This window comes from Euprymna scolopes, chromosome 14 (genome assembly GCF_053919585.1).
Source record: "Euprymna scolopes isolate OS-2025 chromosome 14, ASM5391958v1, whole genome shotgun sequence".
Taxonomy (NCBI): Eukaryota; Metazoa; Mollusca; class Cephalopoda; order Sepiida; family Sepiolidae; genus Euprymna; species Euprymna scolopes.
The window spans coordinates 93,230,801-93,519,158 of record NC_136495.1 but is presented as its reverse complement, the minus strand read 5'-3'; the positions used below and the strand labels follow the sequence as shown (position 1 = coordinate 93,519,158).

General features: G+C 33.5%; 1 protein-coding gene across 2 annotated transcripts; it reads left to right on the top strand.

The window, feature by feature from the left end:
- Nucleotides 1–46,521: 46,521 nt before the first annotated feature.
- On the top strand, nucleotides 46,522–249,381 carry LOC145293165 (solute carrier family 45 member 3-like). 2 transcript variants are annotated; one of them, XM_080139620.1, is made up of 4 exons: nucleotides 46,522–46,777; nucleotides 124,809–124,839; nucleotides 241,798–243,456; nucleotides 248,892–249,381. In XM_080139620.1, exons 3-4 carry the CDS (start codon nucleotides 241,975–241,977, stop codon nucleotides 249,171–249,173), a joined length of 1,764 nt encoding a protein of 587 aa, XP_079995746.1. In that variant the 5' UTR covers nucleotides 46,522–46,777; nucleotides 124,809–124,839; nucleotides 241,798–241,974; the 3' UTR covers nucleotides 249,174–249,381. The 2 variants fall into 2 exon arrangements, with proteins under 2 accessions (XP_079995746.1, XP_079995747.1); XM_080139621.1 differs by having other exon boundaries at nucleotides 46,754–46,882.
- The last annotated feature ends 38,977 nt before the right edge of the window (nucleotides 249,382–288,358 follow it).

Sequence of the window (288,358 nt, the reverse complement as noted above, 5' to 3'; positions counted from 1 at the left end):
TTTAAAACTATTTTGCATCACTATCCTGGCGTAAATTTTATTTTGTGAACACAGTTATTTGCTATTTCTCTTCTACAGTTTAATAGATTTTGAGGTCCTTTAAAGTACAGGATAGCAAATTTTTCATGAAGGCATAATTTACATGGGGCGTCTAAATGCCTACACATGGTAGCTTATCTTATTATTTTCAATTCGACTACCGGCGAATGTCCGCTTTCTTTGTATTTTCAGTATTTATTCGCTAATGTTGTTTTTATATAGTGTTTTTTATTGTTGAATGTACTTTTGTGGTCATAGTATCGGGTTTTGAAATCTAAGGAAGTCATGCCTACGTAATATTTTTCGTTATTCGGGTTTTCTTTCGCCAATAGTGTTGTCTGATAAACTACGCTTTTTGTTAGACATTTATTTTGAACTGGGCAAAGTGTGCGGTGTCTACAGTTAGATATAATATATATGATATATATATGATATATATATATAATATATATATATCATATATATATAATATATATATATCATATATATATAATATATATATATCATATATATATAATATATATATATCATATATATATAATATATATATATCATATATATATAATATATATATAATATATATATATCATATATATATAATATATATGATATATTCGCGCATAAGCCTGACGAATCCTAGAGTGGATGAAACGCCGAATATTCAGTGTAACTTAATCGCCATATATATTTTATAAATTACTAACTAGCTCTACCTACGTATTGAGCACTTTTGAAGTAAATACTTAAAGTTTACGCATAAATCTATACTTTCATATATTCATTTTATGTGAATAAATGAAGTAGTTAAAATATATATACATATATAATATATATATAATATATATAATATATATATATTAATATATATATAATATATATAATATATATATATTAATATATATATAATATATATATATATATTAATCTCTATATAAATAAAATGAACTCATTTTTTCCCGTCTGATTTTGACATTAATAGGATTAAAAATCAAGATATTTCATGCAAATATAATATGCACAAACGGCAGAACAATATCTGAGGTGTGTTATAGGCTTATTATTTCTCAAATTCCTCGATAATCTTAGATTTCTATACTTTTTCTGCTGAGAAGTCACGGCCAAAATCGGTTAAGATCAATGGAAGTGGTAAAATATTTTCTCTCTAATAAATTCCTCCTCCCCCTGCCACCACTTAACACCGTTTGGGGATCGTTCACAAGGAACGGTTTGGCTTCGTAGTTCTTTCATGTGAAGTTATTTAAAATCACTAAACTAAGCTGCAGTGCTCTCTGGCGTAGTGGTTAGCGTGCTGGACAATCCACATTATATTTTCACGTTCGCGCTGACTTACCGTAGTCGTTTTTCTTTTGTTTTTTTTCCTAAACAACTGGAATGGACTTTTCTTGATGGCCGAACTGTTAACGTTGCAGATGTTTTTTTGTTTTTTTTCACACTTTATTTTCCTACTTTTACTCATGACTCCGGGTTTGATCCTTCCTACTTACCTACCATAACATTTTTTAACACTCCCCCCCCCCATCCCGGAAACAAACACTCGGGCATCGCCGGGTACCCCCGCTAGTATATATATAATATATAATATATATATATATTAATATATATATAATATATATATAATAAATGCATATATATTAATATATATATATCTATAATATATGATATATATATAATATATATATGATATATATATAAAATATATATAATATATATAATATATATATAATATAATATATATAATATAATATACATATATAATATATATGTATATAAGATATGTATATACATTTAATATATATATAATATATAATATATATAATATAATATATAACTATATAATACATATGTATATAATACATATATAATATATATAATATATACAGTATAATATATAACTATATAATATATATATAATACATATAATATATATATAATATATAATATATATAATATATATATATTATGTATATATTAATATATATATAATATATATATATTAATATATATAATATATATACAATATATATATAATATATATATACAATATATATATAATATATATATAATATATATATTGATATATCTGTAATACATATAATATATATTAATATATCTATAATATATATGATATATATATTAATATATATATAATATATATATATAATAAATATATATATATAATAAATATATATATATAAGATATATATTAAAATATATATATATATATATATTAATATATAATATATATGTATATATGTATATAATATATGTATATATAATATATATAATATATATATGTATAATATATATATATGTAATATATATATGATATATATACAATATATATATATAATATATATATATAAAATATATATTATATATGTATAATATATATATAATATATATATAATATATATGTACATTATATATACAATATATATGATATATATATACAATATATATGATATATATAATATATATAATATATATATAATATATATTATATATATAGATTATATATATACAATATATATATACAATATATATATATAATATATATAATATATATTATATATATATGATATGTATACATAATATATATAATATATATTATACATACATATATATATAATATATATATATAATATATATGATATATATATAATATATATAATATATATGATATATATATAATATATATATAATATATATTATATATATGATATATAATATATATATAATATATATGTAATATATATATAAGATATTTATATAATATATATAACATATATATTATATAAAACAGGAAAATATATAATATATATAATATATATATTATATAATATATATAACATATATATTATATAATATATATAACATATATATTATATAAAACAGGAAAATGAAGAAGTGAACAAAAATCACGTAAATAACCTTGTTTAAATGTTAAAACTTTCAACAAAAGAAAAAAATAATCTTTTACATGTGCGCGAACATGAAACCCGGAGCTTATGATACAGCCTTGATATCCATTGCTCCACGACAATGTCATCGAAAGAACATTGTGTTTTTTTTCTATTTAAACAAATTCAAGAAAGAATGCTAGATGCGCATGCATGCTTGCCAAACTCGGTTAAAAAAGAACGATTTTGTTTTATGTCACATTTTACAATCTTTTTTTTTTATTTTGTGTTAACTATATCTACATCTATACAAAATAATTGACCTTTTTTCTAATTTTCACATATTATTTGACCGAGACACCACTCTTTCAGATGGTACTGGTTTTGACCAGGTTCGATGCCACTGAGAAAAGTTTTTTGCAGACATACAAACATACATACACATAAACAGACGTTTGAGATTATATAATAGATATTGTTTTAATACATTAATATACAAACTAACTTGTTCTTTTCATTTAATTTTTTTCATTAAGCGAGAAAAAGATTGTATAGATGAAAACAACTGCATAATTAAACTTTTTTTTTACAAAGGAGTCCCCTCTTATCAAAGCCCAGAGGCCATTCGAGCATAAGGGTTAATGAGTGTATGGTAGTCATATAGACAATAACATAATAATCATTAGAAGTAGAAATTTGTTATAAGTTTGTTATTTAAGAGGATGTCTCAACAAGAACCTGTTTACGTTGGACTTGAAGACGACCATATTGTAATCAGCTGAAAAGCAGGCCAGCCTAACAGTGTTTCACTGATGGGCAGTTCTAGGAAAGAAGCTTTGTTCATGGAATCCAGGTTTAGGTTAGGCACAGATAGAAAGTGGGGGAAATTATTGATAGTAGTTTCAAGACTAGTGGTTGTTGTGAAAGTTTGATAAGAGGGGATCATAGATTGGAGCTCAGACGAGCACTTGCCATGAAAATAATGATAGAGCATGGTCCATATTCGTTAATAGGTTGCTTTTACATGGTCCATATTCTGTAATAAGTTATTTTTACATGGTCCATATTCTGTAATAAGTTACTTTTACATGGTCCATATTCTGTAATAAGTTACTTTTACATGATCCATATTCTGTAATAAGTTACTTTTACATGGTCCATATTCTGTAATAAGTTACTTTTACATGTTCCATATTCTGTAATAAGTAACTTTTACATGGTCCATATTCTGTAATAAGTTACTTTTACATGGTCCATATTCTGTAATAAGTTACTTTTACATGATCCATATTCTGTAATAAGTTACTTTTACATGGTCCATATTCTGTAATAAGTTATTTTTACATGGTCCATATTCTGTAATAAGTTATTTTTACATGGTCCATATTCTGTAATAAGTTATTTTTACATGGTCCATATTCTGTAATAAGTTACTTTTATAAGGTCCATATTCTGTAATAAGTTATTTTTACATGGTCCATATTCCGTAATAAGTTACTTTTACATGGTCCATATTCTATAATAAGTTACTTTTACATGGTCCATATTCTGTAATAAGTTACTTTTATATTGTCCATATTCTGTAATAACTTATTTTTACATGGTCCATATTCTGTAGTAAGTTGCTTTTATATGGTCCATATTCTGCAATAAGTTACTTTTACATGGTTCATATTCTGTAATAAGCTATTTTTAAATGGTCCATATTCTGTAATAAGTTACTTTTATATGGTCCATATTCTGTAATAAGTTATTTTTACATGGTCCATATTCTGTAATCAGCTATTTTTACATGGTCCATATTCTGTAATAAGTTACTTTTATATGGTCCATATTCTGTAATAAGTTACTTTTACATGGTCCATATTCTGTAATAAGCTATTTTTACATGGTCCATATTCTGTAATAAGTTATTTTTACATGGTCCATATTCTGTAATAAGTTATTTTTACATGGTCCATATTCTGTAATAAGTTACTTTTATAAGGTCCATATTCTGTAATAAGTTATTTTTACATGGTCCATATTCTGTAATAAGTTACTTTTACATGGTCCATATTCTGTAATAAGTTATTTTTACATGGTCCATATTCTGTAATAAGTTATTTTTACATGGTCCATATTCTGTAATAAGTTATTTTTACATGGTCCATATTCTGTAATAAGTTATTTTTACATGGTCCATATTCTGTAATAAGTTATTTTTACATGGTCCATATTCTGTAATAAGTTATTTTTACATGGTCCATATTCTGTAATAAGTTATTTTTACATGGTCCATATTCTGTAATAAGTTACTTTACATGGTCCATATTCTGTAATAAGTTATTTTTACATGGTCCATATTCTGTAATAAGTTATTTTTACATGGTCCATATTCTGTAATAAGTTCCCATTTGTTAACTGAGTAGTTAACATCTACAATAACTTAATACAGAAGTAAACGGTGATAAACGGTTCCGACTTGCATCTTTTCAGTCTTGACTTTGAATATATTTATGTTTGTTTACGTATTTGAATGCAATCTTTTATTACACATAAATACCTTTAGATAATTTGTTTTTTTTTTCAAATAAATCAATAAGCGCATTTTTTTTAAAAATAAATATGTTTATTTGCAAAGAATTTGTTAAATTAAATTTTATCTAAAGAAATTAGTGTGAAACTGTGAAATCTATTGCTGTCATTAATCTGAGAATCTTGCTTATATCACGTGTTTGATATTTATGAAAATTTACACAATTTGTTGTGACCATTTTTAATGTTTTTAGGAAAAATTTAAATGAATCTTGATAATTGAAACCTTATGAAATATTTCGTAATGCTATAAACTGGAGTTGGAGGAGGATATGACAATGAAAGAAGAACTATTGTCGCGGGGGCAAGAAAAACTACGTTCTCTCGCTGCGTCGGTACAAGGACATTACTCAGCCCATTAGGCCTACCGATGCCGGAGAACACCAAACTCGACACCACATCAAAACGACCGGACCACCAGCATTCTCACGACCAAGACGACTCCCTCCACACAAGATGACATATGCAAAAAAGGCTTTGGAGGAAATGCTATCAGACAACATCATCCGCCCCTCGGACAGCCCATATGCCTCCCCACTTCACCTCATACCTAAATCCGAAAGGGAATTTAGAGTCTGCGTGGACTACCAGAAACTTAATGCATCAACAGTGTCCGACCGGTATCCCGTACCACATATCCACGACTTCGCTTCAGTCTTCAGGGGGCCCGTATTTTCTCAAAAATTGACCTGACTAAGGCCTATTACCAAATTCCGGTTGCTCCAGAAGACATTCATAAGACAGCAATTACAACACCGTTTGGCCGTGTGAGTTTTTAAAAATGCCTTTTGGCCTGCGCAACGCAGCACAGACCTTTCAGAGGCTGATGGACAAAGTCCTGCGAGGTCTGCCGTATGTGTATGCATACATAGACGACATCCTGGTGGCCAGCAAAGATACGGTTACCCATGAGAAACACCTAGAGGAAGTGTTTCAACGTCTGAAACATTTTGGCCTACGAATCAACCCCCACAAATGTGAATTTGGGGCTCAACATATTGATTTCCTTGGACACCACACAGACGCACATGGGATCACTCCACTCCCTGCCAAAATAGAGGCTATACAGAAATTCTCACAACCGACATCCATAAAGCAACTACGTCGCTTCTTGGGGATGGTAAACTTTTACCGACGATTCATCCTCAAATGCTCAGACCTCCTCACCCCCCTGACAAATCTCCTCCAGAGAAAAAACAAAGCCATCACCCTGGAGGGCGACCAGGAAAAAGCATTTCGAACAGCAAAAACTGCCTTAGCTAACTTTACTAAGCTAGCACACATGAATGAGGATACACAGACTCAAGTATACCTGACAACAGATGCGTCAGATACAGGAGTGGGTGCTGTGGTAGAACAACAGAATGGCGATCAACGCACACTAATTGTATTTTTCTCTGCAAAGCTGTCAGCAATGCAGTCAAGATACAGCACTTTCTCAAAAGAACTTTTAGCAATATATCTTGCCATCAAATACTTTCGACACCTGCTAGAAAGACGGAACTTCACGGTCCTAACTGACCACAAACCACTAACAACTTCCCTGTCAAACAACTCCGACAAATATTCAACACGTGAGATCAGACTGCTGGATTACATCTCACAGTTCACCTCGGATATCCAATATGTTAAGGGAAACAACACCGTGGTAGCGGATGCCTTATCCAGATGCAATGTCAACTCATTAGAAGGCAGCCCACTCAGCCAGGACCGGATGGCAGAGGCCCAAGAACTTGATACAACCCTCCCCGATGTTGTGACTAACACGTCCCTACAGCTGAAGGAATTCTTGGCCCCCTTCAGCAACAAGACGATGTACTGTGATACAAAACTGGAACATCCCAGACCCTATATACCTCTTTAGGGAATTTCCCTAATAAAATAAAATAACACAATTCTATGAACAATGACAAACAACTTCTTCAACTTAACAAGGGAAAGGTTTATTTGCAAAGCGTACTGAAGGAAGAAAGTAGAGTCGGGTCTCCACTGCCTTACGAGGTAGTTACAACCCGCGGCTGTCGTCAATACCTTTAGTAGGAGCAGCGAAGAGAACAGGCGTCTAGCACCGACGAAGGCTGGTAGCGTAAGAGAGAGTTTTCTTCTGGGACCGGAAGCTGTCTGGTCCCTAGGGGTCAATTTGTATTCGTGCGCAAGTCCTCAGATTGGACAGTCTAGCGCCTCATCACTCACTCAGAGGAAGCGAATGCGCGAGAAGAAAAGGGGTCCATTTGTGTCTGCTACATAACCCCCTGCTTAGGCTGAAAGCCGACAGAGAGAAAGGTAGCATAACAAATAGCAGAAAGAAAAATACAATAAGAAATGTCCGTCTCTTTAGGTTATTTTCTTGCAGAAAAAAAAATGTTCTTACTTTTCTGTGAAAAGTTGGAATATTTGCAGAAAACGTTCTGCTCTAAAAAGGAGAGAAGAAAAAATGTTCTTTTTCAACAGAAATACACTGTTTTGCAAAGTCTCTTCGGCCAATGTACCCGTCGACCACTACGTGTAGTGGTCACATAATTGTTCTCACGTGGAACATTTACCTCAGGTGTATGATTATGCTGTGTGTATGTTGGAGGAATGTGTGGCTCAGGTGTTAATGTGTCCAGAAAGGCTCTTTTTACCCTATCTACCGATACTGTCTCTTTTTTACCACTAATGTCTAGGATAAAAGTTTTATCAGTGCGTGAAAGCACGCGATAAGGGCCAGTGTAAGGTGGAGTTAGGGGGGCTTTTACTGCGTCCTTTCTAAGGAACACGTGAGTCCATGTCGCTATGTCCTTCGGAACCAAAGATTTAATGGTCTGTTCCCTAGGGTGCATCGGCGGTAGCTTACTGAGATAAGCTTGTAGTCTGTTGACATATAGAGCTGTGTCAGTTGATATATCCTCTATCGGGGTCAGCATCTGACCCGGCAACGATAGAGGTGCTCCATAGACCAGTTCGGCTGCGGAATATCCCAGGTCCTCCTTGATTGATGCCCGACAGCCAAGAAGGATGACCGGTATGTACTCGCTCCATCGCTGTTGATCAGGGTAAGCGCGTAATGCAGCTTTCAATTGGCGATGGAAGCGTTCTATCATCCCATTTGAAGCAGGGTGATAGCTTGTTGTCCGAATGCGAGTGATCCCGAGGATTTTGGACAGTTCCCGGAATAGGTGGGATTCGAATTGTGCACCACGATCAGTGGTGATTGTAGTGGGAACTCCGTAGCGCGATATCCAGCCTGATATAAGGGCTCGCGCTACAGATTCAGCCGAAATGTCACTAAGTGGGATGGCTTCTGGCCACCGTGTGAAACGGTCTATGCAGGTCAGGAGATAAGTGAATCCCTGACTGACCGGCCATGGTCCAACCAAGTCAATGTGAACATGGCTAAACCGAGCGTCTGGGGTGCTGAATGTTCCAAGGGGTGCGCGGATATGCTCGTGCACCTTTGATTTTTGGCAGGATACACAGGAACGTGACCAAGCAATGATGTCACGCCTCATGTTAGGCCAGAAAAATCTAGCTGTAATCAGCTTTACTGTGGCCTTGCGTCCGGGGTGTGCCAGGTTGTGTAGAGTGTCGAAAACAACTCTACGGTGGGTCGTTGGAACGAATGGTCGAGGTGAATCCGTTGAGGTGTCACAGATGATCTGCGTGTCAGAAGTAGGCACGGGCAGATATGCGAATTTGCAAGTCCCGAATTCAGGTGACGATGGATCCAACGTGTCCAGACTTGGCTGGTCTAAGGCCATCTGTTGCAAATCGATATCCGATGGTGAGGACAGAGAATTGATGGGCAGGCGAGACAATGCGTCTGCTGCTGCGTTCTGCTCACCCGCGATATGTCGGATATCACTAGTAAACTGCGAAACAAAGTCCAAATGACGTGTTTCGCGGGGAGAATATTTGTCCGGCTTAGCACGCAGTGCGTATGTAAGCGGACGGTGATCGGTGTAGATCACAAATTGTCGGCCCTCGAGTGAATGTTGGAAGTGTTTCACTGCGAGGTACATTGCCAGTAGTTCGCGGCCAAACGTGCTGTAACGTTGTTCGGCCGGTTTCAGCTGTCGCGAAAAGTATGCTAGAGGTTGTAACTGTTGTTGGTGCTGCTGTTGCAGCACTGCACCTACAGCTGTGCCCGATGCATCAACGACCAGTGAAAACTGGGCATCGGGTACAGGATGTGCCAGCAAAGATGTCGTCGCTAGTTTATTTTTCACTTCCGCAAATGCTTTAAGTTGGATCTCATTAAGTGAGATCTGCTCGTTTTTCTTCTTCCTGTTACGTAACAGGTCGGAAAGAGGAGCTAAGAGATCCGCACAGTGTGGGATAAAGCGTCTGTAGTAATTCAACAGACCAAGGAAGTGCCTAAGTTGGCGAAGTGAAGTGGGCGGTTGAAGGTCTTGTAGAGCCTTCACCTTTTCCGGCAACGGAGATATACCGTCTGGGCTGATAATGTGGCCCAGGAAAACTAGTGACGTAACACCGAAAACACATTTACCAGGGTTAATCCTCACTTGGTATTGCTGAAACCGTTCAAAAAGTAGGCGGAGGTGAGTGACGTGTTCCTCAGGTGAGGCACTAGCCACGAGAATGTCATCTATATAGTTATAGACGAAATCTAAATCACGCACTACTTCATCCATAAAGCGCTGAAAAGTACTGGCAGCGTTACGTAGGCCGAAAGGCATAGTAAGAAATTCAAACGCTCCAAATGGGGTTGTAACCGCAGTCTTGGGTATGTCGGCCGGATTCACCGGGATCTGATGGTAAGCCTTAACCAGATCTAGCTTAGAGAAAGTCTTACAACCATGCAGAGAGGAAGCAAAGTCCTGAATATGCGGGATTGGGTAACGATCAGGTACCGTCATGGCATTGAGTCGTCTATAGTCCCCAGTTGGACGCCAATCTCCGTCTCGTTTTGGAACCATATGCAGAGGGGAAGCCCAAGGACTGGACGAGGGGCGTATAATTCCCAACTGTAGCATATGATTAAATTCTGCCTTCGCTGCTTTAAGTTTATCCACAGGAAGGCGACGAGGGCGTGAGAACACAGGAGCACCTGTGGTCTCAATGTGATGTTTTGTGGTGTGCGTGGGTTTGCTCACCACAAAATTTAAATTGGTTAACTCGGGGTAGGAGTGTAGCACCTCATGGTATGGGTCATTCGCAGCGGCAATGAAAAATACCGGGCTGATAGATGGGGCATTAGATAACGAGCCAGGGACGGAAAGTTCCGTGCTAGCGTCTATCAGCCGGCGTCTGCGCATGTCGACCATTAAATTAAAATTATGCAAGAAATCCGCGCCTAGTATGGGGTACGGTAGATCTGCTACAGTGAAAACCCACGTAAAGTCTCTCCGTAAATTCAAGTCCAGAGAACGTGAAATTTGACCGTACGTGGGGATAGGTGAATGGTTCACCGCTTGCAGTGTTATCAATGACACTGGTGGCCTTTCTTTAAGTAGCCTAAGTGGCCATATACTACAAACAGCGCCAGTGTCTACCAAGCAACGTGCTTGAGATTTTACGTCAGTGACGAAATAGGCACGGTTATTTGCATTTTGTGGAAAGTTTGCCGTGCTCGTCTTTCCACAATTTAGTTTCCCTGGTTGTTAAAAGTGCAGGGCATTTTACAATTCCGTGCTTCAGCGCCATAGCGACTATGATAAAAACATAGTCCCGGCATGTTTGCACGGCGACGGTGGTGCGGGGAAGATGAGCGGCTTTTGTAGCGGCGTCTGGGTGAGTGCAACCTGCCCATATTGAGCTTGCTCACCTCTCTAGTGAGGCGTTCGATGGCCGTTAGTATAGCCACCGATGTAGCATCCTGTCTTACATTTGCGGTGCCTGCGGGTACCTCAGCAGGCTGTTGTGGAATCGCCGCGGTGGTAGGCCCCCTCACAAAGTCCATGACCTTGTCCGCCGATGCTGCTACTACATCGACGGTGTGTTTTTCAAACATTGGCGCAAGTATGGCCTTTACCTGCGCCGGCAGCCTTGAGAAAAAGAGCTGCTTAATTAAGGCACTGTCAGGAGGGACGTCCTCTGCCAGTTCCCTCATTCTACGGAGTAGTTCCGTCGGCCTGCGGTCACCTAAGTGCTCGTCATGGACCAGCGTTTGAAAACGCTTTTCCGCCGACACGGACGTCCGTAGTAGCACCTCCCGTTTTATGCTATCGTAAGTGGAGTTTAACGGGGTGTCCGTTATTAAGTCCTTGACCGCAGGAGGCAATGACGCGGGGAAGGCACTGAATAAAATGTGCAGCTTCGTTTGCTCTGACACGTTGTTCGCCGCAAAATAAGACTCGAGTTGAGCAAACCAAACCCGGACGTCCCCAGCGAAGGCAGGCAACGTTGTCATCGTCACTACCGAAAGTAGATACCAAATATTTTTAAAAAAAATATATATATATAATGTATCCGAAATCTGAAAGGACGCCGAATATGGACCACGTGGAGAAGAAAGGAGAAATATGGAGAAAATCTTTAAACAGAGACAATACAAAAAAAAAAAAAAATTTAACAGGCTAATAAAGCTAAAACAAAATTATATCAGGAAGAGCCGTGAAGCAAAAAAAAATGTGGACAATATGGGTTTTTTTTTTTTTTTTTATAAATGTGTGTGAACCTGAAGATAGATGAACTCTTTAAGTACTTACATTTTGGCCGAAGAGTGCTAATGCGGAAAAACTTCGTGAAAGTTCTTTTTTTTTTTTTTTTTTTTTTGTTGAGTTTTTTCTTTTTCGTACACCAAGAAAGTGTCACCTCTTTTTGTAGGTTGGCGTTCTTTTTTTTATGTGTAGCCCGCCGTTGTGAAAGAAAAGGGTGTTTTTTCTTTGTTTTTTTTTTTTTGTTTTTTTTGTATGCTCCTTAGTTTATAATATATATATATATATATATATATATAACGGGAAAAAAAACGATAAGGAAGAGAGGGAAATAACGTCTTTTTTTTTTAAAAGTTTTAAATGTGCTCTCCCGAATCCGTTGTCTGTTTATGTGTGTGGTTGGAAACCATGTGCTGGTTTTTAAAATGCGCGCCTTACCCTGTTAAAAAGCGAAAGAAGTGTCTGTTCGGAAATGTGTTATCACGACGGAGTCACCATTTTTAGGGAATTTCCCTAATAAAATAAAATAACACAATTCTATGAACAATGACAAACAACTTCTTCAACTTAACAAGGGAAAGGTTTATTTGCAAAGCGTACTGAAGGAAGAAAGTAGAGTCGGGTCTCCACTGCCTTACGAGGTAGTTACAACCCGCGGCTGTCGTCAATACCTTTAGTAGGAGCAGCGAAGAGAACAGGCGTCTAGCACCGACGAAGGCTGGTAGCGTAAGAGAGAGTTTTCTTCTGGGACCGGAAGCTGTCTGGTCCCTAGGGGTCAATTTGTATTCGTGCGCAAGTCCTCAGATTGGACAGTCTAGCGCCTCATCACTCACTCAGAGGAAGCGAATGCGCGAGAAGAAAAGGGGTCCATTTGTGTCTGCTACACCTCCAACACTAAGAAGACAAATCTTTATTTATATTTACTGATGACACCAGAAATTTTTGTTAATGAAATGTTTGAACTTACCTCTTTTCGGCAGGTTTTATGATAATGTACATCTCAATAGATTTTTTTTAAAAACATAACACTGTCAAGCATGAAGTTGAGACGAACCATTGTCTAAGAGAAGTAGAATATCAGTGGCAATACAGACTCTTCCCCTTTCCTAACGAATTAAAATAGCTTTTTTTTTATTGTTGTTTTTTTTTTATGAAGAACCTAAGTATATGAAGCCGTGAATAGTGAAAAATGAATCTATTTTATCAACGTATCGAGTTGGAACAACTAATTATTAAAAAAGAAAAAAACAAAGAAGCAAAATACATGTTTTTTATTTGCAAAGAACATGATTCAAAGGGAAAATTGGCTAGGCAGAATCAAATGTTGATTCATCAGATTAATTGCTATCGAAGAAAAATTCTGAAAATTCGACAAAATGATTTTATGTATTAAAAGAAAAGGAAAAATTGGCTAGACAAAATCAAATATCGATTTATTAAATTAACCGTTATTGAAAGCAAACACTGAAAATTCAAAAAATGATTGATGAATCCAAAATTATTCATTTTAAATCTGTCTGACATCTGATGATCTAGTAGAAATATGAATCACATAAAAAAGAAAAAGAAAATGCATTCACACTTTCAATTTTGTTTTGCATTGATCAGGAAGATTTAAGAACTAAATTGCTCAAATATCTGACAAACTGGTAAAAATGAAATTACAAATCTACTTTCAACTTTTGTACCTTAATTCAAATGAAGTGCACATGCGTGACTTAATAAAAATAGCTTCACGAGAGAAAAGAGATGGACCCAATACTAAAAAAATATATTGTCATCATACACAGCAGTACAACTACAACAATTGTCAAGTCAACTGAACAACAAATGTAAACTGCTGGAGAGCAGTGAAGGTCTCGTCCCGGTAAACTTCCTTCTGTTGCGTCAACCATATCACACCTCTCATAACCGCTAGTAAGCAAAGAAGCACATAGTGTTCCTCCTTTTTCATGATCGATGCCCAATTGCCTTCAATTAACCTACACAATGGCTGCATGATAGTGCATTAAAAGAAGGCATGACTGATATCTTCCTCCCAGCCTCTACATTGGATACAACTTGGTGCCTCTGTTAAGCCCACTACGAAAAGCTTTTTGCCAACCCAGAGTGCATTTCTTATTATCAGCCAGGCTTCATAATTGTTGAAACAACTTATCCCAGGAACCCAAGGCCAAATTAAGTGGATCTCCCCCTTTGTAAGACCGAGCTCTCCAATCCTATCATCTTGAGTAGATCCCCTCACCATAACCCAATATAGTGCCTTACGGGACAAGTCGAGTGTCAGAGAAGTTTTCTATTACCTGTAGTAAGAACTTCAAGGCACGTTGACATTCATGACAAAAGGAGCACTCGCTTTGGGGCAACCTGTGTGCCTCCTCCTCACCCAAATGCATACTTTTCAAAGTCGGGAAAGCTTTCTTAGTGTCCTCCTTCCAGCAGCCACTGTTTTCTTCACAAGGTGTACACATTTGGTTTAGATAGATAAGACGAAGTGTCATCAGATGTTGATGCTTGGCATCCTCAGACTGCCTTCAGATGGATCTCAATAAAAGACCTCCTGTGCAACCAGAGGTTGTTTTCCTTGCCACAGGAATTCAAAAAGAGCCTGCACTAAATTGGGCAACATGGTCTATGGGAGTGGAAGTACTGTTGGGTAAAAATAAGCAGATAAACGTATGAACTGCACACCTCTGCCCTTCCCTTAAAAGTAAAATTCCTAAAGTGCTTTTAACACTTCCAACCAATTTTTCTTCAACTGAACCAAACCAGATGCCAAGTATCTTGTATAGTCCATCTGTCCCCTCCAGACACCAATGCGCAAGCCAACTGACTTGTTGCAGTTGATTATAGCCCCTGTTATTTGTTCATACCATCTTATTTCCATGTCAACAGCTCTAATCTTATCACTGCTTGTTACAAGTGCAGTCACATCGTTGGCAGAGGTGGAGTACTTCAAAGTGATGCAAGCACTGTGCAAAGTAATACTGCGAAGCCTGCGAAAGAACAGTTCCAAAGCATCGGTGAGAGTGGATAACTTTGACGAATGGATTTGGACAAATTGAAAGGCTTCGATTTCAAACCATTTACCTCCACCATTGAACCATACAAAAGGTGAATCCAAGAGCCAAGGAAAGGACAGCCTCCATCGATGATCGACTGTATCAAATGCTTTGGACTGATCTGAATTTATCAGCACTGCTTCAGTGTCGACTTTATGATTAGGCGTACCATATACAAATTATCCAGTACAAATCTGTTTGTGACTTATTAGGTGATGCAAAACAATTTGCAAATGGTTAGCCAAGATCATTGCCAAAATCTTAAACTCTGTATTTAACATCGTTAAGGGATGGAAATTACATATCCCATCCTCACCATTTTTGTCCTTATGAAGCAATTTAATGATACCTCTGGTCAAGTATTGAAGAAGGGACTCATTCCTAAAGCAGGAGTTGTACAAGACAGCCAGTAAAGGAACAAAATGGGTTATAGCCTCAAATATAGTTTGCAAGGCAGAACATCCATCCCAGGAGATCTATGCAGCTTGACCTGTTTCAGAGCCTCTTGAACTTCTTCCTCTTTTATACACCCTTCGCTGCTTCGGTCACCTCAAAATGAGAAAAGTTAGCTAAATAGGTGTTGAGCCATTGTCAGACTGAGCACTCTGGTGAAAAGTTCCTAAAAATGAGAGCAAAAACCCTCCAAAATCCTGTCATTTGTGATCATAGTATGTCCACCTGCCAATGTGGTGATGTGTCAATCAGTGGACCGTTGATGCTCTTCTGCACGCAGTGAAGCAGCCATGTTTGTCGCCTTGCTCGGCACTCTTTTTAACCTAGCCCTAACTACAAATTTATGGTCCTCCTTGTTATCCAAGGAGTCCAGTTCAACTTTAACTATAGTAAAGATATTGCTATTCCGACCTCCACCGTCTAATCTAATCTAGCTTCTAGCATCACTTTCATTGCCCTAGAATTAAGGTTGAGTCATCTATTATAATCAGCAACAAAAAACCTAAGCCCCCCCCCCTCTTATTCCCAATTATGGGCCTCGTCAGTTCCCGCTTTATGGTTAGTAAGTGTTGTTCTTGGAAGTCTGCCAACTCAAATAATCTAAGTTTACCCATACCTAGTCAAGTCTATGATCCAAGTAAACTATATTATGAAAATTTGGACAATCTCAAGACCCTCCATCGATTGATCGATTTAACTCAAGAGTTGCAACGAATCAGAGCCAAGTCCATATTATGTCAAAGGGTTTTTCATTCTGGAATTTATCGACAAGATCAAACTTTTCGATAAAATCACGAAATAGTTTTATCTCACTGACCGTGTTAGGACACCTAAAAGAATTTACCCCATGATCTAAATTGGTATCCAGGACCACGGTCCAATCTCCCACTAGAATAATCCATCAAGATGTACTCATAAAGGGCTCAATCCACTGAAAAAAAGTAACCTGCTCACTTCGGACGTTGGGACTATAAACCCCAATAACTCGAAAATATATGTCCTTTAAGGTAATATCCAGAACATACAATTTATAGATCGGCAAATACCTGGGCACATGAGTGAATATCAAAATATGCTGAAAGTCTCTCGACAGCACACCCTGATAATCACCTGGAAGAAAGCGTGTCAACATATATCCACGCCAAGGCATTGAAGAGCACATGTAATTCAAAGTTTATAAGGTGTCCCTCAACCCTCAAACATTCAAACTAGCTAATCGCAGTGCCATTATGGTAACTTAGAGTTGGGTATCCAAAAAGAATATGGCTAGTTTTAAGACACTGACGGCAGTCCCCAGAGAACCCTGTCCCATTTCATTGATAATAAGATCATCTAGGGACACGCCCCTAATGTCGAAGGGGAATATTAATTTTATAGCTCTATAAACAGAAGGGTGCATGCTAACGGGGACCCTCTCAATACAAAACTTTTTTAGGTCCGATAATTCTTGGTCGTTAAAGAATGCAAAAGAAGGAATTATTTAGAATGCCGTATTATTAAATTCTTTGGGCTTTGGGGAAATTTTCAGAATTGCTGACGTCTTGTTTGCTGATAGTTTTAAGGGCAGTTTAGTTTTTTTATGATGAGCCTTCATGGTAGTTTCAGTTGTCAGGAGTAATTTTACATATGTCCTTTCCAGTGTAAAAGCCAGGGCGCTTTTTTCAAGCTACTTTTTCCAATGAAGGGCTTCTCTGACGTTTTTGAGAATAGGTTGGGGAGGCCTAGGTGAGAGAGGAGGTGGCATATCCATTTTCATTGGAGAGGAGAGTGGCGTATTCTGAGCTTTATTGCAGGGAGTAGAGAAGGAGAAAGGTTTAGGAGAAGGCATTTCAACTTTAGGACTTGACTTACTGTCTTTTTTGGTATGAGAGGAAGAACAGTCTTTACAGGGGAGGATCTAAGGGAAGAGGTCACACCTTTTGACATAGAATTCAGGAGGATTAATTTATATTCCCTTTTTAGCAGAGAAGCCATCACTGAGGGAGGGATAGCTTTTGGTGGGGAGCATCGATCCTTAATTGGGGAGGAGGGTGTGGTTGAGGTTCAAGGTATGGGTTCTTTTTCTTTTTTCCCCCTTTATTTTATGTTCTTTGTTGAGCTGGGTTTTTAATTTCACTAAATATTTATATTTTTGCCCCCCTCCCCGACCCCCGCCGGGTTTTACTGGATCTAATTTCTATTTTCTCCTCTTCAGAAAGCATTTTTGCATATGATTTCGGGAGCTTTTTTACTACTTATTACTATCTATTCAGCTTTTTTATTTTCTTGAGGGGGCCTCATAAGTGGTGTTACATAAGTTTTCATACTCGTCCGGAGTCATAGCCATTTTTGGAGCTTTTGAAGGGAAGCTATTTGGGGTTTCCTCACTATTTTGGATTGGGGAACCAACTTTAGAGGTTAAATGTTTTTGGACACGATTCTTGGGATTGGTTGCAGATTTCTTTTAGGGCATGCAATCGTTAGATGACGCAACTCCCCACAAATCCAACAACTGGGAGTTTTTCTCTCCAGCTTCAATAGAATAGGGAATTTTGTTAAATGCCTCTTTGTTCAGTAATATTTCGAAACTCCATATTCCATTACAGTTATTAATGTCAATTGGTGTGATATCACCATATTTTAAAAGAAAAGCAGGAGGTACTCATCTTTGGTTGAGTAACCACAGGTGAGTGGTTACTCAGCTGTAACCACTCACCTGGTTACAGTTGTAACTGTCACCAGGTACAACACCTGGTACTTCAAAGATTAATACTGTTGTCTTTCTGAGTCCTATATATTCCATTCTGCGCACAAAGTCTTTCGTGTTAATTTCTTTTTTTGACAGTTCTTTGCATTCCACTTCACTTTTAAAAAGTTCTATGTATTGTATCCTCAGCAATTTTAATCTGCTCTTGTTATTTAGACGATTTTATTAATTTTTAGTTGTTCTGTATATGAAAAAAATAGTCCTTTTGGCAAAATCCTATTGGCAGCTTAATTATAATTTCAGTGTCTGTTACAAATTCTGCGCATTCCCATGCTTTTTGCAGAAATTCTTCTACATTAATTTTAATGGATGGCAGTTTAATCATTCCTGACTTTTCTGAAATAGTTGTCTCCATTTCCTCCCCTTTCACAAGTTGACAGCTTGCGGCCGCCATTAGGTGGGTGTAGAGTTGAATGTAATAGTCAAAGAAGCAAGCGCCCACATGTGTGTTTTTTGTGTGGTTGTATGACTTACCTTCAAGTGGGATCTGAGGGAGACAGATTTAAGATGGCAGTCGTGGCTTTATAAGGTGTCGTCTCATGGAATCACACAAGTTAAAACCGGCCACCACACATATATGCAAATGAGATGCAGTCAGTTTTTTTTTAAATAAAAAGCCTGTTGGCAGAGGTGAGAGGGACAGACGCATGCTGGAAGTTGAGAGAGAAAATTATGAAGAGGAGATACAGTAACGAATTCTATCTGTGAACTTTTGTTGTTTTTTTTTTCTTTCCCAAATACCAGCCCATTTAACTGCAGTGGGGTAAAAATACTCTGACTCACCAAAAAAATGTTGGTCAAAAATATAAATTTAACAAGAAAAAGCACTAATAGTCTTTTAATAAATTTAACAAACAATAACAAATTTAACAATATAATATAACAATCAAATTTACGTGCAGTATAAAACAACCTTCGCAGTTACTGACTGAACGACTCTGGTATTGTCTTTTTGTGGTCTTTGGACAAATTGTTGCTGTAGATGGACTCAACTAAGACACCGACATAAAATTCCTGAGCACTTACACACATGCTTGTGACAATGGACAGATGTACTAATCCACAAAAAAGTTGAATCTAGAACTTTCTACAATGTTGTCTATAAAAGTACTAGTTTGAAGACAGAAAGAAGCAAATTGAGTCAAGATATCTAGAATGCCATGCAAGTTAAAATCCACTTGACTGGCACAAAATAATACTGACAATAAAAAGTAAAAACGCCCAAGTCTTAACCAATTTTCTATCCATCTGATTAAAGGATGTACTCTCACCTTCAAACACTTAAAAGCAATTTTTATTCTTCATTCAATAACAACAATAGCAACAACATTATATAACTATGTTACACCATGCTTAACATAAATTTGACCACCACCACCACCACAACAACAACAACAACAACAACAACAACAACAACCATTTTTAAAAGTAATGGTTAACAATCAGTAACGGTCTTTTGGAGGTAAAATGCTCAGTAATAACTAAAAATGGCATAAAATAACACTTCTACCAAATCATAGATGACGAAATGAGAACAATATACCCTGTGGATTAAATCAAGAATTCAGTTAGAAATTTTGTAGAGACTATATACCTCAAAAATATAGCACCAAAGAAGTTTAGAGGTTATGCTGCTCAAAATGTCGTGAATATGATAACTCAGAAGAGAAGTGCAAAATATGATAACTAAGAAGAGAAGTGCAAAATATGATAACTAAGAAGAGAAGTGCAAAATATGATAACTAAGAAGAGAAGTGCAAAATATGATAACTAAGAAGAGAAGTGCAAAATATGATAACTAAGATGAGAAGTGCAAAATATGATAACTAAGAAGAGAAGTGCAAAATATGATAACTAAGAAGAGAAGTGCAAACTATGATAACTAAGAAGAGAAGTGCAAAATATGATAACTAAGATGAGAAGTGCAAAATATGATAACTAAGATGAGAAGTGCAAAATATGATAACTAAGATGAGAAGTGCAAAATATGATAACTAAGATGAGAAGTGCAAAATATGATAACTAAGATGAGAAGTGCAAAATATGATAACTAAGATGAGAAGTGCAAAATATGATAACTAAGATGAGAAGTGCAAAATATGATAACTAAGAAGAGAAGTGCAAAATATGATAACTAAGAAGAGAAGTGCAAAATATGATAACTAAGATGAGAAGTGCAAAATATGATAACTAAGATGAGAAGTGCAAAATATGATAACTCAGAAGAGAAGTGCAAAATATGATAACTAAGATGAGAAGTGCAAAATATGATAACTAAGAAGAGAAGTGCAAAATATGATAACTAAGATGAGAAGTGCAAAATATGATAACTAAGATGAGAAGTGCAAAATATGATAACTAAGAAGAGAAGTGCAAAATATGATAACTAAGATGAGAAGTGCAAAATATGATAACTAAGATGAGAAGTGCAAAATATGATAACTCAGAAGAGAAGTGCAAAATATGATAACTAAGATGAGAAGTGCAAAATATGATAACTAAGAAGAGAAGTGCAAAATATGATAACTAAGATGAGAAGTGCAAAATATGATAACTAAGATGAGAAGTGCAAAATATGATAACTCAGAAGAGAAGTGCAAAATATGATAACTCAGAAGAGAAGTGCAAAATATGATAACTAAGAAGAGAAGTGCAAAATATGATAACTAAGAAGAGAAGTGCAAAATATGATAACTAAGAAGAGAAGTGCAAACTATGATAACTAAGATGAGAAGTGCAAAATATAACTAAGAAGAGAAGTGCAAAATATGATAACTAAGATGAGAAGTGCAAAATATGATAACTAAGAAGAGAAGTGCAAAATATGATAACTAAGATGAGAAGTGCAAAATATGATAACTAAGAAGAGAAGTGCAAAATATGATAACTAAGATGAGAAGTGCAAAATATGATAACTAAGAAGAGAAGTGCAAAATATGATAACTAAGAAGAGAAGTGCAAACTATGATAACTAAGATGAGAAGTGCAAAATATGATAACTAAGAAGAGAAGTGCAAAATATGATAACTAAGATGAGAAGTGCAAAATATGATAACTAAGATGAGAAGTGCAAAATATGATAACTAAGAAGAGAAGTGCAAAATATGATAACTAAGAAGAGAAGTGCAAAATATGATAACTAAGAAGAGAAGTGCAAACTATGATAACTAAGATGAGAAGTGCAAAATATGATAACTAAGAAGAGAAGTGCAAGATATGATAACTCAGAAGAGAAGTGCAAAATATGATAACTAAGATGAGAAGTGCAAAATAAAACGTTTAGTTGACTCTGTGCCATGAAATAAAACCTATTCTTTCTGCCATTTTATTGTTAAGAGTCAAAAGTGAAAAACTGAAATTTTTTATTTCTGCATTTCAATTTGGAAATCAAATCTACAGTGACAGAATTTAATTGATTTTATTAACCATAATAACACTTTTAACATTTATACAAAAAAAGAGCTTAGTTGAAAGGAGACAAGTATTTTTACATTTTTCAATTAAGATTTTCTTTGTCGATTTGGATTTTTCGGTCATAATTAAAAAATGTTTCCATTTATCAATTTATAGGAAATGTGGCTCTGCAGGATAACCAATCTGCAATCGGGATCTATTGATTACAGGAATCACGGTTGCAGGTGCCGAGATATCAATAACTCAAAAGTGGTAGATTATCACTTGGACCGTTAAAGATAAATTTAACGAAATCTCCGACTTACAGAAGGGTCCTACCGAGTCACATCCACATCCATCTGAATTAAAAAAGCTTGGATAACTTCAGAAAAATAACGACATCTAATGAAGAACTCGAGGTCGTTGTACTGGAATAAAATAACACCATTTATTAACCTGTTTAAGAAAAAGTAATTCAAATCCAGGACCAACGTTACTGTTTTTGCAACAAATGTTCATTAGACATAATCTTTGCTAATGAGTGTCTCGAAGAGAAGACAAAAGTTCATGATTAGGAATTTTCATGTTGAGAAGAGAACCCGTGAGGTTATTTTGGGGAGGGAAAAGCAAATGTCATTAAAACATGTATGCGTCTTGCATGTGTGTGTATGTGGTTATCACAGTTTGAAATAACTTGTTGAAAAGAATTAATCCTCGTTGAATATGGTGCTTTCCATCATGAGAGTTTAGGTGTATGACGCGCGAGAAGTCATGTTAGTGTTTTAACGTCACACACCAATGAAGTAGGGCAGCATTGTTGTTTACTAGTAAAACTGTATCCTGAACTGATTTGATTTACGTGCACAAAAGCTTATATAGGAGAGTTCTAGAACGTTCTGTACTATTTTTGTATCACTGCACGTAGTCCTTTATCACAAGTGTGTGAATGGGCAAATTACGACGTTGTGTCTTTACGCATACTTCATACACATGTGTGTTGAAAACAGTGATTGATATTAGAATGTCTGCCGAAAATTTGTTCTGGCCATATATAGTGGACACTATAAGTTGCCTAGGTGGGACCACATAGTAATAAGAATCCTTGAGAATCGAAATTGTCTAGTAAAAAGATAAGTTTTATATCATAGCTTAAATGCTATTTAGGATAAACTTTTAACATCTCACAAGATAACTATATAATAGGAAGAAAGAAGAGATGATTCTGAACTTATAACTCAAACTGGAATTGTAATCATGAGCAGTGAAAATAAAGTGATTACTTTTGTTTAGTTTTTATGTAGTTTAAAAATGAAATAAAGTGATTACTTTTGTTTAGTGTTTACGTAGTTTTAAAAATGAAAAAAAAATGATTATTTTTGTTTAGTGTTTATGTGATTTTAAAAATGAAATAAAGTGATTCTATTTGCTTAGTGTTTATGTAGTTTTAAAAATGAAATAAAGTGATTACGTTTTTTTAGTGTTTATGTAGTTTTAAAAATGAAACATAATATTTTGTTTAGTGTTTATGTGGTTTTAAAAATGAAATAAAGAGATTATTTTTGTTTAGTGTTTATGTGGTTTTAAAAATGAAACAAAATGATTATTTTTGTTTAGTGTTTATGTAGCTTTAAAAATGAAATAAAGTAATTAATTTTGTTTAGTGTTTATGTAGTTTTAAAAATGAAATAAAATGATTATTTTTGTTTAGTGTTTATGTAGTTTAAAAATGAAATAAAATGATTATTTTTGTTTAGTGTTTATGTAGTTTTAAAAATGAAACAAAGTAATTACTTTTGTTTAGTGTTTATATAGTTTTAAAAATGAAATAAAGTGATTATATTTGTTAAATGTTGATGTAGTTTTCAAAATGAAATAAAGTAATTACTTTTGTTTAGTGTTTATGTAGTTTTAAAAATGAAATAAAGTGATTATTTTTGTTTAGTGTTTATGTAGTTTTAAAAATGAAATAAAGTGATTACTTTTGTTTAGTGTTTATGAAGTTTTACAAATGAAATAAAGTGATTATATTTGTTTAGTGTTTATGTAGTTTTCAAAATGAAATAAAGTAATTACTTTTGTTTAGTTTTTATGTAGTTTTAAAAATAAAATAAAGTGATTATATTTGTTTAGTGTTTATGTAGTTTTAAAAATGAAAAAAAGTGATTACTTTTGTTTAGTTTTTATGTAGCTTTAAAAATGAAAAAAAGTAGTTACTTTTGTTTAGTGTTTATGTAGTTTTAAAAATGAAATAAAGTGATTACTTTTGTTTAGTGTTTATGTAGTTTTAAAAATGAAATAAAGTGATTACGTTTGTTTAGTGTTTATGTAGTTTTAAAAATGAAAAACAGTAATTACTTTTGTTTAGTTTTTATGTAGTTTTAAAAATGAAATAAAGTGATTACGTTTGTTTAGTGTTTATGTAGTTTTAAAAATGAAAAAAAGTGATTACTTTTGTTTAGTTTTTATGTAGTTTTAAAAATGAAATAAAGTTATTACGTTTGTTTAGTGTTTATGTAGTTTTAAAAATGAAAAAATAATTACTTTTGTTTAGTGTTTATGTAGTTTTAAAAATGAAATAAAGTGATCACATTTGTTTAGTGTTTATGTAGTTTTAAAAATGAAATAAAGTAATTACGCTTGTTTAGTGTTTATGTAGTTTTAAAAATGAAATAAAGTAATTACTTTTGTTTAGTTTTTATGTAGTTTTAAAAATGAAATAAAGTGATTACTTTTGTTTAGTTTTTATATAGTTTTAACAATGAAATAAAGTAATTACTTTTGTTTAGTTTTTATGTAGTTTTAAAAATGAAATAAAGTAATTACTTTTGTTTAGTTTTTATGTAGTTTTAACAATGAAATAAAGTTATTATTTTTGTTTAGTTTTTATGTAGTTTTAAAAATGAAACAAAATGATTATTTTTGTTTAGTGTTTATGTAGTTTTAAAAATGAAACAAAGTAATTACTTTTGTTTAGTGTTTATATAGTTTTAAAAATGAAATAAAGTGATTATATTTGTTAAATGTTGATGTAGTTTTCAAAATGAAATAAAGTAATTACTTTTGTTTAGTGTTTATGTAGTTTTAAAAATGAAATAAAGTGATTATTTTTGTTTAGTGTTTATGTAGTTTTAAAAATGAAATAAAGTGATTACATTTGTTTAGTATTTATGAAGTTTTACAAATGAAATAAAGTGATTATATTTGTTTAGTGTTTATGTAGTTTTCAAAATGAAATAAAGTAATTACTTTTGTTTAGTTTTTATGTAGTTTTAAAAATAAAATAAAGTGATTATATTTGTTTAGTGTTTATGTAGTTTTAAAAATGAAAAAAAGTGATTACTTTTGTTTAGTTTTTATGTAGCTTTAAAAATGAAAAAAAGTAGTTACTTTTGTTTAGTGTTTATGTAGTTTTAAAAATGAAATAAAGTTATTACTTTTGTTTAGTGTTTATGTAGTTTTAAAAATGAAATAAAGTGATTACGTTTGTTTAGTGTTTATGTAGTTTTAAAAATGAAAAACAGTAATTACTTTTGTTTAGTTTTTATGTAGTTTTAAAAATGAAATAAAGTGATTACGTTTGTTTAGTGTTTATGTAGTTTTCAAAATGAAATAAAGTGATTACTTTTGTTTAGTTTTTATGTAGTTTTAAAAATGAAATAAAGTTATTACGTTTGTTTAGTGTTTATGTAGTTTTAAAAATGAAAAAAATAATTACTTTTGTTTAGTGTTTATGTAGTTTTAAAAATGAAATAAAGTGATCACATTTGTTTAGTGTTTATGTAGTTTTAAAAATGAAATAAAGTAATTACGCTTGTTTAGTGTTTATGTAGTTTTAAAAATGAAATAAAGTAATTACTTTTGTTTAGTTTTTATATAGTTTTAAAAATGAAATAAAGTGATTATATTTGTTTAGTTTTTATGTAGCTTTAAAAATGAAAAAAAGTAGTTACTTTTGTTTAGTGTTTATGTAGTTTTAAAAATTAAATAAAGTAATTACTTTTGTTTAGTTTTTATATAGTTTTAAAAATGAAATAAAGTGATTACTTTTGTTTAGTTTTTATGTAGTTTTAAAAATTAAATAATGTGATTACTTTTGTTTAGTTTTTATGTAGTTTTAAAAATGAAAAAAAATGATTACTTTTGTTTAGTATTTATGTAGTTTTAAAAATGAAATAAAGTTATTATTTTTGTTTAGTGTTTATGTAGTTTTAAAAATGAAACAAAATGATTATTTTTGTTTAGTGTTTATGTAGTTTTAAAAATGAAACAAAGTAATTACTTTTGTTTAGTGTTTATATAGTTTTAAAAATGAAATAAAGTGATTATATTTGTTAAATGTTGATGTAGTTTTCAAAATGAAATAAAGTAATTACTTTTGTTTAGTTTTTATGTAGTTTTAAAAATGAAATAAAGTGATTATTTTTGTTTAGTGTTTATGTAGTTTTAAAAATGAAATAAAGTGATTACATTTGTTTAGTATTTATGAAGTTTTACAAATGAAATAAAGTGATTATATTTGTTTAGTGTTTATGTAGTTTTCAAAATGAAATAAAGTAATTACTTTTGTTTAGTTTTTATGTAGTTTTAAAAATAAAATAAAGTGATTATATTTGTTTAGTGTTTATGTAGTTTTAAAAATGAAAAAAAGTGATTACTTTTGTTTAGTTTTTATGTAGCTTTAAAAATGAAAAAAAGTAGTTACTTTTGTTTAGTGTTTATGTAGTTTTAAAAATGAAATAAAGTTATTACTTTTGTTTAGTGTTTATGTAGTTTTAAAAATGAAATAAAGTGATTACGTTTGTTTAGTGTTTATGTAGTTTTAAAAATGAAAAACAGTAATTACTTTTGTTTAGTTTTTATGTAGTTTTAAAAATGAAATAAAGTGATTACGTTTGTTTAGTGTTTATGTAGTTTTCAAAATGAAATAAAGTGATTACTTTTGTTTAGTTTTTATGTAGTTTTAAAAATGAAATAAAGTTATTACGTTTGTTTAGTGTTTATGTAGTTTTAAAAATGAAAAAAATAATTACTTTTGTTTAGTGTTTATGTAGTTTTAAAAATGAAATAAAGTGATCACATTTGTTTAGTGTTTATGTAGTTTTAAAAATGAAAAAAAGTGATTACTTTTGTTTAGTTTTTATGTAGTTTTAAAAATGAAATAAAGTAATTACGCTTGTTTAGTGTTTATGTAGTTTTAAAAATGAAAAAAAAGTAATTACTTTTGTTTAGTTTTTATGTAGTTTTAAAAATGAAATAAAGTGATTACTTTTGTTTAGTTTTTATATAGTTTTAACAATGAAATAAAGTAATTACTTTTGTTTAGTTTTTATGTAGTTTTAAAAATTAAATAATGTGATTACTTTTGTTTAGTTTTTATGTAGTTTTAAAAATGAAAAAAAATGATTACTTTTGTTTAGTATTTATGTAGTTTTAAAAATGAAATAAAGTGATTATATTTGTTTAGTGTTTATGTAGTTTTAAAAATGAAATAAAGTGATTACTTTTGTTTAGTTTTTATGTAGTTTTAAAAATGAAATAAAGTGATTACTTTTGTTTAGTTTTTATATAGTTTTAAAAATGAAATAAAGTGATTACGTTTGTTTAGTGTTTATGTAGTTTTAAAAATGAAAAAGGTGATTACTTTTCTTTAGTTTTTATGTAGTTTTAAAAATGAAATAAAGTTATTACTTTTGTTTAGTGTTTATGTAGTTTTTAAAATGAAATAAAGTGATTACTTTTGTTTAGTTTTTATGTAGTTTTAAAAATGAAATGAAGTGATTACTTTTGTTTAATTTTTTTGTAGTTTTAAAAATAAAATAAAGTGATTATATTTGTTTAATGTTCATTAACAATAAATCATGGATAAAAATGGATGGTCACGTTCAATACCGCCAAGACTAAATTAGAAATCTTGTCTACCGCCAATAGCAATGGCCAACGACAGTTTATGTGAGAGTACATCTTTCAAACTCTTTGGCCTAACGTTCATATGAAACTTGAGTTGGAACAATTAAATTGAAAGCTTTGCCTAGGCAGCTGCAAAGAAGGTAGGCTCTCTCTACCGTGCTAGAAAATTACTAACACCTAAAAGTATCCTGTACCTCTATAAGGCCACCATTCGCCCATGTATGGAGTTGCTGTCATATTTGGGCTGCTGCGTCTGCTACTGGTCTCTTGCTCCTAGACCTGGTTCAAAAGAGAGTCGCCAATGTGATAGGCCCTGAACTGACATTTGAGTGGCAGCCTCTGTCGTATCGACGAAATGTTGCATCCCTCTGCCTGTTCTACAAGTATTTTAATGGAGAATTCTCTGTCGAACTGAAAGCACTTGTGCCCCCACGACGTAAACATCCTCGACAAACCCGACAGGAAGCTAAATCTCACCCCCACACAGTAGAGATCCCTAGATATTAAAGATCTTTCTATTCCAGTAGTTTCTTCCCCAGAACCGCTAGACTTTGAAATTCCATTCCGGGTCCCTGCTTCCCCAACTGTACTGATGTGCAGACGTTAAAGTATAACGTGAACAGACACCTTGCTGCCCAAATCCCTACATAGTAACCTAGTAGATGTTACCCCTGATAGTAGCCCCCTACACCAAAGTGGCAATGAGCTTGTTTGGGGTGAAAAAGTAATAAAGAAAAAAGAATTATAGTTTAAAAAAATGAAATAAAGTGATCTTTTCAAAATTAGTTACTATTTTGTTTGTTTTTGACTTCTCCATATGCTGCATAGTTTAGTTTAGACCTCTGGATTCCTTGGGGACGATAGGGTCACAGCAACGCTGATCCAATGGACTCCGTTCTGGTTGGTCCACTTCAGTTCAGCCCATGTCATTCCGGCAGCCCTGGTCTCAGTCTCAATGCGTCTTTTCCATGTCTGCCTTGAGCGACCAATTTTACACTTGTCTTGCGGGTTACATTCAAGGGCCTGCATGGTGATGTCGGATGCAGCCTTCCACAAATCCAGTTCCATTTTCGTTTTTTGATTTCTATCTCCAATAGGGTTTGGTGGTGTTGTCACCACCGCCGAGAGAGTAGGCCAGTGAATATGACAGTGAAACATCACTTCCTGATTAACTTATAGGTAAAGAAAGTTTCCGCTATTCAACCACATGGTCATGCTAACAGGCATAAAAAATATGGCTACCGATTGTGTTATCGATTGTTCATGGCTACCAATATGTGTTACTGATTGTCCATGTATGTTCTAAAGAGAAAGAACAATTCTCAATTTGGATAATAATTATTATAATTGCACATTGAGATAATTTTAATCTAACAAAATATAGTAAGTGAACTCGTTTTGGAACTTTGTTTTCTATCGAAGATCGGAGAAAGTTGAATATTTCATTTTATTTATTTTTACTGCAAAACAAACAATTTTTATATATTATTTTTCCGTCCGGTCTTTTAATAATAAATAAAACTTTTCACTGAGTATTTCCAAATATTTTAAAGTTAGCATTATTCACGGCAGTTTTTTTTTTTTGTTTTTTGTTTTTTTCACGATCAGTGAATTTTCTATATTTTAGCACCGGGCATAATTTATTTCTTTGAAATATATTTAAAACTTTAAGTTTTTGTTTTTTATAACATTTTAACTGTAAATAATTTACATGACGGGTTTGTTTTACTATACAAATAGATTCGAAAAAGTTGCCAAAAAACAAATATATAACAAATAAATGTTATCAAAGGCAAGATAAGTTACTTTTCTACCTATCTGGATAAATTTTTCTCGAAAAACATAGAGTGTTTACCGATGTATTTGAAAAATGCAAATGGTGGCATCTGGTAAGTTTGGGAAAACGAATTTAAACAAAAAATTATACAAAATACTGTTAAAAACTTGCTCAATATATGTTACCGTGACATAGGCGGACATATATTTGGTGGGTTTCTTGTTAAAAGAGATGTGTTAAATGTATGTGGCAGTTGATATCGGTAAAAGAAGGTCCACACGCGGAGATAGGTTATCAACGTCTTTATCTTAAGAAGGTTAACACTGGAAAGAAAGAAACATGTCTTCTTAAGGGAAGAGTTCTCAAACCAAAGGGGCATAACTCAGGATGCTAAGGTTTACTTTCTTAAAACCCCAGCTTAAACTTTACATCCTGATAATTTTAATTTTACACAGGCCATGCGGGTTTTGTGAAGCAGTCTGCCATATTTTTGTGCATAGGCACATAGTTCAGTTCATAGGCACATAGTTCAGTTCGTAGGCACATAGTTCAGTTCGTAGGCACATAGTTCCAGTATGTAGTGATATTTTATGTCTATGCGTTTTACCCACTGATTAGTGATAGAGTTTTTGCAATTCAGATTGCACTCTGGTTGTCAGAATATATTGTTGCTTGCTTCCATTCTTTTCTATTGTTTATAACGTTTATTAATTGCAGTAGATATTGTGCTTCCTGTATGGTAGGTGTCATTGCTGTATATTCAGCCTCACATGTAGATAGAGCTTGTGCAAGCCTTTTCTAGTCTCGCACAAAAGCACACATTCATATTTCAAACTATGTCATATACATACGCGCACACAAACATACGCGCCCACGTCCACACGCGTACATATATTCATGTTCGCGTACATACACTCACATTCATATGTATATACACACATGCTAACGCACACATATGTACTCACACACGCACACACGAACGCACACATGGACGACGTCACTTCCGCTTTCTAAGGAAATATACACATGCGCAAAAGACCACCGGAAACGAGTATAAAACAAAGAGACAAGCTGTTTCTAACTCTTTTAGGACCAACTCTCGACCAGAGAGGTTGGGCTAACCAGCCGCCTCCCTTTTGGGAGGCGCACGCTCGCGTGCGTCACGTCCCCTGCGACTATGTATGGGGCACGAGCTAACAGACCGTACGTACACATTCACACTCTTTCTCTCTCTATCTACTACTGGTCCCTGAGAACACCTTCGCGTAGCTGACTGCTAACTGACGTCAACTCTCATATCCTCTTCTTTGTCTACACGCTGGGCTATCATTCTCATTTCCACTACAACACTCATTTCTCTTCCCACACACGAACAAACGATAGTGACCCGAAGTGAGATGAACACACATTTCCTTTTCTTGCTACAACACCAGTCCCGCAACGAACATTGGTTACACACGCGCGGACATGAACACATGTTATAACTAAAACGTTCATTCTTTCAACAGCAAATAAACGACGTTTATCTTATCCATCAATTGAGTCTTTGTTTCCTTCAATTCCATTCGTTTCATTATTTTCTTGTGGCGAGCTAGGGTATTATATCCTGGTCCATTATAAGCTACGGTAGACTGCTTCTTACTTTTCCAGGCAATAATAGTTCCTTCTTCATTTAGGGAAAAGCAATACCCGACGTGCTTTTTCTGTCTTCAGAACTTCCCCAATCAGCATCGGTAAATCCTGTTAACTTCAGGCTGCCTTCACATTTCATGAAGGATAAACAAAAATTTAAAGTCCCTTTCAGATACCTGAATACATGCTTCACTGCATTCCAGTGTTAAATTGTGGGGATTTGGTTGTACTGTGATAACTTATTTACGACCCATGAAATATCAGGTCTGGTGCAAGTAGATAAGTAAACCAGGCTTCCTATATAGCCTCTCTGTACCTTGTGGAATCAAAGGACTTTGCTTCCTTAAAGAAAGTTAATTTTTGTTCACAGGGTGTTAGTCTGGGTTAGCAGTCTATCATATTAAAATTTTCTAATACTTTCTCAGTATATGTCCGTTGATTCATTTCTATTTCATTTGGTTTGACTATGAAGTCCACGCCAAGAAATCTTGAGATTTTACCTAAATCTTTCATGCCAAACTTTTGTTTGAGTAGGGTCTTGACTTCCGTTACTGTGTCTAAGTTATTTGCGGCAATCAAGATATCATCAACCCATACAAGAATAATAATTCTTTTATTTTTATCAACTTTTTCAAACATGCATGGCTCGATAATGATTTTATTAAATTTTTCTTGGAGAAGTTCTTTACTCAGTAGATCGTTCCAATTTTTACCGATCTGTTTTAGGCCATAGAGTGATTTGTTTCATTTCCAAACAAGCCCATCATTTCCTGAAGCAATGAATCCTTCGGGTTGTTGGGTGAAAATAACACAGTCTATTAAGTATGCTGATTTGACATCCATCTGGTGAATTATCAAATAATACTGCACAGCAAATTGCATTAGAATTCGAATAGTGGTCATTTTTGTGGTGAATATGTTACATGGTAGTCTATGTCCTTTATCTGACTGTACCCCTTGGCAACATATCTAGCTTTGTATTCTTCGTTATTTTTGTCATCTTTTTTGATATTATACACCCATTTTCCCCCAACTAAATTTTTGTTCTCAGGGAGGGTTGTCAGGGTGAAAGTATTGTTTTCCTTTAGGAATTCATCTCCTTCTCCATTGCCAAATTCTATTTGTCAGCCTTTGGTGAATTTATGGCTTCATGATTTTATCTAGGGATAGTTTTATTTTCACAAGAATTTATACATTCTTCATCGTAATCACTTAGGTTATTGCTAGTGACGTAATCTTTTAAATAAGTGGGTGGTTTCTCTTTCTCAGTGGGTACCTTGGATTTCTGTTTTTGGAATTGTCATTAGTTCTGTTACTTGTCTGTTCACTAGCTTGACTGTTGCTATTATCTATATCTCCCTCGCAGGGACAAGGTAGAAATTCTTTTGTTCTATTCTCATCGACTATGTGTTCATTGAAATGGTTAGGATTTATTGAAGGCATTAAAGTTGGATTAATATATTTATTTTGGTTTGTGATATGCTGAGTTGTCTCCCTTGCATCGTTAAATTCATTTGTCAAAGTCTATTTATTTTGGGTTATAATATCCTGAGTGGTTTCCTTGCATCTTTAAATTCATTTGTAAAAGTCACTAACTATATTTTTTAATATACAAAATAGGCTGGACTGTATTTGTCGTATCCTATTTGAATTCTTTTGATGTGAATTCAGAAACGTTATCACTTCTTAATCTCTTAACCCTTCCATAAGGAGCACTATCGGCCAAGAATTGTTTTGTAGCATCGACTGTGTTGCTTTTGTTCTTGAGGAAATGTGCCATCACATAGCCTGAATAGTCATCAGTAAATGTTATAGCATACTTGTAACTGTTCATACTAATAGGTTCTATTTTCCCAGCCAAGTCACAATGCAGTTCTAATGGAAACCTGGCCCTTTCGTCTGGTTTTCTTGATCACAAATTTTCCATTTTTCCAAGAGTACAAGTTTCACACGGTGGTATGGTATTGTCTTTTTCAATAATGGTCATTCCCTCAACAATAGTCGGCATTTTCAAAATATCGGAAATATTACAATGGCCGAAAATTTTGTGCCACGTGTTCAAGTCGCGCCTCGTGTTATTAATATTATTTGTTATGCATTTATTTAAATAATAAAGTTTCCCCCTTTTCTTTAATTTAACGCTGTCTTTGGTGGTTAGCATAGCATGATATTTTGCAAATTCCACGCTGCAGCCTTTCCCTACGGCGGCTTGTACCGACAATATGTTTTGTGTAAATGTTGGTACGAATAAAACATTTTTTAAATAAATATTATGTCTCTTTTTATAAATGTCGTGTAACGTTATTTTTGCCGTTGCTTTCTTTAACGCTATATTATTTTTTTTTTGATCCATCAGCAAGCTCAATATAATGTTCTTCTGGGTTAAAGTCATGTTCAAAAGTAACAATTTTTTTTTCATCATTAATAATATGGGCAGTAGCCCCACAATCGATAAATAGTTCAAAGTTATCAGAAATAATGTGAGGGTTTATTCCTACCTTGTAGTATGAATGGCTGTTTCCTTCGGTTTGTCTTTTTCTGTAGAATTTTGTATCATGAGTTCTTACTTCGCAAAATTTACACCACCTGTTTTTGTTACAGTTTTTGCGAAATGGCCATATTTGTTGCACTGAAAACACGTGGGAGGTTCCTTTTTATTTGATGTCTTCGTGATGGCGTCTTCCATTTTGAGTTTCGTGTTTTCCTCATATGCTCGGAGTGATGCCTTGAATTCCATCAAAGTTTGTGGTGTATCTCTTTGGGTAACTATGGCTTTTAATGTGTTGAAGGTAGACGGCAGCCCTTTGAGTAGCATAGCTGTTGCCAATGCGTCTAAATTGTCTCTCTACCACTTCATAAAGCAGCAATAGCTTTTTCAGCATGTATGACGTAGCTGATGACATCTTTGTCCTCATGTTTTTTTCGGTATACAAGGCAATGATTTTTCGTTTGCCTTGGGACAAATAATGTTTTCTTAAAATTTTTAAAGCTTTCCTTCCATCATCTTTTGCATCTCGCATGATTAATGCCAAACTTCTATCATCTAGAACTTGGATCAGTTCCGCGAATATATCCTCGTTTCTCTGTGGGTCAATTTCATCATATTCCTTTTTTAACTCGGCTTTTAATTTTAACCTGTGTAGATATCCCATAAATTTAATTTTGAATATCTCGTAATTATTTTCATCGCCATCAAACATTACTCGGCTGAGCCCATAACCTGTTAAGGTAGACATGTTAAATGTATGTGGCGGTCGATATCAGTAAAAGAAGGAAGGTCCACACGCAGAGATAGGTTATCAACGTCTTTATCTTAAGCAGGTTAACACCGGAAAAAAAAAGAAACATGTCTCCTTAAGATTGAGAGTTCTCAAACCAAACCAGGATGCTAAGATTTACTCTCTTAACATTTCTAACAGTATTTTGTATGATTTGTTTGTTTGAACTCATTTTCCCAAACTTACCGAGTTCAATAGCGAGCATGCTGACATTTTTCTTTTTAAAATATATTGATAAACATTGTATGATTTTCGAAGTGATTATACGTTTTAAAGTGAGCAAAGTCACTAAAAACCTTTCCAGTTAGGTAGAAAAGTAACTTATCTTGCCTTTGATAACATTTATTTGGTATATATTTGATTTTTGACCACTTTTTCGAATCTATGTGTACAGTAATACAAACCTAAAATTTAATTTAACTTGGAAATAATATTTAAAATACACATGTGTACACTGCACAAGCACCCTTATCATAATAATAATAATAATAATAATAATAATAATAAAAATAATAAAAAACTGGTGTAGATGACATCAACTGGCGCCACACCAATTAGTTGTGAAGGGTCAGGGAGGATGGAAAGACCGAGGTGGTAGAGTACTAACCAAATCTCCACTGGTACTTTGGGAAGGCATTTTGTCACCCAAACCCCAGGAAACACCAATGGCCGATGATAACGAGAAATCAGTGACAACGGCTGTTGCGATAACATGCAATCATCTGCACAAGTGGTCAAGAGGTGGAGAACACTAAAAATCTGGGGAGACTTATTGTCATTTGGTCTCCAGGGAACACCACAGGTTACTGCCAGTGAGCGATCACTTATGATGGCCTGTGAGACAACTAATACACTACAAATTTTGATGAAAAACATGGGGAAAAAATGGACATAGAAGAACAGAAAACCAAAACTTTAAATATAATTTCTGTATTAAAAGTAATAGTTGTTTAAATATTTCAACATATAATCTTGTGGGAAAAATCCAGCTTCCCTATAAGGGGCACTCTGGAAAGGAACAAAAATAATCTCAGTCATGAAAGATTTCTCTTCCACCAACCGAGGACAGGAAAGGTAAAGAGTAGCATCAAAACAGATACTACACTGTGATCTTGTTCCGAAGGCCAAAAAATATGTGTGTTTAATGCATCTTTAATTGTTTGTTCCCTAAATTCATAATTCAGTTTTATCAGTATTAAATTGTATATTCCTGTCAAATTACTTAATTTTACATAATATTTATATTTTATATTGAATAAAGTTCAGTTTCAGTAGTAATCGAACTGTGTTCCTTTTTCTTTTTAAAAATGTTTTATTGTTCTTTTTCAAATGGCCCTCATATAGTACTGACAGTCTGACAAATCTTACCTACATTGGCTGCAGACATTTTCCAGTTAACAGGCCTTCTTCTTACTCTCGATAGCCGTGGTTTTGTCCCATAGTTGTCCATTGGAGATAGTCGCTGGCCATCTGATGTTTAGGATGTTCCTATTGGTGAATATGCTGCATGATTGATCTTAATCTAGATAATTTCTCGGATAAAACATTAAGATGTAAAAGCCAAAAACAAAAACAAAAAATATATATATATATATGGCGGAACTTCGGCGGAACTTTTTTTTAACAATTAAAGAAAAATGGATAAATTTTTACCTTTTTTTATCGACACTGTTAATGGGAAAAAATAAAGCTAAGATTCGGTTTCGTGTGTGTGCTGGCGTTTCTTTTTTTATAAATAAATAAATGAATAAATATTTTGGTAATTTCATTAAAAGTTGTTTAAATTATTTGTCATGTTTTTGCTTTTTTTGTTTTTTTTCTTACAGTTTCTTTTTTTTCATTTTTTTTAGTATGGTCTATGCTCGGAGTTGCCAGATTGGCCTTTTTAAGGCCAAATTTCGTGAATTTGACGTTTTTGAAGTACTTTGGCCTTCAAAACATGAATTTGGCCTTTTAAAAAAGTTGGCTGCAATTTTGACTATTTTTCTGATTATTCTACAGAAATATTTATTTTCTTGTAATTATTAAAGAAAATGTTATAATTAATTTGTTAAGAAATTTGGTCTTCAATATCATGTTGGAGTTTTTAAATTTTGGCTTTTCTTCACTATTTTATAAAATACTAGCAGGCCACCTGGCATTGCCCGGTCGTAAAATACACTTAAATATGATATGTTGCGGACCAGGATATAAATACCCTAACTCGCTACAAGAAAAAATAATGAAACGAATTGAATGAAGGAAACAAAGAACTCAAATGCTGGAATAAAATAAACATGTCGTTTATTTTCTGTTGAGAAATGAAAGTCTTCGGTGTACATGTGTTCATTCGGCCGTTGACAACTACGCGCGTGGAAGGAAAGGGGAATGCAATAGAGAAATGCAAAGTGGCAAGCCGGCCTGTAGAAAGAGAGGGTTAAGCTCAGTAGAGAGTCGCGCACATGTCTGTGTTGATGGACCAAAACGAAGGGGAGATAGAGTGAGAATGTCAATCCAGTTCATGGAGAGAGAAAGCGTATAAAGTGTACATACGGTCTGTTGGCTTTTTGTCTCACATAGTAGCAAGTGGTGTGAGGCACACATGTGCGCGCACATGCCAAAGAGGCACGCTGTTGGTCTGTAGACCGTCGGGTTAGGAAGTTGGTCTGAAAAGGACTGGAAACAGCTTGTCTCTTGCTTTTATACTTGTTTCCGGTGGTCTTTTGCGCATGTGTGGATTTCCTTTGAAAGTGGAAGTGACATTGTCCTTGTGTGCGTACCTGTGCGCGTGTGTGAGTATACATGTGAATGTGAGTGTATGTACGCGAACGTGAATATATGTACGTGTGTGGATGTGGGCGCGTATGTTTGTGTGCATGTATGTATATGACAAGTAATGTAGCTTGAAATGTGAACGCGTGTTTTTGTGTGAGACTAGAAAAGGCTTGCGCAGATATTTTGATGAATGCAGATATCGTATTTATTATTATATCGGACCCAATACATAGGAATGATTTTAAAAGTTAAAAAAAGGGAAATAACTGGTGCACCGCCACTGAGAATTGAAACCAAAACATTTAGCTTACAATTTACTTTTTCCTTTGACATTAATGCCTGAGCTATGAAGACATGTTTGCTGTAAGGCATCAACATGAGTGACTAGCTATTACATTACGCATGTATATTCATAATGCCATCATTCGACCTTCACCTGGCAAATTCTATTTCTTTAATTTTCACACTTTTGCACTGATTTTCCCTAAAACTCAAATATAAAGTTTTGCCTTGATTCGAATTCTCTATATATTAAGTTTCATGTCTGTAGACCAAAAACTGAAACAGGAGTTTGGTAGGCAAATTTTTTTAAACAAATATAGATATGCATACATAAAAATTAAAACATAAACCAATAACGATTACATTACATATGATACATGCGACAGGGGACCACTTGTGAATTTCATACTCCCATGAAACTTTCTCCTTCGGAGGAAGCCGGTTAAACCCTGAATAAGGTTGGTGCTGACTGCACACACACACACACATTACATATGCACATTCACCTGGCAAATTCTATTTTAAAAAATTTTCACCCTTTTGCACTAATTTTCCCTAGCTACAACCCAAATATAAAGTTTTGCATGTGTTCAAATACCCTATATATTAAGTTTCATGTCTGTAAACCAAAAATTGACAGAAGAGTTTAGTAGAAAACTTTTTGTTTAAACACATACATAAATATATACAGAAAGAGTTTGTGTTTACTATAACCTTTTTATGCAAATATTACACAAGTATTAATCACGTAGAATATCTGCATGAATATAATTACGCATAATAGTTTACTAAAGATGATCATCCCATGAGAAAACAAAAAAACTAATAGGGAATTAATTAAAATGAATGTTCAAAGAATATGCAAATTAGCTAGATCTTTTACAGATGAAAGCAATTCTACAACCCATATATCACAAAGATGTATTTTCTTTATAAATAAATAGAAAAAAAGGGTTGCCTTTTTTCTGTTGTTCTTGGCCTTCGGGCTGAGCTGTTCTGCAGATGCTGATGTTCCAGTCAATGGAGGGGAAACCCTCTATACTAGGACAATTATTATTTTTGGTCCCAACCAGAGTGCCCCTTTTGCATTTTTTTCGGGGAGCTGGTTTAACCCCACTTTAAAAACGACCTTGTGTCACATTTATCTTTGGTGGGAAAGCAAATAAATACTAATAGAAAAAAAGGGTTTTTAATATGGATATCAATGCACAAAAAATCCAGATTTATACGAGTATAGATAGGTAGAAGAAGATAGATAAATATTTTAAAGCAATTATTAGTGAAAATGTTACAACTAAGTATTCTTGAAGAAATTTAGGCTTCAAATTTTTTATTGCCTTTATTTTTTTAATCTTTAGATATTTTTTCCAGTGATTTTATATAAAAATATATTTGGTAATAACTATTAAAGAAAACGTTGTAATTAAATATTTGTAAGCTGTTGAATATATGTTATACGACCCTAATTAAACAAAATCTCCATTCACAGGTCTCTTTCAGCTAAGATAGTGAACACGCGTATTTAGTATCAAAAGCTAAACACATCGACTTTCTCCATTATTTATTGAAAGTGAAATATTAATTGGCCAATTTGAACTACCAAATGTAGGAGCTATTAATTTGTAAAGAATGATGTAAAAGACATTGTCAAAGAAGGCTGGATTTTTTGTTTCAAAGTAATAAATAATTGAGAATTAACCATAAATTACTCCTATAAAGAATAATTATTTCAAAGTAAATTCCTAAATAAATATTTGTTCCTAACTTTTCCAAAGACATTGTCTTATTTTGATTTCAATTTCTGTATATCTTAAATGTTCTCATAAAATTTAATTCAAATGGTCTATACATAAAAATGTTGGTTTATTTAATTTGCCAAAAAAAAAAAAAGAAAGAAAGTACAGTAGAACCCTGGGATATGGTGGCCCTAGGATACTTTTTGGGTTTACAATGTAGAATATAATTTTTTCCTAGCGTCTGGTTATGGTATTTACCCCGCCTTACAATGTTATTTATAATGTTATTTGATAATATACATGTGTATTATATACTGTACTGTATTTTTGTTACTAATTTTTAATGCCGTATCCCAGTATAGAGGGTTTCCCTTTCATTGACTTTGAATTGAAAATAACAATGAGGCCTGAAGAGGACCAGGATATATAAATCCTAATCCCTTTACAAAAGAAAATAATGAAACGAATGGAATTGAAGGAAACAAAGACTCAATTGCTGGAACAGATAAACGTGTCATTTATTTACTGTTGAAAGAATGAATGTTTAAGGTATAACACGTGTTTATGTCCGCGCGGGTGTAACCATCGTTTGTTGTGGGATTGGTTGTATAGAAGGAAAAAGAAAATGTGTGTTCATTTCACGTTCGAGTCACTATCGTTTGTTCGCGCGTGGGAAAAGAAGTGAGTGATGTAGTGGAAAATGGGAATGATAGTCCAGCGTGTAGACAAAGAAAAAGATAGAGGGTTGACATCAGTTAAACTGTGCGCCATGTTAGCCGGCAGCTACGCGGTGGTGTTCTCTAGCACAAGTAGTAGATAGAGAGAGAAAGAGTGAGAATGTCAATCCAGGTTATGGAGATAGAAAGCGTATAAAGTGTACGTACTGTTTGCAAGTGGTGTGAGGTACGCGCGTGCGCGCGCATGCCGAAAAGGCACGCTGTCGGTCCGTAGACCGACCAGCTAGGAAGCTGGTCTGAAAAGGAAGAAGCCACTTATTGCTCTTTCTTTTATAGGTGTTTCCGGTGGTCTTTTGCGCATGTGTGGAGTTCCTTTGAAAGGGAAAGTGACGTTGTCCATGCATGCGTGTATATGAGTACATGTGTGTACGTTAGCGTGTGCATATATACATGTGAATGTGAGTGTATGTACGCGAACGTGAATATATGTATGTGTGTGGACGTGGGCGCGTATGTTTGTGTGCGCATATATATATATGACAAGTAATATAGCTTGAAATGTGAACGTGTGTTTTTGTGTGAGACTAGAAAAGGCTCGCGCAATACTCCCCTTCCTAGGAAAAAAAAAATATATATATGCAGTGTATATATATTTATATATATATATACTTTTTTTTTTTTGTAAGTAATGTTTTCGGCAATTGACTTTTCGTCCTGTTTTTTGCTGTTGGTGTGGTTGTTTAAAACAAAACGTCAAAAACGGAGTGTGTTCATAAAAAAAAGTATTTACTTACGTGTGGAAAAGGCGTTTATTCTTTGTTTAGGGTGATATTTGTTTGATTGATTTTTTTGTGTGCTGACAGTGGACTAAGAGCAACTTATTTGGAATCAGTTTTCTGATTAGAAATTATCCATTGGAAGTTGTTTACTGGTAAATTTTAGCCGAATGTATTTTTAGACATTGGTAAACAGTAAAAATTAATCATTAAATACTAGGTGTACATACTAGGCGTTTCAGGAGAGTCTTATTGTTTTCATTTGTTAAACTTTTATTACAAGAAAGTCACTATTTATCAAGACCCGAAAGCCACTAGATGATAATTGTTAATGAGTGTACTGTAACCCTTAAGACAGCGGCATAATGATCGTTAGTGCTTGAAATTGGGTGGAATTTTATTATTTTAAGTGACGGGTCAACAAAAAATTGTTTACATGTGACTTGAAGGCAATCATATTGTAGTCATCTGGAAAGCAGCCTAACAGAGCAGAATTTCACGAGTTGCTTGGACAGTGAAATGAATTGTTCGTTTGGAAGGAAAATTTTTGTTTCGTGTTGACGGTGTCTTCGCATGTGATTCTGCGGTAGTGTGTACATTGTTTGGACGGGTGTTAGTTGCGCATTCGTTCTTGTTGAACGAGGTGTAGTTGCCGGCTGTCAACGAAACTTCCAAGTTGTGAGTTTATCAGTGTGCGTGGTGCATCTCAACTCATACTGTTGATTCAACTTCTTCCTATGTGTTGATAGGGATGTCCTGTAATTGTTTCTTTGTTGTTGCATCTGCTGTACGGGAGAGAATGTGTATAGGCCTATGTGATTTTGCTCCTCATGTTTGTTGCAGGGTAATGTCAGGAAACTGTGAAAATTGTTTGTCGAGCTCAAAATTTTTTTTAAAATTCGCTATGAAGTCGACAGCTCCGTGTTTATTTTTCTGCCGAGTCTGACAAGAGGTTTCATCATTGTAGTTCATTGAGGTTTTTGTCGGTAGAAGTTCACTTGTTTTTCTTTGTTGAAAAGTTCATTTTTTTCTTTATCAAATAAAACGCGCGTCTCGCTCAAAACAATTAATTTCAAAAAGGTAGGGTCGCCATGCTTGTTCGTTTCGCGTCAGTCGGGCGCCAGTTTGTTGTGGTGGTGAAAAATAGGGAAAATGAATTGAATTGAGAAAGAGACGAACTACGTGTTAAATTGAATTAAACGAACTAGGATTTATTTCGCGAGGAAACAAATGAAAGAAAGGGGTACTACACGTGTTTAGTTTGGCGTGCGTCTTTCGCTGTTTACTGGTGAGAAGGGAGGTGTATAGTTTGGCGTGCATCTCTCATTGTTAGCTGGTGAGAGGGAAAGTTTATTGTTGTAGAGAGAGAGAGAGTCTGTGTGTGTATGAGTGTTTCGTTCAAACGCATCCATTCCATTTTTAAATAACGAGGTCACCATTTTCCTGTTGCACGTGGCAAGAAAAGGAAATGGAGTAGAGGAACAGAAGATGAATGCTGGTATAAAATAAACATGTCGTTTATTTTCTGTTGAGAAATGAAAGTCTTCGGTGTACACGTGTTCATTCGGCCATTGACGACTACGCGTGTGGAAGGAAAGGGGAATGCAATAGAAAAACGCAAAGTGGCAAGCCGGCTGTAGAAAGAGAGGGTTAAACTCAGTAGAGAGTCGCGCACATGTCTGTGTTGATGGACCAAGACGAAGGGGAGATAGAGTGAGAATGTCAATCCAGGTTATCTATATATATAAAAGCGAAAATGTATGTATGTATGTATGTATGTATGTACGCTTCTCCTTGATGTCCACAAAAGGCTTCTTTCAGAGAAGCGCTCGCTCGCTTCACAACTTCTTAAAACTTTTTATATCATCTATAAATTGTAATATCTCACACTTAAACACAGAGCTCGCCTGTCTATTTAATTTTATTGACTTTCAAACGTTAATTATTCCACATTTCCCGCATCGGCACGCGTTACATTCGGTTTTCGGTATAAACAAAAAGCAAAACTCGACTATAATCACTGGCCGAAAGCCAGTGGTCTCTAGAGAGCTAATTAACGTTTGTTCAATTTAGACTTTGTCATATCAGACGGTAGCTTTCATTTCGAGACGAGACACTCCCCCTAATAAACGGGGAGCGGGTTTTTAAAAGCAAACAAACCGATTTATTCACCTCATTCAAAACTGTCCCGCACAAAATGCTAACTGCTGAATACCTATTGCCGTCACGTCAATCAAAAACGCGCACCTGTTTTTTTTTTTAACACTTTACTATTTTCCAACTGTGCGTCGTCAAGGCTTCCTTTTTTTTTCACGGGCACCTGTTTTTTTCACATTTTCGGGTTTTTTCACACACACCGAAAAACACCTGGGCAATGCCGGGTACCCCTCGCTAGTGGAGATAGAAAGCGTATAAAGTGTACATACTGTTTGTTAGCTTTTTGTCCCATATAGTAGCAAGTGGTGTGAGGTACGTGTGTGCGCGCACATGCCGAAAAGGCACGCTGTCGGTCCATAGACCGACCAGCTAGGAAGCTGGTCTGAAAAGGAAGAAGCCGCTTATTGCTCTTTTTTTTATAGGTGTTTCCGGTGGTCTTTTGCGCATGTGTGGATTTCCTTTGAAAGGGGAAGTGACGTTGTCCATGCGTGCGTGTATGTGAGTACATGTGTGTATGTTAGCGTGCGTGTATATACACGTGAATGTGAGTGTATGTACGCGAACGTGAATATATGTCCGTGTGTGGACATGGGCGTGTAGAATTTAGGAAAACTCGTCCCGGGAAAACTCGTCTCCGGAAAACTCGACCCCGCAAAACTCGTCCCCTTTCGCTAGGTAGGAAAACTGGTCCCTTATTGAATAAATATCGATTGAAAACACATTTTATGATCGTTCTTGAAGGAGATATTGTTTTTTAATGTCTGGTATATCACATATTAGGGGTCTTGATAATCGCTAAAAAATAGAAAATTAAAGAAATTACTGAGGGAGATTTGGTTTTAAAAAGAAAATAATAAATGTTAATATTTTTTTAAATATAATTTAGAGAGAGGGGGGGGGGGAGCTCCCTCCGAAAAACAACCAACAAAAAATGAAATTAAAAAGATTCTTGATAAACGATAGCGGAGTTTTCAATAAAATTGATTAATAAATTTATTTAGTGATTAATTTTTCTCTTAATGATTGATTTTAGAATTTTGAAGTAAAAATTTAAAAAATTAAAAATGAGTTAACGAGAGATTGTTAGCACATGGCATCTCTCGCGCCAAAAAATATTTCGCTTTTAATTTATTAGTTAATTTTTGCAAAGTTTGATAGGACGACAATAAATGTTGATAATTGATAAAATTATAATTTTAAATAACGCATGGCATGAGTGCATTTGGTATGAGAGAAAACAAAAACATAACAAAAAAAAAAACTATCATAATTAAAAAACCAAAACAAAAAAGTAACGAACAATCGAATAAATCGCTCCCTGTTTTTTAATTTTTTGGTTTTGTTTTTTATTATTGTTTTTATGACTCCAAAAAACATCGTTAAAATAAGAACAAAAAAAAAAATGTAATTAACTTTGTATGAACATAATAAACGCTTTAAAATAAGTTAAACCACTAAGAACTTAGCCAGTTAGGTAGAAAACGGTAACGGACACTTAGAAAATCGATTTTATTTAAAAAAAAAAAAAAAATTAAACAAGTAAAAATATTTTTAAAAAGATATTATGAGGAGCTGTAGTCTATTTTAAAAAGCAACATCTTCTTCAAGAACGATCATAAAATGTGTTTTCAATCGATATTTATTCAATAAGGGACCAGTTTTCCTACCTAGCGAAAGGGGACGAGTTTTCCGGGGTCGAGTTTTCCGGAGACGAGTTTTCCTGAGACGAGTTTTCCCGGGACGAGTTTTCCGGGCACCGCTCATTTTACGTTAAATTGTGTTCATTGTATGTTGACCGCCTCCAAAAGGCCGCCACAAAATGGGTGCTCATTTTACGTTAAATTATTATAGAAAAATGATCACCCACTTTTTTTAAACAATCATTTCTTCAGATTACTCGTTTGCCGGAATTTTAAACGTTGTTTTCGTTTTCAGCGCACCCGAAAACTTATGTAGTGATAATTTTAAAGGATCCTTCGAGGGTGGAAATATTCTTCTTATTTACCCTATAAATAAACAAGCGTCTAATAAATAAAAACATCGTGTTTGTTTCATTTTTTATTATCAAGAAAATTTAAAAGAATAGTTTTAGAATCGGAAATAAGGTTATGATTTTACCAATTCTGATACTCCAAAAAGTTCGGATTTTCCTGATTTTCGATTCTGATTAATACTTAACACTTAAATAACTTGAGTAAAAGAAAAAACAAAAAAAAAAAAACAGCGGTTAATTTAGAATTTAGATTAAGGGATCAGTTTCGCATACAAGTTTAACGTAACATTACAAAGAAAATTTTCCATTTGGCTTTTTTGTTTCTAAAAGTGTGGTTTCAGATTTCAATTTGGACATTTTTGGCCTTTTTCCCCCCGACAAATTTGGCTTCAAACATTTGTTATAGTCTGGCAACCTTGTCAAGGCCGCGTTATGCTCTACGAAATTACTGATGGCATCCATCTTGATTTTTACATGATTCAAATGTTTACACATTTTAATCGTGCATTTCCCTAGTTTATAAAGGTAAAATAAAAAAATTTTTTTACTCGCAATGACTCCTCATAAGATAAGAAACATTTTGAATGCCTTATTTTTATCATATCACACGCAAACATAATTTAGAGAAATTATCAAAATTTAAAACTTTATAGAGAATAGAGATGGATTCGCTTTATTATATAAATTTTACGTAAAATGGTTACGCATTTTCTAAACAGAAATAGGAGAAACTCTAAAAAAAAAAAAAAAATGAAAAAAAAAGTTAATAAAATTAAATGGCAGCCATTTTGAAAATATTTATAAAAAAAATGGTTACTCGTTCTGTCCCACACGATGTGGTCATTGGCCAAGAACTGAGTGGGCAACGCTTTCTGGTAGGAAATAGGGGATTATTTTATAGTAACGTGAATACTGAATATAAAATCTAAAATATTTATTAAATAATTAAAAAAAAAAATGTCCAGGATGTTAAAAAAAAATCATTTTAATTAAAATATTTTTTTATTGACACAACAGTGTAGAGGGAAGAATGAAACGCTAATTTTACCAAATTATCCTTAAAAAAACAAAGCAAAACAAAAAAAACTTGTCGATTATTGTCGCTTGTAATGTTTATATATATTATTTTTAAAATATAATTATCCACTGACACGTGTTTCGTCGTCCACGAATCATCAGAGTGGCTGAATCTATATATCTATCTATCTATCTATATATATATATATATATATATATATATATATATATATATATATATATATATATATATATATATATATATATATATATATATATATATATATATATCTTTCCAGGACACCACTTTCGCTTTAAAACGAGGTTTCCTTTTACTCATACCACTAAGTATCCGACTTTTTCGCTCCTCTGTCTAAAACAAAAGAAATACACTCTCGTGTATGAAAATAATTATTTTTTAAAATTAAAAAAAACAAAAACGTCGTAAATATCTTAATTCATTTCCAACGACACGGCCTCTAACTACAGAGAAATTCGGTCTCAGTAAGACCATTCTCAAACATTCCCTCGGGAGGGGGGGGGGTATTCCCTCATCGTCCGGGGGGGGGGGGGCCCTTATCTGATCAGGGCAAATTTTGCACCCATGCGGAGGGAGAGGGGGCCGTAACTTTGCCGGAGAAAATGGCAGATAAATATAATTGCACACACAAAAGTTTCTTTGCTTTCAGGAAGACGTAGCACTCAGAGAGAGAGAGAGAGAGAGAGAGAGAGAAAGAAAAAAGATTGTGTGTGTGTGTGTGTGTGTGTGTGTGTGTATTCTATTATTTCGGATTCCGGAACAAATTCAATAGTGTACAACCAGCAAACGCCACCGGTGCCGTGCAAGTTTCATATTATTATGCCTGAAAGGAGTGTACTGTCTTTTTTTTATTCCCTTGGACTTATTTAATATGAGACATCATTATATTATTATTACTTATTAACTCTCCGTCCGATATTAACGCTGACTCTCAGTTCAAAAAGAAAAAAAAAAAAAAAAGGTAAGAGCATCACGAGGTCAAATGACCCTTGTTCATTCATAGTACCATATTATTCCATGATGAAGTCCAGTAAGGACGCTGCCGCTGCAGTCATCCCGCATTTCTGTTTGTATATTTCTTTTTTATCTAAACAAACTAACACACTACAAAAAGAAAAACATTAGTAATGGTAGTCGTAGTACCAAAGTGGATCTAAAAGGAATGTCCATTTCGTAATTGATGTGTTGTTATAAATTGATCCCCCACTTCATGGCACTTCTGTTGAGCTGTGTGTTTATGAGGGAGTCTTCAGTGGTTATTTTTCAATCGAAACTGGTCATTGAAAACATGTTTATGAATATATATATATATATATATATATATATTTTAAATATCCGTTTATTTCAATTAAGTTATTTTATTTTGACACATTTCGGCTTTTAAATATTAAAAATGAACTGTCAGCTTCTATTTTAGTGTGTAATTTAATTTTAAATTATTTTAATTCATCGTATCCAGTCTAAAATGTTTTATCCCCCGCAAAACCCTCCCCCATGCCGATGTGACCCGACACGTATATATTAATTTCCTCTACAAAGCCAGTTCCATGTTGATTCTATTGGAATGGAAAGAAACAAAAAAATATCATGTCACACGTCAAGTCAAACCAGATGGAAAATTATATTTAAGAATTAAAAAAAAAAAAAAAAAAAAAAAAAAAAAAAAAAAAAAAAGCGGACCTGAACGAGAATCTCCCCCTCCTCTATAATTTTTATATTATGTTTTAGTTTGTAGTATAGTTTTTGAGGTTGTGGGTGTTTATTCCGAAAGCCGTTCTTAACATGCGGAGGTTGTTGGGGTGTTTGTATATGGTGGGTTAGGTCGTAAAAAAAATATCGGTAAATATGGAGAATTACTCCACCCTCAAAAATTCTCTTAAAATTACCACTCTTATAGGTTTTCGGGGTCGCTGAAAACGAAAATAACGTTTAAAATTACGGCAAACGAGTAGTTTCCAAGATATGAAGAAATGTTAGTTCTAAAAAAGTGGGGGATCACTTTTCCATAATAACTTATCGTAAAGTGATCACCCACTTTGTGGCCACAATATTTTGGGGGGCGGGGGGAAGATTTCTTGCCACCCTCGGAAAATCCTTTGAAATTAATTACCTGTTTACATTTGGTGGGAGGCGGTGGAGGGGCCGCGGCCGCCAAAACACCCCCACCCAGCCCATCCACCGCTCGGCGCTCTGCTCGGTTAATATCGGCACGTTATTTACGTTAAAACGGTTAATTAAACTGCATAAGGACCTATAAAAAAAAACAAAAAAACTATACAAGTTCTATAATTGAATATCCCCAAAAAAAGAACGATAAACAAAACCGGCAGCCGTGACCATAAAGTGAGTGCATTTCTTTATATCTTGGAAACTATTTGTTCCTTGGAATTTTAAACGTTAGTGGTAATTGTAAAGGATTTTCCGAAGGTGGAAAGAAAGTCCCCCCCCCCCAAAAAAAATCGTGGCCACAAAGTAGGTGATCATTTTACGTCATATTATTATCGAAAAGTGATCCCCCACTTTTTTAGAACTAACATTTCTATATATCTTGGAAACTACTCGTTTGCCGTAATTTTAAACGTTATTTTCGTTTTCAGCGACCCCGAAAACTTATAAGAGTGGTAATTTAAAAGGAATTTTCGATGGTGAAGTAATTCTTCATTGTCCGCCAAAAAAGACCTTAAATTCTAAATAATTATCAAAAGTTTTAAGTAATCAAAATAAAATGTTCAACTTTAGTAATGGTTACTGTGTAAACACTAAAAAAAAAACGCGTATTCACTGTTTAAAAAAAATTAAAAATAGAAAAAACACTAAGGACAAGCAAAATAAAACTTGTCAATTTTGAATACTAAAGACATATTTCTGAGTTATTTTAAAATCTTAAATTGTCTCAATTTAAAATAGTTTGGAATAATTTCTATGAAATTATGTACATACAAGTCAGTTCGACAGTGACTTTGTTGTTGGTAGGCTATTTAAATCCAACGAGGTTCCTCCCAGGCTTTACATTCTCTCCGAAAAGGTTATTGCTAATAATTGCTTCCGGAGAATACCGACGGGTCTGTTCAGGCATTTTATTTATTTATTTATTTATTTTTTGTAAGCCAATGTGCTGGCTTTTCCCGACCTTGTCTTAACCTCTTGATAATGGAGTATTGTTCATGACAACTTGTGTATGAGTTTTTGCGGGTACTTGCACACAATTTTTATCAATTGATTATTTTTTGAAATTTAAAAATCCATTAGTATTTAAAATTTAAATCCTATTTACAAAAATAATCATGCAATTAATTATTAAGCGTTCTGTTTCTTCGATAAGGCTCGCGAACATCAAAATAAAATTCTGAAAAAGTTTCCCCACATTAAAGTATACAGGTCGGTAAAGATTTTAATTCTGCGTTTGCTACAAAATGTTCTCATATTTTATTTTCGACTGTTAACTATTCTGAACTTTTACCTGTCAACCATCTTAAACTTTTAAGAATAAAGAAATTTGGAAGCATTGTTGAATAAGAAATTATTGAATTGACCATTAAATTATTGGTATTTACAGTTTAATCAAGACCTTAAAAAATGAAAGTATCGAAAAAAGGTTATATTGTACGTATCCATTTTGAACTGAAGAGCTCAAAAGAAAAAAAAATCACCTAATTTGATCGAGTAGTTTTTTTTGTTTTGTTTTTTTTTTTTTTTACAGCGGAAAAACACGTTTTTATGAGAACCCGTTGAAGTTAGCCATCTTGGAATTTTTTGAACACGCAACGGGAGTTAACTTTTTTTTTTTTACATGGAGTTCACCACCACTTATCAAGGCCCAATAGCCACTCAGGGATAAGGGTTATTGTGTGTACAGTAATCAAAGGGATAGTGTAGCGTATAGCAATAGTACTGGAGAATTGGTAAGGTGTCATTACTTAGGAGGGGGGGGGGCGGTTCATCAGGAATTTGTTTGTGTTGGACTTGAAGACATCCAGGTTGAAGTCGGGAGGAAAACAGGCAAGCAGAACAGAGTTCCACAGGCGTGCAGTTCTAAGAAATAAGCTCCTGTTAAAGCGCCGACACTCCCTCCCCATACTAGCTTTTGTTCCTAAAAATTGAACCTTTTACTCGGTATCATAACAAATAGTTTTTACGCTGTAAAATAAAAAAAAAACTACTTGATGAAATTAAGTGAAATTTTGGTGCTAGTGCAGATGCAGATCGGCGATACTTTTTAAATCGTATTTCCAAGTTTAATTAAAGTTTTGATATATTTTTTTCTTCAACTGTAATGTACAAAACACCCTCCCTTCCCTATATTAAAAATGGCTTTTTAAATAATAACGTTATTATTTACGTCCGGCGGATCACTCTTTACACTAGTACCGAAATTTTTTTTGGAGGACTTCGTTCCATAACGGATACGTACAATATAACCTTTTTTCGATATTTTCATTTTTTTAATGTCTTGATTAAACTGTACAAGTACCATGTATTTTTGGTGCAGCGCTGAAATATTTCGAAAGCCATTCTTAACATGGGGAGGGTGTATTGTAAGTTTTCGGTTCTTCCACCTAACAATTTAATAGAGAAAAAAAGGTATCGTGAAACTTGAATTTAACATGAAAAAACTATTTAAAGATAGCGGGTATTATTTTACGTTCGTATAGAAAAATATATTTTTCTTTGTAAATTTCGGTGTGCTAAAAGAATGAGAACCGTTTCCGTCGCAAATTTACCGGTCGCATGGTATTAACCCCTGAACCCTCGAACTATTTTTCGGCATTTACGCGCGGTAACCTAAACGACGGCTGTTAAATATGCATTCGCGAGCGTACTCTCGTACCAAACTGTCTTCTCACACAGCGTAGTAATCTTTGGTGAACAATTTAAAATTTGATGAAAAACAAGTAGTTTTACAGATATTAAGCAATGTAATTATATAGGTTATCAGTGGTGGCCATTTCTGTACGCGCAAGAGCGCATATTTTGGCGCATGCGCGTACAGAAATGGCCACCACTAATAACTTATATAATTACATTGCTTAATATCTGTAAAACTACTTGTTTACGGCCAAAATATGCGCGCGCTTCTGATAACATAAGGAATATCATTGCGTAATATCCGGTAAACAAAGTACTTGTTTTCAGTAAAAAATATGCACGCCCTTACACGTACAGAAATGGTCAACACTGATAACAAGGAATTACACGTATCTGAATACAGATTTTTCTTTATTTTTGTTTTTCAAAATCCTCGTGTCTTTATTGAAAGATGGAAGCAGCAAAAAAAAAAAAAAAAAAAAAAAAATGCCCTCTCACTAGGTGGCCCGAATGTGGATGCTCATTTTAAGTTAAATTTATATGGAAAAGTTATCACCCAGTTTTTGAAAATTAATTTCTTCATATCATGAAAACTATTTCTCTGCGATTGAAACGTTTTTAGCACACCGAAATCTACAAAATAAATAAATAAAAAAATACCAAATAGCGCGGGGTAAATTTTTAGATTAAGTCCACCTCCACAATTTTCTTTTAAATGACTTTTATAGATTTTCGACTATGCTGAATACGGAAATCGCATTGAAATTTTGGCAGAAATAAGTAGTTAGCGAGATATAAAAAGTTGTATTATGTATCTTTGGCGGCCATCTTTGTTACGCGCGTGCGCCATAAACAAATCTACGCGCGTAACAAAGATGGCCGCGAAAAGATACAATGCATAAAACAACTTTTTATATCTTGATAACTACTTATTTCTGCAAAATTTCAATGCGATTTCCGTATTCAGCATAGTCGAAAACCAGGGAAAGTCGTCATTTAAAAGAAAATTGTGGAGGTGGAGGTGGACTTAATCTAAAAAAATACCAAATTATTTTTGACTCGACAAGTTTAAAGGCTTTCAAATTTCAAAGTGACGTTTATTTTTCAACAAAAATTACGAAAAAAAAAAACAAACAAAACAAACAAATGCATTCTAGTGGATTTAATTTCGTAATAAGATTATTTTTAAAAATTGAGATTTTCAAATGTTCGTGTTATTTTACGCTATCATATTTTTAATTTTAATGAAAGTCACATAGAGGTGAGAAAAACACATTGTCACACAGTTCATTTATTATTCCGAATTCTAAGAATTTGGCGGACCGACATTTTCTTTTTTTTTTTTTCTAAGTTTTATCTTAAAATTAGAAAAGGTTTCATTTTTGATTGTACTTTTTATGAAAATGTTGTCTTTTAATATAATTAATAATTATGTCAAAATTTAATTTTGGTACTTCTACACTTTATCGCCGAAACTGGAGACGCCATTTTATTTCGCGCACCTGCCGTTAGAATCCAAGGGAGAAATCAGTATTTTAAAGCAGTTTAAACAATTATGAATGTCTTTTTCATTTTCTGTTTTTAATAATGTCTTTTTCATTTTCTGTTTTTAATAATGTGTGTGTGTGTATATCATGAAAAACTTTCCCGTTTTTATTAATTAAATTGAAACATTTAAAATAAAACAATTATGGATACATGTTCTCTTTCACTTTCTTTATTTACTTTTTCCATAGCTCTTTCCGGAAGTTTATCTAGTTTAATTTATTTGTTATTTATTTCTAACTTCGGCCATAGTTTAAAATACTGATTTCTCCCTTGGAGTTTAACAAGTGCGCGAAATAAAATAGCGTTTCTAGTTTTGGCGATAAAGTGTAGAAGCACCTTAATTTTAAAACCTGAAAACACGATTAAAATTTGTCTTTAAATTTTGGAACCGTGAAGAAACACTACTAGTTTTTACGAGATTTATCTATTTTTTTTTCAAACCAAAATCCTTTTTATTACCAAAGTTATTAAAAAAATCAAATAAATAACTTAAGTTTGTACAAGCGCTAACACATTGTAATGTATAGTTATTTTTATTTTATTTTTTTAAATAATATATTTGATTTAAATGGATGAATAAATTAAGAGTGGCAACCAGTGCTTTGTGCGTATGTATAGATTTCTAATCTGTCATTCATCACAAATCAAGGTAATAAAATCAGCTGTTGCCTTTCGGGGCGTCATCTGTTTTGTACGAATGTCGTCAATGTATTGAAATATTCTCTCGCTATTTCAATGAATGTTTACATTTGAAATAATTGGTGTTATAAATGATGTTTTTGAGACTGATTGTGACAATATGTATAAATACTTTAACTTGGAAACTACAAAAATTAATCATAGTTTAGTGTTTTTTTTTGTTTTGTTTTTTTACATATAGTTTATGCAGAATTGGTACGGGCAAAATGGTGGAATAAAGATGAGGGGACATAGTTTTGAAAGCAGATTTATCATAAACTTCTGTAGGTTTCCGACTACTTTTTGATTGTATTTGAAAAACTTACAAAGTTAATTTCCGGAGGGGGAAAAATTGTACACGTGGGGGGGGGGTATGAAAAATGTTTTCACCGCGAGTAAAATTTCATTGTACAAATCCTTTGAAAGATAAGTATTAGTTTTCTGAGTCTGTTTCAAAGATAATTAGTAAAGTCCTAAGATATTGAATTAAATAATAATAATAAAAAAAACACCTTGTTTGTACAAAAAAAATAGCTTAACTCCCAAAAGCGAGGTTCATTGTTCAACCGAAAGAAAACACCGAAAGTTTTACATTTTCATTCAATCAAGGAAAATATTAGAATCTTACATATAAAAACTATGCGGAACTTGTAAAAAAAAAATGTAGATATATTTTTTGCAGTTTTAATTTTTTGTGTGAAAATATTAAATAGACAATTCTTAATTCAATAATATCGGTAGTTCGAGAAATTAATTTTCCTTCGAGTTATATCGAATTCATTAATACGGAATTTCATGGCTTTTTTTCGTAATGTTCCTGTAAAAATTAAATATTTTAATTCTTACAAATTACGATATTTTATTTTCATTAAAAACAAAGCAAAAATAAATCATTTTTTTTAATTTATTTATTTTTTTTTTTTTTTACTACTGAAAACCATAACTTTAGTAAAGGTATTTTTTGTTTAAACAAAATAATACATTTCCACTTAAATTTAAATAAAAAATAATAGGTTCATTATATTCCGTGATACTTATTTGGTAGATACTGAAAATTTCATTAAATTGGTTAATTAAGTAAAGAGAGGAGTCAAAATGTTTATACATTTTGAGCATCGGTAGTCATTTTGCACGTACCTACTTAATGTAATGACCATTATATTCACTTAAAAAATGATATATATTATGGTGATAGTTTAGTTTCCTAGAGGTACATCCAATGAAACATGTCTACCAAAAAGTGCTCAATGAGTAAACAGAGCAGGTATATTAAGTTTATTTATACAAACATTAATGGCTACATATGTGCATTCATGTTTCTGTAATCACCCGTGCTAAAGGAGATTACGTCTTCAGGCCATCTTCGAAAACCCTTCAAAACTTTTGAAGATAATTCATGGCCTGAAGACGTAATCTCCTTTAGCACGGGTGATTACAGAAACATGTATGTACATATGTAGCCATTAATGTTTGTATAAATAAACTTAATATATACACGTTTCATGTAATAATTTTAAAAAGTTACCGTGGCCATTGTGCACGTTAGTTGTTGACAATTCAACATGGATAGTTTATTGTTTTTGCAATACTTTATCAAACAGTTCAAGTTAACCCTTTCATGCCGAGTGATGAATTATAGGTCATAAAGAAACATTATTTTGTGAACAAATAAAGTTATCAATTTTGAAAGAGTGACGTTCTAATCCTACAAATGTTATTTTTCCAGAATTGGTAATTTTATTTTTCATAAATGTTTTGAAAACAAAATCCTTTATGCATCACACTCGGTATAGAATGACCATTTTTGGGAATTGTGTGCACAAGGCTTATGGCATATTGCATGCATTCAGGTAAAACTTGATGTTTTTCTAGTGGATCTGCAGACGTTTTCTTTTATTGGAATTCTCAAATATGTTCTACAATTCTTATGTATTTCTTTCTGAATGGAGACAATGACAGCTCCTGGCTCTAGCGAGAATCATCTTGACAATCATCCTGGTATGTGTTGATTATGACAGTAGTGGAGCCAATGCATGCCAGAACAAAAGCACCAAAACAAGCTGTTTTAATATTATAAAATTATCACTTAATTAAGGATTGTCTTGCTCAGTGGCACAACCCAAGAACTCTGCATTCCAAGCTGTGGAGGAGTGATGTGCATAGATTCCAATGCTGGAGGGCTGGATTGCTTAGGAAAAGAGTCAAGAAACAATAGGTATGTGCCAGTTTGTTCTCCAGGCAAGATGTGAACTTTGCACTGCCAACTGTGAAGATAGATGTGTGTGTAGGGGGCATACTGCACTAGTTGTTGATTGTGGATGCTCCTGTACTATAAGAAACAAGAAGGTATGCTGAACATGGAAAAAGGAGATTAATGTGGTTATGTAGCAGTCAATGTTTACACATCGCCATACAAAATCAAAATGCATAAACGTGTTTGTACACATATTGTCTGCGTATACACTATCCTAAATAAAAACTTTTTTAAACATATAAATCTCAACCCTGATATGATTAGGTTAAAAGGTCGTAGCTATTAGGTGAACAAATTTTATTTTACAAGAAGAAAAGACTTTAACTAAAATCCTATTAAGTGATAGTGCTGAAAGTATGGGGAGGGGGTAGATGGGTAAGCAGACCTGTTTCATTTATGACACTTTGGTCTCATTTTCTGCAGTATTATAAGTAATCTATATACCTAAAAAGCAAAAGTGGCGCACGCATTTTTGTATGTCCGTGAAAGGCTTTTTTGGGTGAGGGTTCTCGACGACGTTACATTTATTTAGAAGTTTCCTTATACTTCCTAGATTATAATATCTACGATTTTTATATACTCCCTAGATTATAATATCTACGATTTGCAAACTGACATTGTCTCTACATTTATTTTAATCGACTTTTATAAAATTCTCTCTATTCTGTCCTTTCACGTGTTTGTTTTTTCCGAATAAAGCGAAACTGATCGAAGTGAAGTAGGTCACCTGGCTTTTCAGCTGGGACCTCCAGAAACGCAATTAGCTTTGATTAATGTTGGAACCCCTTCATATCAAACAATTGCTGTTCATTTGAAGAGCTACCCCAACATGAGGTAGCAAAATATGGCAGAAACTGGCTGGCAGCCAACGTTGATTTCTGCACCTGCGTGATTCTTAATTAACTTTTTGATTGACATCGATAAATTTGAATGCTCTTCTTCACTTCCTCTCGTGTTTTAGCGTAGCGGTAAGATCTCAACTTTTCTTTCACTTTTTTCTTTTCCGCCTTAGCGTCATAGGTTCGAGCCTGCCTGCCTACTACCACTTTTTTTTTTCCACAAACAAACACCTGCGCAACGCCAGGCAACTCCCGCTAGTTCTATATGAATTATGCTCAGCTGAGAATCCTTCACTTGTCTTGGCAAAATATCTGAATGAACTTTTTCACATTCCATCATTGCTAATAAAGAAAATAGTTATTGAAACTCACCCTTTTTTAAGTATATTTATATGTCAAGGTTTTCTTTGTTTCCTTTGAGAGTGTTCATTTGTTAAGGTAATAGACACTATCATACAAAGCTTTTCATAAATGACAACAATATAAATATCAAATATTCAAAAGACAAAAAAGGCAAAAAAATGTTATCGGCATGAGTGTTATTACTAGGCTATGACAACAGCATATTCTTTTTTGACTCTCGAGTATATATCCAACACGGTTAGACAACCGAGAATCACATCACTCTATAAAAAGCATATAAGATGTCAACGGATACACACTCAAGAATCAAAACAATAAAAAGAATATGCTGTTGTCACAGCCCTAGTTGTTACATATACAAACAGACGTGATATTTTAACACTGGTAAATACAAATAAGTTGTAAATCTAAAATCGTAACAAATTCTTTAACAAGTGGAAATGCAAAGGATAAATTATAAAAGGGGAAATGCAGTCACTGTAAAGTTTACCATGTCATTTTTTCAGTTTTCTTGTTGTCAGTGTAATATTCCAAAATAACTCTACATCCATTACAGACATTTTAACAGTTAAAGTCTCTTTTGTAGCCCAATATTATGTGAGACGATCATTTTCCTCCCTTTCTTTCTCTTCACTTCTTTCTTTTTCTTTGATGTCCGACGACTTGAAACTAATATAACACTATTGTTCGCTCCCTTTTCTTAGAGTTTATCAGGGTGTTGATCAGGTAACCGATTATGCATGTAAATTACATAGGTGTTTATCTAATGATCGCATCTGGGCAATGTGTTAAATGAACTTTTAGCTGAGGGAATAATCTATTAGGTTGGTGCAAAAATGTTTTTTGAAATGAAATTGAACATAAAAAAACGACAGTTTTGTACTAACCTGTCTGGGTGGAAATAGACAATATAAGGAAGGGTGCTTACAAGAAATGGCACACGTCTTTGCTGTTTTAATAAATGTATTCTTTTCGCTCACATATCTAATATAAAAATATGAAAAAATGTTTTTGCTTGCTCGTCATATAATTGGTTTAATATAATAAACTTAAGATGTTAATTTGAATAGTTGTATTATGTATCTGTCTGTCTGTCGGTCTTGTTTTTACCTTAAAAATGTTTAGTCTTTAATTTATAAATATTGATTCTTGGCCTTACAAATTGGAGACATATGTGCTCACATATGTATTTTTATTGATGTTTATATGAAGTAATCCGAGGTTGTATTTCCATATAGTAAATGTCACATCTATTTATGCATAGATGAGTTTGTTTTTCTATAGACAGTTGGATTGAACATCTGTGTTTAATCTGTTTCATTTTACTTCAAAGTTCTCAGAAATGAAGAGGTCCTTTTCCTGAAGCTACACTTGGTCTTCATGAGACACGTGAATATTCGAATATTCCATTAAAGTTCTCCTTTACCTCTTAAACACTGAGTTACGAGGTGCGTGCAATAAGTAATGCCCCTGACCCACTTCCAGCTGCCTGATCTAGCTGAAATTTTGCATGTGCAATGATTTATATCTCTATGGGTTATGTGGCAAATTACAGCTCTGAACTAATTGTGATTTCTGTTTTACAGGTGTTTGAACTGAGTCAGGTGTGAAATGGAGCCTGTTGGATGTTGAGCAGTGATCCGGTTTTTGTATTTGAAAGGACGCACACCACAGGAGACTTGATGAAATGAAAAACTTATGGTGATAATGCCCCATCATATGACCTTGTAAAACGCTGGCATCGTGAATTCAAACATGGCTGGAAGTCTGTGGAAACAGATCCCAGACCTGGTCGCCCCCCTACTGCCATTGATGAGGCATCTGTCCGTCAAGTTGAGGCTGCCATTTTGGAAGATCGGCGCATTACTATTCGCCAAATAGCCCAAGATGTCAAGATTAGTACAGGGTCTGTGGAAACTATCATTCATGACCATTTGCATAAGGTGTCTGCCAGATGGATTCCCAGGTTGCTTACACCATTCCAGAAGTGAGAACACGTTGAGTGCTCAAGGATGAATTTGGAGATGTGCCAAGAAGATGACTCAAAGCTTTTCAAAAGACTGATTACACAGGATGAAACCTGGGTCCATCACTATGATCAAGAGACCAAAGCCCAGTGAATGTAGTGGAAGCACTTGGACTCACAACCTGAGGCAAGGGTGCAGCTCTCCGCTGGCAAAGTCATGCTCACAGTCTTCTGGGACCAGGACGGAGTAGTGATGACAGATTTCCTGGCAAAGGGTACCATAATTACAGGAGCCTATTATGTTTCACTTTTGAGGAAATTAAGGGAAGCTATCAAAATCAAGAGGTGGGGCAAGATCAACAGTAGGACAACGCTCTGGTTCACAATTCGCATGTTGCCAGATCAGAAGCATGGGCGTGGGGTTATGAAATCCTTCCCCCATCCTCCCTACTCTCCTGACCTTGCACCCTCACCTCTTCCCAGCCATGAAGTTGTTTTTGAAAGGAAAGCGTTTCTCAGATGATGCAGCCTTGATTTCTGAAGTCACGTCGTGGTTGGAGGACCAACCTGGGGTGTTCTACAAAAATGGTGTCCAGAGCTGCATCAAACGATGGGAGAAATGCATAACTCTGAGTGGTCCCTATGTAGTGAAAGACTAATAACTGTGCCAAGTTTTGTTGCTCTACTGCTATGGGAAGTGAGTCAGGGACATATTGCACGCCCCTCGTAGTAAAGAAGTTGGGAAGATAATTTTCCTCTCCTCACTTGAACATTTAAATATGTTATAGAATATCTTTATTGTTGACAATGATCAGTTAAGAGCCAGGAAAAATTTATCTAGTTTGGTGGAGTATCCAGCTTCATGCTATTGCTTGAGATAATATCACTTGGAGAAAGTTCACCATTCCTTGTAAAATATTGATTAGCCATACCGAGGAAATCTTATTTGGGCTGTCAATACAAAATGGGATTTTGAATTTTTGGTCAGGTTTTAATTGTTTACAAAAGTATCCTTATATCAGGTTGTCTTAACAAACCTTTGTACAGAGAAACTGTGTTGTGTATGCATGTGTCTATTTGTGTATGTCTATGTATATGTGCATGCCTGTGTGTGTATATATGCATATTTGTATACTCGTGTGTTTGTGTGCATATTTGTATGCTCGTGTGTGTGTATATATGCATATTTGTATGCTCGTGTGTGTGTATATATGCATATTTGTATGCTCGTGTGTGTATATATGCATATTTGTATGCTCGTGTGTGTGCATATATGCATATTTGTATGCTCGTGTGTGTGTGCATATATGCAAATTTGTATGCTCGTGTGTGTGTGCATATATGCAAATTTGTATGCTCGTGTGTGTGTGCATATATGCAAATTTGTATGCTCGTGTGTGTGTAAATGCATATTTGTGTATTCGTGTGTGTAAATGCATATTTGTGTATTCGTGTGTGTGTGTGTGTGTGTGTGTAAATGCATATTTGTGTATTCATGTGTGTGTGTGTGTGTGTAAATGCATATTTGTGTGTGTGTGTGTGTGTAAATGCATATTTGTGTATTCGTGTGTGTGTGTGTGTGTAAATGCATATTTGTGTATTCGTGTGTGTGTGTAAATGCATATTTGTGTATTCGTGTGTGTGTGTAAATGCATATTTGTGTATTTGTGTGTGTGTGTAAATGCATATTTGTGTATTTGTGTGTGTGTGTAAATGCATATTTGTATATTTGTGTGTGTGTGTAAATGCATATTTGTATATTCGTGTGTGTGTGTAAATGCATATTTGTATATTCGTGTGTGTGTGTGTGTGTGTGTGTGTGTATAAATGCATATTTGTATATTCGTGTGTGTGTGTAAATGCATATTTGTATATTCGTGTGTGTGTGTAAATGTATATTTGTATATTCGTGTGTGTGTGTAAATGTATATTTGTATATTCGTGTGTGTGTGTAAATGTATATTTGTATATTCGTGTGTGTGTATATATGTATATTTGAATACTCGTGTGCGTGTGTATATATATGTATATTTGTATACTCGTGTGTGTGTATGTATATTTATATACTAGTGTGTGTATATATATATATGTATATTTGTATACTCGCGTGTGTGTGTGTGTGTGTATATATATATATATATAAAATGTATATTTGTATGAAGAAATATTTTAATCAATCCTGAAACATTTCAATAAAGCAGAAATTCTTTTAGACTGAGGTAAATTTGTTTTGGTTTTATAAAGTGTTCGGTAACTTATTAATTGAGGCCTTTAACAAAAGGAAATATTAAAATGCATGTTATTTAACGTTTTTAAAAACATATGTCTAAAAGATTTGCCCCCCAAAAGAAAAAAACAAAAACAAAAGCAATGAAATTGTGTCTGTGTTATGACCCGGAATCAAAGCTTGCAAAGTTGGGTTGGTAGCCTATATCAAGAAGGGGGAAAAATGATGATGATGATAGCAATACTAATAACAGTAGCAGTAATAACAGCAACATCAATAGTAAGGAGCTGTAGAAGATGATAGACAAAATGTACATATGTAAGTATGTATGTTGAATTTTTTTTTGTTTTTGTTTTTGGTTGGGTGAATTTTCAATAAAGTAAGACTGTAGGCCTCCGCTAATAAAAGAAATCTTAATGCTCCCGTCAAAATCGCTTTCCTCCTGCAAGCTCACGCGTCGACTCCAAATAGGTTTTGAATTCTTATGTAACTTTCAGTCCGTATGTAGCAATGTGTTATCTATATATATAAAAGCGAAAATTGTATGTACGTGTGTTTGTGTGTTCGCTAAAAACTTTCGACAGACAACAAAAATTAACAAACTTGGTATCATATTGAAGCTCCATCCTTCGCCCGAAAAATATCGAAAAATTGGCCAAAAACGTTCATTTTTTTCACCCTGAAATCAACAATTTTCTACATGGGGGGTGGGGGGGGTCAACAAAAACTGTCCTCTCATGAGATCGGTTCTACCATGCGTCAGATAACGTCATAACCTGATTTAGTTTAAATAGTTGAAGAGCTGACTAAATTTCATGTACGTTGTGTTAGCTCAGTTGGTTAGAGCGTTGGGTCATTATCTAAACGTTTTGGGTTCGAATCATGGTATGAGATTTTTTTTTTTTTCACCCCGATTTTTTTAAATTTAAATATTGAAGCAGGGTTATTTAAGCCATTTTTCACGTAACATTCGTTTTTCTGTTTTTTTTTTTTATTTTGCTTATTCTTAGGTTTTCATTAACAACCCCGACCGACCACACACACACCCAAAAACACCCGGGTACCCACCGATTTTTAAAATTTTAATATCGAAACAGGCTTATTTAAGCCATTTTTCACGTGTGTGTTTTTTTGTTGTTTTTTTTTTTTTCAGAAGTTTTAACGTTCGTTTTTCTGTTTTCTTTTTTGTCTTTGTTTTTTTCGATTTTTACATTTAACATCGTTCGTTTGCCTTACATTCGTTTTTTTTGTGTTTTTTTTTTTTCGATGTTTTGATTACCCATAACTTCGTTTTTATGTTTTCTTTTTTTACTTCGCTTATTCTTAGGTTTTCATTAACAACCACACACACCTACAAACACTCGGGCAATGCCGGGTACCCCCCTGCTAAGCAGGGTTTTTTAACATTCGTTTTTCTGTGTTTTTTTTTTTTTTTTTTTTTTTTACTTCGCTTATTCTTAGGTTTTCATTAACACCCCTACCCGACCACACACACCGAAAAACATCCAGGCAATGCCGGGTACCCCTCGCTAGTAATAATAAAATTTGGAAAGTAAAATATTGAATTTCAAGTAAAACCAAAGTGATTGTACATCTATGTTATCATGCTACAATATTTTTTAATTAAATTTTTACGATATTTTTGTTAAATTGTTAGGTGAAAGTACCAAATAGTTACAAAACATTCTATCCTTCCCATGTTAAGAATGGATTTCTAAATAAGTAGTATTATAGTAATGTAAGTATTAGTGTCAAGACCAAATTAAAAAGCAGCAGGTAAACACATGAACACACATTTTATCTCTCTCTGGCTGTCTCTATTGTATGCAAATTAATAAACGCAGACATCTAAACAAAAGTTCTTGATAGAGAAAATTGTTTTTATGCTCATTAAGTTTTAAATTGATAGCACCAATAATAAAAGGTCCTGGATATGACCTTAAACTATATCCGATGGTAAGACCCTAGCTTGCAGGCTTTGTGGAGTGTGGAACCACCCCTTAATTGCCATTGCTCCCAGGTCCACTCTGATCTGGAGTGGTAGTACCTGTTAGAGTCCCAACTGTGGGTTAAATAGAAACTGACTTAAAAAAAATATATATATATTCTATTACAAAATCACTGGATTCGGCATTAAATAACCTAAAAAGGGTTGATATGCTGTAAAACAACCAACCAACAATAAAAGGAATTATTAATTCCAAAAGGAAACTGTTATTGGTAATAGTAGCATTAGTAGCAAAACAAAAGGAAAGACTCTAGCTACACACGATCACACACATTCTATCTCACTCTCTATCTTTCTCTAGTTAGCAGATGCCATAAAGAAAAGTAATATTATTATTAGTAGTATTATTAGCATCAATACAAAATTAAGACAGTAGGTAAAAATCCAAATACATGTGCATTCTCTCTGTCTATCAATAAACACAAACAGCACAATAAGTTAATGACAGAATGAAAGTGATAGCACGAAGAATAATGTAACAATTATATAGTTAAATGAAGAAGCAATGGAAGTTTTATTAATTGTATTGTCATACGTTTGTGATAGATTAAAATTGATAACTAATGGCATCATTGCTCTGAAGTGAAAGGATGTAGTAGCCATGTTTACTATAATGAACTGCATTCTGTAGTGTTCAGTAAATGCGAAATATAGGATGACAGTCTATGTCTGAGCAGCCAATGAAATTATTGTTAGAATTACAGGTGAATATGAATGGGAGAGTTCCAGATTTTCCAAGGTAATAATTTGTTTGAGCCTGATGAAATCGGGTAATGGCAACACAAAATAATGACTATTTGCTCTGGTGATGTCTGGGAGAATGAAAATAATTAGTGGGTCATAATACTACTTTTGAGCATGTAGTATTTGGGGAGGTTTAATCAACATGGAAGAATTGTAGTAATTTCTGCATTGAATGTAAACTGAATAATTAGGTCTGGAAAACATTCATGAGATACAGGCAGGTAGTATGACAGTTTTGGATTAATGTGTGGCTCCAGTGTTTCTTTTGTTTTGAGGTCAAAGTTGAATGTTGACCTTTGCAGACTCTACCAAACTCCTTCACCAATATTGGGTCTAAACACTTGAAATTTTAGATGTCGGTTACTTGGACATGAGTCAAACTTTTTAATATATATATATATATATATATATATATATGTGCACATAAAGTTATCAACAGTACATACGGCCCAAGCAAAGCCGATCTGAACTGCTAGTTAAAAATAAAGAAAATTTTTTATGTATACCTCTAAATGTTAACAAAAAATTATAGTAATGTGTCTATTTTACTCTATTTTTTTAGAATATATATATTCCAAAATTTATAATAATCCATTCATTAGTTTAAATTACTCTATACACTCTCTCTCATAAGTTATCTATACTCTTATAAATTCGGGTTTTTTTTTGTGTATTGATATTCATATTAAAAACCCTTTTTTTCTATTTATTTAAAAAGAAAATACATCTTATATATGGGTTGCGGAATTGCATTCATCTGCAAAAGATCTAGCTAATTTGCATATTCTCTAAGACCTTCATTTTAATTCCCTATTGTTTTTTTGTTTTTGTTTTCAGTTTTCTTATAGGATGTGATCGTCTTTAGTTTAGTTAACTATTACGGGTAATTATATTCATGTAGATATTCTGCATGATTTACACTTGCGTAATATTTGCATAAAAAGGTTATAGTAAACACAAACCTCTTTCTATATATATTTATGTATGTGTTGTTTAAAAAAGAATTTGCCTACCAAACTCGTCTGTCAGCTTTGGTCTACAGACATGAAACTTAATATATAGGGTATTCAAACCCATGCAAAACTTTATATTTGGGTTTTAGCCAGGGAAAATCAGTGCAAAAGTGTGAAAATTAAAAAAATGGAATTTGTCAGGTGAAGATTAAATGATGGCATAACGAATATGCATGCATAATGTAATAGCTATTGGTTCATGTTTTAATTTTTAGCCTTGCAGCGAACGTCTTCATAGTTCAGGCATTAACGTCAAAGGAAAAAGTAAATCATAAGCTAAGCATTTTGCTTTTGATTCTTAGTGGTGGCGTATGAGTTATTTAAAAAAATTTTTTTAAACCATTACTATCTATTGGGTCCAATCTATATCTATAAAAGTGAACGTGTCTGTCTGTGTGTCTGTCTGTCTGTGTACATTTCCCTACGCAATAACTCTGTCAATTTTTAGTCTATAGACTCGAAATTTGAAATACCGGGTACTGAGATTTGGGAAAATCGATGTGACGGATGTCAGCCAGAAATGTGGTTGTTAAGGGGTCAAATTTCAACGATTTGACCTTTAAGAACTCTACCAAACTCCTCCGACAATTTTGGGTCTAGACACTTGAAATTTTAGATATAGGTTCCTTGAACCTATATCTAACTTAATAAAGTGATTTGAGCCCGAAACTATAAATTTTAAGGGGTCATAATAGGGGTCAAATTAAAAAAAAAATTTACTCTTTTTTTTTTTTTTTTTTTTGCTCAGCATACACCTCCAAACACCCGGGCAACGCCGGGCTGAAATGCTAGTATAATATAATAATAAATATGAAATCTGCATTAATCAAAATATCATATTTAAGTGTATTTCATGACCGGGCAATACCAGGTGGCCCGCTAAGATATTTATAAAGTTAGGCATGTTTAATATATATCTAAAATATATAAAAGGCTATATCCTATCTCCATTTTTTTTTCAAACTCTATCTCCTCTGAAATTAAAAGCTGCAGAACAGTACTAGAGGCTGCAAATGATTTTTATGGCTCATTCTTTTATGTCGGTTAAAATAGTTTTTAAGAGGTCAAAAATGGGTCAAAATTATATTTATACATTTTGTGCATTCATCTTTATTTTTAATTTTTAATCAGTTCATGTGCATGTCACATTGGTACAGTGGTAACATCACCAGCTTTGAATGCTACAGTTTCGGTTTTGATTTCGATTCTGATGGCACCCAAATACTTTTTTTTTTTTTTTTTACTTTTGAAATCATGATTTATAATCTATATCTCTATAAAAGTGAAATTGTCTGTGTGTGTGTATATGTGTATTTCCCTACCAAACTACTCTGTCAATTTTCAGTCTACAGACTCGAGATTTGACATAAGGGGTATTGAGATTTGGGAAAAAAATTTTTTAGCGGTTTTCGGCCAGAAATTTGGCTCTCAAGGGATCGAAGTTTGACCTTTGAAAATTCTACCAAACTCCTGTCAATTTTGGGCCTAAACACTTGAAATTTTAGATGTAGGTTACTTGGACATGGATCAAACTTTTTAATTTGATTTGAGCCCAAAACAAATATTAAGGGGTCGAAGTTTTTAAAAAATATGTCTGCGGTCTCTACCAAATTACTCAGCCAATTTTTAGTCTAAACATTTGAAATTTTACATAAAGTATTTTCAGATATAGGGTAAGCTTTTTAATCGGTTTTTTACCAAAAATTTAGCTGCCAAGGGATCAAAGTTCAAAAGATTTGACATTTGTGGTCTCTAGCAAACTATTCAGCCAATTTTGGGTTTAAACATTTGAAATTTTACATAAGGGTATTCAGACATGCGGCAAGCTTTTTAATCAGTTTTTGGACGAAAATTTGGTTGCCAAGAGGTCAAAGTTGAAAGAGTTGACTTTTGCAGACTCTACCAAACTCCTCCACCAATTTTGGGTCTAAGCACTTGAAATTTTAGATGTAGGTTACCTGGACCCAAGTCAAACTTTTAAATATATATATATACATATGCACATAAAGTTATGAACAGTACATAGGGCCCGAGCAAAGCTGGGCTGAACTGCTAGTAATAAGTCTACTTTAGTATTTTTTTTTTTATATAGTGTTTGCTTTTTTATTTTGACTATGTTGAATTTACATTTGAAAATATAGAACTCCAGAGGTTTTATAGTTCTTAAGTAATCTTATACTTTTTATTTCTTCTTTCTTGTTTTGACCTTGAGATGTATTATCCTGGTATAATTTACTTTTCTGTGCCTTCCTCCCCTGCCTTCTGAAGAAAGAAATGGTCTTTTTGTCAAGCTAACTACTGTTCTCATTTTAGTGGCCGACTGGCTCGCACAACCTACAATTGTCCCTCGCATAGCATTCTACAGTTTCCGACATCCAGAAATTATCTTGCCAAAATAATGCAAATTCAAATATTTAACATACATAAAAACTTTCACCTTAAATTATACAAGATTTCAGCCATGTTTAGTCTTCAGAATAAATGTACAAAGAAACGGCTAACTTGACTGCCTGGTATTTACTTCCCTCCACTGAATATGACGTTAAGTTGGAAGATGAGGATTGAAAGACTAGTGCACAAGAGATGATGCATTGAAAAAATGCCTGAGCAACATATCTGTATTCCCCCAGTAGGAATGTCTCTGGCAAATAGCAATGAACTACCTCCTTCTTAAAGAGAGTAGATAAAGCCTGGGAGAGTAGACCTATGATTACCGAGAAACAAAGCCACCGCAGTCACCAGCCTGATTTTCCAGAATGTATCTTTGACCAATAAGCTTTGTATTTCAATCAATTGTCTTCTGATGTTGACTAGATTAGCTTGTTTATATGGCGTTGGTTTAGTCCATTACTGTTGGAGTTTGTCTTGCTACACCACTACTACACTCTGCAAGAATTATTAATGCCGGATCAGACAGTATGAGTATTTTTCAACACAAATCTGTAATACAAGATTTTTTTTTTTTTTTTTTTACACAGTGATCACCACTTATCAAGGCCCGGAAGCCACTCAGGGATAAGGGTTATTGCAAGTACATTACGTTAGTGTGGAGATTTGATGGAGTGTTTACTTAAGGGGGCGATTCATTAGGAATTTGTTAACATTAGACTTGAAAACATCCAAGTTGTAGTCCGGAGGGAAGCAGGCAGACGGAACAGAGTTCCACAGGCGTGCAGTTCTAAGAAAGAAGCTTTGTTCATGGAATCCGCGTTTTGATTTAGGCACAGATATAGAGTGGGGGAAATTTTTCACAGTGGATTCAGCTAGACGGGTGTTTTTCGTGAAAGTTTGGCGAGGGGGGACCAGGGATTGGAGTTCAGGCGAGCACCTGCCATGAAAATAACGATAAAACAAGGATAGGCTCACAACGTCTCTTCTGTGGGAGAGGGGTTGCAGGGTAGAGAAAAGGGCATCCCCCACTAAGCCACGAAGTCTATTTTGTACTCTGTCAAGGCATGATAGGCTGTTTTTGGCAGCTCCTGCCCAGATATGGCAACAGTATTCCATCCTTGGATGTACTTGGCTTTTATATAGATAGAGAATTGCATCAGTAGTGAGATATCTTCTGGAGCGGTAGAAGGATCCCACCATCTTTCCAGCGACCTTGGCAACAGACTTGATGTACGTGTTCCATTTCAGATCAGGAGTAAAGGTCAAACCCAGAAGCTTGTGTGTTTGTGTTCAAAAAGTATCCAGACAAACTTGATGTATTCAAGCCGAAACAAACAATGGACGACTTTTTCCATCAATATATTATGTGTACAAATGAAATTCTTTTTAATTCTACAGAATACTATCAATACATTTAAGTTTAATGTAAAAATAATCACTTTTTTTTTTTTTTTTTTTTTTTTTTTTTTTTGACCGGTCTTTAACCAAAAAATCCAATTTAGGTTAAACTTACTTGCCAAACTGCCCTTCCTTATTTTAAAGATTGAACTATTATATTTACAAAAAGCAAAACTAAAAACAATTTGCATAATGTTACCGTATAATTTCTGGGAGACAATTTTAAGGTTATTTTTGGGGGGGTCGACTTATATATAGGTAATGTTTTTGGAAATGTTGTTAAAGAGTGACTCAGAATGTGCTCATAACATAGAAAACGCCATTTTGTTTGTAAACTCGGTATATACCAGTAATCCTAGTAATTAATCACACCCCTCCCAAACCCCACTGCAGTGTGTTTGCTAGCATGTAAGTACATGCGTAATTTTTCAATCAGAGGCTTAATAATAATTGGAATAGCTCTTGCAATGATCACTCTCTAGATGTGGCTATAGGCCTAAGATCAATATGATGTATTCAGTGATGATATGACTTTTCTTTTAAGTTTAACAAGATTTAATAATTTAATAACTATTTAATGAAACCATTTAATTGCACTTAACGCATGTGTTCACATTATTACGGTATATTACTAATCATGCAATGTATGCATTTACGTTATTATGGTGCGTGACACAAATTATGTATAAAAACAGTAACTGTGCCTGGAATCTACAGCATGTCATTGATCAGAATGTCTGATTAGCAACATTTGCGTTCGTTGCATGTAAGTGTGCAGCTGATTGGGTCTATATATGAAAATCGAATAGACCACACTTGAGTAAATGTATGTATTATTGCTTGTGGATGCTGAGAAACAATTTATAATATTTCTTACAAAAAACACGCAAAAATAAAAAAAAAAAACACCAAAAAGGAAATTATCTGTGCAAGAAAGAGCCATGAGATGGATCATTTAGAATCTAAAATCTACAATCGACTTATACATAAATAATGCCTAAAATGACAATTTTTGGTCTTAAAATGCAGATCGGCTTATACACAAATATACACGGTATATAATTAACTTTAACGCTGGTGGATTTGATGTTTTTACAAAGATTACAAAGTCAAACTATATTATGATGTAATATTAGACCCTCTTCCTCCTCCTCACTTAACTATTTACTACATTCCATTCCTCTCACAATTCACCCTTTGTTATCTACCTTTGCTCCCACCATTCAAAACATGTACAAGTGAAGTATATGCGTGGTGACAAGCAAGATAAAAAACAGTAATGTTTCACAAAATATATTGTTTAACGACAACTATTTAATGAAACCATTTAATTGCACTTAACATATGTGTTCACATTATTACGGTATTATTACTAATCGTGCAATGTATGCATTTACGTTATTATGGTGCGTGACACAAATTATGTATAAAAACAGTAACTGTGCCTGGAATCTACAGCATGTCATTGATCAGAATGTCTGATTAGCAACATATGCGTTCATTGCATGTTAGTGTGCAGCGAGTTAGTTCTATATATATATATATATATATATATATATATATATGTTTTATTACATTTTCACCCCAAACAAGGCACGTTGCCACTTTGATGTAGGGGGCTACTATCAGTGATATAAGCTACAGGGGTACTATGTAGGAAGTTGGGCAGCAAGATGTCGGTTCACACTACACTTGAACTTCTGCATGTCAGTACAGTTGGGGAAGCAGGGACCCGGAAAGGAATTCCAAAGTCTAGCTGTCCTGGGGAAGAAACTACTGGAGTAGAAGGCTTTCTTACATCTAGGGATCTCTACTGTGTAGGGGTGGGATTTAGCTGCTTATCAGGTTTGTCGGGGGGTATTTACATCGAGGGGGTACAAGTGCTTGCAGTTCGTCAGAGCATTCACCGTTAAAGTACTTGTAGAAAAGGCAGAGGGATGCAACATTTCGTCGATGGGACAGAGGCTAAAGCTTAGATGACAGTTCAGGACCTATCAGATTGGCGACTCTCTTTTGAACCTTGTCTAAGAGCGAGAGACTAGTAGCAGATGCACCAGCCCAAATATGACAACAATACTCCATACATGGGCGAATGGTGGCCTTATAGAGGTACAGGATACTTTTGGGCATTAGTAGCTTTCTAGCACGGTACAGAGAACCTACCTTCTTCGCAGCTGTCCTGGCAATACTCTCAATGTAATTGTTCCAACTCATGTTTCCTGTGAACGTTATATACCGGTAATTCTAGTAATTAATCACACTCCTTCTGAACCTACCTGCAGTGTGTTTGTCAGCATGTAAGCACAGTGGGAGGCTTAATAATAATTGGAATAGCTCTCACAACGTTCACTCTCTAGACATGGCATTATGTCTAAGTTCAATATGATGTATTTGGTGATATGATATTTAGTAGGTTAGGAAATGTAGTGTTTATGGTATGTCGTCCTCCCCTAAGTTTAACGACAACTATTTAATGAAACCATTTAATTGCACTTAACGCATGTGTTCACATTATTACGGTATATTACTAATGCGTTCGTTGCATGTAAGTGTGCAGCTGATTGGGTCTATATATGAAAATCGAATAGACCACACTTGAGTAAATGCATGTGGATGCTGAAAAAACAATTTATAATATTTCTTACAAAAAACACCAAAAAGGAAAAAAAACACCAAAAAGGAAATTATCTGTGCAAGAAAGAGCCATGAGATGGACCGTTTTACTTGTCTAGAATATACAATCGACTTATACACAAGTAATACCTAAAATGACACAATTTTTGGTCTTAAAATGCACTTCTACACAAGATCGACTTATACACAAGTATATAGGATAGTAAACTGGATATTTAAAAATAAAAATATTTTAGAGGGTGATGAAAAAATCTTTAAAAAATATTGACTCCAAGTAAGAGGGTTTTGAACAAAACAGATACTACATGTTGATCCTAGCCTGAAGGCCCCAAAAGTTTATTTTAATTTCACATTGCATAATAGCAACATCTGATGAAATTAAAAAAAAAAATTTTTTTCATTGTATTTTCGACAATCAGACGGTGGAGGAAGATATATGCATGAACATAAAATTGTCTTAGCATATTATGTCAATTAGATATCATTTGAATTATGGGGGAAAAGATAAATTACTCTTTTGCTTTCAAATTCCTTTTCACTATGTAAAATGCTTAGTGTGAAAATTTTTCTCTTTGCTTTTCCGACACACACGATAAATGTACACATCAACGATAAAACACTTTGGATAATCACAAATTTCAAGGGGATTCTGCTAAAATAGTCTTTTTTTTTTTTACAAAATAGTCACCACTTATCAAGGCCCGGAAGCCACTCGGGGATAAGGGTTATTGTGTGTACAGTGCGTTAGTGTTGGAGATTTGATAAAGTGTCTTACTTAAGGAGGCGGTTCATCAGGAATTTGTTCACATTGGGCTTGAAGATATACAGGTTGTAGTCAGGTGGGAAACAGACAACCAGAACAGAGTTCCACAGGCGTGCACTTCTAAGAAAGAAGCTCTGCTCATGGAATCCACGTTTTGATTTTGGTACAGATAAGGAATGGGGAAAATTTTTCACAGTGGTTTCAGCTAGGCAGGTGTTTATTGTGAAAGATTGGTGAGGGGGGATCAGAGATTGGAGTTCAGATGAGCACTTATCACGGTAGTAATGATAAAACAAAGACAGGCTCGCAACGTCTCTCCTGTCGGAGAGGGGTTGCAGGGAAGAGAAAAGGGCATCACCCACTATGCCACGAAGCCTATTTTGTACTTTGTCAAGGCAGGATAGGCTGTTTTTAGCAGCTCCTGTCCAGATGTGGCAGCAGTGCTCCATCCTTGGACGTACTTGGCTTTTATACAGATAGAGAATTGCATCAGGGGTGAGATATCTTCTGGAGCGGTAGAAGGATCCTATCATTTTTCCAGAGATCTTGGCAACTGACTTGATGTACGTATTCCATTTCAGGTCAGGGGTAAAGGTCAAGCCCAGAAGCTTATCAAAGCATGGAGCTTCCCCTAGACGAGAGCCACCCATATCAATTGATTCCAGATGGGGATCAGAGCGTTGTTGACGTAAAGATAGGAGCTTGGTTTTAGATGCATTAAAGGCACCTCCTCCCCCACTGTACCATGCGCTCAAGATCAGAGGAGAGAGAATCTGAGAGAACTTTGTCATTTACGGCCTTTGATGTGTTGCCATAGATGGTCGTGTCATCAGCATAGATGTCAACGAATGATTTAAGTATGTGTTTTGGGAGATCATTGACGTATATCAGGAAGAGAGTTGGACCCAGGATGGACCCCTGAGGGACTCCAGCATTAATATTGATGGCCTCTGATTTCTGCCCATCAACAACTACTCTTATGAGCCTATCGGAGAGAAATGATTTTATGATCGAGAAAACATTTCCAGTTATACCGTAGCTGAAAATCTTGTGAAGTAGGCCTTTATGCCATACCTTATCGAAGGTCTTTGATATGTCAAGAGCAATTACCCTAGAGAGGAAGCCTTTGTCAAGAGATTCACTCATCCTGTGATCTATAACAGCACATCTGCTGTAGATCTTGCAGAACGGAAACCATATTGCATGTCACTAAGGTTATTTCTGCTGAGGTAGTTGACTACTTCTCTATTTAATATGGATTCCAGCACTCATAACACACAGGAGACTTATTGGTCTGTACTGAGAGGGAGAGGACTTATTTTAAAAAGCAAAGCACTTCAAGTCTTCAAAATACCATCGTTTTGTTCAGAAATGAATATATTTTCAAATAAATTAATAACATTCATTTTATATATATATATATATATATATATATATATATATATATATATATATATATATATTTTAAGTTTTAAGCAAATAAAGTGATAAAAATGTAAACATCATAAAACAGTGTTTTGGGTAAGGTTTTGTAAAGACCCCTCCCTGATTTGTAAATGCTCATACCGCGTTTGTATTAAGATTTTTGTCATGAAATTTGAAAACTAACCAGAAGAAACATTACTTTTAATAGTTTAGGGTGTCCAAAATACTTTTGACCACTGGTTTTTTATTGTTTTAAAAGACTTCAACACGACAAGTATTGAACATTTTGAAAAAATTTTCTTCAGATACCCACTAGTAAATAAAACCATCTTTTTACTGTTTTTACCATTAAAAGTATAATTAAATGTTGTTTTCTCTTGTGATAGCTAGCAATTTAAAATCATGATATCCAGGAAAAAAATCGTTTCTATTGACTTTCAATGCCAAAACTATGTATTAGTCGCAGTAGCGATAGCAAGGCAGTAAAGAGCAGACTTTTTTTTTTTTAAATAATTGAAAATATGAATATAAAAAAATATGAATATAAAAATGTTTTAGTTAGTTTAATTAGAGCTATTTGGTTATCAGAATATATAATTATTAAAGCAATCCCAACAAGTCCGGCGTAATGAACTTTGTCCAACTTGCAATTTTTTGCATATTTCTAGTAAAATTTTTAAAAATATTTTTATGGTTACAAAGACAAAATAAGCTTTCTTAATGTATAACTTGCATGCATTTTTATCCATTGATTAGTTTTGATGGTGTTTTGTTTTGAAACAAGTGAAAATATCAAATGATTTTTTGGTTCACGTGTACGAGCGATACTCCTTCCATATTTTTTCATTTTTATTTTTTTTCAGCAGATTATTATCGAATGGACACTAATCTACCAGATTATAAAAAAAAAATGAAAAGTCAATATTTAAATGTTTGTAAGGGTGGCCAGTTTCTAGCAAAATTAAGAAAGAAAAAAAAACGTCTTAAACTGGAAAGTTTAAAAACGAAATAATGTGTCACTCTGTAGAAAAAAGGATCTGGAATGTAATCTATATATCTATAAAAGTGAAAGTGTCTGTCCATGTACATTTCCCTACACAATAACTGTCAATTTTCAGTCTACAGACTCGAAATTTAACATACAGGGTATTGAGATTTAGGAAAATCTTTGTAATCCGTTTTTGGCCAGAAATTTGGCTGTTAAGGGGGCAAAGTTCAACGATTTGACCTTTGAGAACTCTGCCAAACTCCTCTGCCAATTTTGGGTATAAATACTTGAAATTTTAGATATAGGTTCCTTGAACATGGATCTAACTTGATTTGAGCCCAAAACAAATGTTAAGGGGTCATAATAGGGGTCAAAGTTTTTAAAAATTTGACCTCTGCGGTGTCTACCAAATTACTCAGACAATTTATGGTCTAAACATTTAAAATTTTACATAAAGGGTATTCAGAGATAGGGAAAGCTTTTTAAACGGTTTGGGTCGAAAATTTGAGCTACCAATTTATAAATGTATGTATGTATGTTTGCATGTCTGCCTAAAACTTTTGACAGAGGCGACGGATTTTCACAAGATCAGTATCGTTTTGAAGCTTGACACTTCAGACGACAAATACCGAAAAATTGGCTAAAAACATTAATTTCTTCATCCTCAACTGGGCACTTTTCTACAGGGAGGGCTCGCTTTTTTCACCAATATTTTCAAAAGTCATCCCTTCATTTGGATTGTTTAGCCTTAATTTAAACCTACGTCACTTCCGGTTTGACGGTGGTCGTAACAGCAAAGACGTCGCATTTTTTTCCCCCCGTTCTTTTCCTCCTTCGCAGTACGGGTTCGAGCCTGCCTTCCTACTACCACGTTTTTTTTTTTTTTTTTTTTTTTTTTTTTTTCGCTCAACACACACCTCCAAACACCTAGGCAACGCCGGGCACCCATGCTAGTTGAAAATAAAAATCAAATTCATTCAAAATTTGTGAACCATTTTTCAGCTTTACCAATTTTTTTTTTTTTATATATTTTAATAGGTGGTCAAAAAATACTAGATACTTTCCTAAACGCCACGTTTTCTGTTAGTGACGTCATTTGTTTTAAATAAACTTTATTTTGTCTGTTTGTCTTAATTCTTAATGTAAAGTCCACACCCTCATTTTCATATTTAAAAGTAATTTGATGTTCAAAATCTAAGCCATAACATTTTCAGAAGTCAATAATTATAAACCAGTAACCGTAAATACGAGTGTCAAATGCCCTCTTTAAAAAAAAAACAAAAAACACAACTCTTAATCCTACCTCTAACCCTAGGTACGAGTGGCAAGCCTTCTCCTAAAATCTTTAGTCCTTACAATAACATTTAGTCCGAGTGGCAAACTTCCTTACCAAACAAAGTTCTTCTGTATGCTACATATAAAGATTTAAAAATAAACAAAAAATAGATCCTTCCTTAAAAATGCTCATGATTTATCTCTCATAAAAATAAACTGGTTAACTTTCCTAAAACAGTAGAATGACCTCTACACATAGTGCATTATTTTATATTTGTGAAATTCTAAAATTGTTTTGTTTCTGTCAAGTCTTCAGGATGTTCACACATAATTTCCCTTCGCCCTAACACAAAGTCAGAGTGGCAACCCCCCCTCCTCCCATAATTGCACAAAGCCCTCTGGATGGATAGGGGAGACCATTGCCCCCTATGGGATGAAGTAAAAATAATAAACAGAGAGACTCACTGAAAAGTGAGAAAACTTAAAGAAACAGCTCACATGCTCGGACATAACCTACTGAGCAAACCAAGCATAGAGCTGAATGCAATTTGGACACCTCTGATAGAGAAAACCTTGAATAGGTTTAACATTAACAAAAACCAACTAAGAATTGTCCTACGAACATATGGCCGAGTGGTCCTAGACGTTGTATCAAAGTTTACAGTTCAATCCTGAACAAAGGCAGTGAAAAGTAACATTCAAAACAGAGAATCAGCAACTATATCCCAGAGCCTAGCTGGAGTTTGAACACGGTAACCTCGTAATAATAATAAAGGGTTGGGTTCGAGACACCTAACAAACGGTTCCCCAGTTCGATACAAAACACCTGATGAAGGCCGGAGGGCAAAATGGCCGAAACGTTGTGACCATAACAATCAAGATGAGGAAGTCAGTCCGACAATCTCAATCAACACACACACATACATACATACATTCATTTCGCTTTTATATATATAGACTAGCGGGGGTACCCGGCATTGCCTGGGTGTTTGGAGGTGTGTGTGTGTGGTGTTAAATAAAAAAGAAACCGGGGGTGGGGGGTAAAAGTTGGTAGGATTGAACCTGAAGCCCTGAGGCGAAGTTTGAAAATAAAATCGGCCAGCCAGAATGAGAGTTACTGAAAGATGTTTGAATTTATTTAAGTAAGAACCAAATTGACAGGTGCGTGCACGGAAGTCGTTGAGCGTTACGACGACGTCAATGACCAGGTTTGTTTGTTATAAGCGAAGTAAAAAAAAGAAAACAATGTTAAAACTTAAAATGTTTAATGTATGTATGTATGTTCGCTTTTTTTGTGTGTCTACAAAAGGCTTTTTTCAGAGAAGCGGTCGCTCACTTCACAACTTTTTAAAACTTTTTATATCACATATAAATCATATCTCAGTTAACAACAAAGCTCGCCTGTCTATTTAATTTGCTCGATTTCGGGAAGATTAAGCGGTGGGAGGGGGGGGTAATCAAAACATTGAGAAAAAAAACTAACGTAAGGCAAACGAACGATGAAAACAGAAAAACGAACATGTGAAAAATGGCTTAAATAAACCTGTTTCGATATTAAAATTTAAAAAATCGGTGGGTACCCGGGTGTTTTTAGGTATGTGGTCGAGGGTGGATAAGCGAAGTTAAAAAAAAAAACAGAAAAACGATCGTTACGTGAAAAATGGCTTAAATAACACTGGCTCAATATTTAAATTTAAAAAAATCGAGAAAAAAAAAGACATCTCAAACCACAATTCGAACCCAAAACCTTTAGATAATGAACCAACACGCTAACGCAACGTACATGAAATTTAGTCAGTTTTTCAACTATTTAAAGTAAATCAGGTCATGACGTAATCTGATGCATGTGTAGAACCGGTCATTGTCACAAGAGGACCATTTTTGTTGACCCCCCTTCCCTGTCGAAAATTGTCGATTTCGGAGTGAAAAAATTAACGTTTCTGGCCAATTTTTTCGATATTTTTCGAGCGAAGGATGGAGCTTCAATATGATACCGAGTTTGAATTTTTGTTGTGTCTGTTGAAAGTTTTTAGCAGACACACAAACATACACACATTTTCGCTTTTATATATATATAGACTAGCGGGGGGGGGGTACTCGGCGATGCCCGGGTGTTTTGAGGTGTGTGTGGTTTTGGGTAAATTAAAACTCCGAGGGTGGGGATTAAAATATAAAAATTAAAAAAAAAAGTTTTGGTAGGTGAGTATGAGGATCGAACCCGAACCCTTGAGGAAAAGTCGGAAATTAAAGTGTGAAAAAAAGACGTATGACGTTAACCACTGGGGCACCACGACATACAACGGAAACACGTTTGAATTTATTTATTTAAGTATTAAAAACAGGTGGCTGCAAGAAAAGTTAACTCTGCTGCTTCTGACCTTGTTAATAAGGTCGAATAGAAGTCACGCAGTTAACTTTTGCTAACTCAAATTTGACTGGTTGTTTTTCCCCCCCAACAGATGTTGGGGAGGGGGAAACCAGCTCCCCATTGTCCAGATTGAATAGCAATTGTCTGATATAAGAGGAGTTTGTCCTCATATTGATCAAAGCTGATTGCTTCTGGATGTTTCCCGGCGCGATGCCGAGAACACGACCCAGTTTGAATTTAGTTTCACTTTATTTATACTGAAAAGCAGGACAAACAGGCGACAGTGAAATAGCGCGAATCTCATAAAAGTCGACGTGAATAAATCTAGAGGCGACCTGCGTTGCCAAATCATAGATATTATTGCCTAGGGGGCTATATAAACAGTTCTAAGCGATCGTAACCCCCCACCTCACCCCCGGGAGCGTGTGCGAAAGAAGCCTTTGCGAGACATACACGAAATGATCACACACATTTTGCCTTTTATATATATAGACTAACGGGTATCTGCGTTGCCCGGGTGTTTGGAGGTGTGTGTGCTTGGGCGGGGTTGGGGGGTGTTAATCAAAACATAAGAATAAGCGAAGTAAAAAAGAAACTAAACTAAAAACCAAAAGAAAACAGAAAAACGAACATTAAAACTTCTTTAAAAAATCTGAAAAATATAAACCAAAAAAAGAAAACACATGAAAAATATGACCTTGTTTCAATATTAAAATTTAAAAAATCGAAAAAAAAAAAGACATTTCACACCACGATTCGAACCCAAAACGTTTAGATAATGAGGCCGCGCTCTAAGCAACTGAGCTAAGACGAAATTAGGTCACTTTTTAAAATCTTTAAACTAAATCAGGTTCTGACGTCATTTGCACATGCGTAGAACCGAACTCATCATGAGAGGACGGTTTTTGCTGACCCCAACCCCTGTAGAAAACTGCTGATTTAAGTGTGAAAAAATCAACACTTTTTGCCAAATTTTCGATATTTGTCGGGCGATGGTTAGAAGTTTAAAATGATACCGATCTGCCAAAAATTTGTGACCCGTGTGGAAATTTTTTGCGAGACATACAAACACACATACATACATACAAACACAGATTTTCGTTTTTGGGGTACCCGGCGATGCCCGGGTGTCTTGAGGTAAATCAAAACTCCGGGGGAGGGGGGGGGGTTAAATAAAAAAAAATGTTTTGGTAGGTAAGTATGAGAATCGAACCCGTACCCTTGAGTTGGAAATTAATGTGTGAAAAAAAAAAACCAGGCGACGTTACCCATTAGGCCACCGCGACATACATACAACATTCTCAGGTTTGAATTTATTTATTAAACTATAAAAACAGGCGTTTGCAATAAAAGTTAAGTCTGCTGCTTCCATTTGACCTAATTAAGGTCAAATAGAAGTCACGCAGTTGTTTACCCAAGTTTGACTGTTTTTATTTTTTTCCCCTAACAGATGTTGGGGGGAGGGGAACCAGCTCCTAATTGTCCAGATTGAATAACAATTGTCTGATGTACAACATTGATCAAAGCTGATTGCTTCTGGACATTTCCCAGCGCAATGCCGAGAACGTTGTTCGTTGTTAACTTTGAATTAGTTTCGCTTTTTATACGAAAAAGCCTCATCAGCATGCGAGAAGCCAAAATAGCAATAATTTTGTAAAAGTCGACGTAAATAAATCTAGATGCGATGCACTTTCCCAAATCGTACATATTATAATTTAGGACCCATATAAACAGTTGTAAGCGATAGTAACGAACCTGGGACCGTGTGCTCGAAAAGCCTTTTGAAGACATACACGAAATGGTCACACATTTTGCCTTTTATATATATAGAAAACTAGTGACCGAGTGTTTAGAGGTGTGTGTGCTCGGGCGGGGTGTTAATCAAAACATAAGAATAAGCGAAGTAAATATTTAAAAAAAAAAAAAGCACAAAAAATAACTAACGTAAGGCAAACGAACGATGTTAAATGGGAAAAATAGAAAAAGAAAATGTAAAAAAGAAAACAAAAAAAACGAACGTTAAAACTTCTTTAAAAAATCTGAAAAATAAAAACCAACAAAAAAATACGTGAAAAATGGCTTAACTAACCCCGGGGGTACTGGCATTGCCCGGGTGTTTTTGGGTGTGTGTGGTCGGATGGGGGTGGGGGGTGTTAATCAAAACCTAAGAATAAGCGAAGTAAAAAAAACAAGAAAAACGGACGTTAAAAAATCTGAAAACACGTGAAAAATGGCTTAAATAACCCTGCTTCAATATTAAAATTTTAAAAATCGAAAAAAAAAAGACGTCTCACACCACGATTCGAACCCAAAACATTTAGATAATGAGGCCGCGCTCTAAGCAACTCCTGCCATATCTGGGCAGGAGCTGCTAAAAACACTCTATCCTGCCTTGACAGAGTACAAAATAGACTTCGTGGCTTAGTGGGGGATGCCCTTTTCTCTACCCTGCAACCTCTCTCCCACAGAAGAGACGTTGTGAGCCTATCCTTGTTTTATCGTTATTTCCATGGCAGGTGCTCGTCTGAACTCCAATCTCTGGTCCCCCCTCGCCAATCTTTCACGAAAAACATCCGTCTAGCCGAATCCATTGTGAAAAATTTCCCCCACTCTTTATCTGTGCCTAAATCAAAACGTGGATTCCATGAACAAAGCATCTTTCTTAAAACTGCACGCCTGGTGAACTCTGTTCCGTCTGCCTCCTTCCCACCTGACTACAACTTGGATGTGTTCAAGTCCAACGTTAACAAATTCTTAATGAACCGCTCCCTTAAGTAAACACTTCATCAAATCTCCACACTAACGTAATGTACTTGCAATAACCCTTATCCCTGAGTGGCTTTCGGGCCTTGATAAGTGGTGACCACTGTGTAAAAAAAAAAAAAAAAAAAAAAAAAAAGGTGTCACCGTCTACTTCAACTACAGCGTTTGACATACGTCAACACTTTACCCCTTGAACTCTTTTTGCACTAACCAACCTGCCAGCAAAATCACAATTTTTAACATGCCAGTGTAACCCAGGATAGATCTATATATCACAAAGTTCATATTTGTGGAGCTATCAAAGCAGTTATGAAAAAGAATTCCCATCAATACTGTTTTCACTAATTACCCACGTCCTACTGTAAAATATTGAAATGAAAAAATATTTTGGAGAACTACATGTCATTTTTCTCTAATTACAGAAGTAACTTTGTATGAAAGAATAGTTATGTCTCCTTGTTTTTTATTTTAAATATGGCAACCATTTGGAAATAATTCCTACTTGGGTAAAGTATTTTCTAGAAGGAATTAAATTGAATTACATTTTACTCTTTACATACTTCAATGATCCACAAGAAAAACTGAATAACCACAATCAAATGTTGATTTTTTTTTTTTTTTTTTTACAAGAAAAAAAGCTATTGATGACAGACTATTAGATGGATATTGCAATTTTTTTTTTTTTTTGTGTGTGTGTTTCATTCTGGGTTCAGTTAGAATCTAAAACTAATACAGATTCTAGACGATCCCAACAGAATCTTATAAAGGAGAAAAAAAATATTCCAGGCTCATTGATGGTTTTGTGCTTTTCAAAATTAGTCCTCATCTGAGTAATTCCATTAGGGTCGATTACACCTTGGTTCACTACTCAAAATTGACAGTTACATAAGCATCCTTCATATGCAAAATGGGAAGGCAACAAATTCAATAAATGTTTTTAATGACCCTCCCTACTACCTGTTGACAATATTAAGTTTGACTAAATGTTCATTTTTTTTCTTTTTTCACTTAATAAGTAATCAGTCAATTATGCTTTTCTTATCAAGGGAGTTTTTTTTATCTGGATAAGTACTGAAGTAAAGAAATATTTATAGATAGACTAACAAGAAGATTGGACATTTCTTGGAAATGAATTAGGAACCCTATGTGCATTTCTGCTCCAAAACCTAAACTCTTTGTTAACAGTTCTATTCTTATTTTTGAATTACGATAATTTTCAAATTAAAGTTAAAGCAAAGTAAAACTTATTTTCTTATGGATGCCAAGCGCTGATGCAAATCATCTATGATAATGTACCCCCTTTGATGAAAATGAAATAAGATTAGCCAAGCATCCTGGTTGTTTCAGAATGTCTATTGTTATGTTGATCTATCTCTAAAATCCTAGCAAGAATTTGTGAACAAATTGAAAGGAATTAAAGTTTCGGTATACCCGTGTTGCAAGCACTTTTTCTGCCTAAAAAAAAAAAAAAATCCCAAGTAGATATATCTATATATATAAAAATGTAACTCTTGGTTCGTTCGCAATTAATAGCCTAAAAAACCACTGGACGGATGGCTTCCACGTTTTGATATATGTTTACTATATCCATGTGTGTTTTTATATATTTCTTTTTAATTATAACATTATACTTAATTTTTCTATGATAAATAGGTGGTTTTCTTTCTACCGATAGGCCATTTTTTTTATTTAGGGACAATTATTTATTACTGCTTCCTGTCACGTGACCAGTGTTTCCCATTTAGCGGTTTTCCTGCTAGATCTGGAGATTTCGTTTGCAATCTAGCGGGGAATTCTAGAAAATCTGGAGATATTTCGCACCTACACACCCACAATTTTAGATTAAAAAATAAAGAAAAGCGCTTGAAAATACTTTGAAACATAAAATAAACTCATTCATGTAAGTAAAAAAAAGTAGCATTTATTGCCTTTGGTAACAATTATTTATTGATTATTTGTTTTGTTTTTCACCTTTTTTTCGGCTAACCATTCTTAAATCTCGCTATAAAATCGATTTTTCCAAGTACATTTTCGGTGGGGGTGGGGGTATTCCAACCTCCGAAGTTTATTTTAAAATATGATCTAAGCAATCCCGCTTAATTTAGAAGTATTTAATCGAAAATTGTAAAAAGCAAAAACAACAGCAAAAAAAAACAAAAAAAAACTTATACCAATACAGTAGAATTTAATTATCCACCAACCTAAATGCTTTTAACATGCTAAAACAAAGTTTTTTTGTTTTTTTTTATTTTTCTAATTTCAAAATATGTTGCACCATTATTGTGATGTTTAATTTGCAGTATATTTCAATTTAACTTTTATTATAAAAAGTTTGAGTTTATGATTTGTTTCTTGCAAAAAAAAAAAAAAAAAATACCCTCTCTGAAAAAAACAGGTAAAACTAGCTGATAAAATATATAAGCCTTCTGGGGAGCTAACCGCTTCAATATAATTCCAGAAACATATAATAAGAAAACATGGAACATTTTATATATTGAATATACTATATTTATAATTTTTTTAGTGTGGGAAGTTAAAATATGGAGTTTTTTTTTTAAGGGGGGGGTGAATTAGCGATTTTTGAAATTTGATTTAAATTAACCGCACGTGGTCGCTTTGCTATCAAATATTCATGGAAAAGTGGTAGGGAAAGCCAATGAATGCTGACGCTCAAAGTGTATAAACATTTTGACCCTTCCCTTTACTTAAAAATTCACTAAAAATCAGGAAATTAACTAATTTTAATGAAAATTTCAGTATTTATCAAATAATGATCGCAGAATATTTACTTAACTCTTAGTGAAAATGTTTTATTTTGTTTAAACAAAAAATACCTTTACTAAAGTTATGGTTTTCAGTAGTAAATAAAAAACACAAGAATTTATTTTTGCTTCGTAATTTGTAACAATGAAAAATAATTTTTACAGGAACATTTCGAAAAAAGCCCCTAAAGTCCGTATTAATGAATTCGAAGAAAAATAAATTTCTCACATACTATCAAGAAATAAAAGATTCAATTAGATTCCTATTTCAGTCACCTAAATTATTTAGGGTGAAATGAGTTTAGGAATTTATAGGCAAACATAAATATTTTTTATTTATTTTTTTATTTTTTTTGCTTAAAAAAAAATAGCATTAATTCAGTAAGTTATGTAAAATTTGCATAGAATGCTCTGCTTTACGGTTGTTGTAAAAATGGAACGGAAATTTGAATTTCGTTCCCTTTTAAATTCGGTACATTTTTACATTACGTCCAACTCCTCGCTCACATTCGACACGTGAACTTTTATAGCTTTTCGGGTATGCTGGCAAGGTTAGGGGTGTCTATTCCGAAAGCTGTTCTATGTTCTAACATGGGTAGATTGGTAGGTGTATCAGAAATTTCGTGAAAAATAGTGAATAATTCCACCCCATCTTTCCGAGCTTATAACTCCTCGAAAAATGTAACTCAAGCTCTAATTTTTTTTTCAATTAAAGGAGCAAGGACCAAGGTTTCATTAAAAAAAAAAAAAAAAACAAACAACGTGGTTTTTAAAAAAAAAAAGGTTTTAAACTTCGGACTTTACAGGTAAATTTCTAAAAACACTACTTTTTTTGTTTTAAATTTGAATATATTATTTATTGACCTTTTCTCTTCAATTTCTGATATATAACACTTTGGTGAGTAAATTAATTATTTACTTTTTAATAGACATTTCAAAATGGGAGGTGTGAATTATTCGACCCCCTGTCTTTCCAAGCTTATAACTACTCGAAAAATGTAATTCAAGCCCTAATTATTTTTTCAATTAAAGGACCAAGGACCAACGTTTCATTAAAAAAAAACAAAAAAAACGTGGTTTAAAAAAAAAAAACTTTGAACTTTACAGGTAAATTTCTAAAAAACACTACTTTTTTTGTTTTAAATTTGAATATATTATTTATTGACCTTTTCTCTTCAATTTGTGATATATAAAACTTTGGTGTGTAAATTAATTATTTACTTTTTAATAGACACTTGAAAATGGGGGGGCCGTGAATGTAAAAAAAAACGTTTGTCTAAAATATTATATTCAGTTTATTGGAAAGAACATAAAATTTCACATTGATCCTGAAAATATCGTAAAAATAGAATCGATAGAAAAAGTTTGATAGATTTATAAAGTTTAAAAATTGAAAAATATTGAGTTCGTAAAATTCATTACTGTTTTTTAAAAAATAAAAAAAATATTTCTATTACTTTTAAAACAACTTTAATAGTTTATTTTGGAAGTATAATCCATAAAGAAAATAAACAACCCACTTTTAAAAGAGAAATTACGAGTTTTTTATATTTTATTCGCAGTTTCATGATGTCAAAAATTCCTACAAAAATTCTGATACATCTACTAGATTGGAGTATTTATTCGTTGTAAACGTACCCGACAACCTATAAATGTTGACATTTCCAATGTGAATGGTAAGCTGGACTTATGTAAAAAATGACAAAAAGATATACCAAACTGACTTTTTCATTATTAACTTTTAAAAAAAAATTTTTTTTTAAATATTTTGTATTTTATATACATAAAGTACAATTGTTGAATGTTACTGTTTTGATTATATTCGTTTGGGGGGGCACAATTCAAAAATTAAGAAAGATTAAAACGGAGTAAAATTTAAGTTTCCGTTTCATTTTTACAACAACCGTAAAACAGCGCATACTCAGCAAGTTTTATCGTAATTTATAAGCATAATGTTGAAACACTAAATCAACATTTTATTTATTTTTTTGCATAATTAATGATGGAAGTATTTTTCTGTTTATTTTCTGAACATCTGTTAAAAAAAAAAATAATTTGTACATTCTCATGAAAAAAAAGAATCAAACTTTTCTCTACATTCACAGAACTATTTACAATGTTCATGTAAAGCATTCATCTGTTCTTTTTATAATAAAAATTCCGTTTTAAAAGAGAAACGTTTACTGCCAAATTTCTTTTAAAAAAAAAAAAAGTGCAAGTTTCCCTAAAAAAAAACTTTCACCTAACCATTTATGGTAAAAACTTAATCTTTTTTGGGGGGGAAAAAAACAACTTTTATTGATTAAAAAAATTGCACGAACAAAATGCAATTTTTCTTGAGGAATGTGTTCCATTTTAACAAACTGAGCCACAGCAACGCGTGGCCGGGTACAGCTAGTTATCATATAAAATGTTAATGTAGTTCTAAATATTATCATTAGAAAGAAATGGGAACTAATGAGTTGTTGGACAAAAATAATGTAATATTGTAAAACATTTGCTGATAAAAAAAAACTTAGCTAAAATATTATAATAATGAAATGGACTGATTACATCAACAATATTGAATAATAGATAATTAGGAATAAACTCATAACAGAATCTATGCTACTTTGGGTCAGAAATTGGACACATATATAAACCTTATTAATATTTTTTAAACTAAAATTTTAATATTAAAATTTCGGTAGTGTTCATATACCAATAAAATTAAAGTCAAAATTAATTGACTCAATTATTTAAACTTCGTGATTATCACTTTTCATGATTGAGCATGCATATAATAATAATTTCTGAAATTGTATACAAATGCGAAGTTAAGGTGGATAATAGTCTAAAGATATGCCTTGGCAGAACTGAATGTTTTTTTAAGAACAGATACCGAAACCATGTTGCATCATTTAAAATTGGACCTAAAAATGAACCAAATAGAGATGGGGATAATAATAGAAATAAAGATAGAACAAAAATAATTATTAAAAAATAAGAGAAACACAACTACATAAGGTGATTGGGTTAGGGAACTACGTAAGAATAAAAAAGAATTTGGATTAAAATGGTCAATAGTTGATAAAGCTAGAAAGTATAAACCGAGTAAATCAAAAAAATGTAATCTATGTTTACTTGAGACGTAGTGAATTTTAAAGAGGAAATTTTAAACAAAAAGATGTTATACAAAGTTGTTTTCATAGAAATAAATTCCTGTTATCACGCCTAAAACCTGATTAAAATAAATTTAAAAAAGGAAAAATTTACAGAATATGTTGAGGGTGAAATGTACGTGTGTAAAGAGAATGTTTAAATTTAATACTAAGATTTTAAAATGGTGCAATTAGATCATCAACTTAACATATAGAAACTATAATGATTATAACCTAAATAGGAGAAATAAAAGTGTTTTTAATAATAGTGATGGGTAATAAAATAAATTCCCAATTTCAATAACACAAAAATAAAAACGGTACTTCTGCAGTATTTTACCCACCGATTTCACGATCTTAGCCGAGCGTTGACGAACGCTTTCGGCGTTAACGCCGACGAAAGCCGAGAATTCGGAGCTACGGTGCAAGAACGCTAAAAGTATGTGAATAGCAACAACATTACAAGGAAAATATATTACACACACACACAACAAAATGGATAAAATTAATACAAAAAATTTGGATAAAATAAATCACAAACACTTACTGTAAGTTTTTTTTTAAAGTAAAATAAATTTATTTTGTTGAATATTTTTTTTTTTTTTTGGTTCATTTTGTTTTCCGATAGCTTTTTTTTTGGGGGGGGGGGTAAGCAACAGTAATAAACACTTCAATGTTTTTTTTTGTTTGTTTTTGACAAAACGTTATTAAACAGTAACAACAATGTTTTTTTTGTTTTGTTTTTTTTCAGTAATGTTTGTGGGGGGGGGACAACAATTACTGTTTATCTTTAGTTTCGACTGGAAGATTTTCTACTGACTGTAGAGAGGCTAAGTAGGGAGCAAAGGGTTTTCAGAGGATGTGGAAAGAAGAAGCTCCTTCCCAAACCGGGTAGCCTTCCGCGATTTGATTTATTATGGAGACAAAAGGGTTGTGTCCAAATTTTTGTCTCCACATAAATTCGCATAAATATGTTTCCAACAACTCCCGGTTTTTTTTTTTTTTTTATTGCTAAATTAAATAGCTGAAATGAAAGGCTGTGTATTTTTACTTTGAACAATAAAATAACTGAAATGAAACGCTATGTGTGTAATTTCAATGAAAATTATTCATCTGCTGCGCGTTCGTTTGAAGCGCCCTGATTGGCTGATAGAGTATCGTACCGCTCGCCATGTTCCGGCGTTTTCCGACGGATGTCGATCAACGCTCGGCTAAGATCGTGAAATCGGTGGGTAAAATACTGCAGGAGTACCATAAAAACTTTAACAAAGAGCACGATATGGAGGAAGTAATAAATTTTGGAAATGTATTTGTTTACATTTCACCATATTTTAAATGATATTCAATGTCATTTTCAGTTTATTTTGAAAGGAAAGATGAAAGCAATTTCAACAAATATATTTTCAATCTTGTAACATTTTCTTACTGAACATTATATATATATCATACATTTCATTTTAAATAGGTGCCTTGACTTATGCCCATGTAGAATATGGTTTCAGTGAGGCCCTATATCTTCCTAGCATTTCTTCTTTTTTCAAGAGAAGAGATTGGTTTATCATCGGACACCTCTACCAATAAATGCTGGCAGTTTGCAATTGCAGCAAATTTTGCATCTATTTAGATTACCCTATTTTCAGAGGGGCTGGATTCCTCACTATAAACTGATGTCTAATTTTGTGATGGTGAGAGGCAGGTAACTTTCCCTAGTCCCCGAAAAAAAAAAAAAGGAAAACAAACTATTTATGTCAAAAAGTTGAGATTAGTTTGGTGATGTATTTATTTTGTAAACAATGCCCTCAATCCAAAGTAATAGAGAAATGATAAAATGCAGTATGTGTAAATAAATTTAAAAAAATGCCAGTTAAATTGTACAAGATTCTTTTTATATTTATTTATTTCAACCATAAACTAAAATTTCTAGATTACTATGCCATTGTTTGGTAATTTCTTAGCTTATCTTTTCAGATATGTTATTGATGTTGCTAAAATCATGATTATCCGTTTATTGTTACATATATCCTTTACTTGAAAAGATTTCTGATTATAAAATGAAAAGTTTTTTATCTACTTTTCTTTTTTAATGTTAAAAAAAGAAAAATAAATATTACATGACAAATATGTATCTGTTAATGTTAAGTATTGTTTTTAAATAAATATTTAAAAAACAATATAATAAATAAATCATATTTTTATTAAAAAAAATAAGCTGTTTTTGATGTACCATACTTTGGGGTGATTGCACCAACTAGCTAAAAGTGCTCTTTTGGCAACTATGCCTATAAAGAGCACTTTTTTTTTAGTTGGTGCAATTATCCCAAAGTACGGTACTAATGTATGTCATTAACATCACCGGACAGTAACTGTAAACTAGAAAATTACTTGTTTTCCCTACCAAAAGTTCAGAAGAAAGTTCTTGTGGAATTTTTAATTTTGATTTCAAATGATGTATTTTCAAATAAGTTTTCATTATAATACCTTTACTTTATATATCATTTTAAAGAGCGTCTTTCACTTTAATCGTTTAAATTACAATCGTTTTAAAATAATTGTCTTTTCAAAATGTTGAATACAAGATAGAAAAAAAGCAAATTGGCATAATTTTCTTATTCAAGCTAGGCTAGAAAACTGCTGAAACAACTCATGATATCAATGAAGTATTTGGACCAGGAATCACTACTGAATGCACAACACAATGGTGGTTTAAGAAATTTTGTGGTGACAACAAGGGTCTTGAAGATGATGAGCATATTAATTGGTCATCGGATGTTAACAACGATTAGTTAAGAGCCTTAATCAAAGCCAATCCATGCACAACTGTATCAGAACTTGCTTCTGAATTAGATACAACGATTTCCAACCACTTGAGATTGGAAAGACAAAAACAAAAAACCACTTGATAAATGGGTGCCTCACGAATTGAACAGCAACCAAAAGAAACATCTTCCCTTCTTTTATGCAACAAGAATGACCCTTTTTCAAATGGATTGTAACTTATGATGAAAAGGGAGTCCTTTATGACAACCGGCGATGTTCAGTTCAGTGGTTGGACACTGACAAAGCTCCATGACACTTCCTGAAGCCAGAGTTGCACCAAATTAAGGTCATGTGACTGTTTGGTCTGCGACCGATCTCATCCATAAGTTTTTTTGAAGGCAAAACCATTATGGTAGAGAAGTACTGTCAACAAATGGATGAAATGTATGAGAAACTTCGACAACAACACCCAGCATTAGTCAACAGAAAATCTCAATTCTCTTCCACAACAATGCCCGACCACATGTTGCTAAACCGACTCTGCTGAAGTTGAAAGAATTAGGCAACAAAATTCTGCCATACTCTCCAGACATCTTACTTACTGACTACTACTTTTTCAAGCATCTCTACCACTTACTACATAAGAAATGCTTAAAAAACCTACGTGATATCAAAAATGCCTTCAGTGACTTCATTGCCACCAGAATGCAAGATTTTTACATTACTGGTATGAATACACTTTTTTTGCATTGGAAAAAGTGTGTTGATTCTGAATTTAAAAATTAAAAACCACAAGAACTTTCTTATCAACCTGATATTTTATTCAAAGGCACTACTTGATTTTCTAACCTTTGTACTGTGATTTATGTGTATACACCTACTCGAGCAGTGCCTGTTCTGTCCTCTATCAAAGCTGTGCGATCCTTCTTGATGAAATTTTTTCCATATCCAGAGTACCCCCTTTTAAAGGGAGCTAGATGTCTCCTTATATTAAAAGTCAATTTTGTCTTCATAATAAGATATAAATGGATATAGATATTATTTTAATAATTTCTGCAACTATTTTTTTGTATTTTACCAAATTGCAGTTGACAATTTATTCAAGTTTCATGAAATATTAACTAACAGTATTTTGAATACCCCAAAATGATAGAAATTTAAAAAGCAAAAAAGTTGAAATTTATATGGAGCTTATATATGACGGGATAGAACAAGCAATGTTTTCTATTTGCATATTCTTTTTTTTAAAAAAAGAAATGCTCTTTTCATATGCTTTTAGCACAAAAATAATTTATTTAGTTAGGTAGATTAATTAGATATTTGAATAATGGTATAATCCTCTTAAATACAAATAAGAAACAAAACATGAATAAATTTCCATTTATGCTCTTGTATATATTTTATTTAAAAATTTGTTTAAAAATTTAAACATTAAAATCAAAGAGTATTTTACACTTTTGACAATATAATTATAAACTTTAACAATTTTTTTATCCAGTTAATAACAAACATTTAAATGCTATTTTAAAGTTAATTTACTATGATTTGAAAAAAAGGAGAAATAATGATTATTTCACATGATTAATTTACTTCAAAGTTTTCTTTGTTTTCTGCTGTTAGGTATGAGTTTATCTTCTAAAAAACAAGGAACTTTAGAACAGAAAGATTCAAAATTTCATTGTTCAGGAGATCGTTCATATTCATTGTTTTAAGGAGTTGACTGTAAACAATGGAATAAATGAGCCATACAAGGTTATATTTTAACATTTTTACTCCTGAAATGATTAAATCACAAAGTTGAACACCTTATTGTAATGGTTGCATAATTTAGTTGTGAAATAAGAACTTATTATCATACAAGTGTGAATGAATTTCTTACAATGAAAAAATTGTAAAGAAAATTTTTTTATCAAAGCGAAAACAAAGATATGAAAGAGTTTGTTTCGTTTTTGCATGACTCTTGGGTTCATCTAAATCATATTTTACTTTGCTAATGTAAATTTTGTTGCAAGATGCAGATGTTTGTGAATAAGGTGATTAATCTAGGTGAGTTTGGTATATTTTGGGGGTTTTATGTTGGTAAAGGTTTTGTGTTTAACATGAAATATTTGCGATACTTCAAATATTTGACTGAAATGCAATTTAGTCTTATATATAGGCAAAGTACCACTGATGCTATATTTACCTTGAGATAGATGCACAAGACTTGGAGAAATCCTATGGAAAAAAAAATGGCTTAGAGTAAATGTTACCAAATCCAAGTGGTAATCACTAGTTGTAGTGTTGGAAAGTTGCTCTGCTCAGTTTGTGGAAAGGGAATCGATTGCAACTCAACTTTTTGTAGTACTTACAATTATTGGGTATCTGAGAAGCACAGTAGAATTACTGATAGGTTGATAGATGATAACCACTTGACCAGTCTGGAGACTGATGATAACTCTGATGCCAAGAAAGTATATTTGGATGGCAAAGCTATTAAAGTCGTTTAGAAGCTGTGTTAGCTTGGTAATACCATAATACTATTAGAATGCAGGGGGGAGCAGGTGTTAACGTAATTTCAAGAGTTAGGAGTGGATGGACTAGGTTGAGAAAATTTCTGTCATTAACCAACAGAACTATCATTGTCAACCAAGAGAAGAGTATTAGGCATGATGATATGTGGAAGTAAAACCCAACCCCCATGGAGAGAAATGATATGACATTTTAAAATCTGTCTTAGTTCTGATGAACTCTGGGAGATTAAATCTGGACAGTCTAGGGAGTTGTGTGCAGAACAAGAGTTTGATGATATGACCACATTGAAAGAAGTAATCTGAGTTATTAGTTTAGTAGATGTAGCAAAATTGAGGTAATGGTTGTCTGGAGAAAGCTATTGAAAATATTGGAGGAATGATAAGGATGGATTTGAGTGATATGATCAGAGATAAGTTAGTCAATTTCTAAAAGCTTTCCAACATACGCCAGCATGTAAAACGTTAAACCAATCTTAATCTGTCTATATTCTTCAATTAAGTGTTGTGGACTGAATTTTTTTTTTTTTTTTTTTGCTCATCAGTAGAACTGTTTTGCATCCAATTTTAATTTTGATAGTTTAGGAGTAGAAGTCTATATGATTCATCTTGTTAGTGAGTTTGTGATATCCCTCTCTGCATTATGAAATATCAGAACATCATCTCTGTAAATAGAAGCATTTTTCTTGTGAATTATTAAGAGTTATAATAATTATTCTCCACCCTCAAATTATTTTTATTTTATTAAATGTTTATTTGTATTGTATGAAAATTATTTTAAAATCAAGCCAGTAAAATAAACACAATGTGCAAACTTATATGATAACTAGTGATGGGATGATTTCAATGTTTTTCAGATTCTGATATAATTACAAACTTGAATTCTTTTTAAATTTTTAAATATTTAATAGTTTTTATCCTTTTCATTTTTTAATTTTCCAATTACCATCAAATCCTGTGTATATATATTTTTGCAAAAGTAAAGGTACATTACATCAATAGATCTTTTTAACTAGTTTTTCTGAAGTGTTTTTTCCCCATAATTGATTGAAAATAATCAGGCAACTAAACATTTATTTCTCTTTCAAAACAATCGATTTGCAGTAGTTTGTTGAAAAAATTTTATTTGAAGTTTTTAATAAATAGCTGAACATGTTCAACCAGAACCTTCTTCAGGCTCATTCCATGGAAAGTGGTCCAAAATCAAAATTTTAAATCCAATATTTTCTAACATTATGTTTTTCTGAAAGACAACACCCTAAACTACAAAAAGAATTTAAAAATTTCAATTCTGATCTTTTCTGTGTTACCTGTGCTGAGGCTATAAACATTAGCTATTTATTGAAGTCAGAAAATGAAAGAATTGCCTATTTTTCAGGCATTCATTTTTACTAATAACATAGAATTTAATTATATTTTTCATTGTTGAGACATATATAGATTTCAAAATAATTGACGCTCTGAGTCTCTGTTAATCATTTTTACATTAAATTTTCATAAAGTTAGCCCTATGTCCATGTAACAACACGTGACACTTAATCGACTTTTTTTTCTCATTCTTCAATAAAATCCCTGAGGAAAAATCCTTTCTGGTTATAAGCTAGTATATTACTGCAAACAAAATAGTAGCAAAAAATAATCTAGCTATTTTTTTTCTTCTTGAAAGAACACTTTGAATTTGTGTAACACCCGTGACGTCACATGTGTTACATGCCAAAATATCACTTCAAAATCTTCAATAATTAATGAAATACTCATACAATGCTATAAAAGATTTATTTATTGAGAAATTTTAGGTTGAAAATAATAAAGCACATCCTGATTTCTTCCAATATCTACCATTGGTGGACTCAGTTTTCCGATCACATTCTCGGGCCGGTATGCAATTATATCAGCTTTATCTGGCCAGTACCATTGGCCTTTTCTGGAATACTTTATTACTGATACTTCTGTATCAGTATCTATAATTGATAAAACTTCACCAGGAAATAAACTTCTAGTACAAAAATAAATCAAGATAGAAACTTTGTTCAAAAGGTATACAATAGCCAATATACATTTTCTTTTTATAATCACACACTTGTAATGTTTTCTAAATAATTAAAAATAAAAATTAAAAAATGTAATTCATTGCTGTAAACAGACACTTTGTTATGAATTTACATAACGGTAGTGCACGACCGCATGCAGCGACACTTATATGAAAAGTACTTAATCAACTCATTTAAAATTTTATAACGAAAGTAATACATTGTTTTGCTTGCTGATAATTTCAAACAGCAGCATTTGGTAAGCAGTACTTTTCAGCTTTGTTGATATGAAATGTTTTTATTTTGAATAGGTCTTTGTCTAAATGTTAAAAATAAATTATCGAAGAAAAAATAAATAATTAAAATATTTAATTTTTCTTTTCATCACAAACATTCAAATGTTAAGAAAATAAATTTCTGTAGTAAAAAAAAAAAAAAAAAAAAAAAAATCGTGCAAACCTTTTACCACTGGCAACACCCGCTTCAGAGAGTGAAAGAAGGAAGAAGAAGAGAATGGCCACTGCGTCTATTTATAGACTAGAGATCATGGGAAGAGTATGCAAATAACTTTGGACGGTTTTGTCCTATAAAAAGCCTGTATTTGGGAGAGAGGGTGTCTTTTTTGTTTGGCAGAAGCAATTGCTGTCAGAAGTGCATTGGACTGCAGGATTGAAGAGTGAAGATTGAGTTGTGGGGTCATTGTTTTTAACCACAAGCTATTTCGGCCAAGAACAGATCATGGAATCTGGGATGTTGAGATTGGGAAAAGATGTGATACCACCTTTTAGTGGAGAAGGTGATGTAGTCGGATGGATAAAGAAAGTAAAACTGGTGGCTAAGCTTCAACATGTGCCAGACCTTGCCAGTTTTATTCCACTTTTTTTGCAGGGAGATGCACTCTCTCTCTATCTTGAGATGAATAATGCAGAACAAAAAGATGCAGAACTGATAGAGATGAGACTCGTGACCGCCTTCACTGAGGGGCCTTTTGAGGCATACGAAAAACTGCAACGATTCAAGTGGACAGGAGAATCGGTGGATGTTTATGCTAATAAAATCAAAAGATTGGCTGGACTAGCGGTATATCTGGGAAGAGGGCTGGAACATACAGCCAAACTGGCATTCATAACTGGATTCCCAGACGATGTATCTGTGGCATTACAGCAGCTACCGAACATAGAGAGAATGGATGTCAGCAAACTGATACCGACTGCACGGCTTTTAGTCAGCAAAAGGGTCGTAGAAACTCGGACATTGGCCGCAAGTGCGGAAATTAATGATCAAGGACCTGCCAGAATCCAAATAGGAGAAGAAGTTTGGGTGAAACCGCCTAATGCCCGATGCACAACGCAGTGGGGAAGAGGAGTGATAACAGGAGTGCAATCCCCAAACAACTTAAGTGTCAATGGAATGCCACGACATGTTTTAGATTTAAGGCGTGTGGTCCATTTAGGTGATGAGGATGGTGGTACTGAGGCAGGAAGTGATGAAGATGAACCGGTGCCGATGCAGAGACCGCAAAGAGAACGCAATGCGCCGATCTGGACACGGGATTATGAGATGTGAATGATCTTTAATGATCATGGGGGCGTGTAGTAAAAAAAAAAAAAAAAAAATCGTGCAAACCTTTTACCACTGGCAACGCCCGCTTCAGAGAGTGAAAAAAGAAAGAAGAGAATGGCCACTGCGTCTATTTATAGACTAGAGATCATGGGAAGAGTATGCAAATAACTTTGGACGGTTTTGTCCTATAAAAAGCCTGTATTTGGGAGAGAGGGTGTCTTTTTTGTTTGGCAGAAGCAATTGCTGTCAGAAGTGCATTGGACTGCAGGATTGAAGAGTGAAGATTGAGTTGTGGGGTCATTGTTTTTAACCACAATTTCTTTATCAACCGTATGAAAAACTAAGCTGGCCTTGTCGATTTTTTTTTTACACTAAGTCACCAACGTGGGTTATTGGTGCTTGCTGCTGCTGGAAAAATGAACACTGTCCGAAAGGTTTCTACTCCAAAATTCTTGTGTTCATTCAAAGAGTTTTCAAAAAAAAACTACTTGATATATTTTTATAATACATACATGAAAAAATAAAGGTTTTTACACTAACCTATGCATGTTTGAAATCTTTTCAATGAAAATTGTTTATGCTATAAAGTCTGAACTTTAAGGGACAGTACGGTCCAAACCAAATGATCAATTCGCTTAGGACAAAAACTAAGATTAAGAAAATACTTTATTCTGATTCTGATTGGTTGCCAAATTTGATTATTTTCCCACTTCACAGAACTTGCGAAATCAATGAGATTTTGCAAGGTTAACGCACGTGATGCTAAGATGTAACACACTTTAGATAGGTATCTTCCTTTATTCATAACCCATCAAAGGATGATCTATGCATCCTGAAACACAAAGAGAACAAATACAGTGTTAGAAGTGCAGCACTACTAGACATATCTAGTGTGTATCTATCTATCTCCCTTCCCCCCACGTTTTTGGGGTAACCACAAAACTTAATTGAATAAATACAACAGTCTCTAACTGAACGCTAACCAAGTCTGTGGTTAACACACAACATCGGACTAGAGTGGTCATTGGGATAGACTGCCCTCACACTCACAGCATTATTCTGGCTGGTCCGAGTCTAACCATATCACGATCACTTGTCACAACGCGGCTTTCGCCGTGTGGAATGTTCATTTCACTGTGTCCCGCCGCGTTATGTGGTAGTAGACGTGCCAGGGCACGAGGCATGGGAGGCGTTCCGTGGGGAGTAAGAACAAGAGCTGGTTCCACGCCAGCACAGGGTAGAGGGATGTTGTCATACTCAGACGAGTTGTGGGATGCTGGCTGCGTCTATGATGGCTGTTGCATGGGTTCCATGGGTGTTGGGGGTGGAGGCTCCGAAGATGGGCCTGTGGTGTCAGTGCTGATCGGAAGGTGATGGAGATGTGGTGACAGTTGGCCGAGGTTCCAAAGACTTGGTGGGCAGGCCCTGACCTTGGGCAGGGGCATTATGGGGCTGTACCTGCAGAGGTGTCTGCCTCTGCAGAAATGGTATGAATTTTCGTAGATGCTGTCTATTGTGTAGGGTCACGCGCGGGATCCATCCACACAGACCACATACTGGTGGAACTGCCATACTTCCACAACAACTCCTGTTCGCTCCCAGCACTTTGGGTGGTTGCCTACAAGATTCTGTAGGTACACATGGTCCCCAACACGTAGAGGTGGTAGGAGTCTGGTATGAGCATCCCACTTCTCATGTTCTCTGGAGTGCCTGCGAGCTAGGGCCCTTTCACGGAATGTCATGGTTTTTTGCCATGTGTTGTTTGGACAATACCTCTCAAGTGGGATTGGGATAGCGTCTCTGATTGGTCGGCCAAAGAGTACCAGTGTAGGTGAGGCTTTGGTCTCAGGGTCGATGGAATTCCTGTATGTAATCATGGCTCTCTGGAATCTGTCAGTGTCCAGAGAACCACCAGGCCCAGTGTTGTTCATTAACATGCGCTTGACGGTTTTCACTGCAATTTCCGCCCTATTGCTTGCATGGGGGTTGGCAACACTGGAAACTCTGTGGTTCACCCCCCCCCCCCCATGCAGCTAAAAAAGCCCATATCTCGCCAGCCGTAAATTGGGGGCCCCCATCAGATGTGATTTCTTCTGAGATACCAAAAGTAACGAATATTTCCCGCAGACGTTTGATGAGCCCCGCTGCTCCGGATTGTGACTTATAAGCAATCGGCCAGTTGGACTATCTGTCCACCACAACCACCTAGTCCATGTTGAGATAGTGGAAGTAGTCGCAAGCGATGCGCTGGAAGGGATAATCTGGGGGAATTATATCAGCATGCGGCTGCAGAGGGTTGGATTTAGCTACCAAATTACAATGATCACATCTGTCGCGGACCAGTCCAATGTCTGTGGATATACTGGGCCAAAATACAGAGTCAGCAGCACGGGCCGTCATGGCGCCTATTCCTTGATGGGCAGCATGAAGGACATTCAGGATTCTCTGACGCAGTGATGCCGGTATAACAATCCGCTCTCCCATCAATATGACACCATCAACACTGTATAGGCTGTCACTGTATCTAAAATATGGGCGCAGTTCCAGGGTCAAATCCCGGAATTGTCTGGGAAGTCTTCCTGAATTGCGTTCATGAGCTGTTGTAACGTAGAATCAGAGGATGTGGCTTCACGAACCATATCCCATGTAACTACACCAGTGACTGAGTTCAGAGCAGCACAAGCGCTGGATGATATGCTCGCCTCATCAGCCAGTTCCTCAATGTCAGCCGGGAGACAATCTGGGGTGACCGCTGGTGGCTCACTTGGTAGTTGCAGCTGTTTTGCTGCTGAAGTTGGGTAACGGGATGCTGCATCGGCTCCCTTGTTCTTATAACCTGGAATGTGAATGAGTGTGAACCGGTATGGCAGGGTCTTCTCCTTTAGGTTTAGTAAGCGGCGGTTTGCAATGTCGGTGAGAGGTTGGTCGTTTAAGACTCTTCTCAATGGTTTGTGATCTGTCGTCACAATAAGGTCCTCACACCCAAGGATGTAGTAACGAGTCTGATGCAATACATACACAACTGCGAGTGCTTCCCCTTCGATTGGAGCATACCTACTCTCTGCTGGGGACGTGAAGCGACTACCGACGAGGCACAGCTTCCATCCATGCGGGCAGCAAGTAGGCAGCTTGACCGGGCACTCACAGTACTTCTGCTTCAACAAGAAGCCAATACCATTCACAGACCAGTCCGTAGAGAGGCAGGTTGGACGGGCAAGATCGAAAAGGCGTACTCCATCCTTCATTTCATTGATAATGGCTTCCTTAGACTGTTTGAATGCCGAGTCAAGCTCGTCAGTCCAGATAAATCTGTTGGAGGGCTTGAGTAGGTGATGAAAGGGTTTCATCTGACTGGCCATGGAAAAGGCATATGCTCCCTGATTCACCAAGCCAAACCATGCCCTGGCGCTTGAGATGTCCATCGGCGTAGGGAAACTCCAGACAGAATCTATGAACTTGGAGGATGGGCAGATGTTGGTGGATGTAATCGTGAGCCCACGCAGTCTACTGTCTCCTGAGCGAACTGAAGCTTCTTGGGGTTCAAGGTGACTCTGTTGTGGTACAGAAGGTCACACCATCTACACAGTTGGAAGAAAGACTCTCTTATGGAGATCGCCCATTTTAGCGTGTCATCCACAATCTTCACCGTCTCTGGGAAGTCAGCAATGATGGCATCGAATCGCTGATTGTATCCACCGCTAGCCAAGAATCCTTGAGGGGCGACTGTGTATCTATAACGTCCCCAAGGTGTTATGAAAGTGGTCAGATGACGATCATCTGGGTGGACTGACACAGAGTGGTATCCATTCCATGCGTCTGTCACAGTTTTTAGGGTATGTTGTGGGACCTGCTCGGCAAGATGGAACGGGCTCTGAACATGGTGCGTTTGCCTAATGGAATGTCGATTTAAGTGCTGCAGGTCCACTGTGCGTCGAGGGGACCCATCCGCCTTGGCTGCCACCACCATTCATGAACACCATGTCACAGGAGTGTTTGGGCCAACATTCTCAAGCACACCCAGGCGCATGTCTCTTTCCAAATCATGAAGCACCTGTTCTTGCCAATGAAGAGGCACAATCGCAGGCTTGTGCACAGCATGGGGGCGGGCCTCTGGGTCAACATAGTCGCAATGGCTCCTCCGGCATCATACGCATAGGACGATGTTTACAAGTGTTGAATGTGGATGAACCGTAGTAGTCCAGCACCCATTGTTTGGGGGCTGGCACACTCTCAGGTCTGTAGCCCTGGAGGAAGGTCGGTAGGCAACGGTGGGGGCTCTTCCGGCTGCATTGAGCATGAACATGTTGGTTCGTCATCTACTCCAGCCACGGCAGGGTGTGGCTGCCAGGTTGGGATTGAAGGAAAATTAGCCGGAAGAGCACCCAAGGCCGCAAGAGCTTCCCTGCACATAAAAGCCCTGTCAATTTTGCTTGAGAGGTATGTGAGCTGCTTGGTGCATCTGTCCGATCCTGACATGTCAGTGGTAGAGATTTTGACCACTATACCACCCAGGACACCTAAATCTTCTCTTATAGCCCCTATCATGGTGAGCCACACGGGTATGATATCGGAGTCTGAAAAGCCCATGTCATATGCATGTTGAATGGGCGTAATTCAGCTTTGACAACCTGAGTCTGCGATCATGGAGATGGATGTAGGGAGGAGTCTCTCACCGTTAGTGATTGGATGGCCTAGAATGGCGTGGTCGTCAGGGCATGGGGTTAATGTGACAGTCATCATAGGGTGGGGCTCTGAAGCACGTGCCACCCACTCACCATCAAATATGTGATGTACAAGGGGAGGATTGCATCCATTAAAAGTTGTGGATGTGCGACAGTCCTCGGTCCCGCACAACTGATCGAAAACAGACTTGGTATATATGTCCTCCGGGTCATCTGACAGATGATGTACCCCAGATGTCCTGCCTGGAAGGGGCTTGGATGAGCGGTTGGTGGGTTGCTGGCCACGACAAAAACGTGAGGACTTATCACGATGTCCCCACGCACCACATGAGGTGCACTTGCTACAAGCGGAACTGTAGTGCCTCCTGACAGAACATTTGGTGCAGGTGAATGTCCAGGCTGGGCATAACTGTGACCTAGTGTCTCTATCATTTTTTGCTCCATGCTCTGGTCCACGACATGCCCAGCAGGGTGGTCTGCCAGGGGATTTCTTGAGTGTGGGCTTGATGGAGTGCCCTATAGCCCCAGCCTGGGTGCCAACCACTGAGTGGCCTTTCCCTGCTCCTTCTGAGCAATAAAGTTGACAGTCTCATCAAGTGTTCGGTCTGTCTTGCTATCACCGAGAAGGTCCGCCATGATGTCCGGGTCTGCGATTCCACGAATCCGATTGTCCTTGATTATCTCATCGCTATAGTCGAATGTGTGATCACAACCAGCAACCTTGCACCTTGCTGTATACTGGCACAAGACTGCCTGACCACGGAGGCTGGCCAAGTGTGTCCTTATGCCAGTGCCTGAGGGCTGAGTCATATTGCTCAGCTTGATCCTGTGTACCAGGATGCTATCCTCTTTTACTGCCAGGCGTTTGATGGCTGCCAACAGTTGTGCTTCGGTCATTGAGGCTACATCGTCATGGATGTCATGCATCATAAATGTGCGTAGATCATCTTTACAACAGTTGAATAGGGCTATGGGGAGCGTTGTGTGTGTGATGGCCATGCCCACTTTATACATGTTCCACTGGTGTGTGAATGAGGACCATTGGTCGGGGTTGCAACCCAGACCAATCCTAGGTGGGTCCAGTTTCAGTTTCTGCTGTAATGCTGGCGCTGGTGCATGGGCGACTGCGTGTGCGTTGTCTGCATCGATTTTCAAAGCAGTGGTGAGTGCAGCGGCGAACTCCTCCGATAAGTCTTGGGATTTCCAAAGGCAGTCTTGAACTGGACAAATGAGCTTCACCATAATCAACTGTTGATGGATGCACAGGTCATAGATGTTAACACCAGTCGAAACGTCACTCCTTCTCCTGACGGCAGTAACGATGATGCATAGATCATAGATAGGTATCTTCCTTTATTCATAATACATCAAAGGATGATCTATGTATCCTGAAACACAAACAGAACAAATACAGTGTTAGAAGTGCAGCACTACTAGACATATCTAGTGCGTATCTATCTACACTTGACAGCAAATACCTTAATTCTCAGGAATTCAATGAATAAAAATTTACTAAAAGACTATTGTAGTAATTAGAAGACTCCATAAAAATTTGAAAAAACATTTTTATAAAAAAATAAAGGCACAATTCAGAGTTTATACATTGTTTAACAATGTTTAAAATATTCTTCCCATCTGAATGTAATGCACATGACGCTAGAAACAAGACCATTTAAAAAAAATGGTCATAGAATGTCCCTTCAGCAAAAAAAAATGTTTTTAAATAGAATGTAAAAAACTGAAAATACTACAAAACAAGTTCTTGATGAGCCGTCCCCTTAAGCAATCCAATTTACCAAATTTCCATTACTAACGATTACTACAATATTGTCTCATTGACACTCATTAACCTTTATCCTCGAGTGGCCTCCAGGCCTTGATAAGTGGAGACTCCTTTGTAAATATATATATATATATATTTTAAATGAAACCTTACAATTCTTATTGTATTCTAATTTGGTGTTATGAATTAATAAAGAAGTAATATACATGTAAAAAATACAAAATTACTGGTTGAGAATCTGTACTAAAACTTCCATTAAAATTCTAGTTAAAGTATCCATGACAAAAAGCTGTTCAGACATCATTCTTTTAGAAATATATTAATTTTTAAGAGAAAATACACCATGGGTGCTCAAACGGTATCATAAAGAGAAAGCTATTTCATTGAGTCTTTTTTTAGCTGATGTCGCAGTGTTACTAATCAGATTTAAAAAAAACAAAAAAGTGTTTCAAAGTAAACGTTTACTTGTTACATATGGACACACGATGGTAATCATTTTTATTTGAAATTATTTTATCTTCAAACTAGTAAATGTGTTTGTGTATGTTTGTTTTTATTTGTTATTTTCAATATGGAAGTTCACTATTGACTTGAAGAAAAAACTATAAATATTCTCATATAGAATAAAATTTTTTACCCACTCTTTATCTGTGCCTAAATCCAAATGTAGATTCCATGAGCAAAGCTTCTTTCTTAGAACTGCACGCCAGTGGAACTCTCTGCCACTTGCCTGTTTCCCACCTGACTACAACTTGGACGTCTTCAAGTCCAACATAAACAAACTCCTGACAAACTGACCCCTTAAGTAAGACACTCTGTCAAAACCCCTAATACTGATGATTACTACAATACTATCTCATTGATTACTGTACACGCAATAACCCTTATCCCTTAGTGGCCTTCGGGCCTTGATAAGTAAAAAAAATGTAATGTAAAAAAAAAATATATATGTATATAAGATGGATACTTAATATATGTATATAAGATGGATACTTAATTTTGCCATCAGGATTTAGATTTACTAGTAGTGTTAAGGAATAGGTTTATACTTTCCCCACAAAAAATTCACAATATTCTTTTTCTTATGTAGCAATTCGGATTATTAAAATGCTATTTATCAAAACACTGGCCTGAAAATGAGTGATCATTTTACATAAAATTTATATGCAAAACTGATCCCCCATTCAAAAATGAGTTTTCTTCAGTATTACGATGTTCACATGTAATCGTCTAAAATTAAAATCTCCATTTTGTTGGAGGGGTGTTGACTGAGGGCTCTGATCTACTTTCAAATGTACAAATTTTCTTTTTAATTCGACAAACATCTAAATGTTTTCTCTTTATGTTTCATATTCAAAATGTTAATAGATTCATTGTGGATTTTTCTATTTTTTCCCCCTTTTTTGTGCCATTTTTCCTGTATCAATTTCATTTAAATTGATTACCATGATCTATATATTATAGTTTTACTGGTATTTTTTGTATGTTTTTTTTATATATATATTACAAGGCGGTCACCAAAAGCCTTATCCTTATAAGAGTTAATGAGTGGCAGATGGCCGGTAAGACAACAACATTGTCTCACTAATCATTAATCTATAAATAGAAAAGCGAAAATGTGTGTATGTATGTTTGTTTGTGTGTCCGCTAAAAACTTTCGACAGACACGACGAAAATTCACAAACTCTGTATCATATTGAAGCTCCATCCTTCGCTGAAAAAATTGGCCAAAAACGTTAATTTTTTCACCCCAAAATCGACAATTTTCGATAGGGGGGGGGTGTCAACAAAAACGGGCCTCTCGTGACGACGACCGGTTCTACGCATGCGTCAGATGACGTTATGACCTGATTTACTTTAAATAGTTGAAAAACTGACTAAATTTCATGTACGTCGCGTTAGCTCAGTTGGTTAGCGCGTTGGTTCATTATCTAAACATTTTGGGTTCAAATTGTGGTGTGAGATGTCTTTTTTCTTTCTTTTTTTTTTTTTTTCAATTTAAATATTGAACCAGTGTTATTTAAGTCATTTTTCACGTAACGTTCGTTTTTCTGTTTTTTTTTTTTTGTTTTTTTTTTACTTCGCTTATCCACCCCCGACCACACACCCAAAAACACCCGGGTACCCATCGATTTTTTTAAAATTTTAATATCGAAACAGGCTTATTTAAGCCATTTTTCACGTGTTCGTTTTTCTGTTTTCTTTTTTGTTTTTTCGATTTTTATATTCAACATCTTTCGTTTGCCTTACGCTAGTTTTTTTTTTTGTGTGTGTTTTTTTTTCGATGTTTTGATTACCCCCCCACCCCCCGCTTAAGTTTTAACATTGTTTTCTTTTTTTACTTCGCTTATAACAAACAAACCTGGTCATTGACCTCATTTGCTGAATAGCTATTGCTTCCGTCATTGTCGTCGTAACGCTCGGCAACTTCCGTGCGCGCACCTGTCAATTTGGTTCTTACTTAAATAAATTCAAACCTCTTTCAGTAACTCATTCTGGCTGACCGATTTTATTTTCAAACTTCGCCTTTTTTATTTAATAGCACACACACCTCCAAACACCCGGGCAACGTCGGATACCCCCGCTAGTCTTCTATATATATAAAAGGCAAATGTGGCGTGCGCATTTTTGTATGTCTTGAAAAGCCTTTTTTCTTCGACGGTCCCGGGGTTATACCCCCTAGATAATAATATCTACGATTTGGGAACACGGGTCGCGTCTGGATTTATTTACAGCGACTTTTACAAAATTATTGCTATTTCGCTCTGTCCCCTGTTTGTTCTGCTTTTTAGTATAAATACAGTGAAACTAAATTCAAATGGTTTGTATTCTCGGCTTTCGTGTCGAAACGTCCAGAAAGCAATCAGCTTTTGATCAATGCGGAGTTTCTTTTTATATCAGACAATTGCTATTCGATTTGGACAATCCCCTTTAAATGGGGAGCTGCTTCCCCCCTCCCATCATCTGGGGGAAGCGAAAACTAAAAATACTGCCACGTCATCGTATCGATCCTGCGATGACCTCATTTAGCGTCTTCCTGTCAATCAAACCTCTTTCACTCGCTTTATAAGCCTTAACTTAACACGCTAAGGTCGAGACGGTTAAATGGTTGGCTTTTGTTTCCACCTCCGCGTCAAGGCTTCCGGGTTCAATCCCGCCTCCCGACCAAAACTATTTTTTTTTTTTCTTTTACACCTTTAAACACCCGGGCAACGTTTTTTTATTACTTCGCTTATTATTTAGTTTATCCCCCCTCCCCCCTATACACACAGCGTTGTTATCTTAAGATTGCAGGTTCAATCCGACAGGTTTATTTATGCCATTTTTTTTCCGTTTTGATTTTTCCAATTTTTTTTTAACATCGTCTTTTTTATGATATTTAAGCAGGTTTATTACTCCCCCCCATACATATACCTACAAACACCCGGGCAACGCCGGGTACCCCCTGCTAGTGGTAAGATTTGACTAGTTAAAAGGGCAGTTCAATAAGAACTTGTTTACAGTGGACTTGAAAATAACCATGTTATATTCAGCTGGGAAGCGAGCTTGCAATATTGTGTTTCACAGGAACAGTTCTAGGAAAGAAACTTTACTCATGGAATTTGTTTTAAGTACAAATAGAGAGTAAGGAAAATTGACAGTGATTGTAGCTAGACGAGTGTTTGAGAATGTTTACAGAGAGGGTGGCAACGATTGAAATTCAGTTGAGTACCTTCCATGAACATAACGATAGATCAGAGATAGACTTGCAATGTCTCTTCTGACAGGAAGTAGAGAGAAGTCGGTTTTGTATCCTGTCACGACAGGAGAGGGTGCTTTGAGCAGTTTCTTTCTAAATGCAGCAAGTGTTCCATCTTGGGGTATATTTGGCTTTTATACAGGATTGTGTTGGGAATGAGATACTTTCTGGAACTTAGAATGATCCAACCAATTTTTTTAGTGTTTAAAATCAATAAATATTTATCATTCTGCTCTTGGTACCAGCAATGGAAGATTAACTTTTATTGGTTCCGATACTTCAAAATTTTTTGGTTTTTCCTTCTATTCTAATTAATCATTCCAACATCCAAATAAAAAAAAAAAAAAAAATGTTAATTTAAAAAATTCTCTTGACAGGGTTCTACATTGTGAGTGAAACAGTCACATTTTCAAAGTGGCGACTAGAAATAATGAAACATTTATCTTTTGGTGATTGTATTTCTTTCAAAGCTTACTAATGAGTGAAAAACATCTTTTCAACATTTTTTTTCTTTATAAAACGAACAAAATTAAATTATAAAAGTTTAATAGAACAATATACTTTTTTTTTTTTTTTAACGAAGGCTATTTAAAAAATATCTGAAGAAATTAGTATGTTTATACCTTCAAATATCAACATAAAATTTGTTGTATATTTAGAATTACACTTATTAAAAAAAAAAAATATGAAAAAATCTTTATGATGTACATAATCGTCACAGAACGAAGATGTCATATTCTAAAAATCATAAGTTTGGCTGGTAAACGAAAATATTTGGTTGTCAAAGGTCAACTAAAGATAAATTTGTCTGTAGAGCCCTGTTTGATCTAAATTGACAACAGTTAAGTTTTGTTTAACTGGAAGAAACTTTCTTTGCTTTAATTTTCAGAAAAAGCTTTTTTTTTTTTATATATAACTCGACTTCCAGCTTAAATTTCAAGTCCCTTTCAATTAGATGATCATGGCAATAGTAGGCAACCTGCAACAATATCTGAAGGTGAACTTGTTCATATTTGTTGTACTTTTATTATTTCCAAAGAAAATAAAGCATCCTATTGTCTTGTTAGTTTATCAAATTATAAACTGATTATCACATGTGATGGCTCATATTGCAATCTAATTAAAAATATTAACATAAAGAAATGATAAACATGAGCCAGTATGACATACAAATTATCTTGATTTTTATATGTGACCCATTGGTTGACTGCCTGTCTTTTGCCAGGAGAGTAAAATTAAGAAACTCATGACCTTTTTTTTCCCCAATTATTGCTTGTTTCAAAAGATTCATAACAAATCCTAGCAATTAGTTGTTAACATAATTTTAAAAAATCTTTTAGTGAAATATATTTCTACATTCTTGTTTTGATTTTTCAAATATATGTTGAAGTATCTCAGTATTAATGAAATTGTATGACCGCTTGTGTTTGGCATAGCTACGTGACATGCACATTATTTTCATGTATTAAAAATTTATCATTTCTATTTATTTATTGAAATCAAAAATTGCAATAGCGTAAAGATCAAACTTTAAAAAAATGTTTACAAAACCTAATTTTAACATGGTGAAATGAAGCAAGGTAAAAAGTTCACTACTACACTCCTGGGTAAAAAAAAAATGGGTTTTGATAATTTTGAATACATATTTTGAAAAAAAATTACAAAGATATACACTAGCAAATAAGCATTTAACTAATACCGCTTTTATAAAGCTTCTGTCTGCTTTTTACATTGTTGTCGAGTGATAATTTCCTACTTTTCTTTTATTGCCTCTGAAAATGTTTTTTTTTGTTTGCAAAGTTTTTAACAACCATTTTTCTTTTAACTGTTCTTTTGCATGTTCTTGATTGGGTTAAGATCAGATTTTGTATAGGCCAGAACATCGTCTGAAAAGAATTATTCAACCACTTTTTTCTCTTTGTTAAAGGAAGAAGCTAAAATATTTCTAGCCTTAGCAACAAAAATAAACCAATTATTTCTTGACAATTTTTAAAAGAAAAACGATGACAATGTAGTATACATTAAATTTTGATCTTTTTAAAACAACAGGGGAGTTGATATATATGAACTGCTAGACAGCGATAACATGTAAACTTTCTAAAATTGACCCCTTCTCACTGTGGTGGTGAGTAGTGAATGGCTAACTGCCAGGAACCTAAGTCCCAAAAAATATCTGATCTGACAACTGGAAGCTTCAAATTGTCTTATCCCTGCATCTGTAGATAATTTGCAACAAACAAATTGTTCTCCCAACAGGAATATACTGGAGACTGCTATTGAATTTACTATTCCCAAGATATGCCATACATTCTTCCATGCTCTTTTTATAGCATATAACGAATATTTAGGTATGCATGTGTCTGTAGAAACAAACATGTTCACTGCACAAATCAACAACATAGAAAGGACATTTTTTTTTTTTTTTTAACTTTTAGAATATCAGAACCTTTATACAGAGAGAACCCCAAATATTCACAATGTACGCCCTCTTCAAGTATGATATTGACATCCTGTCAGTAGTTATGTGTGCTGTTGCAAAATTAAAGTAGTCTACCACTGTGATCCAACTGATAACTCTGGTCTTCACTCTTAATGATCATGCCAATTCATCACTCCTTATCTTGCGAACCAATCTCCTTCCTTCTGACCCGTATCTGCTTGAAATGTTCGGTTTACTGATTTTTGTGCTCAGTTTTGTGTTTCTGTTTGTGAAGATGCACTTCATACTGTTAAACTCTTACCATCATGTGTAATAGTATAACCCAGGTGTTTGAATGTATCCTGTCGAATGCTCTCTCTTCCAGTTTGTGTTACACTTTAGTAATACAAACTTTTGGGAGATAACTCTGCATTTTGTCTTTTTAGTATTTTTCTCGCTTTCTTTTGCCACTGTTGTCAGTATTCATTATAGTTTATCCTTGGAGTTTGCAAGTTTAAATTGTTGATGTTGTGACCACCTATATTTACACCTTGATTTTCAATGTTGCATAAAATTATTTTGCTGTAAATGTTGACGTTCAGCTAAAAAACGCATCCCTGTCTCTGCAAACTGGTCTGTAGTTGCTGCACTCATTGTCAATGCTGATGACCACTTCCTGCTCTCAATAGATGTTTCTCAGAAGTCTTAAGATTCTTTTCATTAACCTTAAGTTCGGTTAAAATGTCAAACAAATCCATGTCAAACGCTGTTGAGTAGTCTATGAAGCACAGCCATAAGTCTTTCTGTACCTCTATAGATTTTTCTATGAGGACTTTCAAGATAAAGGTTGCATTTCATGTACCCTTATTATTAGCCCTGAAACCAAATTGTGCTTCAGATACTTCTGGCAGAATCTTGTTCTTCGTTCTGTTCATGAGTACAAACATAAAAACCTTAGTGAGGTGACTCATCAGGTTGATTGGACGATGTAAACCGGACTTCATGTCGTCTGGAATAGTTGCTGTATCATAGATACTGTTAAGTAGATTTTTTAATTGTTTCGACCCCAATTCATCAAGAGCAGCAATCAGTTCGAGTCGGATGTCATTAGACCCTGGTGTCTTTCTACTTTTCATTTTTCTGAAAGCATTTCCAACTTTTTTTTGGCTAAAACCAACTTTATTTTGTTATACGAGTCTGAATACCCCATACATCAATTTTCAAGTCTGTAGACCAAAAAATGACAGTAGTTTGATAGACCGATCCCCAGAGAGACAGTATCATTTTTATAATATACTAGACTACCCATGACCTGTTGAGCCAATATGTTATGGCTAGTTATGGAATAGTGAGTATATTAATTATGACAAAAATATACACACTTACGCATACAACGGTGGTCACCACTTAACATAAAGAATTACATTGCTTTATATTCGGAAAACTACCTATTTGCAGAAAATTTAAATGTGATATTCGTTTTCAGCATACCCAAAAACTTAGTCATTTTAAAAGGAAAATGTTAAGGTGGAAACCAAATAAAAATTTACCAAAAATTCTACTTTTATATTTAAAAAAAAAAAAAAGTTAAATTATTAGTGTTAGTCATCCAAACTTTAAAATTTATCTGACGTCACTTCCGCCAAATGGCTTTATAAACAAAGACGTTCAACTCTTAATGAAAGCACTTATCACAAGTCAATGGCTATAACTTTTGCCGGCACTATTGGATATATCGTCACTGATCTGTGGGATATAACTCTATTTTACTAACACATTAGCGTACAGTGAGCATTCACTTTTTGGGCACTTTAGCTATTTCGTATTAGTTCCTGTGAAAAAAAAACTTTAATTTTTTATTTAAAAGAAACAAAAAAAAAAAAAGCTGATATTTGGCCTTCACAATGAATTCTCTGGAAAAGACACAAATTGCAGAGTGAAATTTAATATTTATTAAACAACTTCAACGAAAGTTTTTAGTACGATTCTTTAATTAAAGAAAAAAAAAACTTTATTTTCATTTAATTTAGTTTTTTTAGGACAGTTTAAAAAAATTTTTCCTTTAGAATCATTTTTATTTAAAAAAAACGAAAAATGCTGACATTTTAGTTTTTTCATGCAAACACTTTAATTTATCTGTTTTTTATTATTTTATTTTAAAACTGTTTTAATTCATTTTTTCATACGAGAATTTGGGATGCTAAAACCAACACAAAACATTTAACATTAGAAAAACATTTCTTAAACAAGTTCGACTTTTTAATGAAACAAAGTTTATAACATTAAGTAAAAGTGGAATACCTCTAAAAATCAACATTTAAAAGGCAAATCTTTAGTAAGTCTTCTGAAGCATTTTTACCTCGTTATAAATTTTGTTTCATTAAAAAGTCGAACATGTTAAATGAATATTACATTTCACTCTTCAATTAGCGTCGCATACTTTTCCAGAGAATTCATTGTCAAGCCCAAATATCAACTTTCTTGTTATTGATGATTTTGTAATGTTAACTGTTTCGCGTTGTTCTTAGCGTCTCAAATTGTAGTTTGGACAAATGGATTAAAGAAGTTTTAAACTGTTGAAAAAAATGAAACTTATTTTTAATTAAAAAATCCTACTAAACTTTTGTGGCATTTCCTGAAAAATCTCGGATTGGATTCGAATTGTTTCTTTTAAATAAAAATTGTTTGAAAACCATTCCAACTTGCAATGAAAAATACAAATAAAATTCGTAAAATGCTGATGAAAAAAAAGCAGAAGGGATTTAGTTTTGTTTATACTTGCATATTTTTAACATAAAAAAATTGTCAGCTAAATGAAAAAGCTTTCATGGCTTTGTTTTTATTTAATTATGCATGTGCAGAATTTTTCAAACTGGAAGCTGTAGACCAGATACATGGTTTCAACGCTCAAGCAAGACGATTTCAGTTTTATAATAGACTATAAAATTCAATAACAAACTAAAACAAAATTTAAAAAATCCTACTTTGAACTTCATATTCACTTTATTCATATTCATCAATTTTGCTTACACACGACTGACATTACACAGCCAGTTTCCCCCCTCTCTGCATTTGTCACATAATGAACACTTTCTTTATCTCTCTATCAACCTGCTTGCTCCTTATTTATAACTTAAAGCAAAAGTATTTATGCATTCAAAAAATAAAACGTGAAACAAAAATGGTAAAAAAAAAACCCAAGTGATGCCGACCACATAGTGCAACTAGTATAAAATATTAGATATTTTAAGAGAATTCAATTCCATTCGAAGAATCAACAAAAACTATATTGGTGAAATTCTGTTTTTAATAAGCAAGATGCACAGAATGTCTTTCTACATTTCCTTTGTGATAAAAAAAATCAAATCCAATACATAAATATAAATATATGTTCATAAGTACTTTAAGTAGCCACTTGATAAAATTAACTCTCTTAAGTGTTTGTATGAATAGTTTATGGAGATTAATAAATTTTGTAAAGAATGTTTTTAGACATTAAAAACATTTTTTTTTCTTTATTCCTCCATGGACATTGCTGTAAAACAATGGCTGTTGAGTCTGTGACCCAAACCCTCCACTATCATTCCTAAAATTTTAAACAGTAAATGTACAGGGTGTTCAAGATTTAGTAATTGTTTTTCTATTTTTTTATGATTTTAGAATCCTCTAAAGTATTTACTAACAGTAAAATTCAACGGATAGCGTTTTCTTTTAATTATTTGAGTCAATTTGAGTATTGGAAAGCATTTGAATATTAGAAGTGGCCTACATCATCATTTGCACTGTGTTTCAAAATATAGAAATTTTAGCAGCAGTCCAGTGCTCCTGAAAGTCATGAGATGTGAGCTACAGAATTGCAATGGAGATTTGGAACCAGTGGCTAGCAAGAAGGACCAAAGCCAGCATTTTGATTGTCCACATGACAAAATACATTAGATTTAACAAAAAAAAAAAAAAGGTTTCATATGTTCAGAATGAATAACGGAAATTTCCAAAATCCATGCTGTATTTTTTTTTTTTTTTTTTTTTTTAAATTTCGGAGTTGGGTAGATTACTGTCTGATTTTGTGAAACATTTATATCAATAAAATCTTTGCATATAAATATAGCATTACAAGTTGAGTTTTTTCTTTAGATAATTGTTATTTTATCAACTTGCATGAAAAGAGCTATGTAAAAGATGCTTAAAACCGTTTGAATTATGCAAATACCATCAGTAGTTCAAAAGTTATGAGAATTTTAACTGCTTTATGCTTTTCCGTGGACATTTTTCTTTAGAAAAAGTGAGCTAAATTACGGACCTCAACATTTGAAGAAATTCAGTAATTTCGCCATCATTTATTTATTTTTCAAGCTATTCTCATGAAACTTGGCACTCTTATGTAAAATTGTGTGCTCTTCCTGATTATGCAATCAAATCTGATGTATCTCTTTACCGTAAGTCATGAATTATAAATTCAAATGTACAAATTTCAATTTTTTTTTTAATCTGGAACATGGTATCATACAATGGGTGTCTATTCATGAACAAAACTATGTATTATAGTGGTATTTAAATATAGCTTTATTGAGAGCGGGCATTTTCCTGCCTCCTCACCAAAGGAGAGCTTAATCTTCAGTGTAGCCATTGAATGCCTAAAGAGCATTCATGGGCGGTATTTACTACTCCCCTCAAAGAAAAAAAAAAATTGAGTAGATATGAATTAATCTCAGTAATAAATAGAAGAAAATTTTTCATAAATTTTAGATTTCAGTAAAAGATGGAAATTCCTATAGTTGACCAGAACTTATGCATTTGGGGACCAGTCCAGTTTTCAAATTTGTAAATCCTCTCTATCTGGCCCAAAATATACCCCTATTTCCTGAGATGCAACCATAAATCGTACTCTACATAAAGTCTTCATGTAGCTTTGACAGTACCAGGATACCAGAAATCCTGATAAGCAACAACTATGGTAATTTTCGTCATTTCTATTCTGTTGTTTTACTGAAAATTTTCGTCATTTCTATTCTGTTGTTTTACTGAAAATTTTCGTCATTTCTATTCTGTTGTTTTACTGAAAATTCAACTAATGTAAACAAAGAAATAAAACTGTAATTTTTTACCTTGTTTCCACCATAACATTTAAAATGATTATTTTTATAGGTTTTATGGTATGCTGAAAACGAACATAGCATTTAAGCTTTCTGCAAATAAGTAGTTTTCCGTAGTAGCAATGTCATTTCTTTTGTTATGGCTGGTACACGTGAGCGCGCAAGCGTAACCCCAAGAAACTATGCGCATACACACGTACCAAGATGGCCACCAGCAATAACATAAGAAATGACTTGCTTAATATCCAGAAAGCTACTTATTTGCAGAAAATTTAAATGTGATATTCGTTTTCAGCATACTCGAAAATCTTAAGAGATAGTCATTTTAAAGAAAAATTTATGGTGGAGACAAGGTAAAAATTTACAAAATACATCACAATGAAATTCTTTATCGAACCGCCTAATTAGTATTTAGATATACTCAGTTAAAAAAAAAAAAAAGGTTTGTTTTACAGATTTAAAAAAATGGTTTTGACAATGAGTTAAAAAAATAAATTCAAGTTTCATGATATATTTTATTTAATTGTTAGGTGAAAGTAGAGAATAGTTAACAAAACACCCTTGCCAATGTTAAGAATGGGTTTTTAAATAATGTTATTATTTCAGCATGGTAGCATAAGTGCACAAGTATCCTTTATATTTGCTTTTGTTTTTTATGTTTTTTTTTTTTTACCACTAAAAAACACAATTCTATATTCTAAGTACAAGAAGTTATAAATACAATGATAACAGAAATGCATGTACTTAGTACATTTTGTTGTTTTAACGCTTTTAGTACATGTGTACTAAAAGCGTTAAAAACAGCAAAATAGTATTGTTTGGAAATCAAATTTGAAAAACTTGAAAAAAATGTTTAAATTGGCAAACTCAGACAAACTAAACTCGTTAATATGCTGACTGTAGGCAGCTCAGCACTGGTCAGCACATATGGAGCTATTTTCCCTTCAAGCGGATTTGAATTTCTATAAAAGATAACATTTTAAAGAAATTTCCGCACAATTAATAATCAAATATTTCCATATTATACATGAAAATAATTCTGAAACTATTATCTATATGAAAATGGATGATATATGCTGATTTATTTTATCAATTTTGAAATATTCTTTGTCAACTTTGCTCAGTTGTAACTTTGCTCAGTTGTAACTTTGCTCAGTTGTAACTTTGCTTCCTGTGGTCGTAAAAATTACAGTCCAGTAGAGATGGACTTCTATACTTATATAGCATGTAAAATTTCAGCCATATCCAATCAAATTTAACCTTGTGCATGTGTATCCAAACGTAATGTACGAAATGTAAACCTTGAAAAAAGTTTCCCTTTTTGCTGTCGTAATTATTTACCGTTTTTTCATTTTTAACTTGGAGCATAAAAATATTGGACGCAAAAAAGAAAAATAAATTAACATCATTGGAATTCTCTTTCCAGCAATGTAATTCTGTTAAAAATTGACCAACAAATAAAAAAGATATAACTTGTTGAAGACATTAGGTATGTAATATTACCGATGTCCACGAAAATACAGCATATGCTTGTAATGCTAATAGATATTCATAAAAAATAAAAATTTCCAACAAATTTTGTGTTTTATAACTTTAGACCAAGCATGACCACCAACATCTATTTTCCCTATACTTTTGATGGCCTTGTGTCTAATTTGTTTTAAATGTAATTTAAAAAATATTTTTTGCATAATTAAAGACATTCGAAATTTAATAACTTGTTATAAGTGTCCAATGACATATGACATTTTACTTAATATTACTAGCAAAAAACTATTGCGTGTACATAAAGAAATTTGCCAATGCTAATTAGAAATGTATGTTACAGAATATTAATTTATTAAAAATTGTTTTAAAATTATGCAAATTAAGTATTTTTGTTTGTGAGTATTTATAGATTTATATATTTATACAGTATTTTGAAATATGTCTTAAGATAGAATAAAACATAAGCGGTTTAGATGTTAATATAGTTGGGATAACTAAAAAGAATTTTGCATTTATTGATTCTGTCATCATTGGTCAGTGTTTGGTTTGAGCAAATGACAAGGAGAAAACAAGGGCGATCCGTTATGTTCGTTGCATTAGCAGATTTGTACCAGTCTTGACTTGCAAGGCCACTTAGACTAAATGTTACATTTAAAAGCAGTCCAGGGCTTGTTGAAAAATACATCTGACAACATACTTTCACCAGTCAACTACAGATCTAGTCTAATTGAGGCAATTAATCAGATTTGGGAATTGCATATTGGTATTTTTTAGGTATTGGAAAAATTCTTTTTTGTGTGATTTTGATTTTGTTTAAAACTTTCAGTTGTCTGTACCAATGATAAACTAATAAATATTTATTGATTTTTAAACTCTAAGTAAAAGTAAACAATATATTCCATCATAAATGTATTACCCCCCCCCCCAAAAAAAAACATAATTAAAAAAAAAAATAACTCTATAGCTAAATGTTGAATTGGAATCGGTAATTGTATTGAAATCAAGAAAAATATTGGAATCGTCCCATTACTAATATTTTACTAGTATGTAAATCTCAAAACGTTTATTATTGCTTTTGACTTCAATGTTAAAATAGTATATAAATAGTATGTTAACAGAAGTATGTCCTGTGAACATACTATTTATATACTATTTTAAAATTGTTTCCAAAACGATTCTTTACGCTGATTGATATTCATATAAAAAAAAACTATGGTAATAAAATCAACAGAGTCTCTTATTTGCAGAAAATAAATCTTTTGGGGAGCTTTGTTTAAATTGTTTTAATAAACAACAATTCTATTTTCTAAAGGATTCATCAACATTAGATTGCAAACAACACAACTTGTTTGGATAATTCGTCAGTGAATATTAGTACTAAAGATCCACAGCTTAGCCATAATTGGGAAATGCAAATATTTTAGCAATGAATGCCAGATGCTTATTTCCTGCTCTTTTGAATTTAACAAAACATTTTTCGATCCAATTAAAGCATTTTCAAACTTAGAATCATTAATAACTAATTGAAGCAGAAATAATGACCAACGCATGTAATTTGACAGATGGTCAAACAATGGTTAGAATTTATCAAGTGTTGTATTTCTGCTGTGTTTAATAGAATGGCAATGCCAACCTATAAAAATATAAATTATCCTTATTGTCCGTGCCAGTAAACAAATGGGGATGAGTGAGGAAGTTAAGAAATTGACAATTTTCTCGGACATGATAGCTTGTTCTATATCAGTTTAGTTCATATAATAATTATGATATGTATGCATCCATGTCTCATTCCTGCTCAGTGATAGAAGTATCCATGGAGATTGAAAGGAAAGTAAGATATCAGTTCGAATTGATGTTATTTCATTTTATATAATATGATTAACTCAATGATGTCCTCGGCACCACAAATATATCATTTCTTAGGGAGAGTGAACATCATTGAATGAGAATGCTTCGTGGGATCAGTTTTTGTTTCAAGCTTATAAAAAATCGGTTAAGAGTCACCTTAAAGATTCAGATTTCTTCAGTGCAGTTACACAGTGAATGCAAACAAGTTTGTCTTTAATTTCTGGTATTCCTAAAATGAAAATTTTTGGGGAAAAGTTGAAATGATTGTAGTAAAGTTAGAAATCGAATCCTTCTGTGTCTATCATTACCAAAAAACATTCTTTTATAATTGGTTTAAAGTGTTTTTAAATGTGGTTGAGTGAGCAAAGAACATGGAACATCTGCTACAATCTTGCTAAGTGTTTGGTTAAAACTATCTGATTTATTATGAAATATCTTTTAATGCATCAATAAATCGTTCAGCTTGTCCACTAGATCTTGATGATAGGAGAGAGGGTTGTAATATGTTCTGTTTATAATCATTTACAGAAACCCTAAAATTTACTAGTCACAAATTTTATGCCATTATTGGAAATTTTAGTGTCAGTTTTACAAAAATCTTTAGTTATTGCAGAAGCTTATTTTTTACACTAATATTTATGACCACTAATACAAATTGGTACTGATTTATTGACAAATACATTTGAGTTTGGGTAGATAGATTTTTATTTTTTTAAATTTTTTATATGAAATTAATTTCAACAAGGAAAGTTTTTCCTTGGTATAATAGCATTACGAGTTGTTTTTTTTTTCTTTTAAGATAATTGTTATTTTATCAACTTGCATGAAAAGAGCTATGTAAAAGATGCTTCGTTTGAATTATGCAAATACCATCAGTAGTTCAAAAGTTATGAGAATTTTAAGTGCCAAAATTTAGGCTTTTCTGTGGAGATTTTCTTTAGAAAAAGTGAGCTAAATTACGGACCTCAAGAAATTTGGTAATTTCGCCACCATTTATTTATTTTTCAAGCTATTCTCATGAAACTTGGCACTCTTATGTAAAATTGTGTGCTCTTTCTGATTATGCAGTCAAATCTGATGTATCTCTTTACCATAAGTCATGAATTATAAATTCAGATGTACAAATTTCAATTTTTTTTAAACTGGTGCATGGTATCATACAGTGGGTGTCTATTTATGAACAAAACTAAGTATTATAGTGGTATTTAAATATGGCTTTATTGAGAGTAGGCATTTTCCTGTCTCCTCACCAAAGGAGAGTTTAATCTGGGTGTAGCCATTGAATGCCTAAATAGCATTTATGGCCAGTATACTACTCCACTCAAAGAAAAGAAAAAATGGAGTAGATATGAATTAATCTCAGAAATAAATAGAAGAAAATTTTTCATACAGATTTGGGATTTCTAGAAAAGATGGAAATTCCCATAGTTGACCAGAACTTAGGCATTTTGGGACCAGTCCAATTTCCAATTTTGTAAATCCTCTCAATCTGGCCCAAAATATACCCCTATTTTCTGAGATACAACCATAAATCGTACTCTATATGAATCCTTGATGTAGCTTTCACAGTACCAGGATACCAGAAATCCTGATAAAAAACAACTATATATTCACCAGTTGATGGTAATTTTTGTCATTTCTATTCTGTTGTTTTACTGAAAATTCAACTAATGTAAACAAAGAAATAAAACGGCAATTTTTTACCTTGTTTCCACTTTAACATTTAAAATGATTATTTTTTTAGGTTTAAGGGTATGCTGAAAACAAATATTGCATTTAAATTTCTGCAAATAAGTAGTTTTCCGTATATTAAGCAATGTCATTTCTCATGTTATTGCTGGTGGCCATCATGGTACGTACGAGCGTGCAAACGTAACCCTAAGAGACTATGCGCAAACACACGTACCAAGATGGCTACCAGCAATAACATAGGAAATGACTTTGCTTAATATCCAGGAAGCTACTTATTTGCAGAAAACTTAAATGCGATATTCATTTTCAGCATACCCGAAAACCTTAAAAGGGAGTCATTTTAAAGAAAAATGTTATGGTGGAGACAAGGTAAAAATTTACAAAATGCATCACAAAATGCATGAAATTCTTTATCGAACCGCCTAATTATTTTTTTAGATATATTCAGTTAAAAAAAAAGACTGGTTTGTTTTACAGATTCGAAAAAATGGTCTTGACAATGAGTTGAGAATAAATTCAAGTTTCACAATATATTTTATTTAATTGTTAGGTGAAAGTACAGAATAGTTAACAAAACACCCTTCCTTCCCCATGTTAAAATTGGGTTTTTAAATAATATTATTTCAGCATGGTAGCATAAGTGCACAAGTACCTTTTATTTGTTATATATTTGTTTCTTTTTGTTTATTTTATTTTTTTACCACTAAAAAACAAACTCATGTACTAAGTACATTTTGTTTTTTTTTTTAATGCTGTTAGTATACTACAAGCATTAGAAAACAACAAAATAGTATTGTTTGGAAATCAAATTTGAAAAGGTTTATAATAATTTTTTTAAATTGATAAACCCAGAATAAAAACTGAAGCTTTTTTTCTGCTTCCGTTTTGAAAGCAGAAAAATCAGTTTTCTATATTTAATAAATACAAGCTCGTTTAAAATCTGATGATGGTTGGCGCATAGCTAACCATCATTGTCATTTAGCGATTTGAATTTCTATAAAAGATAACATTTTAAAGAAATTTCTGCACAATTAATAATTATCAAATATTTCCATATTATACATGAAAATAATTCTGAAACTATTATCTATATGAAAATGGATGATATATACCGATTTATCTTGTCAATTTTGAAATATTCTTCGTCAACTTTGCTCGGTCGTAACTTTGATTTTTATTTTTATGACCACAGGAAACAAACAACAGATGGACTTTTTTGTTTATATAGCCTGTAAAATTTCAGCCATATCCAATCAAATTTAACACCGCGCATATGTATCCAAATGTAACATATGAAATGTAAACATTGAAAAAAGTGTTTCCTTTTTTGCTGTCGTAATTTTTTTTACCGTTTTTTCATTTTTAATTTGGAGCATAAAAATATTGAACGCATAAAAGAAAAATAAATAAACAACATTGGAATGCTTATTCTATTCTTTTTCCATCAATGTAATTCTTTAAAGAATTGACCAACAAATAAAAAAGATATGACTTGTTGAAGAACAATATGTAATATGGCCGATGTCCACGAAAATACAGCATACATTTGTAATGCTAGGTATAATAAATACTAATAGCAAAAAAATTAGATCCATAACTTTCATAATTATTTAAGGAAGTTAACAAAAGATTCATTAAAAATCACTGTTTTGTAGAATTTAAAACATTTTAGCCATTTTAATATTTAAAACCAGAATTGAAAATGTGAGGCGACATTTTTGAAAATGCTTTAAAACTGAATACTGAATTATGCTAATATGCATTATGTTTATTACATTTAAGATATTGAAAAGCAGCTGACTTTTAGTTTTTGCTATGAATAAGACAAATGAAAAATAAACGCAGATGTTGTGGAGCTTTACATTAGAGGATCATTTAATTTGTAAGCCACAATTTTAATTTTAATTTTTATATTAAAAAGCAAAACTATTGAGATATGAAAACTAAACTAAAAACGCTCTAATATCATTTAAAAAAAAAAATGTTAAATTGCTCCAAGTGAAATCGTTTAGAAACATTACAACATTTTTCTAATTATATACACAGGCGGCAAAAAGAAGTCCGCACTTGTAATTTTTTCAAAAACTGCAAATTTAAGCTAAATTTAATGTAACTGTTTAAACAAACTATACCTCATTTGATTGGCCTTTTATTCTTCTATAATTGTACCTGTTCATATTTGACTTTTAATTGAAATATTCTAGTGTTCACGTCGATTTAAAAAAAATAACTTCAAATTGAGGAGGCAAAAAGAAAGTCCGCACAATGGAAAACTGTTATTTAAATGTAAGTTTAGGACATTAATGCAACACAAATACAACAGGAACACAATGAACTAGTTAATATTTAGTAGCATAGCCCTTCTACAATTTGACAGTCTGCAATCTTTTGGGAATTCCTTGAATTAGACTGCAGCAATATTCTGGAGAAAGGGCATCCCACTTTTCTTTAATTTTTGTCCAAAGTTCTTCCAAATTTGACATTTTATCATTGCATAGCTGTTACTTGATGTAATGCCATACGTTTTCGATAGGATTGAGGCCTGGAGATTGTGCGGCCAATCCAAACACGGAATATCATGTTCTTCCAGGAACCTCTTGACATTGCCAGCTGTGTGAATGGGAGCATTATCCTGCATGAAGATGGGATTATCATCGAAATTCCGACCAAAGTAGGGTAGAAAATGCCCAGTCAACATATTAATGTTCTTGGTCGAATTAATTTGACCTTGCAAGCGAACTATAGGCTCTGGGCCATTGGTACTAATAATGCCTCACACCAAAACTGAACCTCCACTACCTTGCAGCGTTGAAACTGAGCATCTAGGATAAAATTCTTCACTTTCCTTCGACGGATGTACTGCCTACGATCACTACCTAGCTTATTGAACTTGCTTTCATTGCTAAAAAGCACTTTTGACCAATATGAAGAGTCGTGATCTTCATTGCATCTGACGAAGACCAGACAGTGCTTTCTGTTCTTTACAGAAATCATTAGCTTGTCTTGCAACATATCCTCGCAAATTAAATTCCTTTAATCTGTTCTTGACAGTAGAAAGCGAGCACTTTTTAACAAGATTGCACTGTTGTTAGATTTGGGGAGCTGTTCCAAAGCTCTTTCTTAGGCTGCGGATCTTGATAGCATTGTCTTCCCTGTTAGAAGTAACTCTAGTACAACCAGATTTAGGGGCATCAAAAACACTGCCGGTGTTTTGGTGCTTTTGTATGGTCTTTTGTACCGTTTTCTCATCACAACTGCGGTCGATTTCTCGATTGGATAAACCAGAAAGGTGGAGATTAATGAGCTCCTGACGATCACTAAGAGAAAGTCGTGGTATATGGACTAAATTTTATGTTGTATAACCTGGAATAACAACAACTATGATTAGAGATGCTTTGTTGCCTGTTAGAGGATATTTAAAACTGATTCGGGGGCAATAATTTAAGCTGGTTTTAAGCGAATTTGTTGCTGCGGACTTTCTTTTTGTCTCCTCAATTTGAAGTTATTTTTTAAAATTGACGTGAATACTAGAATATTTCAATTAAAAGTCAAATATGAACAGGTAAAATTATAGAGGAATAAAAGGCGAATCAAATGAGGTATAGATTGTTTAAACAGTTACATTAAATTTAGCTTAAAGTGGCAGTTTTTGAAAAAATTACAAGTGCGGACTTTCTTTTTGCCGGCACTGTACTTGTCTTGTTTCAACCCCATACACTGATTCAGAAGCTTTTGTGGTTTTTATTGTTCTTTCAACACTTTATATATGTGAGGGGAAATCTGGCGACTCCATCTTTGTAAATTTGTTTTTGAAAATTCTTCCATTAATCCAATTTTGTAAATTCCATTTTGCAAAAGGATTATCAAATCAGACGAATATTGAGTTTTTCATCTTTTCCTGTCTCACTATCCCTGAAAAAATGAGTTATTTATTGAGTCAACTTGAAAATTGTAATCTTACTGAGTTTAATTTTTGTAAGGAAACTAGCAGGACCTGTGTCCAGACATTGCTAAGAAATTTGAGGAAATTAAAAAATAAAAAATCTGTTTCCGCCCTGAAACCCATATTTGTCTGTATAACCAAATTGTTTACTTTTTATAAATATTACAGTTCAATTAATGAATAAAAGTGAATTTTTTTTGCTGTTTTTAGATGTCAGATGCAAATGTTGACTCCACAATATAACTTTAAACCCCAATGAAAAAATTAGACGTAATTTTTCAATTAAATTGATATTTATTTTATAATATTGATAGAATATGAAAAGGTAATTTGAGATGCTGGAAACGTATGAAAAATTAATTTCTTAGTCATGTAAAAAAACATTGCTTAATACAAGTTCAGTAGTCAAAAATAATAATTGTGATACAACACATGTTAAAATTGTAATCTGTAATATTTGTTTTCGTCGTATCATCATTTAACGTTGCATGCTGGCATGTGTTAGACAGCTTTTAGAAATTGTAACTACTAGATCATGTTTTTGGTGTGACCAATTCTACATACATCTCCCTATACTGCCCAGATTTAAGCCTTTATTAAGATTCTCATTCGAATCCTGATAGATTTTAGTCTTTCCATGTTTCTTTAGTTTTGTGAATATTTCCAAATATTTCATAATGCCACACGTTTTCACTTTTGTTAAGTGCTATATTTTTCTTTTCTCTGCATTAATTCTTGCAAATCATTGTTGCAACTTTTATGTAGAACAAGTGATCTCCTGCTTACCGATTTATCAATCTTCGAAACTTTGACGTTACATTAAATACTTGATCGTGTGTTTTTCTTAATCTTATGATTTTCGATTAAACCCACTAAAATATTTTATGTAAAAGTACTCGTCTTGCTTTGTAAATCATGGTTGTTAGAAGCAAGATTTCACTATATGATGCACTCAATTAGCTTTTGATGAGTGATGCCAAGGGTGAGAAGTTTTCATCATATTTTGAAAACCAACTCTGTAGCTGTACGTTTTTTGCCAATCTCCCACCTCTGAGATTGGGACTCTGAAATTTTTTTGAAGGAATCAGTCAGTTTTATGCTAACTTTCCTCTTCTCAACTAGGAAGTTGAAGCAAGCAATGTTTACAATGTTTTTTTGTTTTTTTTTCGTTTGTAAATCAATTCAGTTGCAATGAATTCCTCGCCCACACAAACCTTTTTGATCTAACTCAAAGACAATTGTCATATGTAGCAAAAATTTGCTAACGCATCTAATAATATATGTAAAGGCAAAACAAAACCACATGTAAATTTGTAATTTTAAGTAGGTAATATAAAGAAAAAATGATTGTTTTAGAGGATAGCAATAAATATATATGATAATTTATTATATATAACGTTAAAACAATTTTAGACATTATGGAAATATTTGACTGTATATTTTAAACTTTTGTGAAAATTTATTTATATAAGCAGGGAGACTCAATTGAATGATGATCAACAGTGACTTAGTCTACAATACATTGCGGTCTACCTTGCACTGTAGAGAACCTACAATCGTATAAAATTATTTTTTATGTAATGGCTTGAATTAAAGTTTGAAATGCAAACGTCAAGCATCATGTTTCAATTGTACTATAAACAGAGACATTCATTTCAAAAGTATTCCTGTCATATCAAAGGACCTACTGTTGATTTTATGTGTCGGGTCTTTCTCCTTGTTTGGTGATGTTAGGCTGTATAAGATGTTAACTTGGGTCAACATCACTTGTTCTTTCTTTCATTGGAGTTTTTTGATTATCAATACTTATTGAAAATATTCTGATGCAAAACCTATCTAAGAACACTGTCAGATACATAAAGTACATTTGTGTAAAATTTCATAAAAATCGGCCTAATTATTTCAAAGTCTATAGGGAACTCTCTCTCTCACACTCACACACACACATACACACACTATTCCTTTTATATAATAGTATAGAAGTGATTTTGCTTGTTCCATTCTTAGTCTATACGTTACATTTTAAAAAGGGTCAAATATAATTTTTGAAAGCAAAACTACTTCAAAAAAGCCAAATTTGCAAAATTTGGCTTTAGAAAGGCCAATCTGGCAACCCTGGACAAGAATGAGAGTGGCCTCCCTTTAATCTAGCCTCGTTTTTAATATCATAATATATGATCATTGTTGTAATGGTGTGAGAAAGGAACTCGTAATTTTGATGTGCAACAGTTCTTCACCTTTGCTCAGTTTGTGGAAAAGAGTTGATTGCAACTTATTTTTATGTATTTTTTAAATTTTGTTTTATTATTTTTGTAGCATTTGCAAGTATTAGTTACACAATACAAGAAGTGCAGTCGAATTACTGGTAGGTTGAGATACTCAGCTTGTTTGTAAGAAATAAAAGACAATAGAGACTGTGGAGAAAGTATATTTGGATGGCAAGTTAAGTTATTCAAAAGGTTTGTTATTAGTGATTGGAGCACAGAGGTGTTGGTGCTTGTATAATTACAAGAATTAGGAGTGGATAGAGAAAGTTTAGGAAACTGCCATTACTAACCAGCAGAGCATTACTGCCGATGACCAAGAGAAGCATCAAGCATGTTCACTGTAATGGAAGTGAAATTTAGCCAATTAGGATTGAAGACTTGATGCATAGAGAAATATGAAAATGATACAGTGCATGTGTAGTATGAGTTTTAAAGATAGGCTTAGTTCTGATGACATCAGAGGAAAATTAAATCTGGGTATGTGTGCAGAACAAGAGACTTTGGCATTATCATGTTGAAAGAATGCATGAACATTCTTGGATTATATATGTAGAACAGTTGAGGTAATGGAGTCAGTTTACTGGGGAAGAGTAATGGAAACAAGGATAAACTTGAGAAAATAAGGATAATTAAAAACTTGGTCAGAGATAGATTAGTTTTGAAGTTTATTTCTACAAAATGTCCAACACATGCCGGCATATAAAATGGACGTTAAACCAAATATTATATCATTTCCATTATATTTTGAAGTTTCAATTTTTAATGTTTTTTTTGTTTTTACAATTTTCATGCAATCATTTTCCATTCATGTCTTTTATTTTGCAGGTAAAAACAACAAACAAGTCCCACTGCTTATGTAAGTAACAATTCATATTATTTTATTACAATGGCAGATTTTACATTCAATTTTTTAAAATCAAACTTTTAATACAATTGTGGATGATCCAAATAATCTATAGATTTTTCCATCTCTTCTGAATACTATCTCACTATAATATTACAAAACAAACAGTTATAATGGGTGTATTAGCATCTTCTATTATATAAAACAAAAACTGTGTTAGTTTGTATGTGTGTGTATGTGTTTGCTTGTATGTCCAGCAAAAGCTTTTGATTGATGTATCAGGCCATGACAAAATTGGTATCGTTAGATCAATCACTCGGATGAAAAATATGTAAAAATTGGCCAAAAAGATTGTGCTGGTCAACTGGGCTGTATTTTTGCAAGGGGAGATCACTTTTTTGTGTCAAGATTTTTGCAAGTCATACGCTTAGCAATCTCTATGTACATTTTAAAAACATTTTGATCTGTCATGACGTCATAAGTCATCGTGGCCATGACAGCTAGCATGTTAGCTTTTTTTTTTTTTTACCTCCTTTTCCTTATTCGCGTTACAGGTTCAAGCCTCCTTACGTGGCTATTTATTTTTTTTTTTAGTTGCATGGGCACTCACTGCTATTTTGATTGATTATTTGGGGGGGGGGTGCTCAATATCCTTAGTATATCAACTCTCTCCATCTGGGCAACGCTCGGTACCCCTACTAGTATAATATATAGCTTGAAACAAGTGCTACTAAGATGTCTGACCTGAATGCATAAGATAGAAAAATGTGAAAAAATTGGCACATATCAAAGACAGCAGCAGCAGCAGCAGCAGAAGGAACAAAGATAAAAACCATATGAAAAAGAATATGGCATTGCTATGAATTTATTCAATTGTTGCTGTTGGTTTAATATTACTGAGCTAGTGTTTAGATTTAGTGTTATGGTTACTAGCTGAAATACTCTTCTATGCTGGGTTTCTCAAATTTTCCTTTAAAGTCAGTTTATGAAAGTTCTTCATTCACAACTAGTTTGGAAGTTAAATAACTTTATTGGCATCAGAGCATGCAGGTGTGTTGAGTTTATTTTTTTACTTTTTAAAACTTTTTTTACTTGAAACATAAACTTATTTTTTTATGTGAGAAACAAGTACTAAATTAAAAAAAAATGGTTTCAGTTTGAAGAATAATGTCTCTTATATTGGTTGGTGTTTAGATTGAAAACTGATTAATTCCACAATGTCTTTTTTTTTCCAAACCTAACCCAGTCCCAAAAAACTGAGGAATATGTAAACATATATTTTGTGATTAAAATATATTAGAAAAATTCTTTGGCAAAACAAATCTCAAATAATTCAGATTTAGAATTATATTTATATACTTTGCAGGTTTAAATAAAAATTATTAAGCCTTTCTTGGTATACATGTCATCACAATCGAAATGCATCTTATACATTCATCAAAGACAGTTATCAATCATATTGGTGCTTCTTCACAGGTTCCAAACATACTACTCCTTCCAACAATACTAAAAAAGGGATAAATATCTGCAAGATTGTGACATGCTATGCAAAATGAATATTACGATACATAGTGTCACAATCAAGAAAAAAGAAACTGATATTTTTTTTACTTTTACAAAAATTTGACAGTCTATATTAAAAAATGATTATTCGACATCATCCAAGGAAAACATTCTATTCTTCCATTTAATGTATTATCTAGATTATACCTGGTTTGGTTAGAGTTATCTGTTCTTGGATCCACTTGATGTTGTATTACATAGAAAAATAGGCAATTCTTTTCAATAAAAGAAAGTGTATGTATAGATCATAGATTCTCATTTTCAAAAAATAAAGATGGATATATTTATAAGAAAGCATGGAAATTAAATAAAAATTTAAAATTTCTATAAACGCTTACAACCTTGTTGAACACTTTCTAAATGGCTCTCAAACATGCAAGGTTCTGTGGCCCACAAATTATCTTGCCGTGGCTCACTAGAAACCATTTTTGTGACAAATATTTTCCTAGATTTGAATAAGTTTCCCTCGTCTCCTTTCATACTCTTCTGTATTAGTGATATTGAAATTGACCTTGATTCACCAATGTGTTAGGTAAGTAGAGTTACTCTTAAGAGAAGGGAACAAAGCTCCATCTTCGTACAATCACATATTCTTCATCAGTTATGAGGTGCCTTAAATAAGTTTCCAGACATTTTTGTACAGTCATTTAAAATTGTCATGGACTCTTGAAAATTCAGTATGTTATTGCTATACATCTTATGAGATGACTGACCAATTTTTATGAATTCAGGTTCAAATGAACAGCTACAACAGGAATTGGAATACACCCTATTAAAGTCTCATTGTCACAGCTGGTGAATATCAAAAATACAATGTGGATGTGAAGACACTTTAGAAGAATGATATGTAATAAAATTCTGTTTTAAGCTTGGAAAAAATGCCATAGAAACGTATAGAATGTTTCAGATTGCTTTTGGACCATCTTGCATGAATCAAGCATCAGTTTTTAAATGGCATAAGAGATTCAAGAAAAGTAGGGAGTCTGTAAGGGATGATGAGAGGTGTGGGAGGAGTAAGGAAGAACACCAGAGTTGATCAGCCAAATAAAGAATTTCATGCGTAAGGACTGTTCTGAGACAATAAGTGCACAGTTTGATGTCAGTGTTGGAACTGTACACACAATTATTTGCAAAGAATTGAAGATGCAGAAGATTTGTATGCAGTGTGCCCCAAGGGTGCTCAGAAGATAAGATGTTGTCATGACAGCAGGGAGATGGTTGAGCTGATCATTTCGTATCCTGCAGTTCTTGATGCTCTGGTGACCTGCAGTGAAAGTTTGATCCACTGCTATGACCCAGAGCCAAATAGACAGAGTTCCCAGTGGAAGGAAGCATGCTGCCTCTTCTAGACCCTTGAAGGCCAAACAGAGCAAATTAACCCAGAAACTTATGATCTCTTTTTCACAGCACGGGCATGATGTACATGCACTGGTTTCTCAGTGGACAGACAGTTAACAAGGAATACTATGTTGAGGTTTTAAGGTAGTTCAGGAAGAGATTCCATCAGATAGGCCAGCACTCTTCAAATCAAGTCAGCGGCATTTCCACCAGGACACTGCACTAATCCACAACTCCATTTTTATCTCAGATTATTTGACCAAAATGGGCATCAAAACAGTTCCTCACAAACAGTTGCATTCAACAAAGATGTGTTTTTCACCAACACTTTTCAATATTGTCATTGACTGATTCACTTCAAATGCCTTAAAAGTTTTCCCTAGTGTGACTGTAAGATGTAACTTTGGTATTAAGGACTTAGATTACACAGATGATTTCGCACAACTTAATAAAACATTTGTTTATGTACGGTTTGCTATTAAGGAGCTTCAGCATATTGCATTGCAGATCAGAATGAAAATGCATCAAAGACAAAAAATGATCACTGCTAGCTTTGTCCCAACAAAATACCCATCATCCTCAATGATGTTCTTGAAGAGGTTGAGTTTCAAATATCTTGGCTTCCTGAGATGAAATGCACCTAACATTAATGCTTTTTGTTTTTCTACTTCCTTTTGCAAAACTTAATTATGTTCTGCAAAACCAAAAACAACTCCCCTCCTTTCCTTCTTCCCATTTCCCCTTTCTCTTTCTATCTCCCCCACTTCCTGACTGGTTTCCTAACTTAAAATATGCCAAACGTTAATACTGTAACCCTTTTCCCTCATTACAAAAGTCGTTCATGTTCTGCAGGGCAGAGAACAAAAACGATAAAATCCACCATAAAACAACGAAACATTACAAACGATCGAAAATACAAAATGTTGAATAAAAAGCCTTCTACAAAATAACTGGATGCAACGTAGATACTAGTTCTAAAATAACTAGATTTGGCATTAAATAATGTGAAAAGGGTTGATATGCGGTAAAACAAAAACAAACCAAATATCTTGGTGCCATCAACACAGCTACGGGTCAAGGTGGAGCTGATATCAAAGTGTGAATTGACCTTGCACTTTATATCTTCTACAGGTTCAATTCCTGGATCTAAGGCACAGTGCAAAAGTAAGGATCTATGAAGGATTGATGTGGACGATCATCCTGTATAACAATGAGTCCTGATCAATGATATGAAGGATTCTAAAACACCATACATGCATATGCAGGATTGTGTTGAGCATGGTTAATCCTTATCTTGCTTGCTATATTCATAGCATTTAAGCTATTGTATTTTTCAACCTCCTTCAGATGCCATTTGTTGTAGTCTGCAACTATTATTTAATCCACTGGGGTATTATACTCTCATTTCACATTCCATAAATTTTACTTAATTTTGTCTTAACTTACTTTGCCAGAAGTTGAATTCTCAACTTCTTGCATATCTTTTGATGAATTCCTTTATATTGACTGGCTATCCTTGAACCACAGTCTAGTCTTCTGGGGCATGTACATAATGTAAGTTACCCCCGCCGCCAACCAATATTGAAGATTTGATTGTTTGATCATCTAACCAATGAAATCATTCTCTCTGGCGATCTATTGTGTTTGTTGATTGATCTTAGAGATCAATCTATTGTAATCTATGAGCCATTTGTATAGCCCAGCTGTTGATTATCGACTAATCAAGATTGACCAAATGCAAACTTTTCTTGGACATTTTGTTGTTTATCTACAATATGCCAACTACATCTTTCAATTCGACCACGTCTACCATGAAGAGACAGCATTAATCTTTCTGATAAAGTTGAACACACCACATTTTTAAACAGAAGAAAAGATTATTGGATTTCATGTGCATGTTAATTTTGGTAAATGTAAAAAAGAGAAGATATTCTCAACAGGATTTTGATCTTTTATGAAAGACTAGCCTAGGTGCCCGGCGTTGTTCAGGTGTTTGGAGTTGTGTGTTAATAAAAAAAAAAATAAATGGTAGGAGGCAGGCAGGCCACGAAGGAGGAAAAGAATGTGAAAAAAAAAAAAAAAAGTGACGTCTTTGCTGTTGCGCCCATCGCTAAACCGGAAGTGGTAAAGTACTTTTTGACGGACCGTCTTTTTAAAAATCTACCAAAAATGAGGTAATTATCCGATCAATATGAAATTTTCAGCGATTATTAAGAGAAGAATGAACTTTATAACAGTGTACTTATTTTTCATAAGCGATATTTATATATTTTTTTTTGCTTACAACACCCCCCCTTGTTTTGAGGGGGTACAAATATGCTTAAAATAGTTATCTGAAACTGAACACAACGTATTGTGTTGTTGTAAGGGACAGAATTATAGATTAAAAAAAAGAAAAAAAAAAGTTGTTTGCATACCTTATTTTGACGTCTGAATATCAGAACTTCGATTGTGTTTAATTATCCCGCTTTTGAGTTTTGAAGTGTGAAATTCGGTGAATATGTTAAGTAAAATAATTTAAGTTAAGCAAAATAAAAAAAATAAGAATTTTAATATTTATACGAAAAAAGCCATTTTAAAATCTTTGATAAATAAATTAACAATTTTTTTTTTTTTTTTTTTTTTTTAGCGAGCCGAATAATGCATGACCATTATTAAACAGGGCATGCTTTGAAGAATCGATACAAAAAAAAATTCAATAAATATTGTGCTCTTTGTGTTAAAAATAGCATCATTTTTTCGATCCCATTTGAAAACGTTTGCCGCCTTTCGACTATGGTGGACCAAACACGCTGAAATAATTTTTTTTTATTCTGCTTTAAATTTCTCCCCCCCCCCATTTTTGGGAGCCTGGCCCCCACACACATACATATTAAAAACCAAACTCATACAAATGGTCACCCATCTGGTACTGGCCAGCCTCAGCGTTAATAATACATTGAAATTTTCGTCACTGAAAAATAAGTTTTTTTTGGCTTGTTTGGTCTTCCATAGTTTGCTTTTTATCAAATACAAACGTAAACATTGTCGATCTAGACTCTAGATCGACACGAAGTAACTGGTTGCCTGTATGAATAAGTGGAATTATTTTAAATCCAGGTACTTATATTATAATATTTTTGCATATTCTCATAGAAAATCATCCTAAATCTTAGTTAGACAACAAATAAATAAATTAATTATTTCAAAAACCTTTTTTTTTTTTTTAAATATTTATGCACGTTTTTTGTGCAAGACAAAAAATGTCAATTGTTAACTTTTTGGGAAAATTTAACATTTAAAATTTAATTAAAAATTGTAGAAAAAGTTTTACATTATTCTGTTTTCTATATGATAAAATTCAGGGTTTTATCTTTCTGGAAAAAAAAAAGTTACTCAGAAATAATGGATTTTAATAAATGTAATTTCGTTTTAAAAAACAACAACTTGATTTTTCGGCCATTTTTGGCGGTGCCTAATATACATACATACATTTAAAAACAGACAAGTGAAATTTATATTATAGACTAGCAGGGGTGATCAGCGTTGCCCGTGTGGTAAAAAAAAAAAAAAAGTTTTAAGTAGGTAGGCTTAAACCCTCGCCTTGAGGCGAAGGTGGAAAAGAAAGTGTGAAGAAAACTTGACATCTTACCGCTCGGCCAGGATGGAGAGTAAGTGAAAAGCGTTTTAATTTAACGATTAAAAACTTACGTGACAGGTGCGTGAATTTAATGAGGTCAAACATCATGCCACAGGAAATGAAACACGCGCAGCGAATTTAATATTTCCGCACTTAATAAACTGCGGGATAATTCTTTTGGGTTTTTGTTTTTTATCCAATTTTGTCTGGTTTTGTTTCCCCCCCAACGTGTAGGGAAAAATCAGTTCACCCTTTATTAAGGGAGTATGTCCAAATGAAAGCAATTGTCTGATATGACAGTGAAAAACGACATTGACCACCTGCTTTCTAGACGAGAACCATGCCTCAGTTTCACTTTTATATGAAAAGGCTGAATCAACACAAGACAGACCGGAATAGCAAGAATCGTGTAAAAGTCAGTGTAAATAAATCTAGCCGCGACGTGCGTTCACAATTCATACATATTATGATCTACAGGGTATATAAGAAGTTCTAAGCGATGGTAGACCCCCCCCTCCCCGAAAAAAGCCTTTCTTGGACATACAAAAACTATCGCGCACATTTTGATTTTTATATATATATACATATATATATATATACTAGCAGGGGTATATGGTGTGTTGGCCAGGTGTTTGAAGGCGTAAAAAAAAAAAATGGGTTAGTAGTCAGGCAGGCTCAAACCAGTGACATGAAGGCGGAAAAGAAAGTGAATGAAAACGGGACATTTTACCGCTACGCCATGATGCCATAGGAAGTGAAAAGCGTTCAAATTTAGCGATGCCAATCAAAAAGTTGACTTGCTAAGTGAATGAGTTCATGCAGGTGCAGAAATGAAGGTTGGCTAAAGGCCAGTTCAGCTTTCTACCGTTTCATTTATTTGTTTCCTCGCGATGTTGGGGAAAACCAGCTCCCCACTAAAAGGGAGTGTCCAAACGAATAGCAATTGCCTGATATGAGGGATTTACCCAACATTGATCAAAGCTAATTGCTTTCTAGACGTCCCTGGCAGAAAAGCCAGGTAGCTGCCTTCGCTTTCGATTCAGTTTCGCTTTTATACGAAAAACACGAACAAACACTTGAGAGGATGGAATAGCGTGAATTTTATAAAAGTCTATCAAAATAAATCTGATGATCGTAGATATTATAATCTAGGGAGTATATAAAAAGTTCTAAAAAATAGTACCCTCCCCCCGAGAACCTTCACGAAAAAAGCCTTTCACGGACATACAGAAACATGCACGCCTCTTTTGCCTTTTATATATTACTAGCGGGGTACCCAGCGGTGCCCGGGTGTTTGTAGGTGTGTGTTTGTAGAGGGTGGGGTAAAGAATAACCTGAATAATAACCCTGTTTAAACTTTTTTAAAAAATCTGAAAAAAAAAACAAAACAAAAAAAACAGCGAACAGACGTAAAACTTTAAAAAAAATCGGATAAACAAAAGCCAAAAAAAAAGAGGGAAAAAAAATGAACGTGTTCGTAAAAACAAAAAAAAAAAACATGACGAAAAGCAAAACAAATAGTATAAATAGCCTTGTTTCAATATTAAAAGTTAAAAAAAAAAAAAAAAATATCTGATAACTGGAATTGAACCTGCAATCTTAAGATAACGACACTGTCCGGAAAAAAACAAAACAAAAAAAACAGCCAATGGACGTAAAACTTTTAAAAAATCGGATAAACAAAAACCAAAAAAAAGGAAACAAAAAAAAGCACAGCGAAAAGCGTGGGGGGAAAAAAATGGTATAGATAACCTTGTTTCAATATTAAGTTTCAAAATCAAAACAAAAAATATATCCGATAACTCGGATTGAACCTGCAATCGATGCAGTCACTTAATCCATCGTGCTATGGATGCATGGGCGAATGTAGGTCGGTTTTTATAATATTTAAACGAATTCAAGGTACATCTTTTGCGCGTGTTGATGCATGCGTAGAAGCTATCTTATCATGAAGATACGATTCTTTTTCCACCCCTCCCTGTAAAAAAGCGAGCCGTTGAGGATGAAGGTACCGATCTGGCAGAAATCCGTGGCCTCTGTCGAAAGGTTTTGCAAGACACACACATACGCACACACATTTTGGCTTTTATATATCTAGATAGATATAGATTAGAGATTAAATGAATGATGAAATGTAAATGTTTAGCTTAAAACATCATTTCTCATTGGATCTTGACCAAATTATTGCTTGTTCAAATATGTCTCAGAATAACAAAAAAAAAATCTGTTTGCATCCTCATTCTAGTGTCTAGTTAAATAAATTTTTTGTTTGCAAACAAGTTAAATAAATTTTCTATGCTCTATAAGTAAAAGATAATCATGTCATAGACTCACCATTAAAAGATAATCATGTCATAGACTCACCATTAAAAGATAATCATGTCATAGACTCACCATTAAAAGATAATCATGTCATAGACTCACCATTAAAAGATAATCATGTCATAGACTCACCATTAAAAGATAATCATGTCATAGACTCACCATTAAAAGATAATCATGTCATAGACTCACCATTAAATCTGATGAAAAAATTCCATGTTGTTGTCTTTTTCTCTTTTTATTTACTAAAGAAAAAACAATTTTTTTCCCCTTTTTTAACATTAACGATTCAAGCTTTGCCAGTTTGATTCTACAATTTTGCTTGCCTGTGACACTGGAACTCTAACATCTGGGTTAAATACTTGTAGCTGAAAGAAAGGACGGAGGGGGACATAAAAATCGAGGCTACTCTGTCAGACATATTTCTCCATTTGATATGATGCCATTTTGTAACCTGCCAATTCGGAATTAAAGCACAAAGTAGTGATATTTGATAGTTATTGTTGTGGACGTCCTAACTGTAATTTCATATCTGTTGCAAGTGAGGCTGACTTTATGGCTTCTTTGTTTGCCTTTCTTTTTTATTTTTACAAGCTTTAAATATTTTAATGGGTGCTAGATGGGCACCCCTAAGGTTACAATGTCAAATTTGTGAAACGTTGGGGTTGAAATAAATATATGGTGTATTTTATAATTATTTAAAATAAAAATATTTGTTAAGTTAAATATTAAATTAATTTTATAACCCATTTTGTTTTTGTAATTTTTATGTTGGATCTATGCAAATTGTTTGTCCAAAACAAATTTCTTAAGTTAAAATTGAAGAGATACATTAAATTAAGATTTTTCTTTTTTGTAATTTTTGTTGATTTTCTGTAATTGTCATATTCACTTGTTTTTAAGACAACTTGTAAGCCCTGTATTACTCTGGGAATCCAATCTAAACATCACAAGATATAGATAATTGTATTTGTTTTGTACAGGGTGGAATGATAAAATTGTCACCCCAGAAAAAACGGCAGGATTCCATTTCCATTTAATGAAAACCAGCTTTCTTTTCTTTTTTTTTCTTTTCTTTTTTTCTTTTCTTTTTTTCTTTTCTTTTTTTTCTTTTCTTTTTTTTTCTTTTCTTTTTTTTCCTTTTTTTCTTTATTTCTTTTCCTTTTCTTTTTTTCTTTTCTTCTTTTCTTTTTTCTTTTCTTTTTTGCTTTTCTTTTTTGCTTTTTTTTCTTTTGTTTTTTTTTTCTTTTTTTTCTTTTTTTTTCTTTTTTCTTTTCTTTTTTTCTTTCCTTTTTTTCTTTTCTTTTTTTCTTTTCTTTTTTTTTCTTTTCTTTTTTTCTTTTCTTTTTTTCTTTTCTTTTTTTCTTTTTTTCTTTTCTTTTTTTTCTTTTCTTTTTTTTCTTTTCTTTTTTTCTTTTCTTTTTTTTCTTTTCTTTTCTTTTCTTGTTTTTCTTTTCTTTTTTTTTCTTTTCTTTTTTTCTTTTCTTTTTTTTCTTTTCTTTTTTTTTCTTTTTTTTCTTTTCTTTTTTTTTTTCTTTTTTTTCTTTTCTTTTTTTCCTTTTCTTTTCTTTCTTTTCTTTTTTTCCTTTTCTTTTCTTTTTTTCCTTTTCTTTTCTTTTTTTCCTTTTCTTTTCTTTTTTCCTTTTCTTTTCTTTTTTTCCTTTTCTTTTCTTTTTTCCTTTTCTTTTTTTCTTTTCTTTCTTTTCTTTTTTTCTTTTCTTTTTCTTTTATCTTTTTTTCCTTTTTTTTCTTCTTTTTTTCTCTTTTCTCTTTTCTTTTTCTTTTCTTTTTCTTTTCTTTTTTTTTTCTTTTTTTTTTTTTTGTTGCAAACTATCTACTAGTTGGCCAATTGTGTAGAAATTCCAAGAGCAATAGGAGCCTTTTATCATGTCTGAAATTGATACAATGTTCAATGAGCGAGGTCGGATATGTGCCACTGTACAACTCCTTCTCTCTACCGATTCAAGTTATGACAACAGAACCATTGTCAGCACTCTCAAAATGCAAATCCAGATGGTTCACTTTAATGAAATTTTCAGCTACGGTTATGGTCCTTGGTGTGGTTTCAAGTGAGGGCCACATTAGGCTACCTCACATCTTCAAAGTCAGCTTGAAAGTCAACACCAAAGTGTACGTGGATGTGTTGAAGAGTGTAGTGATCCTCTAGTGTAATCAAGCGGCCGCTGACAGACCCTAGGTGTAGCAGCAGGACTCGGCGCTGGCCCATGAATCCAAAGTTTGGCTTCAGAAGGAGTGCTATGACTTTATATTTTTCTCTCATTGCCCACCACCTGCTCCCCCAACCTGAACTTGCTGGTCTACTTCATTTGGTCATATGTTGAAAACATCATCAACATGACCTTCCAAACCAAAGCCGCCATAATCAAAGCCAGCCTGAATGCTGCGATCCATCGAGTATTCACCAAGCTCCTGCCAGCGCTTGTTGAAAAGGCATGCTCCCAGTTCCAGATCCGTATCTAGGCAGTGATTGAGGCTGAAGGCGGTTACATTGAATAGATGTCAGCTCTAATACATATTCAAGTTACCTGAATTGATTTTTTTCAATAAAAGTTTTAAAATAAAGCTGTAGTGTTTTCTTTAAGACAACAAATTTATCATTTCACAATGTAAATGAGTTTATTCAAATAAAACTTTTTTCTTTGATGTACAACTTGATGCCATAGTACTATCCAAACTACTTCCCTAGATGTATTAAGGTGTGGAAGGTGAAAATTCCTACCACTCAAAACATTTGCACTTTCCACTTCTGCTTTTCTGCTAATGTTCTCTCATCTCTTTGCTTCCACCATTTTGATCCTTCTTTCTTACCATTCGAATATGTCTGTATTTTCTGTTTACTTGTACGATAATTTTCTACTGGGGAAACCTTGATAAATATAAGGTGATTTATTGATTTCTCGACATGTCTCAATTTTTTTTTTCTATGCTTCTTATGGGTGTCATAGTCTTTCCTTTTTAATTTTTATTATACATATATAACAGATAATGTATTATAATGATTATAAGTCTCGGCTGATGAGATCTACCACCTTCTTGAAGCACATTTTGTTAAACTATCGAATCTGTACAGAATTTAAAACTGAATCCTTTATTTAATCGACAGGGATAGATTTCGTTATGATTTCGTCAGCCATGACCGAGTAGAAATCTTAAATAATTTCACTTAGAACTGATTTTTACTTACACATATTCATTGTATGATGTGTCTAAACATTATAAATTATCAGTCCTCATTCGAAGAACTCTAAAACGGATAAAGATCTTATCTGGTTCCGCTTCCATTGCTCTGTCAGTCATTATTGAAAAATATGGCAGATGTCAGTTTTCCAAAACATAATAAAATTAAATATAGCTGTAATCAAAAGAAAATAAATATGCAAATCATAAGTTGTAAGCAAAATTAAATAAAAACCTGAGAGTTGAGAATAAATAAATTCAACTCAACATGAATGTTTAACATTGAAAGCCTCATAGCATCAAAGTTTTATTGCAATTTTATTGTACATTATTGGTAATAAAAGGTTTCATTAATCAACCCTGAATAGTTTATAAGTGCTTCAATCAAAACCTTTTCTATATATTTTAAACTTTTATTCACCTCAAAACATATTACCACTGAGACATGAGGAGTCCATATCTAGCAGGAGAGGGGGGTACCTAAATGAAGAATTGAGCAACAAGATGTTTGTTTACATGACATTTAAATATCTGTATGTTGCACCAGCCCAGATGTGGTGACAATATTCCATGGATGAGCAGATGGTGACTTTATAGACATACTAGCATTTCGGCCCGGCGTTGCCCGGGTGTTTGGGAGATGTATGCTGAGCAAAAAAAAACAAAAAAAAAAAGCGGTCATTTTTTTTTAAACTTTAACCCCTATTATGACCCCTTAAAATTTATTGTTTTGGGCTCAAATCAAGTTTATTAAGTTAGATCCATGTCCAAGGAACCTATATCTAAAATTTCAAGTGTTTAGACCCAAAATTGTCGGAGTTTGGTAGAGTTCTCAAAGATCAAATCATTGAACTTTGACCCTTTAAGAGCCAAATTTCTGGCCGAAACCGATCACACAGATTTTCCCAAATCTCAGTACCCTGTATATCAAATTTCGAGTCTGTAGACTAAAAATTGACTTATTGTGTAGGGAAATGTACACAGACAGACAGACACGTTCACTTTTATAGATATATAGATATGATATTGGTATGAGATGATTTCTAATTTGGCAGAGGGGGCCTTTGAAATAGATTTGGTAGTATCTTTTATTCATGTTTTTTGAGAATATTAAGCCAGGGAGTTTGAATGTTGGTGTCAAGGAATATTGGCCATGACAATAGTTAAAAAAGTTTCTTACAATTGTTAAAGTAAAGTAGTTTTGCTTTGGTAGCATTAAGTGTTCCCATCCATTTTTTTGCTCCATTCTACTACAGAATGAAGGTCATTTTCTAAAGATTCAGCCATTGGCTTGGATATGTCTGCATTCAATTGACCTACATGTTGAAAATAGAACATGTCTTTTAATGTCTATTATTACATAAAAGGAACTTTGTATCTGAGTTCATTCCCTATGGACTTGAAAATGGCTAGGTTTTTTAATTTTTATAATTTTTATGAAATTTCACATGAAAGTACTCTGTGCCTGGAAGTGTTCTTAGACAGGGTTTGTGTCAGTATGCCTTTAATAAGTATCCGTAATCAAAATAATCTGATGACAGAAGGAACAAGCAATTTTGACCAAAGTTAACACCTTACACAGCCTAACATCACAATTGCATTTGAGAAGTTTTATTACTACATAAGCTGAAAGACCCAACATATAAAATCAACAGGAGGGTCTTTGATATGACAAAGGTGCATTTAAAATGAATGTTTTGCGTTGTAGACTACAATGTATTATGAACTAAGTCACTGCAACAGGCATGTGAAGCCTCCTCCAGGTGCATCGCAATGAGTACCCCAATTAGAGCAGCCAATCAATTTGATTGAAAAATGGGCTATTTCATCTATTCCGATGACGATAAAAATATGGGAGTGTGAAACATTTGATCTTCATTCAATCTCGGCAATGTTGGGTTGTCCTGCTAGTAAATAAGGTCTGGACAGGAATGTGATAAAAGATATTTATTAGAAGTGTGAACACAAGCGACTTGTCTTGAAGGGAAGTACTAATATAAAATACTCCATCCCTTTTTACCTCCTGATGACACACTCTTAATGCAAGGGGAGATATCAGTCTTTCCTTGGACAAGATGAAAAGGGTGTGACGTTAAGTGTTTTGCCCAGGGGAGAAGGAAGTCTGGGACTCTCAAAGATCAATCTTCATCAATCTTCAACATGGGGCAACTATTGTGAGCACCGGTCAGTATCTGAGAAACTCCCAGAACCACACCCTCTCAATAGTATACGAACATCAAAAGACAAGAGCCAGCAGAACCACATCAGTCACCCAGCTGGCCAAGCATTTTGGTCAGGGCTGTCTCATAGATGAGGATGAAGCACTAAACAAGCCTGTCACAGAAATAGCAAGAAAGAGCTGACAGAAATATACCGAGACCTTCCAAAGGATGAACCTTAAAGAATGGGACCAACATCAGCATGCAAAGTATTTTATGGGGGAACTCTCGCAGGAACACATAGACAAAGAAGGTTCCTTGGACTGACTAAAAGTGGAGTCCTCCACCATGATCAGGAAAGGGTCATAATGGCTGCTCAAGACCAGGGATTGATGACCAATGCATTCAAGAAGATGGCAGGGATCAGTAATGACAACAAATGCAGGTTCTGCCATACAGAATTGGAAAGTATTGGTCATCTGATATCAAGTTGCAAGGTTCTTTTGGGGGACAGCTACTATACAGAGACATGGAGTATGTAAGTACCTCCATTGGACCGTCTGTAAAAAATTAAACATCCAGTGTAGCAGCAAGTCCTGGGAACATCAACCTGAAAGAACAGTTGGAAATGACTTGTATACGACCATTTAATCCCTACAACCACCTACCTTGAAAATGCTGCTGTAAAATCTGACAGTTATATGGAATAAGTCAAAAAGAGTGGCAACCTTGGTTAAAGTCAGTATCTCTAATGATGGAGGTCTGAACAGAGCTGAAAGAGAGAAACAGACCAAATATCAAAGTCTCATGCATGATATCTAAAGAAACTGGAATCTTACCAGTTATTATAGGTGCCACAGGGCTTATGAAGAAGAACCTGAAGTTTTACTTAACTAATATTCCTGGTGAACCAAGTGCAAAAGAGATCCAGACAATTGCGCTTAAGGGAACAGCTAGGATACTAAAAAGAGCTCTCGGTTGATTTCAATAAAAAGCAGGGCAATGTTGGCAGCTGGTTTAGCTGCCCCATACCCAGCATTACAATCTTCAAAGGAAGAAAATTAAAAAAAAAAAAAAAAAAAAAAACACAATTGCATCAACATAGCCATTTATAAAAACTGCGAATAATGTAATGTATTTGAAAATGCAGGTCGTCTAAGTGGTTAACTAAAAGAAATAAAACCTAGTTGAGAATAAATGTTTGCATTTACTGTCCTCAACATAAGAAGTTAATCATAGAGAGAAATAAAATATAGAATGGAGAAAGTTTAAAACAAAGGTGTTAATGGAAATAAAGTAGGCTTAATATTTACACAGCTGCTTTCAGATGCCATTGATGTTATTTTACTCATATAAATTAAGGCATGAACATGCGTCCATTTGTCCAAATTACCGTCTTTGTTTGGTCAGCCAATAAACAACAAATAAGGGATATCACTCTAAAAATTTATCACACAAAGAAAGAGAACTCTTATATCTCAATTCAAGGGAGATAACATTGCTAGTGTCTTGTGAGAACTACACTTTCAAAACAAAAGATTAAAACAAGTTATCAATGCAGTAAGTTTTGCAGAATTTTAGAAGAAGCTTCCATCTTCATCAGACAATTTCTGACCTGTTCTCGGTCCCTGATCCATTCATTTTGGATTTCCTACTTCACAATATTATTAACTCTGGCCACATAAACGATCAGACGCTATTTATTCACAAGATTTGATGACTTCAAAGTCTCTATCAGAGATACATTGTCCATTTTACAAAGAACTACAGACATTTTAAGTAGTCTGAATATCTCTTGAAGCATGTTGACTATCAATATGCCAGCATCAGCTGCTTCACTAAGTGTAAGAGTCTCTGAGGCTAATGGACTCTTCGTTACAGTCAAGTTTTTTTTTTTTTTTTTTTTTAATGACCGGCATATAGGAGTTATTCTGTTCATCTTGCCACAAATAAAGATGAAACCATCCTGCTAAGAGTCATTCTGCAAACTAACATATGTAACATCTGAATAACAAAAAATATTTAGATGTGAATGAAGATTTCTGAAACTGGGGAAAAAATATGGAACATGTTCTTGATTTTTAACTTTACTAATGACTTGTTTGCTTCAAAGAGTAATTTCATTTTTGGAGATTTTCCAATATTACTCATTCTACATGCATCAGGCGATACATCTGGTTGAGTCTAGGTGAATGTCTACATCATTTGATCTGTCAATCTCTTTTGCTCCGTCTTCTCACCTTGGCTCAATTCATCATTTTTCTTTAAATTATCTTTTCTCTGTCTATTGGAGATAGCTGAAACCTAGATTTTTATCTATAATAATAGTTCTATTTTTTTTAACATTGAATTCCCAAGATTTGAATGTTCCTCTTTCACGCTTTCTAATTTTGAATACCACAATTTTCTGAACTGGATCATTTCTGCAGTCGGGTATGAAATCTATATGCATTGCCAGAATGCCTATCAAGTCACCAATGGGATAATACTAAGGAGACAATCCATTGTCATATGCACTTGCCATTCCTTTTAAGCAAATCAACTCATGATTAACTTGCTTGTGTCATGTTATGTCATGATTAACTTGTTTGTGCCATTAACATGTCATTGTCATCATTTAAACCATAAATGCATCTTTTCAGTTTTCACACCTGTGATTCTGGGCACACATCAGATAGTGGTGTAACAAATACGTCTCATTGCATCATATTACTTTGTAGAAATGCTGAGGTAAAATCAAGTCTCCATCTACATTGTAACTGAGCCTGTTAACAATACGAGATGCATATGCTCAGAATTGCGCATTGGAAAGTCTGTTTTTAGGTTATGAGAATCTTCTTCATAACTACGTGCAACACAAACCTTTTCTTTTTTTTTTTTTTTTTCATTCACAAATTTTTCTCTTATCACCCATTTATATCGATAGACATTTTTGCCCAGTTGTGTGCTTATAACATTTTTCTACTCATCCCCTTTCAATTTTTATTTTACAGTACTTGCTTCGACTTGGTTTTTCACTTCCTTTCTACTACTAATAGAATTGTTGTTATACAATCCGTTTTCCAAGACTTCATTCATCTCATTTGAAGAATTTCTTCTTTCCTCTGACTTTATAATTCAATTTCTTGGATATATTCTGAAAAATGCTCATCCATGTCTGATCAATATACATTAAACTTCTTTATCTAAAACTTTAGCAGGATCATGCCATCCTTTGTAGTTTGGTTTTCTCTTTTCTATAGCAGATACAGTCACTTTTCAAAAACTCTTCATTCAAATGTCCTTATGTTAGATTTCAAAGCTTAAAGTTTTTCCTCTCTGTATATAGTGTATTTGAATTTATTTTAGCCATATCAGTGATTTTTGCAGTTTCCAATGCATGGACCTGATCATTCAAAATTGAGAGGTGTTAATATTTGACCCAAATATAAACTTATATGAACTATGTCCAGAATGATTTTGAAGTGCATTTTTGTAGGTCACAGCCCAAGCCAAATCTATTTCTGGTTCACATTTTTCATCATCTCATATTTTTCCCATTGCTTCAATAATTATTAGATTATGAGATTCCTTAATACCATTTCTGAAACTTTTGTGAATATTTCAATATTCAGTTTTCCATTCATCTATCGTTAAGCTTCATTATTAGACTCTCCTCCATTGTTACTTAAAACCGTATGGGAGCTCCATAATAAGATATCCATGTTAAAAATATGTTGCAAATAATTTCTTTGCTTTTTTTTTTTTTTTTTGTCTTAATCAGTCTGGCAGCAGAATATCTTGTGAATGTATCAATTAGGTGCAGAATCCAGCATTGGTATGTTGATGTTCCAGAGCATAGTTTTCAAGTCTCACAATGTAACACTAAGTTTAGTGTATTTTAAGCCTGTAAAAGCATATTACTTAGTGGAAGACTATGATGTTCACAAGTCATGATTTGTAATTATTGGGTTGTGTAGTGGACTTTCGGTCAGCGTTCAAGTTGTGGATAACTTGGCAAAGACTAAAGTTATCCACAACTTGGACGCTGACCGAAAGTCCACTACACAACCCAATATGGCGCTACGAACAGGATTCGAGACAGAAGATTGGGAAGACTATTTCCTCAAAGCAGGCATTGCTGCCGATTCCGCCAAGAGCTACGCTGCAACTTTTGTGAAGGAAAAACTGAGGAAAGAAAGCCTTCAAGTAATGGATCAAGCCATGCTAAGAGAATTGGGAATCACAACAATGGGAGAAGCTCTGTCTATTCTTCGACAAGCCAAGGAGCCCGCTACCCAGACCACCTATGCTAAGGCACCAGCTGCTAGGCCTCCCCAATTTCATCTCGAAATGACCCCTCAACAATTCAGAAAATTTCGGATTGATTGGGAAGTATTCACCAGAATAACGGACATGCCAACTTCTCAGGCCAATATCCAGTTATGCAGTTGAGCTGATGAATCCGTCCAAAACGCAATCATAAATACGTACCCCAAGTTCTTCACTACCAACCCAGACAAGCTGCTAGAGATGACAGAAGCATTGGTAACTCAAAAATCAAATCCCATGGTCCATCGGATGACATTTGCATCTATATCACAGCATGAAGATGAACCCATCCAACAATACCTTGTTCGTCTTAGGTCCACGGCCATAGACTGTAATTTCTCATGCCCCAACTGCGATCACGACCTGTCCGACATTTACATCAAGGAACAATTTATCAAAGGGATATCGAATGATACGCTTCAGACCGATCTACTGGCAAAAGCCGGGTTGCTAAGAACTCTCAACCAAAATATTTGTCATGCTGAGGCATTTGAGTCTGCACTACGGGACCAAACCGCAATGACTAATACCTCAGACATAGCTACAGTCCGGATGTCAATATATCGCAGGCAAAAAAAAAAAAAACAGTGCTGTACGGACTAGCAGAGGCAATATTCGCACTAGCTCTACTGCTACTCACAACGATAACATTGCTGATAAAGAACCCCGTCAAACTTGCATATGTTGCGGTAGTCACCAACACGGTACTCCAAGGACAAGTGCCCGCCATTTAACATGTCCGGCATGGAATCAAATGTGCAACACTTGTGGGAAACTTAACCATTTCTCAGCAGTGTGCCGGACAAAGAAATATCGCCCGGCAGTGATAAAAAGTTTTGAAGACCAAGAAGCTCCCATGAATACACTCATGGCCCATATCACATTCGATCAAATGAGGGGCACCATTATGACTACAGAAGGTGATCTGTTAACTGAAATAAATGTATCAGTAATCCCATTCTCACCAAAACCAGATCCTAGACAAGCTGTCAATATCCTTAGGAGTCGTAGTACAACGCTAAAGGTTTTTCCCGACAGTGGTGCCGCCATTTGTCTTGGGGGATCAAAGCATTTAATCAAAATGGGCCTCACAGAGATTAGTCTTGTCCAATCAAGAAAGATCATACGAACAGTTGGAGGTTTCACACTCATGTGTCAGGGTTGGCTACCAGTTGAGTTTGTGGTCAGAGGGAAAACAACTAAACAAGCCCTCTACATATGCAAAGGCATACAACGGCTTTATCTGCAAAATATGCAACAGCTGTTTTTTTTTTAAATTCAGTAGTATTCCTGCAGTTTGGTGAGATTAGCTTCAATAGAACCTCAGATATATTTGATCCCCTCAATTGTTACAGAAAAATTAACTGCTGTACCGCCATCACCCAAGCAAATGTTCTATTAGACATAAGTTTCCACTAACTGCTTATCTAGGTCATTTTATATATCAAAGAAAATCAAAATTCTCCAGCAACAGTTCATGAACAAGCAATCCAACAATGCCATACTCAATGTCTCTTTCACAAGATTGAACGTTTCACATTAAAATAAAAATTATTTATCAATTTTCAATTACCTGAATCAACATTAAACACAGCAAAGTTTACCTTGTCTGAATCTGCAACAGTGTCGGTATTGTTTCTAGATTTGAAACTCATACAATTTCAGGCAAAATGCTTTCATTTTCATTGACTTGGTATAATAAATATCTAACTAGAATATTCTATAAACCATGTAGTTTAAGGTGATTAGAATCCCCAGAGATGCATCTGTTAACAGCAAATAAAATGTTTTACTTTATTTCTTTTGTAATTCCTCATTGTGTATGTGCATCACTCAATAAGTCTCGGACATGACATGTAGACATAGTCACCAACAAGCTTCATGATTTTTATAAAGTACTGACTTTCAAGCCACACAGGTCAGAAATTGAGCTAAAGCGGCTTTTAGTTTACAAATTAGTTATTTAAGTGAACGTACTGTTGCAGATTTTTAAAATGATACACAAAAAATGAATTTTGAATGTTGATAAATTTGATAGGGTGGAGGAATACTGGTCAAACAAAGCAATAGATTGATAAGTGTTACTTGGCCTCTGCCCTGTTAGAAACAATGTAGAAAAGCAAGTATGCTGACTTTAAGTGTGGCCATACAAACACAAATCCTACTGAATGCTCAAGTCACACGGATTCATCAGTTGTCCAGAAAACAAAGTGTTCACAACTCTTTTTGATTAATTGTAAATTGAAATTGCATGATACAGCAGAAGTTGAAGATATCAGAAGGCAGTGTATTCCATTTTTTCATTGATATTTGTCAATCATATGTTCAAAGTGCCGCATTTGCTCCCTGTTTATCACAATGCTTTGAGGTTTCAGTGCAACAAAAAGAAGTATTTACATCAATATGTAAAAATGGACGAAACATAGATCTGCCATATGGTTTAAAATATAAAGAAGGATTAAATGTTGCCTACTGTAACAATGAAGAAGAAAATGAAGGGTTACCAGTGTTGAACATGTGGACTGTGTTGGACCACTTGTGGAACTTTGTTCTACTGGTCTGCTTTCCAACTGACTAAAATATGGTCGTCTTTAAGTTCAATGTAAACCAGTTCTTGTTGAGCCTTCCTCTTAACTAATCAAATTCTACCAAATTTCCACTAACGCTTACTTGTCCCAATAGCTATTGTCCCAATAGCTACCATAACAATGAAGGAGAAAATGAAGAGTTACCAGTGTTGGAGCATGTGGACTGTTTTGTACTTTTAGTGGAAAAAAACTTGTTTGTAGTTTTATAGGTGGTATTCATTTGCATATGAGAACAACTACTTTAAAAAAGGCGAATAATTGGCAGTTGCGTGTTTGACAACTAACAATGTTGCAGCTGAGATTCATTGTGGTATTTTTGAAGAGGAGTGTCATCAATTTCACACCACTTTACTTGAGTCAAATCTGCAGTCAGCCGAGTTGAAAGTTATCTAAAGAAACATCAACAAGCAAAGTTTTAGCCTCCATTGTTTGAGATGTGCAAGGTATTTTGTTTATCGATTACCTTGAGAAAAAAACATCAGTATTATTAATGTGCTTGAAGAGGAAAAAAATCTTTTAAAAAAATCACAAATTAAGAATAAGTGTTCTTTTACAAGACATTCATAACATGGCTGAACTATACGAGTTGCACTTCTTATTCTCCAGATCTATCTCTCAGGTATTACTGGTTGTTGGCAGACTTCAAAATAATGCTTCAAGTACAAGAGATTTGGCTCCATGAAAAAATTAGCAGCTTTGAGATCAAAGACAAATCATTCGTCAAAAAAGTTTTCAAATTTTAGAGAAGTATTGGATGTGTATCGCCCTTCAAGAAGACTAGGTTAATAAAGTCGAATTTTGCCTAAAGTTGTTTTATTAATTAGGCCTAGGATTTGAGTAATGCATTATATTATACAAGCAAGGTTTCCTGGCATTGCCCAAAGGCATTATAAAAAAACAAAATAGAAGATAAAATAGTGTGTGTAACATGTGTGCTTCAAAAGCATTACTAAAACCAAATGTAACCTCATTTTTGGTTACTTTCTGCTCTATGCAGGTTATTGAGCACTGAGTGATGGATTATGGCTTAGAAGCAACACCGACAAAAAGTTCTTTATCCTAAATGACACTGTGTTTAAACACAAAATTAAAGAGGCCTCGAAAGCACTACTAAAACCAAGTCCACTCTATAGAAGAGAATATTTCAATAAAATCCTAGAAACAAACTCTGAAGGCGACGCCGTTAGTTGAAATCGAAACTAAAACTGAAAGTTTGAAAATCTGAATGTTTCAGTTTAGTAGCAACAATCATTAGAAACATTCAAAATTAACATATTTAGTAATTTTCATTGATTAAACGCAAAAGAAATGTATACAGGCACAGATAAAACACATAAATGAAATTTTACTCCCCATCCTCCCAATGAATAATGTTCCCATTTCTATCTCAAGGAATTAATAATCTTTTCTAAATTTTAGATATACATCTGGAGCAATGCCGATTAAGAAAATACCAACTCTGCATGGTTTTGATATGCATTTTTTTTTTTTTTTTTTGTGACATACTCACCCACACATGTTTACCCTTTACATAATAGATATTCCAATAATCCATTTTTTAGTTTAGTTTTTTTTTTACGCTTTCTAGTTCTTAAAATGCATTTTATTTTAATATTTATACCTTCCATCTGTTATTTGTGTATTGATTTTTTTTTCTTTATATCTTGAAAGTTCTTACCTTTTCCTGGGCAATCGCTGATATCGTTTTTGCTAGTGTATTTATATAGAGAGAGTATAGGTATTTTATTTTGTTTTATTTTTTTTATTTTATGCTTTATGGATTCTTACCATGTATTTTATTTTTCTGATATTTCTACCGTCCATCTGTTGTATATTGATTATAATAGAACAGGTGTGTAAATTTGTAAGTAATAAGTAATGTTTACATTATTAATGTGCTTGATTTATTTCATATTTATACTAGCTGGGATACACAACATTGCCTGTGATCCTAATTTTCTTTGAAAAAAAAAACATTAAAAATTTAACTTTGCATGGAAACAAATAAAAATCAGTTTGATATGTTTTTTTAGCAACTTAATTTAGTCGTTGAATAGAAACAGTCTAATTATTATTAATAATTCTTATTTTATTCAAATAAGAAACCATCATTTGTTTTATTTCAAAATACCTCCCTTTTTGTCTCTAAATAAAGTCTCATATCTGTATTTTTAAATGTTGTTTGAACATAGATTTTTTTGTAAATTAATACATTTTTTTAACATTAAAAATGTTGAATTTTAAATTTTTATAATGACTTCACTAAATGCAAAACATTAAAAATGTTGAATTCACGGGTTATTGACACTTTTGTGCTTATTTTAAAAAAAAAAAATTGATGCCTTGAATTTTTATAAAACTTTCTGAAAAGTTGTAACTAACTGATTTCTATATAATTTTGTTTGTCTATACTTCGCGATAACTCTTGGGTGTACCCCAGGGGCTCTTTTAGGGCTAAATGCACTTTATTTTTGGGACTATAAAATAATCCCAAAAATGAAGTGTTTTTAGCCCAAGAGTTTGACAAATATGATAAAACCATATTTGTCAAAAATTTTCTGTGTATGTTTATTTAGCAGTTTTGCATGGTGCTGAACTCAAATTTGAATATGTTAAGGCCTTGGGGACTTTGGGGCTTAAATGGGGGGAGGAGGAGGCAAATGATGGGCTTAGTCATTTTTTTTATGTGGTGCAGAACATATGTTAAGGCCTAAAACTGCACCATTTGTTCATTTTCACCAGAATTTGACGTCCCCTGGGGACTTTTGGGGCTAAAAATATACTCAACAGTGTTTCTATTGATGGTATAATATCTCGCCACACTCTTTCCTGTTTAGTTTGTCTCTTTAACAGTACAAGAACAAAAATTATATTAACGAACACTATAAATACTAACAAATACATTTGTCAAGAATAAGTGTACCAATTTTGATTGTTCCTTGTTAATTTACTTCTATCATGGACATCTGGTCTTAACTAAACCTCCATCTTGCCAAAGGAAACAACAAGCAAGCAAAAAAGAGATCACTCTAAATAAAATTCCTCTTTTGTCTGGAGACAATAGGAGACAACTTAAGTCTTAAATCAGTTTAACAATGTACACCCGTCATTGTTTTGGGGAACTCTGGTTCTTGCTCATCTGTGAATAGTCACTTGAACACCTATGTTTATTAGTACAGACAAGTGTAAGCTGCCCGTTAGAGAAGGAGAGATGGATAAATAGCTTGTCTAATTACGATTAGATACATTGTTTATGACTGACGTTATCCTCACTAGAGCTCTTTGGGGAACAGTTAAGTCCGTTTGCTTAAGTTGTCTCCCTTCTAGAAATCACATACTTTTTGTCAATTTTAAACTCTGACCTTCCATTAGTTTCATTCAACTAATAATTATCATTATGTAAAATAGGCTCTTCAGTTATTTTTATGGACATAGTTGAACATTTCAACTTCTTAGTGAGTAGAAACTGCATATTATCCAAAAAAGAGATTCTTCTGCTAATTCGAAATGGAATCAAATATTTACCATCTTCAGCATGGAACCATGGTTATTGTCTACTTTTTAGATTATAAGCACAGTTTCATCTTTGAAATCTTTTCTCATGTCTAGGATCATCTGAATACTGCAATGTGAAACTATAATTATTGCCTTCTAAAAATGTAATTACTTTAAATATGTAAAGATATTAATTTGTTTACTTGAATGAAATCGCATAAAAGCATTTTACATAAATACTAGATGGTAATGATTCTTCCCTTCAACAATGTGATACCCTTTTATGGGGAGCGATATATTTAAAAAAAATATTTAGGCACATGTTTCATTGTCCAAGAACTCAACTTAATAGATGTTATTTCTTTATTCGTGATACTTGAACGAATTCAGCTATCAATACATAAAAACATTTTATCTAAATGCTAGATGGAAACAATTCTTCCTTCACCAATTTAATGTCTCCTAATGTATATATAGATTGCATCTAGACATATGCAAAAGGTATTGTCAAATATTTTATGTAAAATTCATAGATATGTGTTATACAATAAAATAATTTGTACTATTATGTATAGCGAGTAAGTATTGAAAGCAATTAAGTCCCAATTTTTAATTTCAAAGTATTATTTAGTATTTTTTTGAGTAATTATAGCAATTTGTAGTATCAAGAAATTATTTGTAAGAATTATAATTTAGTATTATGGCTTGTAAAAAAGAAACTAACAATGAATGAAAAGGACTAAATAACATAAGAAATTAGTAAAAGAACGGTTTTGCTTTAAATTTCTAAGGATTTTAAAAGGGATCATTGAACAATCAAGAAAATGTCAAATGAGAATTCAACCAAGAAAAAAGTCTCTGGCTGAATGTAGGAATTCAACAATATTTTGCGCTGACAAATCTAGTAGTTCGTCTATGTCGAAGTTGTTTTTAATAGCAAATCAGCAGCAGGAGCAAATAGTTGTACATAATTTAGTCATACATTTTTAGTAAAGCTTCTTATGTATAACTAAATTTCAGCTTGACTAAAATGTCCGATTGGCTGCTGCTGATTCAAGCAACTTTACATGTTGTTTCTATATATCAAGGAGCAGTCAGTCGTATATGCATTGATTGGGCATAATTTTGATCGTACATTTTTAGTGAAACCCGTCAGTCATACATTGATCGGGCATAATTTTAGTTGTATATTTTTAGTATGACCCGATATATCTTTTACTTAAAACATGTTTTCTTCCATATTGTTACTGTAAGAAATTGTCAAATTTGTTTTAAAACATTTTCATGTTATGTTGTTTTATTAGTTTTACAAAATATAATGATGTGAAAGTATTAAATAGTTGCAAATAAACTGACATCCAAATGAGTGTTTTGTTAACTTATTAAAAAAAAAATGCAGTTGTGAAGAACCATCTCAGGATATCTTCAGTTATGAGCATCAAGGACAATGGGTTGCTGTCTACTATGACACCAACTTTAACATTGGCCAACTGATTGAGGTTATATCTGCATCTAGCGCTGTAATAAAATTTTTATTGCAAACCAAAGGTAGAAAAGATTTTTTTCGATGGTCTTTGTCAGATGACATTGCACAGGTAGAGTCAGCATTTGTTTACATATGGGGTTTTGAGGTAATGCCAGTTTCAAGTGATGGTAGGATTTGGAGTGTTCTTGATATATCTACCATAGAAGAAGCCTATGAAAGAATGAGAGAAAAATCAATAAAGAAAGGAATTGTAGTAAGACCTCTGTCTATAAAATATCTTACTTGTTTACTTGTCTTTTAAGTTGAAAGTTTTTCAATGCTTGAAAAAAATTACTTGTGACTTTTTGTATAACAAATTTCTAAATCTTATTGTTGTCGGTTCTTTTTTGGCGAGTTTAAATTCCCCAAAGTAAAAATATTTCTGTGGCAACAAGTTTTGTTATTAGAAACAAGGCAAACATTTTTTTTTAATTCCTCACCCCAAAATTAGTAAAGTTGCAAAGTTTTAAGCTTCTACCTCCAATCGTTACATTTTTACAGCAATTTCAGTAACTTATACTTTTTTTTAACCCTTTTTTGCCCTTTTTACCAAATTGTCTGTTCAACTGCTTTTACATGGTCCACAATTAAGTGGCTTTATCGATTTATAATTAAAAGAAAAAATTATCTTGATCTCTAATGTGTTATGAATCAAACTAAGAAGATTCAATACATTAGCTATTGAAATGAAATTGATATGAGCTACCAAAATAAATTTATTACTTTTGTTTATGGTTTACAAAAATCTATGTGATCACATTTTTTTTTTTTTTTTTTTTTTTTTTTTTTTTTTTTTATAGATATAATGAAAATAAAATTTTGGTTTGGGATATCTATTCTAATGCTTTTAAATATCAAATTGATCAAAGTAGATAAATAGTGAAAATCCAAAACTACATTATTAAAAAAATTTAGAATAAAATGTATAATTTGCATAAAATAATACATATAGGATAATATAATATTATTGTATATTTATATACTAAATTTTTATATATTTTTAAATAAACTATAATAAATATAAAATGTTTAAGTAAATAATAATGTATGTATATATATATATATATATATATATATATATAATTATTTTTTCTACTATAATAATTAAATGTTAAATGGTGTTCTAATCGGTAAATGTTGGTGCATTACCCCTAAAAGAACAAATTAGAGTGGTCGGTGTTCTGTTGTAACGTATCCCTATATTTACCAAATGGATATTAGCAGCAAATCGACCATTGTGGGTCATCTTTTTACTATTCAGGAAATTAAAGATTCAATTAGATTCCTATTTCAGTCACTTAAATTATTTAGTGTGAAATGAGTTTAGGAATTTATATCCAAACCTAAATATTATTTTTACTTAAAAAAAAAAATAACATTATTACACTAAGTTAGGGAAAATTTGCATAGAATGCTCTGCTTTACAGTTGTTGTAAAAATGGAACGGAAATTTAAATTTTGTCCCCTTTTAAATTTGGTACATTTTTACATTATGTCCAACTCATCGCTCACATTCGACATGTCAACTTTTATAGGTTTTTGGGTATGCTGACAAGGTTAGGTGACAAGGTGTCTATTCCGAAAGCCGTTCTTAACATTGGTAGATTGGAATGTTTATTCATTGTAACCGTACCTATAAATGTCGACATTTCCAATGTGAAAGTTGGACTTATGTAAAGAATAACAAAAAGATATACCAAACTGACTTTTTCATTTAAAAATGGAATTATTTCCCTTTCGTTAATAACTCCCCCCCTTTTTTGTTTTTTTCCCCCTTTTTCTTTGTTTTTTTTTTTTGTTTTTTTTTTTTTAATATTTTGTGTTTTATATATATAAAGTACAATTGTTGAATGTTATTCTTTTGATTATATTCGTTTCAATTAAATTATATTCGTTTTCAATTAAAAAAATTAAAACGGAGCAAAATTTAAGTTTCCGTTCCATTTTTACAACAACCGTAAAACAGCGCATGCTCAGCAAGTTTTATCGTAAGTTGTAAACATCTACATCTACTTACATTATATTAAAAACCGAGCAACCCATAAAAATCTGGTAGCCGAGTGTCAAATCTGCTTAAAATACTGAAGAAAAAAAAAATGGAAAAAACAGAACCTCTCCCACACATACTGGCAATAATTTGGTTTCGTCCTTCCCTTGAGTGTTTCCAGTAAGGGGGATTGATTTACTAGGATTTGTATTAGAAGCTGAGCACTTTTTAAAATTATTTAATTGTTGAATTTGCATTTTGGTTAAATTTGTTAGTTTGCAATCGCTGATAGCCCACTCAAAAAATTGAACAAAAGATGAAATTAAAAAGAATGGTACTCATGCAGAATTTGACCCTCCCCCCCCCCAAATTCAAATTTTGGTTAGGGTTCGATCGGCAATCACCGGATTCAACCGAGTGCTATTCAAATGTTGAAAAGCTAAATCAAATTTTATTCATATTTTTGCATAATGATGGGAGAATTTTTTTCTATTTATTTTCTTAACATCTGTTGACAAAAAAATGTGTACATTCTCTTGAAAAAAAAAAATCAAACTTTTCTCTACTTTCACCTACTATTTACAGTGTTCATATAAAGCATTCATCTGTTCTTTTTATAATAAAAATTCCGTTTTCAAAAAGAAACGTTTACTGCCAACTTTCTTTAAAATAAAAAAAGTGCAAGCTTTCCTGAAAAAAAAAAAAAACAAACTTTCACCTAACAATTTATGGTAAAAAACAATCTTTTTTTTTTGTGGAAAAAAAACAACTTTTCTTGATTTAAAAAAAAAAAAAAAAAAACATTGCTAAAAAAATAAAAGTAAATAAACAATACAAAATGCAATTTTTCTTGAGGCAACGCGTGGCCATATATATATATGTATAATGTGTTCCATTTTAACAAACTTAGCCACAGCAACACGTGGCCGGGTACAGCTAGTGTGTATGTATATACATATATATATATATATATATATACACACACACACATACATACTAGTGATTGGATGATTACGATACAACTTACCAATTTTGTTCTGAACTTGCAATTCCGATACAAGTTCCGATTCTTGTAAACTTTCTCAATATTCAATTAGTTTTGTTTGAAATTGTTTTTTTAAATTACTGTAAAACCCCATGTAATGTCCGTATTTTATTTTGTGAAATGTACGCTGGGGTAGCTGGTGGGCGGTATATATTATATATTATTCGAAAATATGTTTATTCAATTATATTTCACCCTTTATTTATACCAATTCTTTCATTTATTTAGATCCTTGAATATTACAATATAACATCAGTGCACATAAAAATTAATGAATGAATTAATAAATTGATTGAAAGGTGTGAGATACATAAAAATTATATTCCTTTTTATAACAAAGCCGGTTTGCAAGTTTCAATCTTAATATTATTTGAATTTTTCATAATGGAAAATAGTTGATTTGTATGTGCAATAAGAAGACGGCGTGTAGAAAGAATAGTTTACAGAATCTTTTTTCCCTATTAAAATCATTTTCTAGAAAACCATTCTTAATATGGGAATTACAGTGGGGTGGGGGCTATTCTGTGACTTCTGTCAAAAAATGTTCATATTTCTTATCCTAATCATTAAATTTGATCGGTTATTAGATAGGTTTGTTTTACTGTAAAAATACAAAAAACAAAAAAAAAATACAGAAATACTACTACTGATATTAATAATAATGATTATAGCAAATGTGTAGATTAAGATCTTTAGCTACACTAGACCCCCCCCCTCGCCAAATAAGATTCTACTTTTTTAGAAGATTATGGTGAAAATGTTTTTAGATGATTGTGTCAAAAAGTTTGAACAAATTATTGCGGCTTTTCTTTTCTCAATTCATAATTAACAAACTTTTTGATGCGAAAGGAATAAAGTTATTATTAGAATTGTGTAACCTATGCTAATCCACGAGAGAATAAAAATGTGATTTTTCATTTTCTGGCGATTACATGTAAACGGCTTGTAAAAAAAAAAAAAAAAAAAAAAAAAAAAGTCAGTTTTACCTGTAAAGTTAACAGAAAATGATCACCCTTTCAGACTAGACAGCGTTTTAAGGATTTAGTCAGTTTTGTTTGTTTTAAAATGTTGGTCATGTTAATGTTGCTGATCAAAATTTAGTATACAATATCATTGTGGATTGTCATACAAAACCTTTTTTCCTAGTACTAACCCTATGTCTGGGTGGTAAATCAAAAAATAAAAAAAAAGTAAAGTGATTACACGTTAAGTTTAGTGGTTAACAATTTGGTTAACTGCCCTAAGAATTAGAATGGCTCAGAAATGGGGGATCATATACACTAAATTTATGTGCAACTCAACCCACTCTAAATTCTACAATAACTGTTTTCTTTTTCAGTGTGTTCACACATAATCGCCTAAAAAAAAAAAAAAAAAAAAATGTAGAATCTCATTCAGGGGTGATTTTAAATGTAAATATATTTTTTTATAATTTGATAAATTATATATCTTCCTTTAAGTATTTTTACTTTACTCAAGGTTTTGATAAAATCATGAGATTTTTATCTGTGTTTTCCACTTGTGACAAAAAAAGGCAATAAAACATAGGATTATTTCCAAGATGACCACGCCAGACAACAGGAGACCAGGTTGGTGCCATAAAAATAAACTTGTCAGGAGTCGTTTAAATCTTTTAATTTAACTGTGGACTCGAGGGGGGGGGTATCATATTGACTTGATTATTTACTTGTTTGCTATAATTTACCAATAAAATAATTAAATTGGACCAGGAAATCCTGGTTTTGTGTCCCTTAGTTTTATGTTATATAAGATGGCTTAAAATATTTCAGTATTGGTATATATATATATATATATATATATATATATATATATATAGAAAGAGCTTGATTAGCTAAGAAAGAATCTTAAATTTTTAAAATCCAATTAAAGTCCAGGTACAGAAATAAAGAACGTCTTAAACTGGAAAGTTTAAAGAAATAATGTGTCACTCAAACAAGAAATGTAATTGAATGTTTAGCAAAAAGTGTTTTTTGATAAATAGGTGCTCAAAAAATACTTAGTTTTCCAAATGTCACGTTTTCCGTTAGTGATGTCACTTGTTTTAAATAAAATTTATTCGTGTCTGTTTGTCGTAGTTTTTGTTAAGTTTCACACCCCTCATTTATATAAGTTTACATATTTCAAAGTAATTTGATGCTCAAAATCTAAGGCTTAACATTTGAAAAGCCAATAACTATGAACCACTGTTGGAAATTGTACATGGAAAGGCGAGCCTGATTGGTTGAGGCACTGAATGCCATGGTTTCTTTTTCAGGACTTTGATTGGACTGCTAGAAAACTTTTGTGCGCGCAGTTTTAAAACTCGAGACATTTTCGTTCTCTTTGGCAAAATTCCTGCTAGGGTGTGGACGTCAAAAAGTACCTCCCCCAAGGGTAGCCCCCGAGGTCAACCATGCTCGGAGCACCATTCCCTTTTTTTATTCCTTTACCAAGTATTTATTCCTATTATGATAGGAATTTTTAGACGAACATCCAACCCTCACTCTAAATTCTAAAATTATTTTTGTTTTGTTTCTATCAAGTCTTCAGAATATTCACACAATTTCTCTGAGTTCTATCACTAACCCAGAGTGGCAACCTACCTACCCTCTATAATTGCACAAAGACCCTCTTAAAATCACACATAATTGTCTAGAAAAGAAAAAAGAAAAAAGCACAGGATTTATCTCCGATAGAAATGGCCATGCACCACCACCCACCGAATCGAGAAAGAGCTATCGATCTGTCAGTCCTACGGGTGAGTTTTCCCATGTTGAGTCTAATTAAGCCGCATGCTCCACTCCTGGTGGTGCCCTTCCATCAACTCCTTTAAGTTTCAGTTTTGCAACCATACCCCCCCCCCGGAACTGAATTCTTGTTTCTCCCAGGCTACCCGCCGAGTCATGGAAATGGATCGCTGATCAGCATCGTTTACGGTCGGAACTACGACGGTATTTGATCGTCTTCGAACCTCCGACTTACGTGCTTGCCACATGCCATCGCTGCAGTTCGTCTTATGACGATCCAAGAATTTAACCTCTAACGTCGCAATACGAGTGGCCCCGACTGCTCCTTTCGATCATTGCCTCGACAGAGACCGACAGACGTAGACAAGGCCCTCTTCCATCATTCCATGCTTATTGTATGCAAGCTTGAACAGCTCGCTCTAATTTTTTCGAAGAGAACATACCGGCCGCCGCAGATACTCTGTTAAAGAGCACCCTTGGAGAAGAAACCGGTGACTGCACACATGCATACAGACTTGGAACAGACCGGGGGGGGGGGAGTGAGGCGGAGGATGCATGCATGACGAATGCCGATACACAACACACCCATCCCATTAACTTTGTTTCCGGACCAACAACCACTCCTGAATCCCGACCACCACCTCTTTGTCCACCTCGCCGGCAGGACCGCATGGCGGGTATGCTAGCGGTTGACACTAACGGAAAGGGCCGGGAATGCGAATGAGGGACCAAAGTCAACGACGGATAATGGCGCCACCACCCCGCCCCAGGGCCGCTTGAGCGACGACGAACTCAAATTCGGACTACGAGCTTTTTAACCGCAACAACTTTAATATACGCTACCGGAGCTGGAATTATTGCAGCTGCTGGCACCAGACTTGGCCTCCGTTTTTCTCATTAACGGATTTGAAGTGTACTCATTCCGATCGCGGGGCCTTGACAAAGTCACTAGGCATGAAAGCCCGTGTGATTGACCAGTGAATTATCCACAGTCACCAAAGCAGAAGGCGCCGCCCTATGAGCCTTGCTACCGAACTAACCACAAAGGAACGCCGATGATGGAATGACGCGCAGCAGTCTCAGTCTAATATGTAGCACTGCAACCCAAAACTGGCAACTCTGGTACTGGCGGCGGCACGTCGACCGATCGCAGTCTGTCACACATGTATTAGCTCTAGAATTGCCACAGTTATCCATCGCCTCAGAGGAGGAATACGATCCCAAGGATTAGGTGCGGTTCCTGAGCCATTCGCGTTTTCGCCTGTTCTAATGCATGGCATGAACTTACACTTGCATGGCTTAAGCTTTGAGACAAACATGATTCCTGGCAGGATCAACTAGGTATCGCTGAGCGGTTTTCAGACTCGTGTTTTTCTGAAAATCTCTTTTGTCCGAGGACAGGCCGGTTTGCTATTTGGTGGTGCGCTGCCCGTGTTGATGGCGTCCCCTACTTTGACACTAAGACAACGGCAACAACAATGGCAGCATACACACGATCGAGTAAGGAGGCATCGAGATCGCGTGGTGTGCATTCTGTCGTCGTCATAGCCATCGTCGTCAGGATACACAGGGCAGTGGCGGCATCGTACTTGTTCCCGTGTTCAGAAAACCAAGGAGAGACAATGTGCACGTGGCGTGTTCTCGCAAGCATCTCCTCGGTCCGATTTTTTTTCTTTTTAGGTTGGTTTTGTAAATCATCTGAAATCATCTAAAATCATCTGAAATCATCTAAAATCATCTGAAATCATCTAAAATCATCTGAAATCATCTAAAATCATCTGAAATCATCTAAAATCATCTAAAATCATCTGAAATCATCTGAAATCATCTGAAATCATCTGAAATCATCTGAAATCATCTAAAATCATCTGAAATCATCTAAAATCATCTGAAATCATTTAAAATCATCTGAAATCATCTGAAATCATCTAAAATCAATGACAAGAGAAGTCTTATGGGGAGGCTTTTACAGCACATCCAGCAAATCTAATTTTTTTTTTTTTTTTTTTTTTACATTTTCACCCCAAACAAGGCAAATTGCCACTTTGGTGTAGGGGGCTACTATCAGGGGCAACAACTACTGGGGTACTATGTAGGGATTTGGGCAGCAAGGTGTCGGTTCACGTTACACTTGAACTTCTGCACGTCAGTACTGTTGGGGAAGCAGGGACCTGGAATGGAATTCCAGAGTCTAGCGGTTCTGGGGAAGAAACTATTGGAGTAAAAAGATCTTTTACATCTAGGGATCTCTACAGTGTGGGGGTGGGATTTAGCAGCCTGTCGGGTTTGTCGAGGGTGCTCACGTCGTGGGGGCACAAGTGATTGCAGTTCGTCAGAGCATTCACCACTAAAATAATTTGAGGATTCACAATATTATCATGCGATCACCTTTACAAGAAGGAAAGTTTTTTATGTCACATGTGTAGGACTAAAGCTGGATTAAAAAGTCACCTATATGCACACACCACATAACACTTAACTGAAGAGATGGCTTCTATCAAGAAGTAGCAATCATCGTGTGTGTGTGTGTATATATATATATATATATATATATTCGAATCTCCCAACTAACTGTAATTGTGACACCCTGCACTGATGAGTCCCAAAAGGATGAAACACTAGTGTCTGTATGTATTTAAAAATTATAGTAATATAATATGATATAACATTATATATATATATATATATATATATATATGGCTTTGTCTGAGGAAAATTCTTTACCAAATGTCTATTTCAACTTTTGGTGGAACAAATTTGATTTAGTCTTTAGCCAATAAAAATTGGAAAAAAATTTAAACTTGATAGACAAAAGTTGATTTAGTGCTGTTCTATGCATGCGCAAATATACATTTATACGTTAACGTCAGTTAATTTTTAGCTATTTCTTATCCATCTGACACTAATTCAAACAGTAATGACTAAGGCTGAAAGGCTAAATGTTTTTATTTTGATTCTGGTGGCACCCAACTCACTTTTTTGTTTGCTTTACACTTTTGAAATTACTACTATATATTAGGTACAATATAATGATGAATAGAGTATTGGCTCTATATTAATAAATATGAAATCGGCATGAATAAAAATATCATATTTAAACATATTTTATGACTGAGCAATGCCGGGCAGCCTGCTAGTTTATTTATAAAAGTGACCGTGTGTGTGTGTGTGTGTGTGTGCAGAACAGTCTCTACCATACTTCTCTAGTGTACAGATTTGAAACTTGATATGTCGGGTATCAAATGTGAGACAAATTCGCTATTTTTTTAGCTCTTTTTATGACCAGGTAACGCTGGGTGGCCTATTAGTATATTTATGTGTGTGCGTGTGTTATTAATGCACTTATGCCAGCTATCTGTACTCTGATTATGTTTTCCTGTCGTTTGTACATGCAATATAATCCCTAGATGAATAATGAATGAATTGTGTACATTACAAGCGAACATTTTATATTGTGAAAAAACTGGATGAATTGGAAGTATTTTTCTGTGTCATGTCATTTCTTCCCCTTCTTTATCCCCTCTTTTGTTTCCTTTAAGCTACTGAAACTTTTTCTTTCATAAAAAACAAATCATTTGATGCTAAGGTATTTGCCAACTTGAAAGGAAGCAACGATGTTATATATTCCACTCCTGGACAACTTGTGTACTAATTATAGCAGAATATATCTCTTTATACATATGACTATATCTCTCTGAAAACCTGACTAAAGATGTTGATTAAAAAAATGCAAACTCTGTAACTTTTACATACTTCTAAACTATTATTGTGCATACACAGCTGTTTCAGTATTAATTTAGCATGTTTTTTATGACAAAATAAATTTGTAAAAATATTTTCTTAGTCAACAAACAACCAGATAAACTAAATAGTTTTATTTGAATCCAACTTGAAAATGGTAACAAATTATTTGGTCAAACTGGCTAAGGAGCATCTCTTTAAATCTACAAATCAATAATAAAATTTGGCATAAAATGATTCAGTGTTGGTTGACATGCCGTAAAACCCAACAACAAATCAATAAAGATTATCGATTTAGGTGAAGAAATATTCTCACCTGAATCTGGAAATGAATCTTTGTTGACTTGCTAACATCAATCACAATTTAGTGAAACAATTATTGGAAATATTGATAGTTTGTCTCATGTTTTTGCTGGCTTTCGTTTTGTTTCTTTTTTTTTAACATGTGTTGCTCTAGTGTATTAAAATATTTATATAATAAAGTAAATTCATAAATACATTCGCTCCTACAAAATCAATATTTTCTCCTAAATAGTTAGTTTCATGTGAATTGTGTCACCATGTTATTCAGAACAAAAACATGTAATTTTATTCCTAAAATACTTTATCTGATTATTATTTGGCTGCTGTTTTTATCAGCAGCAAATTTATTTAATCATAATAAACTGCAAGCTTTAAATCTGTTACTAATAAAAATGGTTAAAATAAGTTCAGTGTTTTATTAGTATAGAAGAAAAGGCAGAAATGATTAAGAAATTTTTTAAATTCTGCATTATCACGTGATGTCACTCTTACTCTATAGTCGGTGCATAATACTCTTTGTTAACCAAAAGGTAATATATTCTACATTGCAGCATCTTCACGCGTTTTCAATATGATCACCATTTTATTTTTTCAGTTTACCTGATGTATAAAAATATAAGAATTACATTGTCAGGTAGAAGTGAGTCAAACCTTCTGCATTTTTACATTTTTAAATAAAAATCTTTAATGGCAGTAATTTACAAATATAACTGACGATATTATGAGTAATTTTTAAAAAAATGAATTTTTTTTTAGTTTATCTTTTTGTTTTTACTTCAGATTTTTTATTTTATTCGATAACGAGGTTTTTTTTTTTGTTTGTTTGTTTGTTTTAATTCTTGTATTCCATTTTTATAACAACTTCTCATATGCGATCATTTTTAATTATTTTGTTACCGTAAATATTCTTTCATAACTTTAAAAAAAAAAAAATAGATTAGTTTCATTTAATTTAATTGCAACATTTATTTTGTGTAGCAACTTTTCTTTCAACGTATAAAAAGTTTAATTCTTTTTTTTTTTTAATTTATTAAATAATTTAAAAACAAAGAAATCGAATCCATTCCGTTTCATTTCCTTTATTATCTTTAACTAGCAGGACCCGTTAACCGGCATTGCCCGGTGGTAGCATCATCCATCTCCCCCTGCCACATAAAAATTTCAAATACGGCTGTTGTTTTTGTCATTGGCCAACCCCTAACCTCCTCATGTTAAAAATGGCTTTTGGAATAGACACCCCATTTTATACCTGGGGGTGGGGTTGTCAAAAATTTGCTGGAAGGTTCAGGGTAGGGATGTACCAATTATCAATTAATCAGCTTTTGATAATGGATTAATCAGCTGATTAATAAGTTTTCTAATGCCGATTTATCAGCAAATTTTGTTGTCATAAATGATACTAATATTATTTATATTGTAAACGAAGACATGTCAACCCCCTCTTTTGATTGGCAGTGAAAATTTATTGAAGACATGCATCATCTACACCATATTATCAAATAACAAGCGTGACATGCTGTTAACATGTACACTTTTACAACTGCATTGAATTTGAGGCAAATAGATGTAAGCATATGGAAAATTTCCTCCTTTCTTTTCCTATCGAATTAACATTATTTTGTACTTTAAATCATTTGTCAAAGAAAATTATTACTTCATCTTTCAGTTTTCATTTTGATGAATTGTACAGTAAATTGTGACGATGTGCGAACCGAAAATAAAGCATTCTTCATCATTCATACTCCTTCTACCATTACATATATAATTTTATTTTTCTGGTTTAGATATTGTATATTTTATTCAGATAAATTACTTATTAGATATCAGACATAAGTAATTTAAATACGTAAAAAATTAACTGAATACTGACAACAATCTTCAACCATTATGGCAACCAGTTTCTGCTGGAAGTATTTTGATGTCAATCCTGAGAATAAAAATACAACTGCTTGAAAGTTATGTCAAACCAAATTATGTCGAACCATCACATCAAAGGGTGGCAAATCAGCAAAAACTTTTACAACGTTTAATATGTTAAACTATCTTAGAAAGGTTCATTAAAAAGAAGCAAATGTTCCAGATAAGAAAAGGAAGAACAATGAAGATTTAGGGATAGGCATTCCAAGAACAAGTGGCAACAACTACGACCAGTGAAACACAGAACTAATATAGAATCCATATTGGCCAAAAAGAAGGTTTGGGATATTAATGACCACCGATCACAAGAGATCCATTATTTAATAAGAGAAATAATTACTGTTGATATTCAACCATATTCTGTAACATCTGGCATTGGATTTAATAGGCTTGTTGCAAAACTTTGCTCAAATTACAGCATTCCATTAAAAAAGTACTTCACTACAAAATAATTTTCAATATATTTACAAAAGTAAAATAAAAATTCAACTATCTCTTGCTGAAATTAGCAGCATTTCATGAACTACAGACATTTGGACAGTTGCAAGAGATAATGCTCCCTTTCAGTATTTAACAGGTCATTGGTTTTCAAATGACTTTGAACCGTGCAGAACTGTGCTTAGAGTTGTCCCATTCCTTGTTGCACACACAGGTGCAAGAATAAGTGAAGAATTGCACAATGTTCTGGATGAGTATGAAATCTTCAATAAAGTTTTCTTAGTCTTGCAAATATAATTGTCGGTGTTATAGAATGTGATTTAGAATAACTATCATACATTGTAACTCAGTCTGTGAAGACAACCGTTGCATCTAACAGAAATACAGTCTCTCACTTGAATCGCTTTCTATTAGCAATTAGCAAATTAACTGAAATACAGGATCAGCTTAATTGGGAAAAAACGAACTCATTCAAGATGTGACCACATGCTGGAATTCAACACATTATATGCTGAAAATAAATTTAGAAAAATGAAAAGCTCTTGTAATGTGTGCTGTTGATAAGATTCCTACCTTAACTTACCAATGGGGACTTGTTCGAAAAAATATTCAGTTCCTGAGTCCATTTGAAGAAATCACTAAAGAAACAAGTGAAAGAACATCAACCCATATCAATGATAATACATATTAATTTAGTTGTGGGGTTATTTCTATCAAAACATATACTTCTAGTATTTCTGACTTTAGTAGAATCCTTCTTACCATTGTTGAACAATTCAGGTTATTAATGGAAACAAAATTTTCATCCTATCTAAAAACTTGTGTATGTCTACTTTCCTAGACCCATGATTCAAATCTTAATTTTAAAAGATTGGAATAAAAACATATTTAGAATTGGATTCTACATCTACTTTCCACTGATGATAATGAAGCAGAATCAAGACACACTATCCTGGTGAGGGTAAAGAAGCACGAACAAGTGTAAATTACAATATGGCAACTTTGAATTTAACTGATAAAAAAACAGTAAAAATGTCGCAAAAGATGTTTTCAACACTCCTCATATAAGAATAATAATAAGTAAAAATATAATTATTTCTAATTTCAGCCTTAATTTTTGAGGTGTGAAAAGTAGTGGTGGGACGATTAATCGGAATCGTTAATCGTAAGAATCGTGTATTTTGGGAGGTATCGGAATCGGAATCACATCGTTAAAAAATACCTTAATTTTCCGATTCCTTCATTACGATTCTTTTAGTCTGATGTTGAAAAAAAGAAAAAAAATTCCTGATATTTCTAACCGCAAGAGAGAAATAAAAAGAAACCAAAGAAATTCATTATTAACAGGGCAATGCTTAGTGCCCCTCCCTTACAAGGTTCATTCATTCAGATCTATTGTAATGAAAACTACAAAAGAGTTAACTTGAAAAGAAGTATGCAGGGCTCTACATTGCGAGTAAAAATAAAAAACCGCTTATCTTTTTGGCGATTGTTTTTTTTTTACTGACAAATCTTCTAATAGTGAATGAAAATGCTTTTTCAACTTATATTTTCTTAAAATAAAACGAGCAAAGTCAAATTATTTAAACAGTAAAAGGTTTAATAGAACAATATACTTTTTTTCTTTTTTTAAAAGAAGGCTTTTGAAAGAAATATCTCTAAAATGAAATTGATCACGTTGTATTATTTCGCAAAGTTTTGACAGTAGTCGGTTTCTTTTGAAGTTTCAAAAAAATCGACCCCATACCTATCTCTTCCAAACCTAAAGTTATTAAATAATCTCTTCCTTAATTTAAGGGTAATTAATTCAATTCAGTCAAGTTTTTTTTTTTTTAATTTCATTGAAATAAAATCCATTATTTTTTTTTCTCCAGAAAGATAAAACCCTGAATTTGATTATATTAAAAGCAGAATAATATAATCTTTTTTCTAGAATTTTAAATTGAAAATTAAAAGTGTTTTGCGCAGTTTTTTGCCGAACGAAAAAGAAATTAATATATTTTTTAAAAGGTTTTGTAATCAATTAATTTTTATGTCTAAATAATATTTACGATTAATTAAATAATTTCATTTTAAAAAGTATTTATAAATAGAATTTTACTAAGGACTTATAGTTTAGCAATATTGAACCGCATCAACCATGTGTGAATTGAACACAGTCAACCAAAAAAAAATTCAAAAGAAAATGCGGGTTTGTATTACTGTACACATAGATTCGAAAAGTTGTCAAAAAACAAATATATAACAAATAAATGTTATCAAAGGCAAGATAAGTTATTTTTCTACCTAACTGGATATATTTTTCGGGTTTTTATTCAATGTAACATGTTTATTCAGCTCGAAAAGCATACAGTGTTTACCGATGTATTGGAAAATTCAAAATGGCGCCCGACACTCTCTTTAACACGGTAAGTTCAGGAAAAGATGTTATAAATAAACTATACAAAATACTGCTAGAAACTCGCTCAATATATGCTACCGTGACATATTTTGACATATATTCGGTGTTTTTTTAATAGTATTTTGTCTAGTTTATTATTTATAACACCTTTTCCCGAACTTACCATGTTAAAGAGAGTGTCGGGCGCCATTTTGAATTTTCCAATACATCGGTAAACACTGCATGTTTTTCGAGCTGAATAAACATGTTACATTGAATAAAAACAAAATAAATTACCCAGTTTGGTAGAAAAGTAACTTATCTTGCCTTTGATAATATTTGTTTGTTATATATTTGTTTTTTGACAACTTTTTCGAATCTATGTGTACAGTAATACAAACCCGAAAATGCATATTTGCATTTCATTATGTAAACTTTGATACATTGGTTTCAAAAATTAAATTCTATAAGTTTTTTTTGTTAACTACCGGTTGCTACAATTTACCGCCACATCCCTTTATATTTTTTTCTTTTTGTCTTTTTTAGCGGATTATTTTCAATTAATTATCCTAATAAGTGACTAGCTTTAAAACAAAATTTAATAGTAAATTATTTGTTTACAGATAAACTGAATTTTCTAATATGGCCCAAAGTCCAAAAAAAAGTCTTTTTGAAGATGATGAGTTGAAAGCCATTTGCAAAAGTCTGTCAAATTAAAATATCGCGAGGAATAAAACCATCTAACATGACCACAACCAACATGTTAAAACATTTAACTATGAAGCATCCGAATAAATTGGAGGAGCAAAATAAAAAAGAAAAGGAACAAAAAATTATCAACTAGTCACTCAGAGCAGTTTTATTAGTGAGGGTCGAAATCGCAGTGTCTTTTTTTTTTTTTTTTTTTTTGCCTACGTCACCATCTAGGTGTCACCATTTTTTTTAACCCTCCTTAACTTCAAAGAGTAAATACAATATATACAACTAAAAAAATAATTTTTAAAAATGCTGATTCCATTCATGAAAAAATCTTTTAACTAGAAATTAAAACTTAGGTAAAGATAGCTGACTGACAGCAACAGGAGCACTGGTTAACTACTGAACCACGTGGAAAGGTGTGGGGGGGGGGGGGGAAAGGAAATTAAATGATGATAATAAATTATGATAACCGACTTTGAAAGGCACTAAACTCCTAAAATTTACTTCTTTAAAATTTTAGGCGGCACTCTCCGGCGATTTTAAAGCACTCTCTCTCTCTCTCTCAAAAAAAAAAAAAAGATTTAATTTTTAAGTTTGGGAAAGATATATTTATTATAACCAAATTCCTGTATGAAGACTGGATCTACTTTATTGGACGTTAATTTGTGAGATAAGTAATTTTTCAATGTTTAATATGTTTTTAAAGTTTCAATTATCAATTAAATTTTTTAATTGCATTTATTTTTCAATTTATTTTAAAAAAACAGGGTTTTAAATGTATTTTTCAAGGTAACAAGCTTCGAAATAAGTCTAATAAAAAAAAATCACTTAATTTTTAATTTCGACAACCCTGAGAATTTAATTATTAAAAAAATATTGAAATGTGACATTTTTTTATTTAACATTTCTATTAGTTCAATTAATTTTCTTTCAATAATTCATTTCACTCAACAAACTTCACCATTTTTTGTTTGTTTTTTTTTTTTTTATCTTTTTCTGTAATTTTGGTAATTATGTTTGCTCAATTTTATCTAGTATTTCATTTGTTTTTTATAGTGGTATCATTTTTATATGTGTTCCTTTGATATACCCTATTGCAAAATTAGTTTGGCTTAACTTATTCTTCACGTTAGAAACAACGTGTAAAAGCAATGAAAAATTAAGAAAAAATAATAGGTGTTAACTACTCCTTGTGAATTATAGAGGTCTGAAGAACTGCCGTCACAAATACAACTATCAATAGTCAAACAAGAAATCGTTTTTGAAATTCCTTTAATTGTAACTTTTCGCTATACCTACCTTTTGGTATAAAACACAAAAACTTTCGATTAATGGTATTTCTCATATATGGTCGTTTACTTTAGAAAGGTTATTTTGTATCTACGGCGCCATGTCACGTGGTATATTGTTTTTTTTTTTTCATTACGCACGTTCATTTATAAATTATTAAATCAAATATTTATCTTTTTTATATTTAATTAGTATATATTTTCTTTCTCTTCCGCTATATTTTTTTTTTTTAATTCATTAACTCTGTTAATTATGAGGACCAAAATAATGAATCGTGTGTATTTATTCTCTAATTTTCTTGTTTTTGTTCTGTTATATAAATTCTATTTTATTTGTTTTTTCTCTGAAGGATAAATTCTATTTTCTTTAGTTTTTTTTTCTGTATTCCAATTAAGTAAAATAAATTTTCTCTAAAATAAATTTTGCTAATTTTTCCGTTTAGTTTACTATATAATAATTTTATTTAAACCAAAACACGACGGTGTAGACATAAAATATTTTTTCCAAAGTTAGGGAACATATTTGGGAACTACCGACCATAAGTATAAAACTACCTGGTATATTTCAAAACAATAAATTCCCTAGGAATCGGAATCGTACTTGGTATCGGAATCGTTAATCAATATTTTCCTGGAATCGGAATCGTATAAAAATTAGGAATCGTCCCAACACTAGTGAAAAGTGAGCATCAGTTATAATAGTAAAATTGCACTGATGGACAATTTTTAAAGTATCAAATAAAACTGAATTAAATGACAGTAAATATGAACATTCAATATAATTCTATACATAATGATTATTAAGCCTATTTTTTTTAAACAATACCAACTGCAACTTCATTATAAGTCGATAAAAATGCTATGTTCAATTTTGATGGCAGAAAAAAAGTACCAAATGTCAAACATATACTAATTTCAAAATCACATCACAAAAACTGTTAAAATATACAAATCTGGAATATTGCATGTCTAGTCAATACATATTGTTAAAATAGTATCCTCAAGAAACTGTAATAATTTTATGTAGTGTTTTTCACTTTTTATCATCGCAATGTAATCAAGTAAACATAAATGTTCAACATCAATTTAACTTTAATCAAACCTGGAGACTGCAACAACAGAAATACAAAATCACAATCTAAACTCAAAAGATTATGGTTAAGTGCACAAAAGAACTTGACCATTACATAGCTTTACAACTACTAGCAAGAGGTGATGATCCATTTCAGTGGTGGAAGAAGACAAGAGACCTTACCACTGCTGAATAAACTGACTTCAAAATATTTAAGCGCACTACCTCCATCTGTGGAAAGTGAGAGGCTCTTTATTACAGGTGGTAATGTGTATGAACCAAGGATAGAATAGAGAAACTCTAATGTTTCTACATTACAACTTAAAAGTATTCAACTTTAAATATTGAGGAGACTATGAGAGCAGAGGAGGCAGGCAGCAAGAATAGGGAAGTAGAGCAGCAGCAGGTGCAGAACTTCAGTTATTCGCTTAAAGAATTACAATTTGTACTTCGTAGTTGGTTTGTAAGTTCTTCTTATTCAATTATGGTACTCCTGCAGACAGTGATCCAGATGTAACTCAGAGTCCGCCTGGCTTTCTCCGGAACATGATGTTAACAGCCGGAGTAAGCCGAGCGCCGACGATGACAGCATAACAAGAAAAGAAAACCTACTTTAAATTTTAAGTTTTATTAATTGTAAAGAAAAATGCTATAACAATATTTTTTCTCAATTTTTTTTTGTTTTTGTCACATATATATTTTTAAATAATGTTAAAGATATTTTGTTCAAGAAAAGGTTCAAAGGTAAGTCAAATAAAAACTTTCAGGGAATTTTTTTTTTTTTTTTTTTCCAATAAAAATTGAAAAAAATTATTTTTGTTTTTTGGGGTGTTTTTTTGTTTGTTCAAGGAAAAATCTGAAAACTAGAAAAATTGTTTTTTCATATTAAAATAGATATTGTTGTTTCCTCAGACCGTTGTTTTATTAATGGTGTGTGTGCGTGGATCGTATTCCGCATTCGCGCTGAAGGTCTTTCTGTGTTGCCCGCTCGAACGCCCACAAGTAGATTATTTTAATTATGATGGCAATTGTCAGCCTAGACTTGGAAAAAAAAAAGGTACAAGTCCGGTTTGCTTTAACGCCTGACACCTCCAGGTATAGCCATTGCTTACCTTTCCTCTTATAATAAGATTGCACCCGTGTCCACATGATGCACAAGTTTTTGTCCGTGCCAGTAATTTTTTTTTCTTGACATAAGTTGAGAACTCCAGCTGGTGTTTTCAGCTACTCACTTAAGGCTGAAAAATTCATGGTTATTTTTTTTCTGGCATGAAAGTATGAAATGGTGTGCCTTTTCTTTTTTTTTTTTTTTTACTAATTTTTCTTTTTCATATTGTCATCTGCTACTTTGAATTTTCAACTCGCACGAACACGCATCGCGTTTAAAACCATCGCGCTACATTGTCATTGGTTCAGCTTTGTTAGACTAGCAGGGGGTACCCGGCGTTGCCCGGGTGTTTTTAGGTGTGTGTGTTTTTGGGTAAATGAAAAGAAAAATTATTGGTTGTTTTAAAAAAACAAAAAACAAAGCCTTAACGCGCAGTTGGAAAATAGTAAAGTGTGAAAAAAACGTGCAACCTGGCAGGTGCCCATTTTTGACGAGTTATTGACGTGAACTTTGAGTGTGGGACAGTGTTTTATTTACTGCGAATCTGTTGGCTTCTTTTTTTTTATACGAAAAAGCTTAATGCACATGCGGCGATCGTAAACAATAGCTATTCAGCAGTTAACATTTTCTGCGGGACAGTTTTTAATAAGGTCAATAACTCGGTTTGTTTGTTTTTACCTAACTTTGAGGAAAACCAGCTCCCTGTTTATTAGGGGGAGTGTCTTGCCTCGAAATGAAAGCAACCGTCTGATATGACAAAACCGACATTCACCAAACGTTAAATTGGTTTAGAGTTTCGCTTTTATTGTACAAGAAAGGCAAATCTACACGCGCCGAAAATGTTGAATATTTAACGTTTCAGAGTCGGGCAAATTAAATAGAGAGGTGACCACTGTTGTTAAGTCGTAGATATTATCATTTAAATGTGATATAAAAAGTTTTAAAAATGGGCGACAGCCTCGAGAATCCGCCGGAAAAAAGCCTTTTGAAGACATACACAAAAACAAACATACATACATACACACATTTTCGCTTTTATATATAGAGATCAGACGGTTTAATTTCCTCGGCGACATTCAGCTTACTCCGGCTATTGACATCATGTTCCGAGGAAAGCCATGTATGTGCTGAGTTACATCTGGATCACTCTCTGCATGAGTACCTGAATTATTTTATACATTTAAGAATTGGAAATTGTACTTTGCATTTTGTAATTTTAGTGTATAAAAGTAAAAAGCCAAAATAATGACCAGGCAGTTAACAAATGTTAAGTTAAATTAGCAGTTACTATCTTAATGTGTCAAAGCTATCTGATGAGTAACTTGACCGTGATGAAATGATTTAAATTTAATAGGAAAGAGAAAAGTAAATAATCGGCTGATTAATCGGCAAATTTGCTGATTATCGATTAATCAGTAAAGTGGACGATTAGGCCGATTACCTGCCAATTAATCGGTACACCCCTAGTTCAGGGTATATTTCAGGTTATGAGTAAAGTTCAGGGCAAGGTATTTTAGTTGGCAAGACTAGAGTTATGGTGACAAAAACTATTGAACCCTCTGTCCCTTAAGGGAATTAAATTCCTGTAGTTACCTGTAAGTTACCAAATATAAATGTAAAGGCTATTTAAGAAAGTGACCGTTTAAATTAAGCTGTAAAAGTAAACATTATAAATAGAGCGATTTATTTAAATACCAAACAATGGTGAATCTGCTTCTTAAATGTTAAATGGGTTAAATTTAATCACGTTATTATTAAAAATGTAATGATGCGAAAACCTGAAATGTTATTTTGAAAGCCATTCTTTATATGAAGAGGGTGTTTAGTTCTTCAGCCTTGCAATGTAAAAAAAAAATATCGTAAAACATGAATTTAACTTGAAAAAACTATTTGAAAAATTGCGCTGTACCAAAAAATTCATAAGCACCAAGTTATGCTGACATGGTCGCATATGGTATCGTGTTCTGCCATCATATGCATCCGAGATCAATATCTACTTTAAAATTTGGTGCTATTTGTAATTAGTGTTTTCAGGTTAAATTCAAATTTTTTCAATCATAAGGTGGAGGAATATTTACCAAAAACCCTCCCCTCTCCAATGTAAAAATAATTACCCAAAATTGTACGTTGTATTGTTCAACACTTTTAATTATAAATTATAAAATGAAACACATTTACTAATTGTAAAACTTCATCTTGCATTTTTTTTTTTTTTTTTTTTTTGTAAATATGAAGAATCTTTCCACCCTTGAAAAATCCTTTAAAATGACCAGTTTTAAAGGTTTTTGGGGGTGCTAAAAACAAAAATAATGTATAAAAATTCAGCATACGTATAGTTTCCCAGATATGAATAGATGTTAGTTTCTAAGAAGTTGGGGATCACGTTTTTATAATATCATGTGAAATGAGCACCCATTTTATGGCCATATTTTTTTTTTTTTTTTTTTTTTTTGAGGGGGGGGGGTCTATGTACAATGAACACGAGCACCAACTTTTTTGTTTGGGATTAGTGCACATCAAATCGATTAAGAATGCCTGTTAGGCCCCCGCCCTTAAAAAAAAAAAAGAGGTGGGTGCTCAGTTTACGTTAAATTGTATTTACCGTATGCTGACCTACCCCCTTCAAACAAAAGGTGGCCGTAAAGTGGGTTCTCATTTTACGTTAAATTATTATATACAAGTGATCCCCTACTTTTTAGCCAGTAACATTTTTTAATATTTTTTAAACTACTTGTTTGCCGGAATTTTAAATGTTATTTTCATTGTCATCACCCCCGAAAAACTTTTTTGAAACTAACATTGCTTTATATAATTTATACACCTTTTTTGCCGTAATTTTAAACATGATTTTTGTTTTTAGCACTCTGGAAAACCATTATAAATTTTAAAGGATTGGTTGAAGGTGGAAAGATCTTCATATTTACCCTTTTTTTTTATTTGTTAAATAACGTGTTTAAGTTAAATCAAATTTTAATCACATCCTCACATTTGTAGTGATGTAATTTTATCCATTTACAGTTTGTGTACATAAACAAACATGAAACTTCATAAATCGAATCGGAAAGTCGAAAACAAAATGAAACAATATTGTCCCTAGTAATAGTCTAATAAAAACGAAATACTATTGTATCTTTATTACTAAAATAAAAGGTTAATGTAAAGTAATTGTTAATCACATCTTAGCATGTGAAATAATAGCATGATTTAATTTTACCCATTTATAGTTTTTGGAAGCATTATGATATAAACAAACGAGAAAACTTAAAAATCAAATCTGCAATGTGAAAACAAAATGAGACAAAATGTTTATCTAAAGCTTCCTAATAATCGTTTAGTAAAAACGAATTACTGTCTCGTTATCTTTATTACTAAATGAAAATATAAGTAATAATGCTTTGTCATTGTATATGAAATAAATGTAAACAGCAATGAAAAGATGAAACTCCAATTTCCGTTTGTTTAAATAACGCGAAAAATAAGCAATAAACCAAGTAATTGGTTTCCTAGTGATAAGGATAATGAAACTGTTAGATATTTACAAAAATAGAAAAACTGGTAATAATTTAAATGAAGTGCAAATCTTTTTTTCGAAATTCCGAAGTTTGTAATCAGGGTGTTTAATATGTAATGATTCTACTTGGAGAAGCCATGTTTGTGGTAATCTGTGGAGTGTTCGTTTTTGTATGATATTTCGTTCATTCCGGAATGTATGAATATGTCGATCTAAACCAATGAGATGTTGAAGGATGGGAAGAGGGAGAAATCATTAATTGTGTAGTAGTAAAGCGATAAGAGTTGGCGATGTGTATGGAATCACTAGTCAATTAATAACTGAGTAGACCCAGGAAAGTAGGAAAAAGTATAAATTCACATGGTATAGAATGGTGTTGGAAGAGGACTTATAGGATAGGAGGGAAATTTGAGCTACTTTCTCTGTAGGTTATGATGATGAAGATGAAGCTCCTAGGAATAAATGTAATGTTACGAATTAATGTGTTTGTAATAGTTAGTTAAATGATAATGGCTAATAGTGTAAACATAACAAATTTTTATGTGCCATCTGTTGTTGTAAACCTACGGTATTTTGGTCCAGAGGGGAAAAACTGCGCCTCTTTTATTATGTACAAAATAATGATTAAAACAAGTATATCATGTGAATTTGGACATACGCAAACACACCATCTCCTCATAAGAGTAATCTACAGCAGAATTAAAAAAATTGAGGATTTTTTTTTACATAAACTACGAATATTGCCTATGAAACAATTTATCCTGTGACACTAATTCTGGCATCACGGAATTTAAATTGTTAATGTTTTGGACATCGTGAAATCGTTCTCCTGGCATTTGATTTACTTGTGCCCGTTTCTCAGCTAAATTTTGAAATTTTCTTTTCTCCAGTATTTTGTTCATTTGCTTTTTCAGCTGATGATTTGATGAAGAATCGAAAATTTTCGATACATATGGAATTTATATTATTAGGCTTGATTTTAATATAAAATGTATGATTAAACAAAAGCGTTCAGTTATTTTTAACACTATTTGTCTCTCTCTTTCTCTCACATATATATAATCGCCCTTTTGAAAATATACTCTCCCCTCACTTATTTCTTTTTTTCTTTTCCTCACTCTTTCTCTCTAATTTTCTCTCTCTTTTTCTTTTCTCTTATATCACTCTTCTTTGAAATGGACAGATTGTAGGAAATCAATAATTGGACAGTCACTCTATCTAAAAAAATCTTATTTAATAGATTTAGAAGAGCAATTTAATTTCTGATTAATGTAAGGAACAAATGTCAGTTGAAATCGAATATTCTCTTGAGTCAGCAGTTCGGGAGGAGGGGTTGTTGCAGAATAAGTTTATGAGTTTCACGTTTATTTAGTAAAAAAAAAAAAAATTCTTCCCTCCTCCCTCATTCTTATTTATTTTTTCATATAGATTTGCAAAGAATAGAATTGAGTCTTTAATCCAAGATCCATGCCAGCTGTTATTATCGGATTTATAATTACACAAAAGCTAACAAGCTTTTTTTTATTTAATCAAGTGATTTTAAAATGTAAAAAATCCTGAACATAAAACGATTTCTGTATAATTTTAAAGTTTCACCATTTGTATACTAACAGATGAAACCACAGCGCCATTCACGTTGTGGGATTTAAGGAGGCACTTGTTTTCAGTCATTTTGATTTCTTCAGCTCAACAATTTCTAAAATGCTACAAATGTAAGTAAATAATGTTATATAAAACTAGGCATATGCAAATCGGTTTTTAATTTATTTCATTGAGTTATACACACCTTGTTCTTTTTAATATTTATAACCATTGCGACTGACGGTGTTTTTATTTGGAAAAAGATATCTTTTGAATATTAACACTTTACTTCTTTTTTTTTTTTTTTTTTTTTTTTTAACTTAAGTCTATTTTTGTATTTTGCATATTTAGTATTGCATTTAATGCGATAACATTGCTCTCCATACTTTACCTGAATTTGATTTTTTAATGAGTATGACTTTACAATCGCACTCGTTTTGTTCTATTGATTTGCGGATATATATTTATCATTCTCTATATGCAAAAAATAAAGACCAACACCATTTTTGTTCCCAAGAATAAATTGTAGCTGTAAATAAAGATGTACACTTTTTCCTTATCTGTGCTTCTAAGACATCACTTAATAAGTCCCAGGCCTGCCTAATAAAACAACTTTTAGGCAAAATTCTATTTTAGTCATCAACATAATCTTATTCTAGGCTTCTGTTACAATTCAATGCCTTTTTATAGAACAATTTATCATTGGCCTCAAAATATACCTCAGTTTCTTATATTCCTTCTTGATTGGAGCTAAACCTCTTTTTCTAGAGTATTGTTTCGCAATCCACAAACAGCCAATAGTTTGCAAAAGTGCATTGTCTTGATGGCAATTTCTTCACACTAATAATGTTATATAATAATATTAGCTTTCCTAAAGTAATTGATGAAAGATACCTTGTACATCTCAAAATACAGAGCCCAAAACCTTGTCTGTGTCTTTTGTTGCTTTGGATGGCTTTCACTTGTTGCTGCCTCCTCAGCTGACTACCGATTTAACTCTAAAGAGAAGTTGTGGAGCTATGTTTCATCTATATTGCGTTGATGCAATTTTGTTGAAACAGTTGCAAAGAACTCTCTGAATTGTTGATGCATTATTTTTGATTGTGACCAAACATGGTACCCACATTTAATATGGCTTTGTCATTGGCAAATCTTTGATTTCTGATCTCTTCAACTCCTTTGCTAACTCATGCAACTTTAATTTATCTTCGGCCTAAAATGAGTTTGTGGACTTCCAGGGCAACCGTCAAATTTGGGCGATCTGAGCCTTCAGTCTTACTTATATTGGTACTACATTTAAAGTCGACACACTACATCTTAACCATCATTTCCAACATAATTGTCGAAGCAACATTGCTTTGCTTGAATAGTATGGTTGCCACCAGAAAGCAATATTTTATCAACATACGAAATCCATATTTTTTTCATTATTTGAAAATTTGCAACAGTAGTTTTATTTAAATAACTAATTTGTAAATTAATAATCCAATTGAGTTCAATTTTTTGAAGGTTAGTACTTCATAAAAATAATTTGGATTTTTTTTTTTTTTTTAGTAGTGTCATTAATAGTTCAAGCCTGAGACTTATTGAGTGATGTATTATATCTGCGAGCATGCGTTATAAAGAAAAAATAGAGTATTACTTGAAATAAAGTTACCACAAATGACTTGGATTGTGTAACTAAAGGCTTATGGGTGCTCATGGCTCCCAATTGGGGCATGTATACTGTTTATGTAGCCCTGGCATGATAAGGCGAGTGAAAAAGTTGAACCCTTTATACCAAGCCCACTTTGGTGCTTTAAATGCCAGAAGTTTGGGCACCATGAGGATGCATGTAGGGGACAAGCAGTGTGCGGCAGATGTGGCCAGAAAGATTCAGACCACACTGTCAATGACTGCAATCTTGATTGCAAATTGTGGAGAAAACCATCCTGCTTATGCTAGAGCATGCAGAATCTGGAAGAAAGAAAAGGAAGTATTATCAATAAAACATACCAAAAACATCTCCAAGCCAGGAAAATAGTAGATGGATACATGAAGGAAAAGACGTACTCTCAAGTCACCTCAAGTTGTATATCATCCAACATCACTAACCAAGACTCCAAATACGAAATACTAAAAAACAAATTGTTACAATTGGGACCAAACGACTGGCCCAAATTTATAAATGAAATCAAACCAAACATATCAAAAATTAATCATCCCATTAAATCATCAACTAATGTTACCAATAAAACAAATTCTCAACCAAAATCAGAACATCCAAGAAAACAAAGTCGGTCAAAAGAAAGACCACAAAAATCACCAGTACGTAGTGCAGATGCTGAAAAAGACGAAACTAAGGAAAAACATAATCAGCTAAAAGAAAGACCACACAGGTCACCAATACGTCTTCCCTGTGGTGAAAAAAAACACACTTGAAAAACAAACAAAAATACATCTACCAAAAAACAAAATAATATAAAGAAATTACCACAAACAGAAGCCACTACTACTACTACAAATAGAGTTACGGAATTAGAAGACATGGAAACTGAAGTTACTCCTCTAACCAAAAAAAAAAATCATGAATTACAAGATAATCCAATGGAATTGCCGTGGATTGAAGGCAAATTACAATGAAATTTTATTGTTGCAAACCAAATTTAATCCTTTGGTTATTTGTCTCCAAGAAACCTTCCTTAAGAATGAGGACAGTTGGAATATAAAACACTATCAACAATATAACTACATTCATAATACAGGACTTAGAGCCTCTGGTGGTGTATCAGTATTCATTAAAAATAAGATACCCCAAAGCCAAATTGAATTAAAAACAGATTTGCAAGCGGTTGCCATAAGAGCAACTTTACACAAACTGATAAGCATTTGTTCTTTATACATACCTCCACATGAACAAATAAATGAAAATGAATTGGAGAACTTAATAGGGCAAATACCCAAACCCTTTATTTTCCTAGGGGACTTAAATAGTCACATCACCTTATGGGGATGCAAGGAAACTGATAGAAAAGGAAAGAAAATTGAAAATCTAATAAATAAAAATAATCTATGCTTGTTCAACCAAAAAGAAGCCACTCACATCAATCCAACAAATGGAACGCTAAAATAACTGGATACATCAAATACTATTCCCAAAATAACTGGATTCGACATTAAATAACCCACAAAGGGTTGATATGCTGTTAACCCCAAAAAATAAAAATAAAACAAATAGACCAACAATTATGCACAACAACAAACAGTTCAAACTTTATATTTTCAACAAATCTAACTTTCCACCAACACATTCACAAAAATTTAAAAAAAAAACAATGCACTCGTTTTGATTTAAGAAAAAAAAAGAACAATGCACTCGTTTTGATTTAAGAAAAAAAAAGAACAATGCACTCGTTTTGATTTAAGAAAAAAGAACAATGCACTTGTTTTGATTTAAGAAAAAAAAAAAGCAGCCATTTATTTTCAAGATGATACCCCCCACCATTGATCATCATAGCCTGATTGTGATAAAAAAAATATGAACATATCAAACGATACCTTAGTTGGCAAATATCTTGATCTTATTTTCTCTATCAACATCAATTATTGCTTTAAATGAAGCCCTACACGTTTTTCCTCATTTTTGCATCACTTTAAAGATGTTTTCTCTTTTATTAATGAAGATCATTTTTTATTCAATCTATTAATCTGAACAGTTTCAAATGAAATCTTTATGAAGGATTTGCTTCTCTCTTGTCACTAGTTATAGAAAAGTTTTTTTTTTTTTTTTTAAATCTCTGGCAACTGTAACTTTGCTAGCATTTCCACAAAAGTTTGTAATTGTGCAATAATTACCAAACGTGGAAGAAGGAAATTTCAAACCTTATTTAAAACCTGGTGAATCTATTTGATAATTTTTCTGAGATGGAGATGCACTCCTAATGCAATAACCCAATCTCCAATGTAAGGCAGACATGCTTAAATAAGCATTTCCAAGTGTTTTCCATCAGTGGCTGAATCTAGTGAGATTTGAAATCGAGACCCTGTGATAAGAAGCCTAAATCTCTACCACGCGGTTAACCTCGCACAACTACTAAATGTATCGCTTTTTTTTTTTTTTTTTTTTTTTTGGTAGATGATTAATCTTAGACGACGAAACATGTCAGTGGATAATTATATTTAAAAAAAATAATATATGCCGCTCCCCATTTAGAGGGTATCAAATTTGTCAAAGGGAAAATTATTCCCAACTTGCATTTAGGTAAAAATGCACTTTCGTATAAATAATTGAATTCATTCAAAAAGTATCGCTAACAAAACCAAATAAAAGCATCTATAATTTTCTGATTTATATTAAAATTTTTTGCAGTAAAAATATAAAAAATTTTGAAGCAAGGTATACACAAAATCTAAAGTTCATTGAATTTTTTCTCTGAAGAAATGAGCCATACATTGAAAATCCATGGATTAAGGAAAGAACTTTAAATTTCATGTATTCCTTGCTTCAAATAATAAATTTTTGTTTAAAAATTCTATATTTTTATTGCAAAAAAAACTTAAATATAAATCATACAATTTTTACATTTCTGTATCTTGTATATTGAGCTAGTCTATTTGGTTGGGATTGTCTTATATAAAAATATTTCCTCTCAACAATATTTTGTAAGACTGTAGACCACAAGATTAATTAATCTGTGATTTAATTCCTGTCATTGTTTAGATGTATGCATACGTGTGTGTGGGTGTGTGTAGGTGTAATCACTCAATGGAAAATCATAAGCACAGAAGTGTGTGAAAAATAAATGAAACCCGAAAACGAATAAACAAAAGTAAATTGTAATTTTTTTTATTTTATTTATTTTTTTTTTTTTTAAGATACTCTGCATGAAATTTTGGGGATTGTGCCTTTTTTCAGGCCTTAAATGAAGTGTAAATTGAATTCTTGAAAAAGAAAAATTAATATTAATATATTGTAATCAGGCCACCAGGGTTTGCTTAACAAGGTTATATTGGGGAGGGGGGGTTGTCCGTTGTATTTCTGATACAAATGTACCAGGAAGAAATAAGAACATTCTCCACTTAATTCAATATGTGTAGGAGGACATTGTTGTGCAAGCGTTTTCTGTCTATTTCATATATGAGAAAATGTAAGGAAGAGATGAAAACCAACGTTCTCTAGTAACCTCTAATTATCTGGTGTGCGTAGGGAAAATTGGCAATATTCTTTGAGGATCTGTATCTAAAGTTTACATTTCTGTGTTTTACTTGCATATCATTTTTTTTTTTTTTTTTGTGATACACAATTGTTTATATCTAGTTTAGCTTTTTTTGTGTGTGTGTGCTGAAGTGTAATGTATGAATTTATTTAATTTTATGATGCACATGTATTTTTAAAGGGATCTTTGTTGGTAGTAGGGTGAGAAGAATTTGTAGAAATATATATGTGTGTATATATATATATATATGCGTGTGTGTGTGTGTGTTCCTATACATACGTGCATATATATACACATACATACACTAGCTGTACCCTGCCACGCGTTGCTGTGGCTCAAATTGGCGCAATGGAAAAAGTTCCAAAATGAGAAAAAGCATGTTTCTTATAGGTTTAATTTTCCATTTCGTATGGGTACACAGTTTTTGTTGTTCCATTTTCTTAGCTGATATAGAGATTTTCTGGTTTAGTGACTCTTGAATACGTAACATAAATTGTCCATGTGAAAAACATTCAGTGTGTAATTATAAGCCCCACAATTGTAAAGATTGTTCCCTGTGCTTTGTTGATGGTTATTGCAAATGACAATAAAATTGGAAAGTGTAATTTCCTAAAGTGTAATGATGTATCCGGTGGAATCATAGGAATGCATGGAATGAAGATATATTCATCTGTAAAAAGTCCTGTTAAGATTGTTGTTTCTATGATATTATTTGTTAATTTTTTTTTTTTTTACTGCAAGCCATGTGCCTTTGCAAAGCTTGGATTAGTTTATATTTCACATGATAATTAGTACGCCAAATTTCAGTTGCAATACATGCGGTGGCATCTCTGGCAAATATAGCTGTTGGATAATTAACCACTTTATCTGCTTTCACAACAGTGTCGATGGATTTGTATTTGACTACCTCACTTGGAATTTTACATTGAATTAAGTTCATGGACGTCTTTGTATTGACCTGCAAGAATAGCTCGTTCACTCAGTCAAGTGGAATTCTTATAATTTGAATATCTGCAAAAACCTTTTAAACTAATTCTTCTTTTGATGTAATAAAATTACAGAAGTTAAAAGTCAAAGAATTTTGCCCTTATCTCTGATCAGCTGGCACTTTTCCGTATCCAATTTCCCACAAGTGATGCAAAAAAATTTTGTGCGGATCGAACAGTCTGCAACTGGATATGCATATTTTGAGTTGAGGTTGTCTTCACATGGCATAAAAAAGTAGAGTATTTGAGGCAATTATTTATTTCATCTGCTAGTGTTGATTGAAGAATAACAGGTAACATTTGTCTGAAATCTCCTGCAAGCAATATTACTGCATTTCCAAATCGTCTGACATTGCCACGCAAATCTTGTAAGGATCGACCAAGAGCCTCAAGTGATTTTTTGCATACCATTGGGCATTCATTCTAACAATAAGTTTGCATTTCTGCAATATTTTTCCCCATGTTGGATGTTTTGGAGATGTCGAACATGAGATTTTTTAAAAATTGAATGTTGCAAAGTAGAATAAATAATTCTTCTACTTGGCAGCAAGGTCGCAGGTATTCCTCATGCAGCAAGGGCTAAGGCTATGTCATTTTGTTACCAAATAGCTGGCAAAATCAATTTAATTAGAAAGGTTTTACCAATTACTTCTGGTGCTGTTCAAGGTAGCAGTAATTTCCAAATAACTTCTATTCTCACAGTCAGTAAATTAGGTGACTAAAATAGGATTTATCCATGTTTTGACAATGCCTTATTCACTGTAATTAATTTAGGAGATTAAAATAGGATGAGGGATTAGAAATGGACAGATATAGAGGAAGATATATAGATAGAAAAGAGAAAGTGAGAGGAAAATAGAGATAGAGAGAGATAAAGGGATTGATAGAGAGAGGGGAGGGTTAGAAACAGAGGGATGAGACAGAGGAAAGGAGAGATAGAGGGAGCTAGAGAGAGAAAGGGGCTCAAAAAGAGATGGAGAGGTTGATATAGAGAGAAAGATAGATTGAGAGAGGGAAAAGGAGAGATGGATAGAGAGAGATATTAAGAGAGGAAGAGAGAGGGAGACAGAAACAGAAGGTGAACTACACTTCACCGGTTTTTTCCTCGTTCAGTAGAGAAGAAATCTTTTGAGACTGAGGCAATTTTAAATTTTGTTACTATCCAGTACTCTGGATAGTAACAAAAAAAATTTTTTTTATTTTTTTTCGGGAGCTAGATTTTCCACACATTAGAAACCGACTGGGTTATCTGTACTTTCACCTAACAAATTAATAAAAGAAAAAGATATTATAAAATTTGAATTTAACGTGAAAATACTATTTTAAAAAATAGCACAATAACATAAGTGCCACTTTGGGTACTCCTTGGGCGTTGAGTTCCATGGCAACCAGCATAATTATTTGATGGTCGTTCCCTTATCCCCCCCCTAGTCAAGGCTAATGCATGCGCACATAACATTTTTTTTATTTACTGACGTTGGCTTAGTAACTAAACGATTTATTGATAATTTCGTAACCCTTAAACGCATGCCGGAAGATTTAAATTGGTTCATTATTGTTGTAATGAAAAAGAAAAGTTTCATTCAACACAAAACCAAAAACATATATTAATGATAAATGATTTATTATTTTATTCATTGAAATTTACTAATTTTTAAATAAAAAAAGTAAAAAAAAGTTAATAAAAAATAGTTGCTTATGTGCGCATGTAAAAATGTTTGTAAAAGTGAGAAATTATTTTAATCATTTAAAAAACTTGGTATTTTTTTTTTTTTTAGATTAGGTCCACCTTATAATCACACCCAACCTCCTCATTGTAAGAACAGCTTCCGGAATAAACACCATTTTTGGAGGAGATGGGGTGAAAAACTATTTGCAAAATTTAACTGATATTTGTTGTCACCCACCCGAAAATACTATTTTAAAAAAAAAGGAGGGGTTCAGTGCCCGTTGCAGAGAAGTAGATTTATTTATCAATAAAAGTCGTCATTTAAAAAAGAATATTGTGGAGGTGAACCTAAATGTAAATATTTACCCAAAAAATAATCCACTCATGTAAATTAAAAATGTCTGTAAAAGTAAGAAATTATGAATATATGGTTTAGTTTTTTTTTAATATTCATGAAAAGAGTTAAGCCAACGTAAGTAAATACATGAATTACAAATGTTTGTAAAAGTGAGAAATTATTAATAAATGTTTAGTAACTTTTTTCTTTTAATATTCATAAAGAGTACAACTTTTGGTACTCCTTCGGCGTTGAGTTCCATTGTGACCAGCAGAATTATTTAATGGTTGCTCCCTTAGCGCCCCCCCCCCTTAGTCAAGGCTAACGCATGTGCACGTAACATTTATCATTTATTTACTTAGGTTGCCTTTTCTACTTTTACAAACATTTATTTACATTGGCTTAACTCTTTTCATGAATAAAAAAAGTAACTAAACCTGAATTTGTCACTTTTACAAACATTTATTTATTTACGTTGGCTTAACCCTTTTCATGAATATTGGAAAAAAGTTTGGTACTCCTTGGGCGTTGAGTTCCATGGCGACCAGCAGAAAAAATAGTAGTCGCTCCCTTAGTCCCCCCCTCCTAGTCAAGCCTGACGCATGCACACGTAACATTTTTTATTTACTGATGTTGCCGTTGTAACTAAACGATTATTTTTCACTTTTATAAACATTTATTTATTTATTTATTTTGAAAAAATTTTTTACTCTTTATGAATATTAAAAGAAAAAGTTACTAAACATTTATTAATAATTTCTCATTTTTACAAACATTTGTTTTTACATTTCTTTTTAAATGACGACTTTAATCGACTTTTTTTTTATATAGTATGCTATGTATATATATGGGTATGCTGACAACAAATATCAGTTAAATTTTGCAAACCAGAAGTTTATTACAAAAACGTTTTGTTTTCGCACTATTCAACAATTTGTTCATCCTCGCATGTAAATTAAAAATATTTGTAAAAGTGAGAAATTACCAGTAAATGATTTAGTTATTTATTTATTTATTTTTTTTACATTAGGTCCACCTCCACAAATGTTAACAACGGATTTCGGAATAAACACCATTGGGGGGGGGTACAAAATTTAACTGATATTTGTTGCCAACATACCCATCTGCAAATACTATTAAAAAAAAAAAAAAAGTCGATAAAAGTCATCATTTAAAAAGAAATTTAAAATCAAATGTTTGTAAAAGTGAGAAATTATTAATAAATGTTTAGTAACATTTTTCTTTTAATATTCATAAAGAGTAAAACTTTTTTTCAAAATAAATAAATGTTTGTAAATGTGACAAATAATCGTTTAGTTATGGCAACGTTAGTGGCCCTGTCGGTGGGGCATTAGAATACGCCGACTGCCCCCCTGCAGAGAGTAAAAGTCCCTTAATGAGGATCCTGGATATGACCTTAAACTATATCCAGTGGTGAGGCCCCAGCTTGTGGGCTTTGAGGGAGTGTGGAGCCACCCTTTAATTACCATTGCTCCCAGGTCCACTCTGACCCAGAGTGGTAGTACCTGTTAGGGTCCCAACTATTGGTTAAATAGAAACTGACGTGAAAACAACAAATATATTCTATTAAAAAAAATTTTCTTCAAAATCTTTGGATTCGGCATTAAATAACCCGAAAAAGGTTGATATGCCGTAAAATAAAAACAACCAACCAACCAACGGCAACGTTAGTAAATAAATTAAGGAGTAGATAGGCTCTATCTATCGCCTGGCTTCCATACTCCTTCTTTGCCTATTAATCAGGCGAAGAGACGATATCACAGTGATTCGACAGAAACACAGTGGTAGATCTTGTTTCTTGTCTAGAGCAATGAACGCCGTTTTCCCAACTCCCAACAAATCCCACTCATCAAAATTGGGCACTTGGGAGTGCTTGAGTACCACATATGCCTGGGCAATTAGATTGGGTTGACCTTCTTCTGATGGGTTGAGGGTACCGGATTGACAGTTCCTCACTGTTGTTTCCGACTGATAGTACAGGAGTCCTAACTCTTTGGTAGCGCTTAGAGCAGCTGCTCCATCAACAGTTGTATAATATCGGGTTGTTTGTAGTGCCATGTCGCGCATGGAAAGGGACCCTGCACTCATCCCCGGTGGGCTTTCCTGAGGCCACAATCCTAGTTGAAGAAAGGTCAGCTGATGGTCTACTTGTGTTGCATGTGGGATACTCTGCATAACCTCCTGTTCAGCTCCCCCTAACCTAACTGAAACTCTTTAAAAAATATGACAGTACAATCTAAAAACAAGCTTGAACCAGGCTTAGGGTCAAACAAATCCAATTTGCCTCCTCCCTTGAGGCTTGCATTCACGAATATCCATGGGCTTAGAACTAACTTAGCTGATGTTGAAGCGTTTCTCCTAACAAAGACCCCGGATATCTTAGCACTAAGTGAGACTAACCTACACTCCTCCATCCCCTCTAACTACTTTAACATGACTGGATATCTCCCACTCTGCCATAAGGACTCGGACAGACATATGCACGGACTTGGAGTTTACATTCGTAATGCCCTTCGTTTGACTAGAGAAACAAACCTAGAAACAGATGATCAAGCCTTTATGTGCTTTAGACTTAACATGCAACACAACATTAGCTACTTTTATTTTCTCTACCGCTCTCCCTCAACCCAGGACTGCACCATAATAAACAAAGTATCTGACAGCATAGACTTTGCACTCTCCCTCGACACTAGCGCACAAGTACATGTATTTGGTGACTTTAATGTCCACCACAAAAACTGGCTTGGATTCTCTAATTACACAGACGCAGCGGGTAGCACAACACATTGCTTCTCTATATCTCAGTCCCTATCACAAATGGTTACGTTCCCAACCCGTTTCCTTGACCAGCAAGAACAATACGCATCACTTCTAGACCACAGCTCCCGATGATTGTAAAACAAATGCCGACAACCCACTTGGGAACGCTGATCATGCAGCGATAATGGTTGAAATCGCCCTAAACTCTAGAGCCAAAACTGAAGAGCCAGTGCTCAAAACAACAAGATATTGTAAAAAGGCTGACTAGGAAGCCATCAGAGATCTTATCAGAGATGCCCTATGGGAAAATATTTTTTCTCTTCCTGCTGAACAGTGCGCAAATGAGACCACTGAATGGTTCAAAACTGCAATAGAAGCACATGTCACCATGCGGAAATTTTATAGCAAGCCCCACTCTCCTCAATGGTTTACTTCGACTTGCACAACTGCCATTGCTCAAAGGCAGCATGCATACCGCAGATTTAACCGACATAAGTCCAGTTCAAACAGACAGAAGTATATAGAAGCTAGAAATAATGTTAAGAAAGAAATAGCGACAGCTAAGAGAGAATTTACTGAAACCACTAAAAAAACGCATCGAAGCACAAAAACTAGGAACTCGTGACTTCTGGAAAATCTACAACAGTGTAATAAATAATGGGCAATCAACAATTCCCCCACTAACCAACAATCACGAGGTTGTTTGCTCAGCAACCGAGAAGGCTAACATGCTTGCCAGTCGGTTTGCCTCAAACTCCACACTGGACCCTCTCAACCACTCCCTACCTGACTTTCCTATGCAGACAGACGCCACGCTAAACAATCTGAAAATCACCCCTGCTCAGGTGCATGCTATCATAAAAAACCTTGACACTTCAAAAGCATGTGGACCCGATCTCATCCCAGCTGTGCTATTAAAAAAGTGCTCAGCTGATGTAGCTCCAGTTCTCTCCAAACTTTACAACAAATGCCTTAATGAATCTTGCTTTCCGGGCTGTTGGAAAACTGCTTCTGTTGTACCAGTATTCAAGAATTCTGGAGAAAGAATTGACCCATTAAATTATCGCCTCATTAGCCTCCTCCCACTTTTTTCCAAAATATTTCAGACCTTAATTAACTATGCTCTAGTCCATCACCTTACAGATGCTAAACTTCTGACTGACCAACAATATGGATTTAGACAAGCCCGTTCCACAGCAGACATCCTCCCTGTAATCTCTGAACGTATATACCACTCACTGGACAAAGCGGGAGAGGGCAGAGCGGTAGCTCTAGATATATCTAAGGCTTTTGACAGAGTATGGCATGAGAGTCTCCTCAGGAAAATCAGATCATACGGTATCACTGGTAGAATACTAAACATAATTAAATCCTCTTAGAAAAATCCAGGTTATCCTCGACGGTCGTACATCTAAACAATATGATATAAATGCGGGAGTGCCCCAAGGGTCTATCCTTGGACCTCTGTTGTTCTTAATATTCATAAATGACCTCCCCGACAAAATTGCCTCTGAGATGGGTATATATGCTGATGACCCGACACTCTATAACAGGCATGACAGGAAAGCAAATGAACACATATCTAAAGAAATGGCAGGAACACTAGAGGATGACCTCCAATCTGTAGTGGAATGGGGACAAAAATGGATGGTCACGTTCAATGCCGCCAAGACTAAACTAGTTTCCTTCAATAAATACAAGAAACCTTCTCTGCCACCAATAGCAATGGCCAGTGACTCCCTGTCTGAGAGTACATCTTTCAAATTCCTTGGCCTAACGTTCACAGAAAACATGAGTTGGAACAATTACATTGAAAGCATTGCCAGGGCCGCTGCAAAGAAGGTAGGCTCTCTCTACTGTGCTAGAAAATTACTAACACCCAAAAGTATCCTGTACCTCTATAAGGCCACCATTCGCCCATGTATGGAGTATTGCTGTCATATTTGGGCTGGTGCATCTGCTACTAGTCTCTCGCTCCTAGACAGGGTTCAAAAGAGAGTCGCCAATCTGATAGGCCCTGAACTGGCACCTAAGCTTCAGCCTTTGTCCCATCGACGAAATGTTGCATCCCTCTACCTGTTCTACAAGTATTTTAATGGAGAATGCTCTGACGAACTGCAAGCACTTGTGCCCCCACAACGAAACATCCTCAACAAACCCGACAGGAAGCTAAATCCCACCCCCACACAGTAGAGATCCCTAGATGTAAAAGATCTTTCTATTCCAGTAGTTTCTTCCCCCAAACCGCTAGACTTTGGAATTCCATTCTAGGTCCCTGCTTCCCCAACTGTACTGACATGCAGAAGTTCAAGTGTAACGTGAACAGACACCTTGCTGCCCAAATCCCTACATAGTACCCCAGTAGATGTTACCCAAAGTGGCAATGTGCCTTGTTTGGGGTGAAAATGTAATAAAAAAAAAAAATGTTATGTGCGGTGTGGCGTGGGGGACTAAGGGAGCAACTATTATTTTTTTTCTGCTGATCGCCATGGGACTCAACGCCCAAGGAGTACCAAAATGTAATTTTTTTTGTCAAATAAATTTCAAGCAGTTTTTGCAATAAATAATAAATAGCAACTTCATTAATTTTATGACTCACCCCAGCATATTATAAACACCCTAACCTCCCCATGTTAAAACAGCTTTCGGAATGAACACCCCCAACCTCCCCATATTAAGAACGGTGGAAGGGCGTGTTTAATTTGAAAGCCGTTTTTAACATGGGGAGGTTAGGTTGTTTATAATACGCTGAGGCATGTCATAAAAATGAAACAGTTTAGAAAAAGTTAAAACAAACTTTTTTAGGTAAACAATACTGTGAAAGAAACTAAACAATTAAATCGTAATGTTTGATGAGTGAAAAGCCTTAAGATAAATAAAGGAATTTAAAATTAAAAAACTGGTAAGATACATAAATGAATTTAAAAAATACGGGATTTTTTTATGTTAATGCAGAGAGTGGTCCGCGCTATTTTTTAAATCTTATTTCCACATTTAATTAAAGTTTTGTTTTTTATTCAATTGTGAGGTTCAAGTACAGAATAGGTACAAAACACCCTCCCTTCCCCATGTTAAGAATGGCTTTTTAAATGTTATTATTTCAGCACGGATCAATCTCTGCATGAGTACCTTTTTTTTTTACTTATCTTGTAATTCGAGAGTAGTTGAAATGGAAGTTACCGGAAATAAAACCAGGCACTTTCGCAGAAACGACTTACAAAAAATATTTATATTTTAATTAATATTTTTATAATTCGCAATGTAAAATTGTTTTAATAACATGCAAACATTCATTGACTTTACAGATAGATTTTCTGAAAATTTCAATTAAATTGGTAATGTAGAAATATGGGTTTATTGATGTTGAACGAACCAAAAATTACATTTTTATATATATATATAGATATAATGAATTAAAATCAGTAGAATCTAAAATTGATGACAATGTTTTAAATTTTTCTTATTGGATTTAGCATTACAAGCGTATGCTGTATTTTCATGGACATCGGTAATATTACATACCTAATGTGCTTCAACAAGTCATATCTTTTTTATTTGTGGATCAATATTTAAAAGAATTACATTGATGGAAAGTGAATAGAGTAAGCATTCCAATGATCTTAATTTATTTTTCTTTTATGTATGCAATGTTTTTATGCTCCAAATTAAAATAAAAACGGTAGAAAATGACAGCAAAAAGGGAAACTGTTTTTTCAGTGTTTACATTGCATAGGTTACGTTTGGATACATATGTGTGAGGTCAAATTTGATTGGATATGGCTGAAATTTTACAGTCTATATAAGAATAAAAGTCAATCAGCTACGGTATAACTGGAAATGTTTTCTCAATCATTAAATCTCTCTGATAGGCTCATAAGAGTAGTGGTCGATGGACAAAAATCAGAGGCCTGCAGTATTAATGCTGGAGTCCCTCAAGGGTCCATCCTGGGCCCAACTCTCTTCCTGATCTACATCAATGATCTCCCTAAACGCATACTTAAATCATTCATTGATATCTATGCTGATGACATGGCCATCTATGGCAACACATCAAAGACTGTAAATGACAAAGTTCTCTCTGATTTTCTCTCCTCTGATCTTGAGCGCGTGGTTCAGTGAGGGAAGACGTTGCTGGTTACGTTTAATGTATCTAAAACCAAACTCCTATCTTTACATCATCAATGCTCTGATCCCCATCTGGCATCAATTGAAATGGATGGCTCTCTGGGCTTTACCTTTACTCCTGATCTGAAATGGAACACGTACATCAAGTCTGTTGCCAAGGTCGCTGGAAAGATGGTGGGATCCTTCTACTGCTCCAGAAGATATCTCATTACTGATGCAATTCTCTATCTATATAGAAGCCAAGTACGTCCAAGGATGGAATACTGCTGCCATATCTGGGCAGGAGCTGCTAAAAGCAGCCTATCCTGCCTTGACAGAGTACAAAATAGACTTTGTGGCTTAGTGGGGGATGCCCTTTTCTCTTCCCTGCAACCTCTCTCCTACAGAAGAGACGTTGCGAGCCTATCTTTGTTTTATTATTATTTCCGTGGAAGGTGCTCGTCTGAACTCCAATCTCTGGTTCCCCCTCGCCAATCTTTTACGAAAAACACCTGTCTAGCTGAATCCACTGTCAAAAATTTTCCCCACTCTTTATCCGTGCCTAAATCAAAACGTAGATTCCATGAACAAAGCTTCTTTCTTAGAACTGCACGCCTGTGGAACTCTGTTCCGTCTACCTGCTTCCCACCTGACTGCAACCTGGATGTCTTCAAGTCCAACGTAAACAAATTCCTTATGAACGCCCCCTTAAGTCGACACTTTATTAAATCTCCACACTAACGTACTGTACTTGCAATAATCCTTATCCCTGAGTGGCTTCAGGGCCTTGATAAGTGGTGACCACCTCGTAAAAAAAAAAAATTACGACCGAGCAAAGTTGACAAAGAATATTTCAAAATTGATAAGATAAATCGGTATGTCATCCATTTTCATATAGATAAGTTTCAGAATTTTCATGTATAATATGTAAATATTTGATAATTATTAATTGTGCGGAAATTTCTTTAAAATGTTATATTTTATAGAAATTCAAATCCACTTAGCAGGGTAAACAGCGTGCTATACGCTAATGCACTGACTAAAGTTCCGTTTGTATTCTCCTAAAAATGGAAAAAATCTTTTTTGCTTTCAAAATGAAAGCAGAAAAATCATTTTCGTTTTTTATTCTGAGTTTGTCAATTTAAAAAAATTATATTCAAGTTCAAATTTTATTTTCAAACAATACTATTTTGTTGTTTTTAACGCTTTTAGTACACAAGTACCAAAAGCGTTAAAAAACAACAAAATGTACTAAGTACATGCGTTTCTATTAATCATTGTATTTATAACTTCTTGTACTGAAGGTAGAATTGTTTTTTAGTAGTAGCAAAAAACAAATATATAACAAATGAAAGGTACTTGTGTACTTATGCTACCATGTTTAAATAACGTTATTTAGAAACCCATTCTTAATATGGGGAAGGAAGGGTGTTTTATTAACTATTCTGTATTTTCACCTAACAATTAAATAAAATATATCGTGAGACTTGAATTTATTTTTAATTCATTGTCGAATCTGTAAAACAAACCCGTTTTTTTTTTTTTCAACTGAATATATCTTAATAATAATTAGGCGGTTTGATAAAGAATTTCATTATGATGCATTTTTTACCTTGTTTCCACTGTAACATTTTTCTTTACAATGAAGGTTTTCGAGTATGCTGAAAACGAATATCGCGTTTAAATTTTCAGCAAATAAGTAGGTTTCTGGAGATTAAGCAATATCATTTTTAATGTTATTGTCGGTGGCCATCTTGGTACGTATGTTTGCGCATAGTTCCTCAGGGTTAAGTTTGCATGCTTGCACATACCAAGATGGCCATCAGCGATAACATAAGAAATAACATTGCTTAATATCCGGAAAATTACTTCTTTGCAGAAATTTAAATGCGATATTCGTTTTCAGCATACCCTAAAACCTATAATCATTTTAAATGTTAAGGTGGAAACAAGGTAAAAAAATTATTTCTGTTTACATAATTGAATTTTCAGTTAAACAACAGAATAGAAATGACAAAAATTAACATCAACTGGTGAATATATAGTTGTTGCTTATCAATATTCCTGGTACTGTGAAAGCTACATCAAGGATTCATGTAGATTACGATTTATGGTTGCATCTCAGAAAATAGGAGTATATTTTGGGTCAGATAGTATTTACAAAATTGGAAATTGAACTGGTCCCCAAATGCATAAGTTCTGGTCGACTATGGGAATTTCCATCTTTTACAGAAATCCAAAATCTATATGAAAAATTTTCTTCTATTTATTACTGAGATTAATTCATATCTACTCAATTTTTTCCCCCTTTGAGGGGAGTAATAAATACCGGCCATGAATGCTCTTTAGGCATTCAATGGCTACACTGAAGATTAAGCTCTCCTTTGGTGAGGAGGCAGGAAAATGCCTATTCTCAATAAAGCTATATTTAAATACCACTATAATACTTAGTTTTGTTCATGAATAGACACCCATTGTATGATACCATTCGCCAGTTTAAAAACAAAATTGAAATCCGTACATCTGAATGGCTTATGGTTAAAGAGATACATCAGATTTGACTGCATAATCAGAACGAGCATACAATTTTACATAAGAGTGCCAAGTTTCATGAGAATAGCTTGAAAAATAAATAAATGGTGGCGAAATTACCGAATTTCTTGAAATGTTCATAATTTAGCGCACTTTTTAAAGAAAAATGTCTACGGAAAAGCCTCAATTTTGGCACTTAAAATTCTCATAACTTTTCAACCACTGATGGCATTTGCATAATTCAAACGGTTTTAAGCATATTTTACATAGCTCTTTTCATGTAAGTTGATAAAATAACAACTATCTAAAAAGAAAAGATCAACTTGTAATACTCTAAACTGTAAAAAAAAAAAAAAAGAATTAAATAGTCATTTAAAATGTTTCATTTTCAAACTGTAAAGTGACTGATGGGCCACCCTGTAATGTTTAACAAATCCAAATCAGATAATTTCCAGTTAGAAAAAAAAATTCCAGTTATAAATTGTGTTTATGTATGTATGTATGTATGTATGTATGTATATTAGGAGCCGGATTGAATATTGAAATGCTCATATCTTTGGTTCTATGGGACAAAACTACATGAAAGTTTGCAGGCTTTTTGAAAATTTTAATACTATTTTATGGTTAAAATTTTATGACAATTGGTTAAAAAAAACCTACATTTTCGAACCAACAAAATATGCCCAAATTTGAATACATTTGTATATATAGTGTCCTGTCAGGCCTGCTTAATTTTTGCTGCTTCGGTTGTCTCCCCCGTGGCTTTGCCAGGTTACTAATATTAGAAAGAGTTTATTTGTATTAATTTTTAGTTTTTATGATCATAATGGTTTGAGCGTTTTTTTTTTGTTTTTTTTTTTTGTTTGTTTTTTTTATTTGCAGGCATTGGAGTTAATTTTATTAAATTGTTTTTGATCTTGACATAATAGTTTAGACAATATAAATTTTGTTAGCTGTACAAGTGCTTGTTTTTTCTTCATGTATCTATATATCTATAAAAGTGAACCTGTCTGTCTGTCTGTCTGTCTGTGTACATTTCCCTACGCAATAACTCTGTCAATTTTTAGTCTATAGACTCGAAATTTGAAATACCAGGTACTGAGATTTGGGAAAATCGATGTGACGGGTGACAGCCAGAAATTTGGCTGTTAAGGGGTCAAATTTCAACGATTTGACCTTAAAGAACTCTACCAAACTCCTCCGACAATTTTGGGTCTAGACACTTGAAATTTTAGATATAGGTTCCTTGAACCTGGATCTAACTTAATAAAGTGATTTGAGCCCGAAACTATAAATTTTAAGGGGTCATAATAGGGGTCAAATTAAAAAAAATTGACTTTTTTTTTGTTTTGCTAAGCGTACACCTCAAAACACCCGGGCAAAGCCGGGCTGAAATGCTAGTATATATATATATATATTTGTGTGTGTGTGTATTTGTTTTGTTGTGAAGAAATTTCATATTTCTTTTAGCAGTAAAACAAATATATAAATTATTTATTTCAATGCTAAAAAATAATGCAATTACTATAAAAATAAAATTCATTTGTTTTGGAAATTTGTTTTTCTGTTAATATAAAAATTTAATTTGTCAGTAAAACTTTCGCATTTTTTTTTTTTTTTTTTTTGTCATGAAAATACATCTTTTTCTAGTTTCAAAGATTTCATATTTTCATTTACAAATATAAATTGTCTGATTGCTTTTGTTGACACTTTCAGAACTATCTCACCTTTGCAATTGCAAATTTCGATGATTAAGAATGTAGATGAAATGACTATTTTTAGGTCAAAGAATGTGTACTAATCTGTACTGCTAATGAGTATGATTAGTATTTACAGGCGTATGGTATGCTAAATTTAATTTAGCAATGTTTAGATAATCATATTGAATGTCTTGTTAGATTTCGTTCAAATGAAGTCCAAGTTGAGTATTTCCATCTCTACCTTTTGAGAGCGTACATGATGAAAACTTTTCAAACAAATTCTTCCCCTTAGGGTAGGTTAAATGAACAAAGAGGAAAAGAGCTTCAGATCTCTAAAGAATTATGATATAGCCAATTGTACATTGAGGCTAAAAGCCAGCATCCTGTCTTCATGACATTTCAAAAGTTTCTAATTGGTGTCTGAATACAGTGTTGTAACATTTATTCTAACATCTTTATCCTTCTTTCCCTCCCCAAAACAAACAAAAGAAAAGCATTGCTTCACAGTTCAAACTGTGATTGCCTATGGAGAACTTTAGCGTTCTGCTTGAAATCTATTGGCAATGTCCATAAATTTTTAAATCTGTTAATTTTAGATTAGTTCTATAAATTTCTGGTGGTTGTGGAGACACACACACAAATATATATATATATATATATCTCACTTAATGTATCTATCTGGCATTGTCTGAAAGTTTTTATATATTGATTTTTATGATTCCTTTTAAATTGCATAAATACTTTAAGGGATTTTTAAACCTTTAAACCAGTGTATATGGAGACATAGACTGAAGGATGTCACAAAGAAATAATTATAAAATGTAGTCACAATTATTCAATTTTTTAATATGAATACATTGTAGTTTTGCTTTATTTTATTTTTTAATGCAATCATATTTTTTGTAAAAAAAAGCAATGAATCATAAAAACAATGTAAAATTTGTTGAAAAAGTTTTTAGTTTACTTTTTAAGTAATTAAATAAACTAAAATAAAAGCAAAAAAATATTTTAATATTAATGAATCATATCCATGCCTAAAGTAAATTTTTGAAAAGTTTGTGCTTCCCATAAGAAAACAAATTTAATTTTCTTTCTTTTAAAATATGTGGCTTTGTAGTACACTTTTGCTTCATTTATTTTATCTTTTAGTCTTGCATCCCATAAATGATGTTTCTGACAAAGAAGAATTGCTGTTTTCTAGGTCAAAATCTATCCATCTAACACCTATTATTAGATAGTTTTGGACCTTGTAATATAACTTTTTTGCTCCTTACATCAAGTGGCTTCATAGCTCATCAAAATAATTAGTCTAGTATTCAAGGTAGAAATGTATAAATTGTATTGCCCGTGCATGTTTTTTAGTTTCAACTTTTTTTTTTTTTTTTTTAACTATGCAATTATTTCATTAAGCAAAAATATTTTGTTATAAAATCTCTATAAGAATTACTTGGAAGGGAAGGGGACTTCTTTTGTATTATATAAGCAAAAGAAAATATAGATTTGTTTTAAAATGTATGTCTGAAAAAATAAGCGACACCTGTTTTTATTTACATTGTTTTTTTTGTTTTTTTTGTATTTGTTTTAATGAAAGTGTTGTAAAGAATAAGTAAAATAGATAATAAACTTATCTGAAAAATTCCATTATGCAGGATTAAAGTGAAACTGTTTGTTAATTTAGTAAAGGATTCCCTTTTCCTCTACTCTCTGCTTCTGTTTTAATTTTTAATTAAAAGTGACAAATGAAGTTTCTTAAATATTCATCTACAATTTAAAAAAAATAAAATGTTGATTCACTGATTATGAAACTATAAAATTTGGTTGTTTACATTTATTCAAGTAGTAGTAACATCAGAGGCAGATAACTCGTGCTTTACTTATTTTAATCAAACCGAAAAATCGACTATGCTTATATGTATAGACTTAGAGAAACTGGTTCAGGCCAATCCACTTCACAGATGGTAGGTTATACCCAACAACTTTACACCCAAGTTGCATTAATGTTCCTTTCTTGGAGGGAGGGGGGAGCGAAAGATGGAGCGAAACCAATGTATTATTTTAGAACACTAAAGAAAAATATGCTGCTTTTTAACAAAACTAATCTAAGTTTGTTGCTCAAATGTCCTTTTTATGAACAATCTTTTAATTAGTGTAAAACATTACAAAAGAAATAAATACAGCAATTTTAAAACTGTAGATCTTTAAGTTCTGTCAATGCATTGATCTGGAAAGATAAGTTTTTACACCTTTTATTGTTAAATGTTACGTTCTGTGAGAAAGAGGAAGTAGGGAGGTGAAAAGGTCATCATCCACTAAATTTCAAAGACAGCCTTGTACCCTGTCAAGGCAGGAAAGTGTTATGAACTCTACCCCCAGATGTGGCAATAGTACTCCATCTTAGGATGTTGACTCTTGTAGAGGATTGTTAAGTGAAATATTTTCTGGAGTGGTAGAAAGATCCCACCATTTTTCTGTTTCAGGGCAGGGGTAAAGATCAGTTCTAGAAGTTTGTCAAAGCAGGGTGCTTCATTTGTTTCAACTGAGACAAGATATGAACGTTGGTGGTGAAAAGGAAGAAGTTTGGTTTTAGATGTAACATAACTAGCCATTTTTTACCCTATTTACTCCAGGTTGAACGAGAGAGATCCTAGTCTTTGTCAGCTTTTGAAGTGTTGTTGTAGATGGTAGGATCGTCTGCGTAGATGTCAGCAAATAAACAATGTGATTTGGGAGGTCGTTGATGAAGATTAGAGAGTTCGGCCCTGAGTTGATCCCTGAGGCATGCCAGCATTCATACCATGAGCTTTGAATTTCTGCCTATCAGCGACTACTTTGATAATGCAAATAAGTCAGAGAGAAAAGATTTTATGGCTGAGAAGACATTTCCAACTATTTCCTAACTGGAAATATTAGACGTTTGTGCTAGACCTTATCACATGCCTTAGATATATCAAGAGCTATTCCTTTAGAAATTAAGCCATCTAGATTCGCTGATCCTGTGTGATATCATTGTCAGCATATTGAGTGTTAATCTCTCTGTTGCTAAATAGGTTGTTCTTGTTGAGGTGGTTGACAACTTCTCTATTTATCATGGACTCGAGCAGCTAATTTATGATGCACAAGAGGTTGATTGGTCTGTACTGAGATGCAGAAGATTGATCTCCCGTATCTTTAAATACTGGGCAAACTATTATGGTTTTCTATGGTGTTGGGAAACAATTAAACTGTTTTATTAATATTAGAGCTAGTTTTGGTTGCAGCTTTTTGAGCACAATGATTGGGATGTTGTCAGGGCGAGTTGCTTGGCTGGAATCAACGTTTTTGACGAGTTTTAGAAACTTCTTGGACAGATGTATGAATGTTGCTCAGAATATTGTCAGTTCTGAGTGGAAATTCAGGTGTTAGGCAGCCATTATCATGAAGTTTGGTTCAAATCTCTTAGCAAAAAATTTGGCTTTGTCAGATGCTAAAATAATCACCAAGTACGTTGATGATAGGTGCGATGGAAGTTACGTATCTGTTCAGAACCTTGTGTAAGCTTTACACTTAACAGTTAGGGTAAAAGACTCTCACGTTGTCAATAACATTTTGGCAGTGGTTACTAGCAGTTCTATAGGCAGCATTCGTTTTGTTTAAAGCAATTAGTGATTTCTCTGCAATTGTAGCAGCACACCATGGTTGGCTATTTGGTTTAAGTTGAAAAGTTTTAGAGGTTATATAACTATCAATGCCATTAGCCAATCTGTCAAGTCAAATACTGCAGAGGATGCTTCCTTTTTGAATATAAAATATAAGGGTATACCTGCTATGAACAGATGGAAACTATCCCTGTCAGCCATTGAGTAGCAATACACAGTGCGGTGGAGAGGAATGTCTTAGGATTTGTTACTATTGGTTTTTAATCTTGATTGAGACAACAGAGTGATCAGAAAATCCCAGCGGATACATAACACAATGAGCTCAGTCCTAGGCAGGTGTTTAGAAAAAACATCTAAAAGGCTTGCAAATTGGCCATTAGTATTAGGAACGGGAATGAGTATTAACAATTTGGGTTAGATCATAAGTAAGGGAGAAATGACAGAATCTCTCTTCATAATCTGTCTTGTTTGAGTGGACTGGCTATTCAATGTTGTGGATGTTGAAGTCTCTGCAGATGTGAATGTTGGATTAGAGATGAGCAGATAGAATGTGGTCAATTTGTTCCACGATACTCTGAAAGATGGTGATACTATCATTGTGGAGACGATATAGTCTCCCATAATTGAATTACAATCTCTGAAAGGTTGGAATTAGTGGTGGGACGATTAATCAGTCGTTAATCGTAAGAATTGTGTATGGGGGGGGGTATCGGAATTGGAATGGTTAAAAAATACCTTAGATTTACGATTCTTTCATTATGATTCTCTTATATTTTTAAGTTGAACTGTTTTTTGAAGTGAGATTAATGCTCTCAAAAATTTATCATAGAACTTTTCATAACATATTTGATATGATGTACAAGAATTTTATTAACTACTTTAAAGGTAATCGTTATTTATCTTAATGAGTTTCGAAATTTCTTGGAATCTTTTTCTTTAATTCTTTAAATTAAAAAAAAATTTTTTTTACTTTTAGCTAAACTTGCTTTTATATTTCACTATTTCGTTTTTTTAGTAATAAATGCTTCTCTACATTAAAAACCGACCTTGTGTCTAACTCTGCCCTTGTGGGTTCATGGGGAGGCAAGTAAATAGGAAGTAATATGGCGGCTGAAAAACGTTTTTTGACCACCATAAAAACATTACAATACATTTAAACTCTGAAGAATTTCTGCCATGCACACTTGTTGTTCTAAGTTAACTTTGTGTTTCAAAAAGAAAAAGCACTTTAAAATAGTAAAAACACTAAAGCTTTTTTCATTTTGGAAGGGGGGGAGGTTTCAGGTGCCCCTATTATCCCAAAGAACCAGCTATGTAAACACTTTGCAATATTTTTCAATAATTATTTTAAAAAAAATTCTTTACAATCAATTTTTGGAACTCTTGACTCTTTTGTCTCCCAATTTTTCATCTGCTAAAGTTTTAATCACGTGGTTACGGTGTAGCGTCAATAAAATAAACCATTTAGTCTAGTGCCGTTTGTTATGGATTTAGCTGAATGCGATATTAAAAATCACTTTGTTACTTATGCACATATGTTACCAGGTTGGCGTGTGTTTTGTAACTCTTCTGTACTTTCACTTAACAAATTGATAAACAAAAAAGATATTGTAAAACTTGAATATATATATATATATATATATATATATATATATATATATATATATATATATATATATATACTAGCAGGGGGTACACGGCATTACCCGGGTGTTTGAAGGTGTGTGTGGTTTTGGGTAAATCGAAACTCCAAGGTGGGTGGGGGGCTTAAAATAAAAAAGTTTTGGTAGGTAAGTATGAGGATCGAACTCGAACCCTTGAGGCAAAGTTGGAAATTAAAGTGTGAAAAAAAACGTGCTGCGTTAACCACTGGGCCACCGCGAAATACTAACAGAAATACGTTTGAATTTATTTAATTACTGAGAATTGGCAGGTGCACGTTTTAATGACTTAATGAGGTCAACTTTGACTGCGGAGTAGTATTTTATTTATTGCGGAAACGCTTTTTTTATTTTTATTTTCCCAAGATGGGGGGGGGCAGCTCCCCATAAAAAGAGAATTGTCCAAATTGAATAGAAGTTGTCTGATATAAGGAAAATATTTCCACAATGATAAAATCTGATTGCTTTCAGACATTTCCGGCGATCGCGACCAGTAAAATACGATCAGAATTAGTGTCGCTTTTATTATACAAAAAAGTCTAATCCACATGCGGCAAGCGAAAAATGTTTAATATTTATCTTTTCGAAGTCAAGCAAATTAAACAGACAGGCGACCTCCGTTGTTAACTCATAGATATTATGATTTATATGTGATATAAAAAGTTTTAAGAAGTTGTGAGCCGACCGACTGCTTTTCGGAAAAAAGTCTTTCTTGGACATACACCAAAAGCGAACATACATACACACATTTTCGCTTTTATATATATAGATAGATATTTTTGGAGGGGGGGGGGTGACTTAGCGAAATAAAGGACCGTTTGAATAAATTCAGGATTTAAATTTGTAATTATAAAACTGAAAAATTTATTTTCAGTTGCGAACTAGCGGGTTCATTGTAACTATTCTGTACTTTCCCCTATCAATTTAATAACCAGTAAGATATTGTAAAACTTGAAATACAAAAAAAAAAAAAAAAAAAAATAGCACGGTAAGATAAGTGCATAAGCACTACTTTATTTTACTTATTTCTCTTCCAAAAAGAACGTTTGAATAAATTGATTTAAATTTGAAGTGTTGTGTAATTATTTCTAAAAAAACAAAAAAAAAAAAATAAGTAAAAATGAGCCATGCAGGTAGAAAAGACACTTTTATTAGTCATGGTAACATTTTTTTATTGCATCTTTTTTTTTTTTTACGCTTTCGTTCGTTTGTTGACTTCTTTGCAATATATCAATTCAAATAAGACAAACCAAAAGGAACAAGTGAGTCAATTTTTTTCAACAGAAAACATTTTAAATTCGAATGAACTCAATTCAAAGAAAGAACCAGCATTTAAAATTATGTTCCAACGAACAATTTATCAACAGAAACAAACAAACAAAAAAAAAGGAATACATATTTAGTTAATTTACATTATAAAATTCTGCAATTTGCAATGAAATGTTGAAGGTGTCGGTCTATGTGCAACCGTACTGTTTTCGCCACATGCACTTATGTTACCGTGTTCTTTTTTTAAATAGTATTTTCAAGTTTTACAGTATCTTTTTTGTTTATTAAATTGTTAGGTAAAAGTACAGAATAGTTACAATACACCCGCTAGTTAGGTAACATAATGCAAATGCACACAACTGAAAATATTTCTTTTTTTTATAATTACAAATTTAAATCATGAATTTATTGAAACAGTCCTTTATCTCGTTAAATCAATCCCCCCTCCAATAAAATATATATAATAAAGTGATTATATATATATATATATATATATATATATATATATATATATATATATATATATATATGAATTCAAGTTTTACGATATCTTTTTTGTTTATGAATTTGTTAGGTAAAAGTACAGAAAAGTTACAAAACACACGTCAGCTTGGTAACATAAATTCAAAAATACCGATAAAGTGATTTTTAATATCGTATTCAGCTAAATCCATAACAAATGGCACTTGACTAAATGGTTTATCTTATTGACGCTACACTATAATCACGTGATTAAAATTTTGGGAGACAAAAGAGTTGAGAGTTCCAAATTAAAATTAATTTTAAAAATATTGTTTATATCCATCTTCATTCAAAAGGGTTACTTTTCGATAGCTTCACCAGTTGTTAACCTAAATTTTCTGAATGTCAGAACAAGGCTCGTCTGCGGGACCTACTTATCTAAGCTTCTTAGCTTCACCGATTTTTGCTATTATGATTTTATCTGTGTTTTGGGAGGTGGGGATGGATATTCTTTTCTTTTTCTTTTTTGCCGGAGTCGATGTAATTATTAACAAGAAAATTGGTGAAAGTCAAAATGGAATCCGCGCTATTTTAAAATATTATTCTCAAGTTTAAAGTTTTACGATACCCTTTTCTTATTGTTTGTGTATTCTTTTGTTATGTTTATTATTTTTTGCCGGATTTAACAAACAAAAGAAAGCAAAACAAAACCACAAAAATTGGTGCTTATGCATTTATGTTACCGTTATTTTATTTATTTTTATTTTTTATTTTTTGAATGGTTAAAGTGCCTCGCCCAATGTTTGAAGAGTTTCTAATTGGTTTTTAAAGGAAAATTGATTAAAGTCAAAATTAGCACTTGTGGGTGGCGATAAACAAAAAGCTTTAGCGTGTACATACCTCTCATGGAATATCGTAGATCGAAACACAGTGAAATGTTATTTGGTGCTAGTGCACTTATTGATCCGCACTATTTTTAAATAGTACTTTCAAGTTTAATTAAAATTTTACGATACATGTTATTAAATTGTTAGGTGAAAGTACCCGCGCTATTTTTAAATCATATTTTCAAGTGTGTTTAAAGTTTTACGATATCTGTTTTATTAAATTGTTAGGTGAACATACAGAATAGGTATACAACACCCTCCCGTCCCCATGTTAAGAATGGCTTTCTAAATATCATTTCAGCACAGCTCAATAAGTGCACTGCATTAGTACCTTTTATTTTCTTGAATAAAATAAAAACTACTCGACGAGAACACTGTTTTTGTTTTAATAACTATTTTTTATTCAAAAATAAAAATAAAAATTTCAGTTGTTCAACATATTTTTTTCTCAAAGCTTATTGGGATTTTTTTTTAATTACCATATTTTTCATGAACATGCGCTAAAAATTTGTCAAAATTATCTAATATTTTTTCACTTTTCATGTTATAAGTCTCACTATACATGGCCTCATCGACATGAGATCATTTCATTTCTCCTACTGATCCCGATATTTATTTCAGTCTTCTTTTAATACAAGACCAGTAGGCTTCAATATTGTTGGTGCAAACACCGGTAAGTGGATCCACAAAATTTTGTGAATGGTTTATAGTTCCGTGAACTTAATTAAACTTGAAAATAATATTTAAAAATAGCACAGATTCTATTTTGACTTTCACCAATTTTCCTGTTAATTATAAACTCCGGCAACAAAAAAAATATCCATCAAAAAAAAAAAAAAGATAAAATCATAACAAATATCATGCGCAGATTTCAAGCCAAAATAAATTAAAAAAAAAAAAAAAAAAAAAAAAAAACTAGGTCACACGCAAAAATTCTTTCCTTGTAAAAATAATTTCTCCCTCAGTCAAACAACGTACAACATCGGAGCCGATGTATATTTTACTACAGAGGTAGCATTCATGTACCTCCGCCCTTTATCTTTATATTTTTTAATATATAAAATAACTCCTGAAATTGATTGTTATTAATTTCATGGTGCATGTTTAATTCATGGTTGTTTTGGTTTTTATCTTCAATGAAAGAAATTTTACGAAAAAAATCAAATCGTTTTCAAAATTCCCTTAATTGTATTTTCACTTTTTCATTGTACCAAAATTTTTCGCTGCACAAAAATTTTCGATTATATAATGGTATATTTCAAAACAACAATTCCACAGGAATCGGAATCGTACTTTGTATCGGAATCGTTAATCAACATTTTCCCGGAATTGGAATCAGAAAAAATTTAGGAATCGTTCCAACACTAGTTGGAACCTAGATCCCTGATGTTGAAGGAGGAGTTTAATCTTTTAAAATTAGTGTTGAATAATAATTAAAAAAATTGAAAGAGTTGTTTTTGTAATATCTATTACAACAATCAATTATTTAAATCATTTTATTAATATTTTGTTATTTGTATTTAACTGTGTTTTAGAAATAGTTCAATTATAGTGAAATGTGTAGGTATTTTCAAGAGCAGAATAACTAGCCTTTCTGATAACTGCAAACTTTATTGTTGCACTGTCCAGTAATTAGATAACATCTGTTGCCATCATTTACTGCGCACCGGCTTTAATTGTGTTCAAAGATGCAGATTGACCGGCTTGACCATAAATATACCAAATTAATTGTTTGCAGCCTTGTTGAATGCAAAAATCTGAGTAACAGATGAATGCACCAATTTCATGCATGGTGATGCTTCTTAACATTAAATGCTTGCTAATTCTTTTCTTTTTTTATCGCTGTATAAAGTTATGCTTGTATATTTGTATGCAGAGGATTCACTTTCTCTTAATTACAATTTCTTTGAAGTATTTCAAGATGTTAGAATATACGATTTCAAATATCTCAGATTTGTAACTAAGCTTCAATATCTAGTTCTATCCTGTAAATCTTTAACACGAAAGAAATTTAAAATAAGATTTTATTCTCATTCAGTTTGCATGATACAAAAACAAGTATTGAAAATAAACTGCATAGAGAAATATTGTATGTGGAGCAAGATTCCGCGAAAATTTTTTGAAAACAAGGGTTTGCAGAAATAGTTTGTTGTTAAAAGTTCTTGGAAAGTTTTTATGTTAATTTTATTTGTTATTTTTATTTTATGTTAATTTTATTTGTTATTTTTATTTTATGTTAATTTTATTTGTTATTTTTATTTTATGTTAATTTTATTTGTTATTTTTATTTTATGTTAATTTTATTTGTTACTTTTATTTTATGTTAATTTTATTTGTTACTTTTATTTTATGTTAATTTTATTTGTTACTTTTATTTTATGTTAATTTTATTTGTTACTTTTATTTTATGTTAAATAGTTGAATTCATATGCATAAAATGTAATTGAAATATAACAAAGTTTATTTATATACACGTGGACAAAAAAGTAACTTTTGCAAATATTTAAAAGAAAAAAAAATTTTGAATCTTAAGCATTGTTGGAAATTAAACATTCTTTATGCTCTGTGAATGTTTGGAGTGCATGGTTAAGATAGACTTATTAATTTGCATGTATGAGTTTTTACGTTTTGAACCGGTACTACAGGTTTCCACTATCTTGCAATTATTTTTTAATTTTACATTAAAATGCCAAGTTCTATGAAAATTTCTACCAAACTAGAAAAACTGAAGAAATTACTGAATTTGTTGTTAATTGGTACAGGATTAATAGTAATTTTTTTTTTTTTTCCATATAATGATAATTTTGACTCCCGAATTATAGGACTTTAACTTTTGATTAGTTTTGAACCACTAAGGATATTTGTATAATTCAAACAGTTTTGAACTCATTTTATAATTACTGTGATGAAGTAACAATAACCTAAAATAGAATAAAAACCAACAATGTTATTTCAATCTCCAAAACCATGATGGCGGCAGTGAATTTTATATGCATTACTTTTGGAACTTTGTAGCATCTGTTATTTCTTTTGTTTGCTTTCTGATCCTTATCAAAGTTTTTCTCATCAAGAACAAAGTGACCTTTTTCCTTTGGATTTGTGAGTTTGTTCAGAAGTTTTGTTTTTTGTTTTTTTTTAGATCTGATTAGGCCATTTTTGTTTACTGTTTCTGAGATGAAATGACCTTTTCTTGTGGTATTAGATTTGTATCTTATGTCTCTGGACAACATTTTCGATTGCTCCTGACCGTGTATGCGTTTGACATGGGGGTCAGAGCATTGATGATGTAAAGATAAAAGCTTGGTTTTAGATGTATTAAAAGTAACAAGCCACCCACCTCTTTCCCCATTGTACCACTTGCTCATTTACGGTCTTAGATGTGCTTCCATAGGTAGTAGTGTCATCAGCATAAATGTCTACGAATGATGTAAGGATGTGATTTGGAAGATTATTAATGTAGATCAGGAAGAGAGTTGGGTCCAGGATGGAACCCTGAGGGACTCCAGCATTTATACTGTGAGCTTCTGATTTCTGCCCATTAACCACTACTCTTATGAACCTATCAGAGAGAAATGATTTAATAATTGAGAAGCTGGAGATCTTGTGAAGTAAACCTTTATGCTATACTCTATCAAAGGCCTTTAATATGTTGAGCAATTGCCCTAGAAAGGTAGCCTTCGTTATGATTCGCTAATCTTATGAGATATAACTGTAAGTACATCTGCTGTAAATTTAGCAGAACGGAAACCATATTGCGTGTCACAAAGGTTATTTTTGTTGAGATGGTTGATTACTTCTGTGTTTAACACAGATTCCAGCAACTTATTCATGACGCATAGGAGACTTATTGGCCTGTACTGAGAGGGAGATGAGCGATCACCTGAATTCTTAAATACAAGGCATACTGATGAGATTGTCAAGGGTGATGGAAAACAATTCTCATTAAAACAACGTTTAAACAGTTTTGTAAGTATGGGCGCTAGTTCTGGTTGATTACGGTCAGGGCTGGTTACTTTACTGGAATCAAGGTTTTTGATTAGCTTGGCAACATCATGTACAGATATTTCTATATCACATAGCGTGTTTTCTGATACAGGGGCAAATATTGGGGGTTGGCGGCCTTGGTCGCAAAGGGTAGAATTAGCTGCGAAGAGTTTGGCTTTGTCTGATGCTGACGAGATTACCTCAGGTCAATTTATGATAGTTGGGATAGAACACACGTTTCTGTTCAGGATTCTGTTTGCTATTTACCAAAACTGGTGGGTATCAAGCCGTTGCTCAGCTACTTTGGACTTGATGGACTGAACATACAACTCTCTTGCATTCTTTATTACTTTTTTAGTGATTCTGGCAGTCCTGAAAGCAGCTTTTCTATAAACAAACTGTTTTTTGTTTTATTTTTTATTCCAGAACGAATTAAAAATTTAAAAAAAATGAAAATATGAATATAAAAAAAAAAAAATGTTCTTACATATTTAGTTGGAGCTCATATCAGAACATAATTAGCTTAACTAGAGATATTTGGTTATCAGAATATATAATTTTGAAGCAATCCGGCGTTATTTTTGGTCAAATTTAAAAAAATATAATTGAAAAACAAATATGTAACGTGTGCACTTTTATCCATTACATTAGTTTTTAACGGTGAATTAAACAGTGTTTTGTTTAAAATTAAAAAAATAAAATAAAATAAAAAGGGGGAATGTGAAATGATTTTTTTGCTTCACGTGTGCGAGCAGTACCCCCTCTCCCAATATATATTTTTGTCTTTTTTCCCCCAATTTTTATCAGCGGATTATAATTGAATGGACACTAATCTACCCAATTATATATAAAAAAAAAAAAAAATCAATATTTAAATATTATGTAGGAGATGCTCAGTTTCTAGTAAAGTTCCTATTTACTTGCCTCCCCAAGAGGACAGTTAGACACAAGGTCAGTTTTTAATGGGAGGAAAATCCAGCTTCCCAAAAAGGGTCAATCTGGATAGAAACAAACATAAAAATTGTCTCGGTCATGAAGGATTTTTCCTTCTCTGACAGAGGACAGAAAAGGCGAAGTGTAGCATCAGAATATTACACTGATCTTGGCCTGTAGAGAAAAAAAAAAAAAAATTTTTTTTTTAAATGTCTTAAACTGGAAAGTTTAAAGAAATAATGTATCACTCAGACAAGAAATGTAATTGAAAATAAAAACCAAATTTGTGAACGATTTGTTAGCTTAGCAAAAAATGTTTTTTGATATTTAAATAAGTGGGCAAAAATACTTAATAAGTTTTCCTAACATCACGTTTTCTTGTTTTAAATGAAATTTATTTTTGTCTATTTTTAAGTTTCACACCCCTTAAGAAACAAACAAAAATAAATTTCATATTTAAAAATAATTTGATGTCCAAAATCTAAGGCATAACATTTTCAAAGGCCAATAATTATGACCCACTAACCGTAAATATGGGGGTCAAACGCCTTAAAAAAAACCAAAAAAAACTTCCTTAATCCTGCCTCTAACCCTAGGTACGAGTGGCAAGCCTCCTGCTCTAAAAACCTTTAGCCCTAACAATAACACTAAGTCTAAGTGGCAAGCTCCTCACCAAACAAAGTTTCTTGGTAAGCTACATATGTGTCTAAAAAAAAAAAATCCTTCCTTAAAGAAAAGTGCACCATTTATCACCCATAAAAAAATAAATTAATCAACTGTCCTAAAACGCTAGAATGGTCTCGAAATGGTGAATTATTTTACATTAAATTTGTGAAACTAACCCCCACTCTAAATTCTAAAATTGTTTTTGTTTTGTTTCTATCAAGTCTTCACACATAATTTTCCTTAGCTTTATCATTAACCCAAAGTCAGAGTGGCAACTTCTCCACCCTCTCATAATTGCACAAAGACCCTCTTAAAACCACACATAATTGTCTTTAGAAAAAAAAAAAAAAAAAAAAAGGCGCACAGGATTTATCTCCAATAGAAAAATTGGTTAACTGCTCTAAAACGCTAGAATAGCTCAAAATGGGGAATCATTTTACATTAAATTCTAAAATAATACTTGCTTATCTTTCATTAAAGTTTTTTTACGGTATTCACACATAATTGACTACAAAAGTAAAATCGCATATTTTGGAGAGGTGGTCAGATGGAGTGTGGGGGTTAACAGAAGTTATTAATCTACAATAATACCAAAGAAATATTGCAATATATTCATTTTTAACTAATCCTAGATTTCGATTTCAGTTATTTGTACATATAATGCATTACAATTCAGCTTTGAGTTCTTTAACTTCTTTTCTTTTTATGAATACATTGCATTTTTAAGGAATTGCAGCATATTTATGTGAATTTACTGCAAATTATTTGGAAACCATTAATTTTTGGAGATTTTCAATTGCATATTCTAATTCCTAGCATAAAAATACACTTATATGGTAAATTTCATTGCTTAATCTTGTGTTTTAACAAAGATATGACATTTTTACTGAAAAAGTAGTGTAAAAAATGTGACAAAACGCATATGGTCTTAAAGAGGGGAAATTATCCAAACGTGTGAGGCACAAAAATAGTCATAATTTAATTTGAATTGGATTTTAAAAATTTAAAAAGATTCTTTCTTAGCTCATCAAGCTCTTTCTATATAGATACCAATATTGAAATATTTTAAGCTATTTCAATTTTTTCATGTGTATTGCTAAGTAAACAAAGTATTCTGGTTTGTTAGTTTGGAGCATTTGCGTATATATTAATAAAATGGAAACGATTATTCTCATCTATGAAAAGACGGTATAAGAAAAGAAACACTGGCACTGCACATTAATCCAACCTGGCTACATCACCTGCCTATATCTGAAATGTATTTTCTGACTATTATCTACTGAATTCATTCAATATACTCAATTTCTACAATAAATCCAAGGAGAAACTCTCTCTCTAACAAGTCATAGTTAGAGGTGGTAGCACAATATTTCCCCGCTCATTTTTGTATCCGCTTTCTATTCGGAGATAGGAAGAGGATATAACAATGAGCGGGGAAGTATTGTTATTGTTGAAGAAATTTTTACTGATTTTTTTTTTTTTTTTTTTGTAAATGCATTGATGGGGGTGGGGGGTCCTACATCGTATCTGTTCTGGTTTGGGGTTATATTTCCACCAGGCAATGCAGGTAAATAGGTCCTGCTTGTAAATATATATATATAACGTAACATGAAGCTTGTTTCGTGTTTTCAAGGCTCAGTGTGATTATAGAACCGATTTGCTGACGTACAATTAGAACCTTGAGTCATCTATAACCATGCCCTCAGCTGACCAGCCATGCTCATGAGAAGTGTAAATACTTTATTTGATTAGTACTATTCAACTGAATGTCGGAATGTTGAACCAGAGAAGAGAACCTTTGGCATAGATTTGCATGTACATTTTAGCATTTAGGTGCTAAGAATCTTTTTCTTTCTTTTTTTTTTTTTTTTTATACTCCAGAAATATTCACTGCCAAATCAAATTTAGACCAATTTAATTTATATTGTCAAATTAATCTAGAAGTACTTTATTATAGTAAATGTCTTTTGTTCAGTTATTCTGCTACAAATACAAAGATTTTATACAATAGCAATTATTTATCTTTTGCTTGTGACGTATTGCATTCATCCATTTACCCATACCCTATAGAGTTTCTCAAAGTGGGCTCCACGGAGCGAGACTGAGGGACTGCAGAAACTCTTTCCTAAAGAGGAGCAAGTGCTTTATATGGAAAAATTAAATGGCTGCAGACATTTAATTGTTGATCTTTTTTTACTAGAAATAGATATGATGCATTACTAAAGGTGTAAAATGTTTAAGGATGGTTTTTGAAAAATAAAATAAAAAAATGAATTAACAAAAAATGCAACAATTTTTGATTAAACAAAAACTTGGTTGTAAACACAAAAATATAGTAAAATCCTGAACAGGAGCAACTAATCAACAAGTATAAGTTAAAATTTGAAATGAATGCTTTTCATATTTATTTCAGAAATTATCTGGTTAGTGCTCCGTGAAAAACCTTTGTCCCTGTTTAGGGGCTCCATGGTGTCCTGAAGTTTGAGAAACCCTGCTCTATTTCATTAACTAAGATAGGGTTTTGTATCTTAATCTTTAGACCATTCTTTCCAAAATTCTACCAAACTTATGTTAGACTTTTGGAAAATTTGGAAAAATGTTTATTTACCTTGCAGTTTGACTTGTGTAAGCTTAAGAATTTTAGAAAGAATGATCAATAGATCAAATCAAGATGCAGAATGTTTATTCTATTTAATGAAATATTTATAAGAAGCCAAATTATAAAAGTTATCTATTCAGAATAAATCAAAAAGAAAAATTTTTATGTGTGTAGAAATATTTTCTCTCTATTTTAAAATGAGTGTAATTTTTATTGGATAAGTAAATTCCCAGGAGATTTTATTACAAGTTAAATTATTTCCCCATTTTATGTATTAGAATTGCAGAAGAAAACAGAATGGTAACTGATTATGTGGGATAAATACACAATGACTGTTAAGGGAGCTTAGAGAAAACATTGTTGAACTTGCATAATAAATGCAAAGAGAAATTACTCATAATCGCCAAAGTAGATAACGATTGATTAAATCTGAGTGTGTTCCATAGAGCATGTCCTCTGGTCTTTCACTGAGAATTGTTGATCTTGATATTGCTGTCACAGTTTGCCGCCACTGTAATGGCTAGGAAACAGCTGTAATAATGACTGGAGATGAAGCTGTAGGCAATACAAATGAATATTGTGGCAGGAGGCAGGTGAGAAACTGCTATCATCCCCTTTGTTGCTCTCATTGTGGACAAGGGTTGTAATAATTTGATCATCGTTGTGTGAATGACACCAAGTGACCTGGTAGGGATCCTTGTGTTAAGTGTTGTTGGCGAGAATCATGATCTTGTCAAGTGACAAGGCTAGGGGAGAACATGACCCTAAATGTCTGGAGCGCTAAAAATGCAGTATTTTTATACAGTCAGGTCAATTGATGAGGCTATTTGGTGAGAGTTGGTTGGTCAGCTTAATGAAGATGTGTAGCAGAATTAAATTGTGTTTATCCCCCACCACATGAGCTGAGTTGTTGAAAGGTCAAACATCCGGTTTTGTCAGGAGTGACAAAGCATAAACAAGGTAATTAATTGGCCTCAGTCCAAGTAAAACTTACCTATTAAATTTTACACAGTAAATAAAATTCTTTTTTTTTTTTTTTTCTTTTTACAATAATATTTACTAGCATTTTGCATAAGCCCGACATTTAGGCAATACTCGCAGGACTCCTTAACTGGCGTTGCCCAATGGTAGCATGCACTACCTCCACCACCCCCAACCCCCGCATAAAAATTTCAAATATGGCTGTTATTTTTGTTGTTGGCCAAATATTTAATTACTAAGGTCTGTACTGCCAAAGTAGTCTAATCAGTTTTATTTTTTTTAATAAGTGTAATAATAATATGTACCTCCAATAATAATATGTACCTCCAACGCTCGCCACAGCTTTAACCCCTCCCACACACACTATATGTAACCCTACATAACTGTAATTTAATATTATCATCCTAATTTTTTTACCATTTAAAAAAAGGTTTAAATAAACTGCTAATAATTTTTACAAATTTTTTACAGCATACAAAAATAATGTAAATACAAGACAAAAATCGTTTCTATGTAATGATGTTTGTGAAGACGTAGATATACCTATGTTTAAGAAATTTAGAAAAAAAATCAAATAATAGTCATATTATCCTGTAATTTTTCGATATTTATTCATTATTAAATAAACTTGTTTAGTAACTAATCTGTGCTTCAGCCTTCTCAGATGCATATGATGACAGATACTATCGCGCTCTGCCATCATATGCATCCTCTACATAGGTTATGCATTTTTGGTACCGCGCTATTTGTAAATATTGTTTTCAGGTTACATTCAAGTTTCACGCTAAATTTTTTTAATATTGACAAAACACTCGCTCCTTCTGAAGGTTAAAATAGCTTTGTAAATAAAAACAATATTATTTCAGCACGGTAACAAAAATACATAAGTACCCAAAATTGTACTTTGTATTGTTCAATGCTTTTAATATAAAAAGAAAAACATGTACTCATTGTCAAACTTCGGTACTTCTGTAATTTAAAGCCGTTTTTCCCATGATTCTCGTCAGACAAAGAAGAAAACAGGTAAAGGAAAGATTTAAAAAGGAAAAATAAAAGAAAAAGCAGAGTATCATTGTGCCAATGTATAATAAAAAAAAAAAAGAAAAAAACAACCTCTCCTTATTAAGAACGGCTATCAGAATAAACACCCTCCAATCTCGAAAGCCGGTCGTAACACAAGGAGGTTGGGGTGTTTATTTTGAAAGCCATTCTTAACATGGGGATGTTGGGTGTGTTTATACTACACTTGGGCAGGTTGTAAGAAAAATACAGAAATAACTTTGCATACACAAACAAAACCCAAAAACATCACAACCTCACATGTGCAATAATAATGTGATTCAATTATACTCTTGTAAAGTTAGTGAAACATTTGTAATGAAAAAAACAAAACCAAAAGAAACGATTGTTTTATCTCGTGTGTCCATAATATTTTACTAAAAGCGAATTACTATATCGTTATGTATGTCTTACGAAAATAAAATTTAATTATGAATTCTTTGTTTATGAGTGTCTGTCATTGTAACTGAAGTAAATAAGTTCCGAAATGTTGTAGAAAATAACTACCTACCTGCCACGGTGGCTAGGATGATCGGAGGAAAGTGTAGCCTTCTTTAGTTCACTTTAAATTAAGTTTGTCGACACGCATGAATGAATGCATGGATGACGTGTTCACGTGATGAAATTAATGATTTTAAAAGCGGCCTTACGCTGCATAGGTCACTTCTACTCTTTGACAGTTTAGCGCATTAGTCTACCAGACCTCAGAGACATCTAGGTCGCAACAAGGCAACTTATTGCAACGTCACTTACTTCTATAGCTTTATCTTCTGGCAATTCCTCATATTATTTCGATCACTTTGCAAGAAGATTTCTTTCATTTCTACCCGGATTGAATTCCTTGCCGGAATGGAGTCTTCCCAGTTTGCATCTAGGATGGACAATAGAAGGGGTGGCACGATAATTAGTCGATCACACACTGGAAAGACTAGAGGCATTGAAACCCCTTGAAGCAGAAGTTCTAGAACTGCATAGTCAGGATATCAACTTATGGCTTGAAGAGTTGAAACAAGGAGATAAAGAGATAAAGAGATTGGCTTGTCCTGAAGAAGTGAGTGATCTGATTGATGACATCTTCTCCTATAAGACCGGCGTACACTTAGCATTAAGAGGCATAAGGAACTCTCTTCCTTTGGCTGAATTTACCACTCCTTTAACAGCTACCCCTCAACCAACTTTGCCAAACCCTAGTCAGGTGGGATATGAGCTAGCAAAACCAAAGATCTCTTGTCCTACGCTTGATGGTCTCGACTGTGACAACAAGTTTGCCTGGAGGGATTTTTTAGAGAAATTTAAGTTCCGCCCATCAGGACTCATTATCGATAAGGAAAGGTTAATATGTTTAAAAACATGTGTCAGGATGGCCGTTCCACCTCATTCGTCATCTTTCTGAGAACGAGTGGAATTACAACATAGCTGTTGATATTCTCAAGGCTGAATATTGGAACAAGAATGCCATTCGTGAGATTTTTGAGAAGATTATCCAAGACCAACCCGAAATGGATAAAAACTATGAACATTTGAAGGAATATTTGGCCCAGTGGTGGCTCACATTCTCTTTGCGAAAATTCCATGTGAGGTCAAGGCTGAGCTTATTAGGGAATCAAATTCACCTTATCCTAGCCTGGATTACATATTTCACTATACTTGCAATGTGATAAAAGCCTTACTTCGAATGAGGCCAGAGCCTGCGCATCAGACTAATACCTCTCAGTTCTGTTCTAGGATAAATTCTCCATGGAATAGGAGCAATCTGGGAGGGACCACAGAGGGATTTCATGTTGATCTCAATCTTGAGGGGAGTCCCCACTTCTGCAATTTTTGTGTCAGGAATGGGCATTCCAGTGTTGACTGTAAGGCCTATCGATCATACGGAGAACGGCTCAAGCGATTTAAACAACTAAGTTTGTGTCAGAGTTGTTCAGATGCCAGTCACCATAGCTTGTTCAAATGGCAAGGGTTTGAGGGCTCGCTGCAATTTTTGCCATGCTCATGGACATCTGTCAGTGTTGTGCCCAGAACTAAAACCAGATGAATCAATGTTAATGAATGTTAATGTGAGTGCTAATGCTGGAATAGCGAAGAATATATTGCCTATGATCAGGACAACCATTGGAAGGGGAAGTTACTCCGTTTCACTGACCTGTCTCTTGGATTCTGGTAGCCAGAGATCATATTTTTCATGAGAAGTTTTAGTTTCATCTATATTGTGACTCGAACTCGTTGAGAGATGTGGTCTCCTTTGTGGGAAAGAAGCATTGCCAGTTTAAACAGTTAATGGCCGTGGTTGATTTGTTCCCGGGTGCTGCCCATCAAGTTCCAATTCTTATTGATAATCAACTGGATCTTACTCACAAGATTCCTGGTTTGCCTCTAGTGTGGAAGAATCTCTGGGACTTAGGCCTGGATCTGGCAACCGATATTACTAGTGGTTGTGTTCATCTTTGGGGCCTGATAGGGGTGGATCTCTTGCAGCATATGTACTCTATTAGGGTAGTGGACTGTATGCATGGAACTGCTTGGGAAACCCCAGCCGGTATAGTCCCCTTTGGAGACACCAGACATTTCCTATTCGATGACCCAATGAAGCCACTTATCAAATGCTTCGAAAACCAAAGCTACAACCGAATTGTCAGAAGGTTTCCTTGCAAGGACTTGCTTGTCAACAATGTGATGAATCCCTGCCCTTCATATGTTGATCCTTTTGCAGACGTTTTTGAGGATAGAAGAGTGGACAGAGGCTTGGAGTAGATGTTCAGCCTCGAGTCGCTAGGACTTCTTGAATCTGAGATTGATTCTAATTATAATGAAGTGATGTTGGACGAGTTTATGGATAATATCTCTCTTAGAGATGGATACTATTTGATCAAGTTGCCATAGTATGAGGATAGACTGAAAAGAGTTCAGTCTAACCACCATGTTGCCATTAAGGTTTTAGATAAAGTGGTTTGTGATTTGGAGGAAAAAGGGCTCTATGACGAATATTTGAGGGTTTTTGAGGATCAGGAATGAGAAGGGATAATAGAGCCCCTAGAGTGTTGCCCACTGAATATAAAAATTGTGTGGATCCCTCATAGGCCAGTCTTCAAAACTGATCCTACCAGCACCACCAAAATTCGGCCTGTTTTTAATTGCTCTTTTAAGTCAGGAAAATCATATTCTCTCAATGACGCAGCCTATACTGGGGTAAATTTGACTGGGGATATGTTGGACTTAACACTTCATTTCCGTATGAATGGATATGTCTTTTGGCTGATATTAGGAAAGCATTCCTGATGGTCCGATTAGCAGATGACGCCAACAAGAATAGATTTTGTTTTTTCTTGAAAAAGAACAACCAGTTAAAATGTTTGATATGCAACAATCATATTTGGCTTCAGTGCTAGTGCATTCATACTCAATTGTATTTTAAGGTTTCATGCTGGACTATTCCCTAGAGACCCATGCACCAAGATGTTGATGTCCAACTTCTATGTAGACAACTTGATAAGAACAAACGACAATTGGAGTTGCTCGAAGATATGTCCATCCATTCATTCCTAACAGCATTTGTGCGATTTACCAACACATACGGTATACCCTCACACATCTACAGTGACAATGCGAAGTCGTTCGTGGCAGAATGCAGTGTCATACATGAAGCCTTTACCTCTAGTGCATACAAGGAAAGATTTGGAACATGTGAAATAGAGCATAGAATACCTTTGTACTCTCCGTGGTATGGAAGTGAGAGGCTCATTAGCATCAGAAAAGTCATGTTTGTATAAACTGATTGGTCGAGCCAGCTATACTTATTTTGACCTTTTGACTAAGTTGTCTTATGTTCAGACTGCTATGAATGGCCAGCCTTTAATTTACAGGAGTTCCTTGGACCAAGGGTTAGAAATCATAACCCCTAACCACTTTTTACACCCAGTAATTAATCCTCGATTGATACTAAGGATAAACAAGAAGGATATCAGCCAAATTGAGCTGCCATCTAGAAAGCAACTGCTGGAGTCCTTAAGTTACTGTGAAGAGGCATTAAAAAGATTCAAGAGGATATGGTATCAGGAATACTTGTTAAGTTTGAGAGCTCAATCTCAATCTGGAGGAACATCTAATTCAGTGACTGAGGAAGAATTAGTGATAATCAAGGCTCCTAACCGGAGTCAGCCGTTTTGGGTATTAGGAAGAACTAGCGAGGGTGTTGCCCGGGTGTTTGTAGGTGTGTGTGAAAAAAAACAGGTGCCCGTGAAAAAAAATGCTTTTACGACGCGTAGTTGGAAAATAGTAAAGTGTGAGAAAAAATGATGCTTTTACGACGCGCAGTTGGAAAATAGTAAAGTGTGAGAAAAAATGATGCTTTTACGACGCGCAGTTGGAAAATAGTAAAGTGTGAGAAAAAATGATGCTTTTACGACGCGCAGTTGGAAAATAGTAAAGTGTGAGAAAAAATGATGCTTTTACGACGCGCAGTTGGAAAATAGTAAAGTGTGAGAAAAAATGATGCTTTTACGACGCGCAGTTGGAAAATAGTAAAGTGTGAGAAAAAATGATGCTTTTACGACGCGCAGTTGGAAAATAGTAAAGTGTGAGAAAAAATGATGCTTTTACGACGCGCAGTTGGAAAATAGTAAAGTGTGAGAAAAAATGATGCTTTTACGACGCGCAGTTGGAAAATAGTAAAGTGTGAGAAAAAATGATGCTTTTACGACGCGCAGTTGGAAAATAGTAAAGTGTGAGAAAAAATGATGCTTTTACGACGCGCAGTTGGAAAATAGTAAAGTGTGAGAAAAAATGATGCTTTTACGACGCGCAGTTGGAAAATAGTAAAGTGTGAGAAAAAATGATGCTTTTACGACGCGCAGTTGGAAAATAGTAAAGTGTGAGAAAAAATGATGCTTTTACGACGCGCAGTTGGAAAATAGTAAAGTGTGAGAAAAAATGATGCTTTTACGACGCGCAGTTGGAAAATAGTAAAGTGTGAGAAAAAATGATGCTTTTACGACGCGCAGTTGGAAAATAGTAAAGTGTGAGAAAAAATGATGCTTTTACGACGCGCAGTTGGAAAATAGTAAAGTGTGAGAAAAAATGATGCTTTTACGACGCGCAGTTGGAAAATAGTAAAGTGTGAGAAAAAATGATGCTTTTACGACGCGCAGTTGGAAAATAGTAAAGTGTGAGAAAAAATGATGCTTTTACGACGCGCAGTTGGAAAATAGTAAAGTGTGAGAAAAAATGATGCTTTTACGACGCGTAGTTGGAAAATAGTAAAGTGTGAAAAAAAATGATGCTTTTACGACGCGCAGTTGGAAAATAGTAAAGTGTGAAAAAAAAAAAACACATGCATGTTTTTGATTGACGTGACAGCGATAGGTATTCAGCAGTTAGAATTTTGTGCGGGACAGTTTCTAATGAGGTCAATAAATCGGTTTGTTTGTTTTTAAAAACCCGCTTCCTCGTCTGATATGACGAAGTCGACATTGACCAAACGTTCACTGGCTCTGGGCCTGTGATTAGAGTCGAGTTTCGCTTTTTTTTATACCGAAAACCGAATGTAACGCACGCCGATGCGGGAAATGTGGAATAATTAACGTTTGAAAGTCAATAAAATTAAATAGACAGGCGAGCTCCGTGGTTAAGTGTGAGATATTACAATTTATGGATGATATAAAAAGTTTTAAGAAGTTGTGAAGCGAGCGCTTCTCTGAAAGAAGCCTTTTGTGGACATTGAGGAAAAGCATACATACATACATACATTTTTGCTTTTATATATATAGATTACACACTTGTACCCAGGTGAAAACGGATTGGTTAGATCTGTTCAAGTTAAGCGTGGAGATAGATCCTTGCAGGTTCACTCATTGAAGAATCTTTACCCCTTAGAATTGACAGCTGAGAGAATGTGGCCGGTGCAGGATAACAGTGATGCTGAGGAAGACATCTCCCCATATGAAGCCCCATGGAAGAGGAATTCATTGAGAGTTGCCCAATTTGCGGATTACCTGACAATGGTAATGTTATGATTTGCTGCGATAGGTGTGATAACTGGTTTCATTTCAGTCAGTCACCACCGATGGAAGAAAATTGGTTTCGTTCAAACTGCCTTGGGTGGAATGCCCTTATAGAGAACTTGCCGTTCTCCCATTCTGATATTCCTTGTGTTGAACCGTCTGAAGGTGATAAACAGATTTGAATCTGTCCTGGATGTGGACATCCAGATGATGGAATTGCCATGGTTTGTTGTGACCGATGCCAGGCCTGGTATCACTTTCATTGCGTAGGAATTGGTATTGTGGTCATTGCTTGTAGTTGAGGCAGTGATAATCTGGTTGCAAAAAAAAATAAAGTAAAAATCTTTTTTTGAGAAGGGAATGTGTAAAAAATAACTACCTACCTGCCAAGGCGGCTGGGATGATCGGAGGAAAGTGTAGCCTTCTTTAGTTCACTTTAAATTAAGTTTGTCGACACGCATGAATGAATGCATGAATGACGTGTTCACGTGATGAAATTAATGATTTTAAAAGCGGCCTTACGCTGCATAGGTCACTTCTACTCTTTGACAGTTTAGCGCATTAGTCTACCAGACCTCAGAGACATCTAGGTCGCAACAAGGCAACTTATTGCAACGTCACTTACTTCTATAGCTTTATCTTCTGGCAATTCCTCATATTATTTCGATCAATGTAAAAAAAATAAAGAAATAAATCAATCAATAAATAAAAGGAAACCCATACAAATAAGTAATAAGGCATTTTTTTTTTTTTTTTTCGAACGGGGCTTTCTGAATAAACACTCCCCAACCTTGAAAGTAGTTCTTAACATGGGGAGGTTGGTTATGTTTATACTACGCTTGGGAAGGTCGTAATAAAAATACACAAATAACTTTGCAGATACAAACAAAACTCAAAAACATCACAACCTCACATGTGCAATAATAAGCTGATTAAATTATACTCATATAATAAAAAAAAACAAAAAAACAAAAGGAAACTATAGTTTTGTCTTGTGTGGCCGTAATAATAATTTAGGGTAAATTTTTACGACATGCCTCAACCTTAAGAACGGCTTTTGGAATAAACGCCCCTCAACTTTGAAAGCCATTCTTAATATGGGGGAGGGGGTTATCCCAAAAGCCGTTCTTTACATGGGGTTGTTGCGGGTGTTTATACTACACTGGGGCAGATCGTAAAAAAAAATATCTAATTTAGTAAAAGCAAATTACTATATCGTTATATCTCTTATGAAAATTAAATATAATCATGAATTCTCTATCTGTGAGCGTCTGTTACTGTAACTGAAGTAAATAATTTACGAACTGTAAAAAATAAATAAAAGAAAACTCGTATAAATAAGTAAAGACATTTTGGGGGGTTTTCGAACAGAAGGTATGTGTAAAGGAAAACAGTTATTTTCTACCAAAGTATAAATATATAATAACACTGTAATTCTTTTTTGGTACACCAACACGACAAAAAGTACCCCAAGCACCAAATTTCATTCCATCATAAAAACAGCTTTTTAAAGAAAAAAAAAAAGTAATTTGTTTTCACATTTTTATCTAGCGAAAAAACTATAATATATGGTGCTTGTCTATAAATGGGCTGGGAAAAAGAATTTTTACAATAAAAAATCTGAAAAAAATCTTTATAAATGTACGTACTTGTCACTGCACAAACATGTCATATTCCAAAAATCACGTAAATCGATCAAGTAGTTTTTTTTTATTTAAGAAAATCAAATATCACGTTTTAGAGAAGATTTGCTTCACACCATCTGGTTTGAGAGCTGACGACACTAATGACACCTGGCGAAAGTATGGGATCATTGGAGCAACAAGGGCAGACAATCGACTGTTTATATTTTGTTTTCTTAAATGTCAATAACACTTTTTTTATAATACAAATACAAAATGATAAATTAACAGAACGACTTCTTTTCCTAAAAAGAATTTCTTAAACAGTTTTATTTGATAATGAAACATTTTTTGAATTAAAAAAATACAAAATAATAGATTAACATAACGACTTCTTTTCCTAAAAAGAATTTCTTAAACAGTTTTATTTGATAATGAAACATTTTTTGAATTAAAAAAATACAAAATAATAGATTAACATAACGACTTCTTTTCCTAAAAAGAATTTCTTAAACAGTTTTATTTGATAATGAAACATTTTTTGAATTAAAAAAATACAAAATGATAAATTAACATAACGACTTCTTTTCCTAAAAAGAATGTAATGAAACATTTTTTTTTTAATTGAAGCAACATTGAAGAGTCAACAAATTAATAATTTAAATTACTGATTTCTCCCTCTGATTTTGACGGAAAAAATGTCTGCATTTTCAGCGATAAACTGTAGTAGTACCAAAACTGGTCAGTCACAGAAAAAATTTACCACAGTGGTCATTTTTATAAAAATAGAAAACGGTTAAATTAAGCAATTAAAGGGGATACATTTCCGCAATATGACAAAACAGACTTTCTAGTGGATTTCTGGAAAACTTCTGCTGCCACATGTAGCAAAAAGACCATGTACAACTCGACCATATGTGTACGACGGGTACAACACTCGTTTTTGTTTCTTTTTTTGGCCTCTGCCCACATGCGTTCCACATGGTTTGTAGTGGCACTTGTGCTTGGATCCACAAAATGGTACCTGTGGTTGACGCTTAAGTGGCGGTACCCTTCAGCACCCAGTCTATCATAGGTCTGCAAACAATCTGATACTATGGTCGTGCCTGGCTGAATATATCTTTTTATTATTGGTATTTCTTATTTGACCTGATATGACTAATCACTCCTAATTTGATAAGTAAACGCCTCAGTGCAAACGAGGGTTAAAATTTGGTAGAGATAAGTTCGAAAAGGAAGAGTAGAAATTAGGGAAACAGAGAGAGAGAGGTGTTGAGTGGACAAGAAAAAGGGTAAGCTCTAAGAGGAAGAAAGAAAGGGTGTTTGTAACCACTCTCTGAAGGAGAGGTGGGGAAAAGGGGTTGGATTTTTAGAAAAAGGAATTCTAAAAAGAGTAGAGTCATAGCCAGCAAACTGAACGGCTGGGCTGGTGAAGTGCTCCCAATTTTAACTAGCCTGTGTTAATGGGAAATCTGTGACTTTACTGGTCTGGCCTTACATAGTTTCACTGCTATAGTCAGTCACCTCAATTTAGACAGTAGCTGTTATGAAGTAATGAAATTAATAAATAGTTTGTTATTGTTATAAACCGGAATTCTGTTTGTTTGTGGTGAGGACTCTTCATTTTGCAGCAAGCCGCAAGGACCAGCAGAGTAATTGATCTACCCGGAGACTACCTACACAGGATAGGAGACGATTCGATCGATAGGCAAAGCGCCCCACAATGAAAACACAGTGGGTGAAGACGACCAACTTGTGACGGGACAATGTACGATCAAAAGAACACCTGTCATATCAGGTGGAATCCAACGAGGTTAAGGACACCCGGTGTGATTGGTGCAGTATCGGTCTCGTTATACTTCAGCGGTATTTTTGAACCTGAAAAAAAATACCTTTACGTATAGAGACACGTGCATGACAATGCTTACATCTCCAACAAAAACCATCAAGTCTATTTCTTGTCTGAAATGTCACGTCCCTTCCACAGCGAAAAACTTTGTATGCCGAAATTGAATTTTGAACTTGTAGAAAGCCGATAACTTTTGAATTCTGCCTAAGTAAATAGCACAGTTCTTCCATGTTAATGGCATTTAGATCCAAATGGTTCATTTTCAGAGAATCCAATATTCGTAATACAAATCTGAAGAAACAAATTAGTGCACTGGTTATGAGCCCCTATTCTGGAACGATTAAATTTGTCACTGGTTATCTCCCCACAACGAAGAATGCCTGACAAAATCCCTAAAAATCGTAAAATTTGATTTTATTTAATAAAAAAAATATATATATATATATATATATACTTGATTGATTTATCTTGTATATTTTCATCTAAGTTTTTCATGTTCGCTTATTAAAGTCTGTTTACAAACGGAAAAAAAAAGTGTTTATTATTTATTAAAAGAAGTCAATTTATTTATTTATTAAATAAGTTAATTTATTATTTTGGCTGCCCTTGTTGCTCCCATGATCCCATATTTCCACCAGATGTCGTTAGTGTCATCAGCTCTCAAACAAGATGGCGTGAAGCAAATCTTCTCTAAAACGTGATATTTGATTTTCTTAAATAAAAAAAAAAACTACTTGATCGATTTATGTGATTTTTGGAATATTACATGTTTGTGCAGTGACAAGTGCGTACATTTATAAAGATTTTTTTCAGATTTTTATTGTAAAAAAAATTTTTTCGCCCCATTTATAAACAAGCACCTAATATATATGAAAAAACCACGTTAAGTCGATGTTTTCGAATGTAAAAGTAAACTAAAAACAATTACATAGCGAATAAACATAAAAAATATATGTAAAAACATGTCCTATTTTTAACAAATCCAAATTATGTAACGAGGATGAAGTTGGCTTCTTTTTTTTTTTTTTTAATTAAACGTAACTTTATCCCCGTCGCATAATATATGTATTAATCTATTTTAAACAATTCAAGGAAGACTGCAAATCGCACGTGAGTGTTCACTGGAAAGGATGTTTTCACAAACGAAAATAAGAAAACACGGTGTAAATAATGAACACCCCTCTTCCCAACAGAAAGGAACGAAAAATGGTTGTGAAGTGACTATATTTTCATAAATTAATAGTAAACGTTAAAACTTAGACTAATGTGTACATACCGAAAATGGTGGAATTATTCTCATCCAACCAGCTGTGCCAGATATTTCAAAGGGAAAAAACTGTTTTTGTGTTTGAATATGCGTATGTACTGGAAGTTGATAGTTAATGACAGTTAACAACCAGGAAAATAAGCAAAAAGTATAAAAGAACTCTGTGTAGAATGGTTTTGTAAGAGTAGACGGTAAAGTGAGAATGAAATTTTAGCTACTTCCTCTTTAGTTTAGGACGATGATGGTTATGACGCTCCTCTAGGAGTGTCTGAAGTCGCCATTTCAAAAGGAGTGATAAACATTTGATTGATTAGACTCGCTATGTTTCAAAGCTTATAACAACATGAATAATGTAATTTCAAACCCTAATTTTTATTTTCAATAAAAGGAGCAAAGACCAAATTTTAAAATAAAAGGTTTAATCGAAAAATATACAATATTTTTTTAAATAAGTTTTCTTTAAAAAAGATTTCACGAAATTCAATGAATTTTAACTTAATCCAAATCTAATAAATATATATAAATGCCAAAAATTTACTTACCTATAAAAAATACTAATCAATGGATGCTTCCATTCTTCATTTATAACAATTCGTCCATATTTTTATTTTATATTCCATGTACTTTTTAAATAAGAGTTTTTTAAGCAAGGGTCCGAAAAGACCGTATTTTTGTCGCTGTTAGCAAAGCGGTGTTTACTCTTTCTTCCAGTTGTGAAATACGGATGCCTAAAAGGGCGATAATTAATTATTTCAATAACCTAAAAGCAACACATACGTGTGAGCCATTGTGACCTGTGCGTGAAAAATATGGGTCATCGTATTGAAAAATGATCACATTTCACTGATCAGTTTTTGCCGTTTAAAGACAAACCACCCAACCAATTTTCCATTTTTTTTATTCTCTTAAAATAAATACATGAGTTTTTGATTTAATATATTTTATTTCTTCTTAGTGCAGTGAATTTTTTTTTTTAATCTAAAAAAAAAAAAAAAAAAACATTGAATGAAATAGAAAAAATTGCTGTCGGTGTCCGATATTTACTGGACAATTATAACCAAAATGTGAGGTTTAACTTAAAAAAAAAAAGGTTTTTAACTTTTGACTAAAATCAAAAGTTTAAAACGTAAATTTGCACAAAACTATTCTTTTTTTATTATTAGATTATTTTATTTATTGATCTTTTATCTTCAATTTGTGATATATAAATATGAGGTGAGAAAATTAATTATTTTCATTTTAATAGACATTTCAAAATGGGGGGGTAGAAAAAAACGTTTGTCTAGAATATTATATTCGGTTTATTGGAAAGAGCATAAAATTTCACATTAAACCTGCAAATGTCGTAAAAATTGAACCAATAGAAAAATTTTGATAGATTTTTAAATTGAAAAAATTGAAAAAAGTTTAATTCGTAAAATTCATTTCATTACATAGAAAAAAATAGCTGCATGAGTGTTTGTAAACACTGTTTTTTTTTTTGTTTGTTTTTAAAGTAAAAATAATATTTCCATTATTTTTCAAAAAACTTTAATAGTTTCTTTTGGAAGTATATTCCATAAAGAAATTAAACAAACCACTTAGAAAGAGAAATTACAAGTTTTGTATATGTTATTCAGTTTTGTGTTAAGGGTGTCAAAAATTCCAAAAAATATTCTGACATACCTAGCGCTCCTCGGACTAAATGTAATTTTTTAATATAACAAAATAATGTGTATATAATTGCGATCTATAGTTAGATAACGTAATGGCTAATGATGTAAATATAGTAAATTTTTATGTGCCATCTGTTTTTTTTTTTTTTTTTTTTTTTTTTTTTTTTTTTACACAGGCATCACCACATTATCAAGGCCAAGAGGCCACTCGAGGATAAGGGTTAAAGAGTGTACAGTAGAAATTTGACAGTATAGTAATAATTAGTAATGGAAATCCGGTAAATTTGTTAACTTATATGGAACGGCTCATCAAGAATTTGTTTACGTTAGACTTGAAGACAACCATATTGTAGTCAGCTGGAAAGCAGGAAAACGGAAGACAATTCCACAGGGGTGCAGTTCTAAGAAAGAAGCTTTGTTCATGGAATCTATGTTTAGGTTTAGGCACAGATAAAGAGTGGGGGGAATTATTGATAGTGTTTTCAGTTAGACGAGTATTTCTTTTGAAAGTTTGGCGAGGGGGGACCATAGACTGAAGCTCGGTCGAACACTTTTTATGTTTTCATGGAAAGTGTTCGACTGAGCTTCAGTCTATGGTCCCCCCTTGCCAAACTTTCAAAAGGAATACTCGTCTAGCTGAAAACGATAACGATACAGCAGAGACAAACTCGCAACATCTCTTCTGTGAGATAGAGGTTGCAGGGAAGAGAAAAGGGCATCTCCTACGAGGCTACAAAGTCTATTTTGAACTTTATCAAGACAGGGCGAGTCCTTTCTAGCAGCTTCTGCCCAGATGTGGCAACAGTATTCCATCGTTGGACGTACCTGGCTCTTAAATAGATAGAGAATTGCATCAGCAGTGAGATATCTACTGGATCGATAGAAAGATCCCACTATTTTTCCAGCGGCCTTGGCAACAGATTTGATGTACGTGTTCCATTTAAGATCAGGAGTAATGGTCAAGCCAAGAAGCTTGTCAAAATTTGAGGCCTCCTGAAGATGAGAGCCATTCATTTCAATTGATGCCAGATGTGGATCAGAATGTTGATGATGTAAAGAGAGAAGCTTGGTTTTAGATGCATTAAAAGTAACCAGCCACTCCTTTCCCCATTGTACCACGTGCTCAAGATCAGAGGAGAGAGAATTGGAGAGAACTTGGTCGTTTACTGTCTTAGATGTGCTACCATAAATGGTAGTGTCGTCAGCATAAATGTCTACAAATGATGTAAGGATGTGATTTGGAAGATCATTAATGTAGATCAGGAAAAGAGTTGGGCCCAGGATGGACCCCTGAGCGACTCCAGCATTAATACTGTGAGCTTCTGATTTTTGCCCCTCAACTACTATTCTTATTAACCTATCAGAAAGAAATGATTTAATAATTAAGACATTTCCAGCTATACCATAGCTAGAGATCTTGTGAAATAAACCTTTATGCCATACCCTATCAAAGGCCTTAGATATGTCAAGAGGAATTGCCTGTCGAGAGATTTGCTAATACTAACTGTAAGCACGTCCGCTGTAGATCTAGCAGAACAGAAACCATATTGAGTGTCACTAAGAAGGTTATTTTTGTTGAGATGGTTGATTACTTCTGTATTTAACAGATTCCAGCAACTTATGACACACAGGAGACTTATTGGCCTGTACTGAGAGGAGGATGAGCGATCACCTGAATTCTTAAATACAGGGCATACTGATGAGATTTTCCAGGGTGATGGGAAACTATTCTCCTTTAAACAGTTTTGTAAGTATGGGCACTAGTTCTGGTTGAAGCTTTTTGAGTACTATAATTGGAATAACGTCAGGGCCGGTTGCTTTACTGGAATCAAGGTTTTTGATTAGCTTGGCAACATCACGTACAGATATGTATATAACATAGCGTGTTTTCTGATACAGGAGCAAATATTGGGGGTTGGCAGCCTTGGTTGCAAAGGGTAGAATTAGCTGCAAAGTTCTTGGCAAAGAGTTTGGCTTTGTCTGATGCTAACGAGATTACCTCAGGTCAATTTATGATAATTGGGATAGAGCACACGGATTCTGTTTGCTATTTGCCAAAACTGGTGGGTATCAAGCCGCTGCTCAGCTACTTTGGACTTGATGGACTGAGCATATAACTCTCTTGCATATTTTATTACTTTTTTACAATGGTTGCTGGCAGTCCTGAAAGTGGCTTTAGTTTCCATGCATCTATTACATTGGAAGCAGTGTAAAAAGTGATTCTGTGCGCAATGGCAGCAGCACATTCTGGAAAGAACCATGGCTGGCTGTTAGGTTTTTGCTAGAACTTTTTCGAGGGTATGAAACAATACAATTAACCATTCCGTCAGGTCTGATACTATAGAGGACACATCCTTTTTAAACATGGAACGCAGAGGTAGATCCGATATAAATGTACAGAAGCTATCCCAGTCAGCCTTAGTGTATTGATATACTGTATGATGGAGAGGTACGTCAGGGGACTTATTACATTTCATTGTTATCTTAATTGATACAACAGAGTGGTCGGAAGATCCAAGAGGAGACAGAACAGAAACTGAACATAGTTCAGGGCAAGTTGTGAGAAAAAGGTCTAGTAGACTCGCATACTGGCCGTCATTGTCGGGCACACGGGTGAGTTCGTGAACAATCTTAGTGAGGTTATAAGCAATGGAGAAATCATGACAGAACCTCCCCTCATCATCGGTCTTGTTTGAGTGGATCAACCATTCCACGTTGTGAACACTGAAGTCTCCACATACGTGAATGTTAGATGAAGGATGAGCAAATAGGACTTGGTCAGTTTTCTCAGATATGTTTTTAAAGATAGTAACTCCGCTGTTGTGGAGGCGATAGAGAGTAAGTGTAAATGCAGTAGTGTGAGCTAATGCAACCTGGAAGCACATATAGGGTAAGTTAGGATCTTCTCTGAAGATGTCCCTACCACATGGAAAGCCATCTTTAATATAGGCACATATTCCATGCCCATGGCGATCTTGAGGGTCAGATTTAGAAGTTAAGTTAGAGTATCCTTTAATTGCGAACTCTTCTAGGGAAATAGCCTGTCCAATGCCAGTTTCACTTAAAAATAAAAGGTCTGGTTTAGTCTCCTGTAATTGGGTTTCCACCTCTGGAAGGTTAGAACGTAGACCCCTGATGTTGGAGAAGTGGACATGGTAGTAGGGGTCTACGTTGGAAGTTGGAGAACCGGGTTTAATCGTGTATTTTTTCTTGAAACTTGTCATGATGGAATTTTGGAATTTGTGGACTAGGTTGTCAGATTTGATTAGAGCAGGACAGAGAGGGAAACTAAGAGAGAAAAAGAAACAAAGAATTTTTTTTTTTTTTTTTTTTTTTTTTTGTAGAACATAAGGTAAAGCTGCAACAATTACCCACTAATATGGCATCGAGAGGCCCCACCAGAAGCTACTGCAAGGTCCAGAATCCATTCACTAAATGGCAATACAGCAGCCCCAGTACTTTGCACCTGCTGATAGGGCAGTGGTTAATCCAATGTTCGGGTCCCTAACTATCAGGCGGATAACGTCAGCCCAGATAAAACGTTTACCTCCAGCACCCTTACTAGTGACATGGCTACAAGGATAGGCATAGAAACAGAAAATTTCCGCCAACCTAGAAAACAGCTTTTTTCCTCTCCCTTTGTTAGAAAAATCACTCATTAAAAAATGAGGACTGAGGGACAAATAAGGAGAAACGAGAGTAACGGGAGCTGCCGATAACGCATGTTGTCAACCTAAGGTAATTCGTCCAGAGGGGAAAAACTGCGGCTCTTTTATTATAACAAGATAAAAAGATGAGAGAATCCTCAAAAAAATTATATATAAAATTTTTCGTGGGAACACAAAAAATTTATCTGGTAATCCCATAAATATTATTCAAACTCGGATCCTTTATTCTGATAATTAGTGTTTTAAAATATTCTGATAATTAGTGTTTTAAAATATTCTGATAATTAGTGTTTTAAAATATTCTGATAATTAGTGTTTTAAAATATTCTGATAATTAGTGTTTTAAAATATTCTGATAATTAGTGTTTTAAAATATTCTGATAATTAGTGTTTTAAAATATTCTGATAATTAGTGTTTTAAAATATTCTGATAATTAGTGTTTTAAAATATTCTGATAATTAGTGTTTTAAAATATTCTGATAATTAGTGTTTTAAAATATTCTGATAATTAGTGTTTTAAAATATTCTGATAATTAGTGTTTTAAAATATTCTGATAATTAGTGTTTTAAAATATTCTGATAATTAGTGTTTTAAAATATTCTGATAATTAGTGTTTTAAAATATTCTGATAATTAGTGTTTTAAAATAGCCAAACTGTAACAATTCAAACTAATGTTTTGAATGATTGGGCTTTTATTACATAATAATTTACTTTGTTTAATTACTGACTCCACTCTCGGAAGTTTCAACAGAACATTTAAGACATAAGTTTTTTATTTCATGGCTGTAACTACTTGCGTTTCTATGTTCAAGTAATAAATAAAATTAAGTAAAATGTTGTCTTTTATTTTTTTTGTTTTTGCTTTTTGTTTTGTTTTTTTTGTTTTTTAATAAAAACATATCTTGCTACTCAACCGTGTCAAGAACTTTGCAAGCAATTAGTTTTACGGATTGTGTACTCTCACTGTTGTTATGGGCGGTCACTTGTCTAGTTGCTGCCGTTGACAATTTCCAAAGCTCATTTCTGAAGCCCTCACTGTTAATAGAAGAAATAATTTTTGATCTTTATTCAGGTTTCTATAATATAAATTGGTTCGGACAAATTATAAAGAGCAACAATCATGGCTGTAATTACTTGCGTTTAAGCTTGTCTGCCTTTGAATACTTGTAAGGACATTCAAACAATAAATAACTAATATTTTACACTAGCTGAAATACCCAACCTTCAGTATATACAACAATAATAGTTCATCTTATAATTAAAAACTTTACCAATATAATAGTCTTAACACAAATTTTACAATACAACAATTCAACATAAACAAACCCTGTTCAATTTTTTCCATTTTTATCACAAATTACGATAGATTGATTTCTTTGCAGGTCTACATAAATAATATAAAATTTATTCTTTTCCTAGATTATTTAAAAAAAAAAAGTATTCTCATCAATATTCCTAAGATCAATAAAAATGTCTAAAAGCTGTGAGAAAATTAAAGACATCTGTGGCAGAGATTCAGTTTCTCTATGTGGGTATATATTAACAGCATTTTAAGTAAAGACCAATTTGGATGCCTTATTTAAAAAAGTGCATGTTGAAAACATGGTTTAATTTTATTCCTCAACTACATTAAGGAACTATTTTGAAAAGAAAAATCTGCTTGCTTACGGTAACATCCGAGTTAAATGATGTTAGGGTTGACTTCATTTAGTTTTTCCTAAAGTGGTGAATGAGAACGGAGGGGTACCTGCAAACAGTAATTCCTAGGTGATCTGTGGTATTCTTATGTACTAATACCATTGGGGAAAGGTATGGCATTCTTCCCAACACAACACTCCAATTATATATAGTGTCTTTACTAATTTTTTCAGAATAAGAATTCTGTTTTGGTATACTAATCAAAAAGGAGTTCTTGTAAAACAAACGATTTCTGCTATTGTTTGCGAACATTGTAATTTTTTATATATAAGTAAAGATAATATGCTATTATTACTGAAGCCTTAAAAAAGTTCTAAACATTAGTAGAAACTAATGGTTACACTCTAGTGGTTGAAATTCATTGTTTTATTCATTCATGCACTTTTCACCCACCTACCCTCCAGAAACTGCTCTGTCCCTTTTATGCCATCATTTATGTATCATCTCGCTTTGGTGTCACGCTTCCAACTCTTGAGACCATATTATTATTATTCCCTCCCCTCTTCCTACAGTTCTTGAGGTTAAATCTGTGTCAAAAATGCTGGATATTAACTTTTGGACATTTTATCTATAAGGACTAGATTACAACAGGATTGGTTGCTCTTTTCCATAAATTCTCCCTGCTATATTGGTTATGATTAATGTAGTGTCTGTATAGTTTCAGGTGTCCATTTTCCCATGCATTATCTGCTCCTTTCTAAATGGAGATTATTACCTGTATCCTGAAGTCCTCTCAGGAGAGTGCTGACATGACTATACAGGCTAGTATTTATCTAAAGTGTGTTTTTTTAATCTGATTTCTCCCCACATTAAAAATCGATCTTGTGACTAACTTTATCTTTCTGAGCAGTAACATTTTATTTCAAAATCTAATAAAATAGTTCCAATGTATGAACCATGGGATAAGCTATGCATAGCTCAAATTCTATTGGATCTATCATATTCAATTATATAGTGAAATAAAAAAAATCCAAATTTTATCAAACCTCAAAGAATTAATCTATTTTATTAATTTCATGCAGGTTTATTTTTTAAATTGAACTTTATCTAATATATAAAATAAAACCAGTTGAATTTTTTTTTTTGTAATTAAAGTTAAATAGCAATCTGACAAATCGGTACTTGATTCTAACTAGCCATTGCCTTTCTTTTTATCATTGGTTTATGTTATATTTTGCATCCAATTTTTTTAAATAGATATTTTATAGTGTTGGGACGATTCCTAATTTTTATACGATTCCGATTCCAGGAAAATATTGATTAACGATTCCGATACCAAGTCCGATTCCTAGGGAATTATTGTTTTGAAATATACCAGGTAGTTTTATACTTATGGTCGGATAGTTCCCAAATATGTTCCCTAACTTTGGAAGAGATATTTTATGTCTACACCGTCGTGTTTTGTTTTAAATAAATTATTATATAGTAAACTAAATAGAAAAATTACCAAAATTTATTTAAGAGAAAATTTATTTTACTTAATTGGAATACAGAAAAAAAAAAACAAATAAAATAGAATTTATATAACAGAACAAAAACAAGAAAATTAGAGAATAAATTAACACGATTCATTTTTTTGGTCCTCAAAATTTAACAGATTTAATGAATTAAATAAAAAAAATATAGCGGAAGAGAAAGAAAATATATACTAATTAAATATAAAAATGGTGAAACCCAACGTCCGCCTAAAAAAGTTAAAAAAAAACAAAAAAAAACAACTTTATTTTATTTTACAAAACCCAAAATGAGATTAGAATTTGGGACCCCATCGCTTCAGTAGGACCTTTTGGTGCCATTTTTACCGAGCACCACATTTTTGATACTGCGAGAAATACGAACCATGCTGAAATAATGTTATTATTGAAAAAGCTATTCTTTAACTGTTCTGCACTTTCACCTAACAATTTAATGAAAAAACATACCATAAAAATTTAATTCAACTTGGAAATCCCATCTAAAATATAACACGGTACATACACTGCACAAGCACCAAATTCCCAATTCTTGTCGAGTGGTTCCAATATGGGATCGGTTTGCTATAACGTTGTAACTAAAAACTAGCACCCCTTTCAAATGTCAAAATACTTTTGCTTGTTTTTTGTGAGATAATCTGGTAAGTGTCCAATCAATAATAATCCACTGTTCTGTTCGGTTTCTTACAGTTTTTCAAAATTGCAAAAAAACAAACAGAAAAAAATATAGCCGGTGATGCTCGTTCGGGTATACTCCAAAAATGTATCTAATTGGGTAAAAAAGTAACTTAGTTTGTCTTTAATAACATTTGCTTTTTTGTTTATTTATTGTTTCGCCCATTTTTTTTGCCATTATTATTCTCAAAGATTATTCAAAAGAAACGTGAAGGTATTGTGCAATTATTATAAGAAACTATCTTATTTATTCAATAAATATATTTTTATATTTGAAAATTAAAAAGTTATTAGAACTAGAATATAGTTGAAACCACAAAAACAATTTCTTAGTTATTTCATTTCATAATTAGCATATTCATTACAAGCACAGACTAGTTAAAATTAAATTAATTTTCAATTCATGAAACACATTTTGACTCTTTAAAATAGTTTAAAAGTATACACTTACATTTTTATCTGGGAAAATTTACACTCTTTTGTGTGTCTTGTCAGTAGCTGAGAAACGTGAAAACTAAATTGTCAAACAATATGAAAGATACCAATTAGCAGAAATAATTTCTATTGGTAGTTTGGGATTTATGACTTTATATTTATTGCTCTGTACAGATGATGCCAATACGTGTTTTTGCATAAAGGTGGGAAAACTTTTGAATTCACTAATCCCTTTAATGTTCACTTTACTTGTTGCTAACACTTTGAAATTGTTAGATTTTTTCACACTTTATTACCATTGGCTTGCCAATGCTGGTTAGGTGACCCCGGATATATATATATATATATATATATATATCGTTTCTTTCTCATTTTTCCACAGTTAAAAAAATGAAATGTCATCAAATGATTTCAAAAGTACAAAAATTTTCAATAAAAATCGGCAAAAGATTTTGCAATGACTAATGTTTTTAAGAGTTTATAATATTCTAAAAAAAGATTTTAAATTAAAACTTAAAAATTCCATAATAGCCTAAATTCTATTTCCGACTATTTTCGCACCTAAGCTTGGCTGAAAAAAATTGGGGGGGGGGGGTTGTCATCCCTCTATGGCTGTCACACAGGGCTGACCGCCCCCCCCCTAGCTACGCTAGTGGGTATGAGCCCCTGAACCTTCAGACTATTTTTGGCCATTTTACAGATTTCGTTAAGGTACGCTCGAGTGCACACTAAGGCTATTCGTGTGCCATATGTGCACCCACACTCGTATTAAAGTGACATAAGCGTAGTAATCTTGCGCGGACAATTTAAAATTAGATGAAAATTAATTTTTAAAAATTGCGGATAATTTTGGAAAGGCAATTGTTTTTTTGTTTTTTTTGTAAATGTCGATAATACACTACCACAGGACTTGCCTTTAAAATCTTAATTTTCATATAATTTCGGGTGTGTTATAAACAAATATTGCATTCAAAATTGGGGCCGGCAAATAGTTTTTAAAATATGGAAGGAAGCATCTAACACGTGTTTTTGTTTGTTTATAAAGAACATGGTGTTTATTTTTTTTGGGGGGGGGGTACAAAAAACATAGCCCCCAATGTCATTTTTAGAATAAGTTTTATTTTTTCGGGATAAAAAGAAAATTCGAAATAGGTATTTTATAAAGAGTTACTCGAGAATGGGGTGGCGTTTTCAGCACACCTAAATCTACTTTAAAAAATATATTTCTCTATACGAACGTGAGACAAGCCCTAAAGTAAAATAATACCAAAAATGTTATCTAATCTAAATTAAAACCAATATTTTTTTTTTTGGGGGGGGGGGTCTGCAAAGAAGTTCCAAAAAATATATCTAATTGCTTCATGAGCTGAATATTTTAATAGAATGTAAATTAAAAAAAAAATATTTGAAAATTGACTTACCGCAGTAGTAGCTTAAATTAAATATAAAGCTGTATTTAAGAGATAGCAAAATAATTGTTTTTGTTTTTTCATTTTCTGAAGACCTTAACCGCAAACCACCACTTAGCATGTGTAGTTCTAATGTTATTCCAATGATATTCTTTTTGAAACTTCAAAAGAAGCCGACTACCGTCAAAATTTTGCGAAATAATATGTGATCAATTTCATTTTAGAGATATTTCTTTTAAAAGCCTTCTTTTAAAAAAAAGAAAAGATTGTGCTATTAAACCTTTTACTGTTTAAATAATTTGACTTTGCTCGTTTTATTTTAAGAAAATATAAGTTGAAAAAGCATTTTCATTCACTATTTGTCAGTAAAAAAAACAGTTGCCAAAGATAAGCGTTTTTTTTTTTTTTTTGTTTTTTTTACTCGCAATGTAGAGCCCTGCATACTTCTTTTTAAGTTAACTCTTTTGTAGTTTTGATTACAAATAGATCTGAATGAATGAACCTTGTAAGGGAGGGGGCACTAAGCATTGCCCTGTTAATAATGAATTTCTTTGGTTTCTTTTTATAACATGCTACATTTCTCTCTTGCGGTTAGAAATATCAGGAAATTTATTTCTTTTTTTCAACATCAGACTAAAAGAATCATAATGAAGGAATCGGAAAATTAAGGTATTTTTTAACGATGCGATTCCGATACCTCACAAAATACACGATTCTTACGATTAACGATTCCGATTAATCGCCCCACCACTAATATTTTATCTGACTAGGGTAATTTTTCTGATGGGTATCATGTTTAAATTCATATTCAAATGTACACCAGATTTTTTTCTTCAAAGCAAATTTTCTTACTGATATCACATGCTAATAATATGCCATTATTACATCTATTGTTGATGAATAACATTTATGTATTATATTACTATCATGGATGTAAAAATAGATATGCAAAAAAATTATGAAAACCTTGCAAAGTTTTGCATTACACTATCACAGAATGTTACGTCATTATATTTCCATAATTTGTTCATATTGCAAGACTTGCAAAATGGTGACTTCTATAATTTTTGTATGTAAAAGTTTTTACTTTTAATAAACGACAATTTTCTTTTTCTGTCATTTGACGATAAAACAAAATAATTACCGAAATATACACCATTTTCTGTTGCATAACTATTATATTGATTCTTTTCAATTTCCATTATGCTTTTTTTCTTTTTTACATAAACCAAATATTCTGCTATTTGAGTATGGCTTCAAAATTATAGAGAACTTTGATAGGTTTATAAAAATAGCCATTGATGGTCAGAAGTCTGAAGCACATTGTATCAGTACTGTTGGGCCACAAGAATCCATTCTAAGCTTAACGCAGACCAAGTAGGTGATTACTTTTGATACATCTAAAACCAACTACTCTTATGTCACTACCAATGCTTGAATCGTCATTTTGCCCCAATTGAAAAGAATGACGCTTCTCTTGAGGAGGCTTTTTGTTTTGATATGTTTCTAGAACTAACATTCATCACAGATCTGAAGTGGAAAACATTACTTCAGATCTGTTGCTAATGTCTCTGTAATCATTCTGTCACTCTAGTAAGTATTTCAATCCTAGTGCAATCCACTAGCTGTATAAAAGCTACTATAGATACATTCTAAGATGGAGTGCTGTTGTCATAAATGGGGAGGTGCTGCTAAGAGTCTCAACAGCGTACAAAGTCAAGTAGGGAATATCTTCTTCTCTTCCCTGCAACCTACTTCTCGCAAAAGAAACATTGCTAATCTTTCTCTATTCATTATTTTCTTAGGTGCTCGTCTGATCTCCAATCTCCGGTTGCCCCAAGTAAAACATTCACAACAAAAATGTCTTGCTATAACTTACAATTTACTAGTGTAAATAGTTTGTTTTTTTTTCCTTCTGTGCAACTAAAACTAAACGGAACTTCCATAAGCAGAGTTTCTTTCCAAGAACTGCCCATCTGTAGAATGCAATACTATGAAGCTGCTTCCCAGTTGACTACAGCATAGTCATTTTCAAGTCCAATGCTAACAAATTCTTGTTGCTATCCAATTAAGTAATAAATTTCAGCCTGGATCCTATCATGATATGCAATCTTCAAGGTGTTTATCTCCCTATCCACCCTTCAAAAAAGTTATTTTTACATATATACTAGCAGGCTGCCCAGCAATGCCCAGTTGTAAAATACGCTTAAATATATTTTGATTAATGCAGATTTCGTATTTACTATCATATTATATTGGACCCAAGATATAGTAATAATTTAAAGATATAGTAATAATTTAAAGATATAGTAATAATTTAAAGATATAGTAATAATTTAAAGATATATTAATAATTTAAAGATATAGTAATAATTTAAAGATATAGTAATAATTTAAAGAGTTATAACCACCACTGAGAATCAAAACCAAAGCGATTTACTTTTTCCTTTGACGTTAATGCCTGAGCTATGAAGACATGTTTGCTCAAGGCTAAAAATTAAAACATGAATCAATAACTATTACGTTACAACCTTCACCTGGCTAATTTCAACTTTTTAATTTTCACACTTTTGTACCGATTTTCCCCGAGTAAAACCCAAATATAAAGTTTTGCATGAGTTCGAATACCCTATATATTAAGTTTTGTGTATGTAGACCAAAAACTGACAGGAGTTTGACAGGCAAAATTTTTTAAATAAATATATATACGTATACACAAATATATATAGAAAGAGATTTATGTTTATAACTTTTTTAAGCAAGTATAAATCATGTAGAATATCTGCATGAATATAATTACACGTAATAGTTAACTAAAGATGATCATTCAATAAGAAAACCAAAAAAACTAATAGGGAATTAATATGAATGTTTGAAAGAATATGAAAATTAGTTACATCTTTTTCAGATGAATGCAATTTCACGACCCATATATAACAAAGTTGCATTTTTTTTTTTTAATAAATAGGAAAAAGGGTTTTTAATATGAATATAAATACACAAAAAAAACATTAAAGTGTGTATATAAATATACATGCTTGTATGCACAAAAAACGTTCTGTTGCATACCACATCACTCAATGAGTTATAGGCTTAACTAATGAAATAACTTTTCAGCAAAATTAGATTTTATGCATCAATATATTCTCCACCTAGAGTGATACACTGATTCTAACACATCTCTAACAATCCAATGCCTTTTTGTGGAATGCTTTGTCTTTGCCCTCAAAATACACTTTAGTTTCGGATATCACTTTTTCATTGGAACCAAAACTCTTTCTCTGAAGCATTCTTTGAGGGTCTGCAGATAGTAATCGGGTGGCTGCAATTCAAAGTGCATGTTTTACCATTGTTGTGACATGATGCATGTTTGCATTTTTGGTTGCTTTTGATGGCTGCTATCCACTCAGCTGACTACTAGAATTGAATTAGTGGATCCATATTTCATCAATTGTAACATATTGGCACAACAATGTTTTTGCTGATCGACGGTAATCAAATGCAGATAAGTTTTTAATCTGGCTAAAATGGTGAATTCACTTCTATAACTCTGTCATGAACTTTAATTCTTTGGTCCCCCGATTTATCGGAGAGGAACCTATGTTTTCAGTGGCGTGCGTCCGTTAGTCCGGACGATTGCCAGATAACTGTCCATTAGTTTTTTCCTGAAATTTTGCCACAAATTGTATTTCATTAAATAGATGTGCACAGTAAAACAAAAAAAAAAATTTGCAAAAATTCTTGTTGCATCCCCAGGGGCTCAAGAGGTCAAAAATGCTCCAAAATGACAATTTTTGCCCCATAGCATTTGATCCATCCATTAGATTTTCCTGAAACTTGGCCGAAATGTGGAGGCCATTGTTCTTACTATAAATTCAGTATGGGTGACCCTAGCAAAATTCTGGTTCGCATCTCTCTGGGACTTACAGAATTAAAAATAATGCCTTTTTGGAGCTCTTTTTTTATATTACTCAAAAACTTGATATGTATGTCAATATAATGGTTTTCCATAGTGCTGAATTCAAATATACATGTCTTAAGGCATAAAACTGCACCGTTTCTCCATTTTCACTGGGATTCAGCATTCCTAGGAGCTCCAAAGGAGTCGCAAATAACCCAAAATTGCAAAAAAAAATGACACTTTTTACCCATACATTAGATTTTTCTGAAACTTGGGGAAAATGTGAAGGCAACGTTGGCCCTTCACACTTCTCACATTCATCATTTCTTCACTATTTTTGTGGCGTCATCTCACATGCAGCACCAGAGAGGGACCACGCACACGCTGCTTGTTTTTTTTTTTGTTTTGTTTTTGTGTGTTTTTTATGTTTTCTGGGAGAACTGCCAGATTTTAAGCTGAGCATTCAGCATCATGCATCATCACCGCTTAACCATTGTTTGTGATGAAACTTTTTAACTCATTACATTACTTGAACAATAGTTTTGTTGCACATTAAAAAATAATACAACACTTTATAAAAATCATGTGTTTTACATTTGTGACACCATCTATATCATGTCCAAGGCTTATTGAGTGTTGTGTTAATTATTACATTAAGTCATTCAAATTTCCATTTAATTTCTTAAAAATTATTATATAAATAAGGTTGTCTAAATACAAATCTTTTTCAATACGATTTTAAGTATAATAAACAATTTCTGTCTTTGCTCAATACATTTGTTTAGCAAGTTAATTGATGCAATAAATTTTCTCAAAGAATTATGGAAAATAAAGGTCTGAGAGTGAATGTTACCAAAACCAAAGTGATGATAAATGGCTGTGGCATTGAAAATAAGAGGAAACCGCCTTTACTTAGTTTGTGAAAAAAAAAAGTCGAGTGCAACTCAATTGTTTGTCATAATTTTTACACACGACATACAATGGAATTACTCCTGGGTTGAGAGATGATAACCAGTTTGTGTGTAAGAAGTGTGAAATGATGGACACAGATTTTTGATGTGGAGAAAATATATTTGGATGTCAAAGTTATTGACATTGTTCAAAATTTCGTTACCTTAGTGATATGATTGAAACATAGAGAAGATCAGGTGTTAGTATGATTGCAAGAGTTGATGAAGTCAGTTCAGGTTAACTTCTGCCATTACTCATCAGCAAAACATTATCACTGTTGATCAAAGTAAGAGTGTATTTGCGTCGTATGTATGCAGTGTGATGATGTATAAAAGTGAAATCTGACCATTGATAGTTGTAGGGGTCCATTGTATATGAGAATGATATCATGGATGTGGAATATGAGTCTTAAAGACAGGTTTCAATATTAAATCAAGATGATATAGGGAGATGTGTCCAGAACAGGAGACTTTGATAGTATGAATTGAAAAAAAATGGCTGAGTTCTGAAGTTTATAGTTATACTGGCCTGGGTGCTCAGCATTGCCTGGGTATTTGGAGGTGTGCATTTAGCAAAAAAAAAAAAAAGTGCTAGTAGGCAAGCAGGCTTGAACCCGTACCGCAAAGGAGGAAAAGAATGTGAAAAAAAAAAATGTGACGTGTTCGTTGTTGAGCCCATCACCAAACCTGAAGGTTTAAATTAAGGCTAGTCAATCAAAAAGATGAAATGATTTTCGAAAATATCGGCGAAAAAACCAACCCCTCCCTGTAGAAAATGCCTGGTTGAGGGTGAAGGAATTAATGTTTTTAGCCAATTTTTATATATTTGTCGTTCAAAGGGTCAAGCTTCAAAATGATATCAATCTTGTGAAAATCCGTCGTCTCTGTTGAAAGTTTTAAGTAGGCATACAGACATACATGCATTTAAACAGACAGGTGAGATTTAAATTATAGAAGACTAGCCTGGGTGGCCGGTATTGCCTGGATGTTTAGAAGTGTGTGTTAAGCAATAAAAATAAAATAAAAAGTTGTATTAGGCAGACTCAAACCTATGACATGAAGGCGAAAAAGAAAGTGGAGGTATGTGTAAGGGCGTTGGTTGAGCAACAAAAAGGAAAAACAAATAGGAGTAGTAAGCAGGCTCGAACCTGTAACACGCCATAGGAAAAAGAGGAGGGGAAAAAAAGAACGGTCTTACCGAGGTTTCTACCGTGGTTGTGACGTCATAGGCGGTCGAAATAACGCCTTTTATGCGACTTCAAAAGTTGAATGACTTGGAAAAATGTCAGCAAAATAAAAAAAAACACCATCCCTATAGAAGTGCCCAGTTGAGTGTGAAGTAATTAATGTTTTTGGCCAGTTTTTCGATATTTGTCATCCGAAGTGTTGAGCTTCAAAATGATAGCGATTTTGTGAAAATCCGTCACCTCTGTCAAAAGTTTTAGGCAGGCATACATACATTTAAACAGACAAGCGAGATTTATATTATAGGTAAAAGTTGACATAGCACGTTTAGTTGGCAGAGAAAGGCAAAAGAAAACATTGAAGGAAATTATAAGGATAGATAATTTCTAAAGGTTGTCCAACATATATCAGCATGTTCAGCAGACGTTTGACTAAATGATTTAGCATAAAAATTTACTCAATGTTAATGAATGTTGTCTATATTTAAAACTAGCTGGCTGCCAGGCATTGCCTGGTCATAAAATACACATAAATATTAGATTTTAATTCGTACAAAAACTGAGACATGTGCATGTGAGTATTATGTTTTTTCCAAACAGTTCACTTTTTGTAAAAAAAAAAAAAAAATTTTTTTAATTAAAAAAAAAAATACTCAATCTGAGATCGAAACCAAAACCTGAAGACAGTGAGTCAAGTACTATAATCGTTAAGCCAGAATAACACTATCTTTAAAAAGTGTTTTCAAACCTACTTATTCTAAATATAAGAAATCTGTTATGTGAATGATTCATGCATGGGCATTCGTGAAACAAACAGATAAAAAAAATCCTATGACTACCACGAACCAATTTTTCAGATTGGACCTCTTAGCAGCCCTTTTTTCTGGATGAAAACTGATTAAAGTTTTCCATATGTCTGAATACCCTATGTACCAAATTTTAAATCTGTAGATCAAAAAATCGTGTATATAGATTGAGAATTGTCCTCGTGCAGCCACATTCTCACTTTTATAGATTATTCAATTAGTATCGTAAATACTGCAATTTGTTTTGGGATTTCGTATTTAACCTTTTGAACACCGCGATACATTTCTTGCAGTGGTAAATTATTGAACTTTGAATATTTGATTCCATTTATTTAACTAAATGACTAATTCCTCAGATTCTGCTTTGACAATCTTATCTGAGACAAACTGTTACACAACTGTATTTTGTATTTTTTTATAATCATCAATTTTGTTTCTTGTGACCTGCAATCTGATATTTAGTTCTTTTCTCTGGCAATTATCAATATTCTATTTATTATAACATTTTCCTTTGAAAGAGGATGGCCATCTCTTTTAAGACTCTTTGAATTCAACATTTTTTAGGTTTTCAAATGTGAAAAAAAAAAAAAAAAAAAGACTCATGAAAATCGAACTGAAAGTAATTAGCTTAGATACTCAACTCTAATTCCGACTCAATGAATTTGCTCTGAGTCCGATTCATCATCCTGGTTAATGCTACTATTTCTTTGATTATTATGATTATTATTGCAGATTCTTATTGTTTTGCTTGCAGCTTTTTGCATTGTATTGATCAAAATTCACGACAGACTTTATCAACCTAAAGTCACTTCAGAAAGAAGCAGAGAAAAATAAAGGAGTTGTAGTTTCAGGACAAAGTACAATGATATCCTCTATCATTAAAGTCTGTAATATAACTCGTATGTGAAATTGACGCATCATATAAGTAATATGTAAATCCTTAAATACTCTTTAAATACAAAGAAACAGAATTTGATTAAACCTTTGCTTTTGTTTTTTTACAGATCATTAAAAATGCTGCTGAATCATTGCTGAATATCAACATTGCATGATGGACTGGCCACTGCTGAAAAAGTACTACCCATGCCACCACATTACGCCAAAATTGGCACAATTGACTTTTTCTGAAGGCTGTTTATGATAGTATTGTGTTTCCCTTGTGGGGAAACGGTGCTTCAACCATGGCCGCTGCCGTCCTCAGTGAATCCCCACCTCGGGCGACAAAGCTGTACCAGCCAAAGAAAACTCTGAGCTTCATACAAATGATTCTGCTAAATGCTGTTGTGTGTGGTGTTGAAATATGTGCCTGCGCTGGGTTCACTTGCATCTCACCACTCCTGCTGAAGGTTGGCTACTCCGAAGAGAACATGAGCATCATCCTAGGAATGGGGCCACTCCTCTGTTTCATTATTGTACCTCTAATTGGACGTGCTAGTGACCGGTGTAAAAGCAGGTACGGACGGAGACGACCATTTATATTTTGCATCTCGACGATCATCCTGTTGTCACTTGTTTTCATCCCGATGGGTGAGAATATTGCACGTCTTGATGTTAACCAAGTCGGAGCCTTTAAACATGCTGGTGTTTCCATATTAACGATAGGCGTTATTTTCTTGGACTTTTCCACCCAGTCTCTGTTAACGCCCTGTGAGGCTCTTTTGTCTGATGCATCTAGGGATACGACCCAGAAGGAGCGGATTTTCACAATTTATTCCTTTATGATTAGCTTTGGTGGTTGTGTTGGATACCTTATTACAGCATTGGATTGGAGCAACTCTTCACTTGGAATATATTTTGGTGGCCAGGAGCCAGCCATCTTTGCGATCTTGACCATTCTTTACCTACTTGCAGCAGCAGCAACACTGATGGTTGCTGAGGAAAGTCCCTTACAGCAAAACTCTTTAGAAAAAGTTCCTCTTTACTCTGATGTTGAAGAGATGCAACTTGTGATTGGCAATGTGCACGAATCTGGATATGAAACCAGTAGCAATGAGTCTGTGTCTGATGACAATGTAACACCATCTATACCTTATCTTAAAAACCACAGTCGAATGTCACCTAGCAAGCCAATAAAGATTCACTCTTCTAAAACTCTCCCTTTTATTTTTCGTGCCCCTATATTAATATGCAAATTACCAATCATCTATTACATATGTAAATATCTCAAACAGATCTGTCGATCGGTATGGACAGGTATCTATCACCGACTGCCAGAGACAGTGCAGAATGTTTTGGATATTCCTCTTGTGCTCCGTCAATTGGCAGCGGCTAACTTCTGCAGTTGGACTGCACTCATGGGCTTCACCCTCTTTTACACAGACTATGTGGGTCAAGCAGTCTATCAAGGGAATCCGAACGCACCTGAAAATTCCCTGTCAAGAAACAATTTTGATGAAGGTGTCCGAATGGGAAGTTGGGGTTTGCTGTTTCATTGTATGACCTCTGCTGTATATTCACCTTTCATTGAGCGGTTGGTTGCTCGCTTTGGTTGCCGTCGAACATATTTGGTAGGAATGGCCAGTTTTTCTTTGGCCATGTTTGTCATGGTTTTGTGTCACAATATTGTTGTTGTGAATGCTATAGCAGCTATCACTGGATTTGGATATGCAACCATGACAACAATTCCATTTATACTGATATCGGATTATCATGCTGATAAAGAGGTAACTTTTTATGATTTTTTACTTTCTTTTTTTTCTTCTGATTTTGTGTATTCTAATGTGACTATCTACTTGACTGTGTCTTTGAGAAACTTTTATAATAAGCTACCAGTTGTACCTACCTGGCATTGCTCAGAATGCATTTAAAGTCATTTTAGTTAATTATATTTTGCACATCTTTAAGCATATGGTAAGCAACTTTGATTATATTCTTAAATTTAAAAATGACTTATCCTACTTGCTGATTGATAATTTAAGATAACTATTTTAAAACACACAAAAAAAGCCATTCATGGATGCATGGAACATCTAGGTTGGTCCAGCGAACACTAATCTCTCCATCTTAGGGTCCAAAAAATTTCTAACACTTTCTACAAAGCTCCAGCCCCTGTCCCATCACTTCAGTGTTGTATCCCTGCCCTGTAATTGTTTTAAAAGTATTTTAATGAAATATGCTTTGACAAACTTGCTATACTTGTGCTCATCAACATAAACACCCCTGACCAACCTGACAATGCAAAAATTACTGTAAATATCTCCAGATGCCAGAAAAATAACTTCTGTGTTTTTCCTCAAACTTGTTTCTCTGACTGTATTAACATGTAGAAATTTAAATATAATGTGAACAAACATCTCATCACACAACTTCCCACTTAGGATACCTCTATAGACATGTCTCTTAATTCACATTCAGTGGCAGTCTGCCTTGTTTGGGGTTGATTTGAATAAAATGAATATCACATAGCAGTTGAACTACATAATAAAAAAATAATTGTATCTATGTTAATAACCAAGTGCAATAGTGACAATTGAAAATTGATTAGAAGCAAGGTTTAATTTGTCAGCTTAAATGTAATTTGGGTCTTACTTTGAAAATCTGTCATGGTAAATTTATGTTAAATACAGTATTACCTCAATCTTAAATCGATTCTCAAGGCCATTGGAATTCTGAAGCAGTTGTTCTTATGAGGAATAACGGAAAATAGATTAATCTATTCCGACATTCTCTTCGTCCATATCAATAGATGAAATAAATGAAGGAAATGCAAAAAAATGAAAATATTCATCAGTTCATTTACCTTGGTTTGCAGCAAGAAATATTTTGCATTCTAGAACAAGTTTTGTTTTTGACGTAAAATTGCATTGTAATTTTTCTGTTTGTGTTTGCTTTTATTTAATGTCTTAATTTGCAACTTCAATAGTAACTTTAGTATTTAAATAAACATTCTCTTATAGAATATAGATTATTCAAACTATCTTTATCTTGGTTATAATTACAGCATTTCAGCCAATGAAGCTAGGTGCATCTTTTCAAACTTGGGGAAATTTTTAGTCTAACATGAACCTGTATGAAATTTCAAATTGCATCTTTTTTTAAATCTACATAGATGGTTTTCATCCAATCAAACATACGAGGCACCTTCAATAAGTTTCCAGACTTTTTTGTATGGCCACTTTTATTAATAGTACACACATGAAACTTTAGTCCCCTACAAAGTAATCTCCTCCTGTTGCAGTGCACTTGTACCATTTTAACTTCTAGAACACCCCATGAAAGTCCTCTTGTGTGAGCATGCGATGACCCCCTTCACAGCTTTTTTCATCTCCTCAATTCTCTCATAATAACAGTCTCTAAGGTTTTCCTTAAGTTTAGGGAATAACCAAAAGTCACAGAGAGCAAGGGAGGCTGACAAACTGTTTTGATGCGCATCTTGGCTAAATAGTCTGTGACAAGGATTGGCAAATCTTCCGCATCTTCAGTTCTTCGCGAATAATTGTGTGTACAGTTCCCACACTGACACAAAACTGTGCACTTATTGTCTCTATAGATACACAATGGTCCTTATCCATGAAATTCTTTATTTGGGCAGTCAATTCTGGTGTTCTCCTTTACTCCTCCCACATCTGTCATCATCCCTTACAGATTCCCTGCCTTTCTTGAATCTCTCATGCCACTTAAAACTGATGATTAATGCAAGATAGTTCCATATGTTTGTGACATTATTTTCCCAATTTAAAATAGAATTTTATTGCATATCGTTTTTCTAAAGTGTCCTCACGTCCAGATTGCATTTTTGAAATTCACCAGTTACGACAATCACGCTTTAGTAGTATTGTATTCCAATTCTTGCGGTAGTTATTCATTTGAACCTGAAATCGTAAAAATTGGTCAGTTATCTCATAGTATGTATAGCAATAACATACTTGAAATTTCAAGAGTTTGACAATTTTTAATGCCTGAACAAAAAAAAACAATCTGGAAATTTATTTAACGCATCTCGTAATTGAATAGAAGTGTCATTTTATGTTCAAAGTCCAACAAAGATTCCAAAATGGTAAAAAATGCACTTATAGAATGTCAAAGACTACATTAAGTCGATTTACACCTGCGAAGTTCCATTTTTTTTTTTTTTTTTTTCAATTTTGATCTCTTAACAGCTATTTATTTTATTTTCAATATGGGAAATGTCATCTTAATTGTTAATTCCAGCAAATTATGATGAAATTCATTCATTAAAAATTGAACAATTAAACTATTTTAACAGAATATTAAAGGTAAATTTAATCGGTTTTAATATAGATTTATTTTCAGTAGAAGTTAGGTGGTGAGCTCATTTCAAAGTGACGCAAGTACTGCAGTATATTTCTGGATGAGTCCTTTCATGGAGTTAGAGATGAATATATTCTGCTAATTACTTTCTGCTTTGAAAACTACATTGATTTTTAGTTAAAATATATTTTCTTTTTCACTTGTTACTAATATGATTCATTGCACCTGGGGTGGGAAGGAAGTGGGAGGGGGCATCATCTCAAAATTTGAAAAATGTGCCACTATTATATTCCTGTACTTTTTCTGATGTAAAATGACCTTTATTCGTCACATAAGACATATTTGATATCTTTGTGAATGACATTTCAAATCGGTCCTTCAGTGCTTTTTGGCAATCAACCTCATGAGTTTTCTAGGATTACCGCCAATGGTAAACTTTACTTGCAGATTAAATTTAGGTATTCTAATGCTGCAAGTATGTCTAGTGTCTTTAAGATTGGCTAATGCTGATACCTTTAATTCTATGCAACTTTGTAGACAAAAAATCAAGTGACTTTTCAAAATGGCTCTATTTTTGAATTGTTGTATTCAGCATACATAACTGTGTTGTGTATTTATAAAAGCGGTCATTGATAATTCAATAATTTTCAGGTATCATCACTGAAATTTACTTCTGTTTGCTAGTTTGTCAATGGGAAGACATTCACAAAGCAAAACTGATCCATTCTGATTATCTTTCTCTCTTAAATCATTAAGTCCTGTTTTCCATTATAAACACTTGTTGAAAAAAGATCTTGACTCATTTGAGGATTTGGAAAAACAATAAAACTTACTTTTAATATAATTCATTTTGTAAATGTTTTTTGAAAAGAAAATGTTTAGTTGTTTTTTTTTTTTCGATGTTTTGATTCCCCCCCCCCCCGCTTAAGTTTTAACATTTTCTTTTTTTACTTCGCTTATAACAAACAAACCTGGTCATTGACGTCGTCGTCGTGCGCACACCTGTCAATTTGGTTCTTATATAAATTTAAGCATCTTTCAGTAACTCATTCTGGCTGGCCGATTTTATTTTCAAACTTCGCCTCAGGGCTTTGGGTTGGAATGTTAGAATTTAGCTATTGTTTTGGAAATATTTAGATATTGTTTGTATTGTAAAAAGAATTTAATTGTTCGTTCTGTTATGAAAACTGAATTTAAAAAATTCTTTGTCGGAAGTGTGTTTGAAGAATGTGTGCTGAGCCACATGAGTTGGTCACATTTTGAAACCACACATCTGACGTCATAGCAGAAAGGAAATTTCTCAGTATAGGAACTAGTTTTAGTCAGATCAAGGCAGTCGGGCAGTCAGGTTCGAGCAGTCAGCAAAGGCAGTCAGAAAGAGTTGATATGATCAGAGGAGGGTCTCTTTAGAAGCAAAGGCAGTCAGAAAGAGTTGATATGATCAGAGGAGGGTCTCTTTAGAAGCAAAGGCAGTCAGAAAGAGTTGATATGATCAGAGGAGGGTCTCTTTAGAAGCAAAGGCAGTCAGAAAGAGTTGATATGATCAGAGGAGGGTCTCTTTAGAAGCAAAGGCAGTCAGAAAGAGTTGATATGATCAGAGGAGGGTCTCTTTAGAAGCAAAGGCAGTCAGAAAGAGTTGATATGATCAGAGGAGGGTCTCTTTAGAAGCAAAGGCAGTCAGAAAGAGTTGATATGATCAGAGGAGGGTCTCTTTAGAAGCAAAGGCAGTCAGAAAGAGTTGATATGATCAGAGGAGGGTCTCTTTAGAAGCAAAGGCAGTCAGAAAGAGTTGATATGATCAGAGGAGGGTCTCTTTAGAAGCAAAGGCAGTCAGAAAGAGTTGATATGATCAGAGGAGGGTCTCTTTAGAAGCAAAGGCAGTCAGAAAGAGTTGATATGATCAGAGGAGGGTCTCTTTAGAAGCAAAGGCAGTCAGAAAGAGTTGATATGATCAGAGGAGGGTCTCTTTAGAAGCAAAGGCAGTCAGAAAGAGTTGATATGATCAGAGGAGGGTCTCTTTAGAAGCAAAGGCAGTCAGAAAGAGTTGATATGATCAGAGGAGGGTCTCTTTAGAAGCAAAGGCAGTCAGAAAGAGTTGATATGATCAGAGGAGGGTCTCTTTAGAAGCAAAGGCAGTCAGAAAGAGTTGATATGATCAGAGGAGGGTCTCTTTAGAAGCAAAGGCAGTCAGAAAGAGTTGATATGATCAGAGGAGGGTCTCTTTAGAAGCAAAGGGAGAACATTTAATCATGTAGAAACGAATTTGAATTCCTGACGTCATCATCATTTCGACCGGTCAAATGAAATAAAGAATCACCATCGATATTTGTAACTGTTGTCTTCGTGTCATCATTCAACAATTGAAGGTAATGTGTTAATCATCTTAATATGAACTTTGTATAACCCCTTTTCAAGTAATGTGTCCCCCTCCTTCATCATAAGTAACGATTCTCCCCTCTGATGTAAAAAGAACTAATCACACTCTCTCCTCGCTAATATGTAATAAGAATCCACAGAACTGTATAAATGTCTTCCTTCTCTTCCTCTCATCATCATTGTCATTCGTTATATGTATTGGCTTAATATGAATGTCCCTATGCAACATTATAATGGGGGACACATTCTCCCATTTGTGAACCAGTGAAAAAGCTTGACAATTACCAGTAATTCTGAAATATAGAAATTATAAAATCAAATAATATTCTTGCTATAATAAAAATGTATTTCATTATCCACTCTGTAAATAAATAAATAAATAAATATATATATATATATATATATATATATATATAATATAATATAAATAATGTGTGTATATACATATACATATATATATATAAAAATATATATATTATTTATTAATATTTTTTTTTTTTTTTTTTTCCAGATTTTTTTCTTTGACGTTGAACCAAGTGGTAGCGGTTCTAACAATCAAGTGCGAGGCATTGCAACCGACATGGCCATATTGGACAGTGCCTATTTTTTCTCACAGGTTATTCTCTCTGGCCTCATGGGGTACATTGTTCACATGACGGGCACTGTGCTTTCCTATATCATCACTGCTGGCATCATGGGAGTTTTCTCTTGTATTTTCACAACTAAAATCATAATAAATAAGCAAGATATTTTGCAATATGTCAGAGTCAGTCGAACACGGACGATTTTATAATCATTTTTAGATTTTAACATTAAAAGGATTTCTCCTTTGAATGTTCAAACATTCAAATATACCTAAAATCTCCTTCCGACAAACAATATTCTCATCAACCCTAACCCCCTCACTCTTCTACATCATTATTCATACTTCTACATTTTTCTTCCCATTTCTGTATATTCTACCCCTTATTTTTTCCACCCATTCTTAAGACAAAAATAAAGTTATTTTTTAGAAAATGCTAATTCTAGCCATGTGATCTAAAAAGAAAGTAAAATGTCATCTTGTATTTTATTTTAAAGAAAAAAATTGGTCACTAATTTAATTTTTTTATGAACAGACATTTATTTGCATTAATTTTCCTGTTTTTTTTATATATCATTTCTGCTGAAATATATTGCCATTTTTTTTTTTTTAATGTTTTGCTAAACATTTGAACATGGATTTTTATTGTTGAATGTAATTTATTTTTTTCTGCAGATTATTGACCTTTAACGAAACTTGATAACAAAATTTTTATCTCCTGACTTCCAGTTTCATTAAAAAAAAAAGTGAACTATTTCCTTTTTTATTCATAAAGAACAACAAATATTTTTAAAACACTACATATTTTATACATTAGCATTGATACAAAATCATCTGGTTTTATGGCAATTTTTTGTTTGTTTTTAAATCAATTTAATTTATAATGGAGACATTTTTCAGACAAAATGTTCTCTGCTCTGGTTTATTTATTTACGTGGTCATTAATTTTCAACCAAAGGTATTTAATTTTTACATATATAAAATCTTAAATGCTTACTTTAAATGCGCTCAGTTGGAATAACTAAAAAGAACTAAAGTATTTATGATTAACAATAAAATAAATCCCCCCCTCTTTCTTCCTCACTACTGATGATTGAATAAAACTGCTATTTTTTCTGAAGCTGTTAGAAAATTGATATTTTCATATCTATAACCATTGATTTTAAAAACATCTTGATGAAATATACTGATGAAATGCCTATGCCTTAAATAGATCTTTTTTATTGTTGAATTTGTAATATCTACATTAAAATTTTCTAATGCATTCAATTTTATCTTCTGTAATATAAAATAGATTGGGGGATTTTATTTCCTTTTTTTTTATAATTAATTTTAGTAATTTAATATTGGTTTACATTTATTTGTATGTTAGTAATTTTGTTCTCTCTCATATGTAATGTTTTATAGTGTAAAAATAAATCTAATATATAATACATGGTTAATGGGGTATGAGGGTAATATTTATTAATATAAGAAATCTACAAAATTTGGAATATTTTAGATAGAATAGTTTTCCAAGAAAGAAAACCTCCGGCAAAGAAACCAATTGAATAGTTCACTTACACTAACAGAAGTCTGAAAGTTCCAAGAAAAAAAAAAACAATTCAAACTGTTGATCAGGTGAACTCTGCCCAGTTGATTTCCTTGCAAACCATGGTATCCTAAATGTTTTAAGTTCTTATATTAGTTGAATTTGCCAGCTCTCTAATTTTTGCAAAGTTCACTACTTAAAATACTTGAAACCAGCATTTTAAAAAATAAATATTTCATAAGATTCTTGTAAATGCGAGACAAAACTTTTGTATAAATAAACAATATTATTAATATAAACATTTTAGTAATTTTGATATGAATTTATCTTTGAAATAAAACTAATAAAACCAAAAGAAGAAATCGATTAAGCTATAGTAAGAGGAGGGTTGTTTTTTTTTACTTGTTGGAAATCAAGTTTATCTAGAAGTGGAAAGGAAACACATAAACACATACAAAACATTTTCTCTACAAGATCAAAACATTTATTAAATTTTAAATCCATAAAAAAAAAAAATGCCGTGAGCAGGCAGAAACAAATAGAGAGCAAGCAATCAGTTACCCTCTCACTCATTCTTCTCTATAAATTCTTCTTGCTTAGGTAGCATCTATCTTTTTCTATTTCTTTAATGTTAATTCTATTTTTATTTTTTTTTACATAGGAGTCACCACTTATCAAGGCTCAAAGGCCACTTGAGGATATAGGGTTAATGGGTATACATTAGTCAATGGGATGATAGTGTAGTAATTATAAGTAGTGGAAATTTTGTAAATTGGATTACTTAGGGGGATGGTTCATCAAGAACTTGTTTATATTGAACTTGAAGATAATCAAATTGTAGTCAGCTGAAAAGCAGGCAAACAGAAAAGAGTTCCACAGGCGTACAGTTTGTTCATGGAATTTACGTTTAGGTTTAGGCACAGATAAAGAGTGTGGAAAATTACTTATAGCGGTTTTGGCTAGACAAGTGTTTTTCATGAAAGTTTGGTGAGGAGGATCATAGATTGAAACTCAGCTGAGCACTTGCCATGAAAATAACGGTAAAACAGAGACAGGCTCGCAATGTCTCTTCTGTGGGAAAGAGGTTGCAGGGAAGAGAAAAGGGCATCCCCCACTAAGCTACAAAGTCTATTTTGAACTGTCAAGGCAGGATCAGCTGCTTCTAGTAGCTCCTGCACAGATGCGGCAACAGTACTCCATCATTGGCCGTACTTGGCTTTTATATAGGTAGAGAATTCCATCAGCAGTGAGATATCTACTGGAACGGTAGAAGGATCTTACCATTTTTCCAGCGGCCTTGGCAACAGATTTGATGTATGTGTTCCATTTCAAATCAGGAGTAAAGGTCAAGCCCAGAAGCTTGTCAAAACATGGAGCCTCCCCAAGCCGAGAGCCATTCATTTCAATTGATGCCAGATGAGGATCAGAGCGGTGATAGGACCTTGGTTTTAGATGCATTAAAAGTAACCAGCCACTGCTTTCCCTCATTGTACCACATGCTAAAGATCATAGGAGAGAGTCAGAGAACTTGGTCATTTACGGCTTTTCATGTGTTGCCATATGTGTCGCCAGCATAAATGTCAATGATGTTATTTGGAAGATCTTTGATGTAGATTAAGAAGAGAGTTGGGCCCAGGATAAACTCCAGCATTAATACTGTGAGCTTCTGATTTCTGCCCATCAACCACTATTCTTATGAACCTATCTGACAGAAATGATTTAATAATTGAGAAAACATTTCCAGCTATACCATAGCTCGATATCTTATGAAGTAGACCTTTATGCCATACCCTATCAAAGGTCTTTGATATGTGAAGAGCAATTGCCCTAGAAAGAAAGCCTCTATCAAGAGATTCACTGATTCTATGGGATATAGCCGTTAGCACATCTGCTGATGTTTTCGTAATTTATCTTTTTGTTATTAAATCATTTTAATTAATTACTATTAATATTAGTGTAACTAATGCATATTTATAGAAAAAAACAAGATAATAAAATTACAAATGAATAATGCCAAACATACTTGGGGTGACATCTATGTTTCAGTAAACTTGATCAAAATCTATTACATATTGATATTGTACATCTGTACATTGAGAATACTATGAGCTTTCACATGTAAGTCGGTTGTTAAATACTTGTTAGCATACTTTATTTTCTACATACTTTTTAATTCAATTTTTATGGTCTTTTCTATGTCTCTGTTGACAATAGCACAAATGTTTTTTTGTTTTTTTTTTGATGGTTCCTGTATAAGTAATAAAATTGTCAGCATTATCTAACTAGTCTTTATAACCATTTCTTTAACATAACCTGATAGCTTAGATGATGCAGAAGGTCAAATTAAATATTTGTATGCTATATAATATTTAATCAAATTGGAGGATACTTATCAAGGCCACTCTAGGATAATAATTTAGGTAGATGGTGAGACAACACTGTTAACCAGTAATGCTGAAACTTGAGTAAGGTTTAATTATATAAGAGGAGAATAGGTTTTGGAGATCTTTATTCAATTTTACTGATAACAATCAAGAATTCTTATCAAAAAGCATTAGTGGCTGTTTGCTTACAGATAAGCTTCAAAAGCTTATTAAGCAATTTCTTCGCATATTTCATTTAAAACATTGCTGTATTTGAATACTTCCTTTACATATATTAAAATTCCATGTTAGCTCATCAGTATGGTGAGGAAGGAGGGTGCTAATGAATACTCACAGATGATGAAATCAACCATCGAATATAATCTATCACGATCATTAATATAAGACTGCTGAAAAAATTATGTCCCTACAATTCCCACTTTACTATAAGAAACAAAGCAACTTTTGTTTAATCAAATGTCTACAGTCGTTTACAATAAATATTGTTTGTGTATAACACAAAACCGGTTCATATGCTGAAAAAACTCTGATTCAGAGAAAAGTTTATAACTTTAGCTTTGGGGATTAACAATGAGAAAAATTAAGCTGAAGCAGTTGTATCCATTAAGTCAGTAACATCCCCCCAAATGGTAATGTATATGCACAGATCCACCCCTTCACTTAGTTGATTTAATAAATTTTAGAGAAAGCAAGAGTAATCCACATTACAAATCAAACCTTTTTGAAATACTTAGTTCTCTTTTTTGTTATTTTAATTATATAACAAATACATTCATAACATATATTAACAATATTCAGTTTTAATTATATAACAAGTACATTCATAACATATATTAACAATATTCAGTTTTAATTATATAACAAGTACATTCATAACATATATTAACAATATTCAGTTTTAATTATATAACAAGTACATTCATAACATATATTAACAATATTCAGTTTTAATTATATAACAAGTACATTCATAACATATATTAACAATATTCAGTTTTAATTATATAACAAGTACATTCATAACATATATTAACAATATTCAGTTTTAATTATATAACAAGTACATTCATAACATATATTAACAATATTCATTTTTAATTATATAACAAGTACATTCATAACATATATTAACAATATTCAGTTTTAATTATATAACAAGTACATTCATAACATATATTAACAATATTCAGTTTTAATTATATAACAAGTACATTCATAACATATATTAACAATATTCAGTTTTAATTATATAACAAGTACATTCATAACATATATTAACAATATTCATTTTTAAGTGGTCAATACATGAGTGCAGCTTTTATAAATAAGATTATATGGACAACTCCTCCTCCTCCCCACCACTACAGCACATTTGCTTAGTGCACATATAGTGAACTTGCATGTAGTGTTTAAGACTTTCTCCTTCCCCTAGAACGTATACATACTTAGTCTGAATTGTTTGTTATAGAACTAACTTGAGGTCTATGTACATTCATCTTCCAGACACAAGTAAACCTACCACTCCCACATACTATTAAATATTTACTTACACACACTTTAAGAGTAGTATTCACACATTTCACTGCATTCATATTATTTGGTTGAAAAACAAATTTATATAAAGTAATATAATTTGTATCTAATTTACCACTAGGCATTTTTTTTCTCGATTGATAAAATAATTTTGTCAAATAAACACTGCCTTATAGTAATTAGCTAAATTAGAATTAATTAAAAGTAATATATCAATATGGTTTAAAGTCCAAATTCCTATAATCAAGTTTCAAGTTTGTAGACCAAAAGATCACAGGAGTTTATTAAAGACCATTCCTCAAACAGACAGACACTTATATATATACTAGCAATCGGTGCCCGGCGTTGCCCAGGTGTTTTGAAGTGTATGCTGAGGAAAAAAAAGGTCAATTTTTTTAAACTTTGACCCCTATTATGACCTCTTAACATTTATTGTTTAGGGATCAAGTAAAGTTAATAAGTTAGATCCATGTCCAAGGAATCTATATATAAAATATCACGTGTTCAGACCTTAAATTGTAGGAGGAGTTTGGTAGAGTTCTCAAAGGTCTAGTTGTTGAATATTGACCACTTAATCGCCAAATTTCTGTCGAAAACCTATCACATCGATTTCCCAAATCTCAGTACCCTGTATATCAAATTTCGAATCTGTAGGCTTAAAATTGACAGAGTTTTAGCGTAGGGAAATGCACACAGACGCACAGACACACACAGACACTATCACTTATACATATATATAAACATGAACATCATATATATAAGGATAATAGTACGCCATATATATAACAAAATACCATTATTTACTGAAGTGAAAGGAAACCCCAGGGGAACTTTACCCAAAAATAAATCTATATTTTTTTGTGTGTATTGATAGTCTGGTACTTATACAGTTTAGTGACGACATTAAAAAATGGAAATATTGAAAAAAAATTTTATTGTACGTAACTGTTATAGACTGAAGTTCTCCGAAAAAAAATTCACTTCATTTGATCAAGTAGTTTTTTTTTACAGCGAAAAACAATGATTTATCACGGCTACGTCAACGTGGCCATTTTGGAAATGTTATTGCAGGCCCAGGAATTCCCCAAGGGCAGGTAACTGCCGCACATAGCAGAATACCTCCATTTTAGGCCAATCTAGCCCTTTCCCCCCCCCCCACCAGAATGAGATTTTTTTTTTTTTTTTGCGAAGACAGATGCCATGTTTGGAGTGTTTTTTGTTTGTTTTAATTTGTAACAGAAGTAAATAAACGAAGTTTCGAAGTTATCCATGCGTGTCCAACTGGGCATGTTTCGAAAATAATCTCGTATAAAAATTCTTCAATTCTTTGCATTCTTCAATTTCTTTGCATATTCAATAGTATTCTTATTTAAAAAAAAAAAATACGCAAAAAAATTCCAGATTTAAAAAAAAAAAAAAACGTAAAAAAATTGCAGATGTGTTGTGCGCATCTCAATATGGCGAGAAAAAAAAGGCTAGATTGCGAAATTTGGCATAAAATGGAGGTATTCTGCTAGGTACATTTCCAAAATGGCCACGTTGACGTCGTCGTGATAAATAATTGTTTTTCGCTGTAAGAACAAACTACTTGATCAAATGAAGTGAAATTTTTTCTCGGAGAACTTCAGTCTATAACAGTTACGTACAATAAAATGTTTGTTTCAATATTTCCATTTTTTAATGTCGTCACTAAACTGTATAAGTATCGATAGTCTTATCAACACCCCTTTTTTCTATTTATTTAAAAAGAAAATACAACTTTATACAAATTCCCTATTAGTTTTTTTTTTTCGGTTCTCTTATACGATGATCATCTTTATTTAACTATTACGTGTAATTATATTCATACAGATATTCTATATGATTTACATTTGCGTAATATTTGCGTAGAAATGAAGAAAATAAAATTTACTGTGTATTTATCGTGTTGCCATAACAACGTGACGTAGCCAAGGACGGTAGTGGACGTGAGTGTGTGTGCGTGTGTGCGCGTGTTTTCGTGCTGTATTGTTTGTAGTAGTAGTAGTAGTACTAATAATCTGTCCAGCGTTTGCTTTCTGAATGGCGGACGTTGAGTCGGAGGTTCGATTTTTAGATTGTAAGTTAGTTTCGTATTTTTCTAATTTGTAAATGGCAAGTTAGGAAAAAATTAAACCCTTCCAAGATGGACAATAAATAAGACCAAAATATTTTATGGTAAAGTTAAGAGCGTAAGAACTATACTTTTTTAGGAGATGTGATTATTGGATTAACCAATCAGAAATCGTCTGTGGCACACACATCTCTGTTTTTATAGATAGATAGATGGATATATATATATATATATATATATATATAATACATCTCTATATATACTTAGATTTATTAAACTTAAACTGAGATTTAATAGCTAACTATTTAAGCTCGTCAATTAAAAATGTGATTTGTATGTACCAAACCTATCTTATTCATATTGCTTGAATTCATTAGACTACTGTTCTCATTTTTAGTGTCATTTTCACAATGTTTCGGTGAATGTTATCTCTGACTTTCTTCAGGTGTATCTTTTTGAACACGAGAATTTGCAAAATGACACTCCTGAGAACAATAGTCCAATGAATTCAAATACTTTGAATAACGAATCCTCATCTCAAAAATTTAGAAACATCCTATCAATCTTATACTAGAAAGAACAAATTAATAATTTTAGAATCATTTTTTTTAAGAAATGATAAAATATCTTACCAAACAATTTACTTATACACACACACACACAAATATAAATATGTATTAGTAATGTGACAAAAAAGTAAATTGAATATAATCTTACCCAGCATCACTGTTAAAACTTGAAATCTAAATTATTCAAAAACTGAGACAGAAATTCTTCACACTTCTGTTCACTGATATTTTAATCACTAACTTATAATTTATTCTTATGGAATTTCTAAATTTCATAGTTTAACCCTCACCCCACTTAAAAATGAAACTTTTAACTAGCTTAATTCAATTACTCCTATTTAGGAATTTAATATTAAATGTATACTTCGTCAGGGGTGTTTTAATTCCCCGGAAGGCATATTAATTTCTTTATGGAGCATTATGGTTAATTCACTAAGTCATTACCATATTTTTTCAGGGTAAATCGTTTGAAGTGTCCACTGCTAATACCTATTTCATCTCTTTGATTCACTAATTTATCTATAATTGGAACATATAGGTAATCTTTCATCAAAACAAAGGAAACAGATGGAGTTATGCAACATCAGAATTGAAGCTTTTTTTTTTTTTTTTTTTTTTTTTTTTTTCACTTAGTACAGATATATTAAGAGACTTGGGTAGAGAGTTGCCCCTATTTTTACCCGAGTTTTTGAATGATTTTAAAATATTTTATGTAGAGTGTTATTTACCAAGAAATGTCAACTTTAAAGATCACGAAGCATATGTCGAATTATGGATTAAACAAGCAGATTGAATGGGAGGGGTATGTAACATATTTTCTAGAAATCTCCCTCCCAAAACGGTAAACTATTTGTAAGTAGTATTCAACAATAAATTGATTTCAACATCTCTTTAGATTTTTTTTTTCTTCCCCATAATGTTTTGACTGCTGTACCCTCAAGTTCTTCGGGCATCTGTCACACCTCTGCAACCTTCTGGGCATCTTGCTTTAATGTTCGGCGACCGACTTTTTTGAGGTCCATTGTTATTTAATTATGTCTTGATTTTATGTTTTGCATTCAAATGTTGTTTTTTTTTATGGTGGATACCTGATGAAGGCCAAAAGGTGGGGGTGGGGGTTAATACATTGTGACAACAAAAAAAAAAAAACAATGAGAACACTAGTTTGACTATGAATAAAGTGAAAAAATCAAAATGAGTGTCCAATTACTTTTGAACATTTGTCATTTTGATAATTTGGTAATTGTTTTTGATTTGTATGTTATCAATCCGTCATGCTGGCCTATTTGGCAAATTGGTTAGTGCTTGCTAATGGGTTAAGAGAACTGGGTTCAATCGGTTGAATCATAGCAAATACTAAAAAAAATGGTACTTGGCACCTCCTTTGTTAAACAACTTAGCATTATATGGTGAGAATCAAGGAAAAGTGGTGCAATTCAGGGAAAAGACTGGCACTCTCCTTCTTTCCATCTGGTGTAATACTTGATGAAAAGGGAGCTTTCAGATCACTCACAACAGTTTTGTTCACTTATTTTTATTTAATCAGTCATTTCGAGTATATCATCTTTTTTTAACACTATTTTGTTTGAATCTCTGAACGATCTAAACTTTCTGAACATTATTTTCTATGAAACTCTGAATTATAATATATTTGATTTTTTTTTTTTTTTTTTTTTTTTTTTTTGTAATCTCTAAGAAATGCATGTATATTTATAAAATTCAGACGAGTGTCCTCATCTTGCTTATAGTCACAATGTTTCAGATGTTGCACTGTCTAGCCTTCATCAGGAGTTTGTGATAAATAGCCTGGGAATTTGAAACTGGGTCCTTTATTTTAATCTACAGGTCTAGATTGTTCATATTTCTGTGCTCAATACATAAGCCAAAAGTAAATGATTTTTGTTCTCCTTGTCCATTTCTTCCTGGTATTTTCCTTATTTGGATTATACATGACACAATACAAATATTGAACTTTCAAGACCTCCAGTAGCTACAATGAGCCAAGCATTGTGCCGACAACAGCTGAATACATTTATGTATAATAGTGACTGTTTACTTATATATAAATGAAAGAAAACTCTATTATATTGTTTTTAATATTTTATTTTTATTAAAATGTGTGTGTTTTTTGTTTTTTTTTCATACTTCCTTTTAGACCATTTCATAAGTTTTCAATTTTAATTCTCTGAACTTTAATAGTAATTGGGAATGTCTAATGGAACTAAATAATATTTATATACTAACTCTCTCTCATTAATGTGTGTGTATATATATATATATATATATAAACGCGTTTAACTTTATTAAATTTTGCCCCTGGAGCTGGAAATAGATTAGGATGTTCAGTTAAGTTTTATGATAAGACTTTTGGGGTATCATTTTAATAAAACCCGCATTATCAATGGAAGAATTGACAATATAACTATTCATTATAATCTTCAAGTTGGAAAGGTTCCTAGACTTGAAAAATGGTTGTCCCGTGAAATGTCTGCAGATTTCAACTATGAATTTATGGTTGCCTTCAGACAATTCATAAAACGCTCATTTTCCAGGTTGTTGATGATGATGACTCCAAGGTCAAAATAAAGTCAATCTGGTTTTTAACCTTTCATCAAGGGATGTTCAAGTGAGGATTGTTTCAATATTTTATAAAGCTAAATCTGCTTGTGTATATATATATTTCCATTAGACATTCTCACTTACTATTAAAATTCAGAAGATTGAAACTTATGGGATAACCTGTTATATTTAAATTTGAAAGGTTAGAACTGGGCTATTAATGTAGTCAGCTGTTCAACAGCAGAGAAGTTTTAAGCATGGAGGGAACTTTTCATTTCAATGGTAAACAATCAGAACTGAAACCAAATTTTGTTTTTATTTTTCAATGTTCTCAATATTTGTAAAAAAAAAAAAAAAAAAATGTAAGAACATGTTAAAGATAATATATCTAAAACAAAAAGACTTTGCAAAAAATGACAATTTAAAAAATATATACATTTGGTCTTTTTATTTGTAAATTTTTGTGGAAAGTCGAAGGAACAAATATTGCAAGAAATAAAAATGAAGAAAAAAAACTCCCCCTTTCACTCCCATTGTATTATTTTTTAAAACTCTTTCTTTAAAAAGATTTTTTTTAAAACTTTTTCAAATCTGATGCTTTTATTTTTATATTTACTTGGGAAAAAAAATTACAAATTAAATGGCATTTATTACTAATTTCTCTTGCCTTTTGTCTTTTTTTTTATTGTCCATTGTTTTGATATTTTAATTTTATTAAAAGCAATTTTTTTAAGGTATGACCACCAACAAGCCATCAGTCCCAAATGTTGTGTACCATGGATTTTTCCTTTGTCTTCTAATGGCTATCTTGTTTAAATTTTTAGCATAAGCGGCGGTCGGGTTGAACAGATGGGCTCACAAGTGAGAAAATAAAATAAAACACAGGAACACAAGAAAAACGCAGACTCTGAAGCTTTACATTTACAGATGGACTACGTGTATGTGTGTTCTCATCAATCCTCTAAACGCTGGTCCACAGGAAGATTCTGGCAAAGCCGTGTAAGTCAGTGTTGTCAGTTCAACTCAGACGTAAAAAATCTGACTCACTCTGTCGGCCTAAAACAGCTCCCAACTTCATCAATCCAATCAGACATTGTTATAAAAAACATTCATAACTATTGTAAACACTAAATATATCTATTCATTGTTCGGTCTCATATCGAGTTTTTCTGTCTTCCTAAACATGCTTCCTTTTCTTTTAGTCTTTTTTTTTTTCTCACTTCCTCATGGGCAGTTGACTATAAGATCACAAAGGAATTTATCTATAATTAGTAAAAGAAAAATTTTATTTCACTATGTTTGGAAATTATTTTTAAGAAAATATTGTTATTTAAGAAAGGAAACTATGAAAGTTTCATGCTTAAGGGGGACCTGATCTTACGGAACAAAGGTATTTAGTAAATACTGCAGTAAACTTTTAAAAATCACTTTGTTTATACAACACAAAATAAAAAATTACATAAACTGGTAAGTATGGCACAGAGCTGTTTAATGTGAAATCTCAAATTATTTTATACATAGATATTGGTTTCTTAATTGAGGCCCTAGAATCATACAGTATCTGTTTTCTGATATTTTTTTTAAGCCTAGTACTGTATGATTTTGAGGGCCACCATTTTTCTTACACATAAACAAGAATTAAATTTAATAAGATAAAATGAAGTAAAAACCTTATTTATAAAAATATAGTGCTGTCAAAGATTAAGACAGGCGTTTATGAGATTTTCGGGAGACATGGTATCTGTTTTAATGGCGGAAAAAAAGAGATAACTCTGAAAATGGGAATTTCGACAAAGAGATTATTTTTCTAGTTGGATCTGGCGAGAATGAGTTTTAACTAACGTAATTGATTCAGACAGTCTCGAGAATTTGGGTTCCAAAATGTCTGCTCGGAGTCGGGGACCCGGGGTGTTTTAACTCGGAGACCACCAAGCTAGTTTGACAGATATGTTCACAAAACAATAGAGAAAGGGAAAAGAATAAGAAAATAGAGGGATAGAAAAAGAAATTCACAAGAGAAGAAAGAGGGGGGAATAGAAGATAATGGAGAAAAGGAAGGAAGATGCTTTTGATAAACAACGATCGCCTACTCGAAAATAGATAGAAGGGTTTTGGCAGTCTTTGGCTAGCGAGCGAAGCGTACACATCGGCTCGCGCCTGGGGGTGAGAGGGGCAGAAATCTCAATAAGAACTAACTTGAAAAGATCTTGTTTTTAGCTAGAGAATTAACCTGATATCTCAAGTATGCAACCTGCATCACGAAGCGCGGATAACGAAAACACGACTTTAAACAAATGTAGAATGATTGCAAATAATTATTTTATTTGGTTTAAACGAAAATGACCTCAGAGTTTTTTCTTTGTTTTTCGATTGCCGGCATAAGTGAAGATGCAGTTTATTTCAGGTATGCCCTGACGCCAGACGACGAAGACACATACACAAAACCAGAGTGACAGCCGAAGAGGATAATGTTGCCACACGGACTTGGGGTCATGCACGTTTACCGTGCCTTGAGCAGCGGAGGTATGTTTTCCAGGGACCAGTACGAGTCTGGTCACGCTGGAGGGGTCCACCACTAGACGACGCATGCCCGGGACACAAAAGTGTCACATTCACGTGCCAGTGACATATATCTGTTATAATCTGGTGCCGATGACTATCACGATCTGTTGCCATGACTCTTGTGTCACAACGTGATGCGTCCCGTTACAAAGTGGACTTGTCATGCTTTTTATGTGGGTGAATACATGGTTAAAGCCACCAACGTTTGGTCCCCCCCCCGTCCCCTTCATCAAATAATTTGGAATTTCACATATGAGAAAGAAAGAACCTCAACACAACTGAGACAAACATTGACCTTCACTTCCTCAATATATTCTCTCTAACTAGAAATGTCATAGATGCCAGTGGTTGATCATGAACTGGTGTATAATAAAGCCTTTTTTATTTTTTGTATCTAATGTGTTACATAAACCCATTGTAAAAGCATGAAAATAACACCTTATCGCCTCACAAGTTTGGTATTTATGACATAGACACCTATTTCACAAAGAAGTTTTTAAAACCAATTTTAGTTTGAGAATATGGTGAAACAAGGTGTAACAGAGTAACCGAGCCTACAGAATATGGTGAAACAAGGTGTTATAATGCACAAAACGGGTCAGCAGTTTGGTTTATGCGTGTAAAAGTAACAGAAAACTCTGCCTGTGTTTTGATCCAAAAGATTTAAACAGGGTCATCGTGAGATGCCATTAAAAACACCTAATGAAAGAACCTGCATATAAGCTCTCTGGTGCCAAATATTTTTTTTTTTTTCAGATCAGATGCCCAAACAATGGCTACTGGTCCATTAAACTCAATGCAAATTCAAAAACTGTTGACTATGTTCATTCCCCTTTTGAAGATTTTGCTTCCAGTGCCTTTTAGTCTGGTAAGGTCTCCAGATGTATTCAGAAAATGGGCATGATCCTGGAGAAGTGGTCTAGCACTAAGGCCGATTGAAAAATCCAAGAGCATGACAAGCACCTGCACAATTTAAGGAAGATTGCACAGAAAGAAGGACTTTGTTTCAACAATGAAAAATATGCAGTCAATGAAAAACAGATTCAGATTTTGATGCAATCAACGATCGAAATGCACCCTGATCCCAGCAAGGTGAAAGAGATAAAGATGTTACCCAGTCCATTGAACATCACTGATTTGCAAAGGATGCTGGGAATCATCACATATATGACACCTTTTATCTCGCACCTGTCAGGTTTCACAGCACCATTGAGAGATCTCCTAAAAAAAAAAGATGCGGTGTACCAGCGAACAGAAAATCATCTAAAATCCCTCTAGTAGATTAAGGATTTGATTGGCAAGGATGTTATTGTCTTAATTTGACCATGAAAAACAAACCGTCATCCAAGTTGATGCATCAAGTAAAGGACTTGGCACCATTCTCCTCCAAGAAAAAAAACAAACTAATGTTTGCATTGAATTCTTTAACAGACTGAACAGCATTATGCCAACATTGAGCGAGAGCTCTTTGCAGTTATTTTGGGATGTGAACGCTTCCGGACTTACATATATGGAAGTACATTCCAAGTGGAGAGTGATCTACCTCGCTTCCAACACATGCTGTTATGCTTGCAAGGATATATGATGACAGTATATTGTCCTGGCATGGCATTAGTGGGTGGATTCTCAGTAAGAAAGATACAAAAAACCATTGACTTTGATCGGAGAGTGAATTTCGTCCAATTTCAACTCCAAAATAGCTCAGTTATATCAAGTAACAAATGAGGATCCAATACAACTGCATAATAATACCTAATTAATGCAACACAAGGTATTACAAAAACTATTATGGACATCAAGTGATGGAGAAATGTAAGCTCTGAGCAAAAAGTTGTATCGTTTGGCACAGCATTAATAAAGATTGCATTGTTGTACTATGTTACCTATATGTCAGCAGCATCAACCTCTGATGCTACATAAGATTCTAGTGAGACCATGGCAGATAGTGGTCACTGACCTATTTCACATTGAAGATCTCAACTTTATGTTCATGTGTGCTAAAGTTCCTATTTGTAAAATTGTTAAAGGAATTTTTTAGTCAGTAACTGATCAAACTGACAAAGCAAATATTTGGAAAACAAGGGATTCCAGAGAAAATGATAAGTGACAATGGTCAACACTCCAGCTCAGCTCATTTTAAACAATTTCCAAAAGAATGCCGCTTCAAACATCACATGTCATCACCCAAGTTTCCATAGTTGAATGGCTTAGTGGAACGTTATGTCCAAACAGTGAAATCAACATTCAAAAAAGCTGCCTCAAGTGGTTGTGACTTGGACATGGTATTGTTATGCCTGCGGACACCTCCTTTAGATCATACCATTCCATCACCAGGTGAACTTCTGTATGAAAGGAAGCTTGCTGGGAATATTCCAGTCAAATACACTAAGCAAAATATCAACAAGGTGAAGATAATAACACAATTATATCTGAGGTAAATCAGATGATTGACATGCACAAGATCTGCCCAAACATAGGACAACCTGTGCAGATGATTGGGCTCCTGCGCTTGTCACAATTGAACAGAGAACCAAGATCGTATATAGTACGGACCTATTCTGGAAAAGCTCTCCATTGAAATTGACAGCACCTCAGAGTTCCTATTTACTTGCCTCCCCACGAGGGCAGAGTTAGATACCAAGGTCGGTTTTTAATTTGGATGAAGGAACAAAAATTGAAATTGTGTGAAGAATTTCTTTTCCATTAACTGAGAACAAAAAATTCAAGTGTAGCATCAGAATAGATACTACACTTTGATCTTGGCCCGAAGGCTAAAACAGCACCTTAGAGTAGACTCATCTAAAAACACAGCGAATTCTGAGGTACACCCAATGGAAATTCTTCAAATCTATACACCCAGTGTAGAGACAAACAACATACAAAAGCAACACTTCCATCTTAAACTACCATCAGAGTATCAGACACAAGCACTTACAACAACCATACAGCCAAATGTGGATGTAGAATCAGACCACCCAAAAGGTTTTGAGATGGAACAATCACAAATTGATTTTTTTTTTTTTTTTATTGTTTTCTAAAATTTTTCTTTTCTGTTTTCATTTAGTCATTTGAAAGAAGGATGTCATAGTATGTCACCATTCCCTCCCCGTAAACAACATAATAATTCAATAACTAGCTGACAATGGAAGGTTGCTGTTAAAGTAAACTCTAATTAATATGATGGTATCTACATTCTAACTCTAACACTGATTAATCCTGCTAGTGCATAGTAAAGTTAAGATCCTAATATAAACATATGGTTAATAATGATTATTGTTTTTATGATGGTTTATAAAAATTGAAATTAATTTTAAAAATTCTATCAGGTTGACAAAGTTCTTGCGACTTTTAAATTCAGATGAACATATCTCAACTCCAACAAAAATTTATTGATCGAAATAAGCAGCATTAGAATCAACACACTTTTGCCAGTACAAAACAAGTTCATTTATGCGAGTAACGTAAAAATCTTGTGTTCTGGTGGTGATGAAGTCACTGAAGACGTTTTTGCTATCGCTTAGGTTTTTGAAGCATTTCTCACATAGAAAGTTGTCGAGATGCTTAAAAAAGTGGTAGTCGGTAGGTGAGAGGTCTGGAGAATAAAGCGGATGAGGCAGAGTTTCATAGCCCGATTCATTCAACTTCTGCAGGCTCAGTTTAGCAATGTGTGATTGGGCATTATCATGGAGGAAAATTGGGCCTTTTCTGTGGATTAATGCTGGGTGTTGTTATTGAAGTTTCTGATGCATTTCATCCATTTGTTGACAGCACTGTAATGGTTTTACCTGCATTCAAAAAAACTAATGGATGAGATTGGTTGAGGAACAGGTCATTCTTGTTGCATAAAAGAAGGGAAGATGACACTTCATAAAGACGTTTCTTTTGGTCGTCGTTCAATTCATGAGGCATCCATTAAGTTTTTTTGTCTTTCCAGTCTTTCAATTCAGAAGCAAGTTCTCAAACAGTTGTGCATGGATTGGCTTCGACTAAGACTCTTAATTGGTCGTTGTCAACATCGGATTGCCAACCACTACGCTCATCATCTTTAAGACTTTCATCACTGCCATGAAATTTCTTAAACCACCATTGTGCTGTGCATTCAGTAGTGGTCCTGGGCCAAACTTTTTGTTGATACTGTGAGTTGTTTCAGCAGCTTTTCAGCCTAGCTTGAATTGAAATAAGAAAATTGTGCATATTTGCTTTTTTTCCAACTTGTATTCAACGTTCTGAAAAGATATGTTTTAAATCGATTGTAATTTAAATGATTAGATAAAACAAAACAAAAAAAACGCTCTTTAAAATAATATATAAAGTAAAGGTATTATAATGAAAATTTATTTGAAATAATATATAAAGTAAAGGTATTATAATGAAAATTTATTTGAAATAATATATAAAGTAAAGGTATTATAATGAAAATTTATTTGAAAATGCATCATTTGAAATCAAAATTAAAAAATTCCACAAGAAGTTTCTTCTCAACTTATATCCTTGTAACGTACAAAAAATAACCTTTTATAACTTGTTTTGAACTTGAGTTGTAATTTAATTGAAGAGAGAATTTCTCTGTTTCAGCATTGACACTGTGACCAATTGAACAACGACTCTAGATGAGCACAACAAGCAGACGATCATGGCCTGTGCAATGCGCACGTTCATAAATAGTGAAATAAAAAAAATAATTTAAAAAAGAGACCAACCTCTCAAACAAACGAAACTTGCAAATTATGTAATATGATTTCATTTATTTTAAATGTAAATATAGTTCTTGTAAATGTATACACAAAGCTTACGTGTATGTATGAAACTAAACTATAATTGCCATTGTAAGCTAAATATTGCTTCAATAAATAAAATGAATATATTTCTTATTTATTACTTGTCTGGGGATTGGGTTGATGTGAATAGTGTTAAAAGTGCAACAACGATAACAGTCAATCTCAGTCAACATTGCGAGTTAAGCAGAACTGAAAAAGAGTTGCTATTTTATTGCTTTAATTGTGAGTAACTTGAAAAAATGGAACCACACATAAACACATTCAAAGGCTTAATCTGGGAAAAATCCGGCTAGTTGTTTGAATTTAAAAGAAATTTTTAAAAATGTAAAATTGAAAACGTTTGAATTTTTAATTTGAAAAGAAAAAATTACAACAGTCCATTTGTTAATGTCATCAATTCAAGTTAAATATTATGTAAAAAAAAAAAACAAATAAACGCATTCAAAGTTTTGTATGAAAAAAGAGATCCTGCAGCTGTAAAACAGCAAATGCAAATAACGATAATTTGATTATTTTTAAATGAAAAAACTACAGATTCTTTGTTTAATCTTATTTTTTGTTTTATGAAATGAATTTGTTTTATTTCAGTTTGTCTTATTTAGATTATTCATACAATTGTTCTCATCTTACGATTCAGCCGATGTAACCTCCAACATGTTTGTGTCAGCTGAAACTCAACACTCCCGGAAATATGCCACGACCACATGTACTAAAAATAGCAACAACAAAGAAAAAACAACAAAATTCAATTTTCCACAACAAAATAAAATAAGACTTTTTAGTTTAAATGGAGGTTTAAATACTGACAATAAATGCCATGTTTGCTGGTAAGAAATTCTGTCTAAAATTAATTACAGCACTTTTTTTTTTTTTTTTTTTTTTTTTTTTTGGCACTAGTCGACTGTAACATAAACACTTCTCTATGGAGAGGGGGGAGGAAAAAAAAAAAAAAAAAAAAGCAGCTTTCACAGCAAATTTCCAACTCAGTCCAGGCTTTTTATCCTGGGCCTCCAAAATCGACAGAGATTAGACCATTCCAGTAATGACCCGGTCCCTGTGTATTTTGTGGTGGGAGTTTAGTTCTACAAGGTCCACCCGCCCAGGCTTTGCCTTCTCTCTTTGAGAAGGAGTTAGTTTATTGCTAAACTAATTGTGAGTCACCTGTGTGCAATACTCATTCTACTCTACTACTGCCTGCCTCCTGGAACTCCTCCTTATAGCCTGCCACACCATTTTCTGCAGCTTCCAGTGATTCCAGCTCATTTCTGCAATTCCTTTGCACCTAACCAGTGGAAGTCTGGTTAGTGCTTTCTCTCCTCTGTCTTTTCATCCTGTGATGTTGTGCTGCCAGTTGATGCCGGATCTACAATGTTTCTTTTTTTTTTTTTTTTTTTGAGGTGGGTGAGTGTAGTCAACTTACATTTTTAGAATTTCATTTTTTGTGCTGCAGTTTTGTTTTACTACTGCTGCATTTTCTATATGACCGGTTATGTAAGGGTTTTCTTAAGATTCCATCTGTTTTCAGCTTTCAGTTTTGTGTAGTGTCAGCCGAGACTGATTTTTTTTTTAGCTAAGACAAATAAGATGGAACTGTTCTTTTCGTTTTTCTGTCTTGTTTTTCTGTGATCTGCTGAGACAGCAAAATCTCAAATTTGACAGATGCTTTTTTTTGTTGTTGTTGTTAATTATGACATCCAGTCTTTTAGCTTGGATTAATTTATCTGTTTCTACCTCCATGTCCCAAATAATTTTGTGGTTTTCACTTTCCAGTATAGTCTCTGGTTTGTTTACATATTCAAGGTGTAATCGTTTGCAGAGTTCCTAATGCACTGCCTTCCCCATGCAGTTGTGCCTGTTCTTATATTCCTTTTGGACTAATTTGCCGCTTTCACTTATTTATATGGTTTATCATTTCGTCTCTTTGTCCACAGAGTCCATATTTACTGTTTCCCTGTGTTTTATCTATTTAGGAATGCTATAGAGTACATTTGTGTGAAGTTTCCAAAAAATCGGCTCAGCCGTTTCTGAGAACAAATTCGCAGACACACACACACACACACACACACACACACACACACAAAAAAAATGTGTCGTATATCTGTATACTTATAAAGTTGAGGGGGGGTTTTGTCACACTGACATTGATATTAAAAGCTTACTTTTTCTATTTAAAAATCATTAGAACAAACTTTTTAATATACTCAGTCATGGATATGCGAGCAACTTCATAGAGGTTAATTAATTTGCATATTCTTTGAAAAATGAACGTTCATCAATTCATTTTTTATAGTTTCTCATTGGATGATTCTTTTCATTTTACCATTATTATATGCTCAATTCTACTTATGCATATATCTACATTATATATAATTGCATGGTATTTAGGGCAAAAAAGTTAGATTAAACACATACGTATCTGTGTGTGTGTGTGTGTGTGTGTGTGTGTATCAAAGTGACTTTACAATTACATATTGTCTCTCACAGACCATCATTTTTCCGACTTGCCTTCCATATTATGAAGACCTGTAAGTCTCATTTCTCAACCTATTCTTGAAAACACTGTTTGAGGATTGTGTGACAGATAATCCATTCGAGAACGCTGATCACTCCAACTTGGATTCCACACTATGGACAGAAACCACATCAGATGATTTTACCATCAATGTCTTGAATGTCATGAAAAACCGTGACACCTCTAAAGCATGCGCATCAAATCTTATCGCTATCATTAATAAAGTTACAATCAAGGTTTTGTATCTTTTTCTTGGCTAGGGAAACCCTTGGATCTGAATGTTGCTTGCTATTCTGATATTATCTGTGCTGGATGGATATTTGCAGGTTTTATCATCTTTGTTTGTGCTAAGATGAAAGAATGACTCCTATATCCTTATCAAAAAATAAATAAAATCTTGACTGTAACAAAATGCCCATTAGCCTTAAAGACTCTTGTGCTTCATGAAGCAGCTGATGCTGGCATATTGATAGATGCTTTAAAGGGTATTTAGACTACTAAGACTGGTTGAAGTGGTTTATAAAATAGACAATGAATCTCTGGTAGAGACTTTAATGTTATCAAATCTTGTGAGGAACCAGCATCTAAATGATTATGTGAGCAGGGTTAAGAAAATGATGGCAAATGGAGAGATGCAAATTGAATGGAACAGGTTGGAGATTGTCATACGAAAATGTTAGCTTCTTTGGAAATTCTGATCGACTGATACTCTAGTCAAATTAGTCATATTTTAGTCAAATAAATGAAAACATTTAACAAGCTGAAAATTTGCACATGACTTCCATCTCTTAATGTCGATATATATATATATATATATATATATATATATAATATATATATATATATATATCAATTCAGGAATGAAAAGTTGATCAGATAAAAGTAAATGCAAACTTAAATCTAATATTAATATTTATATAGTAATCCCAACCAAATAAAAAAAAGCTCTATACAACCAATGCAAACAGAGCAAAATACAAATATAATTTTGAAACATCTTTAACTGCCGAATAAGTATTTGGGTATAATTCCAACCTCTAACGTACATCAATTTTTCTACTGACTAAATTACTGGCCCGTTTTACAGTTAACTCTGTTTCTTCTTAACATAATTAGTCATGTTCCATGCTTTTTAAGAGACCATATATCATTATATTTCATTAACACTCTCCAATTCCTTTAAGATAGTTATATATGATTATAATTTTAATGCAATCTTCTAGACTTTCCCAAATACCTTTAAGTGTTTAAGTCTACTCCCTATGACCCTTAAGCACATAACTTTCATAATCTATTTATATATTAACATTTTTACATTATACGCTGTCATTATTAGTATTGTTATTATTATTGATATTTTACTATTTTTTTTTTTTTTTTAACAAAGGAGTCACACTTATCAAGGCCCGTAGGCCACTTAAGGATAAGGGTTAATGAGTGTTGAGTAGTCAAGAAGGAAAATATTGTAGTAATCAGTAGTAGTGGAAATTTGGTAAATTGGATTACTTAAGGGAACAGCTCATCAAGAATTTGTTGAACTTGAAAATGGTCATATTGTAGTGGGGACATGGAATAGGCGTGCAGTTCTAAGAAAAAAAGCTTTGTTCGTTTAAATTAAGGCACAGATAAAAAATGGGGGGAAATTTTTGATAGTGGTTTCAGCTAGACAAGTGTTTTACGTTAAAGTCTGGCGAGGGGGGACCATAGATCGGAGCTCAGATGAGCACTTGCCATGGAAATAATGATAAAACAGAGACAGGCTCACAATATCTCTTCTGTGAGAAAGAGATTGCAAGGAAGAGAAAAGTCCATCCCTCACTAGGTTATAAAGTCTATTTTGAACTCTTTCAAGGCAGCCTAAACTGCCTCCGGCAGCTCCTGCCCAGATGTGGCAACAGTACTCCATCCTTGGACATACTTGACTCTTATACAGGTAGAAAACTGCATCAGCAGTGAGATATCTACTAAAACGGTAGAAAGATCCGACCATTTTTTAAGCAACCTTGGCAATGGATTTGACATATGTGTTCCACTTCAGATCAGGAGTAATGGTCAGGTTTAGAAGCTTGTCAAAATAAGAAGCCTCCTCAAGACGAGAGCCATTCATTTCAATTTATGCCAGACAGAGATGGGGATCAGAGCGTTGATGATGTAAAGATAGAAACTTGGTTTTAGATGCATTAAAATTAACCAGCCACCTCTGTCCTCATTGTACTACATGCTCAAGATCAGAGGAGAGAGAATCAAAGAAAACTTAGTCATTTACGACCTTTGAAGTGTTGTCATGGATGGTAGTGTCATCAGCATAAATATCTACAAATGATATGGGGATGTGGTTTGGAAGATCATTGATGTAGATCAGGAAGAGAGTAAGACCTAGGATGGACGCCTAAGAAACTCCAGCATTAATACTATGAGCTTCTGATTTCTACCCATCAACCACTATTCTTATGAACCTATCAGAAAGAAATGATTTAATAATTGAGAAGACATTTCCAGCTATGCCATAGCTGAAGATCTTGTGGAGTAGACCTTTATGGCATACTCTATCAAAGGCTTTTGATATGTTGAGCAATTGCCCTAGAAATGAAGTCTCCATCAAGAGATTTGCTAATTCTATGAGATATAACAGTTAGCACATCCACTGTAGATCTAACAGAATGGAAACCATATGACTAAGAAGGTTATTTTTGCTGAGGTGATTGACTACTTCTCTATTTAACAGCAATTTACTCATGATGCACAGGAGACTTATTGATTTGTACTGAGAGAGAGATGACCGATCACCTGAATTCTTTAATATGGACCATACTGATGAGGTTTTCCTTAAGAAAAGGCTTACACAATTTTGTAAGTATGGGAGCTAGTTCTGGTTGAAGCTTTTTCAGCACTATAATTGGAATGCCGTCAGAGCCAGCTACTTTACTGGAATCGAGGTTTTTGATTAGCTTGGCAACATCATGCAAAAATATTTTTTTGTCACATAGTGTGTTTTCAGATACAGGAAGAAATACCTGGGCGTTGGCAGCCTTGATTGCATAGGGTAGAATTAGCTGCAAAGTTCTAGGTAAAGTATTTGGATTTGTCTGATGCTGTCGAGATTACATTGATCATGGTTAGGATAGAGCACAAGCTTCTGTTCAGGACCCTGTTTGCTATTTGCCAAAACTGTTGGGAACCAAGCCGCTACTCAGCTACTTTGGACTTAACAGACTGAGCATACAACTCTCTCACATTCTTTATTACTCTTTTACAGTGGTTGCTGGCAGTCCTGAAAGCGGCTTTAGTTTCAGTACATCTATTACATTGGAAGCAATGGCAGCAGCAGATTCTGGAAAGAACCACAGCTGGCTGTTAGGTTTTTGTTAGAATTTTTTAAGAGTATGAAGCGGTCTATACCTACAATTAACCATTCCGTCAGGTCTGATACTATAGAGGACATATTCTTTTTAAACATGGAATGCTGAGGTAAATTTGATATAAATGTACGGAAGATATCCCAGTCAGCCATAGAGTATCGATTGATATACTTTACGATGGAGAGGTATGTCTGAGGACTTATTACATTTCGTTTTTATCTTAACTCCTACAACTGAGTGGTCAGAAGATCCCAATGGAGACAGAATGGGGGATGAACATAGCTTAGTGCAAGTTGTGAGAAAAAGGTCTAAAAGACTTGCGTCAGTGTCGGGCTGGAAGTGGTATTCCTGGCAATGGTACTATTATATTTATATCTCACTATCAGTATTTTATTATCTTTATTTCATCCAAATATCACCATTTTAATTATCTTCATTAATAGGACATTTATTATCATTATAATAAATACTAAAGGGGGCGCCTGGCTTTGCCTGGGCGTAAAATACACTTAAATATGATATTTTAATTTGTCCGGATTTCGTATATAGTATTATAGAGTTGTGATTTTATAAGTCAAAAAGAAAGCATTTGGGTTCCATCAGCTAGAATCGAAACCGAAAGCAAAATTGCAGCATTCAAAGCTGGTGACGTTACAACTATACCGACATAACATGCATATGAACTGATTAAAAATAAACTAAGATGAATGTACAAAATGTATAACGATTTTTTTTTCAATTTTTACACCTTTTTTTCCTCTTAAAAACTATTTTACTGAAGACAAAAGAACGCGTAAGAGACCCATAAAAGACGCATAAAAGAATCATAAAAGAACCATAAAAGAGCCATAAAAGACCCATAAAAGAACTATAAAAGACGCATAAAAGAACCATAAAAGAATCATAAAAGAACTATAAAAGAATCATAAAAGAATCATAAAAGAATCATAAAAGATGCATAAAAGAACCATAAAAGAATCATAAAAGAATTATAAAAGATGCATAAAAGAATCATAAAAGAACCATAAAAGAACCATAAAAGAATCATAAAAGATGCATAAAAGAACCATAAAAGAATCATAAAAGAATTATAAAAGATGCATAAAAGAATCATAAAAGAACCATAAAAGAACCATAAAAGAATCATAAAAGAATTATAAAAGATGCATAAAAGAATCATAAAAGAACTATAAAAGAATCATAAAAGAATCATAAAAGATGCATAAAAGAACCATAAAAGAATCATAAAAGAATTATAAAAGATGCATAAAAGAATCATAAAAGAACCATAAAAGAATCATAAAAGAATCATAAAAGATGCATAAAAGAATCATAAAAGAATCATAAAAGAATCATAAAAGATGCATAAAAGAATCATAAAAGAATCATAAAAGAATTATAAAAGATGCATAAAAGAATCATAAAAGAACCATAAAAGAATCATAAAAGATGCATAAAAGAACCATAAAAGAATCATAAAAGAACCATAAAAGAATCATAAAAGAATCATAAAAGATGCATAAAAGAATCATAAAAGAATCATAAAAGAACCATAAAAGAATCATAAAAGATGCATAAAAGAATCATAAAAGATGCATAAAAGAATCATAAAAGATGCATAAAAGAATCATAAAAGATGCATAAAAGAATCATAAAAGATGCATAAAAGAATCATAAAAGAACCATAAAAGATGCATAAAAGAACCATAAAAGATGCATAAAAGAATCATAAAAGATGCATAAAAGAATCATAAAAGATGCATAAAAGAATCATAAAAGAACCATAAAAGAACCATAAAAGAACCACAAAAGAATCATAAAAGAATCACAAAAGAATCATAAAAGATGCATAAAAGAACCATAAAAGAACCATAAAAGAATCATAAAAGAACCATAAAAGAACCATAAAAGAATCATAAAAGAACCATAAAAGAATCATAAAAGAACCATAAAAGAATCATAAAAGGACCATAAAAGAATCATAAAAGATGCATAAAAGAACCATAAAAGAACCATAAAAGAATCATAAAAGACACATAAAAGAATCATAAAAGAACCATAAAAGAATCATAAAAGATGCATAAAAGAACCATAAAAGAATCATAAAAGAACCATAAAAGAATCATAAAAGAACCATAAAAGAATCATAAAAGACACATAAAAGAACCATAAAAGACACATAAAAGAATCATAAAAGAACCATAAAATAATCATAAAAGAACCATAAAAGAATCATAAAAGATGCATAAAAGAACCATAAAAGAATCATAAAAGAATCATAAAAGATGCATAAAAGAACCATAAAAGAACCATAAAAGAACCACAAAAGAACCATAAAAGATTCATAAAAGAACCATAAAAGAATCATAAAAGATGCATAAAAGAACCATAAAAGAATCATAAAAGAATCATAAAAGATGCATAAAAGAATCATAAAAGAACCATAAAAGAACCATAAAAGAATCATAAAAGAATTATAAAAGATGCATAAAAGAACCATAAAAGAATCATAAAAGAACCATAAAAGAACCATAAAAGAATCATAAAAGATGCATAAAAGAACCATAAAAGAATCATAAAAGAACCATAAAAGAACCATAAAAGAATCATAAAAGAATCATAAAAGAACCATAAAAGAACCATAAAAGATGCATAAAAGAATCATAAAAGAACCATAAAAGAATCATAAAAGACACATAAATGAATCATAAAAGAACCATAAAAGAATCATAAAAGATGCATAAAAGAATCATAAAAGAACCATAAAATAATCATAAAAGAACCATAAAAGAATCATAAAAGACACATAAAAGAATCATAAAAGAACCATAAAATAATCATAAAAGAACCATAAAAGAATCATAAAAGATGCATAAAAGAACCATAAAATAATCATAAAAGAATCATAAAAGAATCATAAAAGATGCATAAAAGAATCATAAAAGAACCATAAAAGAACCATAAAAGAATCATAAAAGAATCATAAAAGAACCACAAAAGAACCATAAAATAATCATAAAAGAACCATAAAAGAATCATAAAAGATGCATAAAAGAACCATAAAAGAATCATAGAAGAATCATAAAAGATGCATAAAAGAATCATAAAAGAACCATAAAAGAACCATAAAAGAACCATAAAATAATCATAAAAGAACCATAAAAGAATCATAAAAGAACCATAAAAGAACCATAAAAGAACCATAAAAGAATCATAAAAGAACCATAAAAGAATCATAAAAGAACCATAAAAGAATCATAAAAGATGCATAAAAGAATCATAAAAGAATCATAAAAGATGCATAAAAGAATCATAAAAGATGCATAAAAGAATCATAAAAGAACCATAAAATAATCATAAAAGAACCATAAAAGAATCATAAAAGAACCATAAAAGAACCATAAAAGAATCATAAAAGAACCATAAAAGAATCATAAAAGAACCATAAAAGAATCATAAAAGATGCATAAAAGAATCATAAAAGATGCATAAAAGAACCATAAAAGAATCATAAAAGAACCATAAAAGAATCATAAAAGAACCATAAAAGAATCATAAAAGAACCATAAAAGAACCATAAAAGAATCATAAAAGAATCATAAAAGAACCATAAAAGAATCATAAAAGAACCATAAAAGAATCATAAAAGAACCATAAAAGAATCATAAAAGAACGGTTCATAAAAATCCAATCAATTTTGTTTTGGATAGAGTTTGAAAATATGGAGATAGACAGACATAATGAGTTTCATGAATTAGATTAGCAGGGGCGCCTGGCTTTGCCTGGGCATAAAATATGCTTAAATATGATATTTTAATTTGTCCAGATTTCGTATATATTATTATAGAGTCGTGATTTCAAAAGTTAAAAAAGCAAAAGTATTTGGGTGCCATCAGCTAAAATCAAAACTAAAACTGTAGCATTCAAAACTGGTGGCGTTACGACTGGACCAACGTAACACGCATATGAACTGATTAAAAGTTAAAAATTGAAAATGAACTAAGATTAATGTATACAATGATGATTTTTTTCAATTTTGATTCAATTTTTGACCCCCTTAAAAACTATTTTAATCCACTAATGACCCATAAAAGAACGGGTTGTAAAAAATCCAATTATTTGAGGCCTCTGGCGCGCTGTGCGACTTTTAGTTTCGGAGGAGATAATTTGAAAATATGGAGACAGACAGATATAGCCTTTTATTACTATTTTCTATTATTTTTTTTTATTTATCTTTCCTTATTTTACTTTATTAATGTCATTATTATTATCGTTAGTAGCATGATAATAATTATAATTAGTATTATTATTTTTACTGCTTTTTATTAATTTCATCCATGTTTAATAGAATTACAACCTTTAGTACTTCTCATTACTACTAGTAGCAACTTTAAAACCATTGCTTCGATTGACAGTAATGATATTGTTGCTTATTATTATTATGCTTATTGCTAATGATATTATTGTCTTATTATTCTTTTATTCTATAATTTTTGTTAATACAATGGTACTCTAAATTTTTAATTTATGGCAATAGTGCTGTTGTCTCCATACATCATTTCCATTTAATCTCATTCAAATTTTTATCACTGTATTTTTTTATTTATTTTTTTTTTGTTGTTGCTGCTGCTGCTTTATTATTATTATTATTATTATTATTATTTTTAAATGTAGTTTTATTCCTTATTAATGTTAGAATTAGAATGGCCTTGTAAGTCTTTCCCGCCTATCGTATCATGCATTTTCTTTTGGTCTGGGCGATTTCCGGTGTCTGTCTCAACACCCACATAGTTGTGCATTCAACTTCATTTAACATAATTTTCAAATATAACGTCTGATTGCCTTTAGACGCCTGACTAAGGATGGAAACAGATGAGCTGGTTAGCTCTCAGTGACTGAAAGATCTAAACTTGCGTTCTTTTTTTTTTTTTTTTTTTTGTGACTGCAAGCGGATTTCTATATTCCTTCAAGCTACATTGGATTTCTTCTCCAGCTTAATTGCTGACTTATCTTCGCGTTTTTGCCAACATTGAAATTTCTATTATTTTTTTTTTTTTTTTTAACTTTTCCTCGATCCTTGGATTTACCATCAAGTTTTCATGCATTTTGGACTTCCTACATTCGGTTTGTTTTCCCATTTTCACATGTTTTAACCGATATGAACGTATTATAAATTTTTGTATTTTATGACTAATTATTATAAAGTGTTGTTTCATCTAATGCCATAACCAGCAAATTCTCAGCTCGGCTATACTAGTAATTTGCTAATATATTTCTTTCCTCTAAAGAAAAGAATAACTTTCTTTGAAACTCCGCATATTAAGGATTTCTTAATAAAATTGTTTTTGGAGTATTCTATGAAACAATAAATTTCCTTGTAAATTTTAATTGACTTATTTTCCTTATATATATATGATGGCAGCAAATTCGTTTTTGAATATTACCATTACTTAATATAGGAAGACAGCTCAGCGGTGAGCCACACAAAAGTTGTTTTCAAGCCTGGCCAAATTCAGGCATTCTTTGGCACAGCGGACATGAGCACCACTTGCAGCACATGCTGGACAGTCACTTCTAAACTGCCTACATCTTGCACGTCTGCCCGCAGTTGACACAAGTTAGTTCTGACAACATAGTATTGTTTTATTGACGTTCATATCTGTATTAGTCTTCATTTGTTTGTTTGCCGTTTTAAGCTACAGCCAGCCTTTTTGTTATCGAGATACACACTGATGGTAAAATCTGTATTCCATTGCATATCAAGTAATGACTGTGCTTGAAGCTTTTTAGAGTAAGGAAAGACTTTCCACCAAGCCAATCCAACTCTCTGAATAATTGTCACATTGAACCAAAAAGAAGAGCAAGTCAACATCATTGGATGCAGTAGCTGCCGCAGGGTTTTCCTTCTCCTAGAGAGGTTGCCTTCACCACGGCTTACAGGAGTCCTCTCCACCCCCACCTCCCATGCCATTTGATCTATGACTGAGACTTAGGTGGTCAAGGTCTGGTGTAGATGTGTGTTAAAAGCACACACACACATCTTAGCATCATACTCTACTTCTTCCAGACAAATCAACCCCACGTGCACATCGTGACTACTGCACACAGACAGGGTTATGATGAATGGCGAGTGTCCTATGTGATAAAACTGGATTTCCACTGCTTTGTGGGACAAAGTTCTTTAAACTAAAGACTAAGGGTGAAATAACCCTGACAGAAACCTCCAGAGGAGCTTAGGCCCTGTCAGCTGCGGCATACATGTGGAGTATGCTCTGGTGCCCAGCAACCTAAGTCCCAATCCAGTCGAGTCTCCAATCAAAGCAGTGAGAAACGAGCTTGCAAAAAGGCAAAAAAAAAAAAAAAATTCAATATTACATAATGAGGAGGTGGGAAGCAGAAATATAGTTTATGTACACCTTTTTTTTTTTTCATATGGGTTTTATTTATCTTATTTTTCTGTATAAAAACAAATGAACAAACAAACAAACAAAATAGTCCAGGATTGAAAGTGGTAAAAGAAAAGAGTTCATTGATAACAGGAAAGAAAAAACGTTTGCAATTAATTCCAGAGGAAAAAAAAGGAGGGGTTAGTCCCAAGATGGTGTCAATAGTTGGTTTAACGGTCCACTCGCATGGTAAACTCCAGCCGAGTATCTGCCGGATTGCAATAACACAAGTCTTTTTGGTGGAGGAACAGAGGAGGAGAAATTCACAAACCTGCTTCTGAAATGAGTCCAAATCAAAGTTTCTTTCCATTTCGGGGTAATATGTTATCGCATATGACTTTCTTTTTCTTTTTTTCTTTTTTTTTTTAAGCTTCATTACCTTCTCCGTTCTTTTTCTTTTTAGAGCCCAGTAAAAAAAGGGAGAAACATTCGTCACTCTTCATGGCTAACTCGGATTCAACTGTATAATGTTTTTTTCCTTTTTACGGTATCATTCGGTTTTTCATTTCTAACTCCACGAGCCAAGGAAACAAAAACCTTGTCTTTCCCCGCCGACCCGCAGATCTTGACTGTTTCTCTTTCTTCTCCCCCCCCCCCCCCGCTTCTCAGCTGTTGTTGCCGCTCGTGTTCCCTACGACCTTTGCATAACCTAACACCGATTCCCAAAGATTAATTTGACGCCGGCAGTGTCACGGTCATGTTTGCCCTGCCATGGACTTACGTCCACTGTTTGACTGCGTCCATCCGGGGCTTTGGACCGTGACACTATATATATATATATATATTGAATTCTTGTTCTCTCTTAGAATAAATAATATCGCTGGAATTCAAAATATTGGACAGTTGTGCCAGTTGGCACAGTTTAATATTCAAATTTAAAATCGTTAAATACAATTTAGGCGCGCAGTGCAATTGATTGTTTCGGCGCGTTAAAAAAATGAAAAATGACACCCACGCAAATTCCGGCGTGACCTTTATATACCAAAGGTGCGTACGTAGTTGAAAGCACCCCATGTGATGTCTTCCGTCCAATGGAATTCCTCCTAGGACACATTTTAAAACTGATTTTCTAGAGCTCGTTTGGAGCCAATTAAACCAAATATAAACATGCACAAACACAAAATCTATCTCTTTAGTCTCTTAGCCTTTCGAGCATTCTTTCGTCTCTTTAAACTCTTCCGACTCATTCAACGCTTTCTCATATGGACTTACCACGCGTGCAAACATCAATTATTTCATTTCCACTGCTCCGCGTATTAATACTCTCTTTTAACAGACGAACATTAATATTGTCTATGTTACATATTTGAACATTCAAAGAACACAAAAAAGAGACTCTCCACCTTTCATATGAACTAAAAAAAAAGAACTCTGAAATATTGAGAACTATGTTTTAACTTGTTATTATTTGTTATTTCTATTCCGGAAATAAACCTCCGTTTGTGTTGCACATAAGATTTCTTATTTTTATTTTTATTATTTGTGGAGGAAGTCAGTTCCCCCAAAAAAAGGCCAGGCGACCCCCACACAGTTAAAGGTGCGTTTCTTCATGTTTATTTAGTGTTTAATTTAAAAAAATTTTCTTTTATATGTGTATATGTACTGTGTGCATGTTTGTATGTGCGTACTTATATGCATATGTATTTAAAACTGACATGGCACCTTCTCATTGGCTATAACTCCACTTCCTCCTCCTCCTTCTTCCTCCCCCCCCCCCCGTGTATGCTCATCACTTTTATGGCCTCGGTATTTATAAAAAGGAATTAGGGGTGGGAAAGGATGCCATAGAGGCCACAACCAAGAATACATGAAATGAATAACGTTGGAAGTATGTAGATTCTGACTCCATATAATTAAAGACAGACGAATATTGAAAGTTGAGAACCGACTTTATTTACTACCAACAATTTGTATTAGGAGAGACAAAGTGTTCGTAGGATGGAATGTGATTTAACAAAGGAGATGAATGTTCGTAAAATGTTTGTAGGTATGTATGAATTGACAAGGAATGAATGTTCGTAAACTGTTTGTAGGTATGTATGAATTGACAAGGAATGAATGTTCGTAAAATGTAACTTATCTTTTGGACGATGGAGAGGGTTAGGGTAGGCCGGTCATCCTGCTGTTGGTGATGCGTGTCCTGGCTTGTAACTGGAAAGTGAGTGACTTTTTCATCAGCAGCTAGCAGTCCGGCATCTTCGTCTTCCTTTTCCTCCTCCCTTCTTTGGTTTGTGTGAATTAGGCATTGTTTAGAATTGAAGGCGTTTGGCCCATAACATGAGAGCGTAGTCAGCTTCAGTTCACTGGTGCCTTAATTCTTTTTCTTCTACCTCTCTTTAGGTCAGGTGGGAGAATCCATCTGTGCGTTCACTGATGCAGCAGGGCGAATCTCTTCTTCCCTCCTTTTTGGTCCCCTCATTTTATAGTGGCAAACCGGCTCCCAGCGACTGAAATATTTGAGATGTTTATTTTAGGCGCGGAGCTATGCCATTGGTCGATGATTATTTTGTGGTTATCTTATTTTTTCCCCCCCAAGCAGAAGCGATGCGTGGAGCCATGTGCAAAAGATGATTTTTCATTTTGTCTCTCATGCGTTAACATCTGGTTCGCTGCTAATTCTCATCATGTTCCCACACTTTCACTACACTGATGAAGACTGAAGGATCGGTCGAAATTATGTACTTGTAAAAAAATTTTTTTAATTTTTTTCATAATATTATTTTGTATTCTTGCATGTCACCAATAGAAAACGAATAAAGAAAAGTTATAAGCTTTTATACTTTTCGTATTCTTTTTTTTATACATTTTCATATATATATATATATATATATATATATATATATATATATATATATATATATATATATATATCACGTTAGCACACAGGTTCTCATTTGATCACCAAAGTAAAGCAATTAAAAGTCAAATGAGAAAAATGAATAATTGTTGTGAATGATTGAGAATAGGTCACCATTTAGCAAGTGCTAAATTCACCAATGTGATGTTTCTCACTGAGAACGCAAACACCGAGTTTGTTTTAAGACTTTATTCAGCCGAGAGCCGACCGCAAATATCTACATGCTGTCTCTTTGTGCACCACCTGTTTGCCGGTGTTCCCCCTGCTATCGTCCCCTGTGTACCTACATACATTACATCTCCCCCCCCCAAAAAAAAAGAAAGGTCCATTTATCATGGAAAAAGGTCAGGATAGACTGCCCTTGTGACCCTTTTGTGGTCGAGGATTATTCTGCCTCAGTATGTGACCATTGAAATCCCCCCCCTTTTTTTTTAAAGTTAAGAAAAAAAAAAGGTAATTGTTCAATCTTTAGTCAATCCGGACTAAAACGATTCGTCGTGGCAGGGCTAGTGGGGTATGCTCACTCACTTCTCTATCTGGCTGCTTATAATCGGGTGATTTTTCATGTGTCAATGGAGTCTGTGGATGTGTGTTATTTTCTGTTGCCATATCTGGAGGCAATGTTTAGTTCCGTGAAAATGCGTTCTGGATTGTTTTCACTTGGGGATTGAGGTGCTGGCTCGGTGATACAACGGCGAGACCTGATGTGATCCTGATGACGACGAACCAACCGGCCATCCTGCAATCTGATTAGAAAGGATAAAGGAGATACTCTTTCCAGAATGTGACCAGCCAACCACATGGATCTGGAACCAAAGTTCTGTGCAAATACTGCTTGGTCTTCATCAAATGAACGCATCTGGGCAGATTTGTCATGGTGAAACTTTTGACATTCTTGGTTGTTATATACAACACTTGAGGTGGCGGGCTTTATACGATCCAGATTGGTGCGCAATCTTCACTTCATCAACAACTCTGCCGGGGTAGATCATGTTGTTGTGTGAGGCGTTGTCCGGTATGTCAGCAGAAAACGGGATATCTTTGTTTCCAGAGTTCCTCCCGACATTTTTTTAATACGTTTTTAACCAGCCCAACTGAGGTATTGGCCATTGTAATCGGCATAATCAACGTGAACCCGCTGCCAAGGTTCAGCTGGCCATTCCCAGGGGTGCAGTGGTGCCTTAGGCTTCTGGAGCACTGACAAGGGTAACAGTTGTTCACCTTTTTTTCGATGTCAGCATCTATCCCAGGCCACCATTCATAGGTCCGGGCGAGGGCCTTCATCTTGACTATGCCAGGGTGGCATTGGTGAAGCTCGTCCAACACTCTCTGCCTGAGATGGTGGGGAATTACCACTCGTGAACCCCACAGCAGGCACCCCCTTTCAACACTTAGTTCGTTTTTACGAGCGTGAAATGGTAAATATGGAGCATCATGTGGGAGATTGCACCCTCCATGTTGTGTGGCTTGAACAACCTTAGAGAGGATGGGGTCTTTGTGTGTATGAGCACAAATGTCAGTCGAGTCAATGGTGGAATTGTCCAGGTGATCCATGAGATGTATAATGCAGCCTGGTGTTGGGACATCTAACGCTTCCTGCAGGGGGAGACGATTCATTGCGTCAGCAGTGACAATGTGTGAACCAGGCCTATATTCTATCGTGTAATCGTAAGCACTCATCAACAGTGACCAACGTATTATTCTTGGTGGCAGGGTGTCCAATGTTGGCTTTGGTGGGCTAAAGAGGCTGATAAGTGGCTTATGATCCGTAATGCACGTCCAAATAAGTAGTGATGAAACTTTTTAACCCCAAAGATAATACTCAGTTCCTCCTTGTCCAACTGACTATAATTTTTCTCAGCCGGTGACATTGTTCTCGAAGCAAAAGCAACAGGTTTCTCTGAACCGTTGGCAAAGATGTACAACAAAACAGCTCCGACACCATATTCACTGGCGTCACAGGTCAGTACCAGTTCCTTCTTCGGGTCATAGTAAACCAGGACATTTGTGGTCTGCAATTGATCTTTGGTTCGCTGAAAAGCTGTTAATTGGGGGGTGCCCCACATCCAAGAGACACCTTTCCGCAGTAGATAATAGAGGGAGCCCAACTTATCTGCGACGTTGGGGACGTACCTAGCATAGAACTGGAATAAGCCCAAGAAAGCCTTAAGTTCGGTCACATTGTGTGGGGCTGGTGCATCCCGGATGGCACGGATCTTTTCTGCTGTAGGGTGAAGGCCTTCGGAGTCAATCCAATGACCTAAGTAGGTTACGGAGAGGGCCATGAACTTGCACTTGTCCAGACGAACGCAGAGACCAGATTCTAAGAGTTTCCCTAACACTCGGTCAAGGGTGCTCAAGTGTTCTGCGTCTGATGATCCTGTAATTAGTATGTCATCCTGATAGCATACGACATGTGGTTCATTTGCCAACAAATTGTCCATACAGTGTTGATAGATACCAGGAGCTGATTTTACTCCAAAACTGAGGCGGTTGAACCTGTAGAGACCCCGTGGTTTATTGATTGTAAGGTACTGCTTTGAGTTTTCCTCTAATGGAACCTGCAGGAACGCTGATCTCAAGTCAAGCTTGGTGAATTTCTTTCCCTGCACCAATTTTGCATACAAATCATCAATCCTGGTGATAGGGTACTGGTCGAGATTTGAACATTTGTTTATTGTAGTTTTATAATCTCCACACAACCGTATTGTTTGGTTAGTTTTGACAACTGCTACTATAGGGGCAGCCCATTCTGAGTATTGTACTGGTTCGATAATACCCAGAGACTCTAGTCGATCCAGCTCCTTGTCAACCTTTTCACGCAATGCAAAGGGCATGTGTCAAGCCTTGCAGAGTATGGGCTTTGTTTTTGGGTCAACACTAAGTTTTGCTGTGAAACCTTCAGTGCGCCCAATTCATCCTTGAAAACATCAGGGTATTTTGCAATAATGTCTTCAATTGCAGGTGTAGCATTTACTACTTTCAGCTGATGGATGCGTTTCCAGCTGAGTTGCACTACTCGTAACCAGTTTCTACCAAGAAGTGCAGGGCCGGAACCAGGAACAATCACTAATGGCAGACGAAACTGTCAGCCATCATAGTCTACCGACACTTGACACGTACCACACGGCGTGATACTTTTTCCCGTGTAGGTTGCTAGTTTCTGTGACATAGGCTTAAGTACCGGCTTATCAGGTTCACACCATAGTTTTTCAAATGCATTGCGGCTGATCAATGAAACAGCAGCTCCGGTGTCGATCTCCATCTCGACATTGCGACCATTTATGCCCACCAACATCATCAGGGGCTCGGTTTTGCTATTTGCTGGCAGGTTAAACAGCCTATGCACCGAGGCGCAGTCACTGCCTGTATCTTCGTCTACTGGTTCTTCACTGGTGACCTTGTGGGTTTTACGATTTCCAGCTCTGTCGTTGTACTTCCGGGTCAAACAGGCTGGCGAAATGTGACCGGTTTTGTGACAAAAATTAAACGTTGCCTCTTTGAAATGACTGGAGTTGGGGTAATGTTTTCCGTTACATCAGAAACATGGTCTTTGTTTTTGTCTCCGTAGTGGAGTAGGCTGTTCAACCTGGTTGACTTTCGTCTGTATTGTAAAATTGGACGTTGAACAGGCTGCCATGCCACTAACATTCCTGTCTGCACTTTCCATGGCAAGAGCTATCTTTCAGGCATAAGGAAATGTTAGTTTCCTCCCGGAAAGCAGTCGCCGACGGATTCGGTCATCCATCAATCCAATGACGAGCAAATCTCTCAACATCTCTTCTATCGTATTTCCAAACTCACAAAACATTGTAATGTTTTTTAAATGAGCAATAAAATCCGAAATGAACTGACCTGGTTGTTGGCGGCACATGTAAAAGTTGAATCGCTCAACAATTACGGACGGTGTTGGGTTGCAGTGCAGTTGCAGTGCTCTTTTAACGAGAGTGAGAGTTCCTCATAACTTTTGTCTCTTAAGCTGTGCGGTGTAACGAGATCCTTCAGCAGAGAAAATGTTTCACCACCACAAACAGAAAGAAGGACAGCCTTTTTCTTTCCTGGATCTTGTATTCCGTTAGCCTCGAAATAATAATCTTTCTGAGTATGTGTCCCACTGTCCCAATCACCTCCACTCGGCGAGAATTCGTCGATTTTACCATAAGACGTCATGTTTTTAAAATGCGTGTGTGCAGGTAGAAATATGTCGCTATTTAATTTCTATTAAACGCGATGTTTTTCGGAGAAAAAGTTTAAATAACTTTCCCCTTTATGAGAAATCGTCTCATCCTCGTCGCCGTGTGGTGTTTCTCACTGAGAACGCAAACGCCGAGTTTGTTTTAAGACTTTATTCAGCCGAGAGCCGGACCGCAAGTATCTACATGCTGTCTCTTTGTGCACCACCCGTTTGCCAGTGTTCCCCCTGTTATCGTCCCCTGTGTACCTACGTACATTACAACCAATATGTGAATTGAAATAAAAGAAAAAAAAATAATGTAAATAAAACATATTTATATCAATACAAATTTGAAGTGAAAGTGTGAAAGATATTTTGAGTGAATAAATGTTGTATTTGTAATACGTTTGCAATGTTGAAGAAAATATGAATGTGAGAAATGCGTTTGTCTATATGTTTGTTTTTGTCAGCGTGAATATGTGTGTGTGTGTGTGTGTGTGTGTGTGTGTGTGTGCATTCAAGAGCCATTGTGTGTATACAATTTTTATTTGTGCATGAATATGTATGTGACTAAGTGGAGTTGGAGTAGTTATTTTCTTCGTCTGCCTCGATGGGCAGGAAAACAGCTGAGTGTTAGGGTTAGGATTAGTAGCAGTCTTGTTTCTGGCTCAACTTGATTAACTTCAGTTATTACTTGCTGTTTTATTATAAATTAATATTTCAAATCTGCTCGTTATAAGAATCGCTTTGTACAAGCAGGAATAATTTTTATTGGTTGAAAATTATAGAATTTTCAGACTTATATGAAACTGTTTTTTCTTTCATTTATTTATTTCAGGAGTAGACAGCATGGGACTATTCATTCCACTACTGCATTCATTGCCTGGCTGGGTGTCGTCTGCTGATGGTCGGGTAGGTAAGTGACGGATGGCAGTAGCCAGTGAGTAGTGGTGTTAGGAATGCTGTGAGAGAGATCTGTTCTGGTCGCTGGCTGGTGTCTCTCTGCCCAAATCAACTGAGTTTCCAAAGGGCAAAAAATAGTCCTTTAGAGGACAGCTAAAATCAATGCACTCTGCCAACTGATTGGTCAGTCTTGCCAAATTACGTTGGCAAAGGGCATTGATATAAAATAGTTCGTTAACTGCTACATTGTCTTTTCTAGAAAGTTTTCCTTACACGTTTACTGAATTCAAATATTTTAAAGAAAATTATGATAACACAAAATAGAGGTTTACTTTAATACAAAATAGAAATTTTCGTAATTAATAAAATATAAATAATCATTAAATTTTGAGAAAACAAATATTAATTTCAATGACATTTTTTAAATAATTGGTCTGATTAAAATACAAATTTTTCGGTATTTACAACTCATCATTCACATTCGAAATGTTGACTTTTAGAGGTTTTGGGTATGCTGACAATGAATAATCTAGTTTAATTTGGAGCTGATAAGTAGTTTATCAGATATGAAACATTTGGTATCAAACGTAAAAGCTAATGTAATCCCTGGCAGCCATTTTTTCACAACGGAGGAATTAGTAATGTGCATGCGTAACAGCTTTCAGAACAGCTATACCTGTAGCGACACGCAGGAAACATAACGGCTGTGTTGCACCCACGCAATTTTCGCGATCATAAAAACAATAACTCTACCTCTTCACGTAGACGTATTTCAAAGCACCTTATGTCACAAAGATGGGGGCGGGGTTGCCCACTCGGATTACAAAGAAAGCGAATTTCAAAATGTTTTTTTTTCCAACAGCTTTCGGTAGAGCTGGTTGGAAAACTATAAAAAGATACGCACGCCAAAACCAATCAGTCGAGTCAGATTTTTCCTGTTAAATAGACCAACTCTTTGAACACTCGCTCCGTCTCCTGACGTTAAACCATAAATATGATTGTTGCATACCTTACACTTGAAGTTGTAAATTTCCGTGGAATGATTACCAAAAGGATATATGTATATAAGTTTGCATTGCCTAAATTATATGCCTGGAACCATTGAAAACAAACAATTTTGTTGGCCTTTTTCATAT

Coding starts and splice junctions, on each gene's coding strand:
- LOC145293165 (XM_080139620.1), top strand. CDS start 241,975: ATGGCCGCTGCCGTCCTCAGTGAATCCCCACCTCGGGCGACAAAGCTG. Junction 243,457..248,891: donor ATTATCATGCTGATAAAGAG/GTAACTTTTTAT, acceptor TTTTTTTTCCAG/ATTTTTTTCTTTGACGTTGA.